Source organism: Polypterus senegalus, chromosome 1, assembly GCF_016835505.1.
Source record: "Polypterus senegalus isolate Bchr_013 chromosome 1, ASM1683550v1, whole genome shotgun sequence".
NCBI lineage: Eukaryota > Metazoa > Chordata > Cladistia > Polypteriformes > Polypteridae > Polypterus > Polypterus senegalus.
The window spans coordinates 243,456,750-243,745,107 of record NC_053154.1 but is presented as its reverse complement, the minus strand read 5'-3'; the positions used below and the strand labels follow the sequence as shown (position 1 = coordinate 243,745,107).

At 37.3% G+C, this 288,358-nt stretch overlaps 4 protein-coding genes across 10 annotated transcripts; 1 reads left to right on the top strand and 3 right to left on the bottom strand.

Annotated features, from left to right (window-relative positions):
- Positions 1–28,621: 28,621 nt before the first annotated feature.
- On the bottom strand, positions 28,622–33,973 carry hhex (hematopoietically expressed homeobox). The gene is made up of 4 exons (XM_039770982.1): positions 33,451–33,973; positions 31,230–31,408; positions 29,551–29,601; positions 28,622–29,293 (listed from the first exon to the last, which is right to left on the bottom strand). The coding sequence occupies exons 1-4, from the start codon at positions 33,812–33,814 to the stop codon at positions 29,063–29,065; spliced, it is 825 nt and encodes a 274-aa protein (XP_039626916.1). The 5' UTR covers positions 33,815–33,973; the 3' UTR covers positions 28,622–29,062.
- Positions 33,974–56,565: 22,592 nt separating this feature from the next.
- On the bottom strand, positions 56,566–87,564 carry kif11 (kinesin family member 11). The gene is made up of 23 exons (XM_039770974.1): positions 87,426–87,564; positions 87,094–87,191; positions 85,392–85,524; positions 84,833–84,930; positions 82,919–82,997; positions 81,737–81,922; positions 81,413–81,537; positions 81,101–81,191; positions 77,135–77,377; positions 74,582–74,677; positions 74,372–74,460; positions 71,804–71,891; positions 70,393–70,581; positions 67,998–68,205; positions 67,587–67,759; positions 63,131–63,256; positions 62,686–62,844; positions 61,969–62,108; positions 59,545–59,824; positions 58,962–59,184; positions 57,645–57,799; positions 57,440–57,553; positions 56,566–56,967 (listed from the first exon to the last, which is right to left on the bottom strand). The coding sequence occupies exons 2-23, from the start codon at positions 87,168–87,170 to the stop codon at positions 56,854–56,856; spliced, it is 3,186 nt and encodes a 1,061-aa protein (XP_039626908.1). The 5' UTR covers positions 87,171–87,191; positions 87,426–87,564; the 3' UTR covers positions 56,566–56,853.
- Positions 87,565–113,809: 26,245 nt separating this feature from the next.
- On the bottom strand, positions 113,810–146,377 carry LOC120540295 (targeting protein for Xklp2-A-like). 4 transcript variants are annotated; one of them, XM_039770944.1, is made up of 12 exons: positions 146,311–146,377; positions 140,493–140,625; positions 134,417–134,534; positions 119,258–119,391; positions 118,115–118,242; positions 117,631–117,799; positions 117,381–117,513; positions 116,751–116,832; positions 116,470–116,640; positions 114,939–115,050; positions 114,531–114,697; positions 113,810–114,045 (listed from the first exon to the last, which is right to left on the bottom strand). In XM_039770944.1, the coding sequence occupies exons 2-12, from the start codon at positions 140,530–140,532 to the stop codon at positions 113,935–113,937; spliced, it is 1,365 nt and encodes a 454-aa protein (XP_039626878.1). In that variant the 5' UTR covers positions 140,533–140,625; positions 146,311–146,377; the 3' UTR covers positions 113,810–113,934. The 4 variants fall into 4 exon arrangements, with proteins under 4 accessions (XP_039626878.1, XP_039626870.1, XP_039626886.1 ...); XM_039770936.1 differs by having other exon boundaries at positions 146,223–146,358; XM_039770952.1 differs by having other exon boundaries at positions 134,421–134,534; positions 146,223–146,358.
- A 23,674-nt stretch (positions 146,378–170,051) lies between these two features.
- On the top strand, positions 170,052–288,068 carry ide (insulin-degrading enzyme). Of its 4 annotated transcripts, none has more exons than XM_039770906.1 (25): positions 170,052–170,417; positions 180,998–181,179; positions 191,912–192,119; positions 193,063–193,232; positions 198,219–198,341; positions 202,169–202,281; positions 204,628–204,790; positions 210,756–210,848; positions 213,412–213,503; positions 213,844–213,924; positions 216,379–216,482; positions 220,919–221,021; positions 227,074–227,196; positions 227,280–227,362; positions 233,339–233,483; positions 241,752–241,862; positions 244,508–244,628; positions 247,322–247,413; positions 251,785–251,896; positions 254,995–255,162; positions 255,709–255,981; positions 258,064–258,125; positions 277,356–277,428; positions 279,120–279,187; positions 283,923–288,068. In XM_039770906.1, the coding sequence occupies exons 1-25, from the start codon at positions 170,332–170,334 to the stop codon at positions 284,016–284,018; spliced, it is 3,045 nt and encodes a 1,014-aa protein (XP_039626840.1). In that variant the 5' UTR covers positions 170,052–170,331; the 3' UTR covers positions 284,019–288,068. The 4 variants fall into 4 exon arrangements, with proteins under 4 accessions (XP_039626840.1, XP_039626831.1, XP_039626858.1 ...); XM_039770897.1 differs by lacking the exon at positions 233,339–233,483 and adding an exon at positions 230,574–230,718; XM_039770924.1 differs by lacking the exons at positions 170,052–170,417; positions 233,339–233,483 and adding exons at positions 170,785–170,803; positions 230,574–230,718.
- Positions 288,069–288,358: the final 290 nt, after the last annotated feature.

The following is a 288,358-nucleotide window of genomic DNA, read 5'->3' as shown; positions in this document are numbered from 1 at the left end:
CACTTTCTTAGTAGATTTAGGTAGAAACTTAATAATAGGTAGAACGTATCCTTCACAAGAATATTACCTTTCAGTTATCGTGACACCAATACTATAAAATATTATCTGGGTGTTAACTCTACTACTAACTTACGATTAATGGTTCTCGGAATTAAAGCATGGGTATTTATGGGTTGAAGTAAGCAATGCTCTGTTTCTTTCCTGGTTGGCTTTCTCCAGATACGTGGAAGAATCTTCAGCACCTTTCTTTCTTTATTCAGAAGCTTTTTTTCTTCACAATAGTCTCACCTTCTGGTTGCAGGCAGTACTGCAGTTTCCCTTTGAGGTTCTAGAAAATTGATGTCTGCTGTGTCAGCTGGTGATCAGTCAGCAATCGTTTTTAGCAAGATGAATGTGTAGCCTAACTTATGGTCTTCCTCTGGTCAGGCAGTTGCCATCTTAGCAAGGTTTGGACTCCTTTTACTGACGGTGTTTAATTTTTCCAGTCCAGCACTGGTACTCTTTGGATTAGAAGGGGTTGTCTTTGTTAAGGCCACACCCTATGAGCACTGAGTCTTTGCTGTTGAGCAGAAGTTGAGATCAGGTCAAGAGCAATGAGCCAACAGAGGAAGCAACTGAGGTGACACTGGTGATTTTAAAGGAGGGAGCAGATATTTTGCTTTTGGTTTCTTAAGTACACATAATCCAATTCTTTTTGGTTGACCATTGTAGAAAGGTTTTGCCCAGTATGGTTACTACTTGTTGAATTATAGCTTTGTTTGAATTAGAATGTCCAAAAGGTACTTCTAAGAGATGTCTCTGCAATGTTACTTGCTTGGGGATCAATCGTCCTATCAGATAAGGCACAGAGGCTGCATTCAGAAGAGTGGCCCTTTCATGGAAACTGCAAATTTCTAGTTTATATTAATAGTGTCTGGCCTTGTTTTTTAAGTCAAGGACCTGTATCAAGGATAACACCAATGTGTCCTACAGAACACAGAAACTGGTTAAGGAGACATTTAGCACACCACACATATCAGGAAGTTTCTCTTCACACAGAGAGCCATAAATACCTGACAGCATTATTTTGGCTTTTCAAAGCTCAACTTTGACTATGAGATTTTGTGATGCTAGAAGTGTGACTCGCTTGTGTTTTATTCTGAGCTCTTCACTTATGATGGTCAATTTTTTAACCTGCAATGAGAAGTCAAATAAAATTACACCTCATTTTGTTAAATGAATAGATTACAATTTGCAAGTTTTCAAGACAGCTCATGCCTCTTACTTACTACACTACAACTTTCCTGAAGAAGAGGCCTGAGTTGCCTCGATAGCTTGCATATTGTAAACTGTTCAGTTAGCCAATAAAAGGTGTCATTTTGCTTGACTTCTTATTGCGTCAATAATGGCTAACAAGGAACAACACCCTACTACTACAGTAACCTTGTCCTGTAACACTTGCTTTCAAACAGTTACCCCAGACTGATGTTTACTCTGTTGTGGTGACCTCTTTTGTAAGTTGCTTTGGATAAAAGCATCTGCTAAGAGAATAAATGTAGAAGTAAATATTGAAACCAGTTCAACAAGCTATTTTTGGGCTGAATGGCCTGTTCTGATCATAACTATTACATTATTTGTAATTGTTCCAATTTAGTGGCACAAACTAGTCCAACACACACATCCATGTAACAAATCCATGGGGATACTGGGAGAACGGTCACTAAGGCCTCAGCAGTTAAGAGCAGACTTAACCGAATAGTGTAAATAGTGTTATCATGAACTGCTTCCTGTGAAAGTTTCACTTTATATTAACCTATAGAGTCTATATTTAATGTTTGCATACTTCCCATCTGCAGTAAAACTATACAGAAGAGATACAAACTCAAAATCAGTTAATGAGGATGCTCTTCAGTCATGGGAGTTAACATCACAGAGTTAAAGAGTAAAACATGGAAATAACACTTCTTCTATCAGGCAAACACACCTCCATTGTATTTTGTATGTAATCTGCATGTGGTTTTGTTAAAATCGGCGTCTTTTTCACTGTAATATACAGTGAGTGCCCACTTCCGGAGTGCAGGCCCAGGTTATGAGATAAGCAGTATGGACTGTGACACTTCTTAATCTGCCTGCCCCCAATGGGCCTCTTTATTTTGTATTCACTTTTGTGAGCAGCCCAGGTTATCTCTTTGAACAATACTAAATTCGCTTCTGCATTTTGTGTTTTAAAAATCCTTCATCACCAAAATGCATTGCATGTGGAAGCTGAAATGGTCAGTATAACGGTAATACTATATCTGATTTCTCTGGAGGTCCTTTTAGTCTTTGTATAACTAACCAATTAACATCATTTAGGGGTGTTTGGTTTTCATTTGGCACAAAAAGTGCAATCATTTTAGAGAGAACAGATGCTGATTACTCTTCAGCACTTCTGATGGAGACATAAAATACAATGGATGCAATGCAGTTACTAAGAGCCCATTTGGGTTCAGGTTTTCAGTGAAATGAAATGAAATCTAACTAGTGGAGCAAAAACCTTCACCATCAATTAAACAATCAACAGCCTCCAACCATTAGGGCATTGATCACACGCTGTCTTTTTCCATGCAATCATGTCAATATTTGATCAACAGTTGTCATGGACACCACTTCCTACGTGAACCGAGGCCGATGTTTTAGGGCATCATTTCTAAATCATTAATTCAATTAGTCCAGTGTAATTTTGAAAGAAAGGACATTCTGCAATGATGCAGATTCCATAGGCAGCCAAGAGAAAATAAGCTTATCCTTTATTGTGCATTCAGTTGGTCTATTTGCTTTTCAATTAGGCCCAATCCAAAATGAGATATGATATTTTAAAAAGTATTCACCTACCACTTAAAATAATTGAGGGATTTTCTACTTCAGCTCCCAATTTAGATAATCCTATAAAAAAACATTATGTCTTGTGACTTTGGGTTGAATTAAGAGCACATGTTATCGTAAACAGTTCTGTGTAAATGAAACTTTCATCCACTGCATGGTGTGAATTAATCAGTAACCAATGTGATAGTGAAGAAAAGCAAGATATACAAATACAGGAGAGGGCAAGGCCTGCGTCTGACACACTGAAGTCGCCACTCAATATTGGAGACGAGCACAACTTCACTGTCAGATTTCCCTCCTGCACTGACATATTCTTCTTTTCATTATATAAAATATTTTTGTTAACCAAATACAGTATTACATTTTTTTAGATTTTTGAAATATAAATATGTCTGCCCATCGATGGCTAATTGAATGGCTTTCAGCCATTACCAGCCATGACCCTGGGAATCTAAGAAGTAGGATCAAATTTGATATCAGTCACTTGCTTGTGGTGTGCACGTATTGTATGTTTTTATGCTTCCATAACGTAATCAAATTGTACTTGGATTCTACTTACGAGCCATTTCATACACAAGAGGTAAAAAAAATCATATTATTCATAAAAACCTGAAAAATGTTATATGGCTTGTTCGGACCCAAAATGTCCACTAACTCACAACTGTATGTACTCAGTCTTGAGCACCTTTTCTGTCACTGGGCTCCAAGTCTGGTTCACAACCAAGATGTTCCTTCTTCAAAAGCCAATGTTCATCTGGTAGTGGCACCTCCTGGCAATACCTGACACAATTTTAGCCCAGAGAGGAAGCCAAGATGACATTCAGTGTGTGCCGCCTGTTACATTTACTGACAGAAAGACCCAACGTATTCACTATCAGGGCACTCCTACCAAACATTAGGAATTATAAAACTGCAACCAAACAAACAAAAAACCCTTTGAAATGAACATTACCGGCCAGTGCTGAGGGGCTCTCTCTCTGTGTTCAGGACACATCCCACCCTTATAGCACACAGCAGGCACTGGACATCAGCTTTGTCTGCCCTGAAACACTACAGGGTGGTCCAGGTCTAATATTATGCAATTATGAAAAGGCGAACACATCGCACCCGCTGTTCGACTGACAACTGTCTCCCTGCCATTTTGGAATGCAGGGCAGGTGTTGTCATCTATTGGTAACAAAAAGAATTTTTTGTGAATTCTCTATGTAATGAACTTAATAAGTTATAGCGTAATGAAAATTGCATAATTAGATCTGGGCCACCCTATACAACCAGGGGATATGTCGGTACTCGTAAATCATCCACGTGAAATCTTTCTTTCCTTTGTTGTGCTCTTGTTTTACTCTTGACACTGGAATCCAGTTCACTGTGGATCCCATAGTGATGATAAAAAAGTGGCATACAGTATACTGTACTAACCTGGCATAAATCAATCCAAAGAAATATAGTTTGAAACTTCCGGTCATATTTTGTGGCTGCATTAAAAGCTATTTAGAAATTTGCACAATCCGTTCTGAATAATCAGTTCATTGTTATAAATGTCTAAGCAGCAATTCATCTTCCTTACTCTGTTTTCAGTGCAGGATCACCCGTAATAAGACAGCAGTGGACATAAGACAGGAACTGCTCCTGGACAGGGTATTATTCTCCAATAATTTTTTAACTTTACATGCATGTTTTAATGTTATCTTGCAACCGTTGACTCCTTTCACTCTTTGAATGATTATATTCCACTCTGCATTCTAAATGCTATGAAAAATGTTGGGTGTCAGTATTAAATCTGTGTCAGGATAATTATTAACCTATAACTATAATAACTATAATAATGATAACACCAAGGACTCCTTTTGAAGACAAAGTGACGCTGCTTTTCATCTTAAGATCTTTATTCTGTTTCAGCAGTTAGCCCAATACAATATCTGATTGGGGTGGCCAATACCACAGCTTAGAGATGTATACCAAGTCGTGAGAATAAGGGCCTTCATAAGAGCACATGGCTGCAATGGCCATAAGTTATTTTATTATTTCATGCCCACAGTGTTGAATATATTTAGTTTCATAATACTGAACAACATCCAGCCATCCATCCGCCTTCCAAACAATGCAATTTAGTTCAGAATACCCACCCCGCGTGCAATCCCAGTCCATTTGCAGGGCACACACACTGACATTCAAATTTAGAGTTGTTATTTAATCTCACATGCATGTCTTAAAGATGTGAGAAAAAAACAGGATACCTGATCAGAAAAAATAAAAATAATTCCTCATCCAAAAGGGCAAACTTATCCTTTCTAAGAATTTCCAATGTTGGCAATAAATCTACCACCCTGATGAACAACCAAGAATACGATGAGAGTCATTTCAGTGGGAGTTTACAGACATTGCCAGCACTCACGTCACCTTTCAAAGCACCTGTGGAAGTGGGGCCCACTGTTTTATAATGCTCTCATGTTAATTGAAAACGATAATGCATTCATTATAGTTGTATGACTAAGGCTGGTGTCGCACTACTGGACTCCACACAACTTCCAGTTAGAGAGCACATAGAATTTAATGACTGAAGTTGATGAATCTTGTTGGCTCTGAGGGTGTCAGATTACTATAGTAATCAAAGATTAAATGATTCTCTTACAACTTTCTTATCACGGTTTTAAATCTCTCACTGCATTGTAAGGTCACCTTGTTTTGGCAGTCAACCAACATAGAATACACCAGAATAAGTAGACAAGTAGACTGCACAAGTAAACAGACAACATGGAGGACAAGCAAGAGGGTCACCACCTGCCTTTTTTCTTTTCCCATCCCACCATGGCATGACAAACACAAAATATCAAACAAACATCTGTGCCGTCTTCAAAGAGTGACGTACTAGGGTTTTGGTTTCTGATTTTATTTTTTCATGCAATTTTCTGCATGGACTTCTCTAATCAAAATTTTGTTTTTGGGTTTTTGAGTCTCCTGATAATATTTATTTTTGGAAATTCTATCAATTTGTTTGGACTCTTTCATCCACCATTTTGCATTTCAGATGGTCGATGCCTTGTTTTGCTCCGGTCATTAGGGCCTCTTCATGCACTGATAGAGGCGTGTCCTCTGAGGTCGTGACCTTCAGGTAGCATGGCAGCAGGATAGAAGGTTATCTAGAAATTTACTTCCTTATCTCAGTTGTGGATACAGAACCCTTTTTTTAAATTGTTCTTTCTAAAAAATGTTAGCATTTTTTTCCTGGATCTGAATTTTTTGCCCAGTATTTTGGACCACAAGTTGTATCTTTCATTTTGGCTTCAAGACTTGTGTCTTTGATGTCCTGGTTTTGACATAACATGACAAACATGAAATGAACTTTTGTTTGTATCTCGATTTTATAGTTTCATACTGTGTATTTCATAACAATTGTGTGTAATCATAAGTTAGTCACAACACATTTTTGTAGCGGTCAGGGGCCGCTAAGATTCACACTGTCAATGTGACGGCGATTTATTTATTTTAGTCCAGGAGATCCCAAGGACACCCCCAACCTTGGATCGACCCACACACACTCACAACAGAGACCAAATAAAGCACACTGAGAACATTAAACTATTAAGAATATAATGAAATTAACTAAATGAAAACAATAATACCATCCGGACCCCTTCGGCGATATTACATTTAACATATAAACGCAAACACCACACAGCAAAGTCCATGGAAAAACCAAACCGGATGAAATGAGAGGTGACGAGATTAAGTCCAGAGATCTGTTGAAAGGGAAGGGAAAACACAGTCCTGCCAGTAGATGATGAAAGAATGAAGATGGATGGATGGTTCAGGAGCGCTCCTTTTCTTGCGGAAAAGCCAATGAATTCAAACACAGTCCTCAGTACACAGGTAGACAGACGATCCAGACCCCAACAAACGAATACAATCCGGGAACAATGATTAAATATGGCTGAATTAACATCAGGCAGTCCGACAGATAAATGCAACACACAACGTACAACAACAAAAACAACTTTTTTCTTCTTTTGGCCACCTGCCCTCCTTTTAACCTCATTTGACCCCAACAGCCCCTGCATGGACTGCTGGGAGATGCAGTTCTTACTGAGAGTAGCACTGCTACATTTTCATTTACCACCTTTTGACTGTTGCTCTTTTGTGTGTTCTGTTGATGGAAACAATTTCACATCAATGTTGCCATCATAACCTATCTATTTAAGATATGCACATTTTATGTTTTATTGTGGTCTTTGTTAATTTTTATATCAATGTTATTTTTATTGAACTTGTATGTGATTTTGTCATTGTATACAGTCACATTAAATGTAATAATGTTTCTTCTTTGTGTGTGGAGCCCTAGGAGCAAGGGCCACTCTGACATCTTTACTCCTAAGCCCTCTCACAGGCTATTCATACTGGCTGAGAAGGCTCAGGAGCTGGGATCATTCATATGTAGGAGTTTCATTGAGTTTTGCATTTTCTGTGTTGGATTTTTCTTGATTTTGAATTATATCTTGCTTTGTTTTAAGAATACTAATTTTTTGGTATCTTGTAAGACTTGGTTGCTGTAGATGATCATTTAGGTAAATCCTTTGTTCCTCTTTATTGTGTCTTTTGATCTTTTCCTTGTATTTTCTAGTTTTTAGTTAATGAATCATTCATTTATAAAGATTTTTTGTTTGCCCTTTAATGCAAGTTAAGGGTTCACAGTCATTCCTCCTCTTGCGTGGCTTTTGCTATATTTGAAATGTATTTTTATATATTTGGAATTTATAGTTGTTTTGCCCGCTTCCCCTTTTGGGCCTACTCCAATTGAAGCCAGAGGTTTTTGGGACCTAGCCGGGTTAAACTGAGGCTCTGCTGGACCTTTGGGAGGCCTCACATCTATTTGGCCTTGGAGGAAACTCTATGTCATGACAACATTCAATACCTAAGCTTTCAGACAAATTAAAGAAAAACAACATTCAAGTGTAGCTCTTGTTAGGAAAAGGATAACTCTTTAATAAAATTTGTTTTAAAATATGACTTCAGTTTTTGCAGGACCTTTTATCTTTTGATGATTGACATTTGGTAATATTTGGGTCTTTGAATTTGGTTTTTGTTACTCTGTCAAAGAAACAATTGAAGTAGATTTTTATGAACAAGGATCAGGAGAAGAAGGCTTGTCAACTTCACTAACCAAAAATCAAAATCAGCAAAATTTGTTGTCAAGCCTAAACGTAAGTCAAAAGAACCAAAGCACATTGTCTTAACCAGAAAATCAACCAAAGATGCACTTGTAACTATCAAGATTTTTACCTCCAAACTTGAATAACCAGGAACTTATTGAGGTAACCCATATATCCGTTAACCTATGACATCACAGGTCACAACATCCTGTTGTCCTGAATAGCAACCCTACATAACCGAGCCCAAAATGTCAGGGAAAAATAAAATTACATAATATATAGATGTTAAAATATTTAATATCTTTAAATTTAGATTGATTAAAAAAATATTATTACAGTAAAATTCAGCCTCCTTCAAAAACCCTTATATGAACCTAAAAGTTTAAGAAAAAGTGAAAAACAAAGCTGTACACAGTTTATAACAAAAACATATCATAACATTTGACTTGTGATAACATCCCTGTCTGCTGTTGCTTTCATTTGCTGTCAATCCCCAGTCCTATTTATACATTCATTCATTACAAAACTTGCAAATTTCTGTTTTGTCTCTAATAAAACCAATTGTTTACCTTCTTTCTTTGAGTCCTTCATTGTTCTTCATTGTTTTCGGGCACTTGCATGTCTGGTTGAGCTCTTATTTGTTGCTAATTCTCACAGACAAAACAACCCACCCATACAAGTAGTCACCAGTTTGTTGTATCAGTTTGTTGAGAATGGTAGGGACTTTTAAGAGTAGGAAAGAGTAGCTGGGAGTGTTCTTGCTCTCACACTCTCTAATAACCACCCTCACAAACTTCTTTCTGAAACTAAAAAGCTAATGAGCCGCTCCCTCCCTTGTGAACTGAAAGCTGAGATCCAGTCTGCTAAGCCAAGCAGTGAACCCAGTCAGAAGATTCAGAAGCAGGTATTTCTTCAAGAAAGGAACTTGAGTATCTAAACTCCGGTGCCAGAAAGAGTAATCTCTTTCCCTGTGAAGTTGCAGACAACACAGCAAAGGGTCTAACTGAGGAAAGCACTGCACACCACAGACAAAGGATCACGCAGCAATGAGTGCACTCCAAGGCAAGATGAACCCTCCACCTGAACCCAGAGTAACAAACAATAACTCCACACAACATCAGACATCATCTTTAAAGACTTTGTATCATAAAACTATTTATTTGTGACAAGATAAAGTAGAACTCTAAATTTCAAGTAACCAACCACCTTCTTCTGTATTATACCTTTGTCTGTCTAGTCTGTCTGTGTCCTATGCAGTTATCATATTTCTTTAATCCTTGTGTACATCAATATATTGTTTCATAAAACCAGTGTGCTTCAGTTACTTGGATAAAGGTCTAATGGCCAGAGACTGCTTCCTGCAACATAGAAAGGTACAGTAAATAAAGTAGGTGCCTTACCAAATTATTTAATTAATTTCTGGCATTGCCAAAGGCAAAACTGATAATTAGTTAACCAAAGCCAAATCTCTCTCCAACGGGTGTACTCAATATTTCTCTCGCTATGCCACAGAAGTAACCAACTGCATTATGATAAAACCAGCAACAGGCAATATCTTTGCGAAATAATGAAATGACCTTCCATATAGTGAAACAATGTGACTGTGTCATATTTTCAGTAATTATTACCCAGTTGTATACAGAACAGAGACAGAAATTTACATCAACATTTAATAATATCAGTAATAGCGCCTGGTGAAGAATCCTCGTCCCTGGCCCTGAAGGAAGAGGATGAGCACCAAAGTGAAGCCTTTGAAAATGGTATACTGTTAGATATGCTGTTTTGCAACAATTTTTTGTTTTGTGTACAATTTCAACACATGGATCCATACTCAATAATGTTTTGGGCAAATTCAATAAATTGTAATGCTTTTTTTTTACAATAGGACCCCTGTGCCTATTAGTTCCATTATAAAACTCAAGAGAAAGCTAGTTAATTTTTTCAAATGTATAAAATATGCTTCACGTTAGAATGTTTATTTCAATGTGACAAATTAAAATATACTGTGAATGTGAAGAAATATCTTTGACTTGAAAAGCACCAAACCTTTGCTAAACTTGTATAAGCAGATAAGAGTTTTGGATTTTTATCTTCGCTGATTATGTTAATCTTGACTTGTCACCTTTACAGAGTTTTGAGTTTCTTTTCACATAAATGCATATTGGGGCAAATTATGGTAACTTGCTCCATGTAGTAACATTTTTTAGTTGTGAAAAATGTCCTGGTTACAATATGTCCTGTAGACTTTGGATTATGTTTTTGGTGGGAATCTAAGCTACTTAATCTCCAGGGTGTGAATTATGCCTTGGCATTTAGGGAATTCATTCCAGACCATACTGAGGATGAGACCGTACAGGGTCAAGGGTAGAAATCACAAAAAAGTAATATATTTATGTAAAAAGTAATATATATAAATAGCAGTAATGAGAATCACCATCACAGAGTTAAAAAAGTCAATGCAACAGAAAGGGTTTTCCTTCACAGAAAAGTGCCCTGTATCAGCATCAAACACCCAGTGCTGCCACTGCACTTTCAACTTCTATAGAATGTTGGACAAAGACCCCAGCAACTTTACTGCAGCCAGCTCGGTTACTGCAATCCCTCCAAACATCAATCAACCCTTTCCATTTCAGCCAGGCCCTCAATCCATCGCTTCTCCTTCAAAGTAATTCAATACAATGGGGTAAGTGAATACTTATCAGCACTTATTAAATAATTTTTTTTTGGGTTGGCTGTACAGCTTTTCCCATGCACATGTGCAAACATGGTGTGTCTTTGATCACAGTGATAATCCTTGATCAGTCAGTTTCTGTTGTTTTCTAGAAGTAAACATGGCTACTCCATTCTCCGTTTGCATCAAGGAAGAGCAACGTGCAGTGATATGCTTTTTATCACTCGAAGGTGCTCCAGGGGGCAAAATTCATAGAAGGCTATCTGTACAATGTGGAGTCTATGATTTACCAAATCGATTGAGAAGTTCAAAAATGTTCAGACAGATGCTAAGCATGAAGAAGGAGCAGCATATCCATTCATGTCTAATACTAGCAACTCTGAGCAAATCCATACCAAGATTCTGACAAACTGACGAGTAACTATGAATAAAGTCATTGATTTCCCACAAGGCAGCATGGTGGCGCAGTGGGTAGCCCTGCTGCCTCGCCGTTAGGGGACCCAGGTTCACTTCCCGGGTCCTCCTTGCGTGGAGTTTGCATGTTGTCTGCGTGGGTTTCCTCCAGGTGCTCCAGTTTCCTCTCACAGTCCAAAGACATGCAGGTTAGGTGCATTGGCTATTCTAAATTGTCCCGTGTGTGTGTGTGTGCGCGCCCTGCCCAGGGTTTGTTTCCTGCCTTGCACCCTGTGTTGACCCCCATGACCCTGTAGTTAGGATATAGCGGGTTGGACAATGGATGGATGGATGGATTTCCCACAAATCCTCAAAGACGTGTGTAGTGCACCTTGATTGTGTAATCACATCTTACTTCACCTTTAATGAGGTCACACCACATATCATTCTGTCTCTTTTCCCTTTTCACAACACCTCCTCTTATGTCTGTCTATGTTATTGGCAAGTTATGCTGTTGTGCAGGTGGCATTCAACTGGCATCCCCACTTGCCTGTGGTGAGTGGAAAAAAAGACAGCATGCCTTAAAATAGACCAGTCGCTCCAGCATTATTATTGACAAATATAACATAATTTTATTTTTCCCATAACGTCACCAAATTTCAATCTTTTTTGAGATTTTGGACTAATTTGTTTTTCTGTTTTCCTTTTTTTTTAACCCCTAAATATTGATATATCAAAATTGCTTTTCCTACTGGATACCTAATGCCCTAGTTGTAAAATCCAGCCAAATTTCAGCAGTTTAAGCAAATGGGAAATAATGTTTTTGTTGATGAGTTAAGTGAGTGAGTGAATAAATCAGTCAACTCATACATAATACTAAGGGAACACTTGATCATCACAGGCTCACACCAAGTCAGTTAAGCCTCAGGGATATCAATCTATCCAGATAGATTGTGAGTCTGCTGCAAATGAAAGTGACAACAGGTGCACTGGTGTTGCAGGTGGTGGCAATTGACAATTGATCTCTCCTTATCCTTCATGACTGATCTTTCTCTAGTTTAACATTTTGCTGGTGTCGTTGTCATTACTGGTAGCATGAGGTGGTAACTGCAGCCAAGTCATGTTGCACAAGTAGTCCATCTCTTACAGGATGGCACATTCATAGATGTCATCACAAGTAGGTTTGCTGTGTCACCCAGCACAGTCTCAACAGCATGGAGGAGATACCACGAGATGGGCCATTAGATGAGAAGAGCTGGACAGGGCCGTAGAAAGGCATCATCCCAGCAGCAGGACTGGTATCTTCTTCGTTGTGCGAGGAAGAGCAGGAGTAGCGCTGCAAGAACCCTTCAAAATGACTTCCAGTTGGATACTGGTGTGCATGTTTCTGACCAAATTGTCACAAACAGACTCCATGAGAGTGGCACGACGGCCCAATGTCCTCTAGTGGGACCTGTGCTCACAGCCCGTCACCATGAAGCTTGATTGCAATTCACCAGAGAATACCACAATTAGCAGCTCCACCATTGGAGCTCGGTTCTATTTAAAGATGAGAGCAGATACACACTGAGCACATGTGACAGATGTGAAAGTGTCTGGAGATGCCATGGTGAATGTTATACAGCCTGCAACATCATCCAGCATGACCAGATTGGCAGTGGGTCAATGATGGTCTGGGGAGGCATATCCTTGGAAGGTCGCACAGATGTCCACATGCTAGGCAACAGTACACTAACTGCTGTTAGGTACTGGGATGAAATCCTCAGAGCCAATGTCAGATCTTACGCTGGTGCAGTGGGCCCTGAGTTCCTCCTGGTGCAGGACAATTCCCAGCCTCATGCAGCCATAGTGATGATGAAGGCATTGATGTTATTGACTGGACCTCATGTTCCCCAGACCCGAATTCAACTGAGAACCATTGGGACGTTATGTATCAGTGCATTCAACACCACCAAGTAGGGCCACAGACTCTCCAGGAGCACACTGATGCCTTAATCCTGGTCTGGGAGAAGATCCCCCAGGATACTATCCACCATCTCATCAGGAGCATGCCCAGAGGTTGAGGAGAGTGCATACAGGCACATGGGAGCCATACCAACTACTGAGTCACATTACGAGTTGGTGTAATGAAATTCTTGCAAGTTGGATCAGCCGGTGATTTGAATTTTTGATTTTCAGTGTGATGTTAATTCCAGCCCTCACATTTTGGTTTCTACGCATTAATTGTTGTTACATCATTTTGTTACGCAGTATTACTCAGTAAAGATTTTCCAGTTGAGTATTTTATTCATCAAGATCTGTGTTTCCTTAATGTTTTTGGAGCAGTGTACATAAATTCTACTTTTTAACACACTATGTGAAAAACGTGTTTGAGAGATATACTTTTTATAGAACACTGTGCAGCTACACTAAAGAATTCCTGAATGCTTACTTTCAAAATCAATACAGAAAAGTACACACAATAAGATAGGGACAAACACACAAGTTCAGAGGAGTCTTTTCATTTACTGACAATGGCAGTGGTGTGAGGGCTGCATTTTTATACTAAGTTTGCCTTGCTTAATAATTTGTTAACCATTACACAATTTTTTAAAAATCAATACGCCCACTATTAGTTTTAGAAGTGTCCTGGATGTGCCAGGCCATTGAACTGAATGGCTGAAAATACAAGTGCATAAACTGAAAGATTAATCACCCACTGTCATACCTAAATCATTACAGGTCTTCCAATCATTAACATGGTGCTTACCGAAAACTCTTCTCTGTTTACATTTCTGCTAAATGATAACCTTTTTCAAGTTGAATCCTCCGATAAAAGAGTCAAAGACAAGAGCGAAGTTGTGTTGTAAAGGTCATTTATATGCTGATTCAACTGGAAATAGCCCGCTTGCAAACAATCAAGAATGCCAGCCCTCCAGAACTGAAAAGTACTTATTGGTTTTCATTTGATATTTTTCTTTATAATAAAAAGGCCTTTTGTTATTATCTTTGATCGATTTCTCCCGACCCTGCTTCTGCTAATGTCCCGTTCTTATTCAATACTATGTATTAACATGCCTTGATCAGGTCGCTGTTTGCTAAGAGCTGACTTACAATGTACTAAACATTTAGAGCAGGCGTATCCATCTGCGATCCTGGAGGGCTGCAGTAGCTGCTGGTTTTCCTTCCTGCCACTTTCTACATCAGTGACCAATTTCTTCTGTTAATTAACTTCTGCTGCGGTGGGCTGGCGCCCTGCCCGGGGTTTGTTTCCTGCCTTGTGCCCTGTTTTGGCTCCAGCAGACCTCCGTGACCCTGTAGTTAGGATATAGTGGGTTGGATAATGGATGGATGGATTAACTTCTGTTACCTTCATTTTAATTGCCATGTCCCCTGAATTTCTTTTTTCCTTAAATGGCAGCCAAACAAAAATCAGATGTGAGGTAGTCATCTGTTGGCTCACTTCACTTCAACCTATTTCTCTCCAACCAGACTCTTAATTAGAAGTTGATTCATGTTGTTAATTAAACTCCATGGTTTGCTGGTGCTCTCATTCTGTCACAGCAGACATATCCAAAACAGTCGATTTAGGTTTTTCTGAGAGAACCTTCAAATTATTTTATGGACAAGAGCAGAACAGAACCTGTCCTGTAATTTAATCTTGCAGGCTTCATCCTTGCCATGGTAGATCATTCTTATACTGCAGATTTGTGGACCAATGCAGATTAGATCAATCCAGGCCTTCACTTCTTCTCTCCTATTTCTTTCCAAATACTTGATTTAATCAGATACTTCCTGATGAACACACACAGGTGTACATTGGGTCAAGTTACATGGTGAACTGAAGGTTTCTGTGCTATAATTCATTTAGTTTTTTATTCTTCTTTAAAATTTCTTTCTTTAGGTTTTGATTATTTTTTAATTAAACATTTGAAATATAAAGAATTCACATGTGCTTTTGTTTATGAGGAATATGTTTGTTCAAGCTTTAATAGTTTTATTTTTATTTTATTTTGAAATATCCTTCATGCTATTTTGTTTTTCCTGCAGGTGCTGCCATTTTGTGTTGTCGATGTTATGGTGCGGTGACTTGTTACTGGTGAGCATATAACCCTTAACATCAGTAGCGCCACAGTAACAAGGCTGGCATCCCAGACCTCTCAATGTCCAAGATTGTGGATACTTCAGAATGTTTCTTTTGCTTTGAGATTAAAGGATTTTGATCTTAAGGCTTAGGTGCATGATCGTTTGACCCTTCCATTTGTGTATCGGCTACAATTATTCCCCCTTCTTGTCTAGTCAATTGCGGCAGAACTTCGGTTATGAGAACAAAGCAATTAAAAGTGGTGAATGGAGCAGTTTCAGGCGAAAAGAAGTAATTACGGGTCTGGAGTCTTAATTAAAATGAACAAGGCTGGATTAAGATCCCCACATACCTCTTTATGCCTTGGCTCCTTGATAAAGAGTTACTGACACTTTTAACAAAGCAGCACATGGACACCGAGACGTTAATGCAATGTGGTATTTCTCACATTTCATTTCAGCGTAAGACTCAGTCATTCATTCTGAGTTGCAGATTCTCAGTCATTTCATTGTGTTTTTGTCATCACATTACCTTGGATGCAAACCCAAAACACCCTGAAAATGAGGCATAAGATGGTTGCATCAGCAAAACTGTCCCAGCAGTGGAGTAGTTGGTTTATAATGAACAAATTAGGCTGAACAAAACCCTGAGACCGTGATGGCTCTTCAGGACTGAATTTTAGGACTCCTGACCTATGTTCATTATGAACGCATATCCTCACATGATATCAAATACAGCACTAATGATTAATTTATATTTATGCTTACCAAAATGCTGATTCCTTAGCATACCAATTGTTCTACAATTTCCTTCCATCTTTCTATATCCATAATTGCCAGGGCAATTTTCAGCTCAACTTCACTCGAAATGTGCCTTCCTTGCATATGGCAGATCAGAGTCAAGTGGCACCTTGTGCAGCTCGCTTTCAACTGTTGGAATTGCCAGCAGTTGCTTAACTCCCTCCAGTTGACCCCTTTTTGTGGCACACACTGCCTTAACTTTGTTGTCCTTGTATTATCTTAAACTTGCAAACCAAAAAGTGAAATTCCCACATTTTGCTTCCTTTTGCATCTGCAGTTCCACGGCCTGTCATTTTGAAGTTTGTCACATACAGCCATGTTTCTTTCCTGAAATGCCACAGCAGTTGCACAATTAGTTTTCTCTTGAACTGCATCCACTTCTGACTCCTGGTTTGTTTGTTTCTCTTTGTTTTTGGTTTTTTTTTGTTATCTTTTTTCCTTTCATTTTCAACATTGCTGTTTAGAACCCATTCAAATGTATAACTGGCAAACGTGTTTGGTTCTACTACTCAACACACTGTTCATATCAGCATGCCACTGCCAGGAAAAAGATAAATACAAACCTTTATCCTCATCTCACTGTGTGCTTTGTATGACATTATTGACCTGAAAATGGCCCAGTGTGATTGAGTGTGTGTTCAAGTTCAAATTTATTGTCACATGTACACAGTATAGTGAACTTCTTAGTGGCATGTCTGACCAACATACTGCATAACAGTGCAGCGTCTCTCTATTCAGGGCCGTCTCCTGCTTTACAGTCCACATACATTTCAGAGGACTTTGTCACTCCATGAGCATGGATTAAAACAATAAAATTAATGATAATAAAATAATAAACTTGCAATCCAAAGTACATAAACTTACAATCCACACTTACAATCGAAACCAATGAAAGAGTGTAAGGAAAAAAATGAGACACAAAATTAAGCAAAATTGCTCACCACTCTGTTGCATACATAACTTGAGATTTCCAGAAAAGTTTCTCTGATTCTCTAGTAAGAAACCACAGAAGCTTAGCTGATGCAGGAATAACAGGTAGAAAATATTGAAAATGACCACAAAGGACAGCCAAGAGAGCAGCACAATCCAGTGTTAATTTTGGAAAAGCGCCCCAGTGTCAGACAGTGCTGCTCTTTCTCTACCACATACACAGATCAAGTGATGGTTTCTGGTCCTCAACATTCACATTGAGCTGTCTGAAAAAACAGTGGAGTCAGAAGATAGTGGTGCAGAAAACTCTTTGAAACATTTTTAATTCACTGTGGGATATCTTTGTTTAACCCATTGTCACACACATGCGTTTAGGAGGCAGCCGGAAAGCCCTAAGGTGAGTGATACTACAAGAGATAATCGGTAGATTGCGTGCACTAATGCCTCTCTCTCTCCTTCAATAGAATTAAAGAAGAAAAATCATAACTCACCCACAATAGTTCCAGTTTGCACAAAATGGCTACTACTCAACAATCCTATCTCCGAATACCATCAATGACGTCACGTCCAGCACCCAATGATGACACCACTTCCAGTTCCACCATAGACATAGAATTACTAGACGCCGCATGACCACCAGTGGCACTGCTGTAGAGTGAAGTAATGAATAATGTGCTGCTTGGGATTGTGCAAACTGCTGTACGCTCCAAACCAGATCCCGGGGGATCACATTTCATAGGTAAGACTGAACAATTGTTTTGGTTATATTTGGCCATTAGATAATCCTGTTTTATAATCTTAGCACTCAAGGTCATCTTACAATAAAATTAAACAACATTAGTAAAATTAAAACAAGAGAATGATAAATCAAAAAGCAATAATTAGCAGTCAAACAAAGATAACTGGCACTAAAAGTGCAAAATTCACAATTGGTATGCCAGTTTGAAAAGATCATTTTTCAGGGCAGTTTTAAAATGTGTTAGTGAATCGAGCTGATGTATATGAGAGGGAAGAGAATTCCCAAGTTGATGAGCACTATGAGAGACGCTCGAGCTCCCATAGCACTGAGTCTGATGTGCGGTACAGAAATAAAGCTGCAGATGAGGATCAGAGTGAGCGAGAGGAGTGCCAGTCTGTAGGAGATCAGTGAGGTTGCGGACAGCTTTAAATGTTCAGAGCAGTATTGTATATTGTATTTTGTAGTTAACAGGGAGCCAGTGAAGTTGAGAGACAATCGGTGTAATATGTTCAGTGGATTTAGAACAGCAGGTTATTATCCTGGCAGCAGAATTTTAAAGAAGTTATAAGTGATGGATACGTTCTTGTGGGATGCCAGATAGAATAGCATTACAGTAATCTATACGTGAGGTGACTAGGGCATTAACCGATACTCCAGTACTGGGTTGCATAAGAACAGAACGTCTAGAAATGTTTCGGAGATGGAAGAAGGCAGTCCGAGGAGGGAGGAATTACTTAATAATAATAATTATTATTATTATTTAATAATTGCCATTATTAGTGTATAAATGGATATAAATAATTGCATGTAAATGATTCACCAAAATCTGTTGTAAGTAAACGATACTGTTTTAAACGTTATTGTTTTTTCATCAGAAAACCTGGTTTCCACGTCTACCTGTATTAGTTTAAATGGCACTTTTACCAGTCGCAATAGGGAGGACGCGCTGACGTATCGTGTCGACTGGGCAACAAAGTGAATGCGGTGTCTACCTATATATGTCTATGGGTTCCACCATAATGATGTCACTTTCGTCTGTCTGTTTGAATGTCATTTCCTGCCACCATTTTTCTATATAAACTCCATGTACCGATCTCATTTTTGTCAAATGCTCTTGCTTTTGATCAATTTTGCTCATATTTCTCCATTTGTCCGACGGACATTATACGAGGTTATTCCCCAACTCTTCTTGGAGTTTTCTTACAAGTCTTTATTTATTACACCATATTAATTTTAAACGTATGAAAGTATAGATGGAGCTGATTTCACAGCCTCTCACTTATAAATTGAAATTCCCCTAATGAAATACCCATATATGCAGATCATATTCTGCTTTATCTTGTAATGTTTCATTTGATCTCTTGGGTGTAACTGGCTCCTGTAAAATCTTCATTAGGTTTATGATCACTGCCTTCATGTGGAATAATAAAAGACATACCATTAAACATGTTACTGTGATCTGCAATGGATAAGATGTAGGGTTTCACTTGCCTATACCACTGGACTTTCATTCCACTTTAGCATTGGCTGTTCTCCCCAGTGCACCTCCCTGATTATTACTGATTCTGCAGTAGCAACCCTCATTTTTGTTACAGCCCTCCTGTTCATATACCTACAATTGAGGACCCAGTCATCTGTTAAGCTCTGAGAATTTTCCAAAGTGACACATTCAAACACCTTTTTTGTAACCCAGCCTTCTACATTGCAATATAACCTACATCCCTTCCCACTGTTGGCTGATGAAGATATCACGACTGGACTCCTAATGTACCAATCTCTGATGCCCAGCTTTGCTATTGCTTTTTTTTCTTTTATCTACAATTGATATCCATTCTGCAAATTCCAGGTGTTTCCCTACAAGATCCCCCTCATCCTAGCCAACATTTTTTTAATGATTTGTACCACAAGTCAAGATTGGACGGCAACTCTTTATGCCCTCTTGGCAAAAGCTTTTTATTGCACAATCCACTTCACCTGTTAACAAGACGTCTCTCTGCTCCATAAATCTCTTGGAAATGTGTCCTACAGAATACATTATCTTCAGCTAAAAACTGCAATTTACAACCAACCCAGATCCAAAGTTTTCTTTGTGATTACCATACCCATCATAAATATTTTACATTGGGCCTTAAAGCAGACCCTTATTGTCATCTATGTTGATCCAAAGCCCTCTGCACCTTCATGTATATTTTGGGAGTACTCCCTGATAGCTGCCTCCTGGGCTGTTATTTCTAATTTTCTATATGCCATTCTTCCCTTCAGTATCCCCTTTCTTTCTCAAATATGCTTCCCTTTGGACCTCTACTCCTAACCCGGGGTGCCCAATGCGTTGATCGCAATCGACCGGTAGATTGCAAATGTAGTGCAGGTTGATCACGTTGCATTCAAAAAAAAATTTGTTTAAATGTTAGAAGAAAAGAGATCTCAGACTGACCACCCTGTATGTCAATCAAGTGACAAATGCCATAGGGAGCATATATGATAGACTAACACACTGGTCATCCCGCACGCACGATGAAACGCGCGAGCTACTGCAAAACTCCTGCTGTGATCTAGTTAGCCTTCCAATTTACATTGACTAAAGAAGGGATTTTAAAAAAAATTGTTTGGGGAGGGTATGGGCTGGATGTGGAATTGGAAGAGGATTTTTTTATCACAATGTCACAGTCGAAGTGCGTTTGTCTGACATCCGAAGTTCGATCCCCGAAGAGGGGTGGAGTGGAGTGTGTTCACCTGAAGAGCCCAAAATAGGGCGAAACACGTGTCGCATACTCTTTGCATTATTTGACAGTTAACTATGTAACATTCTATGATCTGGTTCTCGCAACTGAGAGGGCACCCCTGTCCTAACCTTTCACTTACCTCCAACATAGCCTGTTTGCACTGGCATCGATAGCTGTAAAGACCATATTAACATCCTGCTAGAAATCCCCTGACTCCATCTCCCTGGAATATTCTGGAAGTCTCCCTTTCGTAATCTTCTCTACCTTGAACTATCAGCAGCAGAAAGTAATAGATCCTCTGGCCCTACCTCTTATCTATGTGCAAGTAAAATATGCAGTTGAGTATTCAATACCTAACTTGCGGAAGTGTCAGACCTTTCCTTCACAGGTCACCTAACAGTCCTCTACATGGTTATGAACTCTTGACTTTTGCCTCTCATAGGATTCGTAGGAGTTGTGGGTTGGGTATGTGCTCAGTATTGAGGGTGGATATTGTGGTGGGTCTGGGCTGGTATTAGGCAAAGACCTTATAGTGTTCTATATTTTATCTGCCATGCCTCTGTATTACCAATGTGGCATTAAGTTTTCTTTCTGTCACATTTCCAAAGCCAAAGAAAACCTAAAAACTTATTTGTGTGTAATTCCTAGATTTATTTACCTGTTTGGCATAATTAACATTTATTTATTTGAGTAATGCCTTTATCCAAGGTGATTTACTCCATTTGAGATAGAGTTGGTTACATTTCTTTTGTTTATCCAATTAGAGTACAGGAAGATGAAGTGACTTAATCATGGTCACAGAGTATCAGAAGTCAAACCTCAAGGTTTGACATCCAAAGCTTTAGTCACCATGCCACAATGCATAATACCGATTTGATCTTAAAAAAATGGTTTCTAACCTCCATTATAAAATGATGAGAGCAATGTGCTCAACTAAAGTGAAACAGAACACTCTAGAAAAGGTTTTTCAATGAATATTGAAGGTGAAACAACTAATCAGCACAGCATGTGTGCAGTTCAGTTCCTAGTATCAGATGCAGAAGGCCACAAGTAGAGTGAAACTGGTGTAAAACATACCTTTAGAACAGATTTCGGCATGATTCAACTACATAACACTTGGCATAGTCGGCAGGATTTGTACTGTGGACAGGTGGAGTGTTGTGGTGGTACTAAGCAAAAGATGGAGGAAGAATGAAAAAGCATAGAGCTGACATTACCAGGAAGTGCTCAGCTTGCCGTGCTCAGCGGCAGTCCCTGCACACACACGTGTAGTAGATATCCTAAAGGCTCATGATGTAAACCAACTGCATCTTTGTAATCTAAACGTGGTGAATTTATGGCTGGCTGTCACAGTTACCCCACTGCAAATTCCAGACTGGGACATATTGTGCTGTAATTCCACAAAAGGACACCAACCAAAGTAGACACAAGTGCCTGTAATGCTGAGCTGGATTAAATTGGTTTGATGGCTTTTTCGCATTGTGTTGTATGCTGATATACATAGCAGTTTTTCACTTATAGATTTCCTTTGATGCCAACATAAAGTGGTTGGGGCATAATGGGTGATGATGGCATTCATCATCTTCTGGAGGATTGTGTCAAAATCTTACTGGACAGAAAAAAAAAACTCCAGGATGCCATTCACTACAAACCTGCAAAGAAACAATGGGTACTTTTTGTTTAATCATAACATGTTAATGGTAAACAGACTGGAATATTTAAGAAAAGCAGAAGCTAAAGGGCGGACTAAAAATGATGAAGTGCAAATTCACATAAGCATAGAGCAGGAATATCCAGGTACAAATACTGGCAGGCACCAGGACATCCGATGCAGGGTATGTGTTCAGTCAGACAATGGCATGGTGATGAAGAAGGCTGCACTTTCCCATGACTATAGACTACCATTTATAAGAATAAAGTGTTAACATATACTGTATACAGCAGAGCAGATTTATTAAAGAACTGAACAGTTGAGCAGAATGAGGAAAGGGACCATATAAAGTAAGAAAAAAAAAGATCAGCAGCGTCTCAGGGCTTAAATATATAGGTTTTGAATTCCCCGTCAGTCATTAATGGTGACATGTCCACTGGACTATTTCCAAATACCAGAAAGCACCCAGACTGTCATTATGCTCTAAGATCCTGCCCTCTTGTGTTCCTTCCACCAGTTGAACCCTCTTCCCCACTCAGCTTCCACATTAGACTCAGTGATTCCATGGGCTCACATTTGCTTCAGGCTATCACAGCCCCAAGTGATCCTGGTGTTCTTCCTTGCCTGAAATATCAACTACTGTCAATGGGCCGCATCTCTAGCACAGCCATCTCATTGCCTGACCTCTCTCAAAGGGGCAACCTAACCCAAGACTGTGTTCTGCCCTCTATTGGTCTGGAGGTATTTTAACCTTCTGTCAGGTGTCCATGTCTTTGCTCTCTCTTTATGAAGATCAGGGATCTTTTCCACCCGTTGAATTGTCTGTCCTCTACCACACAAAACGAGTGATGTCCATTTTTACAAAGTTTCCAATTTAATAATTTCCTTCATTATCTTCAAAACCCGTAAATGCCAGAAGTGATTCCACTCCGTTGGGCCGTTGAGCAAGGCCCGAAACCTGCATTTGCTCCATATTTGTTTGACGTTAACATGTATCCAGCCCTGCAAACAGCTCCTCCCAGCTTGGGGGTTGGTGGCAAGACTGGCACTCCAGCCACTGTGAAAAAACCTCACATTCTTCCACTCCATTCGAATTAGTGTGCTGCTGAGGTGTCAACTGTTGCATGGCTGTGCTTGGATCCTAATTTGAGATCCTGAGGTGGTTTGTTGTGCAGTGGGTGCTGCAATGCACTGTATCAGTATCTAACATCCTATTAGACTTCCTAACACTGTTGTGATGAAGATAGTGAACAGGACAACATGGCTTCTAGATTCAAGTTTCAAACTTCTCATTGTGTATTCAAATCTAACAGTATAACCTAATCCTGAAGTCCACCTGGAAAGTTATGGCTTAGATTTTACACTGTTGCCCATCTCCTGCAATTATTTCCTCTTTGAAAAAGCAACAAAAGACAAACAAATTGAAAACAACCATCCTGGCCCAACCAAAGTACAATCCAGATGCCTGATAACTTCAAGCTGAGCGATTGGTACAGAGATAGATAGTGTTACGAATTTAGAAACTTTAATAAGGTATTTCTTCTATAATTTTTTTTATTTGTTTCTGGCTATTTTTTTTAACTATGTTTTTTGCCTTTTGTCTTGAGTTTGACAAAAGATTTGTTAGTTCTTCTGGTTTGATCCTTGTATGTTAGTTTGATATTTGTTCATCTCCTGGTCCTTTTATCAGCCCATGTACAAAGAACAAAGAAGTAAGACATCATTAGCAAAAATTGATAGATAGATAGATAGATAGATAGATAGATAGATAGATAGATAGATAGATAGATAGATAGATAGATAGATAGATAGATAGATAGATAGATAGATAGATAGATGGATAGACATGTCTTCTCCAGCTCCTATAATCACCCTCACCCCCAGGGCTCCAGAAGACGCCATCTCCTGAGTGGAGCTCCCAGTACATCTGTAAACACTCTTGACTTGAATTGCTTACTTGTCACCTGCTTGTGGTGAACACTGCAGTGTAGAAATACTGTGTCACAGTCTACAAACCATGTTCATATTGCTCATGTGATGAGAAATGATGCTAAAGGATATACAAAAAACTGGATTAATGTAAATAACTGGGAACTTGCCACACTGGTCTGAGATTCAGTAAAGTTTTCACGTCACCATCTCAAATGAGCTAAAATGTACTGCAGCAAAGCCTTCCAGATCCTTACGGTTGTGCATACACTCTCGTACATAAACACTGTTGGAGGTTTTAAAGAGATCTGGAGATGAACATAGAAGCCCCACAGTGAAGTCAGGCGGTATAGTAAACTGAGTGCCAAGTTCAAGGAGAGAACCAAAGAGCAGTGATCTTGATAACAAAGCATAAGTCAAACTACCAAACTGAATTTGTCTACTTGTTATATTAACTAAACCACTGAGAACTGCAAGAAGTGTTTTGTTATTCCAGCGACTCCAAGATCCAATGGTGCTAAATGTATATACAGTACAGCGGCCGACAGGTAGAGTCATGTGACAACTAAATGACGTGAGATGCGTCCACCCACAGAGCTGCAGCACCATACGTCGCCTCAGGTCTACGCCAGCAGTTGATGTTAAGGATGGAAGTGACATCTCCACACATCTAGACTAGCAGTTTGGCAATAGGTTTTTAAAGGTCTGCCCAAAACAAACTGATTGACGCATCAAGCCCTACCCTTAACTGTTTATAGCGCATGTTAACACTTAACCTTAACATCAACTGCTGGCGTAGACCTGTGGTGACGTATGGTGCTCCGGCTCTGCGGCTCTGCAGTTGGGTATTATTGAACAATGTTGCATAAACACAAAATAACATAATTTATACTACTAAAATGAATATGGAGAACCAAATATTAGAATTACATTACACTTGAAACAAATACTAGAGTGGGTGAAATAAAACATGTATATAAATAATTAAAATAAATATACAACAACTCATAATCATAACACCTTCTCATGAGAAGGAGCTTTTAAATCCACTTCAGAAGCGTCTGCACTGCACCCATTCTAACAGCAGATCAGCTTTGCACATTACAATAAATACATTTTGGACAGAACGCCAAACCACTCCATCGTAGGACATGAACAGCACGACAACCTGCCCCCTGTTAGTCTGGTGGTCCTTTAACCGTTGACTACATGCAATTTTGTCCAGATGTTTTGTAATTTCCTGCACAGTGCATTTGGTGAATCTTTTACAGGGCTCCCTCAAACTGGAGAACATTCAAACACCTTTAATATACGATATATGGAATATATTCAGACATACTGCAATAAAGGCATCAGAGTCCATGCATTCACTTTCTGAAACTCTTTTGTACATAAAGATGATTGGAATAAATTGGATCTCCTGCCTCGCCTGCATTGGGTGTGAAGAAGACGCCATCATATGAGAGCACAATCCATCGCAGGACTCACTCACTCAGTTTGTTGGTTTTGATTGTGTATTATAAATCCATTATGACAGATTTGCCAGTCCTGTAGGTTGGGAGTTTGCACTGATTACAGAGTGTTGTAGAAAAATATTTCCACATTTGTCAATAATAATTGCCCAAGTAGAGACATACCAGGGAATGTTAAGAGCAGGGAAAGATCCCTACTCCATCAGACTTTTGGGCACCAACATTTTTAAGATTTGCAGGTATCAGGGCCTTAGCCTCCCTTTGTGGTTTTGCCTGCATTCTTACATGAATATAAAATCGAGGAGAGGGGGACAAAGATCAGAGGCTTAGTACAATAGGTCAGAAATTTAGTGGACAAAAAGATCAGGGGCTTAAGCCTCTGAACACCAATCACCTTGTTGCCACTGGCCCTGCACCCGCTTCCCCTACCTCAGCTGCCAGGCCAAACCAGCCTACAGACACTTTGAATGAAAGTTTATCATTAATAAAAGTCTGCTGATTTCATTGCTCGCCGAGTAGACAGAACAGAACATACTGCACAATAATAATTTGTGTTGGCTTCATCTTCAGAGACGCAGTTGTTCTTTGGGCACTATTGGCCATGTGTGGTTAAGCCTGAGGTCTTTTTGTCGTTATTTGTCACAGTCGCTTCAAAGAAAGAAATTGTAGTTTGGAAGTATCGGCACATTGATCGTTTACATTTCTTCCATGATCTCTTCGCAGCTGTTAAGATGCTCCATTAGGCCTACACTATGTGGACAGCTAGTTAAATATGAGATTAATTCGAGTAAGGCTTCTCTAAATTCAATAAACGCTTCCTTTCAAAGTTAGGATTTTAAAGTGCAAAATAAAAACTTAAATAGGGAGGAAATGTTTACTCTGCGAGTTTTTCCAGCACATTACGAATCATCAGAGTGCGAGTCGCAACGAAATAGGGGAGAAATCTAACTGATCGTGTCCGGGCGGAATGTAACGGCAGCGCTGCGAGTGTTCGGTTACTCTCTTTCAATGCACTGAATCGATTTGGAAAGCCTTCTATCGATTTTGTCACGGAAGTAATTTCTGTTCGCGTAAGATTTTAAGGCAGACCAAAAAGGAAGTGAAGTTAGACGACAGTCGCATTGCATAAGATCGCCCCTACCAGTGAAGTGCTGATCTGAGAAGGGGGCGCAGTCAATCATATGAAAACAATCACGTGGCAAATACTGCTCTGTCGCCTGTAACGTTTCCCTAATATGGGCATCCGTTTTCCAATCAATCAAACAGTCAGTCAGTCAATCAATCAATTAAAATACAAAGTAATAAATAATGAAGTTTATATCTTGGTAGTTAAATTAAACAGTTACTAAATACTTAGAAAGCCGCATATCATTGTAACCATCACTAATGCTTTGTGGTGCTGGTGTCCATGAAACGCACTGCGATAAACTGTATGTTTGTGAATAGCACAGGGTTTTATTTCTGAAATGACGGATCCCTAATATATCATTCCGTTTCGGTTTGGCTCATTCCTTATGTCTGAAGCAGTTGGGACAAATGTCGTTGCAATGAAATTGAGGTTTTCTAATAAATCCTGCAGATGAACTGAAAAGAAACTTCGGGATCACTTCATAACAATCTAAAAGTGAAGACCACCGAGGCTGGTGAGGGAGAAGCTGAAAAACTCGGGTATTTTGTAACACAGGATCAAAAGAAAAAAAACAGCTTTCTTGGAATAGCCTTCAAGCAGACACCGGTGTTAGGAATCTGTAAATTCGAGCTCTTAGATTGTACTGGTTTAACAAAATTGAAAATGAGCAACGAATCGTAACGATACGCAACACTCACATCGCCCAATGTAATCAGTTCTGATGAGGCAGTTAACCAAGATGTCCTTGTCGGGCAGGCTGTGTGTGGAGTTTGCTTGCTCTTCCGGTGTCCCTGGACGTTTCTCCTCCCATATCTCCAAAGACGTTTGATTAATCGCGATAGGCTCAGGGCAGGTTTCTGTGTTGCGCCCCATCCATCCATCCATTTTCTAACCCGCTGAATCCGAACACAGGGTCACGGGGGTCTGCTGGAGCCAATCCCAGCCAACACAGGGCACAAGGCAGGAACCAATCCTGGGCAGGGTGCTAACCCACCACAGGACACACACAAACACACCCACACACCAAGCACACACTAGGGCCAATTTAGAATCGCCAATCCACCTAAGTTTGAAAATGTTAACTTGTTCGTGAGGAAAGTGATGCGTTTGAGTTTGACTTTTTGATACAAAGATTTATATAAGGGATCATTTATGTGTTCTTCAAATATCTTGTCCGACAAATATGTGTTGCACATAAAAGAGGTGCTTGGAGGTTACTGGACGAAAGGAAACAAAGAGCAACAGTAAGCCCGCAACCTTCGTGAGTGTGAATGTAAATTAAACGGGGCATTCAAATAAATGAAGTCGTGATGAATTCACCTTGCTGGAAATATATAAAGTTGACAAGGGTAAACCAGTCAGCCATTGTCATTTGCCTTTTACAGTTTAAGCTCCCCAAAATGGTTATTTATTTGTTTGTTTTAAGGTAGTAACACGGTGCTTGTCCAGCGCAGTGCTGGGACCAGACCTGGACGGGAGGCCAGTTCAGCAGCGGTCACACTCACAGGCAACAGGGCGGCCAGTCTAAGTCCTCGGCTCAGCATGGCACAACACAGAACCACACGGCATAACAAATCAACAGTCACTGTATATTAAGATTTTTAAGATTAATAACAAAAAGTATTTCCGTGCTTCTCTTTGCATATGTATCCATTGACATAGACGATGTTTCCAGACGCCTTACATAAGTTTTGTCTGAACGTTTACTTTCCAGATAATATACAATCCCTGGTAAAAAATTAACCTAAATCTGCATTAACAGCGCCCGGAAAACGTGCAGGTCTATATTCCGAAAGTTGTCATCGTGTCCATGATCTCGCTATCGATCAACACAACACAAGTATGTACATTAAAACGTTCAATTTTACGCAAAAATCCATCTATAGTTAAAATATATTGGATGAGCAATATTGCAACACTCTTTCTAAATAAAATCCACACACAAAAAAACAAGTAACTGGCAATGCTAGTTAACCGTCCAAATGATAATATTAATTTCACCTGAAAAACACAACAAAAATGTCGAAAGAGTGAATTGAATTATTTCCTAAAACTCAATGTCAGATAACGAAAGATAATAACATCTGAGCAAAGTTCAGTATGGGTATTGTATAAAAAAGCCCCTCAAACTAAAACATCACTCAGTTTATTCACTCATTATAATATGACAAAAGCCGTATTTATACAGTAGTTTTGACCTGTTATTGAGAAAAATGTACATCAGAGAACGAGTGCTGAAAATTAAATACAGTATTGCAACATCACATGCCATAAACGGACGGAAAACGAAAAACAAAACAAATATACATCGGACACAAAGCTTTGAGAAGAAAAACGGATTCACAACAGCCGTGCGACGGTGAAACTGCGGGACACACAGATTTTAAATAAGTCGCGCTCAACACTTATCTGCAGCACGAAGTATAAATTAAATCAATATGTAACATCAATATATACAGCTTCGCACTTTGTGTACTGCCCATTCCCAGTCACAGGGAACAAGGAAGCTTTGCTAAGTCCATGAAAGTGCAAATTCCAAGTATATATCTTTAATACGAAAGTCTCTCATTGCTAAACATTAAAGGAAAAGTTCCTGTCGTCCTCAATATCTACTTCTTGATCTGAATCGTCTGAGATTTCGGATTCCATTTCTTCCTGAGACACAGGCGACGAGGAGCAGTGGGATCTGCTTAGGACGATTTCTTTGTTTTTCTGCTCGTGATTTAAGCTAGCATCTTTTCTCTGATCGCAGCGACTCTCGGAATTGTCGATTTCATCTCTTTTGCCCCCCTGTGTGGTTTCCTGTAGAAAAACAAAATCAGATACCGTTTTAATTTTTTTTAAAGCTAAACCTGCAGATTCCTTCGCTGTTTAATATAAGTAAAGTGAGAAGTAATGACTGCCTTTTTATCTACAGAAATGTGAATATTAATTATTCAGTTAATAATTTAAACTGCCATAAATCGTTTTACACGTAAATTATTTGCCTGTGCAGTTTCTTACAGGTGGTCTCTTTTCCTAAAATGCTTTATTATCAATGTATAGTTTTAAAGACCAACCTGCTTGAGACGGCGCCACTTGGCTCTACGATTCTGGAACCACGTCTTTACCTATAAACAGAAACAAACATAATAAGTATTATTATTATTATTCAAATCAAGTTTGTCTTTTGTAGATAGCACAATATAATTCTCCCTTACATATTGTATCAAATACAAAATAAATACGGGAAGAGTATGCGTATGATTGACTGTTTTGCACGACTTGTAGACTGAAGCTGTGTCTGAATCGGCTGGTGCGAGTGCCACTGGTCCTGTGCCATTGGAAGGAGTGAGAAAAGCAGCTAAGATAAATGGCTACGGCCTTTAATAATCCTGCATGTGTGCCTTTTGTATGCCTTTGTAAAGGGGCACGGGCAGTGTGTAGATGTGTTGTGAGCTGAAGGGTGTCGCAGTGCTTTACGTACTTGAGACGAGCAGGTGCCGTACCTGGGTGTGATGCAGACAGCAGGGATGGACAACATTATTATTATTATTAATATTATTAATAATAGTATTTTTATATTATTGTTATTTCTAATAATTATAATAATACATATTATTTTATGATTTTACTATTATTATTCCATCTCAAAGTTTGTACACTGGTGGCATACGTCATACAGTTTGCATATTATTTTCACCCTATGCTAAACATTTTTACGTTTTTTGCTTTTATTTACTGTCCTTGCATCTTTTTTTTGGTGAAATTACATTTCTTATAATATCAAAATAATGCATCGATTTACATGGTAATTGTTTCCTCTGGCAATCTGTTCACAAATTGGCTGTAGTAACATGCACATCGGAATTAGCTCAATACCCGATTATAGACACCAATCGTGTAATATATTTCATTCCTGTGCCGAGTGCACTGTTCAGATTACAGTTAAATGAAACATACACAACGCCTGTTGTACGTTCAGTCAAAATAATTAACCTAAATTAGAACATCTTCCCATACCAAAGGAAATGTGTTAGTCCGTAAGGCAAGTATTACAATAAACAACACGCCGCAAAAATGCCATCTGAAAAGTTCAAACTACCCAAGTTAACGATGTCAAGTCATTTACACATTAATACTATGTTAAACGGTTAGATCTGAGCAAATGCATGTTTAAGCAGATGAGTGGAATCGTGAAATTAATATTTCGCTGCTATCCATGTTATTCCTTCCGTACTCTGTGATTATTGCAAAAGAAATCGGAAAACGTGCTTAACATTTTTCTCAATTGTTTTAATAAAAGAATTTCGTGCCATTCATTATCTTTATACAGTTATTATATTTACGGGTCAAGTTTTCTGAGCCCAATTTTGTCCGTGTTGTGTGCAAGGAAGGAGTCACCTTTAACAACACAGCACTCCACCATCCCCATCACGCCTGATACACCTGCGGGTTTGTGAGAACATCAGTGAATCGCTTAATCCACAGGAGATCTTACAATCGCCACACTGTCCAAAATGCTGATATTATTTGAGTGTCATGAGTTAAATGAACCCGTTTTCGATGTCTTTAATATTTACTTCGTTCAACAAAATAACCCAATGTAGTATGGAAAAAATGTTCTCGTTTGAAAACGTCGGTTCCAGTTCACTCGCTGCTGACTGCATTTGTGCACACCAAGTCGAAGCTCTCGCGCACTCCACAATGGTCTGAACCGTGCGGCACTGTCAATCCCCCCGGACGATGCGCCGCTTACCTGCCGTTCGCTCAGCTGTAACATTTTTGCCAGTCTTTTTCGTTCAGGCGGTGACAGGTATTTTTGTGTCTCAAATTTCTTTTCCAGCTCAATCGTCTGATCATTTGAAAACCGGACTTGTCCTCCTTTTCTCTTATGAAGTGGCCTCTGAATGAAAGGTGTCCAGAGAAGTGGCTTCCCTGATAAAGACAGAGATATAATAATATTACTATAAATCGAACGCAAAATAAATTAGCACATTACATTTTTATCAGACTAAAGTTTACTTTCTATAGTGGCTTTAAAAGAGACAGAAGGCGATTTGCAGAACAAGGCAGTTGACAATACTATATTACAACATTGACGGCCGCATTAACCATAGTAAGCAAGTCAAGAACAAAAGAAACGGTTAATCAAAAATATATATTTTACCATCCCGGGCATATGTCAACTTATACATACATTAATTCACAAACTGTATTGCCCCATATGATTACATTAAAACTAAGAAGTGAAATAGGACACCCCGATCTATTACAAGATTGTAAAAGGAAGCCTATAAAAAAATTATTTTTAACAACCCAGATATCTGCAGTTATAATAAAGGCAATATTGAAAAAGTCTTCGGACTGTCGCACGCACACATTTGACCGAAGAACACTCAACAAGTGCCACAGTTCGCCTGTGGCAACGTTTCCGTCAATGTGTTTCCTGTTGGTCTATCTCGTAAGTGCCTTATATTTCCTTCTGCTCCATTATTAGACTCGCTGAAGGAGCATTAAAAACTGTTAGTTTTTGATAATTAAAACGCTAACTTCTACACTGTGATTTTTAAGGTTTCTTTCTTTCGATACACAATACTGTGCTTCGAAGTTCATATATAAATACCATGTCAGCTATTTGTTAAACTGTATACACCTGTATCCCAATAAAATTGTAAATAAGCGGCTTTTAAAATATGCCATTTTTACCAAGTGATTTACCTGTAATAATAGCATAACTTATTTTGGACTATGTGTCAAATACTGAATGATACGCGGTTTGTCTTGTGGTATACAAATATACCACATACTTCCCACACACAAGTGTTTTGCACCCGCTAGAACAAAAAAAATGTTCACTGAAAAACCAATCTGAAAACTGTTTCTTAAAGCAACCTCTCAATATTGTTAATATTTGCTTTAGAGATAGTAACGAAAGTAATCGTTAAAGCAATTTGAAAATTTGCATTTGAAAGTGCTTTTCTATATGTGAGTCACCGTTTTGAAAGTGTGCAATGATTTTTGTGCAAAGAGCTCTTGCGTCAGTCTTCTTTTGGTGTTCTGCACAAGACCTTAAAAGTAGGAAGCAACTCAGTATTTTAGCTACCATAAAGTTACATCCCACACAGAGGAAATGAACAATATCTGAAAAACGGATCCCGGCTATCAGAAGTCGAGTGTTTCCTGAATATGTCTGTATTGAGGATGTCGATAAAATAATCAGCAGTGTGCACGACTCCCGGGGAAGAGCCTGCTAGAAGCAGCCAGGAAAACATTTAACAGTTTCTGAAACCAGATTTACTCCTATCGAGAGTTCAAGATTTCCTGTATGAACGGAAAGGGTCAGCCTCTGCTAAGCATGGGCCGGTAACCCGCGTGAAGCATACCGCGTTGTTGTGAAAGTAAGCAGCAAACTCCTTACAGCGTAAACGCATAAAAGAAGAAGAAGACGCTTAGAAGAACTTTTTCTAAACAATATTCTCGAATTTACTATAACTCTACAATGCTAGAGATTTTAAAGAAACGCAAACAAAGAGAGAACAGCATAACGGATCTTTACCGTTCATTCTAATAAATATACAGACAGAGATCGGAACAAAGTTAATCGTAATAGTTTATAAAGTTTAAAAGTACATACCATTTTCACAGAGATGATACTTAAACTGTAAAACACCACATTAAGAAAGACAAACTGATATAAAAATGACCTAAATACTTTTTTGGGTTTGAATTACGAAGAAGGTAGACTGTATACACGACTCCTCATGTGCAGTATTTGCGTATAAACGTGTTGCGATAAACTGGTAATCAAAATACAAAATAATTACTTTACAAAACATGCATCGAAAATAAATTGTACTATACAGTTCCCCATTTATAGAAAACTGGGGAATCAGTTGGCTATGCGTCCTCTCCTTGGACACCGCATCAATTTAAAGAGCAAACATAAGAAAACAATTCAAGCAGTCTGACATACTTACCCAAAGAGTCGTGTCTGATTAGCGCGTGGGCATAGTCCCCCATGCTCCGTGGGAAGGGGTAAAGGGAGCTGGTGAAAGCACTGTTGCTGTAGGGCGCAGTCAACGCTGCAGGGTGAGAAAAAGCCGGGTGTATCGGGGTAGGCTCGTAGATCGGAGTCCTGTATGGGGACACCAAACTAGTAAAAGATGAATTAGGAGAAGGCAGCGTAGGCGTCGGAACCACCGGAGCAGAAGATGAGCTCGCACTCCTACCAAGAATGTCGTCAATGTAAAAAGGAGTCGGGTGCACTGGTTGCACCGGAGTCGGTGCGTAGAGAGGAACGTTCATGTTCATAGCCGAAGAGGAAGGGTGCTGGTACTGCATGCCTCTGCCAAATAAGCCGTTCTCTTCCCAGTCCAACAACTGATGTGAGCTTTCTCATAAACTGCAGTTACGTGAGACTGAAAAGTCATCAAATCCCACCGCTATAATGAGCAGACCTCCCTTTCTAGCCGGGTATCATTATGATTATTGGCAGCTGTCCCTCCCATACTGATATGTAAGTTTCGGCTGTGGGCGGGGACAGTGAAGTTTGTCAACTTCCTGCAGGTAGAGGCGCTCTCTCTCTCTCTCTCTCTCTCTCTCGCTCGCTCGTCTGACTTGCATACGCGGTTCAGACTACTGAAGGACCACAGTCCCCTGCTGTCTCAATCCACATTCCAATTGATCTCTGTATAGCCCAGTGTGACAGGCAGATGCAGTTACAGTGATCATAATGAGATTGCTAACTGGCTTCAATTGAACACTTTGCGGAAACAACCCTCCGCAACTGTTTATTAAATGTAGCGTTTCCATTAATTTTCAAGGATGATCGGACTAATAATGACAAAGCAGAACAGCATTTTAGATGTTGCTTCAATTGATTTATATTATACGAATGTGCACCCCTGACTGACTAATCGGAGGCAAAAATATACACAAAGTGAACTGATAGTATTGCAAACTGTCAGTCACCCCACGCAAATTGCCATACTTTAACGGTTGCGATATGGCAAGTCAATAAAAATGTAAAGATTAAAGACATATGGAATACAATATCTCCTGATCCCAAATTTTAAACGTATACACGGATGTGGTTGATCAAAGAATCAGTCACATGATATACATGTAATATTGCTAAGAATGCACACAATCACGTTATACTGTACATGTATTCTTATTTGAAATTTCATTTTATTGAAATTAATTCAATTGTGTTTATAAGCAAGTTCAATTATGTGGAGGCGTTTTTATTGTATGTTAACCACGAGTGGGTTAGAAAATTGATGAATAAAACTGAACTGCATCACCTGTATACAACTTATTTTTAAAACAATGCATTAAAATGTCGACAGAGCATTCTCCTTTAATCACAAGAATTTGCTGCGTGCTTCAGATAGATTGACATTTGACAATAATTCGTACAATTCCTAATTCCCGTTTTACAATTTCTTATTCCTGCATTTCGACTTCAGATAACAATTGGTGCATCTTGTCATCTATTTCACTTTGTTTCTGCTCAGATAGGATTATTAGATGGGATAAGCGAATATGGTGGGTGTAAGTGATTCTAATTTTAAATCGATCTAGTTAATGTATTCCTCATAATATAATTAGTAAACATTAGTTATCTTAAACAAACATACTTAAACAATGTAGAATTACAATACCATTTTAAACTCATTTTCGTTTGTTTCCTTACAAGAAAGAATTTCGCAACACTACCTGAAAACTATAGAATACAAATAAATAAAAATCACTGAATCAAAATTTGGTTTATTAAGTACAGAATGGAAATGGCTTAATTCATATTTTGGAGAACTGTTAAGGAATATTACAGCGTTAATATGTCATTAGAAGTATAGGTACTTGTAATGGTCACATCTTGAGTCAAAGAAGGACGCGAACAGTTTATGTATTAACCTGATAGTTTGTGTTTGTTAAATTGGTACCTAATCACCTTTTCACCAAATTGAAGTTGTCAGATAAACATACGCCAGTCTACTAAAAGAGGCGACAGACGTATTAGTTTGAAGTGCGTTCAGATAAGATCAAAAAGAGGAGCTTTCTAATTTTTTCAATAAACGACTCGTTGTGTGCCCCATTTAAAACATTACCTGCTTTCTTGAAAGTTCACTTTGTTTTGAATACTACAGAACTTATTTTAACCCTTTAAATATTTTGCCAGCTATTATGATTAGAACTGGCCAACTCCAATTGTTTATGCCATAAATTATTGGTATTTGATTTAATCTTTATAAACACAATATCATAATTTATGAAAGTGCTTTGTCATGTATCTAGCTTTGATCATCTATTTTCCAATAATTTCAGAATCAGTGAATTTTCGTACAAATATGTATCTTCCTGTATTTTATATATATACCAAGTATATGCACGAATTTAAGCAGAAGTTGACTAAATACTGTATATGCTAAGTTAATGTTCTTATAGCGTTGTGGCAGTGTCCATCATTAAATTCGATTCATTTTTTAAGGGGCTACATTACATAGATTAAAAAAACACTGTTTAGGTAATTATGTTAAATATGTAGAGCGTAGTAGATTCGTATATCCTAATCATATTTAACTTTAAAGTTTCTGAATACGTTCATACGAGTTAGGCGCAATCCACTTGTGCAAAATGATCAAATTCCCTTTAAGTTCACTTATTGAGAAGCAGGTCACTTGTAAAATCCTCATAGTTTTTTAGCTTCCACTTTATAGCTATGGGGTAAACATGCTTAGTAATATTTTTTTAAATCTTGATCACATTAAACGAGTTGAAAAAATCCGTCTACGTTTCAACAGATAATCCTTGATACGTTTCCTTTCCCGCTTGGCATCGACAGATACTACATCAGATTGATATTCCACTGCTAACAATTCTTGATATTTAGATGATTGCTCTTTATATATAGGCTTGTTGTCATTATGATAAAAGCCACTTTCGGATTCATTAAGAATAGATAATGACGGGGAAACTAATCAGAGGGAGTAAAAAGATTTTCTTCAAAACAAAGGGCGATTTGCTTTGGTTTAGTGCGGAGATAATTAGGGCGAACCCAATGTTTACAATTCGCCAATCATTAAAACGAATCGATTGAACTGAAATTCTGAAGTCTGAACTTTTACAGGCACAGGGCAGTGCTGTTGGCGGTGTTACATTTATAAAACAATGAGCATTTACTAATACATATTTTAAGAAAGGCCCTTTGTACTTCTTCAATCACCAGGTTCAAAGTGTTCTGTAGAACCCCAGCACTTTCATCAAAAGCTTGGACGTGAACGGCGTTTGTCCAAAAGTGTGGTGGCACTCCATGGTATTCGGTTTCAATTGACATGCTAGAAACTGATCTTCTTTGATATAAATCTATCCATCCGTCTATTCTATAAACCGGCTTTTTCTTGTCGCTTACGGAGAAACTGTAAAGTGGAGCTATCTCTCACCTGAACATACAGTATGAGATAGATAGATAGATAGATAGATAGATAGATAGATAGATAGATAGATAGATAGAACTTATTAATTCGTCTCTTAAACATAATCTACGCTTTATAATATAAGTGCTTTTTTACCACGCCCATGCTAGTATTCCCTATAATATTGTTATTTAATGTAAGTGAATGTTAGTCCTTTGTAAAGAGAAAGAAAGGCTCGAGAGTGTAAAACATTACACTCTCTTCGGCCTTCTAATAACTTCTGCTGTTTCGGGTCTTCACAAATACGACAGCGTAAAGGATGTGTGACTTTACCCAGTGCTGCAAACCTGTCGTTACGCATGAAAAAGTCTGTTTGCAAAGCCAGTAAGTAAACAACTGCAATAAATGTTACTTTATATAGTGTCTTTCACTCCAGGTAATGGTCTCTCAAAAATAAAAAGAAGTAAAGTTACCTTTTCGTTTGGTATTACAACATTGTTATTGTCATCACGATAATACTGTTACTGTTCAATAACATTTTGGTACTATACATGAGAATGTACAAAATTAAAAGTATCCACTTTCATTTATCGAACGGTCCTACAAGCCTATAGAAGGCTGCATTTTGGTTTTCGAGGGATAATTTTACAGTACTATCCCAAAAAGCAAAAATTAAAGTATAACATCAAGTATGGCTACCTCGTGTTCCTAACTTTAATCTGTTAGCACACCGTTACCTATTCCACCCTATGATGGACTTCGACGCTGTGTGTTTTCTCCCAGACAGGCCCGCGCGCCCTTTGGGCCACGCCTACCTTTCTTCAGGTACTCCTGGTGGATGACAGGCGCCAATTCTTTAAGTAGAAGCTCGCTGAGGTACGCGTGCGGCAGAAAGCGGGCGCTAGTGGTTAATAATTAGACGAACATATACGAATAACCTGGTTTCCACGTGATCATGGCTTTTTTGAGTACTTTGCCCTCTTTACACATATAAAACTATAAATAACTAGCTGTATTCATTCATTTAATATAATAATGTGCAGTTAAACCCCACTCGTGAATAGATAAAGGGCATACAAAGAGGCGCACTCTCAGCATTACTTAAATGACTCTCTTGGCGCCCTTAGGCCAAGGAAGACTAAACTTTAAGCTCATTTTACCGTTTTAATAATAATAATAATAATAATAATATGAGTGAGATAAAAAAAACACGTGATAGTATCGTGTGCGGCCTACCCTGGACAGATGACAACATACAGTATGTCAGGGAACACTCGCGCTGAAGCGATCACTTTAAGGTCCACGGTTTGATTAATACGCAAACCTTTGGGATGCGGGAGGAAAACCGAAAAAACTGGAGGCATCCATGGACAGGACCAGAATGACCATAATGTCGTTGAGTAACTGGAACATCTTATACTGAATAGTATTTTAAGTTATATAATATTGTATATAAGCTGTTTGTGTACGTACATTGCTTACCAGCTTTCTAAATTTAATGTGTGAGCGTTTTCATTATTGTTGTTTATTTTCTGCCAGGGTTATAAGTTGTTTTATGTTTATATTGACTGTAAACACGTTGCCATTCAAATTGATTTGAATTATATTTATAGTTATTACCATGCATGATAGCTGATAGAAACGTCTTGATATTTAAAAATGTAAAGTAGAAACATAATCACAGCATGTTCAACAATCACAGGAAACATAAGAGTAATTTTAAAGAGAACAGGCTCTTCAGGCCAACAGAGCTCATCACTCCCTTTTCACGTAACGTTTGTAAAATATTCTCCAATCGAGGTTTGAGGATTCCTAAAGTACCACCTACTTTATAATTTATTTCACATGTCTATGGTTTTTGTTTTAGTGGAGAAACAGTATTTACCCTTAAACTGTTTCTACTTATACCTCAATGTTCTAGCCAATTAAATCATTTTGGAGTTTCAGTACTAATTCCCTGTATAATTTTGGACACCTCTATCATGTTTCCACCATTTTCTTAAACTGATAAGATAAAACTCTTTCCTCATTACTCATAGCCTGTAATCCAGAAACCAGCCTTGTTATTCTATAGAAATTCTCTTGTGTTGGTATGCATTTTTTAACAATACAGTGACCACAACCATGCAGAATAAGGTTCACTTGTAGTGTAGATCAAGAATAACCTCCCTTAGTTTGCGCTTGATGCATTCTGCTATAGAATTGGACATTATATTACTGTTCTTAATCACTTCTATCTACTATATGGATATGGACAGTGATGAGTGTGATAGGGTCCCTTAGTCTTTCTCATAAGATGTACTTTCAAGCTCCACCAGCATTTTGTGTTCAGATCTTTTAACTTCTAACGTGCAATACTTTACTTTCATTTAAATTAAATTTTGTCTGCTATGCATCAGTTCAAGTCTGAATTCTCTCCAGTTACATTTGTAACCCTAAAGTATCTGCTCTTCTACCCAGTTCTGTAAACTCAAAAAACTCAACCAGCTTGCTACTTTCATTTTTAAGGATCATTCATTTATATTAAAAACAGCAGGGGCTCCAGTAATTATCCCTGAGAGATATCACTTTGAACGTTTGCTTATTTTGGAAGATGGCTCCTCTCTTTGATTTCTGTGTGGGAGCCAATCTTCTATACAGTGTGCCTTAAGCACCCACTACTTTTAGTTTAATCACCAGCCTCTCATACCTTATCAAAAGTCTCTTAAAAATCAAGGTAACTAATAAAATATACATCTCTCTGATCATATTCTTTATTTGACTCCTCATAAAATTTTAGCACATGACTGAAATACAAACTCCCCTGTCTAAAATCACACTGACTGTCCACTAATCCTCCTGCATTCAACATGCGTTGTTTAAGCTTTTCTTTAATAGTTGCTTTCATTAATTTAACCGTGAGACATATTAAGTTACTTAAGTTCTATTTACTTGGATTCACTTGATAATGGGAGCACATTTTCTAGCTTCCAAATCCAAATAGTAAAACAGAAAACACCAGATAAGCACTAATGCAAAAGAAATATTACAAATTATTTCACTTTGAGGTTCATTCCTTATTTCACTCGATGAAGTTAATTGTAATACGGCACAAAAGAAACGTGGCAACATGTTTCAGTGCCTCAGTTCTATTCAGGTTCCTCAAGTCTAACGTATTCTAGCATATGACAATATGAGTATCATTTATTTTCTGATTTTATTGTAGCTTTTGTATTTTAAATTATTTCCTATATGCTCCAGTTTATTCTTTCTGTCATTTTGCCCTTATTTTATTAGCTGAACTTCCAAAAACTAACTGTCACAAGGCAGGCTGCTTTGTCTCAGTGAAGATCCAAGGTACGTGTTTACAACTGCCTCTACCACAGAACACTCAACATTAGAAATGTCAATATGTCTTTCCAGTGTAGAGTATCCTTCGTGGCAGGCATTATCACCAAGGGCATTACAAAGTGAACCACTATGGTACAACACAGTAACTTCAAGCTTCTGATTATTAAAGTCACAACAAATATATAACAGTAAGAAGTACACTTGAAACATCTGTTAAGTAGGTTTTCTTTCAGAGATATTAAGATAACTTTTAGAGTGTTTAAAAAGATATGCTGTATTTATCACAAAAAAGAACAAAAGCGTGGTATGTTCTGTAACTTCCCTTTTTTGACAGGAAGTGTGGTCCAGACTGTAAGGAGTTTGACTGGAATCATTAAGGTTAAACGGTCAAATCTTATTGTTAGCTTGTTACGCAACCAAAACAAGTCATATGTTTATTCCAAAATTACATTAATTTGTTTATCAATATAAATATACAATGAAGGTGTGCAGTAAAAACTCCAGTATTTAATTAACTCTTACAGTATTAACCTTTACATGCATTTCTAGTGTATATGAGAACATTGCTTTCATTTGCACACTTTAAGCATTAATTCAACACTTGTTATTCTGCGGTGTAAGTATTTCACATCTTGCGCATAACAAAATATAGAGCACATAAATGTTGTTGGCTTGTCACCTTCCTCTTGTGGTGGCTATGTGTACAAAGTGCTCACTGTTAGTGCCCCTCAGTGGGAGATCATGGAAGAAAGGATTGCAGTAACCAAGTGAGACATAGTGAAATACCTTATTATTCAAGGTGGAAATATAAAGGCTTATTTTGAGAGGTTTCATAAGATTGATTGTTCTTCAAGGGTGATTTTTTATGCAAGTGGATATTATATGTATATTGCACAATGCTATCCAACTGCTTATATTGTATATATCATAAAAGAGCATATGCATGTGCAGGAGCATCAGACATTAGAACAATCTAGACGAGAACAGGCCATTCAACCCAACAAAGCTCACCAGTCCTATCCATTTAATTCTTCCAAAATAACATCAAGTCTAGTTTTTCAGGTCCCTAAAGTCCTACTGTCTACCACTCTACTTGGTAGCTTATTCTGAGTGTCTTTGGTTCTCTGTGTAAAGAAAAACTTCCAAATGGTTGTGCAACATTTACCCTGAAAAAAGTTTCCAGTTGTATCCCTGTGTTCTTGATGAACTCATTTTAGAATAACAGTCTTGATTCACTGTACCAATTCCCTTCCTAATTTTAAACAATTCAATCATATCTCCTCTTAATCTTCTTTTGCTTAAATTGAAAAGGCTCAGCTTTTTTAATCATTCTTTATAATTAATCCCCTGTAGCCCTGGAATCGGCCTAGTTGTTCTTTTCTGGACTTTTTCTAGCACCACTATGTCCTTTTTGTAGCCTGGAGACTAAAACTACTTACAGTACTCCAGAGGAAGCCTCACCAGTGCATTATAAAGCTTGAGCATAACCTCCTTGGACTCATACTCGGCACATTGTGCTATATAACCTAACATTCTCTTATCTGTCTTAATGGCTTCTGAATGCTCTCAGGAAGTTGATAGTGTCGAGTCCTCTGCAGCTCCTAGATCCTTCTCATAAGTTGTACTTTCAATTTTCGGACCTCCCATTGTGTATTCAAACCTAACATTTTTACTTCCTACATGCAATACTTTACATTTCTTCTTCTTTCGGCTGCTCCCGTTAGGGGTTACCACAGTAGATCATCTTTTTCCATATCTTTCTGTCCTCTACATCTTGCTCTGTTACACCCACCACCTGCATGTCTTCTCTCACCACATCCATAAACCTTCTCTTAGGCCTTCCTCTAAATCTCTTGCCTGGCAGCTCTATCCTTAGCCTCCTTTTCCCAATATACTCAGCATCTCTCCTCTGCACATGTCCAAACCAACGTAACCACGCCAATCTGACTTTGTCTCCAAACCTTCCAAACAGAGCTGACCCTCTAATGTACTTGTTTCTAATCCTGTTCATCCTTGTCACACCCAATGCAAATCTTAGTATCTTTAACTCTGCTACCTCCAGCTCTGTCTCCTGCTTTCTGGTCAGTGCCACCATCTCCAGCCCATATAACATAGCTGGTCTCACGACCATCCTGTAGACCTTCTCTTTTACTCTTGCTGATACATGTCTGTCACAAATTACTCCTGACACTCTTCTCCACCCATTCCAGCCTACCTGCACTCTCTTTTTCACCTCTCTTCCACAATCCCCATTACTCTTTACTGTTGATCCCAAGTATTTAAACTCATCCTCCTTCGCCAACTCTACTCCCTGCATCCTCACCATTCCACTGACCTCCCTCCCTCTCATTTACACACATGTATTCTGTCTTGTTCTTACTGACCTTCATTGCTCTCCTCTCTAGAGCATATCTCCACCTCTCTAGGGTCTCCTCAACCTGCTTCCTACTCTCGCTTAAGATCACAATGTAATCAGCAAACATCATAGTCCACAGGGACTCCTGTCTAATCTCGTCTGCCAACTTGTCCATCACCACTACAAATAAGAAAGGGCTCAGAGTCACTCCCTGATGTAATCCCACCTCTACCTTGAATGCATCCATCACTCCTACCATAGACCTCACCATGGTCACACTTCCCTCATACATATCCTGTATAACTCTTACATACTTCTGTGCCACACAGTACAACTCCTTGTGGCCTTCTCTATACTTCTCCATCAACACCTTCAGGGCAAACATCACATTTGTGGTGCTCTTTTCTGGCATGAAACTGTACTGCTGCTCAGAAATCATCACCTCCCTTCTTAACCTAGCTTCCACTACTCTTTCCCAGAACGTCATGCTGTGGCTCATCAATTGTATCCCCCTGTAGTTACTACAGCTCTGCACATCCCCCTTTTCTTAAAAATCAGTACCAGTACACTTCTTCTCCACTTCTCAGTCATCCTGTCACTTTCCAAGATTCCATTAAACAATCTGGTTAAAAACTCCACTGCCATCTCTCTTAAACATTTTCATGCTTCCACAGGTATGTCATCTTTACCAATGGCCTTTCCATTCTTCATCCTCTTCATAGCTGTCCTTACTTCCTCCTTGCTAATCCGTTGCACTTCCTGCTTAACTATCGCCACATCATCTAACCTTCTCTCTTTTTCATTCTCTTCATTCATCAGCCTCTCAAAGTACTCCTTCCATCTGCTCAACACACCCTCCTTGCTTGTGAGTATGTTTCCATCTTTATCCTTTATCACCCTAACCTGCTGCACATCTTTCCCAGTTAGGTTCCTCTGTCTAGCCCATCGGTACAGGTCCTTTTCTCCCTCTTTAGTGTCCAACTTCTCATATAACTCATCATACGCCTTTTCTCTTACGCCTTATCTTCTTGTATTCTTGTCTTCTTTCTGCATCTCTCTGACTATCCCAATTCTTCTTCACCAACCTCTTCCTCTGTATACTCTCCTATACTTCCCAATTTTCCCACTAGGTTTCCTTATCCTCCTTTCTCTGTTCAGATGTCACTCCACGCACCCTTCTTGCTGTCACTCGTACTACTTCTGCAGTAGTTGCCCAGTTATCCGGCCACTCTTCATTGCCTCCCAGTGCCTTTCTTACCTCCTCCTTGAACTCAATCTTGCAGTCTTCCTTTTTCAACCTACACCTTTAGATCCTTGGCTCTGTCCTCACTCTCCTCCTCTTCCTGATCTCCAGCGTCATCCTACAGAGTACCATCCTATGCTGCATAACTACTAGATTGACTCTCCTGCATTGGATATAATCTACCTGTATGCATCTTCCTCCACTCTTGTACGTTACCCAATGTTCCTCCCTCTTCTTAAAATATGTATTCACCACAGCCATGTCCATCCTTTCATAAAATCCACCATCATCTGACCTTCTTCATTCCTCTCCTTGACACCATACCTACCCATCACCTCCTCATCCCCTCTGTTCCCTACACCAATATATCCATTGAAATCCACTCTAATCACCGCTCTCTGTCCCTTGGGTACACTGTCCATCACTTCATCAAACTCACTCCAGAAATCTTCTTTGTCATCCATCGCACAACGATCTTGTGGAGCCTACACACTAAGAACATTCATCATCACACCTTCAGTTTTCATTTTCATAATCATCACTCTGTCTGGCACTCTTTTTACCTCCAAAACACTCTTGACATACTGTTCCTTCAGAATAATCCCTACCCCATTTCTCCTCACGTCCACACCCTAATAGAACAATCTGAATCCACATCTAATCCACCCGGCTTTACTCCCCTTCCATTTAGTCTCTTGTACGCACAATATATCAACCTTCCTTCTCTCCATCACATCAGCTAACTCTCTTCCCTTACCAGTCATACTGCCATCATTCAAAGTTCCTACCTCCAGTTCCAATCTCTTTACCTTCATCCTCTCTTTCTGCCTCCAGACACGTCTCCCCCCTCTTCTTCTCTTTCTTTGACCAAAAGTGGCCCAATTTCAGCCAGCACCCTGTTGGGTCACAGTACTGGTGGCTGCCGATGTTAACCCGGGCCTTGACCGATCCGGTATGGAAATCTGCATTGTTGTCCACATATTCATCTGGCAATAATTTACACTGGATGCCCATCCTGACATAACCCTCCCCATTTATCCAGGCTTAGGATTGGCACGAATAAAGACACTGTGGCTGGGTTATGTAATACTTTACATTTACTAACATTACATTTCATCTGCCACAAATCTGTTCAAGCCTGTATGCTGTCAAAGTCCCTCTATAATGGCTTAATGGACTCAAGATTATCTGTCAATCTGGATGGTATCACCTGCAAACTTAACCACCTTGTTACTTTTATTCCTATCCATATCATTTAGATATATTAAAAATAGCAGTGGTCCTAAGCACTGACCCATTGAGGGACTCCACACTTAACATCAGCCAATTCTGATAGGGTTCCTCACACCATAACCCTCTGCTTCTTGTGTCTAAGCCAATTTTGCACCAATCTACAAACAACATGCCTGAACTCCCACTTCTTTTTGAGATAACTGACTCAAATGATTTGTATTTACAGTAACAGAGCCTGGCTAAAACACAAGACGATGCTACTGGAAACATAAGCTGTATGCATGTTGATTGTGATATAGGATGATGTTGAGAATTAGCTGTATTTGGTAATGTTGTAATACTTGATCATTTGGAGGTGAAAACAAAAGGGAGATCAAGGAACAGAACAGCAGGCATGTGGTATAAAGTTTTCTTGTGTTGTTGGTGTTGTGCAGTCTGTGCAGTTTATAAGTGGCTGAATTAGTATAGTCAAAGTCAAAGTGAACTTTATTGTCATCTCAACCATATACAAGTATACAGATAGACGAAATTGCGAAGCCCAGGGTCCACAGTGTAACAACATGATGTGCAAATAATAAATTAAAAATAGAATTAAGATTTAAAAATTTAAAAATTAAAAATTAAAACACAAACAAGACATTGTGCAAAGATAGGACAAAGAAGTAGCAGCAATATTGAAGTGTAAGATATGTAATATAATAAATAAATAATGAATAAATAATAGCTATAGATAATACAGAAATTATCAGTGTATGATAGTTTTTTAAGACATGTGTAAACAATGACAGGTCAGAATGTTTCACAGCAGAAGGATATCAAGATTGTCAAAATACTTAAAGGTCAGTATGAGATTTTCAGTTCTTTTTACATGCACACTCGTCTTTGAAGGAAACTGGCTTGGATATATTTTAACAATATATATATATTGTTTTTAGAGGTGGTTGAGGCAGTGTGGAAGATCCCAGGGGGCAGCATGGTGATAAGGAGTCTGATAGCTTGGGGGTAAAAATTCTCCTGCAGCCTGGCAGATTTGGCTTTGATGCTGCAGTATCTTCTCTTGGATGGCAGAAGTGCGAAAAGACCATGTGAGGGGTGTAAGGGGTCCTGCACAATGCTGCAGGCCTTGTGGACACTGCATTTGTAAAATATGTCCTGTAGTGAAGGGAGAGGCACCCCGATAATGTTCTCTGCTGTCTTCACTATCCTTTGCAGGTGCTTGCGGTCGGATATGTTGCAGTTTCCATACCAGACAGTGATGCAGCTTAAGATATTAAAGTAAATGAGATATTAGAAAACTCCCTGAAGTTCATTTACAAAGTATAAATCTGGAATGGAGTGAAAGTCTGACACATTAGTTGGATGAAACAAAATGCTTTTTTCTCAACTGAAATAACAGCTGAAGCTTTAAGATTAAAGTAAGTGAGCGAAGGAGAAGGGGGTCAATGCCACACTTTACTAAAAGGAAAAACATCACTAAGTCAGTTATGTGGCTCTGGTGAAGTTTGCTAAACTGACATAGATTTGGAATAGAGGCATTAAAAGTATAGATCACACAATGTGACATTTTTCTGTTATTTCCTTTTTAGAGAATTACATGTCAAAGGTGTTGGAGCTAATCTCAATCATGTAAGGTACAAGGCAGGAATAAGTCTGGAATCATCATAGGACATACACAAAAATATGAATTGAGTTTAGAGGGGCTGCATTTGACAGGTTGTGAGATGTCAGAATTCCTAGAAAAACGCATCCATAGGAGAGAAGCCCCCAAGAAGAACAACATATGCATGTGATGTACATATTTGTCACATCGGCAGAAAAACACTTGAAGGAGTGGTAGCACCACTGGCCAAACGATTTATCACAAAACTGAAGCAACACAAGCAACTAATAAACCCTGTAATTCAGTTCATTTCGCTTTAATATCCTTACGCTTTATACATCAGCACAAGGAAGTGTGAGTGTCTTATTGAGTGTAATAGAACATTTGAATAGTAAAATAAAAAGCTAATTAGAATGAGACATGCTGTCAAGGCAGTGCAGTGTTAACTTAACAACATATATTTTTATTTATTCTGCAATAAATCTCAGTCTATTGATATGCTTGCAACACAATAAAATCATACAATCAAGAACTTATTTATTTGTCCTCAGGGTGAAATATGGCTTTTTACAGAATCGCATTAACTTAATAAATAAACAGATAGATAAATAAGCACATAGAATGACTACATAGGAAGAAAATTAAAGTGAAAGGAAGCCAGAAGAAAAGAATAAATAAAGAATAAGCCAGCAGGATCTTTCGCAACTGTAGGAGGCTCAGATGGAGCTGAACACACATTCGCAGTCAGACATGAGGTCTTGTTAAGTCTGTGGCTATCGACGCTCTGCGCAGGGTGAGGACTACGTTTGTGTCTTCTGAACTCAGTAGGGATGCCACTTTGAAGGGAGCATGGCCTAAGTGAAGAGGACCCAGTTACATTCTTAGAAGGTCAAATAATAAATAAGGCAGTACATTTAATTATATTTTTGTATTAGGACTAAGAAATCAACATTGCTATTTTTTGCTATTTAATCCTACAGTTTAAATTTGAGGTAAAAAGATGCATATGAATTCACATACAAGCTCACTTTTTATTCTTGCAAACATGTGTATGCCTCCCAACGTGATTTGATTCTGTCACATGCCAGCTTATGCCTATATCACTGGTTTTGCCCGCATTTAAAGAGCTGCGAATGAGCAACATTGGATTTGGTCTTTGATCTTCTTGTTTGTTTCCGTCTCTGGGATCTCTGGGGTCTAAATAGCTTGAAGAAAAGAGAATAACCCGTGAAAAAGAATCAGTTATTTTGGGTGCTATAAAATAAACAACTTTAAACATGATAAAAATGAACACTAGATTTGTGAAGTCTGTCAGACAGCAATTGTATAATTTAAAGTTGTTGCTTCTTTCCATGTAAATAAAGTGTTGGAGCTCACATGTATTCCCATTGATCTTGTGACAGTATTGCATTAAGAAGATCCTTACACTTTGAGTGACGTTTTTAGACCATCCTGATGGGCATGTTGTATACGTTTCAAGAGTGATGTTCATGTCTTCTTCATGAATTAGCTGAGTAATTTTCCGATTATGTTGTTCATTAGCACCTTTTCAAATTGCAGACATCTTCCATTCACTTTTGAAGTAACCTCAAAATACATGGCAACTCTAAATCTTCCCTCTACGAGGGAGGGAACTTTGCAATGTGCTGGTGTCTTAACCACAGCTAGTACCAGCAGTGAACCTGGTAAGGCCAACATGAGTTCCAGCTCCCCAAATCCCTAAACAGCCATAATAAGCACCTTCTTTAAACGAAAAGATAAAATGAAATTACAGGGTCCACGCAATGAAAAATTGAATGCAATTAAAAAGAATGTTATTTAGATAATCCAGATTTTGTATTGTTTTGGCTGAGAGTGATATGCCATGATCTAAACAAAGCTAAAAGAATTACAGGGTTGTAGTTTATGGCTCCGTCTGGGATTCTGTAAGCATACTTGGAAAGTTTCAGTGCAAAATGTTGCATAAAATAATTTAGAATTTAGTAAAAATTGATACAAAATATATTTTAGAAAATATAGCATAGCAGGAATAATTTATGTGCTTTCACAACAAGCATCAGATTTAAAGTGGCATTTTCCACCCTTGAGAAGACGTGAACCTGATTAAGTGGGGAGACATATGATTTATGATTCTGAGACAAAGCCAATTACAAACAAGCCCAATAATCACTTTTAAATCACCTGAATTAATCAATGTATAATGTTTAGATAGTTAAACTGAATAATAATAACAATAATTCTTTACATTTATATAGCGCTTTTACATAGTGTGGGGAGCTACTTCAACCACTACTAAGGTGTAACGTCCACTTGGATGATGTGATAGCAGCGAGAAGAGGTCATGCACGTGAAGCTAAGCATGTTCAGGCCCAGCCAGTACTTGGATGGGAGACCATCTAGGAAATGCTTGGAAGAGGTGTTGGTGAGGCCAGCATGGGGAGCTTATCCTGTGCTCTGAATGTGGATCCCAGTGCTCCAGTGCAATGATGGGGACACGGTGCTGTAAAAATGGTGGCATCCTTTATAGGAAGATATAAAAATGAGGTCCTGACTCTCTGTGGGCACTAAATATTCCTGGGCATCCTTCATGAAGAGCAGGGTGTATCCCGATGTCCAGGCCCAATTGCCCACGAAGGCCTAGTCATTCTGGCCCCCTACTTATCCCCTGTCTCCACCTGGCTCTGTATCTCACCACCTAATAGTTAAACTGAAGAGTTCTGTAGCGCTATACAGTAACTTTGTGAAATCATCACGTAGTGGGAATTAAAAAAAATTCTGTTGATACTCTTTCATCTAAATCTGAGCTAGATGGTGAAGGACAATAAACAAAAGGAAATGGATGTAGAAGGAGTGGAGCAATAAAGCTGGCATTAGGTCTTTGATGTTGACACACTGGAATGAGGGTCCTGCTGTCTACCAGCATGTTGATCTTTGCATGAAAGGAGTAGATTACACCCTGATTAGCAAGAGCAAAATGGAGAACTTATTCTCTTCATCTAAGAAGGGTATTGAAACCTTAAATCTGCAACTACTTCAGAAAGGCAGTAGCTTAAGTTAATGTTTTTATTTTTAACTTGACTTCCTGAAATTCTAAAATAGAAAAGGAAATCATGCCTCACTCCCAAAGACAATTCTGACTAAAACTCTCTCCAGAAAGTGTGAGATCATTTGCAAAAACCTTTGATAGCTGATTGTTTTAATTATGCTCTGTTTATAATATACTGGAAATGTAGCCTAAAGTTAAAAATAATTGTAGCCAATGCCTTTGCTTTAACTCAACAATTGGTCACTTGACCGCACATTTAAATGCCTTTTGGGTCATCCTTTCCTTTTCCTATTTCACTTCATCCATTGCAGGGTTTGACTGCCTTAGAAGACGGGCAGTTCACCCTCGATGTGGCAGTGAGGACCAAATCAGACTTGGCAACCAACCTAACAAACCTGCATGTGTTTGGGATGTGGAAAGAGAGCGATGTGCCTGAATAAAACTCGCACAGACAAGGGCAAGCGCACTCGGCCAGGGTTCGAATACAGGACACTGGATTTGTGTGTCTGCACTGCAAAGCAAACGTTTCACAGTAGGCAGGTAAAAGGTAACATACTGTAGTGTCTCAAAAAAAGGTATAATTATCCAACATTTACACCCAAATGTTGGGTACACGGGCGAATGAAGGCACTCACAAAGTAAGGAGTAAGTGCAAAAGTGATAAAATTCTTTTATTAAACGCTAAGAACAAAACACTGTCCAAATCAAAGTGTCGTGTAATCTTTTTTTCTAAGTTAATAATGCATAAAAATGAACGGTGTCCAGGTGGAGGTTAAAACAGTTCAATAAATCCATCCATCCATTATCCAACCCACTATATGCTAACTACAGGGTCACGGGGGTCTGCTGAAGCCAATCCCAGCCAACACAGGGCGCAAGGCAGGAAACAAACCCCAGGCAGGGCGCCAGCCCACCGCAGAGTTCAATAAATATTTCCTTAAAACCAGAGGTTAAAAAAAATCAAGACAGGTCCTTTACCACTCACGAGGCCAGTGCTGTCTTCTAAAAGAAGACGTCTCAGTTTCACCCAGAATGGGTTCTTGCAAGTGAAAGAGATGCCCAAGTCAACCAACACTTTATAGGCCTGTGACTCCCAATCTGAGCCTCCACATGTCCTCTCGGAGACACTGCATTTCAGGCCACTGCTACTCACAGGCTGTATTCAGTAGCAGTGCCCCTTCCAGACTGCCAGCTCCTGCTGCTCCAAGGGTCGCTCCCAACCACCTGCCTCTCTCCTTACAGCCTTGGCTCTTGCATTCCTGTCTCCCTTTCATATTTCTTCTTCTTCTTTCACCTTAACCTTCGATCCCTCTCTGTCCTTCTGCTCTATCCTTTCTCTCTCCTCTCCGCCAGCCCAGCACATCTTTCTTTTTTGTCACACAGCTGGCAGAGACATCTGTCCTGGGCAAACTGCTCTTTATACTGTTTCTCTGATTGGATGCAAGTGAGATAATCCGCAATCTCTGTGGCTCAATTGAGGCACCCGACTGATCTACCCGTTTCCGTATGCGCAGGTAGTGAGATTGACCAAGTACCCCAATTAGCCACAGAGTGACGTGGGCCTTGTGATGGTGTGGGTCAGCTCCACCCTCCCACTCCTATTTTTGGGAGCCTCTTGAACCCGACACCATCAGTAGCTTAACCAAGATGAGCTTGGCAGAAGAGGACAAACACACACATAGCAAGGGGATTGTGAAAAAGTAAACAGTGCTTTTATTAACAAACAAACCAAACAGGTGCTCAAATAAGTAGTGCAGCTTAAAATCTTGTTAAATCAATAAATCCATAAAACAGGAACAAATGCCAAGATGTTAAAACTTCCACAAACTGTTCAGCAAAAACGAAGATAAAATCCCAATGCAGGTAAAACCACAAACCCCTTTAAAAAGGTAAAAATGCTGTACAGGTATGTGAACACTGGTGTTTCCTCCTCTATACAGATGTCTCCCAGGCTCCCCCTCAACGGATCAGTCAGCTTGAGGAGACGTCCAACCGACAGGCGATCCAGGCTCTTGATACAACTGCCTTCTTCTGCACATCTGCCGTGCCACTACAAACCTTGCCTTGCTCCCTTCGTCTCTCCCTGGACTTATGCAGAAGGCTGCTACAAGAAAATGGGTTACTCTGGCTACCCGTAGTGCTCAGCCGAGTCGACCCTCTTCAGCCCCCTAGAGCGTCCAACCGCCGCTCTCCTTGGGCTCTTCTTCCCGGCTGCCTGCCTCCAACCTCTCTCATCTGCTCACGCACCTCTTGCCGTCTCCATCATTACTCTGCATATTTCAATGTCAGTCTTTTGACTGTCGCTCCTTCTTCTCATGCTCTTTCACTGGGCAGTCTCTTTCTTCCAAATCTTTTTTTTCTTTCCCTGTCCCATTCAGGCTCCCTTATTCATTTATTTTTATCTCTGCTGGACTGGGTGCAGGTGCTAACCGCTGCTCCCCACAGGGCACTGAATGAGGCACTGATGCTCTCATTTGAACCTGCATATAGCCATGTACATCAATCGGCCACACCCTACGCCGATCCCGAGTGGGCACGTTCCAGAACCCAATTATTTAACCTGCGCCCAAACTGTGAACCTCGCCTAATCACATGGCTACGCACACCCATCCCAGCTGGAGCCCCACACATGATTATTTACTTAAAATTAGCCACCTATTACTAAATCATGGACCCGCTACACCACAGGCCTAAACTTAAGTTGGTCTAACAAACTTGGTTGGCTCACTGCTAGGAGATCTGCACATGGAGACTCAAAAAAACAAGGAAGTAAGAAAACAAGTTTTGCAATTTGCATGTAGGAATGTACATACAATATTGGGCTGAGATGACAGCAAAAACACTTGGAGATGATCTGCATTAGTGGCTAGAAAACTTGTGAGGCTTGACCTCAATATTGCCACCCATAATGACACCAACTACTGATAGAGCAAGGCCCATACTATGTGCTCCTCCATGTTGGGGGGGGGGTTAAAGGAAAATGAGGTAGGCTTCATGATTAAGACTTTATTTGGCAACAACCTACAGAGTATGCCAGTTGGTAACTCTGGCCTGCTCATGACTTTAAGATTTTCAATCTAAGAAGATAATTTTTCCATTGTTATGAGTGTTTATGCTTCAACACTGCATTGTGAAAGTGGAGTAAAGGAGAATTTCTATCATGACCTGTATAATCTAATTCAACAAGTGGACCCCAAGGACAATTTTAAATGATTTTAATACTAGGCCAGGCCGTGGCTTTGAAATACACAAGAGACTGTTGCCGGTGCCTATTTTTGAAGTCTAGTCTGAACATCAAGTCGATATTGCTAACTCCCTGTTCTAGCAAACAAAAAAAGGTTCATGGCTACCCACTTTTAAAACAATGGCATCTCCTAGATTGTGTCCTACTATGAAAACACAATATGAATGAAATACTACACCCCATCATCCAGCATAGACTGCTACACTGACCACAGAATAGTTGTCTCCAAAAACGCCTGCAACTTTTAAGGCTTCCTCCTCAGCCCAATAAATTACGTGTACATACAGGTGGAACAAAAAGATTCAGCATTGTAGACAAAAGCCCTGAAAAACAGTGGAAGCAAACAAAGATTTTGCTTCAAGAAATCACAGCTGCAGCAGTAGGTCCCACCAAACATAAAATATCAAGACTGGTTCAATGACTTTGGACACAGAAATACAAAATCATCTTGAAGATACACTGGTTGTGTAATACATAAAACTATTTTACAGTCCCTCCCTTTTAAAGATCCAAGAGGACACTGGGAAAAGGATCTCTCACTCAATATCTCAGAAAAGGAGTGGAAGGTAGCAATGCACAGAATTCAGTCGAGCTCCAAATGCACAAAGCATACAATTATTCAACTCAAAATTCTATATCGAGCACATCTCTCTCGTTTAAAATTGTCTAAAATGTTTCGAATGCAAGATCCAACCTGCGAACACTGCAATTGAGCGCCAGCCTCACTGGGTCACATGTTCTGGGCCTGCACCAAATTAACATCATTCTGGACCAAAATCTTTAAATGCCTTTCAGACAGCCTTGGTGTCACAATCCCTCCTAGTCCACTAGTGTTTGGTGTTTTTCCAGATGGGCTTAAAGTGAAGAAGGACAAACAAACTGGGATTGCCTTTACTACAATATTGGCACGTAGACATACCTTGCTCAACTCTCCTACTCTAAGTCAGTGGGTAACTGATGTTATATACTATTTGAAACTGGAAAAAAAAAATCAAACTCGCACTTAGAGGATCTGTACAAGACATTTTCAAAACCTGGCAGGAAGTAATCAATAATAATTTAGAAGAAGCATTTAAATTGAGGAAGTAGGTTCTCTCCCCTCTTTTACTCCATTTATCTTTATTCATTTATTAATTTATCTATTTACTTATTTTTACTAGTGTAAAGTTTTACACTGATGGCGCAACTCTTTTTCTCAATGGAGGGGGTAGATTTGTTTCAAACCTCTTTTTTTGTAAAACTTGAGTTATTTGTATGAAATGTTATTTGATTTTAATAAAATCAATTAAATTAAGAAAAAAAGATACACTGGCTGCAAAAGCAGCTGTCAGTAAATCCAGATGACCATGCTGTGCACAGAAACATGGTCCATGACACCAGTCCTTGACAAAAGAATACTGCAGTAAGTTGACACATGATATATATATGGGGCTCTCTTTACAAGGCCCTCAAAGCTGCTTATGGACCATCACATCAGATTCAGGCTTCCTTATACTCTACTGATGGAACAGTTCCGATAGAAAAAGAAGCCATCCTTTTGCACTGGCCAGAACACATTTGAGGCCTCGGCAATGACCAACAAACTGGTCAGAAGTCAACAACTGCTAAACACCACTAAAGAAGAAGTAAAGCTGGATATTAATGGCCCAACCACTTGTGAAGAAATCAAGAAAGCCATTGCACAGCTAAAACCTGGTAAGCCAGCAGCTACTGATGGTCAGCCTCCACTGGGGTGCCAATGTGGAGGACATGCAGAATTCAGCAGCCTATAATAATGTCACAATGCTGAACTCAGAGAACTAATTACTATCTATGCTGTCTATAGCCTTAGCCTGTGTCACATTACAAGATTAGAAGAGAATAAACCAAAAAAGCAGCACAGGTTCAAATGCAATAGAGGGGCTACAGACAAGATGTTTGTGGTAAATACAACAGAAATGCAGACAAAAGCGTCTATGGAGCAGCATTTACAGATCTTACAAAGTCCTTAAAAATCATCGGTTATAAAAGATCTGTAGAAACTCTTGTCACTCTTACAGTGTGCATTCCTTCACCTTTCTTGTTCTAATTATTCTTCAGATTTATGTGATGTGAGGCAAATGAACGCCTGCAAGACAGCATCCAGATCTCCTTCCTTGAGGATGGCAGATTAGCATCAATGGCATAGCCAGCAATACCCTTGAGAATCTCTAATGATGCTACAACCAACAAGGGCACTGACAACTTTTTGGCTAAAGCAGGAATCTCTTTTGGCAGATTTTCCTGGAGAGTCTAGCAAAATTACACACTCTGCTTCACCATAGAGATCTGAATATGTAAGGATTTTGTCATCTTTACTCTTATATGGCTGAGGGTCCCTGTATCACTCCTGGAGTGTTTTCGGCTATCCTACCCATGTACTATTGTCTGCTGTACATGGCAGGACTACTGCAATGCAATGAGAGATTAAGAAGGCAATCATAGTGTTAGTAGTAAATATAATTAGGGAGTGCAATGAAATAATTAGCATACTTAAGGAATAAATCCTTTAATAATTCACAGTATAAAAAAAAAAAGAAAAAAAGAGGCTGTGGCAAAGACATTTTTGATAAATTCAAATAACCACAGCTCTTTGTGCAGAAGAGATCAACAAACCTGCAAAACGTTCTGAATTTAAGATGCTATAAACTCACTGCAGACTAGAAAAGTTACAGGCCAATAAAGGTACCCAATGGGAATTTTGTAAAGTTATTAACTGTATCTGTGCCATTGTTAACATTTTTTCTCTCTCATTTCTTTAAACATTGCTATGTCAAGGGTCAATTACTGTGCTTTCAAAGAAAAATAAAGATGTGCTACAATGCATATCATACAGATTTGCATTGAATCCTAAATAATTTTAAGATACTGGCAAATATTTTCGATACAAGAATTAAGACAGGGCTTCTTACTGAAATAACTAGACCAAAGATTTATTAAAGACGGAGACTTGGCATCCAATATTTGACTCTCGTACAGACAGAAATATAAACATAGGAACAAAACTAGTATGGAATGCATTTGGGTTTAATCAACGTGTTTTAACTGTCATATGGAAGTGAAACTTGGAATTAATATAAATAATACACCAGTGATCTATGGAAAGATGCATGTTTGACATTATCCACCGAGACAGAAAGAGAAATGAACGGCTTACAGCCAAAACCAAGGTAAGAAGTCATTGCCACCACTAAAACAAAAGAGTGGGATTGGACAAGGCATGTAGCAAGAAGAAAACGCTAGGTGAACTAAAGTAGTATAAAAATGGATTCCCAGATATAAGACCACTGATCTGACCCATGGATTTTATTTTTCCTGGAACAACCTGGATGCTTGTGGGGAAAGCTGGGAGAAGCCTTTGTTCAGCAGTAGACAGATGATGTCTGCAAATGATAATGATGATCATAAAAATTTCCGTGGCATTGATTTTAGAATTTAATTAATACAATTACACATACAAATATTAACAACGCATGTTTTAAAATTATAATGTAAATACTTAACGTAAAAACAATGATTTCGTTATTACAAGGTGGATTAACAAGCTTATATGCTAAACAAAAAAAAAAACAAATAAATAAGTGACAACACGTGGGGGGAAGAAAAAAAAAAAAATCAGAACCACTAATTTATAAAGCATATCATGATATTAAATAACCCTTTGCATAAAAATAAAAGTATCAAAGTATAGAAATGACAAAAGAAAATATGACACATACAAACAAAAAAAGCAGTATGAACTCTAACTTAGTTGTAAGAGGAATTCAAATTATACAAATACAGTTTTTGAAAACGTGCCACATTGACCCTGAACCCTCCCCCTCAAGCACAAATCAAATTAAAATCAAACTTTTAAACAAAAAAAACATATTTTTTTTTTAAAAAATGTTATTTAATTTTGTGACCGAAGGGGAAGCTTAGATTTTGGCAAAAGCTGATCTTCCATTTTTGATCTCTCTAGCGAGTTCATTTTGTTTTCTTTTTCTTTCCTCTGACTTTTCTTGGTCTAAAATGATAAAGGGTGATCTTAGTTAAAACAAAACCAGTTGAATGCAGGACTACACAAAGGCAAACCTAGAAACAAGTTACACCAGAGGCAAAGTGCATTATCGAGGTAATCTTGGTGTGATTTACTGCAGGTCTTATTCTTTTAATGTTTTTCTTGCCAAGATTGGCATGTGCTTTACTGGGTATATAGCTCTTAATGACAGTTGTGAATAGTAACTTAGTTATTAATTGTGAAGTGGGATCAAAGGTCTCGATTATTAAAATGAATACACTGACTTAATTTAACTTGTTCACTTTCATTAATGTATGTTATAAACTTGCCCTTCTCCAGAAAAGCAGGATTTATTCACAAGCACACTCAAAACATCCATCCATCCATCCATACAATAATTTTAATTGTTTCCTTCAAAATTGCAATGATTAACTGTAATCATGTGATTTTTATTCAGCCATGTTTTAAACTATATTACCTTGAAAAAGGGTACTCTGTCAACCTCATTACACAGTATCTCCTCACCCAGACACGATCTTTCACTCATTAGGCTGTCATTATAATTAACAGTGCTTTCCTCTTCCAAGGATTCCTTAGATTAGAAACAAGAAATTTTTAGTGAAATCATATGTGCAAAACTGCAGTAATTATATCAAAGACCATATAGCCATAATAAAAGTAACCTGCTCATTCTGTTCCTCTTGGATGGACTCTGATATTTTAAGAGCAGCTTGAAACTCTTCCTGTTGCTTTTTAAACTGCTCCAGCAAAATATCACGTGGTCTTGTTTTATCAAAAGCTCTTGGGTATATATACTCCTTACGCTGTGGAGTGGTTCCTGAAAAAATGTATCAAGCATATAAGCAAAAAGCAGAAGACAGATAGAATATTTTTCAAAATAACTAGTCTCATTAATGGAATATGGATCTATTGAGAGAGAATTTCATGCAGTACAAGAGAAAGATTTCTCTTAGCCAAGAGTTAAGTCTGCCCATGATCAAGTCTGTTATCTTTGTGGATCACATAGTCAGAAAAACCCAGCAGGTGATCCAGCGGCAGCCACATGCATTTTTATTTATTTATTTATTTTTTTAAGGATGATCTATTGACTTGTAAACAAAGTTTTAAAAAAAAAACAAGGGGTATTGAAAAATGTTAGGAATTAGATGTCAAGAAATTCAGTACCAACAATACACTAGGTTTAAAAAAAATACCAAATGTATTTTAATATTAAGCATACCATGGTTTTTAATGAAGAAAAATTAAGAGGCAAGAAAACTAATCTCTGCTGCATGTTGAATCAGTTTCTAATCATTTTTAACTTAGCCGGCAATTTAGATTTCCACTTGCCATTTTAAAAAGCGGTCAAATTGCAATGATGTCTAATGAGGTGTAAATAACTCAAACATATATTAAAAAAACACAAACACCCCATGCCTACTGTATGTCTACAAGTCAGCACACTTTCATTGAACTGGAAAATAACTAATCTCAGTACACGAGTAGCAGATACTGTAAACCAATCAATAATGCTTACATTGTAGAAAGTATTGGTCTGCAGAGGAGCATTTTAGCCAACTTGAATCACAAAATCACCTAATAATTACAGTGTACTGATTCTTATATACTGTAAAAACCAAAACTGGTATGGCTAAGAAATTTTTCAGAATTGAAAATGCCAGTACTGTTGAATAAAAAAAATATTTCATCATACAATACACAAGGAAAAAAAGTGTAAAAGGAACTGAAAAAGAAACCGACACAGAGAATATGTTTACATACAGATTTGCATACTGTCTGTTAAAAAGGGGTAGTCTCATTATGGAAAATTGCCTGTTTATTTGGCAAAATTAGCAGCTTTCCATATTTAGAATGACAATCATTAGTAGTTTCTGCAATGGATGGAAGGATGATTGTCAGTTTATCAGCAATGAGAATCAAGTTTACATTTGTACACTTGAACCTGCCTTTTAGGACTGTCAAATGAACAATTTGCTTACCTGTTGGAATGTCCTTTCTTAAATCATTTTGCAAAAATGCATACACCTTTTGAAGACCTTCACTTGTATGGTCCATAATCGTTGCCTCATGGACCTTTAACACATCCATATTGTTTTTCATACGCTCCACAAGACTAGTCAATGTTTGGTCTTCTGAATCCTGCTGCTTTTTAATTTGCTCAGTGACATCATTACATGAAGCATCACAGTTGTGAACCACATCCTTTAAAAAAATAAATAAATAAAATATATTTCATGAATAAAACTATGACTAATTTTCTGCTACAGTTGAATCACATTGGTGTGATCCTGCCATCTACTGTTCTGTCAGTAAAACACAGCTATTGAGCAAGCACAGGAGCAGTTAGCATTTAATAGACAGGTAATAAGAAATATCACTGAATGACTTTCCACTTAACAGTTCAAAGAACTACAAGTGTTACTACTAAAGAATAGTGTAAAATTTTGGAAAATTCTGATTTTCAGAATATGTGTGTGCTAATAAGGACTGACTAGTTCTGTTTTGTCTTTTATGATATATATAACCATAACTTTGTTAAACTCTAATACACACATTCCCCACCTGTTGTAAATTCTGAACTAAAGATCTGTATTCTTCCAGGAACTTAAACTGGGAATCAGCAAACAACTTAGTACGGCCATGTGCAGTATCACACCATTCACTGGTCTCATGCTGCAGGTCATTGAAGTTATTTCTTAAATATCTGCAGTATCCAGTAGTCTCTTCCGCAGCTTGAACACCTTCACTGTCCAATTGTCGAAGATCATCAACAAGTTTTTCGGCAGCTGATGCAAACCTGCTTTCCTGAGCAGCAGTGTTTTCGACTTCAGCTACACAATGGCTAGGAGAAAAAAGAAAGATATTAATGCCTTACTGTAAATGACAACATGCATATGGAAATTGAAAAATATAACTTGTAACCACTTTATTCTTGACAATTCCCACATAATCTGTCCATATTTGAAGGCAAGACTACAAAGTGTACAAAAGGCTGATTACATAAGGCCCAGAATTATCAAAGCAAAAAATATGATTTTTTTTTTCAGATTTCAGAAAATGCCAAGATGATCTGTCCATCAATCTAACATTCACCAAAATCATTTACAACAATATATACTGTAACTACTTACTTTTCATAATGCTGTGCAATTGCCGATACCTTCTCAATTATATCTTATGAACACTGGCAAACGTTAAAGTCTCTTCTAGTCTTGGGGTGTACTGCATGTTTTATAGAACTCAACTTAATTGTCTGTATCTTTAATGTTTAAATGCAACTTCTGTATTACATACTTGGAATAATAAAACTGGGACACATGCATATAATAGATTATACAGTACATCTAAAAATCAAATTGATTTGCATAAAATAAGTTTGTTGCCTGCTCTTTTGCTTCACTTGCTATTATCACTGTTTTACGATCTTACCAACTGACCCATATTCCTCCTGATCCTTGTCAGGACAGTGAGCCAAAAAGCTACCATGATAAGGACCTTAAAGCCAGACACTGTGTTTTGCTACATTTTTATTTTATTTGCTCCCTGTGCATCTTCAAAGCATGAAGTACTTATGACAATTTTGTTTGGGTTCTACTTGTAGCACTCAGATGGCATCCTGCACTGCAAATGTCTTGCTTTGTAAGGAAAGCAGTGGGGAATGTCAAACAGGTTTGGGTGAAACTCCGGGAATGCACTTTTTAATTTGGGTATAGGACAGCTGAGTGACAGGGTTGAGGGATAATGCTATTGTGCCCATCAGGAAGAGTGGTTTAGGACTTGGTTATTGGTGCTAGACTGAAAACAAGACAGTGGTTCAGATGCATCCCTGTAAAGGGTGCAGCTGTTGGGAATTTTGATGGCTTTTATATTAAAACAACAATTGCACGACCACTTCTAGGATTTTATTATTTTCTATTGGTTTTTGTTCTTGCTGTGGCCATTACTATACAGCATTAAAAAAAGCACATAAACGGACACTTAATGTCCAGAATTCTTAACCTAAGCTTGAACATGTTCAGATATTAAATTACTTTTAATTTGAACATTCAAACCTCATTTTGTGAAAAATTTGACAGACCTGGCACATATACACACAAGCCTAATATGTACTATACCTAACTCAGCAAGCAAACACTATAGAAACTAAATTACAGTGATCCCCCGTCTATCGCTGAAATTACGTTCCAGACCCATCAGCGATAAGTGAAAATCTGCGCTATAGAAAGACCATATAAACATTTTTTTTTAAATAGTTTAAGCCATAAAATACCCCTCCCACAAGCTTTAAACACATGTAAACTTATTAAAACACACTTTGTAAACACATATATGTGGATGTCGGACTAAGTATATGAGTAACATCCCTCTATTATATTAAAAAAAAAAAATCTTGGCAGGGAGACGAAGCGTGATCTTCTCAGAAGACAATTTGACGTCCCGCAAGAGACATTTTAACATTACGCAAGACAAGGTAGTGAGACAGAAGAACAGCTGCTGTACAGGCTTTTAAATGATTGACATGCAGAGTAACAAGCAGAACATGCATCTTGGCAGAAGCAGCACAAAGCCAGTAGCTGATCTGTCCACTTCTCCTTAGTGTGCGTTCAGCTCCACACCTCACAACAGGAGCGGGAGAGACGTGAAGTGGTAGGAGCATAGTGTGCCTCCAGGGGGGTTTAGCGAAGCAATCGACACCAGATCATCTCGGAGAGACACGCAAGACTAGACATTACAATCTTAGGAAGCAAAGCCCGTGAGATGGTGACTTTTGCACGTCACGCCCTACTTACAAACAATTAACCTAGCAGTTGTTGGAATGCTTTTGGCAGACACACTTCAGGGGCTCCCAGCTCTTAAAACAACGGCATGCAGAACACGCAGCTCGCCAGCAGCAACAAGATGATCCGAGCGCATCTCTTTAGCGTGACCAACTTTTAAACTTGCTTACTTTTATTTAGATATCGATATAAAAAAAAAATGACTTACTCAACCAAACACTGTTTATCTGAGTCAGCAGATGTCTGAATATCTCCCATCTCTGTTAGCAGACTGTTGATGTTTTTTTGTGTGTCTACTGCTAAAAGGTTTAGCTGACTCTGTAAGCAGGAGATGACCTGGGTCACAGCCTACAAATTAAAAAAATATCTATATCAAAATTAAATAAAATCTGTAGAATTCATAACAGTTTAAAAAATAATTTTGGCATAACAAAACAATAAGATTGACAAATGTTATTCACCTGAATGAGATGATACATACTTGTACATGTAAGGACTATTAAGATAGAACAAATTAATCAAAAAAAAAAAAAAAAATGTAAGACTTCAGAACCAATTGGAGAATGGACATGAAAAAAAATATCAAGATAAGCAAATTATCTGAAAACAATTTATATAAAATGAAAATGCCAAAATTATACATAGAGCAAACCCAAATCAGTTAATCTATATGATACTTCTTAGTATAAAACTTGCCATATATATTTATAATATATAATAAAGAAACACCATAAAAAACACAGCATTCTCAAACCTGTCAGTTCATAGCATGGTCCACCCATTTACACTGAAGTCAAATGAGAATTGCCAACTACAAAACCTGCATGGAGTACCTGAATGAAAACCCCACATTTCACACAGACAATGTCCAGATGCAAAATTTGAATGAAAAATGCTTAAATCGTTTGCAAGTAAAACTATTAACCTGAGTATGTTGACTGCTAGTTTTGCTGATGCTCTGCTTTAAAGAATCATGCTTATCCTGAAGGGAAGTAAATGCTGAGGTGGCCTCCTCATGGATTTTTGCAAGAGACTGCTTATGCTCGCTAAAAAACAAGCTCATCTCCTCCTTCACAGACTTCATCTAAAATACAAAAAGTACAATGAAAAGTATTGCCATCACCGTATATGTAGCAATAAACATTTTAAATTTCAATAAAACTATAAAAATAAGCAACAGTATCAACAGTACTACCTCAAAAAAAAAAAAACAAACTACAAATTGTTAATGAAAAGACAGACTGAACAAGCAGACCTATAAATGGATAGCAAGGCAAGGTTGTGATAAAAAATATTTACAATGGAAAAAAGCATGATGATGATAAAGTTAAGCAAATGTATTAATTTTCATGTGCAGACAAAATTCTTACCTTGTCTGCTAAAGCAGAATTCTTCTGGAAGAGGACTTTCAATTGATTACTCAAGTCCAGTATAGCACTGAAACTTGGTAACATTTTCTCAGTTATTTTTACCTCCATATCAGTCTTGTATTGCTCCTGAAAAAAGGGGAAAGCAAACAAAACAAAAAGGTCAGTAGTATTAATATTAATTGTACACAGTATCTGAAATTTTGTATGCTTGTCAGAAAGGGTACAATGCAATGATTCTAAATCAAAATCACTTTGAAAATAATTTCAGTATATTAAAAAAAGATTATTAAATATTAACAAAACATATTGCATGATAGGACAAGGATGCACAAGTATGGCGTCTTTAAACATCTACTCAAACAAGTTAAATTTCTTTCAGTCTACAAGACATCATACATTAACCATCGGAACATTTCACAGTGGTGAGGGATCCAGAGAAGACCTGACAGCACACAAAACTTACATTTGCATCAACACAATTTTGATTTAGACTGCTATGTTAAAAGCCATAATCACTTGGCCTTATTCAAACACTGTTCATTTCCAAACATAAAACTGGGTATTAATAAGTTAACTATGTCAGGAGTTTGCCCTGCCACAGTTAAGAGGGACTTCAAATTCCCAAGTCAACAATGGTCACAAAACAGCCAGAGCCAGAATAAAATCAGGGAAGAAAAGATCCACAAAGGTCTTCAGCCAACATCCAAACACTTTTAATTTAGTTTGTCTTAATATGTTTCCTGCATCAAGTCAAATACAGTATTATAAAGATCATTTCATCCATCCATTATCCAACCTGCTATATCCTAACTACAGGGTCACAGGGGACTGCTGGAGCCAATCCCAGCCAACACAGGGTGCAAGGTAGGAAACAATGGAAACCTACACAGACACGGGGAGAACTAGCAAACTCCACACAGGGAGGACCCAGTAAGTGAACCCAGGTCTCCTAACTGCGAGGCAGCAGCGCTACCACTGCGCCACTATGCCGCCCATAAAGATCTTTTATCAGTTCCAATAGTTTGCATAACAATTTCCCTCCAGGCTTGGACAGAAATTTCAGAATTACATTTACAGAAATGTTTAAAATATTTTTGTAAAATAAAATGTAAGTTTTACATTTGTATGCAAAACCCAAGCTGACTTAAAAGCACACCCAAGTGTAATATGGGCATTAACATAATTCCAGAACATTTTTCATGCTTGTACTCATAGCTTTACATCCCTTCTCAAACATAAAACAAGATGCCACATTCCTAGAAGAATTAAGATGTCTTGACCTGATAAAAGGCAGGCTTCAGTTTCCCTGGATGTCCACTCCAACTTTCAATAATATACTGTTGAGTCTAACTTAGAAATTTACCAATAAACACCTGCTTGTGCCAACTGAGATAATAAAGTCTTTCAATTAGGGATTATATTTTTCCCCCATTTTGTGCCGTGGTAAACAACTTAGTTATGTTTTTTTCTGCAATTAAACTATAATAAAATAACTCTCAGCTTCTTTAATAGCATAAAAAACAGCATTTTCAGAAACATCACATGCAAAATATTTTGTTTTACTAATCAAAATATGTAAATATGCTGTAAACTAGAGCAAGCCAAATTATAATTTTCCCTGAAACAAATTGTTTACTGCACCCTCGTCAAACTAACAAAAACAGCAACTATGCTGTCTTTTTTGATACATAACTGGAAAATTAGAAAACCCCAAAGATTGCAATCATTGTTGAACAGGGTATGGTCAAAATTTTTAAAAGCTGGCTAGAAGAGACACTGGGGCACCTAGAATAACTTAACCAGTTTAGCTTTAGTGTGTGTCATCTTACTTGGAAAATTTTTCGTCTTCTTCGTTTGTAACAGTGAGGATATGCTTTCATTGTACAAATAACAAATACCTATGGGATTCACAGCAGAGGCTGTTACAGTCTTTAGTGGTATAACTGAGTCCTAAACTGGGAAAACAGTTTAAGGCAAATGCTCATTGGCAGACAGCAGATTACAGAAGAGAATGTCACCTGGCACTTACTGTATTCTTTTGTCATGTATACAGTATCGAACTCTGTGGTCTTCCTACATTTATACATGCCTTGTAATGAGAGTTTGGATTCTACAGTATTATTCTAGGTCTGAATACCTACCAGAAAATTTGTCTTTCACACAATGATTAACTTTTTAAGGCAAACTAGTAGATTTAATATTCTTAGCAGTTTTATGGATTTATTTTAATATGCAAACAAAATTGTCAGATGCCTTTAACTTTCTAGGAGCTGACAGAAGATGGAGTTGGGGAGGAGATTAGCATGCACATCCTAGGAAAGGCGGAATATTTTTGAAATGCTGGGCAAAGAGCTCATAAAAAGATACTGACCTGACAGAAATGGAATAACAATAGAAACAAATCTTATACATTACATGATCCCTTCATCTATGTCGAGAATCTGTTCACTAAAATGAAAGTGTTGGTAATGTTACTTGTGAGATGCAGCTTTGCAAGAGAGATGATTTGGGCATATCAAAACCAAGTATTTTTGAATTTTGCAACTAAGTTTAAATGCCCTTACAACTTGTGAGATAATACTCAGATTTATACATCTCCCCCACCACTTAACGTGAGGCAATGTTAAGGCAAGCAGCATTCATACAAATGCATGCCATAAAAGATAAATTTCCCCCAGTAAGGGTGAGCAAGCAAGCAAATATGTTAACTGTGATATCACAGTATCAACACAGAGTTTGCATCCAAGACCACCTATTGTAGTAGCCAGCATATTACTCTAAGGATAAGCGAAGCCGGATTGGGTGATCGACAGCGAAATGTCACATAGATACAATGAGCTCTGCATTCCATAAACCCTTAGAACATTCCCATTATATTTTACAAGTGCGCGAAGGTTGAAGAAGATTGGTGGAGACTCTTGGGGAATATATTGAACACAGCCTCACAGAAGATGGGTGTGGGGGTTTTGTTTGTCTGTGTATCACAGAGAGAGGCACGACACAGTGGAAGACTACTGGGAACACTGAAAGAGTGAATACGACTTCAGAAACAGTGTCATGGCTACTTTCAGTAGAACCATTACTTGACAAGGCACTTCCCCATTTCTATAAGAGCAGAAAGGTGATTCATTTGAAAGATGGATTCCTTTCTCATTAAACAAAATAGGAAATAACTGCTATATTTCTAAATTTTCCTTTTTATAATGACTTTAAAATGGTCATTTTAAAGGGAATTTTCACTGTCATTAAACCATACTTAGCTGCTTCAATTAACATGACTTTTGTAGATTTACTGACTTAATTTCGAAAAAAAAAAAAAAGAGGTAAAATGAAAACAAAGTATTAAAGTTGTGTGTTATATTTTGCTGAGTTTGTAAACGGCAAAAAGAATCTCATTTGAAAATGAATCCTGTATGTTATTCTTTGACTACTGCAACAGCAGTTGAATGGCACCCAGCGTTACAAACTTATCAAACTGAGCTATTCTGCACATTGGATTTACCTTTCACGGGCTGCTTATTTTTTTTTTTTTTTTAAACTATAATTTAAATTTTAGCTGTGTATTATTTTTTCACTTAGTAGCTGAATTTTTTATTTGCTATTAAATAAAATGTTTGCTAAATTAAAAATATACTGAGGAGAGAATATTTTAAAATCATTATGTTTAGTCCATTCAGTAATTTTATTTGTGAAACACTAAGTTACTGTGTCTCACCTTATATAAAACAAACAGATGGGCACTGACTTCACGTCATTTGAATTCAAGAATCAGATGGGCATGTAGTGAAGCAGAGGGCTGGAGGAGGCAAGGTGTGATGAGCTAAAGTAACAACTATGTTTAATGTTTAAATAATCATGAGTGATTTCGTAAGGGGTTTGAACATGCATTTTAGTCATGTGAAGTGGCCTGGTTACACTTTTCTCTTAGATCATGTCACTTTCCAGTACAGAAAATCCAGCTTTTGCAAACAGATAAGTTTTCCAACTGAAAGCTGCAATGAAACAATAATAATGAAGCATATAAAGGAACTTTAAGTACAAACAAATGTACTTGTAGTAGTACTTAGAATATTTATATCTGAATGCACCCATTAAAAATAAGTGTATATTCAAAGACTAATTACTATACTTTTTGTATAATTTGACAGCCCTAATGTGAACATTCATAAGATTGGGAGAAAGTAAATCGAGTCTTCTGGTGGGGGGAAAAAAAAAAAAACAATACCCATGTCACTTTACCCAACAGAAGATCAAACTGAGTCAAACACTTATACGGGCCAACTGTAGTGATATTGTTTCCCGTAACAAATGATAAAATGTAAATAATTGTAATATTTCACATGACACTTGGTTGATTTTTATTCACTGCATTACTATATTTTATATAAAATAATGTCCTACATGTAGTTTTTCTCTTTTATATAAGAAAATTTGCGGACTTGAAAACATAACTCACCATGCATTCAAGCAACTCTTTTTTAGCTTCCTGACATAGAGATTGCTGTTTGATCAGCTCATCGACACCTCTGATTGTTTCATTCCTAACTATAACTTTGATATTTCCAAAAGACTTTGTAACAGTTTCCACCGTGGTTCTCAAGATTCTTGCATTAGCATTCAGAATGTTATCTTTAGGGGAAAAAAAAATGAATTTATTATTATTATTATTATTAATTGAAAAGAACAAAAGATTGATTCTTTACTCATCACAAAACAAAGTCAGCATTTTAAAGTAATGAATCAAAATAAGAAATTTATACACTATTAAAATAAATTATTTTCTCTTTTGTGCCAATAAATAAAAACTTTACATTTTAGGTACAGTATATTTAAAACCCATTTATACATAATATCTAGTAAAACTTACCAATTTCACATGTGTAGCCATCAAGCATTTCTTTTTGTTTAATGCTTTGCTCATCAACAGAAGTCTTTATTTGATTAAATAAACAATCCATTTGTTTGGAAAAACAGTCTTGCATTTTCATATTGTGCTGCTCAACCTCCATTTTTCTATCCAGTTTGGCATGTAAACCAGTTACATCCTGAGTGCTGATATCGACTGTAGACAATAGCTTAAAAATATTTAAAATAAAGAACCTTTATTATTATTGAGCTATTAAAAAATAAATCACAATATATAACATCTCAATGAGAACTCTTTAATTAAAATCAGAAAGCAATGGCTTTTGAGCCCATTCTTGTTCCATTATATGATTGATGGGAGTCAGACCTTATTTGGGGAGCACTTGGCACAAGGTATTATTGTTGAGCTCAATCACAAGCATACATACAGAGGTCCAATTCAGAATTTACTTTATGTCTGCAGGATTCAGGGAAACCTCTATGCAGGTGTATCAATTTCAGAGTTACTGAGGCAGAAGCATTAGTCTATCTCTGCCAATATTAACACATGAAATTAAAAAAACAAAATATGCAAATAAGTAGGAATGCAAATAGATATACCGGTACTTAAAACAGAGTAAAATAAAAATACTGGGAGACTCTTAGCTATGTAAACAAAAGTGAACAAGGGTGTTCACAAGGCAATATACTTTTGTCACTATACAATACAAATAAAATATTTTCAGCAGGCCTATTGATGTAACAGATAATGGTATATTGATTAGACATTAAACTACAAGAAGCAGGGATTTAAAAGCAAACAAACTATGAGAAGCATAGTTTTTACCACAGCTAAGATTTGTTTTACTCAATATTTAAACTAGATCATTCTGAAGTACAGAAAACCAAACTGAAAGGCATACATATTCAATAGCATGCACCATGTACATTCACCCATTAATAACCACAAAACCCAACCAAACTCCACCAACAAAAAACACACACATATATACATATATACACACACATATACATATACATATACACACATATACATATATATATAACATGTAATTCGGCAGTTTCCTTTCTTTCTACATTTTATGGCATACTGTGCTTACTTATTGTATCTTCAAAGATGTGCTTACTTTCCAGGTGTCTCCTTGCTATAGTGAGGCTCTGCATAACTATTCCCACATCTAGCAATGTCTAATCCACTATGTGTAACAGTGTTATAGAATTTGGCAAAAGAGAATTGAGGTTAAAGTTTTTACTTCTATTTTAAATGTCTGGGACCAGATTTGCCATTATGAATCCACTGTTACCATATCCACAGAAGAATCAATTCACTAACATAATGTCAGTTCAGGACTCTCATCTTACACATAACCATTTTAAACATAACACGGAAATCTTTGGAATGTGCAAGGAAACTAGAATGGCACCACACATCATACACAAGTTATAAGGTAAGCACTACTCCTGGAATCTTATTAAATATGATTAATTTTAATAATTTAACTTAATTTAATTAAGTTACTACTAATTTTTCACATGAGCAGTAATTAGATAAGGACAACAATTGTATACATTAATGTAGATACTCTGGTTTACAATACCAAGTAAAACTGAATATACTATTGTCTAACTTGTGTTCTAGTACAGCACGGTTTAAAATAATACTTCTGGTACTGCAGGTATAGCTCTCTTAAATCCAATCCTGTAAAATTCAGAATAAGAAAATATACAGTCACATGTTTATATATAAAAAAAAAAAACTGTGGCCATTGTTCTAGTACTTAATCTTGTATTATAATGTAAAAATTCATTGTGTTGGGCAGTGATCCCTAGAAAGAATCCCTGAGGAACCATGCCTATATTTTCACTATTTAAATATATTCAAACATTTAAATATAATCAATCTTTTAAAATACATTTGAGTCTAAATAGTGCCTTAACTAGTCTTTACTGGCAGTTCTACGATTATTGTTTAGACACAAAAACTCTATGCAGTGCTTTTGGAAGCTTACAAATGAGCAATCTTAAATCACTTTGTCACTTACTCAAATACAATTTATGTATAGCCAATGTACTTCTAATATCAGTTAAGTGGAAAAACAATGTCATCAGTTGAAAGAGATTCTCATTAAACAGCTCCAAGGAAGGAGTAATTGGACAGCATTTGCACATCTATCAATAAATCAGTTTGGTTAAGCAGGTGTGGTTAAAATTATGAAAACAAACATTAGCTCGTTCAAAATACAGTTTTTACTCATGGGAAACTGTATTTGTCTCTAAATAACTGAGTTTATTTGAGCACTTTTCTCACTGAACCATGCATTTTTGACCAACAGACTAGTAAATGTTTTTTCAAAACTTGTGAGAAATGAAAGAAAAACATCTAAGTATTTGCTTACTCTGCTTGCAGTCCCATAGAGCTCCTCCTCAGTTGACTGCAAAGCTGAAACAATAAAAATTTCCTCTGATAATTTTTGCTTTGTCTCTTGAAGATCAGAAATGGTCAATACAAGCTCTTCTTCCCTTTGTTGAAGATCTGAAGCACACTGTTCCAGGTCTTTCTTGGAATCTGTGAAAAGCTCAGATACCTAAAGTGCCAAAACAAAAAAAAAAAACCTTAAGCACATAGTGAAGAAAAAGAAAATTTGTCTAAAACAAGCTCTTAAAAAAATCATTTGAAATTAAATTGTTACTTATTTCAATGAAGAATTGCTTAGCATTTTTTTACCTTCCCAATACTCAAATCATTAAACCTGTTATTGATGAAGAGACATGCTAAATAAGACTAGAATATACAATTTGACATGCTTATAACAAATCTAAAAAAAGAAGTAGGTGTGATGCAAAGCTGGATTCTGAATATCAATATACATTCCATCTTTACTTTCAGAAAAGATGGAATTTCTTGAGGGTGTTTGTGCTTTCAATTAAAGTAAAACTAATTTAATCATAAGCACACAAAAAGAAATGTATGCATGGTGGACACACACACACACACACACACACACACACACACACACACAATGGTCTGAACATCTACCAGAACGACAAAAATGTAAAAGAAGGAAAAAACTTCTTTCCTGGCAGTTACAGGGAGGTCATTATGCCCCATATAAAACCATTTTGTGTCTGTTGCAGCATTTCATACAATACAGTACCCACCTGTATCTATAAAAGTGTTTGTATTTGGTCCAAAGATAAAATGTGAATTCAACAAAATATTTAGTTTGTCATTATGATATGTAAAAGGAGAAAATTGTTTTACTTATGTCAATATACATGGTTTTTATATACTTGTGCAAAAAGTATACATGTATACTTGGCAGTCAAAAGTTAAAAACTGATTTCAGTACTTTTCACAATAAACACACCCATTCTAAAGACGACTCCCAACCGTACAAATATCAGACCAATTTTTGGCCTGAAATCCAAAGGGGGTGGTCACATATCTACATTTTTTGCATTAGGAAATAACAGATTATATCCATGGAGCCTAAAAGTATATATGCTATTTCATTATTGACCTATTTATACGCCTTCAATAAAACTCCTGAGAAATTTCCACATTACTTGACAGTCTATCGTACAATTCACAATCCAGTCATTTTCACATTGTACAGGCTTCTCCACCTGTATAATGTACTAAATCTGGACAGTTTTTCTACCATAAACCACATTTTCATAAGATGAAAACTACTAGAATTAACTGTATATTTACACCATAAGCAAAAAATGCTAGACAGAGTCTTTCATATGCTACATGTTAATCATAGTAAACTAACTAAAACATATGGGTGTGTAGAAACTTACTCTTTTTAGCTCTTCTTCTGCAAGTAAAATTCTCTCAGTTAATTCGCTGATTATTTCCTCTTGAGAAGTTATTTTTGAGCTCATGGCACTGAAACAAAGAATGGTACAATAATATACATTAAAAGTATATCCTAGATACAGGAAACCTCATCTGCTCTTCCAATACACTTATCTGGTGATGTTCATGGCAAGATACAGGAAATAAGTTGGGCAATATGTTTATAAATAATAATTACTCAGCATTACACAAAGTTCCAGTAGGAGTTATGATCATGAAAGAGCTTTGTAAAATGGTTTGCATATATCACAGTGAACCCAATATTATAATACATATTAAATATATACAACAGGAAAACAAAAAAAAAAAGAGATTGTCTTGTTGCTTGCAGGCATACAGCATGCCAGAAATTGTTTTCATGCATTAATTTTATCAACTTTCTTGAGGGTAATTATGAATGTCTCAGCTAATCTCATCTCATCGTCAGTGCCAGAAATTAGTTCCTACCAGGATATTGAGTATTCTGTAAGGGGACACCTCTTTCTAGCAACTGGGAAGTGACAGGTGAATTTTTCTTGATCTATATTTCAATCTAGATGAAAAATGTAATGGTGCTATACAGAGGAGCAGATTATAAATTGTGAATAAGAGCAATGTGTTTAACAGCAATAAAAATTTGTGTATTATAAGAAACTGGTTTTTGAAATTTTTGCCTTTTTCATGAAGCTACATAATTCACAATTGTGTCAAATGATCAGTTTTTTGATACCAAAGGAATTAAATCCAGATTTATACCATTCAATAAAAGTTGTCCAGATTAAACTGCAATTCATATGCAAATACCTTTTTTAAAGTTATTTTGTTGAATATATTGAACTTATTTGATTATTTCTGTTATAAGCCTGTGAAGGTGCCTATAACAAGAAAATCATCATATAATCCAGGTTTCTTTTGGTAACTAAAATCTAACAAAGCAAAATTAAAGATTAGATGATGACAGCTTTAAGGAATTACATGTAAAAAGTAAGTAGCATTTTAAATCTTATGTTTTCACTATGAAATTTGTGATTAACCAAAACCAGATTTTCTTTTAAATAAATACAAGGTATTGTTTAGAGAATCTATTGCATGCTCAAGAAAAAGATGAAGTGACTGATGTTTGTTGTATAAGCAATCTTGATTCAATATATGGTAACATCCATTAACAGCTGTAGAAACAAGAAAAATAACGGTAGTTAATATATCACTGATAATTTGCTGTAAAGAATTTTTGCCAATTCTTCATCTGAAATTTGCTTTGACTAGGCCAGATTTGTTAGTCATCTTCAGTAAACACCTTAGTTCAAAATAAATCTTGCCACAAAAATGTACTTGTTTACTTTAATATAAGGAATACTCAAAAATACTAAAAGTATATTAATTTAAATGTTTTAGAATGTTTAGGGATTCTGGTCAAGCCAAAGCACCTACTTCTTCCTTAACTTAGTGTTGTGGATGCAGGGCCTAATATCCTCCGAGAGGATATTTAGCTATGACTCTATATTAGCATCTCACACAATGATTTTGAGACACGCAAATCATTTAATAGAAAAGCAGCACTAAACTAAGACATTTGTACCACTAAAGCTTTGGTGGTATAAATGTCTTCATTTTTCATCAGATTTACTATTTTACTGTGGCCCTTTTTTTTGTAAAAACATATCCACACAGAAAACATTCCTCGAAAAGAAGCACATAATTATACAAAAGATGCTTAAAATTAAATGATTAATGATGCTTTTCTGATAATAACAGTATTCGTCTGGCAATCCATTCATCAGAGATATTGCTATTCAGCTTGCAATGCATTGTCAGAGTATAAATCTGAACATCATTTTTGGCAGGAGAGATCTCCATGTCATTGGATATGATCCTAGTGTTCTTTAGGACATCCTATACAAGTTTTCTTGTAATTTGTGAATTGATTTGCAACTAGAGATCTTTTGTTCAAGCAGTGACCACAGTCTGAAATATTATTGCCAGAATGTCTTAAAAAAGATGAAGTCTAAAATGTTTGGCTATAGTTCGATGACTGTCTGACAAGTGCTTACAACACCGTGAGATCGATTTAGGTTGTGAACTGCTATAACTACCCTACGATGTGTGAGAAAAATTAGACAAGACTGGGCTTCTGTTATGTAACAGAATGCCTCCCAAATTTTGATATGTAATTTATTCTGTGAATGATTGTTGGTATCCCATTATTTTGAGATCTTGTATTATCTAACCTTTTTGAGAAGTACAAATAAATGTCATCAAATTGAGATAAGCTAATATTTACTTTTGTTTTTAAATAAATAGAAATAGAATTTCTAAACCTTTTACATTAGATAGAGCAGTTTAAAACAATAACTTCACCAACTTCATGCAGTACTAAAGGATGGCTTTTACTTAAAACAGGTGATGGACGAGTTATGAAGATACGTGGCAGTGAAGGATTAACATTTTTTAGTAAAGGTTTCTTTGTGGGTTAAGTGTATTTCTACTGACATTGTGATTGCTACAATATTCATTTAAGATTAGATGCTCACTCATAGTTCTCTGGAGACAGAAAAACCCCATTCTTTTCTCGTGCTGCAGCTAGGTCACGTTTCAGTCTTTCAATTTCCTCTGTGTATTCCTGGAGGCAATTTAATATAATCAAGTGATATTAATACAAATGAGACAATGAACATAAAGACAAAAACACCAAAAAAAAAAAAAAAAAAAAGAGACCAGTTATCAAAAAGAAGCACTTTTACCTTGATGAGGGCTCTCTTTGTAAGTTTTTGGTTTACTTCAGGCTTATTCAGAATGTTCTTTGCTCGATGAGCATAGTCCAAAGTGCTTAAAGTTTCCTTAAGAGAAGGTGGGAACAAACAGGATGAAATAATATTTACAAAAAAGATTACACGCATCCTCATAAAACTGATTTAAACATTACACATAATTTAAAAGCAACATTAAAAAATAATTACGTACACATCAACTTAAGAAAAAAACCATTATATGCTAAACACCATTCATTCCAGCTAAAACACATGCATCATAAGAAAAAACATGAATGTTTGTCCTAGGTCAGCTACATTCTAATATGTACAACTTAATGAACAGACAAACATTCAGTTGAAAACAAGTAGTATGAAAATAGATCCACCCCCTCAGAGTAAGGATTTCAATATATCATCAGAAATATTATTCAATGGATAGGTCATGGATGCATTACTTGAATGAAAACAGACTAGAATGGTGATATCAGATCAATTTTGAAACAGAAAAAGAAAGGGATAAGCAATTCAGTAAATCAGCAGTGTTCATAACTAATGAATTTTGTACCATTAGAATACCATGTCAGACTAGTAATTTTGCCAGTATTAATAGTTTAATACACTCATAAATTATTCCATTTGCACAATTTCATGATGGTTCTGTAACATTCTCCAGGAATGTAAGCCCCTTTTAAATTTGTGATTAAAAAAAAAAAATCTCCTCAGTCTGTCAGTGGCCTGCCTTTCTCACCAGTTTGTCCAGGCATGAGGCGTTCCTCTTCTTTATGCTGCCTCCCTAGCGCACCACTGTGTAGAAGTGGGCGCTTGCCATAACCGCCTGATGGAACATCTGCAGCATCTTTTTGCAGATGTTTAAGGATGCCAGCCTTCTAAGGAAGTATAGTCGGCTCTCTCCTTTCTTGCACAGAGCATCAGTATTGGCAGTCCAGTCCAATTTATCATCCAGCTGCACTCCCAGGTATTTATAGGTCTGTACCCTTTGCACACAGTTACCTCTGATAATTACAGGGTCCGGGAGGGACCAGGGCCTCCTAAAATCCACCACCAGTTCCTTGGTTCTGCTGGTGTTCAGGTGTTGGTGGTTTGAGTCACACCGTTTAACAAAGTCCATTATTAGCTTCCTATACTCCTCCTCCTGCCCACTCCTGATGCAGCCCATGATGGCAGTGTCGTCAGTGAACTTTTGCACGTGACAGGACTCCGAGTTGTTTTGGAAGTCCAATGTATATAGGCTGAACAGGACCAGAGAAAGCACAGTCCCCTGTGGCGCTCCTGTGCTGCTGACCACAATGTCAGACCTGCAGTTCCCGAGACGCACATACCGAGGTCTGTCTGTAAGATAGTCCACGATACATGCCACCAGGTATGAATCTACTCCCATCTCCGTCAGCTCGTCCCTAAGGAGCAGAGGTTGGATGGTGTTGAAGGCACTAGAGAAGTCCAGAAGCATAATTCTTACAGCACCACTGCCTCTGTCCAAGTAGGAGAGAGATCGGTGTAGCATATAGATGATGGCATCCTCCGCTCCCACCTTCTCCTGGTATGCGAACTGCAGAGGGTCGAGGGCGTAGTGGACCTGTGGCCTCAGGTGGTGAAGCAGCAGCTGCTCCAGTCTTACTCAAAATAAAACTGGTTGGCATGAGATTATTAATTAATTGATTGATTAATTATTAAAGTATGTAAAAACCTTAGTACAGATCAACCGCTAATTATGTCAAAAAGATGGACAGACAAACAAACAAATTGTGCTCTGAATGGGCAAATCCTGCTTAGAAATGCCTAGAACAAATTAATTGGATACTCAAAAATTTGATTTTGAACTCAGAGTACTTTCTTTAATGCCATGAATGATGAAAACAAAAAAACTTCATGAAAATGTTTCACTACTACTTTCATTTATTGAGTTGCATCACTTTTGAATGAATATAACAACGTATAACATTTAAACAAATATGTTTTTAGTTAAAAGTTTCACTAACTTACTCTACATTTATGTAATCATTTCATTAAAATAAAAATATTAAGAAAGAGCAGGACTGTCAGCTACTGTTTTTGTTTAATACTTTAAATTTAGGATAGCGCATTTACAATGTGTCATCTTAGTACAGTTAAAAAAAAAAAAATCACTCTGCTTTATATAAACAATCAGTATATAGCATATTTGAAATTGTATGCACAAAAACAAACACATAATAGGGAACAGGCAAATACTACTTGAAATTTATACTTTTTTATATGAAGTCAAATTCTACATATACCATATATATTTTGTCTGAATATCATTCCTGAAAAGTGATATTCTGAATTAATGAAGTGAAAAAACAGACACATTTTTGTTAACTCAAGGGTTCCTTGCCACAGTTTTTCAGCCTTGATTAATAAATAATATTGTGGAGGGCAAAACAAAAACTGTGCAAAATTAAGAAGCAAGATTAGCTTACAAGCACCCTTACCATATGTTACACAACATGGCCATAAATACTTAAGCAAAGCAAAAAACTCTAAAAGTAAGCATAACGTACGTACCTCCATATTTATTGATGCAGGAGAAATAGTGGCAATAATTGAGGTTTTTGTACGACCTCCCAGCGAGTCTTGTAAAATGCGAGTAAGTTTGGATTCTCTGTAAGGTACGTGTGGGGTTCTCTCCACAAGCGCTTTAATCACTCTTCCAAGGGTCAAAAGAGACTGGTTTATGCTACCAGCTTCCCTGGCTCTTTTGTCTACTGCTCCAGATCTACCGATATTTTCACTTCCTGCAAGATCCACCTAGTCAAAAAAAAAATAAATAAATAAAATTAGTAAAGTTAAAAAATTATTAATAGATAAAACAAAAACCATAACAGCAGGAATCGAAAGAGAATGTTACAAAATATTTTGGTAAGATGCTGCTATACATGTTAAACTTCTTATTTTAATATATGTTAAGACCCGTCACATTGAACAACAATAAATCCAAATGTTTTTATCTGGAATTCAACCATACTAACAGATGTTTAAGATGAAAAAAGATTCTTGCTGCAAAATCCATATGCTCTTAGTTTTACTCAGTACATTACCAAATACCTGGTCCTTTGAGGGTGGACCATATCAGACTGTGATGGCATTCTCCATATAGTGTTTAAAAAAAAAAAAAAAAACACCTGTTAAAGAGTAACAACTGGCATCCACTGTACTCGTTTTCTGCTTGGTTTTGAACAGATCTATCAAGTCTCCTCTTAACCTCAGCTTGCTGAAACTGAAAAGATCCAACTCAGTCACTCTTTCATCCCACAGTCCTGAAATCAGTCAAATTATGTGGATTTTCTCTAACATTTTTAAAATATTTTTATTGGTATAATGAAAACTGAAAACCATACTCCAGAAGACAGACAGATAGACACTTTATTAATCCCAAGGGGAAATTCACATAATCCAGCAGCAGCATACTGACACAAAAAACATTAAAAAGAGTAATAAAAATGCAGGTAAAAATAGACAATAACTTTGAATAATGTTAACGTTTACCCCACCGGGTGGAATTGAAGAGTCGCATAGTGTGGGGGAAGAACGATCTCCTCAGTCTGTCAGTGGAGCAGTCATCTCTGCCTGGAGAGGACACCGTTCAGTGGATTCTCCATGATTGACAGGAGCCTGCTCAGCAGGTGTTACATTGTCCAGCTTCATTCCTACAATAGAACCTGCCGTACTCACAAGTTTGTCCAGGTGTGAGGCGTCCTTTATGCTGCCTCCACAGCACACCACCGCGTAGAAGAGGGCACTCGCCACAACCGTCTGGTAGAACATCTGCAGCATCTTACTGCAGATGTTGAAAAACGCCAGCCTTCTAAGGAAGTAGTCGGCTCTGATGTTTCTTACACAGAGCATCAGTATTGGCAGTCCAGTCCAATTTATCATCCAGCTGCACTCACAGGTATTTATAGGTCTGTACCCTCTGCACACAGTCACCTCTGATGATCACGGGGTCAATGAGGAGCCTGGGCCTCTTAAAATCCACCACCAGTTCCTTGGTCTTGCTGATGTTTAGGTGTAAGTGGTTTGAGTCGCACCACTTAAAGTCCTTGATTAGCTTCATATACTCCTCCTCCTGCCCACTCCTGATGCAGCCCACGATAGTAGGGTCATCAGCGAACTTTTGCACATGGCAGGACTCTGAGTTCTATTGGAAGTCTGATGTACAGTATATAGGCTGAACAAGACCAGAGAAAGGACAGTCCCCTGTGGCGCTCCTGTGCTGCTGACCACAATGTCAGACCTGCAGTTCCCGAGACGCACACACCGAGGTCTGTCTATAAGATAGTCCATGATCAATGCCACCAGGTGTGAATCTACTCCCATCTCTGTCAGCTTGTCCCTAAGGAACAGAGGTTGGATGGTGTTGAAGGCGCTAGAGAAGTCCAAAAACATAATTCTTACAGCACCACTTTCTTTGTCCAAGTGGGAGAGGGATCGGTGTAGCATATAGATGATGGCATCCTCCGCTCCCACCTTCTCCTGGTATGCGAACTGCAGAGGGTCGAGGGCACGGTGGACCTATGGCCTCAGGTGGTGAAGGAGTAACCGTTCCATGGTCTTCATCACATCACAGGAATCGAAAGAGAATGTTACAAAATATTTTGGTAAGATGCTGCTATACATGTTAAACTTCTTATTTTAATATATGTTAAGACCCGTCAGGCCGGCGACAGGCGACAGGCCGTGACACCTTTGGGACTGGGGTGATGCAAGATGTTTTCCAAAGCCTTGGGACTCTCCCCTGTTCCAGGCTCAGGTTGAAGATGCGCTGTAGAGGACTCCCCAGCTCCAGCGCACAGGCCTTCAGCAGTCATGGCGATACTCCATCTGGACCCGCTGCTTTGCTGGCACGAAGTCTCCTCAGCTCTCTGCTCACCTGTGCTGCTGTAATTGTGGGTGGGGATGTCTCTCCTATGCTGGTATCAGCAGAAGGATGGTTGGAGGATGCAGTACTCCGAGGCGAGAGTGGGTTAGGGTGGTCAAACCTGTTGAAGAAGTTGTTCATTTAGTTTGCTCTCTCCACGTCTCTCTCGATGGTGGCACCCCGCTTCGAGCTGCAGCCAGTGATGATCTCCCATTCCACACTTCCTTCATGCTGTTATTCTGCAACTTCTGCTCCAGCTTTCTCCTGTACTGCTCCTTCCCCGCCCTGAGCTGGACTCAAAGTTCCTTGTGCACATGCTTGACCTCATGCTGATCACTGCCTTTAAAAGTCCTTTTCTTCTGGTTCAAAAGGCCCTTGATGTCACTTGTAATCCATGGCGTGTTGTTGGCATAGCAGCGTACTGTTCTTACTAGACCTACAATGTCCATACAGAAGTTGAAGCAATCAGTAGTGCAGTTAACAACCTCTTCAATGTTCTATGTGATCCCTGCAGGATATCCCAGTCTGTAGTTACAAAGCAGTCTCTCAGAGCCTGCTCTGCCTCAGGGGACCACTTCCTGAATGAGCGTGTGGTTGTAGGTAGCTCCCTCACTCTTGGTTTGTAGGGAGGCTGAAGCAGAACCAGGTTATGATCTGCTTTCCCAAGCGCAGGCAGCGGGGTGGCTCTGTATGCGTCATTAACGTTTGCATACAGAAGGTCAATAGTCCTATTTCCCCAGGTATTCCAATTCACATACTGGGAGAAGGCAGGTAATGTTTTGTCCAGCGTTGCATGGTTAATGTATCCAGCGATTAGCACAAGCACCTCAGGGTGCTGCGTTTGTAATTTAGCAACTGCGGAATGGATGACGTCACTCGCTATCTCAGCGTTTGTTCAAGGGGGGATGTAAACAATAACAACAATCACGTGTCCAAACTCTCTGGGCAAGTAATAGGGATGCAGTGGAGATTTTAACCTTTACATGTCCAGAGTTACACCATCTTGTATTGACACAGAGTGCGAGACCTCCTCCTTTCTGCTTCCTGCAGGTACTTGTGTCTCTGTCCGCTCGAACTGTGCTAAACCCGGGTAGCTCCACGTTAGCATCTGGGATGGTAGTTGTTAGCCACAAGAGCTCACTTGTGAAATTTAAAAGTTTAAGAATAACCTTCTTAGATTTGAAATCAACAGTGTGATATGTATTTCAACATTCTATTATCCATCTTAATCATTTTTGTACACTATCTGGATATGGATTGTGTATACAGATGTAATATTTTTAGACATATACTATCCTGATTTTGGGATAAGATCATTGGTAAGGATTCTATTGATTCGAAGTAATCTGCAATTCCACATAGTTTAGTGTCAACTCATTAGCAAAATTTTTATTCGACTCCCACTTTCCAAAATCATATCATTTACATGCCCCCAGGACTGATACAATAGAAATACTGGATTTAAGATCACCTAATATTGGAAAATTCCATGCACTATGTCCCACACACACAACATATTTTTAACAAGATCAAAGTTACTTTTTTGGTGTTGCAGAACTAAAGAGGAAATATTTATCAGAAAGTAAAAATTGATATACTCTTTGGCAGCTTACCAAATTCAGTTTGCCTATCTTAACAAGTTCCTCTCCATCAACTGTTGTCTCTTTCATATGGATTGTAGTTGAAAAGACAGAGTGTGACCGACTATATTAAGAATAAAAAGTACATTTTAGTCAAGTCATTTAAAGAAATTTCTGATCATATACCTAAAGTGAATTTAAAACAAGTCCATCAAAATTGAATTCCCTCATATACAATCTTTCTCATAGTGATCAACCCATCTTTTCAAAGAGATGATACTTTAGTAGTTCAAAACAATTTCTCAAATATTGGTAAAACAAATATTAATTGTGAAAGTACTGTACCTTGAATATGCATTCATTAAAGTGGCTGCTGTCTTTCTTTTTGCTGCACCCCTCTCAAGAATTTGATAAACCTCATCTTTATTGTGCACTGTGATCTCTTCCAGGCCTTTAATTACAACTCCCCTCTGAAAAATAAATATAATACTGTGCCAAAAATACTTCAGAAAATTTAATTTAAAAGTTGCCTTTACACTTATGCATTAAAGTCTAAAAACTTATTGTTATAACCTAACACTACTATAGGAATAACATAACTAAAGAGAGACTTTTCTAATTTTAGGATGACAGAATCATTACACTTAAAAACGTAGGAAATCTGCTTACTTTATTACGTGGATCATCAAACATTTGCAGCTTTTCATTTACATCTGGGGAAGGACTTAACAAATCAATTAGCTCTTCATTGTAAATCTCTAGCAAAGACACTTTGACTGAAAACTCGGTTCCATTTTCAGATAGCTTTTCAAAAATCTGGTGAAGTGTTCTGGGAATGATTCCTGCAAGTGGATCCTAAAAAAAGCACAAAAATAAAAGCCCATGTTACACTGGAAGTTTCAGGTAGAACAAATATGTCAAAAAACATTCTATTAACTTTTACATTTTTGTTTAATTTCAATCTTTATCTTTCCATTTTATCTAGAAATCCTATTAAAATATCATGTGTCCTCTTGAATGTGAGAATAATTTGGAGGTAATAATAGTTAAAGATTGCTTTTCACATTAACATATGGCATCTATCCTAGAAGGGTTAATAAATGTCAGAAACTCATTCAGCCATATCAGGGAACCAAGTAAAGGCCAACTAAACAACAAAGACAAGGATGTACCAGGAGAAGGCTGATGTGAAACACAAATTGTAAAAGGGGATGATTGAAATATCAGCAGATGTCCTGTAAACAACACTGGACAGTTGTCACATGCACAGAAACATCAAAAATAATAGCTAACCTAAAAGATGCACAAAGGACAAGAGCATAATAAAATAGACTTACTAAGTTATCTCTGTGTGTAAGCCAACGAACCAATTAGAGTAAATGTCAGATAATGTGTATGCATTAATCAGCACTGTTATGTAAATTCAGTAGTTTATAAAATAGAACTCTGCCCTTATTCATTTTGGCCATTCTGGTAATTCTGTAACAGACTGACGTGATGGATGCCCTTTCTTGAGCATGGTGCTGCAAGAACAAATAAGCGATGTAGATGGAAAAGCTTTCCCCTGCCCGATTACCGAGTCAAAAAGGTATTATAGAGGGATTATATTCTGGGACTATACTGTATGTTTACTTCAGGGCTACACATGACAACAATTTAAAAGGTTAATATAATACAAGCAATACAAAAAAGTATGTCATACACATTTTTATTAAGCAGACTGCATTAAGCCCCTGTTTCTTTAAGATGTTTACTGTTCTATTATTTGCATATAGATAAATCAACTAAAAAGAAACAAGAAGGTTTAAAAAAAATATGATATAAACATGCCAATAAAAAATTTATACAAACCTCCTCCCAAGTAAACTGTTCACCAGCTGACCTTTCACCTTCCATTGTGAAGGTTTTTCCTGTGCCAGTCTGTCCATATCTACATAAAAAAACACCAAGATAGTAAAAACAAGTTAACATAAAATGTGTGTTAAAGACCTGAGCCATACGCACACAATCATGAAATAATTAATGAAAGCAAAAAGGAGTGTTGGAATATTATGATAAAAGTAGTTTAAAAAAAAAATGCTAGTGTGGCTTGTTTAACTGTTGTGGATAATGCAGTTACTGTAACTCAATATAAAATGTGCCCAGGATAACACAGTACAAAAAACATAAAAGCACAATTAATTTATTTTTAGGCAAAATGTTTATACAGTTGAAGGATATTTTAATAAACCTAGGTCTTAAAAGCATGACTATGCTAAATAACCTTAGTAAACTTTACCAAACTGCAGCTAGCCTCAGTGTATTATGTACATTAAGAAATTTTTGCCAGTAAACCAATGAATGCCATTCCACTTCTGTGGATGTAAGCAAAAAGTAATTTCAGAAAATGTACAATGTCTGTGCAGAAGAGATAAATGCAAACACAAGTCCATAGTGTTTTTGGATAGATTACAGTACATATTAATTATGCAACAGAAGAACAATAATGTGTCCTTTGGAAAGAAAAAAAAAAGTGAAGTTAATGTATAAGGTGTTAAGTCATCTCATGTTATGGGAATACCTCATAATCATCATAGAACAGAACCTGCCAAATTACTGAATTTGGCAGGAGAAATAGGGTAACATTCCTCTAAAAATCATCCAGTGCCCATTAACAGTAATAGAGATGTAAAGTGCTGCCTTAAATTTACAAAGCATGTATGAATTCATGACAAAAAAAAAAAAAAAAAACATACAGAAGAACCTTTATCATATGTATCTGGACTGCTCCATAAACAAGGATATTGATATCAGGATCTTCAAAGAACATTCCAGATTTTATTCCAAGTACATTATTTCAACAAAGAATTAACATGATCACTTAAATATTAGAAAATCTGATTTCTCTTTTCTCTGAATGAAAGCACAAAATCCAAGCAAAGTAGAAACATGCATCTCATACCATTTTGAGACTACAGGTTTTGGAATTCAGGTAATAATGCCTTTGTGCTGCTTTTAATGTGCTTGTCTTTTGCAAAAACAGTCACGCACTGATACAGCATTTTGGCTCACCCACTACTTGACGAACCACATTATCACAGAATTTTTTCACTAGTCAAAAATCTCACTATAAGCATACAATTTTCATGCTGGACTGTAGTTTCCTGCCATGGGTCTCTGGCATCATTGGGATGGATGGCTTCAATCCTAGCTGATACTGTGGACCTCCAAATGTCAATCAGGAAACATACAATAAGGTAATGCCTACATAGTAATTACACTTACAGTATTCCAAACCCTTTGATAACACTATTAAAGAGACAAATATTTTCACAGTTTGATTGGCCCTCCTTTACATATAGCTTTTCACAAGCATTTCAAACACAACATACTGTATAATCTTACTTTTCTCATTTATAGCTATAGGGTTGGCCAAACTATTAACTGTGTGTAATAATGCTAAAGTCTGTTTCTGTAAACAGTAAAATGCAAAAGGAAAAAGTCACTATATGCAAGTTGAAATATGATCAATAATATACTGAACAAAAATACTACTGTATTACTTGGAAATAGGATTCTGTTGACATAATTTACCATGAGCAGAATAAACTAGGATTGAACGCACAACTACTTAAGAGGGTACTATACTGTTTGGCATCAGGCTATAGTGGGTAGGAGTGCTACTAGTATTTTTTTTTCCTTTTTTCTAACATTTTACATTTTGAAGGAAGTATACTAAACAATGAACTACCCAAGTAAGCTCAAAGATGGAATTTAATTACTTACGCAAATATAGTACAGTTGTACCCCATTATAACTTCATCCAATATGGGACAAACAACACTTCTGTAAACATCAATCTGTTTTGCTGTGGGTCCAAAAACCTTTATCGGCAAAATAAAAATGCACTAGTCAGAAGAAACAACAAAACTGTCACACAAATATCTGAGAACATAAATAAAAACAAAAAATTTATTGGCAAACAAAAAGGGGTTAAGTATTTTTCACATTTGAAAATCAAAGATGATATAAAGAGAGAACTTTAACAACACTACCAGGGCAATTAAAAAGGGACAGAAAATGTATGTTCTGTCAACTCAACAACTGTAAATATTGCAAAGTTACACATCATGTCAAAAATAAATCGCAAACATACAGACATCAGATACTAAAAATGGACCATTTTAAACACATTAAGTTTAACATTAATAATAAATTGGATAGGAAAAAAAAAAAGTTTTCTTAAATATTTCCATATATAGTACTAGGTGGAAAATTTACTTCATACAAAAAGAGAAACGAAGAGGTAAAGCAGCACAAATGAAGACTTAAAGGGGCTAATTACCATGTCAAATGTGTATGTTTTCTTAGTTGCTTTATCGCCCACTCCTCCAGTACGAATAGTAACCTCCTTCCTTGCATGTTCACAATCAACAACGTTAAAAGCAGAGAGCTTACGTTCAGTTGCATTGAATGGTCTGTTGTTAACATATAGTAAGAAATGGTTAGTTATCAAACACTACAAAGCATTATGAATGGAAATAGAACAAAGAACACAAAAAAGCCTTAAGTGCAGTGAAGTATACATAAACTTGCTTTGTATGTTGTAACAAATGCAGCAAAAAAAAAAACAAAAAAAAAAACAACAAAATAAAGCAATGCTATCAGATAAGACAATAACATCAGATTAGTTTCTTATGTAGAGTAATTGGACATGATGCCTACCTGACTAATAAGAAATGGAAAAAGTAACCCTAGACGGAACACCAGTCCATCAAAGGATGTATGCAAGCACAATCAAAAATATACTGACATCTTTGCAATCTGTTCAATAGTGTGTTTTTAATGCAATCGTTAGAGAGAACAACAGACTCTACTGAATTTCAAGCTGACACTGTATCACTAAATGTCATTCATCCATTCATGTGTCAGTCAATAACTGAGATTTTCAAGATTATGGCTGCATTGAGCGAATGCAAATTTCAGTGTTTTAGACATGAAGAAGTAACCAACCCTGGACTATCAACAGGCCCTTTACATTACACTCATTTTCAGCATAACTGCCATTCACCTTAGTGCAAGGAAATCCGTAAAACAACCAGAGTAAGAACACAGACCCCATAAAGACACCATTTTTAATTTAAAAACACAGTATCCATCACAAATATAATTCGGTTCCATCTAATGTTTCAACATACTGTGCATTATGCATAAAAGTATCAAATAAGAGTATATTTAAGCACAACTGTTTCTCCTATGGACTACATTTAAAATCTGAAAAAGAATGTTGCATGGCAATTGGGGCCTTAAATAACATTCTTGTCAAGTAAAGCCAGTAATACTTAAATTGCATTAATTCCTAGTTACTCTTGCAATCAATGGTTACTTTATTGCATATAGTCTAATATTACAATATTATAAAGAAATTTACATTACTGAAAAAGTGCAAACTTAAGTTTAAGGATTGTTAGCACGATTTTCTTGCACATACAAAAACATCTAATACCAAGGTCTCTGCATTGTCTTGCAAGAAAATGCCTTACAGTATAAACTATATCCATCCAAAAAGGAAATAAATAAAATAACTGGCTAGCTTAAGGCATTCACTTAAGGGCTGATATTTTTTCCAAAATCCATTAGCAATTATTACCAGGCGTCAAAGAGGTTGAAAATATTAACTTACTGTAGTATTTATTTTATTTCAACCGGAACGCCGGCAAATTAAGTAACTTTTAATGGTCATTGTGTCAGAAACAGATGATATGAACCCACTGCCTGTATCAACACATTTAGATCTATTAAATCTGCTTAATAAATATAAAAATAGTTTGCAGACTCTCGACATCAGAATGGTTAATTAGAAAAGGTTCCAAAATCAAAAAAGCAGGCCATATGCTTTGAATTTCTATGATTCACAAATTAGACTTTCCCTTTATCAACCACCTCTTTGATTTTAAATAGCAGCCAAGGCTACGCTTTTTTCGATCACGGTGCATTGCCGTTGTCTGTAGAAGTTTTAAAAGCAAAACATAATTTAAGTAAATTACCTGCACCTCACGACGACTTGAATATTTCTTCCCTTCTCCTCCTTTTTACTGACGGCAGATGAATTTTGCGATTGCATTGCAGTGTAGATTAAAATAACCTAAATATACATATAATAAATGATTCCGTAAAATAAAATTTGCTGTCAATCAAGAAACAGTAATTACATTAGTGTGTAAATATTTTGAGAAGTTTACTTTCACATAACAGATAAACGAATCTCTTAAGAAAATTAGTGTACGTTTGCAAAGGCATCGTACCCTTGCTGTAAACATCACGCACCCCGCCATTAATGACGAACGATGTACTGTTTAACACAAATATGACTACTTACCGTTGAGTACAAAACTTTCTTTCTAATGTAATTATCTCCCAGCGAAACGCTCTCTAGATAAAAATAAAACCAAACAACTAGATAAAATATATATTTTTTTTTAAACCCTAAACGTTCTGGCAGAGCCTCACTCAGCCAGTCGTACTAATTTTGAAAAGCGCGCTTCCGCCAGCAGTTACCCAATCACAAATGTCGGTTTCGATTAACTCAAATCTCATTGGTCTAAACATCAGGTACGGCCCGCCTTCATGCAGCAGATCCACTATAAAGCCAATCATAGTGTGTCTTTATGTTGCATGGTTAGACAGTGGAGCGCCGCTCGATGGCAAATCTGGTTGGAGCTTTAAGTCACATGTTTAGACAGCGGTGCACCGCTGTGCTGCCAGTGAGATTGCGACTTTTGACACATGATTTGGGGTACTTGCTCCTCGTAAATTCTCAAATGCTGCTTATAACTTGGGTTTTTAGGTTTTGACTAAGACAAACACGACAAAAAAATTTGTTCGTGGAGAAGAGTACGGGGGAACAGTACACAAATAAACAGTCTGGACAAAAGTCAAGATTTTAACGGACAACATTCTTAATATAAATATACTTTTCTAGGTATATTATGAAGTAAACTAAACGTTATTGAGCCGACTTAATTGTTTTCATCCAAAAGACTATCGGTCTAACTAACGGTTATCGTTTATTCTTTTATAATATAGCTTCGATCAAATACATTTCCTTTTTCAAAGTAATTTAATTGCAGTCCTTAAGTCTTGACATTTAAATTTTATGTGAACTCATTTTTTGTAAGCTAGCAGTAGTAGTAGTTTTATCAGTCAATATGATGTTCAGTCATACTTGTGCATTTTATTTTCTGATGCACCATTCTGACCTCAGAATTGGACAACACCAGTTGTGACCTTGTGCACAACTACATTTTGAGGGGCACATTGAAAAAAAAACAGTATTAAACACAACAACAAAGTTATTTTACAATAATTCAAAACATGTCAACTTTTGCGTATAGTGGTACTGACTTATTTTCTTTTTCCAGCTTTTGAAATATGTTTATGCAATTTAGATTGCAAACAAGAATCTCATTATCACTGTTACTTGTGCACATAAAAAATAACATCAATGTTATGCTTTTAAAGAATGTGACAACGACAAGCTTTAGGTCGGTGTTATGCCACTGTGTCACTTATCAAGCAAGTGTTTTGTGAGCAGGTCTTTCTGGAAGTTGCATTACTAAAAGTTTTACGAAATTAAAAAATATATATATGAGATGTTCATAATTTCATGGTGTAATCTTTACATTGAGCAGACCTGTAAACAGGAGGTGTTTTTGACAAGATGAGTATTAGATGTTAATGCCTAGGAAATGACACTCTTTCTCAGTCTCTCTGTTCATGATTGCTGCCAATCCAGGCACCTGCCAGATCTTAACTATTTAAACTAGCTGTAGGAAGGGTGAGAGGAGTTCTCTATGATCCTGGCTACCTTGACAGTGTACGTTTTTGTTTACAGGTCCTGTAGTTACGGTACGTTCACCTCAGTAACACATCACGTGGTCGCTCCTTCCTCTCCTTTTCTAACGCTGAGAAACTTGTCCATGCTTTTATCACATCCCGCATCGATTATTGTAATTCCCTACTGGCAGGTGCCCCCTCTAATCTTATATCACAGCTCCAGCTTATTCAAAACTCGGCTGCAAGAGTCCTTACACGGATCAGCAGCAACGAGCACATCACACCCACCCTGCTCCGTCTTCACTGGCTCCATGTGTCTTAAAGAATTGACTATGAAATTCTACTAATAACCTACAAAGCCTTAATCGACCTTGCGCCAAACTACATCAGAGACTTTCTCCATCACTATGTGCCTGCCCGCCCACTAAGGTCCTCTGATTCTGGCAATCTTGTTGTGCCCCACACTAATCTACACTCCATGGGTGACAGGGCCTTCAGCTGTATAGCGCCCAGACTCTGGAATGACCTACCGAAATTAATTAGGTCACCTGACTCCATGAATTCTTTTAAAAAACAACTCAAAACTCATCTGTTCAGGAAGGCTTTATTACCCTTCTCTCAGTTTACCTCTATGTCAAGATACTCATGTGTGAGTACCTGTACCTGTGTGTGTGTGTGCTGGACCATTAATTATGTTGTCTGTTAGGCTTTTTTTTTTCTCTGAATTTACCATCTTACTCTTCTTTCTTTATTTATCTGGTTTAGTACAATGCTATACACTGTATACCCTGCCATCCTTTCTTAAGCTCTGTGAAGTGCCTTGAGCATGGGAAAGGTGCTATATAAATAAAATGTAGTTATTATTATTATTAGAGATATCTCCACAATGGCTTCAGCCAACTGCACACCTCTTGCAGCGCTGGGTGGTCCTTTTTTAAGGAATTTCTATACCAGGCAGTGATGTATCCTGTCAGTATATTTTCAATAGCCGCATGATGGAAGGACTTCAGCAATCTTTTTGATACTCTGAATGTCTTCAGTTGTCTGATATGATAAAAGCACTGTCTTGTCTTTTTCACCAGAATGTCTGTGTGTGTGGACCATGTTGAGTCATTCCTGATGCTGATTCCCAGGTAATTGAAACACTCAGATATCTCCCTGAAGTACTGATAATGAACAGAGGTGTGCACTCACTCACTTGCTTCTTGTTCTCCTTGCTGAAATCCACTATGAGCTCTTTTTTATAAACTATATTCTGGAAAGCATAGTGAATCAGACATGGAGAATTTGTCATTTTTTACTGATAAAAACAGTTGGGATTGTTAAAAACATTTTTCATTCACTATGCGAGCACATAAATGAAATGTATATTTATAAATTGAAAGGCACTTCAGGAAATGATGGATTGGTACATAAGGTTTATATTTCGTAAGGATTTTTTTATTTTATAGATATGGTGACTTTAATGATTCCATAGGAATGGAAGAATTTACATCTCCAGAATTTCCAAGAATATTTAAAAGATGAATGTTACAAAATATTAATGAGACAGATGTGTAAATATTAGACATATATAATATTAGATTATACCTAAATTGGTGGATTATTGTACTCTCTTAAAAGATTACACTGATTTTACTTGTTATTTTTTTGTACAGCTTATGCTACTTTTGATCATGCTTTTATCTTTAAATATTTAGAATGTTGTGGTTTTATGTGCTATTTTCAGAAGGTGGTTAAAGAATTTGGTATTAATTCTGCAAATCTATCAGAATGAAAATCTCCAAAGTTTAGCATTAGCAGTATTTGTCAAGAATCTCCAGTTTCTCCTCTTTTGTTTAAAATTATTTTTTTCACTATATTAATACTAGTACAACAAATGGTTTTCTTATTTAGAGTACAGGAATCAAAATTAGTAAGCTTTCAGATAACTCTGTTCCTCTAAAATAAGGGTGATTAAACAGTTTATTGTATAAATGCCTTTGCAAATATTTCATGCATATATTTAAATATTAATTACTGTCATTTCTTTCCAGTTTAAAGTGAAATTCTTACATGCAGGTTTGACCCACATGTGACAAATCACCAGTGACTGGTGCCACAGTCAACAAGCATTACAGGCCTAACAAGGATCATAACTTGAAACTCCTAAATTATTTTATGAAAGCGATATCTTAATTTAATTAGTGTTTCTCCTCATGTAGCACTGAATCTCACTTAACAATAGACTTTTTGCTTATCAGAATTACATTAAAAATTGAATTGTTATGGTCAACAATATTTTAATGGCTACAGCACAACATCAATCTCAGAAAAAGTAACATGTGATTTTCCTCTCTTCCCTCTGATACAGTAACTGTAAGTTTTAATAAAATGAACTGTGTTATGCTGAAACAGTTGTTGGTGATCATGCAAAAGAATATCTACAACTGTTAACACCGTCCGGTCTTCCACCGCCCGAATTACTGTTGAATGAAGGATGTTTCCTACTGTGGATAACATTAGACACCAAAGGAGATCATGATATGCCATTCATATTAAAAGATAACAGTTTCCCATTAGAATAGCTTTTGCAAAGACAATTAAATCACAGAGACAAACCTTTGAAAAAGTCGGTTTATTTATTAGAGGGAAAGAAACGAAATTCACTCACAGTCAGTTATATGACATGTTGTCACGTTGTAAGTCCAAACACAGAATCAAAATTCAATGCGATATTGAAAAAAATGTAATTCAAAAAATTGTTTTTATTGAAGTTTTACAGTAAAAGTGTACGTTTAAAAAAAATTTGCGTGTTAATTTCAAAGCCAAACAGAATGAAATAGTATAACACAACGAATAACTCTAATGCAACATGAAACATAATTTACTTTCAAAAAATTATGTTTTACTCATTTTTAATATGGTTATTTACTCGCTGTAATGTAAAATAGTTCTATTATGCATATGTAACAATTCACATGAAAATAACAATCTGTTTAAATTGTACATCCACATACACGAGCAGCAGAAACGCAAAGTGGCTAGCACACAGCGCCGGCCCGGGGGTTGGTGAGCGAAGTGAGCAGGGGGCAAAGCCCCCTAGTGCTTTATAAAAATAAATTGAATAAAATTTGACATTTTTTGACATTTATCTTAATGTTATTAAACTGCAAATGGCAGTATAAATATAACAAAATTAAAGATTTTTTATTAACAGATGTTAGACTTATATATATATACTCTAGCTGAAAGAGTAGAAGAACAGATTGTTTTATCAAACATATTTTTTAAAATAAATCCAGCCATCCATCCATTTTCCAACCCGCTGAATCCGAACACAGGGTCACGAGGGTCTGCTGGAGCCAATCCCAGCCAGGGCACAAGCAGGAACCAATCCTGGGCAGGGTGCCAACCCACCGCAGGACACACACAAACACACCAATCACACACTAGGGCCAATTTAGAATCGCCAGTCCACCTAACCTGCACGACTTTGGACTGTGGGAGGAAACCGCAGCGTCCGGAGGAAACCCACACAGACACGGTGAGAACATGCAAACTCCACACAAGGAGGACCCGGGAAGCGAACCCGAGTCTCCTAACTGCGAGGCAGCAGCACTACCCACTGCACCACTGTACCACCTTTAAAATAAATGTGATTGTGTTTTCTTTCCATTTTTCAAAGTAAAAATTATCCCATAACTTTCGAAATGCTAGTGATTTCTTGATTGTATTTATTAGATATATAATTTATGTTATACATTTTTTTCAATTGTCCAGTCTTCACCTTAATATAGAAAGATAAAAATCTGTTTGTGTGTACATATATATGTTTGTGTAATATACAAATCCACAGTGTTGGACCAGTCTCTTCCAAAACTTGCACGCTTACCTCATTTAATCTGGGGAAAATTGTAGACTATGTTTCAGCTCGAAATTTTAACCCTGAAGATACCTTTAGTGTTTAGTTTTTTTTCCCTCTCTACTACATTCTGCACAACAGTGCCACCTGGTGGCTCAGAGAAAGTGAAACACAAGAATAGACTGAAGCCAGACTAGCAGACAAATGGACCAGAGTTTAGAATTGCTTGCCTGTGCACCTCAGGGTAGTGCTTCTGTTATGTAATATCGAAGACTTACAGTAAAAATTTACTTCCCTTTGAGCTTAGTTGGAGAGACACTGGTAGTAAAGAATGATGTATAAATTTGATATCTTCAGCATACACAAGTTCATTCACTCTGTGTTATATTTGTTTTGATGAAAATATTATTTTTCAACAGTGTTTGTGCTACTAATTTTTAGTGCTTCCATTTTTGTGCCTTACTTTTTTTCTTTAGGGCTGTGCTGGCTTGTACCTATTAAGGGTGGCTCATGGACGCAGGTGTGGAACCTGATACTACAAAGTCAGGTGGTCAAAGTAAACTATTGAGAGCTTCATATAGAATATTCATTATTTGTTCTCTTTATCATGTTTGAGATAGGGCCTGTTGCAGTTTTTTAACATTATTCACTGTTTTCTTTGTTTGTCATTAAACTGTTTAATGAGGAAACATGCTGTGGCTGCGTGCAGAAATGACAGGTCTCAAAATTAAAAGTTGGGATGCCAACTGGGTAATCCTGTTTTATTTAACAGAAAAGTTTAACAGAAAATCAATGCCTCTTGGTATTTAGGATTCTTGCCCTCAGGTTTTGAAAGAAAAAAAAAGGGGCAGCTTTAGCCACAGTTTACGGTCTATCTGTTTACAAGCTGGGGTACTCTGGCTAAAAATACATCTCCTTCCCTTCATGTGTGTGCTGTTTACTTACTGTTGCATACAAATACAAAAAGGAGATGCTAAAGGCAAATGGTAGGGAAAAGGAAAGGCTCAGTCATCACTGTGGTGCTAATTCATATCAACTGCAGATGAACAGGCAACCTTTGATTTAGTTGACAGTGAACATGCTGAAGTAAAAGACATCTCATTACAAAAATGAATTTAGAATAACTGGGCTCACACACAAAACATTTTGATCACAACATTTGTAAATATCACTTTCTTTTACCTCCAGTTTCAACCTCAGCAACTCTACAGGCAGATACCTATAGCATGACAGTTACTTTTGAAAGTGAACTGAAGTATAAAATGTGCTAAATAAATAAATAAATGTAGCATAATTATTATTAAGAGTAATGCAGAACAAGGAAATGAAGTCATAAATATAGGTGAGTCAGTTCTGCATAGTAGTTTTATTTGCAGTAAATCTGATACAAGACATTTGTATATACAGACTCCTTTAAAAATGTTAATATTTATGTGAGTGTGTATTTCCTATGCAAGTGAAATGTAAGTAAAATGGTTTAATTTTTATCAAACAAGATTTGTTGCATGGACAGAGACAGTTGAGTCTTTTTGTCATTTCAGTTTACTGCAAGGGAAGGAAAAAAATCCCATTAATCTGAGTATGTCTTGGAGCACACACCCTCTCTCTCTGTAATATATATCCAGTAGAAGTGAGTATGTGTATAAACACATACAGTTCTTGCCAACTATTCATCATTTAATATATGGTATCTTGTAAATTGTAGATTTGTCTCCATCAAACTTTCAACCATTGTCTGTCACTTCATGCTTTCATGTTCTGCTGTCTCTTCTGTTTGTATTTTCCACATTAATGGCTTGTGAGCTGCAAAACACTCTTCGTAACATCCATTTCCTTTAAGGCTTGCTTAAATTGTGTACTTTGCTGTAAGATGACTCTGCAGTAGGCACTTCACTGAATATCCCTCTGTTCTTTAAAGAAGTCACCTTTCAATGCTGTTCATCAGATGAAGATAGGTTTTTTGGGCCTTATATATTTTTTTTGTTTCAGCTTGCTCAATTTCTTCCAGTTCCTGTATATCAGCTTAAACAACACATCCTGATAATCCAATTTAGTGTGCTATGAATTTTTGTCTGTCAAATGTGTTGGCTTATCTATTTCCGTACCTCTCCTTAAGACACCCTGGTATATGTGGTTGCCATCCAATGCACACATTTATTTTTTAAACTGCACCACTAGGACACCTGGTTTGGCTAAGCAACTACATGATTAGTTTGAATTATGTGAGCTGTTGGTGGTAGTTACAGGAAATGGCCGGGTTGCCTTGAATAGGCATTTATAGACTAAATTTGTGTAGATACAGTAGATAGACAGGTAGAAATTTTATTAATCCCCAAAGAAATTCCAGGGTTACAGCAGCAGACAAAAAGACACAAATATACATATAACAAGAATGATCATAATCTTAAGTATGCTGACAAAGTACAAATATGCATATAACAGGAATTATCTAAGTAAATGAACAAGGTATAGGTATTTACTAAGTGTAAAGTGTTTAGAATTACACATAGTTAAAAGTTACAATTTCACAATGCACAATGTCAGTTAGTTTGTTTCCTGCCTTGCACCCTGTGTTGGCTCGGATAGGCTCCAGCAGACCCCCGTGACCCTGTAGTTAAGATATCGCGGCTAGGATAATGGATGGATGGACAATGTCAGTTATTAGCACAGTAATTTGCCACAGTTTACTGGCACACAGCGTCATTGTCTGTTAAGATGTCAGGTAGACCATCTCAGTAACATTCAGCACACAAGGCCACCTCGGCCGAGGTATGACTTGTAGAGCCTGAAGGCTGAGGGTAGAAACAACTTTAAATAGCTCACTTTGGAGCACCACAGTTGTCTCAGTTTGTTACTAAATGTGCTCCTCTGTTTAGTCACAACCTCGTGTAAGGGGTAAGAGTCATTGTAAAGGATAGTAAGCAGTTCCCTGAGTGTCCTCTGTTCTATAACTTCCTCCAGTGAGTCCAGCTTGTCTCCCAAGATTGAACTTGTCTTTTTAATCTGTTTGTTTAGTCTGCTAGAATCACTCACACTAATGCCATTTCCCCAGCACACTGCCACATAGAAAATTACACTGGCCACTACAGACTGGTAGAAAACATGTAAGAGTGGCCTGCATGGGATAGATTTACCTGATCTATGTAGAATAATTTTTCAACTGAGAACGTCCACCTGAATCCTTGACCCAATACAAACAAGTTTTTTCAAAGAAGTATCTGATGTGCTAATTGGGCAGTGTGCTTGACATAGTAAATTCATTAGTCTTCCCAGACTGTTTTAAGACTGCTATTGTTAAACTCCTGCTCAAGAAAAATAATCTTGACTCCTCTGTTTTTGACAATTTTAGACCCATTTCTAACCTGTGTTTCTTAAGTAAAATCTTAGAAAAGGCAGTCTTTACGCAGCTAAATGATCACTTGAATAAACATGCTATTCTTGGCAAGTTTCAGTCAGGTTTTAGAACAAATCACAGTACAGAAACTGAACTAGTTAAATTAGTAAATGACTTCCGGGTTAATGCAGACAAGAGGCCATTTATCTGTTCTCATCCTCTTAGACCTGAGTGCACCATTTCGTACCATTGATCACAATATTCTTATAAATCGCCTTAGTCAGTGGGTGGGCCTCTCTGGCAGTGTCTTATATTGGTTTAAGTCTTACTTAACAGGTAGAAAATTATTTGTTAACTGTGGTAATTATACTTCAAAGACACATGACATTCTATGTGGTATTCCACAAGGTTCTATCCTGTTTCCACTGCTCTTTTCGATCTCCATGCTTCCATTAGGTCAGATTAACTCAAGGCATGACGTGAGCTACCACAGCTATGCTGACGACACACAACTGTGTAAATCAATAGTGCCTGATGACCCCGACTCTCTTTATTCACTGACACAATGTTTTACTTGTGTTTCTGAATGGATGAGTAGTAATTTTCTCAAACTATATAAGGAGAAAACAGAAATCTTAGTGATTGGCAAAAATGGCCATTAGGCTTAAAAGTCAAGACAGAGGTAAAGAATTTAGGGGTACTATTGACTCTGACCTGAATTTTAAATCACATATTAATCAGATTACCAGAACAGTATGTTTTTCACTTAAGAAATATAGCAAAAGTTAGATCCCTTACTACTTTGCAAGATGCTAAAAAAAATTAGTTCACGCGTTTGTTTTCAGTCGGCTAGATTACTGTAACGCAATCCTCTCAGGACTACCCAAAAAAGACATCAATTGATTGCAACAAGTGCAGAATGCAGCTGCTAGAATCTTAACTCGGAAACGAAAATCTGAGCATATTTCTCCAGTTTTAATGTCACTACATTGGTTACCTGTGCCATTTAGAATTGACTTTAAAATACTGCTTATGGTTTACAAAGCCTTAAATAATCTCGCTCCATCCTACATTTCAGAATGTCTTTCACCTTACACTCCAAATCGTAACCTTAGATCTTCAAATGAGTGTCTGCTTATAATTCCAAGGGCTAAACTTAAAAGAAGTGATGAGGCGGCCTTCTGCTTTTATGCACCTAAAATTTGGAATAGCTGACCGATAGAAATTTGCCAAGCTAAAACAGTGGAGCACTTTACAAAACTGCTAAAACCCCATTATTTTAACATGGCTTTCTCATAGCTTCTTTTTAGTGTAAACCTGAAATTCTGTAAATTCTGTAATTTAATTCTCACTGTTATCACAGCTCCACAATCTGCACTAACCCCTGCTTTCTCTGCTGTTCTTTTACCGGTTCTCTGTGGTGGCAATCTGCGCCACCACAACCACCTTATCAAGGGACCATACAGTCCCTACGTTGATGGATTGAATGCCAGATGTCCACATGACCATCATCATGTAATTCTTCCACGTGAAGCCTGTAAACCATAAAGACTGATTTAGATCATTTATGTTAGGTAGAATGGCCAGTGGGGGCTGGGTGGTCTCGTGGCCTCGAAAACCTCTGCAGATTTTGTTTTTTTTCATCTCCATCCCTCTGGAGTTTTTATTTTGTTTTTTCCATCCTCCTGGCCATCAGGCCTTTCTTTATTCTTTGTTACTTAGTATTGCCTAATCTTATTTTTATATTTAATTTTTTTTTACAAACTTTTCTTCATTTTGTAAAGCACTTTGAGCTACATCATTTGTATAATATGCGATATAAATAAATGTTGTTGTTGCATATACCAAATGACCTCCACCTCCTCAGTAAATAAAAGTGGCTCTGGCTCCTCTTGTTTGCACTCTGTGTTGGTTGTACAACCAAGCCTGACAATTAGATGCACCCCAAGGTATTTGTAAGTCTTCACCACCTCCACCATCAATGCGAAATGGGGGCAAAGTGGGCTTGAAGATCTTGAAGTCTATGATTGTCTACTTTGTCTAACTGTGGTTAAGCTGCAGGTGGTTCAGCTGCAGGTCCTTCACTGGGGTCCTGAATGTACTCTTATGCCTATCACTAATACACCCAACTATGACAGTGCTCTAAGAATACTTCTGCAGATAACATGATTCAGTATTGTAGCTAAAGTCTGAGAGGGCAGGAAGGGAGCCAGTATAATTCCCTGAGAAACCCCTGTGCTACTCATGACCATGTCCAATACACAGCGGTTAAGCTGCACAAATTGTGGTGCACCAGTTAGGTCGTCTATTATCCAGTGCAAAGTGGTAGCATAAAGTTTCCTTGTCCAAAGCTGCTCCCCCAATAGTCTGGGCTGTATGGTGTTGAATGCACTAGAATAAATAATAAGTTACATTTATTGAGGGCCTTTCACAAACCCAAGGTCGCTTAGAGATGTCAAAAAAAAACCACGATCCTCACCCAGCTACCATGTTTCTCCAGATGGGAGTAGTAGGCTCTATTCAGCAGATAGACAGCATTGTCTGTCCCTGTGTAGTACTGTTGCTGAAGAGGGTCCAGTGGCTTCAAGTGAACTAAAATTAGCCTTTCCAAGGTCTTCATAATGTGTGAGTTCAGAGCCACCGGTCAGTAGTCATTTAGGCCCCACCTGCCACTCATTGAATTTTCATTTTCTACTTTGCATTTTCATTTTCAAGTTCTCAACATGCAAATTGCACAGGTCAATTGGTGGGGCTTTGCACCTCCATTTCCCACAATTCTGTGTCCTTTGTAACTGTAGCCACTTTGATTGACAGAATACTTCTCACTTCGACTGTGCTTTAGTCATGAGATTTTGATCTTTTCACCTCTGTACTGTGTGTGTGCTTCACAGAGAAACCGTCTCAAAAAGATCCAAAGACCATGCATAATTGTACTTCTAAAGTAACTAATGTACTATTTTATTACAATATTTAACATAAGAAAAATTAGCCTTTATTAGGTCATAATTTACTTTTATTTACATTGAAGATGAAACAGGACATTTTGTTTCTTTGCAGCATTTTATAATTTATCCCTCTACAGTTTTCACCACCTCCTCCTCCATCCCATTCCCCTGTAGTTGACTGACAACTCTATCAGACTATTTATTGATATAACATTTTAAAATGAGGTGGTGCAGTAGTAGTTTTTTTACTTGTATTACTTTTCAAAATAAGGTGATACTGTAGTCTTTTTAATTTTATTCACTATGATGACCTTCCATATTCCATAATTTGCATTTAATTCATGCTTCCTTTGCCATTATTTTAAGATTTTTTTTAATCTACCACATTAAGAAATGAATAACAAAAATGAACTGTATTTTCTACCAATTCATTTTGTATTTATAAACAAAAAGAATGAAATTTAAACAAACAAATCAATTTTCTTATCATTCTAGAAAGTATTGAACATATTGTTCCAAAAAATAATTCCAAATTATGATTGATCAGGTGAAAAAATACTTTTTAATTGCTGTTTCATTTTATTTTTATATTTGCATGTGTATGTGATTAAATAATTGTTACCTTCATCGTGACTGGAACCTAACTTTAAACTTGCATGTGGTGTTATTTCATTTTATTTTTAATTTTTGCAGTGTTCTTGCATGTAGACTTTGAAAAAAAAAATGGCAAAAGAGAGAGAGCATTTTCATTTTATAATTTTCATTTCCTTTTTTCCAGAAAATACTTCCCATTATAACACTACTCTCAGCAATTTAAAGTATTGTAGTAAATTGCTGAAAATACGTTACCATTACAGCCTCCATGCAGCAGATGGTGGTAGACAGTAATATGCCTTAAAAGAATACCTTTTAACAAGCTCTACCAGAAAAACAGCAACATGCTGTGTTACTGACACTAAACAAAATATAGCATTAAGCGTGCTGCTAATTAAACTGTTCAACATTTGTAAAATACTATTGGTAACTTGTCTATCACTTTCTGTAGAAGTTAAATAGATCACTGTGGTATGATCTGACCATTCGATGTACTCAATCTTCCTACTGCATTAGTCTTGCAGGGTTGAACATGGCCCTGTAGCCAAGGAGTAAGGTTAATATTGATGTGAAGACTATGCTTCAACGTGTTAGGAAGCCAATTCAGTTCAGTAACAACCTATGGAACTGGAGAGTTTTCTCAGCGGTTTGGTGCAGATTAGGGTAAGTTAAAGCAACTGTGGCTGTTACAGGAAAGAACCCTCGTGGAATTCAGTGTCACTTGCGACTTGGTGCAGGATCACTAAGATGAAACTGTCACAGATCTCCTCATGTTCGCACATCTTTGCAGGCCATTTTTCTTTTAACGCATGCTCCATGAAAATTACTGTCCTGTCTGTCTGTAAACATGGAGACATCACTTTCTACTCCACTGTCAGGGTGACTCAATTCCATGGCTGGAGCACAGCTATAGAAATGTGTGAACCCTGCCTGCAGCTTTCATATTGAATACTGGAATTATAAAATTGTTCAAAATTTACTTAAAAAGACTGAAGTCTTCAATTTCGACACCACATTATACAGTGGGATGAAAAAGTTTGGGCAACCTTGTTAATAGTCATTATTTTCCTGTATAAATTGTTGGTTGTTACGATAAAAAATGTCAGTTAAATATATCATATAGGAGACACACACAGTGATATTTCAGAAGTGAAATGAAGTTTATTGGATTTACAGAAAGTGTGCAATAATTGTTCAAACAAAATCAGGCAGGTGCATAAATTTCACTTCTCAAATATCACTGTGTGTGTCTCCTATATGATATATTTTACTGACATTTTTTATCGTAACAACCAACGATTTATACCGGAAAATAATGACTATTAACAAGGTTGCCCAAACTTTTTCATCCCACTGTACCTCTCTGTCCCTCCACTCGATGGGACACATTTCCTCTGTGGGGCCTTTGCCTTAGAAGTGCATGCCCCCTGTCTTTTGCCTTCAAAATGAACATTGGTCAGCTAAAAATGGTTCAAGATGTATTTTAAAGAATTGCTGAAATTCCTGTACATCACCTTCCAGTCTACTGTGCCCCACTGTAATATAGACCAGAAGGGACACACGTTTCCATAGCTAAGCCTTTGCGATTGAAATGCATGCCAACTGACTGCTGCTTACAAACTAAACAACAGACAGCTAAAATTATTCAACATGTATTTGAACAATTTTTTATCACTTTCATGTCTACTGGCGATCTGTTCCGTCCACTGGAGGGGACATTTATTTCCACGGCTGGAGAAGAGCTATAAAAATGTGGGCCTCTATCTGCTCCTTTTAAAATTAACAATGGAATTGCAAAATTGTCCAAAATGTCTTTTAAATGTTCACAGGAACTCTTCTATTGTGCCCCTCTGTTTAGTCAGCTGGCTTCCTTTGTCAGAACAAACCTATATAATTTTCTGTTCTGCAATATTCAACTACAATATTGAATATTTTTTATTTAAAAAATTAAGAGCTTCCAGAGTCTTTTTTAACTATGTCAAATTTCCGTAAATACAAATAAAGCTGATAAGACTTCTTCCAAAATATGTGCTTCTGTAGGGTACCAAAGAAGTCAAACTAATTAGGAAATTTTGTGACGCAGTTTGTTTAAAGTATATTAAGAAAAATATAATATTTCATCATCCTCAGATTTCTAATTTGGCATTATAAGATAAAACATTGTAAATATCTCATTTAAATTATAACCGCTGACACGTGCTTGCGTTTTCAATCAATCAGCTTCAATGTTCGTACAAAGTAGGAAATAAAATACACAAATTCTGAAGATAGCATGACTGTTGAAGGAAAAATGCTTTAGAATCTATTCTATGGAATTTTCATAACTTAATCATCATATCATTTGAGCTTTCTTGATATCTTTTATAATCAGCTTTTTAAAATACTTTTTGATTTTTTCTACCATTTCATGGTATTAGAGATGACATTAATTCACAATTTGGCCACTGTCAGTGCAAGTCTTTCTATTTTTTTCTTGTGTCCATTAAATGCATTATTGTTGAACATTCAATTTTCAATACATTGATGTATCAATTAAACTTGTCATTTAGTAAACCTTTTACAATTGCAAATGCATGCACGTATTAACATGTTCTACAAAACATTTCATTATCACTGAAGTGCTGACAGTAATCTAGGCTTTTTCAAAGTTCCCTTTCTGGAACATCATATGTAAACCTTTTCTTTTAACATATTGTACCTGAAGAACAGCAAAGAAATTAATACAGCATAATATATCAATATTCAGAGCCTGTTTGGACTTGACAATTGTTTTATTCAAGGCTCTAGTTCTTCTCTTTTTTATCATTTGAACATTATATAGGATGTCCAACCCTTACACTTGCACAACTAATCCACTTGCAAGGAAAATAATATGGATAATTAATGCGCATTAAGCTATGTTTGATAAGCAAACACTCACCACTCATTGATGTGATATCCATCTGATATATTTGCACAGGACATCTTCTGAACTTGTTTCGTGCAACATGTAGTTTTGCTATCCTGTGTGTTCCATCCATTAGTTACAGAGTGTTTGTTTAATCTGGGAAAAAGTACACTTATAGATTTGAAGTTACATTTTGTTTTATGCATACGTGGTCTGACAATTAAACTCATTCTAGAAAAGTCCTACATTCCTCATTGCTGAATATCACTACGGTCACTTTTGAAATACTCCCCTTGGGAATCTATTCATCGATGCCAGCGCGTAGTCCACCCTTCAAAGCAATTTTGGAACTCTTTTTTGGGAATGGCCATCAGAGCTTTCGTTGTATTATGCTTGATGTCCTGAATGTCATCAAAACATCTTCCTTTCAATATTTCCTTTATCTTTGGGTTAAAGAAAAAAGTATTTGGGATCAGATCAGGTGAGCTGGGAAAGTGTTCTAATACAGTTATTTATTTACTAGCTAAAAACTTCCTTCTCAGGCAGTGCTGTGTGAGCTGGTATTTGTTCTTTGCTCTAATGCAAGCTCCGACATTCTCATGAGAGCACACAAGAACACGCAACAACAATAATGAACACCACTCAGCAAGACACCCCACACATCAACACGAACACAGCTGAGAGACACTGATATCACAAGGTTATGAAACCTTACTGGGCTATTTGTAAAGTGCTGCCAATGTAAGCACATGGTGGTAAGTTCATGAACTTAATTTTCAGACCTCGTACAACACTTTAATTTATTGGAATTCATGTCTTACTGTCTAACAACTGCTTGCAAGCTCTTCTGCCCTGCATGCTGCCTTTACTACTAAGACTGAGCAGGGTCAGTAGTTCATTAAAGTTGCCACTGTTTAAGTTTCACCATCTGACCTCAGCCATCACAACTGACAGTCTTTGTTTCAACATTACATGCATCTTGCTTGAGCATTTAAAAAATAATTATTTAAATGATTTACTATTTAACTGCAGGTATCATATTGAAAATGTGGGTATAATCCCCTGCTACTATTTTGAGGCATCCCCATCTTTTGTGATCTGCTTCAAGGTACTAATTAGCCAGCTGACACACAAAAATGCACATACTGTTTATTGTTGCACATATACAGCATACAGACATAACATAATGACATATAGGGGGCAGACCCTGAACAAGTTCTTTTAATCTTCTTCAGACCCCTTTACCAGTCAACCAAAAATACTCTTCTTTTATCTCCAAATAGATTTTACCCCACTCCATTTCCAAGTAGCTTAATAATAATTCTTTACATTTATATTGTGGCTTTAAAAGCATTTTCTTTCATACTAGATTTAAGAGTATTTTCAGTGCAACATTATTGCCTTCACATAATTTTTCTGGGTCAACTATAACTAAAACAAGACAACACAACATTCAACATGCTGGAGAAAAAAACAGCACTGTCCATCTGTTACAATGTCCTCCCAGCTGGATAAGGGAGCAAACACACTATATCAACTGGGATGTCAGCCCAACATTGCAAACATGCACACTTAACATCAGTTCACACATTATATTTAACAAAACATATTTTCGGGCTCACTTAATGTTCTTTTAAAAGTACACTTCATTCACTGAGATCTCTTACACATACAGTACAACATACTCAAAGTCACTTAAATTGTCTTTGATACATTTCCACTCACTCGAGTTTTCATTTTGCTCTAGCATTCGCAGTTCTTGCTTCTTGTGATTTACTTTTCCTTTATTCACTCCGCGTTAAGACATTATTTTAATCACACACTGTATTTAAAAACAATCAGTACGTAAATGATGTAACCCCCAGTCTCTGGTGTTCACTCAAATAGGAAGCACAACAACAAAATTTACCAAAATACAATACAATCCAGCTCTACTCCACACTCCATGGCGATCTGATTCTGTGACAACAAGGAAACTATCACACCCATGAAAAACCACGCAGCAAGATACAAGCTTGGAAATATTCTCAAGCAAATACAGATTTGAACCATCACGTCCTCCATACCATGCTTCTCTTATAGTTTTTGAAGTAGATGTGCATTTCCAAAATGCATTACATTACACATAATCGCACATATACACGCAGACATATATCAGGAATATTCTGATTCTTGCAGGAAATTTTCTCTCTTGTATAGGTTATCAAAAGAACCTTTTTCTTTAAAAACTTGACCAGGGTTTGAAAGAAAGATGTTTTGCACTTTTACAAACGTTTTTAAGCGAAAGTGGAGACTTTTCACTTTACCACATTTATTTTCATAAGATTAGATTTCTTTTGGTCATGACAGAAGTTGTCTCATTTTAAATCCAGAATTATCCAATGGATACCTTCCTAGAGTACAACCAGTACTCATAGGAAGGTAATATATGCATTTTAAACCAAACTTAGAGACATCCTTGTCATTGCAAGGTGAAAACCAATTATCATCATTTGCTCTTTTTCCAGTTTAATTCAAAGCTCTTTGTATTTTGGCTTTATTTGTGTACACAATCGTTTCATTCTTTTTCAGCAATTGCTTATAAAGACTGTTAATATAAGCATATAATTGAAGCAATACTTACCAACTTCAACAGCTTCTTAGTTTTTTTCTATTCCAGTTAGGAATAGCATATTAATATCTTAACACGTTTTGTGGCTCATATTAGTGTTAGGGGTGCAACTTCAAGGCTCCGGACTGCTACATGAAATTCCTGGAATGGCAGGTTCACAGCTCATAAACTACACTTTTAATGGGTAGACAAGTCACTTCATTTTTGGATTATTGGGCCGCAATTGTTCCAGTACTGAGTACCAATGGCTTATTGAACTTCTATATCACTCTTTTAATTAGTGTGATTAAGACTTTACCGGCTTTATCAGCACTGAAGCTGTTCATGTTGACTAGCTAAATACCAGACCTGCTATGGGTGACTCACCTTTCAGCAATTTAACTTATACACAGTATCTGCATGCATCAATCCTATACACTTATGGTGTAAACAAATGTTAGATAGTAAATTGTGTAACTTCTCATAGGTTTTCCACTGCATCATTTCAGATAGTTACTGACGTAACATATCTGTATAATTAGTTTGTGAATAACATACCCATCCCTTTTGTAACCATGGCAGAAATAATCAGACGAGAGAAATATGGTACAAAAAGAGATACATGTATTTAACTTGCTTTTAAAGATCATTTCCATTCCAAAAAATACATTGTATAATTATTTATACATACTGTACATATCCAGGCTGGACAGAAGCCAACAGAACAGTACAGTCATCACAGCCAATGAGGAATGCTGACAACTATTAAGCCTATCCATTCTACAATGAGCTACATTTTTGTGACACGCTAATGTTTCAGACAAACTCTGCACACTCTGCAAGATTCACACATTGATGGTTTACAAAAGGTCACATCATTCAGCATAGCAGAACAACCAGAAACAAAAATGACAGAATGAGGAATATCAGACCTGAAACAGCACAGTCCTGGTGCTACTGAGCAGCTAAAGAATAGATGCCACAAAGTGGAATTGCTCAATTCCTTATACCTCACTCTGGCTTTCCCCAAAGGTGACATGGTATGTTGTAACTGTTCGATTAATTTTCTGCTATGTACATTAAGCTATATTTAACTGTAAGCAGTAGTAACTAGGAAATAATCAGTACAAATTGGTCATGCTTATATATTTCCATACTTGGGCTGAAAATTGAGATAAGATTTTTTCTTACTCATAAATGCAATATTCTATGGCAATGTGCAATTTAAAAAATTCTAAGTAAACAACCTTGGTACATATTTAAAAGGGAGACACCCGACCCCCCAAAACCCAGTGTTTGTGTTACCATCTTTCTTAAACTGGAATAAAGTAGGAGTGAATTCAACAATATTTTTCTCTCTTTGTTTTGATTTCAGGTATGAGTTTCATGGAATTCAATTCAATTCAATGGAATAAACACAAAGGAAAAGCAGTTTGTAATGCATATTATTATATAACTAAAGCAATCAAGGTTTTGAAATCTTATAAAGATCTAATTACTTCAAATAAAGCAATGAGGAATGTTGAATTAGCAGTACTGATTGGCTAAAAGCAGGGGCAACCCTTCAGGAGCCCCTTTGCCGCAGGATGGAGCAGTTTCACCATATATGGAGATGTGGTGAGGAGAAGGCACTAATGGCAGCTCATAACCCCAATTGTCCTGCATGGCACACTCTCCAATATGGCAACAAATCCACTGTTATTATCAGAAGCCAAATCAGCATTAGACAATTTACTGAAGATCAATACAATGGAGTTTGAGATGAGTAAAGCTGACATCGCACTACATTACTTGCCACAGAGGAGAATGTCAAACTTCACAACAACAACTGTTGATTTTGTTGCCTGAGCTGGCCATATTTCAGGACTAGAATTTGCAGAGCATGTCAAGTTAGATGTGTGCATGACAACTTTTCACAATTGGAAAGTATCATGAGTTTGCCCCTTTTCCTGCAAAACAGTACCTTGCACTTGGACAATCTGTTCCCATGAGAAGTGCTCACAGGATGGAGAGAGGGCGTGAGACCGAGTTTGGGCTTTTTTCTGCCCTCATTCTATCGTAGTAAACCGATCAGCTATAACATTATGACCACCCACCTTACATTGAGAATCCCTCTTTTTATGCCAAAACAGCCTGAACCGTCAAGGAATGGACTCCACTAGACCTCTTAAGGTATGCAGTGGTATCTGGCACCAAGCCGTCAGTAGCAGATCCTTGAAGTCCTGTAAGTTGCAAGGTGGGGCCTCCAGCACATCCCACAGATGCTCGATTGGATTGAGATCAGAAGAATTTGGAGGCCAAGTCATCACCTCAAACTCATTGTTGTGTTCCTAAAAGCATTCTTGAACAATTTTTGCAGTGAGCATTGTCCACTGAAATATGAAACTACCATCAGGGAATACTGGTTCCATGAAGAAGTGTACTTGGTCAGCAACAATGGCAGAACCCAAGTTTTCCCAGCAGAATACTGCCCAAAGCATCACACTGCCTCTGCCAGCTTGCCTTCATCTCATACTGCATCCTGGTACCATATCTTCCCCAGATAAGTAACACGCACACACCTGGCCAGCCACATGATGTAAATGAAAACGTGATTAATCAAACCAGTTCACCTTCTTCCATTGCGCTGCGTTCTAATTCTGATGCTCACATGCCCAATGTAGGCACTTTTGGTGGAGACATTAGTCAGTATGGGCACCCTAATCAATCTGTGGCTGCCCCCTAAACTGCAATGCACAGTGTGTTCTGACACCTTGCTATTGGAACCAGAACCAACATTTTCAGTAACTTGAGCTTCAGTAGCACTTCTATTGAATCAGAAAATACAAGTCAACCTTCCCTCCCCATTGGTATCAATGAACCTTGACTGTCCATTACCCTGTCTCCAGCTCACAAGTTCTCCTTCCTAGGACCACTTTTGGTAGGTCCTGACCACTGCAGACCAGGAACATCTCACAAGTTGCAGTTTTGAAGATGTTCTCACCAAGTATTCCAGCCATCACAATTTGGCATTTGTCAAAGTCGTTCAAATCCTTATGTTTTCCCATTTTTTATGCACCCAAAATAACACCTTCTAGTGTTCCCTCAATGCCAGGTGCCAATGTAATGAGATAATCAATGTTCTTCACTTCACCTGTCAGTGGTCATAATGCTATGGCTGATCAGTGGGGAACATTCATGAGTACAAACTGTGACTGCCTCAAACTGACTAGAACTTGTTACAAAAAAAAAAAAAATTAAAAGTATGTGTGTGCAAACTGCAGTTCCACTCATTTGGTGGACGGGACCAACTTCTCGTACCAGAAACCATGGGCTTTCATATTTTTATTTATTTATTTTTATTTTTTTTTTGCATGAATTGAGGAGTCGGAGGTTGTTTAATCATTTCTTCTCCTTTATCATTTGTAATTTTACCACATAACAACAGAAATGGCAACTCCGTCAGCTCTTCTGTGTACAATGTTAATTGCTTTAAAACAAAGTTAACAGCAGCCTTAAACAATGTAATATGTCTCCTTTTCACCAAACCCACAACAGGAGTAGGTTTTAAATGTTGCATTCTATAAATACAAATTTGCTTTGGTGGGCAGCACAGTGGCACATTGTCCATTTTCTGCTACCTTGTGGATTCTAGATCCTGTGTCTGTGTTGGCTTTCCAACACATATCTTTACAATGTGGAAGATTGACTTCAAGGCTTTTTATCAGTCAGTGGACCACCAACCCTTTTAGGACTTGGAGATGGAGCAAAGTATGAGCAAACAATGCTGAACTGTATTAAGCAGATTTAAAGTGGTGAGGATCTCCTTCATACAGTATCTTGCCAATTGAACACAACATTGAGCCTTATCACTAACCCCCAATATGACCCACTCAATTCTTATTATGGTGTTTCTTATTGTCATCAAGATGTCAGAAATAAGGTGGAAGAAGCACTCACAAAACACAGCTAAAAAAGACACTGGGATAGATTGATAACTGAGGAACATGGAGAGAACCTGCAAACTCCACCCAGAAAGCAATACTTGTGGCATTTAATTAAAGGAGTCTCCTTTAAGTAGGCTTGTTTCTGTATGTTTAGCCAGTTACTTGTGGAACGCTCAATTCTGCAGACACTGGGCCATTCTTCACTTGCATACAACTTTTTGTTTAAAAAACATTACTAAAGAGACATCTTGTTTCATTTAAAATTTTAAACCAATTTGTTTCCACCCCATGGATCTGCAACCTTAATGAAAATATCTGGTTTTAGAAAAACAAACATTGTTTAAATTCACAGCAGGCATCAATACTTTGTTGTCCCTTGAAATTAACTTCACACATCAAATGAAACTCTACCTGGTTTAATGAAAACACTCGCACTCTTAAATTAGAGTGTCAAAAACTGGAGCGCAGATGGAGAACAAACCAAATACTAGCTTAGCAGACCCTGTCTCACATTGCATTCAGCACTTTAATAATTTTAATCCTGTAACTGAGCAGGAAGTCTTAACTTTAATTACTAAAATGAAGCCCACTACTTGTTTCCTAGATCCAGTGCCAACAAAACTAGTAAAAAGTGCAATGGACGTTCTTGAGGCACCTATTCTAAACATTATCAATAGTTCATTACTGCATGGCACCGTACCTGATGCACTAAAAGTGTCAGTCATTAAACCATTACTTAAAAAGTCAGACCTAGACCCACACATACTAAATAATTATAGTTTATCTCTAAAATACTAGAAAAAGTAGTTGCCAGTCAGCTTGTCACACCTTACGCATTACAATTTGAGAAATTGCAGTCTGGTTTTCGCACTGGTCATAGTACAGAAACTGCACTAACACGGGTTGTAAATGACATTCTGAAATCCTCGGATGAAGAAAACTCCACTGTAATTATGTTGTTGGACTTAAGTGCAGCGTTTGACACCATTGACCATTCGATTTTACTGCACAGGCTAGAAAACGATGTTGGGCTTACAGACCCCGTGCTCGCTTGGTTTAGTTCTTATTTATCAAATCGATTCCAATATGTACAGAAATGTGCTGATAGTACTCCATCATTATACACAGAAGTTCCATGACCTTCAATCATGCAGTGTGATACGGCCACTAACTCTGGGATTTGCCCCAACTAAATCAAACACATTTGATTTTGTCTTAATAGTAATGGTCTGTGCACTTGCGAGTTGCCAACCACATATTTCTTTGTATGAACATAAACATATTAGCATATTTAGCTTTTTAATTGATGTCACGTAATGTTTTTATTGGAATCAATTTTAGATATACAAGGGGCATGGCTAAGGGCATTAGCCTTCCATGGAAGAAAAGAAAAAAAAACAACAAACACTCATCTCCCCAGTGAAAGCTTACTTACCCGTGACTTTAACACAGCATCAATTAACTTTTATTTGCTTCACTCATTGTCAAAACAAAAAATAAAATCAAGTTAAACTCACAAGTTACTCATTCACCGCAACAATCACTTCATCACGTCCCTCAAGCTTTTCATTTTTGGAAACAACCAGAAATCCTCTTTTATATGTGTCTTTGCTGCTCATTCATTTGAGTTTGACTGTTTCACAGATTATGTGAGCAGTGATACTGTCATGGCGAATATTATATTTTCATGCTATAGAAACTAAAGCTGTCTATGCTAAGACAAAAGTGTGGCTTATATGCCACATCTTCAAGATTGAATGCCATGTCAGTAAATAGAACAGAGGACCCATATTTACTCTCCACAGAATTCGTGCTTGAGCACACTCTTTGATTGTACTACATAATCATATGACAACCCATCACAGACACATCAGCAAACCAAACTATAGTTAAAGAAATATGGCCAAAGAATTGGATGGGGAAAACAACAAATTTAAGGAACTGATCATTTAAATAAAAAAGTGTATATTATGTATATACACACATATATATTGTGACAGATAGGGGGCGCTGTCATCCCCTTGAACCCTCAGATCAGACGCCAGACACCAGATAAATGTCCAATAATTAAATTTATTATAATACTGTGCACAAAGCACCCTCCACTCCACAATACTCCAATCAATGATCAATCCTCCACACCCAGACACATTGTTCCCTTGCTCCCAACTCAGCTCGCCCATCTGGGATCTCTCACAATCCTTTATAGTCCTTGACCCGGAAGTGCTTCTGATCCCTCAGTCCATGCGATTATCCAGCACTTCCGGATCAGGTGAAAACTCCTTTTCTTTAACCCGGAAGCACATCATTTCTTCTGTCTATGTGACTGGGATGTACTTCCGGGCTGTAGGAAAAATAGTCCTTGATCCTCCGTGCAACATCCTCTGGCGTCCCCCCCATGGTATCCAGCAGGGCTGTGAATAAACACTGCATTGTCCACGATTCCATGCTGGCATCTGGGAAACCTCCATGCTGCAGGGAGGGCTCCATCTGGCGGCCTGGGGGTATTGGCTGGGATGAATGGCCGGCCATATACCACAGTACATAAAGGGGAATGGCGGATCGCGGAGAGGAGGAGAAAAAAAAAAAAAACAAAAGGGCTGAAAGCAAGGAGGCGACTATCGGCGCTTTAAGAATCATCAGGATCTGAATTCACCCAGGGACATCTGCTATTTGTGGGTGGTCACCTCGAAATAATAATCAGTGTGACAAATCCCTGAGAAGAAGCCAGGGGCTGGTGTTCTCTGGATGCTCCAGTTTAGTGAGTATGACTCATGATTGAGTTTCTTTGCGATAGCCAGCGGAAAAGCTGTTTTCGCCAGAGGACTGTTGCATTTTCCTCACGCCATCCTATGGTAGGAACTGAACTGCAGGTTTCTTCTCCATGTATATGGACTACGTTAAATCTTAAGATTAAGATTTGGCCGCTGGGGAAGGGGGTTCACAAATGAGCACTCAGGCACTGGGCAAGTAAATGTAATCAGTGGATTTCAATATAATTTACCGGTCCTGTTTTCTTCCGATTTTTTGCCAGTTATTTAAGGGCGCACAGAGGGGCCAAGGACCCTTATGTTAATGCTATTTTATCCTTCAAATATCGTCTACTTCCCTCTCGGGTGGTGAAGTGCAGTAATCGTGTTCCCGTATCGGGATAGTGTTACACAATGGCCGACCCAGTGCTCTGACCTTGCAAAAATTTAATGTGCTGTATTGTTGGCATGCAGTTACCCAATGCGACTTGTCCAGCAATTCAGTTGTGCTATTCTTATGACCATGCCACTGTGTGAGTGGCAACAGAACAGCTCAGTATGCTGAAAAAGCACTATTTAATATACCATATGTAGACTTTTTTTTGAAAAGGCACAAAGTACGCAGAACAAATGCTATTTGATATACCACATACACTTTTTTTGGAAAGGCACAAACATTACCAAAGTCATGGATTTATATTGCGAAGATTGTTGTTGCATGCACCAGACATTAAGACTGCAAGATCCATGTCACTGCACACTACTTATCCCATTAAATTTTCAACCAGACTAAAAATTATATAAATCATTGAAAATTAGGGGCAGTCTCAGCACACTTCCATGACCTTCAATCATGCAGTGTGATACGGCCACTAACTCTGGGATTTGCCCCAACTAAATCAAACACATTTGATTTTGTCTTAATAGTAATGGTCTGTGCACTTGCGAGTTGCCAACGACATATTTCTTTGTATGAACATTAACATATTAACATATTAGCATATTTAGCTTTTTAATTGATGTCACGTAATGTTTTTATTTGTGGTATCTGCAATTTAAAGGAACTTTAATACATGCCAACATTGCACACTCACTTTGTTTCACGCAGTTTCTAGCAAATTTTAAATTACAATTTGGATTTTCTGGTCATTTACAAGGATTACAGTGTACCTATTGGTGGTTGTGCTTATACTGCTCAGTTGGTTGTTGTAAGTTACTGGATATGCTTTCTTTAATTATTTTATTAACTCTTTTTTTCTTAGCTCTATTCATTCACGTTTCTACAAGGGAGTCAGAATGGATCCCAAGAAGTCTTACTGCTACAACATGCAAAATAAACTAGAAAAGTACCTCTATGAAAATAGCACACGAAAACTCAGCATGGTTTTCCAAGTGTAAGATCCTGCCAAACTAATTTGTTTATTTTTGAGAAGAGTATTGGAATAGTTGTCAAAAGCAAAGCACACATTTTACTTAAGACTTTCAATAAGACTTTAAGTCTTGTGCTGAAGATTAAATTTTAAAATTTTGGAAACAGAGGTAATCTACAAAACTGGAACTCAACTTGGGTAATCAACAAGAGACAGAGTACAGATAAGAGGAGAATGTTCCTGTTATGATGTGGTGGCAATCAACGGAGTCCTTCTGGGTCTTTCATTAGATTATTAAGTTTTATAATTTATATTAATGACAGATTCCAGTGCATTTAGAAATTCACAGATCATACTAAAAATTTGAGACAGCAGATACTGAGGAGGCAGTGAAAAAGTTCTAACTGCTCTAAAAGTAATAAAGTTAAAAAGCTACCGTGTGAAGAGGCTGTTTGTTAAATATCAGAACTTTTGTTAAAGGTAGGCTTAACTTGAAATAACACTACTGCATTAAAAAGGTATAGGAAGTGAAAGCAGCAACACATGAAAGAAACTATTCAAAGGATTACACACATGCTCAGTATTCAGTAGTCTGACTTAGGTAAACATAACTTTATTTTCAGTATTAAATGCAAAAGTCTTCCATTTTTTAAGAAAGTATGTTTTTATTTATATTAAACAATACTGAAAAATGTCTAAACTACATGCAACAAACACTCAAATTCCATACATAAAGGATAAGTTATGAAACTGCACAAAAAAAAATCTAATAAAACAAAAGATCATTCTAAAAGTGGCACAAAATGATACATTTATATGCGGAACCCTTTGTAAAACTTGGGTGAAATGGGAACTGTTGAGGCTTGGGTGCTGTGCTTCATGTCAACCTTCTTAAATTTTGGAATTGGCTCAGCTTTGTGTACCTGTTATTAAAAGGCGGAAAATAAATTAATCCAACAGAAAACCTTGCATATTACTACAGAGTCTGGTGAGTGTTTCAAATGGGATGCAACTAACAGGAGCATAAATGTATTACAATTAATTCATTCCCTATTGACAAATTAATTATTGAGTACATGCTTTTTAAATCGAGGACATTATAGGAGACATAACCTTGAAAGAAAAGTATTTTCTCCAAAATGTAATCCACTTTGCTCACAATAATTACTGTCTATAATACTATTACTTATAAACACATTTCGGTAATCTTGGGAAAACACACCTTATGAAAACATCTATGCACAAGTTACACACTGAATGTTTTAGCACCAAAGCTGAGGAAATAGCCCTTCAAAAGGAAGTTACATGAATTTCTAATTTCTAATCAATTAATATTTCTACAATCTTGTGTGCCTCTTATGGGGGTAAAAATTACCTTTAAATTTATTTGCTCTGAACAGAACTTTACCTGCTCTTGGTGGAGCCTTGCAATCTCTTCCTTTTCTCGCTCTTCTTGCTCCCGTCTCCAATCTTGAGCATTTCTTGCACATACAGCCTCCTTCTCTGACAAAGCCCTCAGAAACTCCATTTGTTCTTTTGAGCGATTTTCAGTTAAGAGCTCAAAGCCTCTGGAAGCTACAGAATTACAAATGGTCCCCATGTTTAAAGATAAAACAGAAAAAAGTTGTGGTGCAAAAAAGAAAATCACAAGACACAGGTTATTTAAGAGATCAGCAAGCATGTTTACTAGTTTTTGTAAAAAGTGGTTTATATGTGAATGTTGCAAACTTCAATTGAATTTGGGTCAAATTCTGCCACCACTACTTAAAAAGGATTTATAAAAAGGAACAAAGTTCCTTTAGTACAAGTTTAGTACCTTCTAGTACTCTGCTTTCCTCCTTTGGGATAGAGGTCTCCTGATGAGTGACTGTATTGGGATGAGCCTTGAAGATTACAGGTTCCACTTGCTGTTTTTGCTCTTCTTTTAACTGTAAGTAATGACATAATTTAGTTTAATAAAGTCAGTCTGCTCAGTGTTGAGATTTTCAAGAGTTCTTAATTTCTAAAACCTCAGAACTTCCACAAACCAAATGCACAATGCAACTTTAACACATTACAATAAATCAAATTATGCAAGCTGCAAATCTTAAATTGTATTCTCTCTATTTTTCCACAAAAGAATGAAGATGCATTACTGGAAATAACTTGCATTAGAAAATTGATACCAAAACAGTAGATTTGCATAGTCAAGCAAATATAGAGTATGGCAGGTAAACCAGCGGTGGTGCCAAATTAAGCCCAGTTTGTGCGCCAATACAAGAAATTCTGTGAAGACATCATTAAATCTAGAAGACCAAGAAACTTCCGAAACACCTAAGAAACTTCAGCCTTTGTCCACATGCTCACACATATTTATAAAATAGGTCACCAGTATTGGCTTAAAAGACAAACTTAATCCAATTTCATGTCACTAGAACAGGACAATTTCAGTACAGATATCGTTACCTGTTAACTAAAAAAAAAAAAAAGATTCAATTAATAGTAGGCACAAGGCTTTTACAGAGTTGGTTATGCATGAGCCAAAAGTGTTTACTATTAAAATAAACCATAGGTGGTACCTTTCATTAAGAAAATGTCAGTGATTCTAATTAAGTATAATTTTAGATATATTTGATGAAAATACAAGGCTAGCATGCTTAGTGAGTGTACAAGTTAAAAAAAAAAAAAATCAACAAATTTGGCTCTTAATCTAACAAAACTATTGTTTACTAAGTAGTCTGGGCACTTTTTAAAAAAATTTCCAGGCTAATTCAAACAGACACTCCTTGTGTCATTGTGGGTAAAGCAAAATGAAAGTCCAAAATCAAAGCAGTTTCACCATTTCTGCAAAAAACATGCAGTAACTTGTGCCCTGGAATTGTAGAGTTCTGAAATCACTTGCACTACTGAATATTTTAAATTTTCTTTCACCAGTAGGTAAAAGGTGTGTTACCCACTGGATGGAAAACAGAAAAATGAGACCGAATGCAACAGTTTGTAACTAAAAAAAGTTTTGATGCAGCATAAAAACAAAACTTAATAGATGCTAGACTAAATTTTTAGGTAAACATCTAAGATATGACATCAAAACAAAATGGCATCCGTTATGTTATCAAATTTACAACAAAGCATTACAAACAATAAATGTATTTGTCGCAATGCTAGTTCAACTCTGAAACTACTACTAATGGAAAATACAAAATTAGCTGCACTATTATTAGTACAGTACTGACAATATAGTAAAAACACACAAAAAGAGTTTACTTCTCCCTCATCCAATAACTTTCTATATATAACTAACTATCTCAAAAGATTAAAAGCCATACAGCTAAAACGAAAAAGGAGTTTAAATTAAGACATTTTCTCACCTCATCCTTGTGTAGTTCTTCTAGGTGCTTCTCTTTAAGGGTTTTATTTTCCTTCTCTCTTGACTTAAAAGAGAAGGGACATACTTCTACTTGTTTATTTTCTAAGGGTTTGGGCTTGAAAGGAACTCCAAAACGAGGTACAGGATTTGCTTTCACTAGTGCTGGCTTTTCCTATAAATGAAAAACAGCAAAGCAGACTTTATATAAATCTACTTAGAAATGGCCAACAATCCCAATAAACATTTGGTACTGAACCAAAAAAAGGCAAATTTCATACACACATGCTGTGTTGGTTTAGGTGCAGGCTTCTTTGGGAGTAATCCACCTTCTAGGATTTTCTGACCACGTGCTTTACATTTAAACCTACAAAAGTAAAATGTCAAAATACAGATCTCTCTCTCTCCAGATACTCCCTCCAATCTCATTGCATTGTCTCAAACATGCTTAACATAATTAAAACTACTGCAGTATAGTTTGCTGCTGTGCGTTATAATATCTCAGCATAAAAAACAAAGTTAAGCAAAGACAAAGATTTCATTTGGGTGTGTTCTATAATGACCTACATAGTTTAACCGCTCAAATAGACACCAGAGCTGCTAATTCTATGTGGAATATACATTCAGCTCAGAATATACTTCAAAAGGGGTTAAAATTCCAGTGGTCAGAGGTAGATTTCAGCATGAAGAAATCCAAAAATAAGTCATTCATGATCCTCACAAATTAACCATTCATAAAATGTACTAAGTTTTAAATCTGTTAACCTGGTGTGTGTGGGTACTTGGCTGGTTCATATATATTCAACTACAATCTGATAAATTAAACAGAATGGAAATGCATAAGACTACTTCAATTTCTGAAGTAAATACACACAGATAAAAGCACACAAAGGTAAGCAGGACTATTAAACATACTGCTTAATTTTTTCCAGCGTATTGGCCTCTGCAGTGCTTTTGCAAGTGACTGGACGATTGCACCTTACGGCAAGCAGGTTAGGTATTTTGGGGTTAGTCATCATTAATTTTGTTGTCCTTACAGGAGATGGACCTAAGTAAGGAAAAAATATTAATTCTATGAACCAAGGTTTAAAAAAAAAAAAAAAAAAATACAATGTTAGTCTGAACACTTTTGGCCTTAAAAGGTGTTTCGTTTTACTCCCCTTACCTCCTTCATTTTTATTTTTACTCTTCACATGGAATTGCATTGATGTTCTGTTTTGGAAGGCTTTGATCTGTTGAGCCATGGCAACAAATTCATGGTCCTCTAGTCTCCTCTTGTTCGAGCAAGAAAGATTAAATGGTTTTGGAACAGTGCAGCTTTTTCCTATTCGTGCCTGTTAAAGAATGTCAAACTAAAATAAACCAAACTAAGAGCAAACAGTTTTGTCACATCCACATGAGAACCTGAGATACTGATCATTTTCATAGTATAAGCTCAAAGCACTGCAACACATTCAAACAAATCATACACAAGATACTTTGCACAACCAGCTATAAACAATACATACACACAACCTTCTCCAAAAGTTTTTAGAACTGTAAGGAATTTTTTAAAAAGTTAAGTGAACAGGTTCTAAAGGAATAGAGGATTTTCATCAAGAAACATGAAATTACAGCAAATACATAAATGTAATTTCTTAAAAACATACAGGTAAAGGAGGATGCTTGTGGAGCTCTGCTGTGAAATCTACTTTGTATGCAGTTTTTGATTGAGTTTCATTTTGCTTTATTCGAGCATCTGGGTAAAAATGAAAGTCCACTGGCTTATATGGAACACCTGTAACATGAAGAAAAAAAAATTAAAAAAAAAAAGGTCTTGATAAAATTATTCCAGCTTCATGTTTATCCTCCAATAAGCTTCAAGCAATAGTTAAAGGATAAAGTCATTAAGAAATCAATACAATAAATTATAAATCAGAAGTTTTTAAAACCATGTAAAGACAACTTAAGAGGAAACCTTGAAGGCTCTTTTCTAACGATCTGTCACCTCAAGCAATGATCCAATGTACACAAACAAAATAAATTAAATATGGAATTTAAAGTCCAATATATTAGCCACTAGATTCCACTGCCTGCCTGCCTTAAAAAATACTTTAACTCACAAAAAAAATAGGTGGAGGATACGAAAATCATTTTTTCAATTTTTCTTTTTGCTTTTGTGTTGACAGAGCTGTAGCCATTCCCAGTAGTAACAGGCCAAGGGCAGGGACAGTCCATAGACTATGTTATTACAACATAAATCAATTTCATGCAAAAACCAGTCACTCGCACTACACTTATACAGCAAACATTTACATTTGAAGGCAAAAATTTACATTGTGGATAGTTATTCTGAAACATAGCCAGCATTTAAAACTGGTTAGGTACCACCTAGAATACTAAGCAAATTTGTCTTCATTAGTTATCACAAGCTCAAAAATGTTTCACACAGTTCCTTCTGGTAGCTGACATTATCCTTGCGGCTTAAAAGTATAAAAGTAAGCCCACATGCAATTATAGAATTCTCTTTAAAGACAACTATCAAAGTGACAAGCAATATAAGCATTTTGATCTGGGAATAATATCCTTATTCCTATATTAAATTTTTTAACTTGCAACAGCAACATTATCATGCACTTGTGATAATAACACATCCCACACTAATCTACCAGCACACCAAAAGTAATTCTTGCTCTTAAAAATGATACACATTTTCAACAATCACAAGAAACACAAGGCTTTAAACTATTAAGCCTGCTAACACCAATTACACTCAAAACACCCAAGCTAACATTACATATGACCTAACATACCTGTCCCAGCTAAAGCTGCTTTTAAGCTTTTGTCGTTTTTTTTTTGCAGCTCTGCCCCTTTCTTCTGAAGCTGCTGCATTTTCTCCAGTTCTTGCTCCTCTGTGCTTTTCACCTCAGAGGAGGATATGTTCCTTCTAGAAGGAAAAATAAAGCACAAAAGGCATTAAATTTAGCAGCAAACAGCCCAATACTGGAGAATCACTCTGTTAAACAGCTCTGAAGTTATTCATAATCAGCAGGAAATCAAACTGAGTGGAACAAGGGCTCAGCTAGGTCATCTCTGTATTGAACATAAGAGAGCTTTTGCCAACATCTAAAAAGGTTGATCTCTCAGTGTGGAAGGATGTAAATTTAGATCAAGTTCTGGAACTGCCACTAGTTTGATGCCTGTACTCACTGTTCTGGTGCAGAAGAAAAAACATTTTTATTGTATGAAAATGTGTTATATAAATAAATTTTGTTGTTGACCAGAAAAGAGCAGAAGGGTTGCATGCCATATAAGCTATGTTGCTGGAACATTAACAACCTGAACATGAGAAAGGTTTGTGTGGAAGGACACAAGATGAGGAATAAAACAATTGTATTGGGTATCTCCACAGCATAAATCGGTATTGGGAGTTTCATTGAAAGGAATGTGATGTTTGTAGAGTTACATATTAAATAAATTCTTGATTCGATTGTCAGGTTGGGTTGTGCTTGTACAAAAACAGGTTGTAATCTCAAAACAAAAACGCTTTCAACATCAATGACTACTATGGTCAGTTTAGCCGGGGATCATTGCAGTTTTGATGTTGTTCCATCTATAGGAGCAGATAGAAAAGGCATAAGGACCAGCAGGCAAAGTGAGAAAAAAGATACCTTTGTTACAAGTCCAAAAATGCCAAAGTACATCAATGAATAGCCATATAAAAATCAAATGGAATATTTAAACCTGTTCATACTGGGGGTCAGAACCTAAACAAATCTTTATCCTTACATAAACATCTGAGGTAAGATTTTATGTGAACATTCAAAAACACAAAAAACTGAATTAAACCATTAACCTTTCAAGCTACTCAAGTATTAACCTCTGAACACAAAAAATAGAACATTTTAAAGTCACCTTTATCATTACTTTACCAGATAAATGCGTATTAATGCAATTACAATGACAAACACACTTCTTTAACATTGTATGTTGTGCAGTATAGATGTTTCGGTAAGCTTACGTTATAGGTAATTGATTCATTATCCATTAACTTGAAGCTTATAAAGTGTACAAAGCTGTTTCTCCAGCAACCTCCTACCAACTGAGGGCATGATGCAGTTTTAAAAACCTTTACTAGCTTTAACCTGCCAAACAGACATTTTTATTTAAACAAAAAGCACAAGCACCATTAAATTTAAAATACACAATTTTCATATACTCAAGTACCTTTGGGGTGGTGGACTAGGCAACTATGGCTGGGCGTTTAGGAGAATTCAATGGTGTATGCAAAGAATTGGTCAAATAACATTCTCTTTTACTGGCAGACCATAAACACACACACAGGAGAAGTGTACAATTAGAAAGGTCTGCCAATAAGCAAGGTATAAGAACTACAAACAGTATTTGTGAACTCATTATTGATCACAACAAGAAGCATACAAAGGTAATCAAAGCAGTTAATAGAATGACAAGCACAAACCCAAGAACTCCTCATGAATGGTATTGGTGCATTACAATACAGCAGTAGTGCTAAACTTCTAGTGCAAACACGGCTACTCTAGAACTTCAGTGTTAAATGTATAACTTTTACAACTCATTAAACTTAAAACATACCCTGTTACTATGCTGTTATTGGCACTATATAAAAATCAATCCAGTGATCAGTGGTATATGATGTTTTCCATTACAACTATGGATACATTTCCCATATGCAATCTTTCGCTTGCAAATCTGAAGAAATCTAAAGAACTATAGTTTTTTTCCTCCATCATTTTTTCTCTCACACAAAGAGTCCATGGTGCATGGACAGGAAACCACCATGGATGGACTTTGTAGGACTCCAGTTTGGCTGCTGTGAGCACCTGAACTGATCAATCTAAAATGCACATCTATAGAGTCTACAGTACCTGGAGAAAATGGCACACAAAAAAAATTTGTAAATAATAAATGCACACACACACACTGCACAAGTTCTGATTTGAGCCGTTAAACTTTACCTGTAAAGCAAAAACACTAACCATCGTGCCACCAAGCCAACTCCTCCGACAGGTCACACGTAGGAAATATAGAAAAACAGTACAGATGACCCATTTGAGAGCACAAGAAAAAGAAGCTGGTTTAACAGGTTTAGGTCTGGATAAATACTCTGTATATTATAAGCAGTAATCAAATACTTTTGTCCCAATCAGAATGCTTAACTCCTCAAAATTAAATCACTACTTAAAACATGTCCTCAATATTTATAACTAATTGCTTTTCAAAACTGGCCAGTTCAACCATACTCCTACTGGTGTATAGTATATTCAAGCAGAGGAAACCAAAAACACAACACCCAGCAATTACTGCCATAATTTAACAAGCAAAATCATGGTCTGAAGAATTCTCTCGGTATTGATCCTCGGATTGATTGACCGCTGATCTAAATTGGATGATTTTTTACTACAAATGACTTGATCACAAAACATTTTTCAGCATCTGTTTCATTAAACTTTACAGTAATTTAGCTGTAGTGTTGTAATATGGAAAATACAGTGATTGTAATACAAGGATGGGTAACCTGTACAAAACACTTAGATTACTACAAGAACAATTCTGGTAAAGTCAAAAACAACAAATATTAAGGCAACTTAATGTAATATGTTATTATGTAGCACCTAAAGGCACATAAAACTACTGTCTTTACACCAATACATGGTAAATTACGCAAGATTTAAATCAGGATATATCACCTTTTCTTTGAAATAAGATGCTAAGTAGCCCATCAGATACAAGAAGGAACTTCTTAACACCATTATAAAAAACTAATCACTTTATCTCTTACTTCAACAAAACATGAAAAACCTCAAAAGCTCCATACTACAATATTGCACTAGGCATTAACATCCATTTTTTCTTCAGGAAAACTAAATCAGAATTCATATCCCACAGATGAAATTGTTAGTCAAATATGTTAAAATTCCAGCCCCTCACAAGCAGAATTTAAAAAAAGTGCTTACTTCTTTTTATAAGATCAAGATAGATTTAACAATTGCCTACGCAAATCAAACACATGCAGTTTTATGGATGGATTTCTGTACACCTGACATTACTAGAACTACATCTTGTGAATTCCAAGGTATTGTTTTAATTGGCTATAGAAATAGCCTTTGAAAGAGTTGAAGTATGTTATTTATTACATTAGTTAAAATTAGGTTTACTGTATAGCATTTAGTTTTGCATGCCTTTTGCATAACACACGTCAGAGTCAAAAGTGAGTGAATTTTGCTTTTAAACCAATCCAATGCATCACAAAGGCGACAGTGATTCTGAACTGCAAAGAGCAGTGCCGCACTCATTAACCCCTCTTGATAACTCAGTCTGACAGACGGCAAGCTTCTGACCACGAGGAACTGTCTACAGTCATTATATAAATAATGTCTTTGCATCCTATGAACAATTAAACTCTAAATTTAGTTTCCCATCAACACACTAAACTCTGCAAAACAAAACCTGCCCAATTTTCCTCACCTCCCACCTATTTCTATTCCAGAAGAGATATTGATCAGTCTTGAAGACTCATAGCATTTCGATAATATATAATACTATTTTAAAAGTAAAAAAGATTAAAAGTTTAAAAGATCCCAATGCACAGGGGGGAAAAAGGTTTACTTACTCAACATTTCAGAAAAGGAGTGGAAGCAGCCATGCACAGGATTTACTATAGCTCCATATGCGCAAAGCATTCAATTATTCAACTTAAAATCTTTCATCGGGCACATCTCTTTTGTTTAAAATTGTCCAAAATGTTTCCAGGGCAAGATCCAACCAGCGAACATTGCAATCAAGGTCCAGCTTCAATACGCCACACGTTTTGGGTGTGTACCAAATTAACATCTTTCTGGACAAAACATTTTAGATGCCTATCAGACAGCCTTGGTGTCACAATCACTCCTAATCCATAAATAGCTGTGTTTGGAGTACTCCCAAAAGGACTCAAAGTGGAGAAGGACAAACAAACTGTAATTGCCTCTACTTCACTATGTGCACGTAGACTTATTTTGTTCAAGCGGATGAATCCTAACCCACCTCTGTTTAGTCAGTGGGTGATGGATGTTACATGACATTTGAAATTGGAAAAAAATCTAATTCTCTCTAAGACAATCTAATCAAAACTTTAAAACTTGGCAGGGTCTAATCATTATCTTAGAATAAGAACGTATACTGGGGAGAAAGACTCCTTTCCCTCTATACTACTCTCAAAAGATTTACACTTGCTGTTGGCCTCTCTCTCTTTCTCATGAGTGGGGGTTGAATTGAATTTAGTTTTGTTAAGTTTGACTTGATTGCATGGAAATTTACAGGATTTAAATATATATTTTTTAAACTTTAAAAGTATAGCTCAGAGGTGGAAACCTGAGCAGGTACATGTTCTCAAACTTCCATTGGTAGGCTATGAAAAAAAATCTGAAGAGAGACAAGCAAACAGAATGCTTTTTACAAAATGTACAACAAACTTTTAGTGTTCCTCCCTGAATAGTACATACAATATAATAAAAATAAAAACAGAATCTTCAATATATTCAACATATACTCTGCATTTTAAACTACACACAAGCATTTATATAAACCAATAAAATAATAAAACCAATAAAACATTGAATGTCTCTATATGGATAGGTATATACAAAGTAGAAAAAAATAAATAGTAAATAGTGTAAAAGATCTATTTTACAGTAATCACAAAGAGTGTACAAGATATTGCACTTTTGTCCCATTGATGTCTTGGATGCACAAACCAGTGTGTTTCTTTGTGCCGGTCCCAAGCCTGGATAAATGGGGAGTGTTACATCAGGAAGGGCATCCGGCGCGAAATTTTGCCAAAACAATATGCAGACAACAATTTTGGATGATCCGCTGTCTCAGCCCCTAATAGGAGCAGCCAAAAGATGATGATGTTTTGGGCGACAGTGAAAGGCATATGATCAAAATCTTGCACTTGGAAGCAGTAAACAGTTTTTTAACAAAATGTAGTTCTCTGATAGTGCTCAGGAAGAAACCTCTCAGTAGTCTGGAAGTATGCATCTTAATAGAACTAACACGCCTTCCAGAAGCAGGTGGGTTCCTAATGATTTTTTGAACACTGGATTCTGTATATATCCTTTGATTGAAAGTAACTGGATGTTGGTAACTTTTTCAGCCATGGAGCAGTCAGTATAACATACTAAGGAGAGTGTGCATTCCACAGAGCAGTGATAAGACACAAACAGCTGCCTGGACAGACTAGCCTTCCTCAGCATTCTTAAAAGTACAGCTGCATCTGTGCCTCCTTTACCAGAGAAGTGGTGTTAATGGACCATGTGAGGTCCTGGGAAATGTGTGTAGGAAGAAATTTAAAGTTATGCACTCTCTTCACTAGGTCTCCTCTGATGTATAGCAGAGCAAATTCCTCTTCCTGCTTCCACGAGCTGATAATTAGCTCCTTTGTTTTGGAGATGCCGAATGCCAAGTTGTGATGAGGCATCATTCAGACAGTTTGCTGACCTCATCCCTATAGGCAGACTCATCACTGTTATGTATCAGTCCTACCACAGTGGTGTCATCTGCAAAATTGATTATATTTGTGCTATGTATTGTTGTGAAATTGTGGTTACAGAGGGAATAAAGAAGAGGGCTCAGCTTACAGCCCTGTGGGGCTCCATGTCCAAGTGTTAGGGTCAGGTAGTGGTGGGTTTGTGAAGAAGCCCTTGATCAATCTATGTGTATGCTGACTGACACCCAGGTTGAGCACTTTGAACACCATCCTGCTGGGGATGATCACATTAAAAGGTGGAGCTGAAGTTCACAAATAACATCCTCACATATTCCCCCTGGTGCTCCAAGTGAGGCAGTGCAGTGTGGAGAGCTGTAATAATGGCATCTTCTGTTGACTCTGTAGGTGAATTGGTGCAGATCACGGTGTAGTAACATTGCTAAAATGCAATGACATACCTTGTTATATAGGCCAACTACAGTAAGAACCTTGCGAATTATGCAATTCCCATCGCCAGCATGGTCAAGTGGTTTGAGACTGCCAAGTTTGACACATTTTCTACACTCAAGTCTCTGCTCTAATCTTTGATCTTGCCAGACAAGTCAATTTAATGTTAATGCTGAAAAACCTTTTCCACTCAATCATTACCTTGTAGCATTAGATAGATACTAATGCTGCTTTATCTGATACCCATTACCACACTTCAAAGTAGTGGCGGGTTTGAGTTGACAAATCAATTCATAGCATTTAAATTGAATTATATTTACACAATCCCTTTTAAGAAAAGTGCAACTCTGGCATTGGAAAAGTTTGTGAAATGCACTTGCTAAGACTCAATTTAATTCAAATTCTTGATCTTTAAATTTAACTGCTTTTTGACACATTAAAACCTTATCCTTTCAGTGGCTTTGAATACGAGAGTTTCTAAAAAGTCAAAGTGATAGAGATAGATAATATGATTTTATAGCAAAATACCAGCGCTTTGCAGCAGAGAAGTAGTGTGTTAAAGAAGTTATGAAAAAGGAAACATTTTAAAAATAACGTAACATGATTGTCAATATAATTGTTTTGTGACTGTTACGAGTGTTGCTGTCATCAAGTATTTGATTATTATTAGTTCTTTCAATCAGGTTCGTATTTGGAGGATGTGTTGTGTTCAAGTTATATTCCGTGTTTGTCAACTGTTGTAAAGATAACGTTCCCAGTCCTGCAAAGTCAGTTCACGTGAGCCGCTCGGAGTACATGCATCGAAGCTTCTCAACTGTGCTTGTGCTAGCTCGTGCGATCTTGCGATGTCCACGGCTTTATTTAATGTTAGCTCAGACCCGGCACTTAAGTTTCTCTTGTACTTTTGCCGAGTTTGTGCCAAACACTATTCTATCCTGGACCATCTCATCTTCATTTGCATAAGCACAGTCCTTCACCAGCAATTTTAATTCCGCTACAAAGTGATGAAAAGTCTTGTTTATACCCTGCGGCCTCTCATTAAACTTGTATCTCGCGAATATCGTATTCGTCTAAGGCATGACAAACGCCAGCGGCAGTGTGTCTATGAACCCAATTTAAAGTTAAGCTTTACACCCTGCTTTCCTATTCGTCTGCATAAGCACAGTCCTTCACCACCAATTTTAACTAAGTTACAGCAATTTTAAACTCTGTTACAGTGATCAAAAGTCTCGGTTATACCCTGCGTCTCGGTTATACCCTGCGTCTTCTCATTAAATTTGTATCTCACGAATATTGTATTCGTCGTAGGCATGACAAACCCCAGCAGCAGCCTGTCTATGAATTTTATTTAAACTTTAGGTTTACACCGTGCTTTGTTCCCGCAATAGCTGCACTTATGAATATGCTTGTATGCGTCACTCGCTTCATATTCTTTTGCTGCCTTCTCAATTGTGTAATGCGTTTTTTGAACAGGTTTCATTCATCGAAGTGATCACTACCCAAATCGGTACTCATGAATCTAAGATGTTTAACAGGCATTCCCGGTATTAAGGTGTGGATTTGCCTGCGAATATTTAGCGGCAGCGTGTCTATGAATGTAATTTTAAACTTTAAGCTTTACACCTTGCTTTCCTATTGATGTGTACAAAGGCTTGTTCAGCGTCAGAGAGTTTCCGCAGTAGCTGCACTTATGAATATGCTAAGCACAGTCCTTCACCCGCCAATATTTAACGGCAGCCGTGTCTCCCTGACCATCACATCTTTGTTTGCATAACCACAGTCCTTCACACGCGAATATTTACCTTATATGGGCAGGCGCTCAATTACGTGGGAGGCGTGATGATGCGTGATGATGACACAACTCCACCTCACACGGCAACCGAGCTGCAGGCTATGGTCGTATATATGGACGTAAATATGTTCCAGTTATGACCGTTACGCGTAGAATTTTGAAATGAAACCTGCCTAACTTTTGTAAGTAAGCTGTAAGGAATAAGCCTGCCAAATTTCAGCCTTCCACCTACACGGGAAGTTGGAGAATAAGTGATGAGTCAGTGAGTGAGGGCTTTGCCTTTTATTAGTGTACTAGCAAAATACCCGCGCTTCGCAGCGGAGAAGTAGTGTGTTAAAGTAGTAATGAAAAAGAAAAGGAAACATTTTGAAAATAATGTAATATGATTGTCAATGTAATTAATGTAATTGTTTTGTCACTGTTATGAGTGTTGCTGTCATAAACATACATACATACCATATATAGCAAAATACCCGCGCTTCTGCCTTAAAAATTTTATTAAGAAGAAAATTAAACCTTTTAAACTGAGGGAAAATATACCAATAATTATTTGTTAAGGATCTCTTTGTATGCCACGTTGTCAGGTCAGCCCTCCGGTTGTAATATGACCAAGTTGTACGCTGAGCTTACTCTTGAGCATGCAACGTACAGTTGGCCATGTGAAAAGCAATATTGTCACAAATCTCACAGCTTGGATTGCTGCTGTCATAATCGGTTTGAGTTTCATGGTTTGTTTCAATGACGTTAGTATTTGCAGGACTTGTGTTGAAGTGACATTCGGCATCTGTCAAGCGTTGTAAGCATGCAACCAGTTTCATCGATAACTTCACATCCAGCTTTTGAGAGTTTAAATATTCATAAACATCAAAGTGTCCACTACTCAAATCATCACCTGTGAATCTAAGACGTTTAAGAGGCATTGGCGGTTCTCCAAAGGTGTAAAATATATTCGTCGGTGAAGGACTGTGCTTAGCATATTCATAAGTAAGGCTGCTGCGCTACTCAGCACACCTCACATGTAAATGACTGCCTGCCCATATAAGGCCATTCTTCGCTACAGTGTGTTCATTGCTTTTCTTGCTTCGCCAAGGAAGCAGCCTTCTCACAGCTTCTGCACTGTTTTATAAACGAATAACATATAAGAAAGTCCTGTTTCCTTGCTTCGCCAACGAAGCATCCATTTTATTTAATCCACGGGTTCTCCGCTGTTTTATTGTTCATTTATTATGATTGTTATACTTATTGTGTAGGTATTTTACACTTAGTTTACTATTCAGGTACCCATTTCCTTTATTTAATCCGCGGCTTTTCTGCTGTTGTTGTATTCGTTTATTACTATTATAGTTATTTGATTCCCTATCTTTGCCTGACTGACTGCCTGCCCATATAAGGCGCTCCGCAGTTTTTTTGTGAAGCAGCCTTTACACAGCTTCTTCGCTGTGTTATTAACAAACGCCATATAAGTCCGTCCTTTCTCCTTGCTTTACGGTTCTCTACTGTTTTATTGTTCGTTTATTACGATTGTTATAGTTATTGTGCAGCTATTTTAGACTTCGTTTACTGTTCAGATACCCATTTCCTTTATTTAATCCGCTGGCTCTCTGCTATTTTTTTGTTCCTTTATTACGATTATAGTTATTTATTGATTCCCTTCTTTGGCTGACTGCCTGCCCATATAAGGCGCTCCGCTGTTTTTTTGTGAAGCAGCCTTTACACAGCTTCTCCACTGTTTTATAAACAAACGCTATATAAGGCTGTTGTTTTTCCTTGCTTCGCCAACTAAGCAGCCTTTTAATTTAATCCACGGGTTCTCCCCGGTTTTATTGTTGGGAGCTCTTCTTTTCTACATACTGCGGTCACAGTCAGTTCACGTGATTACGTGGGAGGCATGATGATGTCACACACAGCTCCGCCCCCCGGCCGCCGAGCTAACGTCCATTACAGTATATGGAGAAAAATAGGTTCCAGTTATGACCGTTACGCATAGAATTTCGAAATGAAACCTGCTTAACTTTTGTAAGTAAGCTGTAAGGAATGGGCCTGCCAAATTTCAGCCTTCTACCTACACGGGAAGGTGGAGAATTAGTGACGTTTAGAAAATTCAATATGGCGGCCGACAGTGGCGTCATATCACTGAAATAAGTACGTACATCGGTTTTGGTTAGCGCAGGGAAGCCACCTACCAAATTTCGTGAAGATGGGGTCAGCCTTCTACCTACACGGAAAGTTGAAAAATTGGTGACATTGGAAAGTTCAATATGGCAGCCGACAGTGGCGTCATACCATCGAAATAAGTAAGTACATCGGTTTCGGTTAGTGCTGGGAAGCCGCCTACCAAATTTCGTGAAGATGGGGCCATAAATAAAGTTCAACATGGCGGACGTTGTCGACCGTTACGTGTAGAATTTCGAAATGAAACCTGCTTAACTTTTGTAAGTAAGCTGTAAGGAATAAGCCTGAGAATTAGTGATGAGTCAGGGCTTTGCCTTTTTTTTTTTATATATATCTATTATTATGTATATGTTATATATATATATATATATATATATATATATATATATATATATATATATATATATATATAATACACACATACATACACACAGTGATCCCTCGCTATATCGCGCTTCAACTTTCGCGGCTTCACTCCATCGCGGATTTCAAGTGTAAGCATATCTAAATATATATCACGGATTTTTCGCTGGTTTGTGGATTTTTGCGGACAATTCGTCTTTTAATTTAAAGTACATGCTTCCTCAGTTTGTTTGCCCAGTTGATTTCATACAAGGGACGCTATTGGTGGATGGCTTAGAAGCCACCCAATCAGAGCATGTATTAGGTATTAAATAAAACTCCTCAAATGATATACGATGTGCCTCCTGAGCGGTACTTGATTGTTTGTTTTTCTCGTTCTCTCTCACTCTCTCTGACTTTCTCTGCGCCTGACGGAGGGGGTGTGAGTAGAGGGGCTGTTTGCCTAGAAGATACGAAGGCTACTCTAAAAAATGCTGAAAGACTACCTTCACATTGCTCCCTTCTTTGCAGCTGCATTATCGCGGTGCGCTTACTTAAAAGCTCAACAGCATGTATTGATGTTTTGATTGTTTGCTTTTCTGTCACGCTCTCTCTCACTGACATTCTCTGCTCCTGATGGTGCTCCTTTGAAGAGAAGATATGTTTGCATTCTTTTAATTGTGAGAAAGAACTGTCATCTCTGTCTTGTAATGGAGCACAGTTTAAACTTTTGACTAAAGGGTGTTATTTCATGTCTAGAGGGCTCTAATAATGTTACCAGTGAGGGAGAGTTTATAAGGGCTTAGAATATATAAAAATAACCATACAAACATATGGTTTGTACTTCGCGGATTTTCACAATCCCCCGCGATCGAGGAGGGATTACTGTATGTATGTATATACACACACAATATTATATATATATAAAAAAAATCCTGGTACAATGTTAGGCGATGATAAGAAAATGAAATATCGCCATAGAATATGGGTAAAACGCGCATGCACAGTGCCTTTATTTTGCATAAGCTCATGGTGGAAAAAGTATGGCGGTGACGGAGAATGAGAAGGGCGAAAGCAGATCGTTGAATGAAACAGATGAACCAGAATTGGTTTGTAAAAATGATGCAACTTCAGTGGTGTGGAACTGGTTTGGTTTTCGCCCATCAGATACCCAATAAAGCACAATTTTTTGTAGAACATGCAAGCGGGCCGTCGTGGCGAAGGTAGGAAACACCACAAACCTATTTCATCATTTGAAGCAGAAGCACTTGGAGTACAAGAAAGCTGTTAAAGCACGTGTAGAGGCGTCCGCTTCAACTAGCGCGGTGGTGAGACCAAAGAAGCTGACTCAACAAACAATCGGCATAGCTTTAAATAGCTGCATGCCTTATGACAAAAGTAGCAAACGCTGGGGGGAACTAACTAATGCAGTGACACATTGTTTAGCCAGGGATATGATGCCCATTCAGAGTGTGGAAAGAGAAGGTTTCACAAAGATGCTTAAAAAGTTCGATCCACGCTACAAGCTGCCCACCAAGAAATACTTCTCTAAAGTCGCCTTGCCTGCTTTATATGAAGAGGTCTGTACTGAGGTGTCAAATGCATTATCTTCAGTGGAGTTTTTTGCGTCCACCACGGACATGTGGTCAAGCCGAACATCAGACCCCTACATGACCCTAACAATACACTACGTGGACAAAGACTGTAAGCTACAAAACAAGTGCCTTGAAACAAGTCCCCCAGGACCATACAGGGGAAAATATAGCCAAAGGCCTAAGAGTTCCTCAGCTCGTGGAATCTTCAGGAGGAAAAACAAGTGTGTGTGACGACTGACAACAGGGCCAACGTTGTGAAAGCCGTCGCACTCAACAACTGGACCAGACTTTCATGCTTCGGACATCACCTGCACATTGCAATAGGAAAGTTAATTATAACGTCAGATTAACACTAGAATTACCAGAGTCTACGAAAAAACTCGTAGATCCGGCCCACCTTAAAACCGCTCTCACTTCTACGCCACCGTCTTTTGTTTTCTAAATGTGCCAATTAAAAAAAACAGCAAGCAGCCGTCTATTCCATCCCCCACCGTCGCAGTACGTTCATTAAGTTTTCCCAGCTCATGCCTTGTTTGATTATCTGGGAGTGACTCAACAGCTGGAGTTTTAGAGTGGAAATAATAGATTGTTATTTAGAACACATGCATTTCATGTGCGTTCCGTTTCTACAGTAATCTGTGTAAACACATTGTTAAAACAGAAACTTTTTCATATTTTAATAATAAATGTTACAAAATGTAGGCAAAACTATAGAATATATGAAGCCCGATTTCCAAAGATCAAATAAACACTTTCACAAAAGGTTCAAAAATGTTACAGTGGCTTCCGTGGCGTATCGCTAAGATTTATTTTATCAGATCGCGGCATGCATACCTTGTCTTAGAGACCCGAGTTCAATTCCCCGCTAGGAAGGAAGTGTTAATTTTTTTTTTTTTCTTTTTAACCTTCGCCGCTATAATAGGCAAAGCACTCTATTTTCTCAGGAAGCTAAGGTGAGCTGACCTCCCTCAGAAGTTGCTGGTTAATTTCTATAGATGCACTATAGAGAGCATCCTAACTAACTGCATGATGGTCTGGTACAACTACTAAACCAAAGCTGCTAAAGAAGCCCTGCAGTGGGTCGTAAAAACACCAGAAGCAACCAAAAAAATTTGCAAAAATCTCAAGTAAACTTTTTTCACGTTGTCATTATGGGGTGTTGTGTGTAGAATTCTGAGGAAAAAAATGAATTTAATCCATCCTTCTACATAAAAGCGGTCAGGATTGTCCTTCCGTCCCATGAGTGCTATGCAGGCGCGGAATTTCACACACGCCCGTCCATTTTGCAATTCACGATGGGATTTGTAGTTTCATTTTTCCAGGTAAAAGATGATTTTCTACTCCAGACTGTGCAATATCTTCTTCTTTCTTACTATATAAAAGCGGTCGGGATTGTCCTTCCGTCCCGTGAGTGGAAAGCGCAGCGGTATTCCGCTTATCACAGACTTACTACTTGCAGCTTGCGGTATGAAGTGACATGATGTGAGCAGAGTTCTGGTGCTCCCATCGTTCCCTTGCTTTTGTGCGCGATGCGCTGGAAAAATAGTCAAAATTACGTCTCTGGAAATAATTAATGTTGATGGAGTACAAATGCCTCACCGCGTAGTAAATATCATGGGGGTTCAAAAGGGCGACCTCAATATAGAAAAAAAGTTTAAATTTCATCACAAAAATAACAAACTACGAGTATTAAAGTAATACCGCTCAAATGCAATATAACCAAATTAATGAGTTTGTATAAAATATCAAAATTGATCTACATATTGAATTGCCTTAAGAAGTGGTCCCCTTAAAAGGCGGGTCAGCCTAGTTTTGGAATAAGGCAGTAACATAAAATGTGGAAAAAGTGATGTGCTGCGAATACTTTCCGGATGCACTGTACATTGTATTATTCTTTTTCTTAAAACTAGTGTGCTTCAGTTACCTTCATAGAAGTCTAACAGCCAGAGGCTGCCTCCTAATGAGAAAGGTAAGAAAAGCAAACTAGAAGCCTAAACAAATTATTTAATATCAGCACTGCTGCAAGCAAAAAGTACAGTATAACAGCAGTAAAGTCGTCTAATCTACTACATAATTTTGCCATACCTGGCAGGAGGCAAATTAAAATCCCTTTTTCCTATGTTCATTTCTTACCCCTGGATGGCAAAGTTATATTCTAATTTTTCAATAGGAGCTGGATCCTACCCCAGCAAGTACTGGACACAAGGCAGTAACGATCAATGGATGTGGCACCAGTCCTCACAGGGTAAATACAGACATAAAGGCCACTTTAGCAATGCCAATCAACCTAACCTGCATACATCGAGACTGTGGGTGGACACCAGAGAACCTGGGAAGAGCATGCAAACTCCATGCACACACGAATCCCACACTCCTATGTGCCACCTTGCCATCCAATATCATCGATTGTGCTCCTCTCGATTCCATCCTTCACTCTATTCAAACAGAAAAGCATGCCTTTGAATGGAATAATCACTTGGTCCACAACTATGAGCAGTCAGCAGCAAAGATAGTTTAGCCTCTCATATACAGGGAAAGCTCACACATGGGTGGTTAAAGAAATGCTTGCTCAGTCAGTAAAAGGATGATATTCACAAAGTTAATGCTGCTCATGAAGACAAAATAGACCAGAAGGAAAAGTACCAAGAAGCAGACCAAGTGCCATTACTTCAGAAGAAGAAAATTAACATTAATATTTACATGCTGTAGGAACAATAATGATGATAATTCATCCATCTTCCTAATCTGTTTAACTAGGGGAGGGTTGCGGGTCAGCTGGAGCCTATGCCAGCAAGCATCTAGTTAAGGCAGGAGCAAAACCCTGACGGTGAAAACATACAAGTCACTTTAGCAGCAACACCTTTCTGTTATTTAAGGGTGCATCTGTCTGTTACAGGCCATGACAGAACAGAATTGCAGAAGTAAATGCAGGATTATAAATAGAATTTAGCTTGGCACTGAGGGCTTTTGGATGGTCATAACTTGATCTGTGACAGAGGCTGCAAACAGACAGGCAAACAGGAATGTATTCAAGTACATTAGTTTAAAAAACCGTAAGATTAAGTAACTCTTTCCTTTCATTTATGGATGGTACCTTATTTTACTTATGTCATACCTACTGAACTGGGATGAGAAACCTTTTGTTTGAACTGTAGAATTGCTTCCAGTATTCAAATTTCCCCATGAATTCACTACATTTGAGTAATTATGTGCATCATGAGTGGAATCAACACCTAAAAAGACCAAATAAAGGAAGAAATAGATAAATGTTAAAACACATGCAATTACATACTGTACAACCGATTTTTAATAATAAAAAAAAAAAAACCATAATCAAAACTCGGGTCGCAAATAGGTAAAAGGTTGAGAAACACTGCCTTACAATAAAATTAAACATTAGTAAAATTAAAACAAGAGAAGGCTAAATCAAACAACAACAATAATTAGCAAACAAAGATAACTGGCAGTAACAGTGCAAAATTCACAATTGGAATGCCAGTTTGAAAAGATAAGCTTTGAGGGCAGTTTTAAAATTTGTTATTGAATCGAGCTGACGTATATGAGAGAGAAGAGAATTCCCAAGATGAGGAGCACTATGAGACACGTTCGAGCTCCCTTAGCACAGAGTTTGATGTGTGGTACAGAAAATAGAGCTGTAGAGGTGGATCTGAGTGAGCGAGAGGAGTGTCAGTCTGTAGGAGATCAGTGAGGTTGTGGAGAGCTTTAAATGTGAAGAGCGGTATTTAGCATTGTATTCTATAGTTAACAAGGAGCCAGTGATGTTGAGAGAGAATAGGTGTAGTATGTTCAGTGGATTTAGAACAGCAGGTTACTATCCTGGCAGCAGAATTTTGAATAAGTTGTAAGCGATGGATACATTTTTGTGAGATGACAGACAGAATAGTATTACAGTAATATATATGTGAGGTGACTTGGGCATTAATCAATACTTTAGTACCGTGTTGCGCAAGAACAGGACGAAGTCTAGAAATGTTTCGGAGATGGAAGAAAGCAGTCTGAGAAATGTTCCTTATACGTGAGGAATTATTTAATAATAATAGTATTTAATAATTGTCATTATTAGTGTATAAATGGATATAAATAATTGCATGCAAACGATTCGCCAAAATCTGCTGTATGTAAACGATACTGTTTAAAACGTTACTGTTTTCTCATCAGAAAACCCGGTTTCCGCGTCTACCTTAGCTACCTTTATTAGTTTAAATGGCACTTTTACTAGTCGCAATAGGGCGGACGGACTGACTTATGTCAACTGGGCAACACAGTGAATGCGGCGTCTATCTATATATGTCTATGTTTTCCGTAGTTTGCTACAGGAAGGTACTCTCTCGACCATTGGCATTGGTTTGTCTCCTTGCTATTTTATTTATACTGCGACGGTGGTTTCCTAAGCCTTTTTTATACTGAATTCCTTTCTCACCGTTTTCCGTTACTATTCTTACACCGCCGTCAGCTAGTGTTATATAACTTGCTGTGAGAATTACATAAAAAAACGAGGTTATACTTAAGCTTTATAATACATTTTTGTGGCCATATCTATATTTATAGTGTCTTTTATAAGTGCATAGACACTTTATGTAAACAGCTTGTCCATAATATTTACACAGTGAAGCACCACCTAGAGAAAACTTGCATTTCTTAAATAACTTTAATACATGAATCATTGAAAACATAAGGACGGACTACTAAAAAGCCTAATACAGAGCATCCAAAGGTGACTAAAGCAGTCCTGCCAATCAACAAGTAAATATTTCATCAGCATTATTATCATCAGTGCTATAAAAAAAATCATCACACAGAGGAGGGAATCAAGGGATAGAAAAAGATAGGTGATGAAGATTCTTGAAAGTTTAAAAAGGGCAGCTCACAATACAGAGGTTTAAAATGTTTCTAAAGTGATACAACCTTTGTTAGATTTTGAACTTCTTGGAGGCCTGTGTTTGTGGGAGATGGCTGTAAAGCAACCATCTTGATCTCAGGAACACTGAACTTGAGGAAGAAGAGCTAGCCTGCATTGTACTAAAGTGGCAAAGGAGGAAACAAACCAGAGGGGTAGAGAAAGGTGGGTCTTTGTTGAACATAAGCACAAGGCAAGATGCAAAACGTGCATGGGAATTCACCTCGGCAGAGCTGGAGGTGTTTAGCCATCGTAAGGATCTTTTGCAAATGGGCGGAAACTCAATCACAGTTCCCAGAAAGAAAGAAAGAGTGATAGGGACAAAGAATCTGGCACAACATGTTGCATTCCAGGTACACAGATAGGAGACCTCCCTGGTCGGATGGATAGACTCCTGCCTAGAGATAAATGGATCCAATTTTACTGTCCATGTTAGAACGGATTACTTAAGGTTAGGATACCAGCTCTGCATAACAAATTTAAAAAGGTGCAAAACTGAGGAACAGAACTGAAGTGTAGATTTTCTTAAGCTCTGCCGGTGCCACAAATTTGTTCAAGACAGACGGAAGATTACAAGGCTTAAACACATGGAAAAATTTTGGTGCAAGCAGGGCAGAAAATTATGGGACATTTAGGCACCCTCTGGTATAGAGGAGATCTGTAATGCATTGACAACATCCATTTAAAATGATGTTGCAAGGAGTTTAGGAGAAATTTGTTAATTGCAACAAAAGGAAAATATTAATAAAATTAAAAATCTTAAATATCCTGCCCATGGTTAAAAAACGGTGCTGAAATTTCACTTTGCATTACGCCTTGTTACATACATACAGTGGTGTGAAATACTATTTGCCCCCTTCCTGATTTCTTATTCTTTTGCATGTTTGTCACACAAAATGTTTCTGATCATCAAACACATTTAACCATTAGTCAAATATAACACAAGTAAACACAAAATGCAGTTTTTAAAATGATGGTTTTTAGTATTTAGGGAGAAAAAAAATCCAAACCTACATGGCCCTGTGTGAAAAAGTAATTACCCCCTGAACCTAATAACTGGTTGGGCCACCCTTAGCAGCAATAACTGCAATCAAGCGTTTGCGATAACTTGCAATGAGTCTTTTACAGCGCTCTGGAGGAATTTTGGCCCACTCATCTTTGCAGAATTGTTGTAATTCAGCTTTATTTGAGGGTTTTCTAGCATGAACCGCCTTTTTAAGGTCATGCCATAGCATCTCAATTGGATTCAGGTCAGGACTTTGACTAGGCCACTCCAAAGTCTTCATTTTGGTTTTCTTCAGCCATTCAGAGGTGGATTTGCTGGTGTGTTTTAGGTCATTGTCCTGTTGCAGCACCCAAGATCGCTTCAGCTTGAGTTGACGAACAGAGGCCCGGACATTCTCCTTCAGGATTTTTTGGTAGACAGTAGAATTCATGGTTCCATCTATCACAGCAAGCCTTCCAGGTCCTGAAGCAGCAAAACAACCCCAGACCATCACACTACCACCACCATATTTTACTGTTGGTATGATGTTCTTTTTCTGAAATGCTGTGTTCCTTTTACGCCAGATGTAACGGACATTTGCCTTCCAAAAGTTCAACTTTTGTCTCATCAGTCCACAAGGTATTTTCCCAAAAGTCTTGGCAATCATTGAGATGTTTCTTAGCAAAATTGAGACGAGCCCTAATGTTCTTTTGCTTAACAGTGGTGTGCGTCTTGGAAATCTGCCATGCAGGCCGTTTTTGCCCAGTCTCTTTCTTATGGTGGAGTCATGAACACTGACCTTAATTGAGGCAAGTGAGGCCTGCAGTTCTTTAGACGTTGTCCTGGGGTCTTTTGTGACCTCTCGGATGAGTCGTCTCTGCGCTCTTGGGGTAATTTTGGTCGGCCGGCCACTCCTGGGAAGGTTCACCACTGTTCCATGTTTTTGCCATTTGTGGATAATGGCTCTCACTGTGGTTCGCTGGAGTCCCAAAGCTTAGAAATGGCTTTATAACCTTTACCAGACTGATAGATCTCAATTACTTCTGTTCTCATTTGTTCCTGAATTTCTTTGGATCTTGGCATGATGTCTAGCTTTTGAGGTGCTTTTGGTCTACTTCTCTGTATCAGGCAGCTCCTATTTAAGTGATTTCTTTATTGAAACAGGTGTGGCAGTAATCAGGCCTGGGGGTGGCTATGGAAATTGAACTCAGGTGTGATACACCACAGTTAGGTTATTTTTTAACAAGGGGGCAATTACTTTTTCCAAACAGGGCCATGTAGGTTTGGATTTTTTTTCTCCCTAAATAATAAAACCATAATTTAAAAACTGCATTTTGTGTTTACTTGTGTTATATTTGACTAATGGTTAAATGTGTTTGATGATCAGAAACATGTTGTGTGACAAACATGCAAAAGAATAAGAAATCAGGAAGGGGGCAAATAGTTTTTCACACCACTGTACATACATACATACATACATACATACATGACTCACTCATCCCGAAGTCTCCCAAACCATGAGGACTTGAAATTTGGAATGTAGGTTACCCTTGGCCCATAGGTGCTCGCTAAGAAACGGTTTTAAAAATTTTGTGGTCCAAGCCTGTTCTGTCTGTATGTCTGCCCGCTTTTGACGGGAATATTACTTAACGGATTTAGATCTGGTTGTTTTCTATAATTTGCTTCAAATTTCCGGTTGATTTTGCGACTTCTCTCATCGCGCTAAGTACCATAGTTCACTTGCGGTGCCGATGCATTTATGCAAATCCATGAGAGTGGCTGTGGGCCGGCAGCCTCTGTTCGAGTTGGTCTATGTCTTGCCACGTGTTGGGAGTGCACCTTGCCTCCACTTAGCTAGCGATACCTGTTTTTGTTTAACAAACGTTATCATCTACATTAGTTTTTGAGAGAGAGAGAGATCAGAGCTCCATTCGTTTTAGTGGGTAGCACTATGTGGGTGCAGTCACAGGGTACAGCTAGTGTTAATACAAGACATGGAAATGCAAGGCTTAATATCTGATGGTACACCAGGAGTTTTGACTATTGAAAATAATCACTATGCATGCCCCAGAGGCTGTTCACACAAATACTAAATATTCACTCTTATGACTTATAAGGCCATTCTTAGAGAACCTCCACGTATATTCATTTGTAATAATACAACTTTACTGTTTGCACTGTACACAAAAATAATTTAATAAGTACAACTTTAAGTAGCAAGAGAAGCAAGTTGGTGTGAAACAGGTTTAAGCAACCGACTGATTTGTCTAGGAGTTTCCACCAGCCTGCGCTAACTCCAACAATGCTAAAGCTGTACAGTACCAGGAATCTGCTTTGTCATCAGGAGAAGTAATATGATATGTAAAAAATAAAATTAAGTCAAAACAACCTTAAAATAAACTTTAAACAGTTAATCATTAATTGAAGCCCTACATATTGGTTTCCATTTTCAGACAAACATTTAAAAAAATTCTCTGATACTTCCAAAATATCAATTGGTGATTAGCATCTTGTATGGAGAAAAATAAAGCATTCTATATTATTTTCTAATTAACTGATGCACTGTGAGTCGGGTTGTTTCATACAGACAGGACAATCACAATAGGTGCTTCACAAATGTATTCAAATGCAACTAAAGGAGCATAATATCCCCCTCCTGTTGTACAGGGGTGCCACCTTTATAACTCAATCCAAATGAGAAAAAAACAGGGAAAAAAAAAAACACCCCAACCCCACAAACTCTGTCTGCACCATCACCAAACCAGCAACCACAAACACACACCACAGCTTCTATTGAAGAACTGAACTGTTAAATGCCGCCAGCAAGAACACCAACTGCTTAGCTAGGCCACCATTTATGCTGATATGCCGTGTTGTCCTAACATCCACAACAGGGTCCACCATATGCTACCATTATTTACATGACAACTTCACTCCCATGTCATTAGAAATGGGGAATCCTTCACTCAGAAAAGAAAACTTAAAATTGTAATGAGGTCTGCTTTGTGACCATAAACATACTTTCCATCACGACACATTTTATGAAACCAGCTGCTGTTGCACTTGGAGGATATACTTGAGAATTAAGACTTCAAGAGCTAGGTTCAATTAGTGCCCTGATGGCTACAACTGTAAACTGTTTGGGACTAGATTTGTTAAAATGTACTCAAAACAGATTCAACTAACCAAATTGTCTGGGGAAAAAATGACACACTACAATTATGAAAACATGCAATCTTGGATTTAAAAACAAAACAGACACATGGTCCCACTATGCACAACTCTTACAGTCTTCCTTGTGACCATGTTGTTTTCGTGACTTGACCATTGGTGAAATGTATGCCGTTGGTAAATCTGGCTTATATCCTCGAAACACAGTAATTTTTTCTTCCACTTCAGGAGTTTCTCTTTTCTATTTGATCTATAAAAGAATAAATTACATGTAGAGGAACTGTATTATGAACATGCATACCAAATCAGATTTCTAAAAAGCACTATCTAATAAAAATAAACTAAATTCAGTAAAAAGTTATTAATAGGAAGAATACGATTAGCCTCACACTTACATAATTACTGAATAAAGCAAAAGTGTTAAAGCAGTATTATGGAACTTAGTCACTGCCCACTTATACCACTTAAACTTGCAGCAGACATGCCACCTAGTCCATTCCAGCTAAGTAAATAAGAAAAAAAACTGGCTGGAATTTCCTTGTTTTATGCACAAATACCATACTAAATACTGCTGTAAAAATCTGGTCATAATCCTCCACACACACTGACAGTCTAATAGCCATCACTGAAGCTTAAACAGGCTGAATGATCACACCACATTTCTTTTTGTGCATTCTAAGTCAATATTTTTGAAATACAGTTTATTGGAATTTTAAATATAAAATCAGTTTTCATTACGGACATGTACTTTACTGGTTTGTGTTATTTTAACATGGAATTTAAAACTTATCCCCCAATTACTCCAGATCAAGATGAAACTGAGCCAATGTGGTCATCTCACATTTTTGGGTGACAACTCCCATAATTATTTAATACTTTGCTTGAATTTCCCTGAAGTACTTTTTGCACAAGTATATTTGATATGGCACTGCAGAAAAATCTGTTTTAGTGTCCAGTCCTTTTACTGTGTTTTCACATTTATACCAAAAAATATGCTCCAATTTCACATATTTGCCACCAGTACCACGAAGATGGATGACTGGAAACCATGAGCTAAAACTGCATTTGTAGAGGAAATTATATTTTGCAATGTACCCAGCAAGATTGCTGTTAATAAAAACTATGACTTGCATATTACAAATAAAATAAAAAAAATAAAAAAACCACAGCCATAAACTGAAATTAAATTTAAAAAAAGGGTGAAAACAAAAGATTACAAAGGAAAGATGCCACAAAAGCCCTCCCCACATAATTAAAATATAGGAGGCATCAAAACCCATGGTCAAATTTTTTGACAACTTAAGTGATTAATTAGACTTGTGCCCAACTAGCATGCCAAAATACTGTACCTAAATAAGGGGGCGGCGAAAATTTCCTCCACCCCGGGCGGCTGACAGCCACACTACGCCACTGAAATATTTATAATCAATTTTTGATCATCTTAGCTCCAATCATTTTAGAACTACTATTCTGGCTTTAGGCATTTTCATGGCAGTGAGACTGCCCTCCTGAAAGTATTTAATGACATATCTCTTATTACTAACTCAGGTGAGGCAGCAGTATTTGTTGTTGACATGCTCTTGACTTGAAAGACCATGAGATCTTGCTGTTGCAGTCTGAGCAGCTGGTGAGGCTTAAAAGGGGCTGCTCTTCACTGGTTCTGGGCATATCTTACTGACAGATACTTTTCCAGTGGACTTTCAGTTACTCTTTCATTTACTGCTCCTGTTAAAAGTGGTGTTCCTCAGGGATCCATTCTTGGATTTATTTTTCCAAGTTATCTTCATCCTATAGATGCTATTTTTAGGAAGTTTAATGCTTCTTTTCATTGTAATTCTGATGACACACAAGTCTATATTCCTGTGTGATTCAATGAATCAACTGCACAACTGTCTTATAGAACTAGTTTTCTAGATGGTTGACAATTCTCGTTTTTAATCAAAATAAATTAAGTGCTGATAGCTGGTCATCCTGCCAAAGCTCAAACAGGTTTTGAATTCCTTGGCTCTTTCACACATCCCATGTTTGGAATCTTGATAGTAATCTCTCTTTTGAGAACAGACAAAATTATGTGGACGTAATCTCTCTTTTGAGAACAGACAAAATTATGTGGACAAAAGATGTTTTTTTTCCCAGCTTCACCTTTTAGCCAATGCCAAGTCTTTTTTAAATTTTAATCTCCAATGGGATCTTGAGAAAGTTACTTGTGCTTTCATCTTTTCTTGTCTTGATTTCTGCAACTTGTTGCATTCTGGGATGAGCAAATCCCTGATAAACAGGCTGCAGTTGGTCCAGAATGCAGCTGCCATTTTATTGTCAGGGCAAGAAAGTTTGATTCCGTTTTTCCAATTTTAGCCTCTTTACACTGAGGATTTTGCTGCTGCTTCACCTTGTCTATAGAATTCATTATCTAACTACACTACAGGAGTAACCTTCAACTGAACTCTTTAAAAAATGACATTGAAGACTCATTTATATTCTCTAGCTTTCCATCAGCTTCAGTGATATTGATGGTTCATTCCTCACAGTCATTTGTTCATTTTAATTTAGTGCTGGTTTGTATTGTTTCTATTGTATTCGATACATTTTATTAATGTTTATTGCATATTTTATTGTAAGGCACTTTAGCTACAGAGTTACTGACATGGTTTTAAATATGCTCTATAAATAAAACTGACATTTAGGAAAGACAACAACTTCTTCTCATCACTGTCGCTGGCTAGTAAACTGCTGCAAAGTTCACAAAACACATTCATGCTCCTCCCATCTGACACTGTTAGTATTGACACAGTTATAATGTATATATCAAACCTAGGTGACATTCTAACCCTATATTTAGTTTTATTCTTGGATAAAATATGCATGTCTAATTATTATGAATGTGAAGTCCAAACAATGTTTCCACAGAGAAATTTTCATGCACGTGTGGGATTGTGCGAGTTTATTTTGTTTAAGTGAGGCAATTTCATGTAAATTGTGGTTGTATCTAAAGTAGTGCAGGTGTTAATGGGATGATGTTTTACAGGTCTACATTTAAACATACAAGTACTTTATCACTATATTGAGCAATAGAGGCGTCAGACTGAGGTTGAAAGTCACTGCTACATTGGACACGCCAGTGACACAGACCTCTCTAGTTGGTGGGACAACTTTGAGAATGAAGAGGATGTTGTTGATGAGAATTTATTTATCAAGGCCATTGCCATTGTCTTTAAGTGAGCTTCTTTGCCCATTGTGACAGAGAGGGGGTGCTACTGCTCCCTTGACCCCCTTTCCACAACTCCAGACACCAGGTAAAAGTCCAATAGTTGACTTTATTAAATTACCACAGTGCACAAAGCACCCTCTCCTTCACTGTACTTCTATAAATCACAACAACAATTACAACCCTCCACACTCCCAGATGCATTGCAATCCTACCACCCAGCTTGCCATCTGGGAGCTCCCACAATCCTTTTATATTCCCTGACCCAGAAGTGTTCCCAATCCCCTGTCCATGTGATTTTGTATCACTTCCAGGTCAGGTGAAAAGTCCTTTTCTTCACCCCGGAAGCACGTCATTCCCCTTGTCCATGTGGCTTGGACGTACTTCCGGGGAGTAGGGTAAATAACTGTTGTACCCCCCTGCAGCATCCACAGTGGCCCCCATGGCATCCAGCAGGGCTGTGTATGAAAACTGCAATGTCCATGATGCCCTGCTGGTCTTCAGGGGACCTCCATACTGGAGGGAGGGCTCCAACTGGCGGCTTGGAGGTATTGGCTGGGAGAAACGGTTGGCCATACACCACACCATATAAATCGAAGGAAAGAATTATGACATTGCTAATCAGTCTTGTCAAAAACATTGCCTGCAACTCTACTATTTAGCAGACAAGATGTATATTATGCAAGACAGCAAGCGCCTTTGGGTTGTCAAGACAAGTGGTTTTTAAAAAAAAGTAAGGCAAATGTAGCAGGGTTGCAGCTGGACTAGTGTAGGAGTAAGGCAGCCACCCACAGTCAAGTCAAAGCGAACTGTCATCTCAAGCATATACAAGTATACAGATAGACAAAATTGCAAAGCTCAGGGTCCACAGTGTAATAACATGAAGTGCAAATAAAAAAAATTAAAATAGAATTAAAATTTAAAATTAAAAAACAAACAAGAAATTGTGCAAAGACAAGATTGATGCAATGTATGGTATTATGCAATCTAGATACATACTGTAAATATAATCAAATACATAATACCAGTGACAATGTACTGCACGATAATGTACAGTGAATACACTTGACTTGAGCATTCCTAGTTTTCATATTCTCTGTTTAGCATTAGTTTGCTCAGAGGTTGATGCACTTGCTGCTTCCTGAGCAGCTCTTCTCCACCCTAGCGGCCCACTGCTTCTCTTTTGTCGGCTTCTTTTCACTTTAAAACTGATTGTTAGTTTGTGTTGCAACTACTTAGTACTTTTTGTTTAATTTTTCACTTAAGATGGCACTTAAGTCTTCAATCTGCCTCAAAAATGATTGGCGAAGGCAGTAGGGAATGAGAACGGTGCCCATTATGCATGTGCCGCATGGCCCTCCTGCTTCATGCTGCCGAGTTGATTCTACAATAAAACAGAGTTAGAGAGTTATCCAGTGCGCTATATACTCACTACAGGGTCACGGGCTTCTGCTGGAGCCAATCCCAGCCAAAACAGGGCACAAGGCAGGAAACAAACCCCAATGGGTACTAGCCCACCTCAGGATGCACACACAGAATTTAGCATTGCCAATGCACCTAACCTGCATGTCTTGACTGTGGGTGGAAACCGGAGCAAACCCACGAAGACACGGGGAGAACATGCAAACTCCACGCAGGGAGGACACGGGAAGCGAACCTGGGTCTGCTAACTGCGAGACAGCAGCCCTACCCACTGCGCCACCCGAGTATATTTATATCCCGACTTGGCCAGGATGCGCGCTGCACATTCAGACACCTTGTGGTGATAAGTGAGCGATTCAAGTCAGTTTGCGGAGTTTTGGCGTCTGTGTAAGCTCCCTTATCACCACAAGGTGTCTGAATGTGCAGCGCGCATCCTGGCCAAGTCAGGCATCAGAATAGCACACAAACCCACTAACAATTTGCGCACGGTGCTCTTTAATGCTAAAAAGAAGAAATCGACAGCAGAAACACGAAACGCAGTTTATAGCATTCCATGCAGTTCGTGCTCAGCGGTATATATAGGACAAACTTCAAAAAGAATCGCAACGCCGTCAGAACATAGGACTCACTATCATTGATCTGTACGCATACTAAATCAACCGGACATACATTTAACTAACTGGGACAATGTAAAAGTAAAATTCAAGGCCAGTACGAAAAGCGCCATAGAGCTGGCCGAATCCTGGTTATCAAAGGAGAACGCCATCAGACACTTGGACCCAAATCCAGCACATGCAAACAAACTTAAGAACATATTTATAATAAACAAGACTTTACACCCAATACCGTTTTCACAACCCGCGTGACGCTCGGTTCGAACCCCAAGTTAAAAAAACAAATAAAACGCCGCTCAACTGCTATCAGCTGTTTATTCTCTACCGGGTTTAAGCACTCCGCGTGTTGATGACAACATTTCACAACTTTCAGCATTAACGTTTTAAAGTCAATGTACAAAAATACTGTTTTAACCCTGAAATGCACATTTTAGTAAGAGTACCATCAGCGCCTTGTTTGCTGATGTTACAGGTACCATAAATTAACGACTGTTGCACGTTGCACTAAAACACAAACCTCAGCTTTACATGCAGCACAAAACAAAACAAAATTATTTCTATGAGCTATGTAACAAAATACCATAACAACCCACATAATATACTCACGCTTTTTTTCAACACTTCTTGAGCACAGATTGTACTGACAAAAGCTTTCCCCAAAAAAAAAACCCTTAACACTGCGCAACAATCATACCTTGCTCCTACACATACGACCCCCTAATTCATACTATTACTTGGCGGACGCGGACTGTGTCCTTTCCATTTAAAGGTGTTCTGTATCTGAATGAGCCAATCACATGGAGGGTGAAGTAAACACACCATCTGAATCGTTATTCGACAGCGCCGCTTTGCTCCTTGGTAATTGTAGTTCTTTCGGGCTCCCTGACACTTCCTATAGCAGGGGTTTTCAAACTCGGTCCTGGGGACACACTGTGGCTTCAGGCTTTTGTTTTAACCAGATTCATAATCAGTGACAACAACTGATAACACTGATGTCATTTAATTAGCTAATATTTGTTTCTCTTCTCTTATTCTACACCCAGAAAAGCACAGCAGCAAGATTTATAGATTTGTAAGACATTTAGAAATATTTCTATTTTGCTATAGATTTAAATACTTAACTCTCTTTTGTGATTTCATTATATTTTGCCCTTTTTCTGTGCAGTTTGCCTCTTTCATTGTATCTTAATAATGACAATTAAAAACGAACAGAGGAGACACACAGGCAAACAACACTGACTCATGAAAGGCTACAACTATTTGCACTAATGAGTAAATAATGGATTAATTTAACAATTAGAACACCTGGAAAAGTATAATGAAAATCAAGATGAAAATATGTTAAAAAAGAAAAAAAATACATTATTCCCATATAACTACTTAGTACATTGCAATATATATATGTATATTTTATATTATTTATATTATATATAAAACCAAAACATAGTTTTCTAATTTCTATGTTGTCCTCAAAACACAGAATCTGGAATATAACAGTCATGGAAGAATAGTTTTAGGGTAACATACGTAGCTTTCATCTTAAATAAATAGCATAAATGGTTAATACATGTCAGAAACCTTTGCAGGCATATCAGGAAACCAGATAAAGGTCAAGAACAACAAAATGTACTGAAAGATGACTAAGAGATGACTAAGAAATTAGTAGATGTCCTGTAAAGATTCAGAATAGACAGTTGTTATATTGCACAGAGATATCGAGGGTACTGGATCAACTCAAAGGCATAAGAAGAACTAGAATATAATATAATAGACTTTTATTTTATATAAGTCATTTAGGTGTAAACCAAAGAACCAACCAGAGTAAATGTTTGCATTGATTGACATTGTATGTAAATTCAGTAGTTTTTAAAATGAACCTCCATTCTTTGTTTCTCTGATCATTCTGACCATACTGTAATGGACTGCTTTTGAAAAATTAGAGTTTTGAAAATATGTAATCTTTATATGTAATACACTACCGTGGCTGTTCATTTGTTTGTCCAGGATTTTAAATCACCTGTAGCATGCAAACCATTTGCCCTATTGACCTGAAATTTGGTACACATATACTATGTAACGTCTACTATCCACTTTCAGGGTGATGATGCACCTTCAAGGTTATTCCTCTTTGAATTTTTATTTTATTTTATTGTAGAATCAACTCTCGGCAGCTGCCAGTAGGGCAGCCATGTGGTGCATGCATACGGGTGCTGTTCTCATCCCTACCACCTTCGCCTTTACTTCCTCTACCTCTTCATATCTTAAATCATTCTTGAGGCAGATTGAAGAGTTAAGTGCCAGCTTAAGTGAAAAATTAAAGAAAACATACTAAGTAATTGCAGAACAAAAACTGACTTAATCAGTTTTGATGTGAAAAGATGCTGGTGAAAGAAGAGAAGAAGCGGGCCGCTAGGGTGGAGAAAAGATGAGCTGCTCAGGAAGCAGCAAGCGCAACAACCTCTGAGGAAATGAATGCTAAACATACAGAGAAAGAGTATGAAAACTATGAATGCTCAAGTCAAGTGTATTCGTGCAGTGCGCTTTTAGTGTGGTATTTGATAAAAAGAAAATATCTCTACTTATAAAAATGTTTATATGTACAAAACATCTTTCCTTCAGAGCCTGATCAAGTCTTGGGGGAAACATTAATAATTATAAAATATAAAAGAGACAATCTCTTTCAAGACTAAAATGTTGCTTGTGTGTGTGTGATCATGTGTGTGTCAGCTGACTTACTTACTAAATAGGTTATTGAAGTAAGGTTGATATGGTGGCACAGTTGTTGGCACTGTTGCCCAGCAACAGAAAATGAAGGTTCAAACTTACATATTCTCTGTGTTGAGTAAAATGTAAGCAATGAGAGGAAAAAAGTATGTAAATGCTTTATAGATAGCAGATGCTAAATAGTAATAATAAAACTTGAATAAGTTAAATGTGTTAAAGGCAGTTTAACTGACTTTTGAATATGTTTTACAGTATGTGAAAGAGCTCTGTGACTGAAGTGTATTTGAAGGAATTTAAGTGAGTTTGAGTACTGGCCATCCTCAAATGTTAGAAAGTTCTTTTAGTAATTTAAAACTTTATAATTAAATAAAAAAAATACATACTTTAGGATAGCAAGAAAGTTAATGATGACTATTTCGCTTCAAAGTAGTGTTCTGTACTAAGATATGCTGTACAAAAGGGGGGTTAACTAACAAAAAGGTTAGACTGTGCTTTTTCTGCAGATCAACATTCTGGAGAAGTGACATCATCGAATGAATTACATCATCAAGAAAACATTCATAAACAACTAGCCTTAACAGGAGGTTAAATTAGCTAAATTTTATATATCGAAACATTTTCTTTAAAGCACAGTATGCAATGATGTGATGCATTAACTACCATGAGAGCATTTTTAAATAAAAAAATTAGATTTTAAATTATAAGGCATTTGATACATTGTGAGATGTTGATTTCTTTTCCCATCACTCCTTGTTCACAAGTAATTTGAATATCTTAAATGTGAACTAGAATGTTGACATTTGAATGACTACATAGCTAATAATATGGTTTAGCTTTATTTTCTACAGTATAAGTTGATGCTCTAATGAAACATTCCAGACACTTGTAAAGCACTTTGAGCTACATTGTTTGTATGAAAATGTGCTATAGAAATAAATGTTGTTGTTGTTGTTGTTAAATTCTGAAGCCATAGGCAGAAATGTATGTGTCAGTTTAATTAGTAAAATATTAGGTTAAAGAAAACTAACTGGAATAAGAATATAGAAACTGTTTAGCTTTAAGATTAGATGTTGAGAGGCAATAATAGATGTATTTTGGGAAGATAATTGTAATCTGTTAGATGAAGTGAAATATGAATTTCTTTTCTAAATAATTAAAATCCTAAGACTGCACATTTTTGAACAGTACTCTGTAATTAGAGCAATTGGGAAAGGGAATTTGTAGCTGACAATTTATTTTATTTTGGTCTTATTTCTAACGATAAATAGGAATTTACCAGTCTAGAGTGTGGGATCTGCTTGCTGTACTGACCAAGAGATGTTCCCTGGAAGACACTGATGTTATGTTACCATCCATTATTCTGTGAAAAGGGGGAACAAAAAGTGCCTACCCAGATTCCAGCTCAAGGGTGAGGGTTGTAGTAATTTCCAAAGTTTCCTAATTTCTTCAGGAACCTCTGCAGAACATGTTTTTTTAACTAATAACCTCCATACCACTCTACTTTCTCTTTTCCTCTGTTTTGTTTGCCACTCCTGGATGTATGTCTTCTCTGTAGAAGAGTTATGGCATTTGGCTCTTATGAACTTTAATATTAATGGGAATGGTTTCAGGGGTCTTACTAACCAATACCCTTTTGCTTCACATTCCCTGTAAGGAGGGGAAAGGTTGATATATTTTTATTTTGCAAAGCTTTTTGTATAACAGCAAAGGTTATGTGCCAATAGTTTGAATATGTGGAGACAATTAAATCCTTTGGTATATATATATATATCAAGATTGACTTTATTTTATATTGTGATGATTTACTTGTTATGAGTCATTCCAAGTAAACCTCGCGGCAGCCTGCAGAATAGAATAGGACTGAATGTTTGTTGGCTTTTGGTAACACACAAGCTCAGTCTTGGTCATTTTTACAGCTGCTATGGCATTCAAAGCTATGGTTCAGCCAGCTTGTCACATGTATGGCTCACGTGTTTTCTTGTATTATTACGAGCATCGTGGCTTCAAAAATATTGTAAAAGATTAGAAAAAGACTAAGAAAGATTGCTAAGGCCACTCTTTTGAGCATGAAACTTAATGTTTAAAAGCATAGGTGAACTACCTCACTAAAGAGTATTTAATGGGGGGGGGGGGGTCTTATTAGGATTTGTTTTGAAGTCTAATATTATTAAACTAATTTTCAATTTTCAAGTATTATGATGTTATTTCAGCAAAAATGGAATTTAGTTTTGGGACTGTGGAACACTAGGCATTTTTTAAATTAATGGTAATTATGTGTATGTGCTCACTTTACAAAGGAATTTTCACGAACAAATTAATTTGACACAGTGTGAGAAGCCTGGACATGTATTGTAGACAATTAACAGTTACAGACAAGTACACACTACAAAAGCAAAATAAAAAGTAGCAAAGCAAGGTTAGATCCTGTAATTTGAGAAAATTCATTTGTGACTGTTTTGGTCATTATTTAAGGTGCTTCTTTTTGTCTTCTTTGTTCCGTTTTCCTTATCGTCGTATTTTCTGTTGTTTTATAATGTTGTTCTGGGGTAAATTTTCTGAAACCGTTGTACTCTAAGTACTTCATTATCTCATGCTTAAGATTATTCATTAATTAGCAAGTGTTTCCCAAATCCCTTTTGAAACTAAAGTAGTTCTTAATTTCATTTGTAAATTCATGTGTAAACCGACCCTCTCCTTATCTTTAATATCATTATTTATTTAGAACTTTGCGATCCTATCACAGAGAGTTGGAGGTTGCCCTAAGCAGATCACAAAAACCACATTGACCCACTTGTTTAGCAATGTAATAACAACAGCAATAATAATTAATAATAGGTAAATGTGGCAAAATAAATATATAAAATTACAATGTAGCCCGTAGATTACCACACATGGTGCTCTTTTCAGCTTTAACACCTGTTGATACTTTGAGCACATTAATCAGTCACATGGTTTGAACTCAGAAGGTGGATCACCATTAGTGCCAGCAGCAACATTGGCAGCTATCCGTAGAATTGTAAAACACAACAGGGAACACCATGTAAGATAGCGCCGTCAAAGAAGTTAACTTGGTGGTCTAAACACTTGAGCAGGTGGAGACTGAGCCCTTGGAATATCTTTTATATGGCTGAGGGCAGTCCCCTGCAGTGATAGGTGGGGGACCACCCACACAATGCATCCAATGTAGTTGAACACACTTTGATGCATGAAAAGTAAGTATTCCAATTTGATAACATAAATGAACAAAACATGAGAAGCCCAGCCAAGATGTGGGTTGGGGTTGAGAGGGGTTTGGGTTCTATGCAATTATATGCTTCCTGAATTTAAAGATGAATTATTCATGGTGCCATGACATTCTTTAATTTATCAATTGGGAGCCACCAATTTAATATTCCCATTACTGGCATGTGACTTCCAGTTGCCATGGAAGTTACATAGCACGATGCTGCACCTTGTGTCATCAGGGTGACTCTAGATATCTGGCAAAAAGATTTATTTGGTATCCATGATTGAGATAAAACATATCTAATGTAACATGCATTCTTTCTCTACTATTTGACTTCTGATTCTAATGATTTTCTCTCTTATTTTTATGGGACTTTTGTGTTTCAGACTTGGTCTTTATGATTTGTACTTTTTTCTGGTTTGACAAACATTTAATTTCAATGTCCTCTTGTCACCTACAGGCAGAATAACCTCTTTATTACTCTTTTGAGTATATTGATGTATTGTTCAGGTCTGTTTTATTAAATCTTCAATTTTCTAAAGATTTTTGTGTTCTTGTCTCTACCCCATGCAGAAACTTTTACAGTACTCCCTCTGGAGGGCCATACCTGGAGCTTTCTGAGACTCTTTGCTATTTTTTTTACTTTAAAAAGGCATTTTGGTGCCTAGTGTGGCCTAAAACCTAACAGTTGCTTAGAGTAAGCATGCCTAGATGAGGCCTATATTGGGGTGGGCCAGTCATGTTTCTGGCCTGTTTTTTATGGGTCTTTTTGAAGGCTTCACCTGTTTTTGTTAGTTTCTGATGATGGAATCACAACAGCTGACCTGTTACCGACCTTTCATTTCAATCTCCCTGTATTCCCCCAGGCTAGCTGTTGAGTCCATTTTTGAGATTTTATCATCATTAATTTTAACTTTTGGCAGGCACAACAGTGGGATTCTAAACCTTTTTTTTCTTATTGTACCTTCCACATGAAACTGGTCTCTGAATTATATTCATGGTATTTCCGTGTGGGCACTCATTTGTTGTCACTTATCATGCACATAGAACCTGTCCCTGCAACCTATGACAAAACCAAACCACGGGTCAAGTCATAGACTACTCATCGGACTGAGTCGCTGATTATTGCACACCGCACAACTGTGGTTAAGACTGAATATCACTGGAAAAGTCATGTAATGTGACATGGGCTAAATCATCATATCTTTATGTATGTGGGGAGAAATCCACAATACCCAGTGGAAATATCATGCAGAGAACATGCATATCCACATGGACAACATCATTACATGTTGCCCTCAGACTCCCAGTTTTGAAACCTAGACTTAGTCAGTGTCTATGTTGGGTTTTCACCTTAAGTGTTTATATGGGTCTACACTTAAAGCAACCCCAAAGACAGACATTTTAGTTTAACTCATAAAATCTAAACTGACCCACTGTAAGTGAGAGTGATTGTGTTCAGGAGTGCTCCTGCAACATTATTATTATTATTATTATTATTATTAATGTGTGATGCCCTTTGAAAAACTTCAAATATCCACCACATCTTTTTACTGTTGTGAAATGGTCATTTCCAGGCTGGATCTTGTACCATGATGATTACTGTGCCTTTTATGATTTTGTCAATTTTGTGACCTTATGCTCAGTTTTTGACTTCACCTTGGATTTCGTACTGAAGCTTCATTTGCCTTGGACTGCCTTTATTGTTTAAGGCCACACTCTTTGCCTTTTTGTTCAAGAGCATTTTTGTGAAAATAAATCTATTTATCAGTTCATTCTTCATTGCTATTTGTGTGAGTTTTTAACAAAATGAACTGCCATAAAGTAAAAAAGTCCCCTTTTCACCAGTTCATTTCAAAAGGAAGTGCAGTATTTGAAGGATAAAATAAAATGGATCGTCATTTCCATAATTATCATCAAGCCTTGATTAAGTGTCTACAGAATCGAATATAAAATCCTACTAATAACCTACAAAGCCTTAAATAACCTAGTGCCAAACTACATCAGTGACCTTCTCCATCACTATGTGCCTCCCCGCCCACTAAGGTCCTCTGATTCTGGCAATCTTGTTGTGCCCCACACTAATCTACACTCCATGGGTGACAGGGCCTTCAGCTGTATAGCGCCCAGACTCTGGAATGACCTATCGAAACTAATCAGGTCAGCTGACTCCATGAATTCTTTTAAAAAACAACTTAAAACTCATCTGTTTAGGAAGGCTTTTAGCTCTACTTGACTTCATTCCCCTTCTCTCAGTTTACCTCTCTGTCAAGATGCTCATGTAATCTGTGTGTGTGTACTAGACCATCAATTATGTTGTCTGTTAGGCTTTCTCTGAATTTACTGTCTTAATCCTCTTTATTTATGTATTTGCTTTGTACAATGCTATATACTGTATAACCTGCCATTCTTTCTTATATTCTGTAAGTGCATTGAGCATGGGAAAGGTGCTATATAAATAAAATGTATTATTATTATTATTACCTCTGAATTATATGTTGCATATCACAATCATTTGATAGACATTCAGGCTAAGCTACTGTATTTGAGGTCTCATTTTTTTTAACCAGAATAAAAGATATACAGGGTAATGATAATTGTTATGACCTGAATGATAAGGTTCCAGTCTGTTTTTGCCACCTATTTTACCCTATCACTATCATTATGCCATTAATCTCAAGGTATATTGTATCTTCAATTTTTTTTTTTTTTGCTTTTTAGCAGCACAGTTATGCTGTGTAGCTGTTTCTAAGAAGATGATGTCTCCTGAAGTTGCCATGTATCATCTAAACATCATTTCAGAGTGAGTCAAGTCCTCTGGGAATATGGACATGATGCAGAAGTCCGCTGGGTACATATATGTCATAAAAAAGTCCACCGTGAGCAGAAGTTGTCAAGGATGCCAAGAGTGTGTAGTTGCTGCCTGCGCCACAGTTGCTCTGTCTGCAGCCACTGCCTGCCACCACATTCCCAGGAGGGGACACTATGTTGCCTTAACTGATGCCATTGCTGCTAAAGTGAGATTTGAGCCCTAGGACTATAACTGTATTAAGGTAAGTATCCTCTCCCCATATTCATCTCTCTGTTTATCTGTTCCAGATTGTCTGCCCAGCCGGGTGAATGTCGTCTTGTGTTCCACTGATTGCTGCCAGGAGATGGTGTTCAGCTGCCTGTTTCATGTTCCCTTTTGGAACCACCTGGAGGGATTGCTGCCAAGTATCTGCCAGGGTCTTCAGAAGGGAGCGCTGCTGAGTTGCTGTTAGGTTCAAAGTCTTCTCACCTTGTCTGCCTAAGCAGGTCATAGACTTCTTTTCTAGTCTGCCAAAGCAGGTCAAAATCTTTTCTTCATATCTTTCCTATCTGGGATAGGTGTGTTTTTTGGACTTATGGGTGGGGGGTTTATGTAATATTCCTGTCAGAGTTTCTCCCATAGCTAGGGTTCAAATGCCATAACTGGTCAGCTAAATTCTAGGCTTGAATGTTCATTAGTTTTTGAGATATGGTGGCATTAAATGAGGGATTGGCCCTAATTTTACTGTAGAAATAAGTGTTACCATGAAAGTAAGTTTTCAGCTGCTAATGCTTGATGTAAGACATTTTCAGGGATTGTTCTTTCATATTGGATGTCTTTAACGTCTTTAACATTTGGTCCACAGTAGCATAGTTGGCAATTTATGGCTTGCTGAAATGTGTACAAAAATATTTTGTGCTTTAGTGTAACTTTGGACCTTTATATATCTCCACATTAAACCACATTAGATCTTTTACATTTTGAAAGGTTATAATCAAGTTATAATTCTTCTTTAGCAATTAGGTGCCTGTCTGAAAGAAATTACATTTTGAGATTAATGAGGCACTAACTATGTTTCCCAAATTTCATAACACAATGGGTATCAATTACACTGCCAGTTACGTTGTTTAATCAGGTGTATCAAAAGTACTGTGTAACTACCTAGGTGCTTTTCTGTAAAAAAATATTTGTACTGTAGCTTTTTTTTTTTTAATGAGGGGCTAATATTGTTGGCAGGCAGTGTAGTGTAGTGGTTTCGTCTTTCATATCCTGGTATTAACACAGAAGAGAAAACATTGGTATTGCAAAGAAAAGAAAAGTTCTTCTTTAAGAAAAGTTCTGTTTAAAGCTTATAAATCTTGTTTCATTTCTTTAAGTTTGCTTATACAGCTGGACCATTTCTAAATAGTCAGAAAACTGTATGCTTATCCCATTTATATACTGTAAATGGGTCTTTCAGTCTCTGCTAGCATTAGGACCTATGATTATACCACATTCTAATAGCTATAGTTCTATAGGAGTCAAGCAAACACTACAGTATATGAATTTAAGCATTAACTTTCTAAGATTAGCTGTTACAAACACTGTGTGATCATAAGCAAGTCACTTCACCTGCTTGTGCTCTAACTGGAAAAATAAAAGTAATGTAACCAGTTATATCTGAAATGTTGTAAGTTGCCTTGGATAAAGATGTCAGAAATTATATGTAAAAATAATATTATTAGGTCACTGAAGCTGCTTACTCTTGAGCACTCTATACACAATTGTCCATGAGTAAAACATTCCTGCATTCGATAAATTTCTGCTTTTCCTAGTCACGGCTTTTTGACATTGCAAAACAAAATTTTACAGCAAAGTGTATCCTTTTGTATTGTAAATCTGAACAGATATTATTATAATCAGACTTTTGCGATTTTTATTTATGTTGTTCATGCAAGTTCATGCAAAGGCCTACCACAACAAAATGGAAAAAGAGGTAGAAAGGGAAGAGACTGCAGTAGAACTTGCTATACCTGTTATCCCTTCATACAGCATGGGCTCCTTCAGGCAGTACGCTATTGGCTTTACAGAAAAGGGCAAGCATGACTCTGTTGGAACTTGGCATGCTATCGGTAAATGTGACATAGCCAGCGATTTTCCATTGCGTAAATTAACATGGTCCAGATGTGTCAATAGAAGTGTCAATTATTGATTACTACAATACCACTACAAGACTGTGGTTGCCTCAGTAGGGAAGATCGAAGGCAACAGGAACAGTGGGAATGTAACTTTGGCTTCTGCCAAACCTACTTCCTGCCAGGAACATATATTAGAACACCACCAAAAGACAGAGTGAGTCAGCCTACGACTCTTGTCTAAAAAAGACACAAGTCCACAGCTCTGACTGACAGTTATTTTGTTGATTCTGTTTTCTTGGCCAATTCATCTGCCAGTTTTATAGGGTTCACCATCTGGGGTCCCCAACTCTTTATTTTTGCCTGGTTCTCATTCTTATATAGTTTAATGTAACATTGAATTTAAGGTGATAGTGGCTTTTGCTTCAAAAAGACTTCAGTCAGTTAAAAAGGGGATGTTAGCAACACTTTGATGTGTTCCTAAACCATGACTTCACTTATTTCTAAATACTTTCCTTACAACCCACTGAGACTATTTTGTATCTTGAAGGGGATAGCTAACAACAACCTGAGAGTCACTGGGCTAGACCAGTCACTGACATCAATGAGTTCATTCATAAGCCCAAGCACATATGATCAGAAAGATTTTCTTGTAGTATTTTAGCTAAATGAGTCTCTAGTATAAATCAGTTATGGCTGTAAAATATAATGATTTTGACCTAAGAAGATCATGAGCTACTACCAGGCAGCTAAACCTGAGGACCCATGACTTTGTGAAACATCCTGATTTGAAAATGTTCTAATTTATTTTACAAAATTAGCCTCAAAAACCTTCCGTGATGTGAACATTTTAAGGTTATTTCTGTGATCAGCATCTCAAAATCTATCCGGCACACAAGAAATTATGAAGGAAACAAAAAAACTTGTAAACCAGTGAGAAACTAGAGCCAAGAGAAAACTTGACAAAAATAAAGGTTTATTTTCACAAAAATGGCTGTGCAAGCACAAAGCTCTGAAGAGCACAAAGCAGATACCTGAAAAGGCAAGGCAGACACAGCAAACAATGTCCCAATACAGAATCCCAAAAATTGTAGTCGAAAACAGAGCTGAAGTTCAAAAATATCAAATACACAGTCCCAATATAAAACTGAAAAATTGTAGTCAAGACGGAACAGAAGCACAGTTTCAAAACAGAATCCAAGAGGAGTAAGCATAAACAAAGCACAGGGTCAAAAATCCAGGAAACACAAAGCAAAGCAATAGCACAGTAACTCACCCAAACACTCTCCACTCCCAGCGCATTCAATGAATGCACCGCCAGGAACTATGGATGGCCCTCCCTTAAATAGGGTAGAAGGCCATTCCTGGTGGTTATGGGCAGGGTGGCCTCGCCCCTTGTAGAATCAACCACAAAGCACAAAGGACATAACTAAGGCCTTTCCCTTTTTCCAACATACAAATAGAAAAATGTATGTAATACTTAAAATAAACATTAATACATTTAACTGAAATAAAGTTAGACAAACCAAACCCATGACACAACTTTGAACTCCAGCCAGGGGGAAAATGCTGACTGAAGCATGACACCCTTGGGGGATTTGTGTATTTATCAGACCAAAAGCCCACCTGGGCCCCAGTGCCTGGCCAGCTTTGGTGACTCTAGGTAACCTTGGGCCTATCGTGTGGCTCCTCCGGTAGTGACGACTCATTCAAATGTCTACCCTATAAACTATCAATGATACTTTCTGTGCCCACCATGGTGAATATGGCTAACAGGGAATTAGGGTTCGATTGCAGAGAGGGAGCCTGAGAAACGGCTACCACATCAAAGGAAGACAACAAGTACGCAAATTACCCATTCCCAACTCTGGGAGGCCCTGTAATAGAAATAAGCGTACTTTAAATCCTTGCATGACAGTCCATCGGAGGGAAAGTCTGGGTAATTCTAGCTCCAACAGAGTATTTTAAAGTTGCTACAGTTTAAAAGCTTGTAGCTGGATCTTGGGATCACACTGGCAATCCGCCATGAGGCAAGCTACCTCCTGTCCCTGCCATTGCCTCTCAGCACCCACTCAGTGTTGTTGACTGAGTTTTCAAAGGTGTCCAAAGTGTTTACTTGAAAAAATTACCTTTCAAATCAGACCCCCACACCTGAATACTGCATCTAGAATAATGGAATAGGACTCTATTTTGTGGGTTTCCTGAGCCATGACTAAAAGGGTCTGGCAGAGGTATTCACATTGCACTGCTAGACATGATATTCTTGGACTGGTTCAAGATGAGCAAGACTGAAAGCATTTCCCAAGAATGTTTTCGTTAATTAAGAACAAAAGTTAGAGGCTTGAATATGATCAAATACCATCGTAGTTCTGACCATAAACAATGCCCAGTGGCGATCCAGTGATGTTATTCCCATGCTAACCAGGAAACCAAAATCTTTGGAATCTGTGTGGAGTATGGCTGCAAAGCTGAAACTTAAATGAACTGATGGAAGGGCATTACCAAGAGTGGAGCCTGTGGCTTAATTTGATCCAACACTGGAAACCTCACCTGGCCTGGACATGCAGAGGACTGACAGATTGAAAGCTCTTTCTCGATTGTGTGGGTGGTGGCGCTTGGCTGTCCTAAATTGTGGAGTGATTTGTCTAGTTAATTCCAATAATAAATGAGACTCCCTCCTGCTAAAGTTAGCAACCCCTAAGCAGCGGTGTCCTTCTTAGAGGTACAAGTGGCTTTCAGCCACGTAAGAGTAAGCATTAACATGTCTGTGGTACCCTTAGATGTTCAGCGCTGCACACATACTACACTGCATGGATCACGTTGGTGTGTCTACCCAGTGCTGAGAGGGAACCACATCAATATAGGAACCAGGGCTTGCAATTATTCCACACAAACAAGGAATTCCCAGTAAGTGCAGGTCATAAGCTCACACTAATTATGTCTCTACCCTTTGTACACACTGCCCTTCGCTACTACCAATTGGATGGTTTAGTGAAGACCTTGGTCTGGCCCTGCCACGGTCGCACATGGCCTCTGGCAGACTGCTGAGAGACAATTGAACTTGACTATCTGGAGAAAGTAAAAGGCGTAACAAGGTTTATTTGGTGAACCTGTGGAAAGTTCATTACCAATGCCTTCCCCAGAGGCTTGTTGGCTAAAGTTGAGGCCAAAGCCCCATCTCTCCCACCCTGGACTCCTTTGGGACTGCCTCCTCTTCTCTAGAGGGAGGGGATGGTGTCTACCAAGAGAAGGAACTGAGTCTGCAGTGCTTGCGTGGCACCCTCCCCATTGAATTTCTGCATCCGAGTCCTCCTCATTGGGAATGGTCTTTGCTGTGGTGCAGCCAGACATGTGGCCTGGAGATGCCCAGGTGGCAGGTGTTACTTTCCCTGGTGGGGGAAGGCCAACTCTGGACACTCAGGACCCCTGTGCCGACTGCTCATTTTCTTCTCGTTGGGCTTTCGACATTGATCTAGTCTGTCCCACAGACTGGTGATTCAAGAGAGACTACTCCTATCAGTGGATCACTTGGTCTGTGCGATGAAGGACACAGTTTGCTGCATAATTGCAGGACACATTGATCATCGACACTTCAAATGCACCTTGTGGCCTTGGGAGTTCACAGGGACCCAGGTGCAGGAACGTGGCTGCCACATGCCATCCCACCCCACACCCATAAATGGGTGGGGTCTGCGCAATCCATCGGGAGGATTCAACCTGGCTGTCAACCTAGGTCAGCTGTCCCGAGTATCAACGGATCCCTCTGCTCCCTCTGTCCCTATCCCCTGATGGCTGGTGCACAGGCTGGGGTGTAGGACTGCTGCCTGGTCAGGCTCAGCCCCTGCTGGGCACAGTTCTCTGCGACTGGTTCTGTGTCAGCAGGGAAAGACCAGAGGGAGGTCTTACAGCCGCCGCAGCAAGCTCACTGCTTCCTGGGGCTGAGGGATCGACCTGCCCACTGCGGCCTGCCTGGATGCACTCCTTCTCTGGGGTGGGGATCCCTGTTCCTTCCAATGCGGCTGTCCCCCTGTGGACGGACTGTGCACAGTGCGTCCTTTACCATGCTGCGTCACTGGGGAGGGGTACACCCATGTCCTTATGGTGGGAAACCAGGGTTCGGGGGTGAAGTTGGCTCCCCACCCAATCAGTCTTGAAACATAGACCAAGGTGGCTAACATATGCACGACCCACCCAGGGTTGGGTCTCATTTGAAACCCTGTGGTGCGGCACCGGTCACCTGGATGGCCCACTGAGGCAGGATCCCACTCTCACCTCGGCCATTCCACACCACCGGCCAGTCTCACCCACCCACAGGGGAAGTCGAGCTGGAGCATATGTGATAGGGCCCAAAAGATGGTGAACTATGCATGGGGAGGGCAGAGCCAGAGGTAACTCTGGTGGAGTTCTGCAGTGGTCGTAACATGCAAATTGGTCATCTGACCTGGGTATAGGGGTGAAAGACTAATCAAACCATCTAGTAGCTGGTTCCCTACAAAGTTTCCCTCAGGATAGCTGGCACTCGCCAACACAGTTTCATCTGGTAAAGCGAATGATAAGAAGCCTTGGGGCAAACTTTAAATTGGTAAGAAGCCCAGCTGCTGGCATGAAGCCGCACCTTGTTCTATGCCCCTGACGGCAACTTTGGACATGTGCTGGGCCCTTCTTGTGCATCGCCCCAGCTGCGGCAACAACAACAACATTTATTTATATAGCACATTTTCATACAAAAACATGTAGCTCAAAGTGCTTTACAAAATGAAGAATAGAAAAATAGAAGACACAATAAAAAACTAAACATAAGTCAACATTAATTAACATAGAATAAGTAAGGTCCAATGGCCAGGGTGGACAGAAAAACAAAAAAACTCCAAAGGCTGGAGAAAAAAAATAAAATCTGTAGGGATTCCAGACCAAGAGACCGCCCAGTCCACTCTGGGCAATCTACCTAACATAAATCAAACAGTCCTTTTTGTATTTAGGGTTTTCATGGAAGGACTTGATGATGATGGTCACGTAGACTTCTGGGTTTCAGTCCATCAATGTTGGTGCATCATGATGCTTTGAGTAGGTGGTGGTGGCACAGGCCACCACCACAAAGAAACCAGAAAAAGAAACAGAAGAGAGAGTAGGAGTCAGTACGGATTTTGGAGCCACTATGAATAGTTATTATGATGAATTGAACATACAGACTATCAGTATTAAGTTAAAGTGAAGTTATAAAAAGGCCATGTTAAATTAATGTGTTTTCAGCAGTGTTTTAAAGTGCTCTACTTTATTTGCCTGGCGAATTCCTATTGGCAGGCTATTCCAGATTTTAGGTGCATAACAGCAGAAGGCCGCCTCACCACTTCTTTTAAGTTTAGCTTTTGGAATTATAAGGAGACACTCATTTGAAGATCTAAGATTATGATTTGGAATATAACGTGTCAGGCATTCCAATATATAAGATGGAGCGAGATTATTTGAGGCTTTATAAACCATAAGCAGTATTTTAAAGTCAATCCTGAATGACACAGGCAACCAGTATAGTGACATCAGAACTGGAGAAATGTGTTCGGATTTTCTTTTCCTAGTTAGGATTCTAGCAGCTGCATTCTGCACTCGTTGCAAGTGATTTATGTCTTTTTTGGGTAGGAGAGGAGTGCGTTATAGTAATCTAGTCTACTGAAAACAAAAGCGTGAATTAATTTCTCAGCATCTTTCAATGATATAAGAGGTCTAACTTTTGCTATGTTTCTTAAGTGAAAAAATGCTGTCCTAGTGGTCTGATGAATATGGGATTTAAAATTCAGATTACAGTCAACAGTTACCCCTAAATTTTTTACTTCCGTCTTAACTTTTAATCCTAATGCATCAAGTTTATTTCTGATAACCTCATTGAATCCATTATTGCCAATTACTAAAATTTCAGTTTTCTCTTTATTTAGTTTGAGAAAATTACTATTCATCCATTCAGAAATACCAGTAAGACATTGTGTTAGTGAATCGAGAGAGTCGGAGTCATCAGGTGCTATTGATAAGTACAGCTGTGTGTCATCAGCATAGCTGTGGTAGCTCACGTTGTAACCTGAGATAATCTGACCTAACGGAAGCATGTAGATTGAGAACAGCAGCGGACCCAGGATAGAGCCTTGTGGAACACCATATCGGATATCATGTGTCTTTGAGTTGTGATTACCACAACTAACAAAGAATTTTCTACCTGCCAGGTAGGATTCAAACCAATTTAAGACACTGCCAGAGAGGCCCACCCATTGACTAAGGCGATTTCTAAGAATATTGTGATCAATGGTGTCAAATGCGGCACTCAGATCTAAGAGGATGAGAACAGATAAATGGCCACTGTCTGCATTTACCCACAAGTCATTTACTACTTTAATGAGTGCAGTTTCTGTGCTGTGATTTGTTCTGAAACCTGACTGAAATTTATCAAGAATAGCATGTTTATTGAGGTGGTCATTTAACTGCATAATGACTGCCTTCTCTAGAATTTTACTTAAGAAGAGCAGGTTAGAGATGGGTCTAAAATTTTCAAAGGCAGAGGGGTCAAGATTATTTTTCTTGAGCAGGGGTTTAACTACAGCAGTCTTAAGACAGTCTGGGAAGACCCCCTTATTTAATGACGAATTAACTATGTCAAGAATATTGTCAATTAGCATGCCTGATATTTCTTTGAAAAACCTTGTTGGTATTGGGTCAAGGACGCAGATGGAGGGTTTCAATTGAGAGATTATACTATGTAATTCAGGTAAATCTATCCTGGTGAAAGCATTTAATTTGTTTATAATGGAGTACCGGGGCTTTGGAGGTTCTGCAGTGTTGGGGAGATATACTATCAGGCACATATCAGCCTGCTTCCAACACCCTATCCCTTTCCCATCAGAGGGTGAGGGTGTGGTGGAGACTGTGAGCCGATGCATGGCCTCAGCCAGTGCCTAGCAGCTGGCTTAGAACTGGTTTGGACCAGGGAAATCTGACTGTTTAATTAAAACAAAGCATTTTGAGGGCCAGAGAGTGGTGTTGATGCAATGTGCTTTCTGCTCAGTGTTCTGAATGTCGAGGTGAAGAATTTCAATGAAGCACAGGTAAACAGCGGAAGTAACTATGACTCTCTTAAGTTAGGCGTGAATGGATGAATGAGATTTCCACTGTCTGTACCTACTATCTAACAAAACCACAGCTAAGAGAACAGGCTTGGCAGAATCAGCAGGGAAAGAAGACCCTATTGAGCTTCATCCTGCCCTGCACATGCGATGCTCAGCCTTGATGATGCACCAGAGGGGACAATGCAGCCACTCTCAATCTTAATCATCATGGGCTGCCTCATGGGTGATTCTAGCCCATGGGGCCAACCAGAGGTCCAGGATGTGCCATGGGGTGCCATCCCTGGTCTTTGGGTGCCCTTAGGTGATGTTTTTTTTTAATATCTGGTGCACCTTCTGGATGAAATTCCATTTTGCATCACATTTGTTGATTGAGAAAAGCACTTAGAATGCAGTGTATCCTGGGTCCTTTGGCACCAAATTTCAGCAGTTGTCTTCTCAGATGATGTGCCATGCTATGCCAAGATTGTTTGTTGTATTTGCCTTGCCCTTTGGGCTGTGGAGCACAGGGTCATTTTCCCCCTTTTGGCCCTGACTCTGTTGTTGTCCCTCCACATGAATGTTTTACATCTCCTTGTCGCGACTGGGCCATGGGTAAAAATTGGATGCTTTTTTGTGGAACTCCAGTCCTACCAAGAGAGAGCCTATCTGGTAGCTAGCCAGCTTGCTGCACTCTTCCCCGAGCTGAGGAAGTGCTCAAAGAGGCCATACATGGGAGGTCCCCATAGCATGACTTCATTTCTATGAGCACAATTTGTGGCTGAAAATAAAATAAGAGCTCTGATTTGAACTTTATACTATTTAGTGGTACCTGTCTATAGACTGCTGTTCATTCTCCAAATGAAGGAGGTTTCACTACAAGTGATCTGGTCATTTGTGGCAACCCTGCCAGAGTACAGATGTATAAGGTTTGTATGTATACAGTGAGTATGTTTGAGATATGTATAAGGGTTGATGCTCAGGAATAAGTGTCAGAATTGTTTCAAAACCTAATAGGAAACATTTAGATGCTAGACAGGTGAATGTGCTTTAGGATGTGAATGAAAAGAAGAACTTCATCAGTGCTGATATTAAAATCAAACACTATGTACTTTAATTACATGCCACAGAGGAGGTAGAGTGAACTATTTATATTTCTACTTATATTTAGTAATTCATGGAAAAGTGAGTGTGCTTTACTATAGCCTTGTATATCCCTTGTAGAACAGAGAAAAGCATCCTTTTATCCATTACTTTAAGAGAGACGTGAAAGTCCTCCCAGGTCAGACCGATTTAATCATGGGAAATGTTCCCACTCTTAATGTCATCTTCTGATGTCTTCTAGTATAAAATCAGTCTTTAATCAACTGCAAACAGAGAGTAAAATAAAGGTACTTTTGAAGTCTTAGGTCAGCCAGGTTTCATCCTGTGTGGAAGTTTACACTTGTTATGATTTAGGACTATATTAATGTCAGTGTTTATGTATGTCAATATGTATATTTAACAAACTTTTAGCTGTATTGTATCATTCCCCACTTGATGCCCAAAAGATTACCTATAAACTTTTTTTATCTATTTTATCTTTCCTGTGTACCAACCCTTACTAATTATAGTGCATCCAGGAAAGTATTCACAGAGCATCACTTTTTCCACATTTTGTTATGTTACAGCCTTATTCCAAAATTGATTAAATTCAATTTTTCCCTCAGAATTCTAAACACAACACCCCATAATGACAATGTGAAAAAAGTTTACTTGAGGTTTTTACAAATTTATTAAAAATAAAAAACTGAGAAATCACATGTCCATAAGTATTCACAGCTTTTGCTCAATACTCTGTCAATGCACCTTTGGCAGAAATTACAGCCTCATGTCTTTTTGAATATGATGCCGCAAGCTTGGCACACCTATCCTTGGCCAGTTTCGCCCATTCCTCTTTGCAGCGCCTCTCAAGCTCCATCAGGTTGGATAGGAAGCGTCGGTGCACAGCCATTTTAAGATCTCTCCAGAGATGTTCAATCGGATTCAAGTCTGCTCTGGCTGGGCCACTCAAGGACATTCACAGAGTTGTCCTGAAGCCACTCCTTTGATATCTTGGCTGTGTGCTTAGGGTCATTGTCCTGCTGAAAGATGAACTGTCGCCCAAGTCTGAGGTCAAGAGAGCTCTGGAGCAGGTTTTCATCCAGGATGTCTCTGTACATTGCTGCAGTCATCTTTCTGTTTATCCTGATTAGTCTCCCAGTTCCTGCCGCTAAAAAACATCCCCACCGCATGATGTTGCCACCACCATGCTTCACTGTAGGTATGGTATTGGCCTGGTGATGAGCGGTGCCTGGTTTCCTCCAAACGTGACGCCTGGTATTCACACCAAAGAGTTCAATCTTTGTCTCATCAGACCAAAGAATTTTGTTTCTCATGGTCTGAGAGTCCTTCAGGTGCCTTTTGGCAAACTCCAGTCGGGCTGCCATGTGCCTTTTACTAAGGAGTGGCTTCCGTCTGGCCACTCTACCATACAGGCCTGATTGGTGGATTGCTGCAGAGATGGTTGTCCTTCTGGAAGGTTCTCCTTTCTCCACAGAGGACCTGTGGAGCTCTGACAGAGTGACCATTGGGTTCTTGGTCACCTCCCTGACTAAGGCCCTTCTCCACCGATCGCTCAGTTTAGATGGCCGGCCAGCTCTAGGAAGAGTCCTTCTTCCACTTACGGATGATGGAGGCCATTGTGTTCATTGGGACCTTCAAAGCAGCAGAAATTTTTCTGTAACCTTCCCCAGATTTGTGCCTTGAGACAATCTCGTCTCGGAGGTCTACAGACAATTCCTTTGACTTCATGCTCGGTTTGTGCTCTGACATGAACTGTCAACTGTGGGACCTTATATAGACAGGTGTGTGCCTTTCCAAATCATTTCCAATCAGCTGAATTTACCACAGGTGGACTCCAATTAAGCTGCAGAAACATCTCAAGGATGATCAGGGGAAACAGGATGCACTTGAGCTCAATTTTGAGCTTCATGGCAAAGGCTGTGAATACTTATGTACATGTGCTTTCTCAGTTTTTTTATTTTTAATAAATTTGCAAAAACCTCAAGTAACCTTTTTCACGTTGTCATTATGGGGTGTTGTGTGTAGAATTCTGAGGAAAAAAATGAATTTAATCCATTTTGGAATAAGGCTGTAACATAACAAAATGTGGAAAAAGTGATGCGCTGTGAATACTTTCAGGATGCACTTGTATATCTATTAATTAATCCAGTTGCTTCTTAGCCCTTCCCTTAGAAACTGCTAAATATTAGGTGCATACCATACCAATGTGAAGAAAACTATGTACAGATTTTTCACTGTGAAAAGAAACACAGCAATATTGATTAAATCAAAGAATCTGAAATTATATAGAGGTTTAAGATACTTATTCTGTGTAAAAAATATACAATCAAATGAATTGGCAGTTAAAAGTAAAATTTCACCTAACTTTAATAAAACAGTATGCAAATCTGCCTCATTCAGATTTTTGTATTGGATCACTCTATGCAGAAGAAATTATTTTAGTACAATAAACACATCCATTTTAAAGGAGATACACAACCATACAGGTAATATTAGACAAATATGTGGACCCCCCTACCCCACCTTCTTTGATTTCAGGCCATATATCAGCATTTTTTGCATCAGAAAATTACATATTATATTCGTGGAGCCTAACGGTATGTATACTTTTTCTTATTAAGTAGCAAAATATACCCACCTTCAATAAAATTTCAAGGAAATATCCACATTACTTGACAGTGTACAAAACAATTAACCATCCAATTATGTTTGTATTGTACACGTCTCTCCACCTTCATCATTTAGTAAATTTAAGTAGTTTTCCTATCATAAACCACATTTTTATAAGATGAAAACTAGTTTTAACTGAATATTTACATACAACTAGATACAACTAGATAACTTGTTACACTGGCAGTGTTTTAAAAACTGAATGCTCATCATAGTACACAATGATGAGCATATCATTTATGGAAAAATGCACTGAAACATATGCATTTATTAAAACTTAACTCTTTTTAGCTCTTCATCTACAACCAAAATTGTATCACTTAATTCACTGATCATTTCCTCTTGAGAAGCTATTTTTGAGGTTGTGGCACTGAATCAAAGAATATTACAATTATATACGCTAGACATATATCCTAGATAATCATCGTCCCATCCCCATCCACTTATCCCGGTGAGGAGGAAGCGACAAAGAGAGAAAAATGACAGAGAAACACAGAGTTGCAGAATGCTGTATTGTAGAATATTGCTGTGCTTCTGTAACTGTGCACTGGTGTTGTGTGAAACACTTGGGAGAAGTGTTTCACACCAATAAAATCCTCTTGTTCACTGCAACTTGTGTCCAAAGCCTTCCTGTGTTGGGTGTTTGGTTAGCTGGAGCTTCACCTCGTGGCCACAGTACATAGAGTTGTGTATGTATATAAACGCACACACACACACACACACCCACACACACATATATACTGTATACAGCTCTTGCCAACTGTTCATCATTTAACATATAGCATTTTTATAAAACAAAAATTTGGCTCCATAAGACCTCCTATCATTGTATGTCACTCCTTGCTTTCCATGTCCTGTAATCTCTTCTGCTCATCATTTTTTCACAATAATGATTTCTTTGCTGCAAAATACTCCTTTCAGACTTGCTTGAATTTTCTACTTTGCTGTAAGATGACTCTGTTGAGTGGGCACTTCACTGAAAGTCCCTCTGTTCTTTAAAGAAGTCACCTTTAAATGCCTTATAATATGTTTTCTATTTTCAATTTGCTTAATTTCTTCAAAGTTCCTTTATACTGTATCTTGAAAATCCACTTTAGCGTGCTATGAATTTATATCTGTCAAATGTGTTAGCTTATATATTTCCATACCATTTCTTAAGACACCCTGGTATGTGTGGTTGCCATCCAATACATACATTTATTTTTAAACCTGCACCACTAGGACACCTGGTTTGCCTAAGAAACTATATGATTAGTCTGAATTATGTGAGCTGTTGGTGGAAATACAGAGAATGGCCGGGGTGCCTTCAAGAGACATTTATAGACCAAAAAATCTGTGTTGATAGATAGATAGATAGATAGATAGATAGATAGATAGATAGATAGATAGATAGATAGATAGATAGATAGATAGATAGATAGATAGATAGATTTATTAATCCCCAAGGAAATTGCAGGGTTAAAGCAGCAAAAAGGCATAAAAATGCATGTAACAAGAATGATCATAATCTTAAGTATGCTGACAAGGTACAAATATGCATACAACAGGAATTATTTGTAATTAAATTAACAAGGTATAGGTATTTACTAAGTGTAAAGTGTTTAGAATTACACATTGCTATAAGTTGCAATTTTACAATACACAATGTCAATTATTGGCACAGTAATTTGCCACAGTTTATTAGTACACAGCATCATTGTCTATTAAGATGTCAAGCAGACCATCTCTGTAACATTCAGTACACAAGGCCACCTCACCGAGTTAAAACTTATTATAGAGCTTGATGACTAATGGTAGAAACGACATTAAATAGCTCTCTTTGAAACAGAACAGTTCTTTCAGTTTGTTACTAAATGTGCTCCTCTGTTTAGCCACAACCTCATGCAGTAGGTCAGAGTCAGGATAGTAAGCCTTCTATTCTATAGCTTCCTCTAGTGATTCCAGCTTGTCTCCCAAGATTGAACTTGTCTTTTTAACTTGTTTGTTTAGTCTGCTAGAATTAACCACGCTAAATCCATTTCCCCAGCACACTGCCACATAGAAAATTGCACTGGCCACTACAGACTGGTAGAAAACATTCACAGAAAGAGTGGCCTGCATATATCAAATGACCTCCACCTCCTCAGTAAATAGAGGTGACTCTGGCCCCTCTTGTCTGCAGCATCTGTGTTGGTTGTACACCCAAGCCTCTGACAATCTGTACTGCATTGTTAATGTTTGTGTTTATTGTAATGTTATGGGTGGCATGGTGGCACAATGGTAGTGCTGCTGTCTCGCAGTAAGGAGACCTGGGTTCGCTTGCCGGGTCCTCCCTGCGTGGAGCTTGCATGTTCTCCCCGTGTCTGCATGTGTTTCCTCCCAGAGACATGCAGGTTAGGTGCATTGGCAATCCTAAATTGCGCTTGGTGTGTGTGTGCCCTGTGGTGGTCTGGCGCCCTGTGTTGGCTGGGATTGGCTCCAGCAGACTCCCATGACCCTGTACTTAGGATATAGCAGGTTGGATAATGGATGGATGTAATGTTACATACTATCTTCTTTAACAAATAAACATTGCCCAAGTAATTTCCTTATTTGGATTAATAATTCTATCTACACTACTCATGCAATAAATGCAATACAGTACAAGTTAGAATGTTATTATCATTATAGCCTCCGTACAGTAGATGGCGGTAAACCGTAATACGCCTTAAAACAATACATTTAACCGCTCTACCAGAAGAACAACAGTCCTCACGGAAAAGGCCTCAGAGGCAAAAGTAATCAAATGCTGTGTTATCGATACTATCGATAAACAAAACGTAACACGGCTATTCGTGAACCGCGCAGCTAATCAAAGTTTACGCAAAATTATATACAACGTGTGTATCACTTTTTGTAGAATTGGAATAGATCACTGTGGTGTGATTTGACCGTTCGATGTACTCGATCTTCCTACTGCATTAGTCTTGCAGGGTTGAACATGGCCCTGTAGCCGGGGAGTTAGGTTATTGTCGGTGAGAAGACTATGCAACAATGTGTTAGGAAGCCGATACAGTTCAGTAACAACCTACGGAATTCGAGAGTTTTCTCAGCAGTTCGGTGCAGATTAGGGTAAGTTAATTCAACTGTGGCTGCTACATTAAAGAACCGGGTTTCTGTTAAAAAGAGCGCATCCCCTGCCTTGCCCCCGGTGTCTTAGAAAAGCAGGTTGGATGGTCGGTTCATGATTCAGCACGTACTTAATCCAATGGTCTCATCGTGTGCTTTAATTAACCCATAGGAAAATATGTACAGTACATGTTTTTCCAGTCTTCTGTCGGTGTCACTGTGGTTTTGCGTACTGTTGTTCACGTGTTTCGGAGAGCCAGATTGAGAGGCATTGAGATTGTTCTGTTGTGTTCCTTTCATCCTCACTGTCACGCCGGCCAGCGATCCCGGGCCTGTCCTTGCCTCGACTCTTCGTTCGCTGACGTCACCGGATAACGACTTTGGAACAGGCAAATAGAACTTTTTTTTTTCTTTTAAAGCCCACTTTGTAATTGGAAAAAAGGGATCGTTATAATAATTCTACATCCTAGTTTAGTTCTCGCTTTAAAATGAACTGCAGTTAAAGAAACTGTCTTAACTTTAAGCCAGTTAATTCATAATAACCAGTTTTCTCCGTGTGTGGCTGACAACGCATCTTTTAAGGGACTTAAAATGTGTCTTCGTTCATATGCGGATACTGGGCTACTATCTTTGCTTTATTTAACTACATCACTCCTTACGATGTAATGTCTGTTACGGTTTTTTTTTTTTTTAATAACGTTACACATCTCCTTACGAATAGGTTTAAAGTTACTTACTATGATTTGCTAATGCAGATATGTGACTGTATTGGGAGCGTTAATGTGCTGAGGCTTACTGGTATTTATTTAAACTTATGGATTTCTGTCTCCTTCGCCACAAATCACACCAGCTACCAGAGAAAATCCAGCATTTTACACACCATTACTAATAAGACAAAACGTTACTAAACATGCTGAACTCTCCCCAATATGCCTGTGCTGAATGTCAGATAACTTCACTTAGTGGTAACCTGATGTCAGCTTTTCTCTGAAAAGACAGCAGAAACCATTGGACACATCCTGTACTTATTTTGGTTTTATCTCCTTATTTGTTTAAAGTTACTTTGTGGAGAAATACAGTAAACAAGAACTCTGTCATGCTTTACAATTTAATTTTTTTGTTTCACAAGCAATATTTCTAATTCTCATTTTTAATTTTAAATAATATCAGTAAAACAGTATTGCAAAGGCAGGTTCTTGGACTTTTCAAGTATGTAAGCTAGATTTTTCTTTTTAAATCTGATTAATTTTACAAATCACATTACAATAAATGAGACAAAATCAATCAGGGGTACAACCAATGCTGCATACCATTCATATTAAATTAACCTCAGTACGTCTCCCTTACCTAATTTAAAAAGCTGTGTGCATGGAGAGGCCAATATGAAGTAATTAAAATTTATAAGGGTTGGGGAAGGTTATACCCTATCCTGGAAACCGTGCCGGTCCATTGTAGGGCACACACGTTCAAACACTTATTGGGTTAATTTGGAGCCACCAGTTAACCTACCCAGCATGTCTTTTGGGATAATGGAGGGAAACCATTGCAGGTGCTCGGTGAACTTATAGTGGACAGTAGTGAGGCGTAGGGTTCAAAGCCAGGGCACTGGATCTGTTGAGTGACAGTGGTACCCAGTGCACCACCATGAAACGTCCAATGTCAAATAGGCCCTTTTCTATGTCAAGACATCAGAAGGGTGAATAGATGCTTAACATATTTGTTTTTAAGAGATCATTAATCACTTTGGTCCAGATTTTAAATACATTTGGACCATTCCTTATTTTCCTGTGTTTTTTTTTCTGTAATATTAAGTAAAATAAAACATTCTTCTCCCACTGACATATAGGAGATGGATTAGGATTCTTACAGTTTAGTAAGATGTCACAATAATGTTTTTGTAACACCGATATTCCATTTTTTTTGTTTCTCCCAATAATTTTGTTAAAAGGATTTGGAGTTATTGTAAACTGCATGCAAATAAGCTAATATGTTTTCTCAATATGATCTGATTGTTAAGCTTTTTGAAGACGTGTGCTAGTGATGCAGAAACTTGATGACATTGCTTAAAGTTTTGGTTATTGTCACAGAGTTGAGAGAGGTGTGTGTGATTTACAGATTGTAAGTGGATTACACTGTTCATTGAGCAGATTGATGAAGAGTACAGAACATTTTGCCCATAGGGTCATTTTATTTTATCATTTGAGTTTCTAAGTAAAAGATCCCATCCCCCTATGTTGTCCTTATATCTTATAGATGTGCCAAGTTTGTGATATGTTGGTAGATCCTGGAAATACTTCATAATTACTAAATGGTTTAGTTTCAATTAAATTGATGAAAGATTATTACCGTTGGACAAAATTATAACAAAAGTTTTCCATAATAAAAGTAGGCGAGTCCTGGAAAATTGTATTTAAGGAGTAGTTGTTCAAAGGATCCATACATATTGACAGCTGTGTTGCCGTGGATACCAAGTGACTTCCATGAATTAAGCTGAACCTTGGCAGGAATTCATGGTAAAGATTATTGTGCACAGGAGCAACTGACAGTAAGACCTTGTCCCTAAAGTGTCTCCTAAATTGATATCATATCATTGCTACTTACCTTATGTCTGGTAAAGTTGTGCTGCTCCATAACCATGCATTATATTAAACAGAAAATGATTGAATGTTTAATATACACAAAAAACTTTTGTTAATGGTGTCCTCTGAAACGAATCCCTGTGAGGTTGTAGTTCTGATTTCAGTCTGGCACTTGGAAGCTTAATTAAACTTCTAAACCTCATCTGCAGTTTACTCCTTGCTCAAGATTCTTTTTGTTTTCCTTTTAGAAAATACTTCTCATTTTGATAATTTTAATTACTTTTAGTTGCTTCAGAGTGCTGAAGTAGTCCATTTCTGATTAGCAGCTTGTTGTATTGTAGTTTATAAGCTTTATTGCAAATAAAAGAGGAGGTTAAACTTCATCTTACCCAGTGAAGTTCTTAGCTATTCCAAACTTGAACTCACGTTGTAGATTTTCCTTTTCTTAAAGGTGATCTCTTCATTATGCTGTGTAACCTTTCTTACATTTATGGAATGTTTTAATGCCACCCAGAAAGTGCCATGGCTGAGGTAGGAACCCGTTCATTTTCCAAATCTGCTTATCAGATTTTTAGTTAACCAGATTAGCTTTGACTGCACTGGAGAGAAAAAAAAAAACAGGAACTGGACAATTACAGAACACACGTCTTACCTGGGGGCAAATCAAAATCCCGCCTGTTTAACTGCATGTAACTGGTATTTGAAAAGAAAAAGAAAGAGTATTTGGAGAAAGACCAGTAGATGGCCATGATATGTACCCAGTTCTGTGGAACTGTGAATAGTCAGTCAGTCATTTTCCAACCCGCTATATCTTAACACAGGGGCGGGGGTCTGCTGGAGCCAATCCCTGCCAACACAGGGCTGGAAGGCAGGAACAAATCCTGGGCAGGGCACCAGCCCATCGCAGGGCACATACATACACACCCACACACCAAGCACACACTAGGGACAACTTAGGATCACCAATGCACCTAACCTGCTTGTCTTTGGACTGTGGGAGGAAACCGGAGCATCCGGAGAAAACCCACGCAGACACGGGAAGAACATGCAAACCCAGGTCTCCTTATTGCGAGGCAGCAGTGCTACCACTGCACCAGCGTGCTGCCCGAAACTGTGAATAAGGAGGGCTAATTACTGTACTATTTTGTCTCCCCAGCATTAAATTCTCAAGTGTAATTCAGTTTCAATATTTAAGGAATCAAAAATCACACTGATAATTCACTTACTTACTATGCAGACATTAGAGTAATTACCCAATTGATAATTTAGCAACTCCTTGGGGGGGGGGACTAATTATGCGTATTTAATAAATAATTTTGGTGCGTAACATTTTTTATTTCAATATGTCTAATAAAAGATGTACAGATTTGTGTTGTTTGCTCAAGAAGTTGGGTGGCAAGATGAAAGCTAGGTCTGACAAAGTATTAGAAGGTGTGCACTTATGCATCTAAGACATTTTAAGTTGTCTTTGCACAAAATTTGGCAAACGTGTAACTTTAGCAGAAAAAACATGTTGCCAGCCTTTATGTGCTGAAAGCAGTGGCATTGAAGCATTTAGTTTTTAATTGCATTAATATTTATCAAACTTTCTCGGCCAAACCTGCTAACTGTGCTATGCCATGTGATACATTAAATAAGGCGATTTTCAGGTGTATTGGCTGGTCATGTGATACACCTGGGGCCTCATGTATAAACGGTGCGTACGCACAGAAATGTTGCGTAAGAACTTTTCCACGTTCAAATCACGATGTATAAAACCTACACTTTGCGTAAAGCCACGCACTTTTCCACGGTACTTCATGCCTTGTCGTACGCAAGTTCTCCGCTCGGTTTTGCAAACAGGCAGCACCCAGCGTCAAAGCAGTGCTACTGTTCTTGTGTGATTACTCATTATTTTCATGATGCGGCTTTATAAATACACCGAAACTAACCGCATATTGTTTATTAGTGTAATGCATCTGATTGTAATTAACTCGTAACAATATAATGGTCCAGGGAACAGCCATAGTATTCCAAATACCATAACTGGTTTAGCGTTGTTACTCTCACTTCTTCTTCTTCTTCTTTCAGCTCCTCCCGTTAGGAGTTGCCACAGCGGATCATCTTTTTCCATATTACTCTCACTGCACGACTCGGAGTATTTATATCACTGTATCTGAGTGTGAATCACAGCAGCAGCTGATCGGAAAGAGAATTATCGGTATACAGCTTTAAGGACACGCTGTCTCAGCCACGGCAAAACGTTTTAAAGCCATTCCTGTACAGACCTCGCGGTTCAGAAACAGTTTAATCCCAAGAACTTTAAATGCACTCAATCAATTGCTCCTTGTAGAACTGTTTGTACTTATAAGTACAATCACCCCACTGTAAACTTGCACTACAGTTATAATATCTCACAACCTGGGCCACTTTATAAAGCGTATTTACATATGATGACGATATCATTTTTAAGGTGAAATGCAGCAAAATATGTTTGTTAAATTATACACATAAAACTTTAACTTTATTTAAATAATCTATATTCTTCACTGGGAGTGTCGTGAAGGATAGAATAATTAAACATGTACTACGAAGATATTTCAATGTTCTTTAAACGCTTTTGAAGAATCGGCGCTAAGCTTACAGATGGCTTAACGTCTATTACAGAGCTGATTGTATGGCGATCGGTTACTTGGGGAAAGAAAAGCAAGGACTGCAGTGACGGCTACGCCAATATATATTGAATATAAAACAGAAAGAGAAAATAACACAGCTAAAAACGCAGCGACAAATTTCGACAAAAGATAAATGCTTGTCATGAGCACGAGGCTCATGAAACACATGTTTAATAATGTGCTTTAGCTCCTATCATCATGAAAATGACATCACGTATACATCTCAGTATTTTAGTTATTCAGAGAGCGGTAATATCACAAATGTAATGGACTCTGTGTCCATTTGGAGGAAGAGAGCCAGTTTAAGAAGCAAGTAGTGATTCACACACATAGATCACATACGAGTAGAAGATCAAATACAAAACAAAGCATTTAATTTGCTACTTTAATTATGATGTGATTTGAGAAACTGGTTAATTAAACGATTTTATGATGAAGTTTATAATCTACTAATTGACAAAATAAACTACGTTATTAAAGTGGAAATGTCGAGATTGAAGTGGACATTTCGTGCTTTTTCCCCACCGTGTGGCTTTTCTCTCTGTACCCTAATAAGCTTTCATATGACACTCAGACAGTGGGCTTACAACTCTTCTTTTCACGGCAACTTTGATATGTGACTTCTTTTTTATTTCCGGCACTGTGCGATTTTGTGGATGTGAGCTTTCATGTTTCTCCAACAAGCTATGTCACTCGATCAACTTCCTTTTGTTGATTATACCATGGCTTATTTGAACAAGTAGTATGTTTTTCCTTTGCCTCCACTTGGTATTCGCTGAAATTCTTATGTTTTCCCCCCGTGCTTTTCCCATTGTCTTTTCACAGAAGGCTGCACTTAAGGGCGATTTATATTGATTTGCATATTCGAATAGGTGTAATTCTGGGAGGATTTGGGGCGTTACATAATGCGCGTGCACGAGCGTTAGTTTTCACGCTGATCGGATTTATGTAGCGGAAGAACGTGGAAGTTGGAGTACGCACAGATTCCTGCATCTGGATTTTTCTGTGCGTAAGCACATTTCGGCTTTTGTGCTTACGCCATGTTATAGTGCGAGTTCTACGCACGGCGTTATACATGAGGCCCCTGGTGTCTCATTACATACTAAAGGAAAAGTTTCAAATGCGTCTTTGTTGTACTTATAGTGTTTGAAGTTTTGCTCCTCAATCAAGGTTGAGTTATTCAGCTTTTATTTTGTATGATCTAATTAACAGAAAAGTTACAAATAATTATAAAAATATTTGGATTATTTTATTGTTTGCATTATAAGCAGTCGTGTATTAATAGTAAATCAAGGATGTTTCTTTGACCTGCACAGCTTCATTCAGACTTCATTATGCCTTCCTTATCGGTACTATACAAATAAAAACACCTTTTTAAAATATTGGGTCTTTAAAGACAACTTTTTTTTTTTAAACCAACTCTGGATTAGGCAGTGGTCCATTGCAACCTTGGATTAAGCTGGTGTGAGAATGTTCTGTCATGACCAAAATGAAGAAAATATACTGTATTCCAAGGCAGAAGTTATAGGAGCGAATGAAGATAGTCTGCAGAGAAAGCTGGTAGTAAGTTTGCTTATTTATAATGATAAGCAAGAAACTGTGAAGAATATATGGTTGAAAGCTATAGAAATAGGCTAATGATAAGACTTAAAAGCATCCAAATATACAAGGAGATTTGCTTTTAGAATTCAGATAGAGTAATTAAGTGAACATAATAGCATGATTTGTAAAATAAAAGGAAATACTGCAAAAGGTATTGAGAACGAACAAGATGCCAAGAAGCAGGTGTTTTCAATTTAGCTGAAGAATAAAGGAAGAGGGATATGTTAAAGGTCTTGAAGTAAACTACTGTAAAGAAGCAAAATGGGGTTGCCCAGTCATTTGGTTTTATTCCATCCCACTTAATTCAGTACAGGGCTTACCAGAAATTGCATTTTTGTGCTTTTCTCGCATTTGGAGTGATGCTGTACATGCCAAATGCATTTGTTTTACTTTTTATTTTTCACAAGCAAATTTGAGATAATCAGTTGATCAAGTTGCAAATCAACAGAGATGCATGATATGTTATAACTCTGAAAACTTTTTAGCACTGAAGGAAGCTAAGTGGCTAGCTGGGTTTTCAGCTCTTGTGTTTTTCAGTTAAATATATTTCTGCACATTTGATAGAACCTGTTGACAGAATGTGTTTGCCGGGCTCTAAATTGCTAATTCTTAGCTACCAGTACAACACGAGGGAGTACCAAAAAAACCAAAAAAAAATGCCAGTGGGCCTTGGTGTTACAAGTCACTGTCATAATCTGCATGAATATACATGTACTGGAGTCATTTTGTTAGTTCACTGAGTTGCTGTGCTTTGCTTATTCCTTAGGTTTTGTTGCTTTTTCCGGTGCTTCTTCAGTTTGTGAATAGCTCTGATGTTAGTTTAATTTTCAATTTTTTTTCTGTAGACACAACTATGGCTGTGGCCAAATTGTTTAGAGAGGTTATAGTTGCTAAATATAGATATTATAATATTAAAAGAGTTTTAGAAACACAGAAAATAAACAAGAATAAAGGGGTATAAGGCTTTAAGGTCTGAAGGTCTGGAATTTGTGTTTTGCTAGAATAAAAAAAAATCGTGGTTACAGTTTTGGGGTGTTGTGTCTACTCCAATGTTAAGGTGATGTTTGTGATTATTCAGATGTTTTTCGTTAATTGATTAGTCAGATGCTTTCATCTTTGCCTTGTTTTCAGATTGCTTGTGGTCACCACAGTTGCAGTCATTGATAATTCGATAATGTATCTTAACGGACGGTACGTAAGCATGCCTGAAACGGTGATTCTGTCAGGGTGGCTGTTCTTGACAGCCACCGTGAGGTCTACTTCAGATTTTTTCTACACGTAGGTATACTGTCATGAAAGAGCACAAAATGAAGTTAATGAAGACCTGGAGATCTCTTTGTATACCTCCATTATTTTTTTGAAGAGTCTGTGTTTACTGTTCCCATGCTGCAAATGATACACACACTTTTGCGGGGCAACAACAACTTTTTTGTATAAAAAATGCATCCACTTCGGTTTGAATTGACAACCATTCACTTTACATTTACTAAAGTATGTCAGAGTCATGACAGTTAACAGACTGCATACACCGCTGGCTTTCAAGCTTATCCGTGTGCTCCTATTCTTAAACAAAAGTGTGTATTGTAAAGAGACCATTTTTGGCAAGATTTCACTTGTCATTAGAACACAGATTTACATACACAATTCACGAATAACAATGTTTTGGAGAAATGCATTCTTGCATTATTTTTGCTGTCTCATTTTAATAATGACCAGTTATTCATTCATCAGTGGAGGTTAATTATTGATTATTAATTATGATCAAAGTTTGCATCTTTGTCTTGTCATTTTTATTTGAGCAATATATTCAGAAAAATGTTGCATATGAGGCATTGTAGACAGCATTGTGATTATGTTCTAGGTAAATGAAATCTTGAAAATTTTCTGAAGACCAGTGACATACTTTTATGAATAATTTTTATTAAGCAGAACCTGTGAGGGAGTAAATTAGTTTTTTCTTTCCTCATATGTGGTTTCATTACATACAGTGCCCTTACTAATGTCTCAAATGGTTTTATTATTGTTTCTCTGCCTTAAAATGTATTCTTTGACTTTCGTCAGCACAGCTGTTGTCATCATGTTGAACAATAGAAAGTACTTGACTCCAAAGGGTAGAAGCAAGCTGAGTTATCTTATGCCTTCACTAATGAAGCAATTAAACACAACTGAGGAATCACAAACACCTATGACATTAATTATCCCAAACACTATAGTGCCTTGAAATGGGTGGACCACGTATAAAAAGTGTTGTCATTTCTACATAGTGTAATCAAAATGTATGCAACTACCTTAAATTAATGTCTGCAATGTGCACTTTATTCGTGTCTGAATTGTTTGATTTATAATTTTAAACTGTAGAGCAGAAGTGTAAATATGTGTTTGTCCCAAACATTATAGGGGATACTGTAATTAGGTGAACTTTTTTGTTGAGGTAAATGGCATGTTTGACCTAATAGTAATTCATTTGGCTGCATCTTAATATTTATAACAAGCAGAAATGGTTAAGCTATATCAGTGATAACAGTGGGCAAGTCCTATGGTCTAACTGATTTTGTCAAATGTCCTGTAGTTGGTGTCAATTGTGGTAGCATCTGCCTTCATGGGATTTTCTGTCACGGCGCTGTAGGGTTTACAGAGAGTTGTACAGGATGCAAAACAGATTTAGTGAGTAGTAGTTCTGTGGATGAAAACATGTTATTGATAGAGGTTATATTTCTTTTCAACTGTGATGTTCAGAGTGGCATCTGTGAGCTCAGATTAGGTGGTTCCCTGAAGGCTACAGCAGCAGAAGACCACTCCAGGTTCTAGACCTCTCAGCTAAGAAGGAGGAAAGGTTACAGAGAGCACGTGATCACCAAAACTAGGCAGCTTAAGTTTGAGAAAAATGTTTACTTGTATGAGGGGTGTTAATTTCTGCTGAAACATGCAGATATTAGGGTCAGAAATTGGCATTAATTTTATGAGTCCAATGATCAATGCTGTATTTCAGTCAACATGTGATTCACTATACCAAGTGTCGCAGTAGGGGGCAGTAGTGCTCCCTTGAACCCTCAGGTACCACGCCAAACACCTGGTAAAATTGCCACAATGATTATATTTATTATAATAATGTGCACCAAGCACCCTCCACTCCACTATATTCATAAATCACAATTACAATAATAAATCAATAATAATCACAATCCTCCACTCCCAGACGCGTTGCCCTCCTACCACCCAGCTCCCCAGCAGGGAGGGCTCCATCTGGCGGCTTGGGGGACTTGGCTGGGATAAATTGCCGGGCACAGTCCACACAAGTATGCAAAATAGTTTGTTGCATTTAAATTACAAGCTATGTTGGTTTTCTGTCTTGTTAATGTATTAATCCAAACATGCTCGTTTTCAGGAACAAAATAATGATTGTCAGACTAATGAAAAATATTATTATGTTTTTCTGGTGCTGTAGCATTTATCATGTCGTTTTTATTAAGCTTCACAATTCTGTTTTTTTCTTGAAGATGCTTGAATATGTCTTATTTTCTTTTTTAAATTAACATCATCTGATTTGGTAAAGCATTTTCAAATCAGTTTAATAGTCATTCTGAGTCCACCATTACTTTGATGTTTAGTAATTACTTTGCTAGCTTAAAAGTTAACTGAATAGAAACGCAAAATGTTTGTACCAGTTTCTTAATTATGTGGTTGTTCAGTCAAATAGATAAGCAGTGTTTGTTACAAAATGCTTAACCTGTGTCTTTTTTTGTCATAGACGTGCATCATCCTCCTACATCATGGGTGATGCAGCCTTGAAAAGTGTTGTAAGCAATGTGATAAAGTCACCCGAGGACAAACGCCTGTACCGTGGTTTGGAATTTACAAATGGTTTAAAAGCTCTCCTTATTAGTGATCCAACCACAGATAAATCTTCAGCTGCTCTTGATGTACATATTGGTAAGTTGTGTTTTGTTTATCATAACAGAAGTTAATTAGCTGTGTGATATTACTTTAAACAAGTAGAAATGTTTTTTTTAACATTGCTATGTAAATTTTAAAAAAGTACTTTAACTGGATAGTTATTGTGCTGATTAAAAAAGTAGAGCTTCCTAACAACTCTTCTCTTTAACATAGTTGACCATACTGATTTGAAATGCAACAGATTCTTGCCATGATATGTCATGATGGCACCTCATTTTTTATTGTAATTTGCTGGTGATTCAGTTTTCAGTTTTTACTCAGTGATATAAACTGCGATTTTATGAAACTGTTTGCCCAGTCCTTATCTGTTAATTAAACGTACATAATACCAATACACAATTATTCCATTTAACCTTTTTTTTTTTTTTAAACCTCTTATCCAATTTGAGATAGCAGAGTCTGATCCTATGCTAGCAGCATTTGGTGCCAGGTTGAAAATAACCCAGGAAGGGTTACAAACTCCAAATGAGATGAAGCAAGATCTGTGGCAGACCATAGCCCGTGAATTTGCAGCTAGATTTATGTCCATGAATGAAACGAAGTCTAAAAGCATTAACTGCAGCTTACTATTGCAAAACGGATTGCAACAGACTACAGACCTCTAAAATTAGTTTAAGATCCAAAGCTGAGATATTTAAGCTCGTTTAATCAGTGAATGAGAGGTGATTGGAATATTAGCTGCTACGTTAAAGAAAGTGGAGTAATAAACTGAAAACAATTTAATCAGAGAAGTCGTCCTGTGCAACTAGACAAACAGCAAGAAAAGCTACCGTACTTTAAGGAATTCAGACTTTTATTTTATCCTTTAAATTAAAATGGACACTGCTTGAGTTTGGACAGTGTGCTTGTTTAAAATGAAGCAGCTTACACTCTTAATTGGAAAAAGAAAAGATAAGGACAAGCTTGAAATTGCTGCTTAGTAAACAACAGGCTTTTTAAAAGATTTGTACTGTTTATGATTTGTTGCAATGTGTCCTATAGCACAAGTTATGGTAATAAACAAATACTACATAATTTAAATGGTAATCCATATTTTATAATTACACCTGAAGAATTACAAATGTTTAGTTGATGCACTCAATTTAATATAGTCTGTGATGCAGTCACAGAGTTCCTCAATGTTGTCCTCATTTGACTCGCGCATCATTTATAATAATAATAATGAATTTTATTTATAGGGCACTTTACATTAGCAGTAAATCTCAAAGTGCTACTTAAAAAGTTTAAACAAAAGCAAAGCAACATAAAAACAGAGATAACACAACAATAATTATAGCATTCTTGTTAATAAGCTTTCCTAAATAGAAAAGTCTTTAGCCATTTTTTAAAATAGCCCACAGCCTGCTGTGTTCTTATGCTCTCTGGTAGGGCATTCCAGAGCTGTGGAGCTGGGGCTGCAAAGGCTCGGTCACCCATTGTATGAAGTTTGGTCACAGGGGTGTGAAAGAGGTAGGTATTTGCAAAATGGAGGTTTCTTGCAGTGGTTTGTAGTTTAAGGAGTTCCTTCAGGTATTATCATTTCCCAGTCTCTCTTTTGGAAGCAGTCATTCAGAATCATTTCAGCCCCCTGGCTCTATTTCTTCACTGTTCTGGTGATAACAGTTTGTCGTCTAATAGCAGGCTTGTAGCTGGGAATGAGATGAATCAGGTTGTGGTCAGATTTGCCTCAAGGAGCCAAGTAGATTACACTTAAAGGCATTGTTAACATTTGAGTAAAGCAGGCCCAGCTTGTTATTTCCTAGAGTGGAACAGCTCACAAATTGATAAGACATTTGTCATCATTTGTTCCAAAGTTACATGGTTGAAGTTACGACATATTATAGCTGCAGGTTCAGAGTGAGTCATCATTAAAGTGTTAGTGACAGAATGAATCATTTCCATTGCTAGATTCCCATTTGTAGAGGCAGGAATGTAAACATTAATAAGGATGAATTAATTTATCTCCCTGGGCAAATAATGTGGACAAATTCCAACAGCCAGAATTTCAATATCTGAATTACAAACTGTGGTTTCAACTGTAATATGCTCCCTTTTACACCATTCCTCATTTATATAAATGACCAGCCCCCCTACTGTCCCTTTTCCACACCGCACTAGATCTTTGTCTGCTTGAATAAGTTGAAAGCTGTCCAGTATTAAAACAGGGTCAGGTATATCAAGTTTAAGCCTGCTCTCCGTAAAGCACAAAATGCCACTATTCTTGTATGCTTCTTGGTGCGCTACTGTGTACATTTGATTGATTGATGTATTATAAATTGATATCTGCAGCCTTTTTATGGAAACTGTATTTCTCACTTGTTCTTTTCTTTCTTTTCTTTTTTCTGAACTTACAGTATATATAAATACATACATACATACATAGAAATATTTATTCATTGTATTATATGAAAATTAGTAACACTTAATTGCTGTGAATAAATGAAAACCTTAAATTATGTGATTATGCAGGATTATTTTGAATCTTATGGAACGGATGTACTAAGAATAAAGGAATAAAAAATGGTGTTCAACAGTATTACTCTCATTTATCACTATCAATATCTTCCAGATTTTAGCTGGCTAAAAGGCTACCTCGCTGGTACTTTATGCTTTACTAACAGAACATAGTGTTCAGAGGTCTGAGATTATGATCAAGGATGTGAGTGGGCATGCATTCTGAAATACAGGAAGTTGCAAGATTGTCTTCCAGAAAATTAAAACATTTTATAATACTCTTGTCGAGGGTGCCAGGGGCCACGACCTGGCTGGGACGCCTTGGAGGACCGGAAGTGGGCGTGTGCCCATCTGAGATCACGTGGGTGCCGCCTTCCTGGTTGCTTTGGGGGCCACGGGTTCAGGGCGTGGAAGCCCCACCCTGTAGGGGCCCGTGGTCACCGCCAGGAGGCACCCCAATGCCTTGGGGACCCTGGACCTCAGCACTTCCGCCACACCAGGAAGTGCTGGGGGGAAGAGAAGCAGGGACTATGTTTAGAAATCTTCTTGCCTAATAAGACTAGAATTAGCACCTACTAAATAGAAACACCATAAGCCATACAACCCACCCTGTCACAAACCTGGACACACTTCCATATTAGGAAACATAAGAATCCTAAACCCTTTTAATCCAGTTAAGGGTTACAGGTAGCCAGAACATAAACATCAACTGTGGACAAGGATCTTTATTATCATATAGTGGTCATCCGTGCATGAGATGACTTTCCTATGCTTCTAGCACCGTCATATCTATCTATCTATCTGTTAATTTCAAATCCTTTCACATAGTGGTTAAAGCTAAAATATATCTACAGTGCATCTGGAAAGTATTCACAGCGCATCACTTTTTCCACATTTTCTTATGTTACAGCCTTATTACAAAATGGATTAAATTCATTTTTTTTCCATAATGATAACATGAAAAAAATTTACTTGAGATTTTTGCAAATTTATTAAAAATAAAAAAATTGAGAAAGCACATGTACATAAGTATTCACAGCCTTTGCCATGAAGCTCAAAATTGAGCTTGGGTGCATCCTGTTTCCCCTGATCATCCTTGAGATGTTTTTGCAGCTTAATTGGAGTCCACCTGTGGTAAATTCAGTTGATTGGACATGATTTGGAAAGGCACACACCTGTCTATTTAAGTTCCCACAGTTGACAGTTCATGTCAGAGCACAAACCAAGCATGAAGTCAAAGGAATTGTCTGTAGACCTCCGAGACAGGATTGACTCGAGGCACAAATCTGGGGAAGGTTACAGAAAAAGTTCTGCTGCTTTGAAGGTCCCAATGAGCACAGTGGCCTCCATCATCCGTAAGTGGAAGAAGTTCAAAACCACCAGGACTCTTCCTAGAGCTGGCTGGCCATCTAAACTGAGCGATCGGGGGAGAAGGGCCTTAGTCAGGGAGGTGACCAAGAACCCAATGGTCACTCTGTCAGAGCTCCACAGGTCCTCTGTGGAGAGAGTAGAACCTTCCAGAAGGACAACCATCTCTGCAGCAATCCACCAATCAGGCCTGTATGGTAGAGTGGTCAGACGGAAGCCACTCCTTAGTAAAAGGCACGTGGCAGCCCGCCTGGAGTTTGCCAAAAGGCACCCGAAGGACTCTCAGACCATGAGAAACAAAATTCTCTGGTCTGATGAGACAAAGATTGAACTCTTTGGTGTGAATGCCAGGTGTCACGTTTGGAGGAAACCAGGCACCGCTCATCACCAGGCCAATACCATCCCTACAGTGAAGCATGGTGGTGGCAGCATCATGCTGTGGGGATGTTTTTCAGCGGCCGGAAATGGGAGACTAGTCAGGATAAAGGGAAAGATGACTGCAACAATGCACAGAGACATCCTGGATGAAAACCTGCTTCAGAGCGCTCTTGACCTCAGACTGGGGCGACGGTTCATCTTTCAGCAGGACAACAACCCTAAGCACACAGCCAAGATATCAAAGGAGTGGCTTCAGGACAACTCTGTGAATGTCCTTGAGTGGCCCAGCCAGAGGCCAGACTTGAATCTGATTGAACATCTCTGGAGAGATCTTAAAATGGCTGTGCACCAACGCTTACCATCCAACCTGATGGAGCTTGAGAGGCGCTGCAAAGAGGAATGGGCGAAACTGGCCAAGGAGAGGTGTGCCAAGTTTGTGGCATCATATTCAAAAAGACTTGAGGGTGTAATTGCTGCCAAAGGTGCATCGACAAAGTATTGAGCAAAGGCTGTGAATACTTATGTACATGTGCTTTCTCAGTTTTTTTATTTTTAATAAATTTTTAAAAATCTCAAACTTTTTTCACTTTGTCATTATGGAGTGTTGTGTGTAGAATTCTGAGGAAAAAAAATGAATTAAATCCATTTTGGAATAAGGCTGTATCATAACAAAATTTGGAAAAAGTGATGCACTGTGAATACTTTCCTGATGCACTGTATCTCTTAATCATTATTTTGGAGAAAAACTCTTATGGAAATTAAGTAGATGCATTAATTGACTTGCCACATAAATTGTTTGGTAAAGCTACTGTATATTGTTGAAGTTAGGGAATTTTGAGTTAAGTCTTTAGCTAAAGTGTATGTAACTTATGGCCTCAACTGTATATTGTGATATCAACATCTTTATTGGCTGCTGTTTTGGTATTCACTGCCTAAAACTGTGAGCTGCAGCATTAATTGATTATTCAAATTTATGTATGTATGTATGCAAGTGTAGTTTACTTACCTTGGCATTGACATTCATGTCTATGATTTCGAAGAGCATGGGGGTCATAAGGTCACTGGAAATGGGTTTGTGGTGCTCCCGATATCTATGCAAAAGGACGAAGGTCCAAGTCTTTAGAGTCCTGGTGCTTCCTGTTTTGCTATATGGTTGCAAGACATGGACGCTATCCAGTGACCTGAGACCATGACTGGAATCCTTCAGTGCTGTGTCTCTTTTGAGAATCCTTGGGTACTGCTGGCTTGAGTTTGCTAGTGTCGAATGAGTGGTTGCTCATGGCCTCCCAAATGAGGCACATTACCTGCATTGTGAGTTACGGCACTATGGCCATGTGGTGCAATTCCCAGAGGGTGATCTAACTCGCAGGATACTCATTGTTAAGAACACGAGTGGCTGGATCATGCCAAGGGGACACTCGCATGACACCTGGATGTGGCAGGTAAATGGTCAATTCCGGAAGGTCGCACAGGACCGCTTGTCTGCCTATGGGGTTGCCAGCCAGGATCCAAAGCTGTTTTGTTGTGTAGTCGGTGTGGCAACATGCTGTATCAGTGCATACTCCCCATCCTGACCTGCCATGAACCTGATGTACACATAATACATCACTTCTTTATAGCCAAACCTCACCCCAGACCTTAATAGCTATTTATGTAAAATGTTAGCTTAAATACTGGTAATAATAAAGTCTTAGAATATTGCAGTTTTGTTTTCAACTTAATTTATTCATATCCACCTTAATAAAGGACATGTGCATCTGACTGGTTCCTGTGTCTCTCCAAAATTCCAGGGACCAGAAGTATTTTGGATATTTTTCGATTTTTTTTTTCTTATTAGATGTAACAGACAGACAATTTTTTGATGTCAGGAATTTGATTTCAGCTCTTAAGTAAATAATGGTAGAATAATACATTGAAATACATTGCAAAGTTTAATCACAGTATTGTGACCCAAGACGATATTTTATCATGGGATCAATAGCAACTATTCCCTAAAATAATCTGTGTGTCATGGTCTAAATAAATCCTAGCCAGCCCATTTTTCTACCACAATAATTCAGACAGGGCTTTGGAAATTTTTTAAACAGCTGTTATCAGACTTTACAACATACCCTTTGGCTACACAGTGTTCTTCCATTTTATTAAGTTTAATTTTAAACAGATTACAAACATTTTATTTAGTTATTGAGTGAATTCTGTACAATTTTTCAACACATCTGACTAGTGCAAATATGTTAAGGCTGATGTAACAGTCCAGTTCAATTAAATAAAATAAATTATATTTCTCTGTCTCCCCTTCACACCTTGCCATTCTGACGTAATTGTGCTCTGTTCAAGTGTTGCATAATTATGTCTCTAAGCTAGACTGATTCTTAAAATAACAGCAAACAACTGCACAGAGCGTCATCCATTGGTGTATTACAAATACTGAATGGAATACAGTAACCTGGATGTGTGCTTTAAATGAAAATAGAATTTCCATGATTGTACATATAAGCAGAAACTTTAAGCGGGACATTTGTATTTGCCATTTACAGTGGGGTATGGAAAGTATTCAGACCCCCTTAAATTTTTCACTCTTTGTTATATTGCAGCCATTTGCTAAAATCATTTAAATTAATTTTTTCCCTCATTAATGTACACACAGCACCCCATATTGAGAGACAAAAAAAAATTTTTTTGAAATTGTTGCAGATTTATTAAAAAAGAAAAACTGAAATATCATATGGTCCTAAGTATTCAGACCCTTTGCTCAGTATTTAGTAGAAGCACCCTTTTGAGCTAATACAGCCATGAGTCTTCTTGGGAAAGATGCACATGGATTTGGGGATCCTCTGCCATTCCTCCTTACAGATCCTCTCCAGTTCTGTCAGGTTGGATGGTAAATGTTGGTGGACAGCCATTTTTAGGTCTCTCCAGAGATGCTCAATTGGGTTTAAGTCAGGACTCTGGCTGGGCCATTCAAGAACAGTCACAGAGTTGTTGTGAAGCCACTGCTTCGTTATTTTAGCTGTGTGCTTAGGGTCGTTGTCTTGTTGGAAGGTAAACCTTCGGCCCAGTCTGTGGTCCTTAGCACTCTGGAGAAGGTTTTTGTCCAGGATATCCCTGTACTTGGCTGCATTCATCTTTCCCTCGATTGCAACCAGTCGTCCTGTCCCTGCAGCTGAAAAACACCCCCACAGCATGATGCTGCCACCGCCATGCTTCACTGTGGGGACTGTATTGGACAAGTGATGAGCAGTGCCTGGTTGTCTCCACACATACCGCTTAGAATTAAGGCCAAAACGTTCTATCTTGGTCTCATCAGACCAGAGAATCTTATTTCTGACCAGTCTCAGAGTCCTTCAGGTGGTCTGAGATGAATGCAGCCAAGTACAGGGATATCCTGGACAAAAACCTTCTCCAGAGTGCTAAGGACCTCAGACTGGGCCGAAGGTTTACTTTCCAACAAGACAACGACCCTAAGCACACCGCTAAAATAATGAAGGAGTGGCTTCACAACAACTCTGTGACTGTTCTTGAATGGCCCAGCCAGAGCCCTGACTTAAACCCAATTGAGCATCCCTGGAAAGACCTAAAAATGGCTGTCCACCAACGTTTACCATCCAACCTGACAGAACTGGAGAGGATCTGCAAGGAGGAATGGCAGAGGATCCCCAAATCCAGGTGTGAAAAACTTGTTGCATCTTTCCCAAGAAGACTCATGGCTGTATTAGCTCAAAAGGGTGCTTCTACTAAATACTGAGCAAAGGGTCTGAATACTTAGGACCGTGTGATATTTCAGTTTTTCTTTTTTAATAAATCTGCAACAATTTCAAAAATTTTTTTTTTTGTCTCTCAATATGGGGTGCTGTGTGTACATTAATGAAGGAAAAAATTAATTTAAATGATTTTAGCAAATGGCTGCAATATAACAAAGAGTGAAAAATTGAAGGGGGTCTGAATACTTTCCATACCCACTGTATGTAGTCTTGAATTCCATCTGTTCATTATAAATCATTTATTTCCAAATAATAAAATGTTACGAAATTTTGTTGATGTATCAATAATTGAAGCCACATAATATAATTTGCTACTTATTACAGCTTACTGACTGACTGTTGCAGCTGTGATTATATAGTCGTATATGAAAAAGTAATTTTAATGATTGGTTAAGTTTAATTGTGTTAAACTATTTTGGGTAGAAGTTACATTTTTCTGATAAAATGTAATATAAAGAAAATATAGCTTGTGTCCTGAGATTGTACAATGCTGTAATTAATTTAAAAAATCTTTACATAGCTAAAAACCGCACCATAGCTATGCATAAATAAAAATTTGTAATAAAAACTGCTCAACCAAATTGCCATGTAAAAATGCATATTTTAAATGCATTTTAAGATATTTTAGAGTAACTGCTATAAAGAGAAAACTATATTTAAATTGTTTTACCTGTACCTTAATAGCATTTGAAGATGCCTGTAAATCATTTAGAGATCAGTAAATAATTGGCTTGCAATAATGGTATTCCTCTTACAACTTTGCAAAGATTTTACTTTTTAAAATTTACATTGCCAAAAGTAAGATCTCAGTAAACATAAAATGTTCAGTACTGTGTGTGTCCATAACTTTTAGGATTGAATGCATCCATTGAAAAACATTAGCATGAAAATCACAGTAATCAAAATTAATAAAGTGTAAAAAAAAAAAATCCTAAAATTTGATAAATAAGTTTAAAGAAGTTCAAAATTGGCCTAAATGCATAGCAGATGAAGTCTCTTCCCAGTGTCCCATAAAATCTCTTAAGCAGTGAACATTTTGATGCATATTTCCCAAACCATATCTAGTAATACAATATAGTCTGCTGAAAACTAATGTATCGTCTAATTTTGCGAAGTAAATATTAATTTCACCTGCTATATAAACCGAAATTAAGGTCCCCAGAGGGGTATTGATAGTGTACAGTACTTCATTCTCTGCTTCTCTCACCCATTTGAGTGTATCATCATGAAACATTTACAGTATTAATGTATTAACTGTGCATTTTAAAATTGGTGAGTTATTTGTGTACCTCTGCCGTCAGGAGTTGGAACCCCTTGTGCTTTTGGTATATTCTTTATAAAGTCTTTTATTTGCATAATTTTACACCCCTTGGGGAAGATTACAGGAGGACTTTAATTAAATCTAGAAATGCAATAAAAATAAACTTAACAATTTAAAATAAAATCAAAGCACAGTAATTGTTCACTATCTATTTTTGTAACCAACTTTATTTAGATAACAATAGAATCAAAATCAATTAATCAACCAAAAACTAATACATATAGTTGGTGGTGGAGAATATAGAAAAATATTTTATCGCAATACTTTTTTTCGTGTCAGTCTATATTACAATATAAATCAAATCACTATTTCTTTCAAGATATCGTATGGTTAATTTTGGTGTAAATATACTTTCTGTCAGAAATTGAACATGACAAATGTACTGTAGGGCATTATACAATTTTATTTAAAAAAAATAATATATGTATATATAATAAGCTAAAATCTTAATTCTGAGTGGTCAAAAGCTTCGAGTGTTACAGTTGAACACAAGCAAAATTCACAATTACATTTTTTGGTCAATTACAAATAAATAAAATAGGTAATACAAAATAAAAATAGTATCAGTTCTGACCAGTCAAAAGCTTTGACGTTTTATAGGAGAGCACAATAAATTTGTTGGTCAGCTCCAAATAAATAAAATAAAATCTTAATTCTAAAATTCTAAAATCTTAAATCTAAAACTAAAATCTTAAAGCTTTCAAGTTTCATAGCACAAAGTAAATTCTTTGGTCAGTTCCAAATTAATAAGGTAGGTATTAATAAAAAATAAAATCTCAAAAAAATGCCCCTCTATACTGTATCCTTTCCTTTGTATATATTCAAACTGTTTTAAATGGTTGGGAAACAAACCCACAAATAAATCGAGAAGAAACACTCTATATATATCTATATATATCCTCTGTACAAATTCAAGCTACTTTCAAATGTAACTGAAGGAGAACATAAACAAAATTGACATTCTCTCAGTTGTGGTCAGCTTATGCGCCAAGGCAAAAAAAAAAAATAAAGATGCAAAAAATCCCAATTAGTGCAGCACTTGCTTTGGTCTGGGAGTATAAAATCTTGTATTGTGCGAACTCTAAAAGATGGTACAAAAGATTAGTGGTAATGCCTGTCTATGTGGGAACATGCTTTCGATGCAGTTTGCAGTGCACGCTACTCTGTGATGATTATCTTTATTTTTTTTTTAACCAGCCCTACATAAGGTACATGGAATCATATATGGAAACTGAGGTCTAGATTTTGTACCATTTCCCATTTGTAACCATTATACAGTAGTGTTGTTTAAGGGAGCTTTAAGTCTTTGTTTTAATATTGTATTAGCCACTATGTAGATAAAAATTAACTAGCAGTGTTGGCTTAATTTCTCATCAAAATATTTCTTGTGTTGGTTTTTATGCTTGCTTAAAAAAATAAAGCACATAACTTCATTTGTATATTTTAGGTTCTTTATCAGATCCTCCTAACATATCAGGGCTAGCCCACTTTTGTGAACATATGCTATTCTTGGGAACTGAGAAATATCCCAAGGAGAATGAATACAGTCAGTTTCTCAGTGAGCATGCTGGGAGTTCAAATGCTTTCACCAGTGGAGAACACACAAACTACTACTTTGATGTATCACATGAGCACTTGGATGGAGCACTTGACAGGTGAGATATATTTCTTTTTGAAATATTGTACATGAAACTTTGTAGGTACAATATTAACTGTAGTGCAGTTTCTAATTATAAAGAATAGCTAACAGTAGGTAAGCAGATTGAAACACTGCGGTATATGAAGAACACTAACTATTCTGAAGTAAATAATTACACGTAGGACTCATTCCTTAGTTTATTAATAAGTAAACAGCCGCGTATAATTACATGGTGTTGTGTAGAAAAACTTTCAGGCCTTGTTGCCTCTAAATATACCTAAAAATGCTGCAGAATCTAACACCTTTAAAACAGGTTGTTATTGGTATGTTTAGTTGGAATTTAGGTGACAGTGAAAGATCAGTTTGACAGATATCAGATGATTGCAAATTTAATCTATAACTTTATCAAGTACTTTCATCAATAAAAGTTAAATGTAGCATTTTTTTGGATCCATTCAAAAAGTTCACAACTTGGACTATAGAGTAGTGAAAATGTAACATCAAATTAGTTTCCTCCACTAATGGGAATCGTGTACACGTTACTTGCTAATGAAGAAGCTGGGGTGTTTGGTTCCAAAAATGAAAGTTTTTGTTTGTTCTCTATTATTGCAGGATAAATTATTTTTTTAGCATGATTACAACACTTTTTTATCTTCTGAGAAGAAATCTGACTGCTGATTACAACTTGTTTCTTGTTCACTTTTACCTCAAGTTGTAATATTGTTTTCTTCTTGAATGAAGTGCCTTTTTGAAACATTATGTGCCTCTAATGTCTGGGTAACTACTAATTATCTTTTAAGTTTCATAATTATCTTGTTATAATCTGTTGTAGGATATTATTACTATTGAAGGTAAGTAAAATTATATTAATAGAAATGATTTCACTTTTCCATATTCTTAGCCACAATTACGTTCTGTTGTATGATATTAGTAAATAACTGATTTCTATTGGTTCTCAGATTTGCACAGTTTTTCTTGTGTCCTCTGTTTGATGAGAGCTGCAAAGACAGGGAAGTAAATGCCGTGGACTCGGAACATGAAAAAAATCTGATGAATGATGCCTGGAGACTTTTTCAGTTAGAAAAGGCTACTGGGAACCCTAATCATCCATTTAGTAAATTTGGGACAGGTTAGTCTGCTTCTACACAAAGCATTCCATTATGTATTTAAAGAAGGTCTTTTTCCTACTTTTTATTGTTTTTTAAGAACTGATTTACTTAGAAGAAGTTTAATTTTGTTTATTATATTTATTATCATCCTCATCCTGTAGGTGAAGCTTTTTACTGTAAATGTTTTGTAATCAATGATAACAATTAATAAGATAAAGAGACACCTGTGCATTTAAAATTTATTTAATATGTTCACCTTGTTTAACTCCTTTACCCTTCCTGTCACTACTTTGTCTGTCAACTTTCTACAAAATTTAGTGTAATTTTAAATAAAAGGGCTTAACAGCATTACTTTTAGCATATTTTCAAAAAATCATGAAGGTGACAAAGATATGTGAAGTTGCCTGTACTATGATAGATGAGCTGAAGGTGCAAGATCAAGATTAATGCCACTTGTAACCAGGGCTTTGGAGTTGGAGACAATTTTGGGTACCTGGGGTCAGAGTCGGCAAAAATGTACCGACTCCTAATAAATTTATATTGTAATGAAAAAAAAAATACAGCAAGTTCAAATTAGGGAATCCATTCCCGGATGGGTTTATCCATCCCTGGTAATTCGTGAATCTCGCATTTCATTCCCGGGCTCCCAGGGATGACACAGGCATCTCACATGTGAATGGTTTTAGAATGACCAACACTTATTTTTAATAAAACTACTGCAATATGTTCACACAAATAAAAGAAAAACCTTATCTACAAGCAGTTCATGCTGTCATATAAGTACATGTATCTTTAGTTGTGGTAATAAGAGCTTAGAAAGAACATCGTCCTCACAGGTGGTGCACTGGTAGTGCTGCTTTCTTGCAGTAAGGAGACTGTGGAAGATTGTTGGTTCTCTTCCCGATTCCTCCCAGTGTGGATAGCGCTTTGAGTACTGAGAAAAGCGCTATATCAGCGTTTCTCAACCTTTAAATATTTGCAACCTGAGTTTTCATAACAGTTCTAATCGTGCCCCCCCTAACGTTTATTTGAAAGGAGCCCACTAATACCAATTTGTTCTTTTTAAATTAATGATATATCATCGATGCATATTTTATTATACCTACTTAACTTTTATCGACATTTATCTAACTCTATATTTATTTTTCTAGTATCAGAATGTAGTTTAAGGTAATTTGTTTTTGGTTTCAATAGATGTATTTTTCATATTTTCGATTCTTGTTTTCTTTTTTTCACATCTTCGCGCCTGTTGTCTGATGAAGTGCAAGCTGCAGCAATGGCGCCACCTTAATTATTTTCAACTATAACTGTGTTATTTCTTGATCGATTTTTACACTTTTACACGCTATATATGCGAGCTCGGCCGTTCCCATTTTCCCGGGAATTACAGCAGTTTCATTCTCAGGAATGCGGGAATAGCCCGGGAATGGATTCCCTAGTTGAAATGTCCCATTTCACAAACAACAGTCATAATTAAGTACTTCTATGACGTAAGAATAAAGCCCAGTGCATAGTTGTGTTTACTACTAGTGTGAAGTTCAGCTGAGCTATTATCTATCTATCTATCTATACATCTATCTATACATCTATACAACCTGACATTCACATATTGTAAACTGGGTTATGGTACATTACAAAAAGTGTTTTCATTTTATTTCAGAAATAATGTGTTTAACAAGTTCATTTGATTGTAGACAAGTGTAATGATGTAGGTGCATGCTATTACCTGATGTGTGTTCATTGGTTCTTGTCTTTTGTTTAAACTGGCCCATACAGTAGAGAGTCGGCCTCCTAGCCAGTAGTTCTGTGGTTAAATGACGTGTATGTTGCCTTCTTTCAATCAACATGGAAAATACATTGGCATATTAAATACAGAGGAGTCGGAGTCAGAAGTACTGAAAACTTAGAAGTCAGAGTCAGTGTCGAAGGATTTATCTACCGACTCCACAGCCCTGCTTGTAACGATTGAAAAGGGAGTGTATATATTTATTTTTTTTTGCCTTTTACTGGAATATTTTTTCAATTAATGGAATTCCTTGTACTCCCATCCTTAAGCTCACGCAAGACTTGCTTGTTCATTGAGAATCCTAATGTGAAATCAGTCTGTTCCACAATTATATGCAATAGCACTGAACCCAGGATTGGTGGGGATGGTGGTGCTTAATAGGGCAGCTGGCTGCTCGCAAGGAAAATGGTTAATTAAGATCCAGAGTGGAGACATGCTCATTCGTCACATGCCTATGTTTCCATTTGCTGAAAGTGTTTGTTTTGCTTCGTTCTTTCATTTACAAGAGTTAATATTGAAAATGCATTACATTCACCAAGCTTGTGTTCATGACAAACTTGCGTATCTACTAAAGACATTGTTCCTCCTTTCCTTTTATGCTAATATCTGCACATAGGAGTTGATGGAGCTTAAATAACTGAGAAAATGTGTCATTTGCATGGAGATCTGAGTGGGACACCTCAGTGACGGTCAGTTTGGGCTTGCTAGCTTTAGAAATAGATATGGGATGCTTTTATAAATAATGCAAAAAAAGAATGCACTCATAACAATTGTTTCTGATCTCCAAACAAATTTAGTACAATGCAAAAGACAACCTGAGTAAACACAAGTTCATTAACACCTATATCGCACTCATATTTAGTCATACACTCAGTCAGTCAACAGGGGAGAACAAATTGTAAATGCCTATTGTAGGGATCGCCACAACGGATCATCTATTTCCTTATCTTTATGTCCATTGCATCCTGCTGCGTCACACCCACCACCTTCATGTCCTTTCTTATCACATCCATAAACCTCCTCTTAGGTCTCCCTCTTTTCCTCTTGCCTGACAGCTCCATCCCTAGCATCCTTCCCAGCATCTCTCCTCTGCACATGACCAAACCAACGTAATCTCACTTCTCTGGGTTTGTCTCCAAACCGTTCAACCTGAGCTGACCCTTTAATATGCTCATTCCTAATCCTGTCCATCCTCGTCACACCGAATGCAAATCTTAACACTGCCTCCTCCAGCTCTGTCTCCTGTCTTTGTGTCAATGCCACCACCTCCAACCCATATAACATAGCTGGCCTCACTACCATCTTGTAGACCTTCCTTTTCACTCTTGCTGGTAACCTGTCTGTCATAAATCACCCCTGACACTTTTCTCCTCCCACTTCAACCTGCCTGAACTCTTTTCCTCACCTTTGTTTCATGCTCCCTGTTACTCTGTACTGTAGATCCCAAGTATTTAAACTTATCCACCTTTGCCAACTCCACTCCCTGCATCCTGACCATTCCCCTGACCCCTCTCATTCACACACATGTATTCTGTCTGGGTCTTACTGACCTTCGTTCCTCTCCGCTCTAGAGCATATTTCCACCTCTCCTCAACCTGCTCCCTACTCTCATTACAGGTCATAATGTCATCGGCAAACATCAATGTCCATTGGGACTCCTGCCTAATTGCTTGTTTATCACCATTGCAAATAAGAAAGGGCTCAGAGCCTATACCTTATGTAATCCCACCTTCACCTTAAATGCATCCATCACTCCTACCGCAGTCCTCACCACTGTTTCACTTCCCTCGTACATATCCTTTACTACATGCATACTTCTCTGCCACTCCTGACTTTCTCATTGAATACCACAACTCCTCTCTAGGCACACTCATATACTTTCTCTAGGTCCAAAAATACACATCAACACCTTCAGAGCAAACATCACATCTGTATTGCTGTTTCCTGCCTTAAAACAATATTCTTAACTTAGCTTCCACTACTCTTTACCTTAACTTCATGCTGTGGCTGTCACTTTTATCTCTCTGTAGTTATTACAGTTCTGCACATCACCCCTTTTCTTAAAAAGCAATACCTGTACACTACTTTTCTACTCCTCAGGCATCCTCACACTTTCCAAGATTGCTTTAAACAATCTTGTTGAAAGCTTTACTGCCATCTCTCCTAAACATCTCAATGCTTCCACAGGCATGTCCTCTGGACCAACAGCCTTCCCATACTTCATCCTCCTCATAGCTGTCCTTACTCCCTCCTTGCTAATCTATTGAATTTCCTACTTCACTATCTCTACATCATCCAAACTCCTCTCTCTCTCATTCTCTTCATTCATGAACATCTCAAAGTACTTTTTCCAGCTGCTCCAGAAGGTTATTCAGTGTAAAATTTTGCCAGATTAATATTGTAGTCTGCTGGGCTAGTGTAGTAAATACAGTAGTCTAATGCTACTGTGATTTCTTACATTTTTAATCCTAAAATTAGTTTTTCCTGAAATTGTAGAGTTGCTTTTATATGTGGTTTATGAATGATCTCTACATACAGCCCTGTATGTTCTTTGATTTGGTTGTGATGCTGTCCCATCTCTGAAGTCACTGTTACTTAGCGGAATACCCTCTGCATTTAATATGCTAAAATAAGTTCTTCCAGTATTTGAAAATTTTATTTTGTTTTTACTTGTGTCATTATGCTGCTTGTAATTATGATTCCTTTCACTTGTAACAGGTATTGAAGCAGCATTGAAACGGTTTGTCTTCTCCTTTCTAACACTGTTGTTTATTTTACTTGTTTAATAGACTTGCTGCACAATTTTCTCTGTATATATCTCAAGTGTGTGTGCGAGTGCGTGCAGACCCATTAACCAAAACAGCAAAGGGGGTGTGATACAATATTCTCGAAGGGGGGTGACCTATTGTATTTACTTTTCTGAATTTCTGACCTTTTTGTTTACCTGGAAGTTTTGTGTCACAGTATGTAAATAATGATAAATCTGGTTTAAGGTATCTTGGTTTGAAGCTGTTAAGTTGGGAGAAAATGTGACCATTCTGCATTAGTGTAAGTATGTGTATGTCATTTCTGTCCATAAGATGGATCGATTTATTTGCAAATATTGTTTTTGAATATTGTTAATGTTAAAAGTTATTTTCAGCAGTATTCTTGTTAAGATTGCTTGCTGTTTTCATGAATTATGACTGTTAAAGTTTAAAATAACTATCTTGTATTACAGGAAACAAAGTTACACTTGAAACAAGACCATCACAAAAAGGGATTGATATTCGCCAAGAGTTGCTCAAATTTCATTTAACTTTCTACTCCTCAAATCTGATGTCACTCTGTGTCCTAGGAAGAGGTGTGTTATTATTCTAATAAGAGTGAAGATAAGATGCTGACCATTGCAGATTTTTAAGCTGTTCTTAAACAGCCTGTCATTTTTCTTTTCTTTAGTATCCTCAGCTTTGAAATTCTCTACTGCATATTTGTTTAAAGAGGGAAGTACGTACATGTCCTCCTTCTAAGAACAATATAACAATTTAAATATTTCTGATTGGCAGGTTCATTGAGTAAATGATTCTAGAGGCAGAAGTCAATCAATTGATCTAATTGATTGAGATTTTCTTTGGTTTCACCTCATAATCATAATATGAAAATGTCTTACATACGACAATAAAATGCAGGAAAAAAAAACGTTCAAGGCTGAACTTGCTGTATCTGTAAACCATGGTAATTAGCTCCAGCAGGCAACAGGTTATTGGCTATCAGTAAAAAATCTGTTTGAGCACACAGTAGTTTCCAAATGTGAAACTGTGCCATTCACACTAAATATACAACTTATCTCATAGTTTGGAGCATTAGTGGATTCACATTGAGTTTGAGTGCCTTACATTGTCATGACAAGTGAGCCCACCAAAACTATGCAATTTGCTTATCTTGGCTTCTTGTAATCACACTTGTTCTTTCAGTAATCCTGCAAAGATTCAGACTATAAGTGAAAAGGAGAATATAGGCTGAGCAGTTAACTACAAGTTTCATCTGAGAAATTACGTTCTGCTTTATTGCCACCACTTAATATAATAGCTGTAGTGCTCTTGTTATAGAATTTATCTGTGGGTTAATCTCACAGTTTCTTTTACTCTATTCTAAGTTGGACCTGGTCAATCTTAACTCCTTTATTTGGGGATGTTACCCCCTACTTATTAGTAGAGAGCATTATGTTAGAAGCTGATTTTCATATTAGCTGCATCACACTGGATTGTGAACTGTTCCAGTGCATGCTAGAGATGACTGTCAGATCAGGCCAAGAAAACAGTATCATTCAAATTGCACACTTGGAGTCATCACTCCCCAAACTGTATATTTTTGAAGGCCTTACTGAATCTTGATATTCTGCCTATTAATGGTTAAAGAAGTGCTTGATGCACAATTATTAGAATCTGACATTCTCCTTTAATGGGTCTGGCTATGCTCTGTATTATGAAAACATAACTCTTACTGCACAAGAAAGGGACTGAATGGCATGATCCAGCAGCCTTAAACTTGTACTCTTATAGTACCTCACATACAATATCCTGCTATTGACTGGGAAAATGCTTCTACATGTTAGCCAAATTAGTTCACCACACATTTATGCTAGTTGCAATAGTGATGACTAATTTTGTAATTGTATTCACATTATATCAGGCAACTTCAGCATTTTCTACAGACGAGTTGCAGTGACCCGAGGTATGGGCCATGAACTTAAAAGTCATTCATACTGAACACCTCCCACACTGCAGCTTTTCTTTTTTTTGTCATAGCTATTAAACTTTTTGGCCTGCTTGTGCCTCTCAGTGAAATCGTAAACCCTTGGAAAACATTTTTTAAACTTAACGTCTTTCCTCAAAGTTAATGTCTACAAGAGATTTTTTGGATTTACAGTGTGCTGGGTTTCATGTCCTTGACCTCTCCCTAGTTTGTGAACACTTGGTAGCTCAGCAACTGTCTTTTTTTCAAGCATCTTGTATATATGTCCTCTTTGGAATTAATAGACATTGGTAATTGATATTTAGTTAAAGATACTCTGATAATGTGTACAGTCGTGGCCAAAAGTTTTGAGAATGACACAAATATTTGGTTTTCACAAAGTTTGCTGCTTCATTGTTTTTAGATCTTTTGTCAGATGTTTCTATGGTATACTGAAATATAATTGCAAGCATTTCATAAGTTTCAAAGGCTTTTCTTGACAATTACATTAAGTTTATGCAAAGAGTCAAGTGCAGTGTTGGCCCTTCTTTTTCGAGACCTCTGCAATTCACCCTGGCATGCCTGTCAATCAACTTCTGGCCCAAATCCTGGCTGATGGGGCAGCTCATTCTTGCGTAATCAATGCTTGGAGTTTGTCAGAATTTGGGGTTTTTGTTTGTCCACCCGCCTCTTGAGGATTGACTACAAGTTCTCAATGAGATTAAGGTCTGGGGAGTTTCCTGGCCATGGACCCAAAATTTTGATGCTTTGTTCCCCCGAGCCACTTAGTTATCACTTTTGCCTTATAGCATGGTGCTCCATCATGCTGGAAAAAACATTATTCATCACCAAACTATTCTTGGATGGTTGGGAGAAGTTGCTCTACGAGGATGTTTTGGTAATATTATTTATTCATGGCTGTGTTCTTAGGCAAAATTGTGAGTGCGCTCGCTCCCTTGGCCGAGAAGTAACCCCACACATGAATGGTTTCAGGTTGCTTTACTGTTGGTATGACACAGGACTGATGGTAGCATTAACCTTTTCTTTTCTGGACAATCTTGTCTTCCGGATACCTCAAACAATCGGAAAGGGGATTCATCATACAAAATGACTTTACCCTAGTCCTCAGCAGTCCAATCCCTGTACCTTTTGCAGAATATCAATCTGTCCTTGATGTTTTTCTTGGAGAGAAGTTGCTTGTTTGCTGCTCTTCTTGACACCAGGCCATTCTCCAAAAGTCTTTGGCTCACTGTGCCTGCAGATACACTCACACCTGCCTGGTGCCATTCCTGAGCAAGCTCTGCACCGGTGGTTCCCTGATCCCACAGCTGAATGAACTTGATGAGACAGTCCTGGCTTTTGCTGGACTTTCTTGGGTGCCCTGAAGCCTTCTTCACAACATCAGTGGAAATGTTTTTTTTTTTTTGGATTAAGTTAATTTTCATGGTAGAGGGAGTTTGCAATTAATTGCAATTCATCTGATCACTCTTCATAACAATGTAGAGTTTTGCAAATTGCCATCATAAAAACAGAGGCAGCAAACTTTGTGAAAATTAATATTTGTGTCATTCTCAAAACCTTTGGCCATGACTGTACTCTTTTGACCAAACACCTATTCATACATGGTGCCTAGTTATGAATAAACCATGATATTCACTGAAATCCAACTACAATTCACCACTCTACTTATCATTTCTCATAGTCACACTCTTTGGGTATCACTGTTGGTGTCCTTAGGAAAGCTGACATAAAGCAGCCTTCCCATTCACTAATTCAGATTCCAAATGTCTCCATACTCACTTCTGTTCTCTACTTTGCACAAACTTTACAGTGGGTGGGAAACCACCATGCTCGGAAAGTCTTTTTCAGAGATGGATATTGAATGAGTCTGTTTGTATGTACCTGGTACTCCTGAATGCTATCCAGCTCTTTCTCTGCTAATGAAGTGAGCTGGCTGATCCCACAAATCATTTTGCATTACCAGGGTACGTAATGTCAGGACTTAGCTTACACATGCTTTTCCTAATGACTAGCCTGTCACCTCAAACCACACCTTTCACCTTGCAGGTGGTGAGACTCTTCAGTCTCTCTACATGGCTTTTTTTGGAGTTTTTACCAACTGGATCACCTTTCAACCCCCAGGCTTGAGTATATATGTTTTTAATTTGGTAAAATCAACATAAGAATCACTTTTAAATCTTCCCACTCTTGGTGATTTTGCCAAGGGTAAACTACAAGGAGCACAAAGCTCCCAGCCATTTAACTCTTAAGAGAAGAATGACTCTCTACACCATGAAGAACAGACTTCAATTACTTTGAGTTACATATTAAATGCAAACGTTGTGACTTGTTATGTAATATAGCTTAGTAGTTTCTTTATTACAAGTTGTAGACTTTTATATATTGTTTTGGGTAGAATAACAGTGTAATCAGAACTAATGTTTTTTTCTTTTCCAGAGTCCTTGGATGAATTGACTAACATGGTGGTGAATCTCTTTGCAATGGTGGAAAACAAAAATGTGCCAGTTCCAGAATTTCCAGAACACCCTTTTCAAAAAGAGCATCTTAGGGTAAGAAAGAAGTGTTAGAAATATTTCATTTACTTTATGCTTTATTGTGTTGAAATGCCTGATAATGACTGCTAATATGTAAAGTAATACATATATATTCATGAAATGTCTTCTTTTTTTGTTGCAATGTTTTTTTTTATTCTGTGGTGTATATCTGTTCACACAGACTGCTTAAAGCCTTTGTTACTTGTTGTGAGCTGACCTGAATAACTTAATTGTCTGGGTTTTGAAAGAATCTTTACCAAGGTGTCACAGGCTGGTGTAGCCTAATTTTTCACATGAAGAATTTTCATTCTGAATGATAATTGGTGTTGCTGATGTTGTTTTTAAAATAATAGAGCTCAGTACCTAACTAAATTCCTTATACAATAGGGCTTTGTTAATTTTCAAGAACTAACATGATTTTGTAATACTTTAATGGCAACTTGTGCAACACCACAGATTATTTTTTTTTGAGAGAGGTGTGAATGCACCCTAGTATCTGAAACAGCAGTTTTCAAATTTCACTTCACTCACTACAACAGATTCATTTTGAGCAGTGTTGATCAATAATAGTATGGAAAATGTATTCTATAGGTACAGTAGGTTCTAAAATAACAGAATAACTTGATATATACAGAACGTCCTCCTTTGCTATTTTGATAGTTGATTACTGAGTAGGAATCCCATACTATAAACTTCATGTTTCTCTTATTCACATAAGAGCTAACAGATTTTACTTTAAATAGTATTTTAATGTTACATTTCAAATCTAATATAAATTGTTAAAAATACTAAATTAAATTAATAGATTTGTTGCAAACTATTAGTATATTGTATTGATAACATTTTACGTTGAAGTAAGATATAAATAAATGTTGCATTTCTAGTGGTCACTGCACTCTACTACTATTTGAATTATGCACTGAACCACTAAATCGTGTAAAGAAACCTTCCTTAGATTCAGTAGCGGGAATATGTTATGTATTGAGCTGCTTTACACACTTTTACTTTACTGAGTTCCAGAGTGAATATAAATATTAAAATCACCATTAGCATGGCATTTACATTTGTAATTGAATATCTTGCATATTTTACTTCATTTAAAGGTCTCAGAGTTCTTTAGATCAATGTTCTGTGCAGCGTTACTTTACATGGACATTCTTCATATGAAAACAATCTGTTAAGTGTGCTAGAAAATCTGCATAAGAGTAAAGTGGCATTTTAAAGTGCTGTAAGCAGATGAAGGTAAAATCAAACTCTTCAGCCACAACCACAAATTTTTTTTTTTGGAGAAAAAGGAGCAGCATTTGCAGAAAAGAATGCCTTGCCAACTATTAAATATGTTATGCTTTGTAATTTTGTGGCAAGTAGTGGGACAGGAAACATTATGAAAATACAAAGAAGAATGAATTACACTAAATATCAACACATCCTCAAGGAGAATGTCAGTCATGAACCTGAAATTAATATAATAATAGCATCTAAAACAAGACAGTGATACAAAAACATTTCTAAATCGACTAAGAGATGTCTAATGAAACATAAGGTGAAGGTTCTGGAATGGTTATCACAGTCCCTAGACTAGAACATCATTGAAAAATATATGAATAGATCTTAAACATGTTGTTCGCACAAGACAGACCAAAAATATTTCACAGCTTGAATTGATCTGCAAGGAGGAACAGGGAAACATTTCCAAAACAAGAATTCAAAGATTCATTGCTGGGTACAAAGAATTTTTTCCAAACTGTGATTTTTGCCAAAGAGGGTGTGTTATTAAAACCATTAATTATAAAATTAGCCCACTTTTTCTCTATGCAAGCTATTGAAAACATCAATGGTAAACTCCAATCGGAGTCGTACAAAAGAGACTTGTACTACAAGCTTATCTTGGCATCCTCTGAGATAAACTCAGATCGGAATCATGTTGGACATGCTCTTACTGTCTTATCTAAAACAACTGTCTAAAACCACCCAATAATACCTACCCCATCTTGCTACCATAAAACACTGTTAAAAACCCTAAAATTAATAAATAAGCCAAAAAATCCAAAAATATAAATATGTATATCATAAAACTATACATTCAGTATATACCTGTTTGCTCTCAAAGTTGTGTTTCCTATTTTTATTTCAAATGTCAACAAGATGATACATTTTACTGGGGTGCCAAAAACTTCACATGAAACTGTACTTGTAAATCGCATGCAACAAATTTCAGTTAAAATTCTTGACGTTAAATCTTTATGTATCACATTGCTTCCTTATGTACCTGGTATAATTGTTAAGACATCCATAGTGTTAGATGACAAGTTTGCACATATATCAAGCATTTGAGTTTTGTTTACCATTTTTTCTCTGCAGCAAATGTACAAGGTGGTGCCTATTAAGGATATTCGAAACCTCTATGTCACTTTTCCTATCCCAGATCTTCAAAAATATTATAAATCAAACCCTGGCCATTATCTTGGTCACCTCATTGGACATGAAGGTCCTGGAAGCTTATTGTCCGAGTTAAAATCAAAAGGTAGGTTTTTCTGAAAATATAAAATGTTCTTTTTTTGCATTGTTATTTCACTGGAAAATATTTTCATATTTTTATTAGTGCTGTTGTTCCATTTAAAAATGTAATCGCAAATATTCACATGATTACAATTTTAATTGAAATGAACTGTATATTAATTGAAATTTTATTTATTTACTTGAAGTACAGTAATATTGTTCTATAATGCAGAAATAACTGAGTGATTAATTTCTAATTCAAAGTAGTTTTAATCATAACAAGGTTATGCATATTAAATTATTTCAATTTATAGAAAAGTTTAGAGAAAAATTGAATAAACAGTGAAACACTAATCAGTCATTAGCTCAAAGTATTTTTTTTTTTTTGTTTTTGGAGAGCAACATCGCAATACAATTTATTCTAGCACTTTGACTGATTCTGTCAGCAATTCTTTCTTTAAAATGACATGAAGATGAAAAACACATTATTGCTTATATGCACTGGTCATTCAAGGGATGCTCTCTTTTTTCTTAACAATATGTCCAGATACAGATAACAAATGTTTGCAAGGGACCAGTGTGAAGAAACATCTCTCTGTTATAAAAAAAAAAATCCTGGAAAGCAAAAGCAAGGCGACAATACGTGATCTTCTCGGAAGTTCTCGAAAGACATTTAAAAGACTTGCAAGACAAAAGAGACTTGCCACGGACTGTCTCCGTAAACATGAGACTTGGTGCCAAGAGATTGTCCCAAGGATGTCTCGCGGGGACGTGGAACATGAGATTCTTGCAAGACACACCCTACTTACAAAAGATATCATATAAGAGCACACCCTTCAAAAAACACTCAGTCATGTAAAAACACGTAGCACACACACATCCTATGCTCTCAGCACATATAAAGCGTATAAGGACAATACGGAGAATAGAGACCCAAAGGCGTTGGAGAGAAAAATAGGCAGATGAGAGATTTTGAAAGCAGTGGAATTCGAAAGGCTCAAACAAATGATGGTGAGATACACATGCAGAGAAAGGTACAGAATATGAAAGCAGTAAAATTAGGAAAGTATTGTAGCGTCCCAGCCAGGTTGAGGTCTTTTTGGTTTTAAGTGACTCTTAGGTCCTAATGAGGGTGGGCGGAGTACAGTATGGAAGACTGATAGCGGGGTATTGATTGATGCGGTAAGCGGGAGCGAGACCTGGGGGAAGGGGGGTTGGAGAGGGTGCTAGAAAGTTGTGTTTGTGGTTAGAAAGTTGCCGATTGTTCAAGTAGTACTAGGGTGTTGTACCGTGTTAGCCATTATGAATGTAGAGAAAAGCCAAGCAAAATGACACCTAAAACGATTACAATATGCAAGCTTTTGAGGCAACTCAGGCCCCTTCTTCAGGCAAGATGTGAACTTCTGTGACACTTTATCACGTCACTCGCTACAGTATCAAAGAAAAGATAGAAAAGATCGCACTACCGCAAACAAAAGGTGATTAATCATCAGAACCAGGTGTAATTGAAAAAATAGCAGGACAGATCGAGGTCAGAAATAAAAGGCAAAGAGTAGACAACAAAGTCTTTTCACATTCGAATCATTCAATGCACAAAACGTGGATTTACATAATAATGGACCAAACGCTATGAGAATCTGTGGTCATGGAACGGTTAAAACAACGACAAGTTGAATTTCAAAGAATACACAATTCAGTCAGGTGTATATTGATGATCACGGAGAAGTGATGCAAATTTTAACAGGCAAAAAGAAAGGTAATGTATATATTCCGAGAATAACATTACACACCAAAGGAGATCGTGATATGCCATTTGTATTAAAATGTTTACAGTTTACCATGAGAATAACTTTTGCTATGACAATCAATAAAATCGCAAGGACAAACATTAGAAAAAGTTGAATTATTTATTAAAGAAACAGAAACAATAGTCACTCACGGGCAGTTATACGTTGCGTTGTCATGATGTGTCTCCAGAAAATATTGTTTTTAATGAAGCTTTAAAATAGAAATGCAAATAATGAAATTGAAACAATTCCAAAGAAAAACAAAAATTTTAATTGTATATCCGATTAACCAAACACATGAACTTCCTTGCATTACTCATTATGTACAAAGAGAGTACAATAACTAAATGTGTTATATAGTTACTAAAAAAATGAATGTGTTGGAAATAGTGTGTTAATTTTCCTTCTAGTAGAAAAATGAAACCCATACTTGTAATTAAAAACATCCATTTTCATGAAGAAAAAGAAGAAAACAATATTGCGTTCTTGATTCTTGATCAAGAGGATAATATAAAGCAGGATTCAATGCTGTTTGTTTTGTTATGCAAGTTTTAGTGCTCTTTATTTTAAGCCTTTATTTCCTAAAACATCAGTTCTATCATTGGGTACGTTAATTCTTATTTTAAATTTAAATGTAGCAGTCAACTGCTTCTCCCATTCAGAAAATGTTTAATTCATCAGGTGCTGTGAAGTAAATAACTTCAATCCCCATTTTCCTTCCTCAACACAAGCCTCAAAGATTTGCAATATGAACACTAGCCACTGTGCCACCCGATCACACTGTTTTAACATATCTTATACACAAATAGCTGGATTTAAACTAAACTGACACTTTATAGGTTACTGGATTGAACCCTGCAAAGAAGGGGCACGCCATCACATTTGCCTCTTGTACATGTTGTTTTTTTTTTTGTGTTTTTTTTTTAAATGCTGCTGTTCTTCCATCAATAAATTAAGTTACTCGCCACTTTAAAAAGTAAATGCTAAATATATTCTAGCTAACTTATCCAGGACTAGACATTTATCCTCCTCTTACATCCACCACTGCAATGGGACCAACTCAATGTCAATTTGCTGCTTAAGTGTATATTGCTGAATAATTGATTTCAGGGAGGAGGAGCACAGCATCAGTGGCTCAACTTCAGAGTGATGACAGTTCGTGCATTCAGATTTTCCTTCAGGGTGGTTCATCTGATGTGTGTTGATTACAGTGAAGAAATAACACAAGAAGGAATCAAGCGAAACTGACCTGGTGTAACAATACTACTGTTAATAGCCTTGGATTAATTTGTTGCTGCTTTATTAAGACTTTATGAAGTGCGGTCAAACTAAGCGGATTAAATTAATAAATATGTTGGCATTGCGTTAAAAAATGTAATCATCGAAAATTTTAATATGTTAATCATATGAATTAGCTGTGATTAATCAGCACCTCTAATTCTAATAAAGATTTGTTTTAAATCAGCAGGAATAGGGGTTCAATAAACATGCATGTTATTATATATTACATTATATTTTTGAATATTAATGTTATATTTTAATGGAGTGGTTAGTGCTACTGCCTCGTGGATCTGTACCCATTCATTGTCTTTGTGAGTTTTTGTCTGGGTACTCCTGTGTTCCTTCAACACCACCAAAGTGTGCATTATGTTAGGTTAATGTGTTACCCTACAATGAACCAAGTGTGGGTACGTACATATGTATGCTCTGTGATGGACTGGCACCCTGAAAAGGCTACAACATCAAATACACCTTTGCCTAGAGCTGTCAGAAAATGCTTTGGCTTCCTGCAAACATGAATACATGTATACATCATATCTTACACCCTGAAGCAGTTTTAATCTAACTTCTTTTTTTGTTCAGTGTAATTTGCGGGAAAATCATTTACCCGAAATAAATACCCTTTAATGTAGGAATTAACTACAGTTTTTAGAGCCTTTTGTTTTATTCTCTGCAAGTAGAACTTTTAAAACCTAAAAAATATATGTAAATGCTCTACGCTTGGGTGATAAGTGAAAGTATATATCCTTTCTTAACAATAGAAAAATGCAGAGGTGTAAATTATGTAAGGAATCAGTGGAGATAGTTTAATTGCCATGCTTACTAAGAACAAGCCTTGCCGTCCACTGATTTTAAAAATGTTTATTGGCTTTGTTCCCATTTTACACACAGCTCAGCAACTGTGTTCTGAATGCTGATTATATCATTTTAATTTCAGCTATCTGTTTACTCCTTTAATTGTCTTCATAGTGTCAGCGTGAACATCCCACACAACTCCTGGCAGAGTTTACATCATGCTGCAGAGAAAAAAACACCTCATGCACTCCTTCATATCCAGCATATTAAATAAAATTGTGGCATTATTTGTATGAAGTAGATTACTTCTGGCCTTAAGCATTCAGATGGCTTACTTCTGAAATTTGATAAAACTTTATTTCTGCATGACTAAATTGTTTCTTATTCACAGTAGTCCTAGTAAGTCTTTCATAGTCATGTTGTGCCAGAAGACTCATGTTGTTCCCTTTCTTCTAATTTACTCTTGTAAAATACATGCTGTTTATTTTTTGAGAAAACCATTTTTTCTCATCACCTTTTAATCTGTAGAATTTTAAGCTAAAGTAACTGATAAGTTTTTCTTTTCTGTCAAGTTCAAAATATATATATATTTTTTTTTTTTCTTCAGGCTTTTTTCAGCTAGTTTATTTTGAATCACTGTCCTGAATCTCAAGCCATAACAAAATCTTAAAAGTCCACACATTGCATGTGTGAGTCACTAAATTATTTAAAATAAAGCTCATTCTAAGAGCAGTATTTACTTTCCCTGCATTTAAAGACATTGCTTGTTATGTGCTTGATGCTGTTAGGATATGCTCAGTCTCCTCATGATCCCTGTAGTTAGCAAGTAAGAAAAGTGAATGAAAGAATAGGAAGGAACTACTTCACTTTGAATATCAAAGCCGCTCAGAATGTGTTTCTCTAAATATTGTTTAATAAGACATGTTTTTAACTGAGCTCAGGAACATTTATCTTGTGAATTTAGTAGTGCTAAGGCAGGTAGTGACAGAAAATACTATTTATACACCAGTGATCTCTATTCAGCTCCTCTGACTTAATTGTGAATGAATCCTTGGAGGGATATTTGCAACTTACTGACATGTTCAAACAAATATTTTTTTTTTCTTTTCTCATTAAATACTTCACATACATTAAAAGTTATTTTTGTGCTAAAATTCATATCCAGATGTCCATTTTCTGACCTGTTTAATTCAGTTTCTAGCTCTTGGGGAATGAAATTGCAACATTCTGGCAATATTAGGTGCAAGTCGGAAGTAAATCCGTATAAATTTATTTACTAATAGTAAAAGTGGTATAGTCTGAGGTTTGCAGGATATGTGTTTTTGTGGAATGCTTTATTGAGAGAGAGGCATGGCAGTGAAAAAATGAAAAAAATTAATTTGCACACCTAAAGTCACAATTTCACATTAATTGGTATCAGGGTGCATGCCACCATGATTTCAATCAGACATGTTGTATTTTTGCCATAATATCAAAATGGGTACAGAATATCATAAAATTTCATTGGTGTTGGTTTTGACCACGGAAGTTGTAGTATCATTGCCACCCTAGTTGTGTAGCGTCTGTGTCAACTCAATCTGAAACAGTAGGGATCAGGAAAGCCATACTGTACATACAAACATTATAATGAATCTCAGGGCACACTGAGAAAATTTAAATAAATAGGTAAAGAAGAGTTGTTTTAACATTTCAAAAATGTGCTCTCTAAGGTTTTTAGAATGGTGCAGCATTCACAGGGGAGTCAACAAAACATAGATTCAATTAAACTGTATAACTGACTAATCTTTGTTTTGTTATAAATGATAGTAAAAAAATTTGTCTAAAAACATATTTCAGGGCTAACTGGTATATAGACTTTAGCAGATTTAAAAAAATGTATGACGTATAATAGGTTAAGGTTCAGTACATATTGATACATTAAAAATTGTTTGTTATAAACTTTTAAATATTCATTTGCAGTTAGAGGTGAATTTGACCTTGTATCACCTACTGTACCTCTCTAAAGCACTCCTACCTCATTAATGTTTCTAGTAAGGAAAATTTAATGTAGCTGCAAAATATTATAAACTGTGAAAGTACTTTGGTATTTTCTGATTTATGAAGCATGCTTATGTATTTTTTTTAAAGGTTGGGTAAATACTCTAGTTGGTGGACAGAAGGAAGGTGCAAAAGGTTTTATGTTTTTCATAATCAATGTGGACCTGACAGAAGAAGGCCTTTGTAAGTATCGTCACTGCACTGCACAAACTACTCTGCCACAATGAGTTATGGTGCAATATATGCACACATAAAGCCACATATAGCAGTTGCATTGATTTTAATCAGGCATTAGTAAAACAGTTGTAGCTTAATTTTGCATTATACAGATCTTAATGTGTCAATAAGTGTTATTCTGTTAGTTATTAAAAAGAAGTCTAACAAATGAATGCTATATTAACTAAGCCAATAACTACTGCTTATTGCCAGAGACCGATGCTGTAACGTTTCTGAATTTATTTATGTAACTGGCTAACAATGCACTAGAACACATTGTTGGTTAAAATTAAATAATTGATAAGAGTTTTCTTGAATTTTGTTTTGTCTTTTCCTAAAAACTGACAGAAATTATTTCAGTGTGTTTTTGTTATGATTATGGTTTTTTAACTTGTTTATATGAATTTTAACTTGCTAATTATTTTTTAAATGCATGCGTTCTCTTTCACTGTGAATATGAATATAAATGACCTTAGGAAAACAGTGGTTAGTGCCACTTTTTCACAGATCCAGTGGTTTAAATTCCACAGCTGGCCATTATCTGGTCTGTTCTTTTCTGGTCAACTGTGTTTTAAGGCTTGTATTGGAAGGCAAACATCTAATGCAGAAATACATGTCTAAAGGCCTGCTTAAAGTTGTTGTCCTATGTGTGAATATACATGACTTTAAAATTTAGAACAGCCAAAGGCAGAATCTGTTTATTTCCGCTGTAGTTAAACAGCTCACTTTGAAATACAACAGTCTCTAGTTAACACCTTGACAGAAAACTGTGCTGTTAGAGTGTTCTCATGATTTGGAAGCTCCAGAGTATGTTTTTACTTGTAATACACATGTTTGTTTTACATTTTATGTCTTTATCATGTCTTATGTATGAACTAAATAATACTGTTTTTGTCTGGGCTGAAATACTGGTGGTATTACACCTCAAAAAAAAAAAAAAAGAAAACCACTTCCCTTAACTATGTTCAAACTGACAATAGTATTTGGCATTTGCCATTTTTATTTAAAATTTAGTAGAATAGATAATTTGCTTTTAATTTATGAGAGATAATTTTATATAATAAATGGGAATAGCATGAACAAAAATGTTTGTACCCTTATCCTAATGTTTCATAGTATAGACTTCAGAGAAAGTAACTGCAATTAAGCCCTTTCTGTAGCTCAAAATGAGATTTCCACACTTTTTGATTGGTAATTTGGCCCACTTTTCTTGAGAATTCTGTGCCAGTTCTTTGATTTGATGGGTGCCATCTCCCAACTCTGAGTGTCAGCTCACTGAACAGATATTAAGTAAAATTCAGAGTCGGCCTCTTAGCAGCCCACTTCAGAGTGGTCCAGTGTTTGTGCCCCCTTGGCGTGTAGCTGAGACAGTCAGTGCCTTCTGACACCAGGCTATATGTTTGGCTCCAAATGCCCTTCCTGATTTCATTGTGCCCTGTACCAATTCAAGGCATAAAGTGCCAAAGGCAGCAAAGCAATCCCTGAACATCACTGAGCTTTCTCCATATTTCACTGTGGGGATAATGTTGTTTTATTTGAAAGCTTCTTTTTGGTTCTATAAACAAAATGATGCAGTGATTTACTAAAAAGCTATACATTTTGTTTCTCTCAGAAAAACCGTGGTGTATTAACATGCATTTTGGCAAACTCTAGTTAGGCATTTTTTTTCTCTCTCACTTAGAAAAGAGGTCTTTCTGGGTCTCATACTATGAACCCATCTTCATTCAGACAGTAACCAACTGTTCAGCTTGAACATCAGCTTTGATCTGTTTTGAAGTTTTTCTTGTTTTTTTTTTTTCTCCTTCTTCACATGAACAATCTTCCTATTCATGTTTATTGACATAAAATGACTTTGTGAGAACTTTTCTCCCTTAAAATTAAAGACACCCATGATGCTAATTACTGTAAAAGAAATTAGTCTGGTAGAAGTATCACTACAATGCAGTTATTTCTTATGACGTCTAAAGGGTTCCAATAAATTTTGTCCAGGCCATTTTGGAATTTCTTTGTAGAATAAACAAAGATATAGTTCTGTTCACATCTTTTCCTTGATTCCACTGCAAATCAAAGGCATGCATCTATGAATGACCAAAGATCTTTTAATTTAAAAACAAATTTCCACTTGGCGGCAGTAAAATTGATCTTCTTTATGAAAAAGGTGCCAAGGTGAAAGATTATTTAATGTTTGGATGCGTCAATTAAAGTAGACAGATTGAAAACTACTAATTTAAAATCAAGTTACATGTTCCTTATTTACTCGTCAATTCTAACAAAATGATCACTGCAAAGGTAAACAGAGATTTACTTACAAAATATGTTGTACTGTTTGAAAAAAATGCATTGTACACCTCACAGTGATTTAAAGTTAAACCTGATGGAGGACTGTAAATTAACAGTGAACAAGCAAACGATAATCAGTACCAATGAAAATGTATTTTTTCTCTGAGTTAGTAAGAGGTTAGTAAAAGTAGCTTCTGTATTGAGATATGTATAAATGTAATTGCTTATATGATACTTTTTTTTTTTTCAGTACATGTCGATGATATCATTTTTCACATGTTTCAATACATTCAGAAGCTTCGGACTGAAGGTCCTCAGGAGTGGGTCTTCCAAGAATGCAAGGTGTACCATTCCTTCTTTTTTATAAGCTATTTGAACTGAAACATTGTCAAGTCCTCAGCCAGCAATCTGCAATTTGTATTCACACCCTAAAGATGCTAATGTGATATTCTTTGAAATGTGCAGTACTTTGGTTTTTTGATAAAGTGGAAGTAAATGCATGTTTATTTTCAATTTCGCTTCTATTATTTACAGAATGAGTTAAAAACTTTTTACGTTTGCTTTAAATCTTTGGTATTTGTAAGATGTAACAGATGATTTGACACATTCCCTTTTCTACTTTTTGCTGTTTTAATGGTAAAACAACTTAAACTTTTTCATGTACATTATGTTTTAATTACAGGATTTGAATAATGTAGCTTTTAGATTTAAAGATAAGGAGAGACCTCGTGGATACACTTCAAAAATAGCTGGTCTGCTGCATGTAAGTATGCATTTTTTTTAAATAAAAGTTTAAGTGGAAGAAAAGTGAACTTGACATTGGAGGAATAAAATCACAATGATGAGCAAGAATACAAATCAATCTAAAGTATTCATTTTTTTCCTTAGGTGTCTTGCATCCAGTGTATCTGATTAAATAATAACACAAAAATGCACTTTTTCATATACACCCACATTTATACATTTTCACTTAAATGACTGACACCAATTGATCAGTTTGACTAGGATTTTTTTGTTTATAAATTGAACTCTTTTTCACAGTATTGCCCAAAAATGAAAGAAAATTATTAATAACAAAAATTGATATCACAAAAACTGAAATGTCAAAAATCTCTATGTATTCATTCTTCATTGCTTTATTGCCATTAATTTTGCACAATGTAATGAAGCAAAATTTGTGCATTTCGACTTCCAAAAATTCTGAGTGGTGCCAGGTTAGACCGGAGGCTGAAAGTTGGCAGCAATTTAAGGTCTCACAACAGATTTTGGATAGGTAAGGTCAGGACTGTTACTAAGCCAGACAAGGATACTACTTGTTGGCACTGGCAGTGTGCTTTAGGTCACTGTCTTGTTGACATACAAACTTCCTTGCCAGTTTAAGCAGGTTGTCTACCAAAATCAATTTTTATTGTGCAGTATTCATTTCGCCAACAATTCTGACCAGTTTGCCAGTCCCTGCTGCTGAAAAGCCTTCCTCCAACATGATGTTTCCACCACAGCATTTTGCACTGGGGATGGTGTTATCTGACTAATATGCAGTGTTACAGTTATACCGCACATAGGTCAGTGTTCAAGCCAAAATAGTTGTCAGATCAAATACATTCTATCACAGCTTTGCAGTATCTTCTTAATTCTTTAGACAAGGACATGTATATTATTTTCAGCCATAATCTATTCCTTGCCACTCTTCCATAAAGATTGTTTTTGTGCAATGCCTTGGAGATTGTTGAGCTGTGAACATCCTGTCCGGTCTCGGTCATTGACTTCTGCAGCTTATTCAGAGTGAGAACTGGTGAAACAGTATCCTACCAAGTTTTCTTCTTGTTCTGAAACTGTATTTAGATATCCGGTCTGACCAGGCAGTGTGGCTATAGTTTCAGATTATTTCTACTTCCATATGATGGACTGCATTGTGCTCTGAAGTATCTAAAGTGCCTTTGAGATGGCCTTATAGCCTCCTCAAATCTGTTAGCCGCTATATGCATATCCCTGACTCATTGCAAATATTTTTTAGAAAATTGTTAAAGGTTTTCATTTTGTTTCTTTTGATTTGGCTTGATGTGCATTGTGCATCTTAGATCAACTGGAAAATGTCTTACTGTAATATATTTTAAGTTTTGAAAGTGAGAAAATAAAATGTAAAAATTGTTTTGGGGTAAATACTTTTTCAGACCAATGTACAGTGTATTGTATAGAGATATTTAAAAAAGGTGTTATTTTTTCTAAAAGAAAAAATCATTAAAGTGCAGAAATGATTGAATGTTGCATTCCCTGCATTTATTAATTATTATTTTGCACATTCTATGTAAATCTAAAAGATGCATTTAAGGCATTAACAATTTTATAGATGGGACGCTGAAAACAGCAAGGCAAAAACATAACAATAAAGATACAAAGATATCCTAATGGGAGTTTTACTCTTCTGAAAAGTTGCCAGTGGACCCATTGTTTGTCGGATAAAAAGCATATGTGAAGTGGAATGCACATAAGTACATTTAGTGGTAACAGGACTTGACTTGAATGGAGAGGAGCTGCCTTGTTTTAAAGTCCATCTAAGTTTCATACACTTTTCAAAAATCTAAACTTACAAAACCCACGTCCTTGAAATCGTCTAGACTAGTCTTGAACTCTTTATGTCATTGGCTAAGTCCTTTTTAAAATTGGTCTACTCCTTTAAAAGTCAATGCTTCGTATGTGAAAACACTGTGACATCTCCCTATTGTGTGTTTTCTTTGGTAATATTCTGGTTTTGTTTACAAACATACCAGCCTTTGAAATTCCAAGACGTTTTACATCAGTGTCAAAGGATGGAGCAACATAAGCTAACAAAACCCAATTAGATTTGTTTCTCCATCGTTGAGTTATGTGCTATTGTTTTTTATACACATCTTGTGTTTTTGTATAATATGAAATGGCTTGCACTTTACTCATTATTCCTATTTTCTAGTTTTTGATTTACTTTCTTTTTTCAGCTCTGCTTCTCACATAAGAAAGTCTTCTAATTTTAAGCTACCAAAAAAGCAACAGGTAGTGGCCACTACATATTTCAGCAAAGGCAATAATTTTCATCATGTAGCTAGCTATACAATTGAAGTGTATAGTAAATTAAGTGTTTTTTCTGTTTGACTTGACAACTTTTGATTAATCTTTCAACTGATGCTTGCTGAACTTTTTGTCCCTAACTTAGTATGATAACTATGCTTTCTTTACATTTCAGTACTACCCTCTAGAAGAAGTGTTAGCTGCTGAATATCTTCTGGAAGAGTTTAGACCTGATTTAATTGAGATGGTTTTGGACAAACTAAGACCAGAGAATGTCAGGTTAGTTTATAAGGAGATGCCTTGAACTGTCACTCAAACTGTAGTCCTTCCAGTTGCCAAATACTGTTTTTAATGTTAGTAAGAGCTTGAACAGCCTTATGACTGCACAATTTCCCAAAACAAATGTGTTAATTATACCTCCATTTATTTATTTTTTTCATTAGAATATTTGAGTGTAATCAAGGAAATGGTGGTACAGGGAAAAAAGGCAGGATTATTTTCTCACAGATTTTAATTGTGTGTTATTAAAGGTGTTCAATTTAATATTTACTCCAGTGCCCAAACCACCATACTCTCTCTTTGTGGACAAAAGACAACTTCACCTATCGATGTTGTTTTAAATTTGACTTATGAATGTCCTGGGTGAGTTCTAGTTGCACTATTCAGCCCCCTCTCTCTGTCCATTATAGAATTTATAGAACTGAAAAAAAGAAAAAACTTAAAACAATTGTGTGTTTTAAATGTAATGTACATATTATACTGTATATATTACAATTTAAAATACATTCTTTGGTTTCTGAGATGTGTTTTCCAGCCCACCAATGAACTTTGCAGATTATATTGTTAATTACCCCATGGATGGCCAAAAAAAGGCCATCAGAGGGAGTGATCTGCAATGAATGCAGAAGAACATGTAGTACACATATATGAAGTAGATATCATTATCATGTGCAAAAATGTTTAATACGAGTTTTATTAGACTACTTAAGTTTTTTAATCTGAAACATATACAGTGTGTGTGTGTATATATATATATATATATATATGTATATGTGTGTGTATATATATATATATATATATATATATATATATATATATATATATATATATATATATATATATATACATATATATATATATACATATATATATATATATATATATATATATATATATATATATATATATATATATATATATATATATATATATATATATATATACATATATATATATATATATATATATATATATACAGATATATGTGTGTGTGTAATATATATAGAGTGAGTGACACACTGTTGTAAACAGAACAGAGTGTCAGTATACATGGCAAACGTTATCTGAGTTAGTCTCATGTTCGAGATAAAAAGTCTTAATCATCGTGTTCCACTTTTAAATAAAGATTCATTTTCAGGACTTTAGTAATTGTCTTGCAAGACACTCTGTCCCAAATTGGTACCCACTAGTCATCATTGAATTTCATTTCCTGAACCCAGTTTATCCTGCACTGAATCATCGGAAGTTACTGCAAGTTCTTGCATCATTTGATGAAAGCACCTAACCCTTAATACAGATATGTCATAGCTGGACAATTTATAGATGCTATTCAACTTAATTAAATGTCTTTAGAGTGTAGGAAAAAAACAAAGTCACTACATAAAACATTTTTTTTTACAGACAGTTATTTTTGATTGAAAATATTAAATGTGCATCAGCAGTATCTTAATGAAAGCACCTCTTGCCTCCCATTTGAAGAGTCATCTCAATAGACTTTATCTTACAGCATCTTTCACAGAGAACATCACCACAAGGAACTTCACAAGTCACCCACAAAATAAGTTTAAGGAAAAAAATATTCAGTAGAGCAGATATGCAAACTGATGCTTTATCATATTTAGAGAGAGCAAAAATGTCTGTAAACTTCATATAAAAGGAAAGCAGAAGGTTTCTGCAATGACTTTCACTTGCACCTTGAAAGCAGTACTCAGGGTAAATGGTGGAAATAATTTATAACTTTACTTTTGCAGTAAATAAGAGAATTGACAATGCTACAGTCAGGAATTTTAAGAGAATGTTTCCTCTGTTATTTCAGTTTTTATATCCATTATTAATCGTGTTTAATAACTAGTTAATCTTGTTTTTACAGACCTGCATATCACGAATAGTTATATTTTTTGTGTTGTGTTATGTCAGTATATTAAGCTGCACAAAATCCTGCTTACATTCATGAACACTTCACCTTTGGTTTAATTTTTGCTTTCTTTTGTAGTTGCACATCCGCAGTTTGGTAAGAGGTATACATGAATACTTTTTCCTTAATTTTGTTTTAATCATCAGACATGCCTTCATTTTCATTATCCTTTTACCTGCCAATAGTTGTAGTACTGTATAAAGTATTGTTTTTTTTTAATTCTTGAAAACAAGCTTTTATATGAGTGCAAATAATCATTCCAAAGTAATCACAATCATTGATATCACAACAGTTGACAAAAATAAACAGGGTGTTGTGATAATATTTTTTTAAGATTGGGTGCTCTCTACCATTTCCGGCTTTAGTGTTAACATTGTCACCTCTTCTTCTGGAGTTATAGACTTGTTTTGGGAAGAGAGAGGAACCTGGGGATATTGAAAAGAAAACGGAAATGATTTTATAATTATACATTGAGCAAAAACTTAAAGAGATGTTTTTGAGTAGCATTTTCAGAATCAAATTTTTTTTTTGTTATTCATTATTTTTTAAAAAGTATTCTTAAATGATGCATGGTAGCTAAAATTGGTTAGGCTTCGCTTGCCTTTTGTAGTCAAACAGATTTTTAGTTTGGTATTTTGTTTATTTTTGCCACTTTTGTGCAAAATGTTTTTATATGTTTGACCTTATGTAACACAGATGCCCTATAATAAAGATAGATATTTAAGATTGTATTGCCTACTTCTAACAGTGAAACACAAAGCAACATACACATAATAGGCACAACAGTCTTTATATTTCAAATTAAAGTTTGGAGTGGGTGTGACAACTCGATTCTAAATCCGTTTATGCCAGCTGAACTCCAACTCCAAACTTGCGCATGCTTGCTGTACTGACTACGCATGTGGCTTTAAAAGACTGAATTACATTTGGCTATTCAGTTACAGTATTCTGACTATCAGTTTTTTTTGGATTTTCCACTATCAAAGAAATGCTTTATTCTGCTATTTCTTGTCATAATTTCACATTAATGTTGTCAAGATGAATGTTACACAGTTAGTTTATACCTTGTCCAGTGCATACTAATATACCATGCCACGTTGTTTAATTATCCAAACCTTTCCTTGCTACCTCTAATAGAAATTTTACTCTCTAGCTTTTGCAAAGAGAAAGTTTGTGTTTATGTGGTAAACTAGTGTTTTCGGAATAGCACACCTTCAAACAATGTAACTAACACAGCAATGGCAATGGGATCTTTTGATTAATTTGTTAGAAATCAAATGGAACCCATCTCTAGGCAGGTTACGCTTTTCCAACAATGTAATACATAACTCAGCTCAGAATTACACATTGAAGACATCTCTCTCGATATAGACTACCCAAAATGAATCCTGATTAATGTCCTACTTAAGAGAAAGATCATCAGCAGTCTGCCTGACTGGGTCATTTGGGGAATATGCTCAGACCTTGTTGGAGCAAAAATGTTATTTATTGAGCCTCCTTGGAATTGCAATAATCACCCAGCAGCTCTATTTAGTGTCATACAAGCTAATGTTATGATAGATTGTGCTAAATTCTAGTATGCCATTTTGTCTTGCTCAGTTGTAGGACCCTGAACCTACCTACCTTAACACAAACACAGTAAGAAAATCTAGCCATCCATCCATTTTCCTATCCAGGACCTGGTACCTGGAGCCTAATATAATCTGATCTGAATAGGATCTAGTACTATGAGATTTCTTGAGGAATTGTAATGCATTCATTAAACTAAAACATTGAAATATGAAAAATATATATTTTTTTATTTAAATTATTTGCTTGATTGTTAAAGTTGATTAATGATTAACAAAAGTCTGCCATCTTTTATCAATATGAAGGGCATGCATCTTGAGCTACATATCCAATTTTGTTTTTTATTTAGATATAAGGAGCTAAACTGCTTGATTTGATTTTTGTCATTTAAAAAGTGTCTTTTAAATACTAAGGCACTTTGAAATAGTTTAAGGCAATGATATTTATGGTTAACTTTATAAATGTGCTTGTTATTTTTTTCCCTAATACATTGCTTTGGGTGTGTACTGGCAAAAGTATTTTGTTGGTTTGCATTCAAATTAAAAAATGGAGTGCAGAAAGAGAAGGGCATATTTTGCTGAGCCTTTCCACTTTTCATTATGTAAAGTAACTTGAAATCATTTGTGCTGTGAGATTTTTTTCCAAAATAACAAAGAAAAGCACAATTGCTGAAGGCTATTATTCTGTCACTTACCAATAAGAACAATACAGATTTGATGCATCTTAACTTCAGAGTGTCTTTAAAAGTTCTTTACTAATCCTATTCTATTCATCTCAAATTTGCTTTTTATGGAATAGCAGATATGCACCAAAATATAAATTGCTATCATTATAGGTGTACTCTGGATAATTCAATAAAGTTTATATATTTAAAAGCAGGTTTTGTTACCTTTCTTTGCCATGTGTTTGTGAGAATTATATTTATGTTTGCTTTAATCTTTCTTTATTTTAGGGTGGCGGTAGTTTCTAAATCTTTTGAGGGACAGACAGATAAGACAGAGCACTGGTACGGAACACAGTACAAACAGGAAGCTATTCCAGAGGACGTTATCATGGTAAGGAGTTAATTGAAATTAATTTAATTATATAGTCACCATAATTAACCTGTAATTTAGTAAAAAGATAAAAAACTCCCTAGGTGTGCTAAGTAAACAAAGTTTAAGAGCAGTTCATCATAACCATTACAAAGTAGAAGGTACAGTATGTAGTAGCAGCTAATCGTGTTTAGACTTTACTGTCCAGTGGTTCTCAAAAATGTCATTGGTTTGTACTGAAATACAAGTAACTTCTGCCTTGTGTTTCTTGTGCTCTCTTTGTCGATTTTCAGTATGATTTTTGTCACAGTGTGAAGCCCTGTCTTAGTTAGTCCTTATGGTGTATTCTGTATGGCCTAAATACATTTCTGACACATGGTTCACACTCTGTGTATTGACCATTATATAGATAGAAAGTAATGTACATTACAAAGTCTTTATAAAATACAATCTGTTTGTTTGTTCTTTACGCTTTTCTGAAAGACATAAGGAATCACAGTCACAAATGTTCTCTAAATAAAATACTACACTTCAAACTTAGAAATCAGTCACACGTCAAACCGTAGAACCTATAAGGTAGCAAATACAATGTGAAACTGTCCAACTAAGAAATCATTCAAAATTTAATTGAATTATTTAAGAGAGTCAAGATCTCAGTTTTATGTCTAAACCAAAGGATAGCACCATTTTTCAGCACTTTGTCCCCATCAATGTACTGGAGCATTAGGATCCACACACAGACCACAGTGTAAGCACTCCCTGATGTCCTCACCAACACCTCTTCCAGCTGCAATGCAAGGTTTCCTGGTAGATCTCTCATCCCAAGTAATGTTGGGGCCTGAACTGAGCTTCAGGCAGTTACCTGTTCTGAAGAACAGGTGCTGTGGCTGCTGCATTGGATATAGGGAAATGCTTTTTTTTTTTTTTGAAGAGAGAATAGTCTGACAATATTTGATAATCTTATTTTGGATGGATTCTTGTCTGCTAAAACTATTAAGGTCTGAAATAGTTCACTTTGAAAAAAATAATTCCAACTTTCAGTGCCCATGAAGAAAAGTGATTTAACTCTTAAATATTTTTCCTAGCCAGATATTCAATACATATAAATGAAAGATAGCAATCTTTTATTATTATTTATATATTCAGTAAGTTTATAAAGATTGCAAAAATGCTTGAAACTCAGTTGTAAATGATGCTTATTAAGATACCTGTGGAGCTAACATGGAAAGTACTTTGGCCAGTTTTTACATAAAAGGGAAACTGCTGAAATAAACACTTGCTTTGTATTAGTAATGGTACTGTGATAGCCCACAAACTAAAGCATGAGACAGTATTAAAGGCCATAATGTACAAATAGTTGTAGCAGTCCGGTGCTGCTAAGATTCACACCGTGAAGATGATGGTGATTTATTTATTTTTATGAAGGAGAACCCAGGGACGCTCCCAGCCTTGGCCTGACCCGCACACACTCACAAACAGAGACAAAATAATGCACACTGGAATCAAACAACAATTACATAATATAATGAATTAAATGAAAACAATACCACCCGTCTATTCCTACGGCGATATTACATTAAGCACATAAACACAAACAATACCCTGCCCCATCCCAGCAAAGTCCATAGAAAACAGCAACGGATGAAATGAAATGAAATGATGACGATAGCAAGTCCAGTGCTCTGTACGTTGAAATGGAATGAAAAAACAGTCCTACTGGTAGACACTGTAAAGGTGAAGACGGGTGGACGGTGCTGCTAAGATTCACACCGTGAAGATGATGGTGATTTATTTATTTTTATGAAGGAGAACCCAGGGACGCTCCCAGCCTTGGCCTGACCCGCACACACTCACAAACAGAGACAAAATAATGCACACTGGAATCAAACAACAATTAAATAATATAATGAATTAAATGAAAACAATACCACCCGTCTATTTCTACGGCGATATTACATTAAGCACATAAACACAAACAATACCCTGCCCCATCCCAGCAAAGTCCATAGAAAACAGCAACGGATGAAATGAAATGAAATGATGACGATAGCAAGTCCAGTGCTCTGTACGTTGAAATGGAATGAAAAAACAGTCCTACTGGTAGACACTGTAAAGGTGAAGACGGGTGGACGGTTCAGGAGCGCTCCTTTTCTTGCGGCAAAGCCATGAATCCACTATCAGTCCTCAGCACACAGGTAGACAGAAGACAATCCAGACCCCAACAACGAAAAAATCCAGGACACAATGACTAAGTACCGTAAATCAACAGAAGGCAGCCAGACAGGTACACGGAACACAGAATATAACAAAAAACAGCTTCCCTATCTTTGGACACCTGCACTCCTTTTAAGAGCCACACTAACCCCCTTTGACCCCAACAGCCCCTGCACCCCAGCCAGAAGACCAATCAGAGCCTCTGCAGGGACTGCTGGGAGATGCAGTTTTAACTTATAGTAGCACTAGGGAGCATTACTTTTAAGAATAACTTAATTACTTGCTCCTTACAAAAAAATGACTAAATTTGTTATACTAGCAAAATACCCGCGCTTCGCAGCGGCGAAGTACTGCCTTAAAATTTTTATTAAGAAGAAAATTAAACCTTTTTAAACTGAGGGAAAATATACCAATAATTATTTGTTAAGGATCTCTTTGTATACCACATTGTGAGTTCGGCCATCTGGTTGTAATATGACCAAGGTGTGCGCTGAGCTTACTCTTGAGCATGCAACGTATAGTTGGCCATGTGAACAGTAATCTTGTTTCAAATCTCACAGCTTGGATTGCTGCTGTCATAATCGGTTTGAGTTTCATGGTTTGTTTCAATTACGACAGTATTTGTAGGACTTGTGTTGAAGAGACATTCGCCATCTGTCAAGCATTGTAAGTATACAATTGATTTAATCGATAACTTCACATCCAGCTTTTGAGAGTTTAAACATTCATAAACATCAAAGTGTCTACTACTGAAATCGTCACCTGTGAATCTAAGATGTTTAAGAGGCATTGGCGGTTGTCGAAAGGTGTAAAATATTTGGCCATTTCGGTACACTTGAAAGCGACAACTGAACAATTCAGCGGCAGCCATCAACTCACAGCTCTGCAGATCCATAGGTGAAGGGCTTAAGCATTTCACTCTTATAATGCTCCTGTGTAGTATAATTATCTCCTGCACCGTCATCAGTCCACACCTTGAACCTGTCTCACTCATTCAATACATAAGACACAATGTTCCTCCGGATATCAAGAGTGAGCCTGATATGGCCGTGCAATATGTAACAAAGAGAATGGAAAAGGTAGGTGCCATCTCCGGGCATGGAAACCACTCGGTAAGTGACAGTTCTTTGATCGATGGTGATCACCTCGATAGACATGTTAATGGGGGTACGGTTGGAATGATAAAGGAAATGGGTACCTGAACAACGTAAAGTAAGTCTAAAATACCTAAACAATAACTATAATCGTAATAAATGAACAATAAAACAGCAGAGAAGCCGTGGATTAAATTAAAAGGCTGTAGTTATCAGCAGGGAGACGTTAATCCCGTGGCGTAGCAAGGAAGGGAATGTAGAGACTGGAGCGACAGACGGCCTGATATAGGCAGGCAGCCAACAACGTGGGAGGCGTTGGGATGGGGGACCCAACGCCGCCTCACACGGTGACCGAGCTGCAGGCTATGGACGTATATATGTATGTAAGTAGGGTTCAGTTAGCGTTGGGAACCCGCGTACCAAATTTCTTGAAGATGGGCCCATAAGTAACAAAGACCGTTGAAAGTTCAATATGGCGGCCGACAGTGGCATCATACCACTGAAATAAGTACGTTCTTTGGTTTCGGTTAGTGCAGGGAAGCTGCCTACCAAATTTCGTGAAGATGGGGCCATAAATAAGAAAGTTCAACATGGCGGACGTTGTCAACCGTTATGAACGTTACGCGTAGAATTTCGAAATGAAACCTGCTTAACTTTTGTAAGTAAGCTGTAAGGAATGAGCCTGCCAAATTTCAGCCTTCTACCTACATGGGAAGTTGGAGAATTAGTGACGTTGGAAAGTTCAATATGGCGGCTGACAGTGGTGTCATACCACCGAAATAAGTACATACACCGGTTTTGGTTAGCGCAGGGAAGCCACCTACCAAATTTTGTGAAGATGGGGTCAGCCTTCTACCTACACGGGAAGTTGGAGAGTTAGTGACATTGGAAAGTTCAATATGGCGGCCGACAGTGGCGTCATACCACCGAAATAAGTACGTACATCGGTTTAGGTTAGCGCAGGGAAGCCACCTACCAAATTTTGTGAAGATGGGGCCATAAATAAGAAAGTTCAACATGGTGGGCGTTGTCAACCATTTTCGACCGTTATGTCCGTTATGTGTAGAATTAAGTAAGCTGTAAGGAATCAGCCTGCCAAATTTCAGCCTTCTACCTACAGAGAGTGAGTGAGTGAATGAGTGAGTGAGTGCTTTGCCTTTTATTAGTATAGATAGTTACTTATTATAAAATGAAATGTGTTACAAACTGTCACTCGTGTATTAAGTTTTCTTCTTTTGTATGTGGTGAGATGTTATGCAAAATAACACCTTATATTGGTTAACTAGAAAGATTACAATATGCAAGCTTATGAGGCAACTCAGGCCCCTCGTCCTTTCTGAAGAAGGGGACTGAGTTGCCTCTAAAGCTTGCATATTGTAATGTTTTTAGCCAATAAAAGGTGTTATTTTGCTTAACTTCTCACCACATCCATAGTGGCTAACACAGTCAACACCCTAGTACTTTTTTTGTATGGAAATTTGCACAGTTCACTGGCCAGCATTGGTTGTTGAATCCTAAGCATGTATAGAAACTATCATGAAACTGACCAGAAACAAAACAGAAGCCAGATGTGATCATTTTTGTATGTTTTAGTCCATCCTGCACTTTGAATAAATGACATCCATCCTCTTCTTGCAATCCCAAAGATTTGTGGTATGAATTCTAGCTGCTGCACCACTATATCACACTGTTTCAAAATATCAATAGAAAAAAGATGGATTAAAACTAAATTGATATTTTATTCATAGGTTTCTGTTACTAGATTGCATGCAGCACACTCTTTTCAGCTTGGCAGTGCAGTTGTGCCCAAAAGACCAATGTGCCATGTTTGCTTCTTGCCTTATACCCAATGCTGCTGCGATAATCACTGCCTCCCTGTGACCCAAAACTAGGTGGAATAAATTACAAGATTAAACGTATACCTATACTTTGTCATATTCAGCTTACCTTTGAGTGACACATTTTTCATATTTTGGTTAAATATTAGATGGTCAGCCTATCTACGGATAGTTTTATCTGTGAATATCTATGATTATGACATGTACAGTAAATGTATATACATAATGTACACATATATTATGCCCTAATACGTTTGCCCGATTGCTTGCTCACTTCATACTATTATTATCATTTATTTGGCTGACACCTTTATCTAAGTTGACTTACAACATTTGAGATACAGTTAGTTGCATTTCATTTGTTTTTCTACTGGTGACATGCTCAAGGTCAGACAGTGTCAGTAACAGATTTGAACCCACTATCCTAGGTGTAAAAGTCTTAACAACTACAGCACACTTCCCGCCGTATTATTGCTGTACGTCTGTACCAAAATAAAAAAACGTTTTTTAATTACTTTGATCCATTAGTCTGAATTGGATTTAGTGGGTCTGAGAATATAGTTTTATGTTAAATCATTCTTTTCCTTTTTTTTTTTTTTTTGGAAGGCTGATGTGAAAAAAAATGTTATGCCATCTTTTTAACTTTTATAATGTACAAGTTTACTTGTCAAGATGTAATAGCATGTGGTCTTTCAGCTTACAGTATTTAGTTGTTAATTTGGTATACATTCATAAACCTGATGGCATAATTCCTTTTTTTATTCTTGGTTTTCTGGAACTCGTTTGAGATATTTTCCCATTTCAAACCTTTTATTTAATGTTGCTTTGTTTACTTTTTTAAGTCACAAATTGTAATGCATTTGATACACTATATATTTTCAGATTTTTGTTATTTGTTTATCATTTATTTTATTTTTATTTTTTCAGAAATGGCAAAATGCAGACCTCAATGGCAAATTTAAACTTCCAATGAAAAATGAATTTATCCCAACAAACTTTGAAATATGTTCTTTGGAAAAGGATACTCCAGCATATCCTACTCTTATTAAGGTGAAATAATGATTTTTGCTTTTTTTATTCTTTGTCATAAGCATCTTTTTGTTTCAGTGTTTTAAATGTTATTTTTCTTTTAGGATACTGCAATGAGTAAGGTTTGGTTTAAACAGGATGATAAGTTTTTCCTGCCAAAAGCTTGCCTCAACTTTGAATTTTTCAGGTATGTAAAGTATTCACTTTTGTTTTGTGGTGGAAAAACATTTGTAGTGCATACTGTAAGCAGTTCAGTAGTAACCTTTTTCAGTATTTCTTACCAGCTTAAAGGGACCATCATATCATGTGCACTTCCTGGCTCTCTAACAGATGTTGAGAGATTTGTACAAAATCACAAGTCCTTTGACTTCTTAAATATTACGGCCCTCCTTCCATTATGTCCTTTTTCCTTCTCCTGTCCCTCTCTATCTATGCATCCTTGTTTACTCTCTCACACCTTCTTTAACGTAAGAAATACCTTGCTTGTTTTTTAGGCCAGAGAAATGTTTGGTTAAAAGCTGTCTCTGCCTTATGTGCCTTTACTTTCAATGGTTATCATTCTGGGGCATTCTGGCACAGACATTCAGAGTTAGGTATAACTTGAGTAATAAACAGTATAATGTATGTACAGTAATTATAAATTGATCGCTCTACTGTTCCTGTAAGTGGTGTTCCAGCAATGCAAGAACTATAACAAGAGCAATTAGAAAGCCAAGAGGATAATAGTGGTGAAAATGTTTAATTTTCTAGGACTAAATAAAGGGTAGAATAAGTCAGAAATCCCAGTCGTTCTCAATATCACCCATCATAAATCAGAGATGGTCCAATAAGCATCAGTTCAGTTAAGATACCCTACTATAGTCAAAAGCAGTTCAGTCACCGCTGGGACACATTGTTCCAGATACAGTATAGATGGGAAGTGGAAGAATTACAAATATAATGAAACATTCAAAGATAATTTGAAGTAGTCATGATATTCACTCTCTCAGTAAGTGTCTCTAAAAGACACATGGGAATAAACTATGCAGTTGGTGCCTATAAATTACACAAAGCTACTCACAGCATACAAAATAAGGAAAATGGATCTAAAAACAAATCACAAAGGATGGTTAAGGTTCAAATTTAAATTTAAATATATGGCGCATATAGATGGGATTTTTTTTTAAAACACAAAATCCTCCATCATTGGAATACCAATCTGAAAGACAAAGCTAAAGGACAGGCTCATGAATCAGAATACCACTGGCACCTAAATACACACAAATACATAATACATAAACAGCAGTGTTTTAAGAATAGTGCACCACAGTTGGAGCTGTTTGGGACCTGAGAAAATACAGTACAGATGAATCTCTATTCTGCTAAAACATGCACAATAAACCCTTTCTCTCGGAAGTGAAGAAAAGGCTTGCTGTATGCATTAACTGTATTCTTGTACATCTAATCCCTGCTGTGTTTTTAAAAGCATGGGTTAGACAGTCGTTTATTATTCTATAAGCAACAACCTTAAGAAAATCACCCTCGTACCTAAATCTCCCAGAGCTGGGAGATGCCAATAGCTTGTAGAATACAACTTAGTCATTGTAAGACAATGAAGCTCGTCTTATTAAGAGACTGTGTGATGTAGTGCCATAAATATTAATAGAAAGAATAAAAGATAACATTGTAGGTATAATCTAGACTTATAGAAAGCCTTCAGCATGCAGACTGTATAAAATGAATTGCAAATGTTTCAAAAGCTCCTCCTAATAAAGACCTTGTTGAATACTGAGCTTCAATTTGCCTCCATTATATTTAGTTGTCCTATAATATTGGCCTTGCTTCTCAAACAGATTGGTGTTAGAATAGGGTTACACTTCAAAACAAAAAGATGCTACTGTGTAAAATTAGCAATGACTAAGAGCAAAAAAAAAAGATTTTTGAAGAATAAATAATTAGGACAGTTATTTAGGATTGAATATACTGTAAAAATGTGATGTCCAGTATGGCCTTCCTGCTAACTTTCAATCAATGCTGTTAAAGAAAGAGTGAATGATTTAAGTATATGTTCTGGAATACCACACAATGGAAGGAGAAAGTAGAAAAATACTGCATGAGAAGTGAATGGACACATGTTATATTCACTTCTTTGTCCAGATATGTGAGAACCAGGTAGTACAAACTGATGTTTCATCCAAGCTGGTAAAAAATAAATAAATAAATAAAAATACTGTTTACAGGCAAATATAACCCATCTTTATTATGGTGTGTCTTTCAGATTTGTTAGATTTCTTGGAACTTATTTGCAGCTAAATGTTTTCAAGTTTATACTTGTGCTCCAAATGGACAAGACCACCAGTAAAAGACCATAAATTAACCGTGGTGATGTTCTTAACGTGTATTCGAAATTTTTTAGCTATAAATTTTAGATGAAATATTTGTTGATGTGCGACATTGTGGGATAATGGTTAGTGGTGCTGCCTCAGGCTCCAGAGTCCTTTTCTTCTGAATCCTGTCTGTGTGGAGTCTGCATATTCCCTGTGTGTGTGTGTGTGTGTATGTGTTTGTCGTGGTCCCTGGGTTTTCCTCCTGTAGCCTGAAGACATGTTTTAAGTCTATTGATGACTCTGAATTGGCAGTGCAAACAGTGAATGGTTGTAGTGAGTACATAGGCCCCGCAATGGATTGCTGACGCATCTATGGTTGATTCTAGTTTTGGTCTCTGCTCCCGGGAAAGACTTTGGCTCCAGGCATGTTTGAAGAAAAAAAAAAATTTAATGCAATGCCATTATTTATTGCTTGGGCTGACCTAAATGGAAGTAAGAATTAAGAAGACAATTTATGATGGTTAAACTATAAATAGATTACTAAATGTGCTACTTTTAATCTAACCCCATTCATTTAGATGCAAGTGGAAACGTTTCTTAATGTTACAAATTCATGTAGAAGGCATCAATTATTTACTTGAACACAATGGATGTTAATGTGCTTTTGTACTATTGTTTTAAAAGGATCATGTTGCATGAAACAAAACCAGATTAACTGAAATGGCATACCTTTTAAAGAAGCAGGCTTTTTAGATTCATTTTCATTTTTATCTGTGATAATGCTCGTTTTTAATCATGAGTGCGAAATTATTAACCTAAATGTATGCTTTTGCAGGTTATATTTAAAGCAGTACTGTATTTGCATTTAAAACTGTATGAGACTCCTGGAAATGCCTTTCTTTTAAGCCATTGTTTTCTGACTGCATATCAGCTGATCTTACAGTATGTCCTGATTTTTAGCATGATGAAATGTGTTTTGTTTAAATGGTTGGTTTCGTTATTCTGCTGGACTGTGTGTAATACAACACATCAACCTGAAGATGAGTGAGTTGGAAGAAAATCATATCCTTTACCTATGGCATTCTCTTTCAGCCCATTTGCTTATGTGGATCCATTGCATTGTAACATGGCCTGTTTGTACCTTGAGCTACTTAAAGATTCACTCAACGAGTATGCATATGCAGCTGAATTGGCTGGCTTGAACTGTGACCTTCAAAATAACATCTATGGGATGTATGTAAGTACCTAAATTTAAAGGAATAGAAAAAATTAAAAAGGTATACACATAGAACTATATTTTTCCCCTCTGCTGAAGAAATAACAAGAGGTCTATTTTTTCCTTAAATATCAATGATATCTTAAGAAAATATTCCTTGTTTCTTGTACACCTACAAATTTTGTTTTGCTGCCTGCTTAGTAATAGAAAATGCCTTTTATATTATTGTGTCATAAAAACTGAAATATCTGATTTACTTGAATATTCACCCCAGGTTAATTCTTTTTAGTAACATCTTTGATAGCAAATGAGAACTTCAGCCTCTGTATGCCTAGTATTTAGTCATATGTATTTAAGTATTCATTTGAGGTTTTAAGTAGATGTTCATATACTCCTCATTTTAAGGTTTGGTGCTTGGCTGGTTCAGTCAAGTCCTTTGGTGATTTGTTTTGAAAGAAATGTAACGTTCATTTAGCTGCACTTGGTGTCTTTTTTTTTTTTTTTTTAACCAGATATGGCAAGTCAGAAAAGTAAATTTCTCGTACAGCTGCTAAATAACGGAAACAGAAAAAGATGTACGATTAGTCCAGTTTAGTGAAGTTTCTTAGAACTGTATCGTTATGTTGTGAGACAAGGGTTGGGGTTGTTTTAATTATTTAATTTTTATAGTGGTTTTACTGGATTTTAGCACAACCTCTCTGTGAAGCTCGCACTGGTGAGGGATGTGTATGTGAGAGTGTCACTCTTTCATACCAGTGACTGCTTATCCCTTTTCCCTAGTTAAAAATGAATAGCAGTAGTTGTCTATAACCCAGAAATAAGTGTGCATTACCCTAAAAGAATAATAGGAGCAGTGTGAGTGCCTTTCATGTTGTATACATGTTTGTAGTTACTGTAGGATTGCTGCACGTTTTAGACTTTCTCCACTGAGGTTTGCCTTACTTAAGACATCACCATGTGACATTGGAGTCATTTTTCAGGTTCCCATCAAACTTTGCTATAATAGCACACCATTTTCAAAAACTGCTTGTTCCTGTTATTTTTTTGTTGATGGAATAGTCTCCATTGTCATTAGTGTGTCAAGCAGGTTTCTGTCTAGTGAGAACAAAAGGCACATTTTGTTTTTCATATGAAAGTTCCTTTTATTATAGCTCCCCTGCAGCTTGATGGTGCTGTCATTGTTAACTGGTCAAGCTTTCCTTTTCATTTTTCAGCTTTTTAAATTCACTGTATCAACTGGGAGGATTTGTCACTCTAAGCTACAACTCTTTAAAAAAACATATAAAAAAGGGGATTGAGGGCATCAGATGAATTTCTTTCTTACAGTGGTAATGCTGCATTCACATGCTATCCAACAGATAGGAAATAGGTATTTTCCCAGTTGTAAATTTCCTGTGGGTGCCCCTTGAAGTGGAAGTACCAAGTCTGGCAATCTGGAGAATTCTCCGTTGTGACATAATCCTGACCTTTCACTCAGTTATCCAGAAATGGCATTTTTTCATCTAACTGTATTTATTTGAGGTGACACGATAGACATATAACATGTTCAGCATGCTCTACATTTTCATGAAATAATTACAAATTATCTTGAGGTGCTTTTTCTGTAGACCAGGTAGCATATCAACAGCGACCTCACGGTTCCAGAACGATATGGCAATATTACCAAGCCCTGACAAATGAATAGAAGGTTAATACTTTAACATGATTATGGTTTCTCTGTTGGTGTCATGTCCAGCATACCTACATGTATTTAACAACATTTTTAAATATGATTAAATCAGTTAGTATTTGCAATTACTCATACAGATTGCTGCCCTGCCATGCAATATTGTGCTGTGTCCAATTAATTTGGCATTTACAAAGGTTGGATATATCTTTTTCAAAGTTATGGTCAAATCAAGGTGTTAGTTAATTTGATGTGTATCCCTCTATGTATGATGTATGAATGTGCATTTAAGAAAACAGCTTTTCTGATGGAGAAAATAATCAAATCAAATCAAAGCAATTCTATGCTTGTTAGTCGCTGTCCAGTTTCTGAAAGCCACCATTAAATGTTTAAACCACCCCTTTCATTTGCATTGATGTCCTCTGATTAATCTGTATTGACTGCAATATATTTTATTATTTCGAGGTTGCCAGGATAGGGGTGAATACCAGTCAAATCATGAGATTTCTGTTTTTAAATTACATATCAAGAATAATCAGTTTCACTTTATACAGCAATTTGAGTTTGCAATAAAACAAAATATAAAAAATACAAATTTGGGCAAACCGAACACTAACCGAGAGAATGCTGTTATGTTTACAGAATGCATCATAGTCAAGGGCAGTGAGTCTGATTACCTATATAAAATGAAGATCATTAAAAAAAAACAAAAACCTGCAGTTCATAACAATTTCCAAATAATTGTTTTATTTTTTGACAAATAATACAACTTCTACCTTTTTGGTAATGATGGAAAAAATAAGGCCACCTTGTTTTGTTCTTTAGCTTTTCACCTTCCTATTCATTCCCACAACTGCATTAAATGGATAAGCCGGTCCTATGCTGCATATACATACTCCAGTCAGTTCTCTCGTTCATTTGTCTCTGTATTGGAGGTTTGGGGAAAAAATTGTCTTTTTTCTTTTCTTTTGTTAGTCGCTACCTTTATGCCGATCCACTCCATTGCAACATGACTTACCTGTTTCTCAGGTTATTGAAGGATGATTTAAAAGAGTATACATATGCAGCACGTCTCACAGGTTTGGTCTATGGCATAGCCTCAGGAATGAATGCAATCCTTGTAAGTAAATGTAAAGGGAAATGAAGGGAAGGTTTTTAAGCCTGGAGTGAGCTGGGATGCATTTTGCAACTTACAGTTAGTGATGCATTACTCACATTATACTAATAATTAAATTGGTTTTCTCAGCTTGCAGTGAAATTAAGAGAACCTAATCTTTGTTTTGTGTTTGTTTTCTAAATGTCTTTAGTTATTGAACAGTAAGAGTCATATTTATAAATAACACATTAATCTGTTTGATCTCAAGATTTCAAAAATGTTTTTCATATGAGTAGTGTTTTGCCACTAACCAATCTCCTATAAGCTTTTTTAATTATTATTTTTAAATGTTTTCATTACATATTCTGAATGTCTTGAAAAACTAAAAACAGTTGTACATATGTAGATCCCTTACACATAATAATGCACATTATGGCAAGTGGTTTCTGGTTCGGTTACATTTTGACAGTGTAATCGTAAGATTTGGAAGACTGTAAACATCAGTGCTATTATTTAAAAAAATGCCTTGAAAATGGAGAAGACTGACCATGCATAAAGGTGGCATCTTCTATGAGTGACAGTACACAGAAATACACTAGAAATTTTCCAGGCATCTGTATTTCTATTTTCTGTGTAGATCATCAGCTCAGCCAGTAAATCGAGAACCTTGGGTGTAGCCTTGTTTTCGGCTTGTCTGCATACCCAGGTTTGCTACAGCGGTGTAGTTCCTCTACCGTCTGCCATTTTGCAAGCAGAACAACAGATACTGTTAAGACATTTCTGTCCAAGCATATCATCTGTAATTTCTTCCTTGTCATTTAATATTTAATTTGAATGCCCCTTTGACCCATGCTTTCTCCTATTCGTAAAGTTTTATTCCTCCTTTTATTTTGATGGATAGAATTTTTTTCAAATAAATAGCCCTCATACTAATGACTTTTTATTTCTTTCTAACAATTAGGTATTTAACTTCTGCCACTCAAAAGTAGCATCAGTAGTCCAGCAGCTAAAAAAATCAACCCACTTTTGTTAATAATAAAGAATGAATTGTATTTCTAAACTTCTCACATTTTTTTAAAAATTCATTTATTCAAATGAATCAACTAAATAGCAGTTAACAAAAATTATGTGGCACCCAGGAAGTTGTTTATTATGCCTCCCAAACATTAAACACTGTCCTCTCCTTGCCCTCCAAGTATATAAATATTTTATGGTGGGTTGTGAACATGTGTGGATGAAGCCAAGTCCAGAATTGTGGGAAAACTGACTTAATAGTTTACTTGTTGAAAACCAAATACAGTTCCTGGAACTTTCCCATTCTAGCAAACATTTTAACAAGTTTTGTTTACTTTTTAATAGCTGTTTGTAAAATGGCAGGATATCCATAGGATGTTGGGTTTCTAAGATAAAGAAGTATCTCTCCAGCAATCCCACCACACACTGCTGTTTTCCACCATTGCCTGTGTACCAGTGGTTAAATGACAGGTAGGAAGCATTGACTAGTGGAAAAAGGAATCTCTGCAGCTTTTAGCAACATTATGGGACAAATACAGACAGCCCTTGGATTTTGTATACAAGTTGGAGCTTATGCTGAAATGGTCAGTTAAAGAAAAAAAATGTCAAAAATGCATAATGCTTTATTACTTATTTTACAGAAACAAATTCAGACTTAATGAAACCATAGTGCAGCAATACTACTGTATTTTAAATCATAACACAAAAATAATTGAAATTAAGATCCATAAGTCTATACGCAGTATGTTGACTTTATGTTTAAACATACTACAGTTTTGATAATAGCACAGTAACTGATAGAGTTTGAAAATGCATAATGATGACATTAAAACCCACCACATATTGACAAATTAATCTTTCAGTAGAGATGTGCTGTCTTTGCTGAAGGATCGCCAAGTGTGTCGCCTCCTCATCCCAACAGCTGTACCCCTGGAGATGGCATGACTATCAGGTTTATTATAGAATATTATGAATTACAAGCAGCAGGTTCTACATTACCTCAGCTAAAGAGACAGCTGCCTATCTAGCTGCTTACTTTTGACAAATGTTATAGCATTGATGTGCATTTTGTTGGTTACATTCAGTGACACCTGCTGTCATTACTACGAGATAACTCCCACTTCCCCTCGCAGCATCTTTACTCCCTGAGAAGGCATTACTGGGACATGTACTTAGGATAATGAGAATTATGTCCAGTTGCCAATCAATCTACAGGGTGGGCCATTTATATGGATACACCTTAATAAAATGGGAATGGTTGGTGATATTAATTTCCTGTTTGTGGCACATTAGTATATGTGAGGGGGGGAAACTTTTCAAGATGGGTGGTGACCATGGTGGCCATTTTGAAGTCGGCCATTTTGGATCCAACTTTTGTTTTTTCAAAAGGAAGAGGGTCATGTGACACATCAAACTTATTGGGAATTTCACAAGAAAAACAATGGTGTGCTTGGTTGTAACGTAACTTTATTCTTTAATGAGTTATTTACAAGTTTCTGACCACTTATAAAATGTGTTCAATGTGCTGCCCATTGTGTTGGATTGTCAATGCAACCTTCTTCTCCCACTCTTCACATACTGATAGCAACACCGCAGGAGAAATGCTAGTACAGGCTTCCAGTATCCGTAGTTTCAGGTGCTGCACATCTCGTATCTTCACAGCATAGACAATTGCCTTCAGATGACCCCAAAGATAAAAGTCTAAGGGGGTCAGATTGGAAGACCTTGGGGGCCACTCAACTGGCCCAAGACGACCAATCCACTTTCCAGGAAACTGTTCATCTAGGAATGCTCGGACCTGACACCCATAATGTGGTGGTGCACCATCTTGCTGGAAAAACTCAGAGAATGTGCCAGCTTCAGTGCATAAAGAGGGAAACACATCATCATGTAGCAATTTCGCATATCCAGTGGCCTTGAGGTTTCCATTGATGAAGAATGGCCCCACTATTTTTGTACCCCATATACCACACCACACCATCAATTTTTTTGTTCCAACAGTCTTGGAGGGATCTATCCAATGTTGGGTTAGTGTCAGACCAATAGCGGTGGTTTTGTTTGCTAACTTCACCATTCACATAAAAGTTTGCCTCATCACTGAACAAAATCTTCTGCGTAAACTGAGGGTCCTGTTCCAATTTTTGTTTTGCCCATTCTGCAAATTCAGTGTGCCGATCTGGGTCATCCTCGTTGAGATGCTGCAGTAGCTGGAGTTTGTAAGGGTGCCATTTGTGAGTAGCTAATATCCGCCGAAGGGATGTTCGACTAATGCCACTCTCCAGTGACATGCGGCGAGTGCTACGCTGTGGGCTCTTGCTGAATAAAGCTAGGACAGCCACTGATGTTTCTTCATTAGTGACAGTTTTCATGCGTTCACATTTTGGCAAATCAACACTGAACCAGTTTCACAAAACTTAGCAAGCAGTTTGCTAACTGTAGCATGGGAGATGGGTGATCTCGTAGGGTGTCTTGCATTGAAATCTGCTGCAATGACCCGGTTACTGCGTTCACCAGACATCAGCACAATTTCTATCCGCTCCTCACATGTTAACCTCTGCGACATGTCAATGGCTGTAAACAAAGAGAAACTTGTAAATAACTCATGAGATAATAAAGTTACGTTAAAACCAAGCACACCATTGTTTTTCTTGTGTAATTCCCAATAAGTTTCTTGTGTCACATGACCCTCTTCCTGTTGAAAAAACAAAAGTTTGATCCAAAATGGCTGACTTCAAAATGGCCACCATGGTCACCACCCATCTTGAAAGGTTTCCCCCCTCACATATACTAATGTGCCACAAACAGGAAGTTAATATCACCAACCATTCCCATTTTATTAAGGTGTATCCATATAAATGGCCCACCCTGTAGTTTCCTGTGCCTGAGCTACTTAGTACACAACTGCACATGCTGCCAATTACATTCAAAGATATGTGCATACAAAAAAGTTAAAAATGGTGACAAAGTCCGTATTATGCAGTACTGTTTTTCACAGTTAGTGACAGCTGCTACCTGTTCATCCTCATTGGTACTAGTTTGCTTCATTTGTACAAAACAGATGTCATTAGATGAAAATGAATTGAAATTCATTTATAAAGAACAATTTGGGCGTTTCTTGTGCTCATTTTTATTTGTGGAGCTGCTGTAACCCAAGACTGGCATAATCTAAGACTCGCCTGTGCATAAAACACTCTTAGAAAAGGTATTTGTTTTTTGAACATGTGATATGATATGAAGATAATATTGAGATTATAGAAAAAGCCTAATAGCAAAATATATATGTTATGGAAAAGATTAAGACTGGTAACTGCTTTCATCTTCAATCAGTAATTGTGTGCTAGCTTAAGGTAACTCCAGAAGAGCTGAAAATACAGCATTGACGTTTCCATTGCTGGCTGCCTTGCACCAAAATGTGCAGGCCCATCTTTCTGGAGAATGTAACATTGGATGTGTACTGTGGGAAATAGTCTGTTACTTTTATTTGGGTGCAGGTTTCATTGAGAAATGTCATGATGCATACAGTAGCTGAGAAAATAGTGAAATGGTGTGTTTAAAAAAAAAAAAAAAACAATTCTAAAATGTACCTTGAAAATGGATGGATGGATAATACTTTTTTGAAGAAGCCTTAACCAGCAGTATTTAGCCCTGCTGGCTGACTTTTTTGATGTGGGTTCAAATCTTGCAGTGATCACTGGCAGTTTAGTGTCTATATGTACTCTCGTGTTTAGATGCAGGGTTCTTTGGGTTCCTGCTTTCATCCCATGTTAAGTGATCTTTGATTTCCTATCTGTGTGATTGTCAAACCATAATTTTATCAATTAGAAAACATTGCCAATATCAGACTTCCTGCTCTTGACAAGCTTTTAACACTCCTCATAGATCCTCATTCTAATGGTTACCCTGTTGAATGCATCAAGAGATTACAACAGGCTCAGAATGCAGTTTGCAAGGTTGACACAAACAACAGCTGAGCCTATAACTCCTCACTTCTGCATTGCCTTTCATTACGATATCAAAATACTTTCAAAACTCTTTTAAACAGTTAGTCCAGTACTCCACAATTCTCATCTGTGCTGGTCCTTTACTCTATAAACAGGTTACACAAGTTAGATGTTCTGATGCTAGTTTCTTACCATTATAAAACCAAACCTAATGCTAATTTATTGAAATGCTTCAGGCTTCTCATTCCATCTGTGATGTTCAAATCCAGACTGAAGGCCTATCTTTTTAATTGTTGGCTCTTCATTTGGCTGTTAGCCATAAATGGCACTGTCACTTCAACACTTAATGAAATACTAACTTGCCCTGATAGATTTGAAAGTCCTACCTCTAATATTTCAAATTATTCCCTACTGTAACCATTACTTTGTCTGTTACTATTGTGATATGTCATAGTTACCTTTGTAGTTTTCTGTTCTTTCTGTGTGATTTTTGTATATGGCACTTCTGCGTGGTTTTTTTTTTTGGTGTGTGTTCTGTTGTTTTTGTCATATGTTTACTGATTTGGAGCTGTACAGAAATTTTATTACTGCGTGATAATGAGTGCAGTTAATGGTACTATAACAAATTTGAATGATTCTAAATTGTCTAAACTGGGTCAGGATGCATAAATGTGGGTAGGTGCATGTTTGTATTCTGTGATAAATGGGATTTATAGCCTCATTCCTGAATTATTCCTTGTGCTACTGGGATTGGCTTTAGCATCCTGCAACACTAATGTAATGACTGGCTTTGGAAAATGGGTGAATGTTTACTTGTTAAGACTGAATATGTAGATTTCTTTGGTTTTAACTGTAAATTATTTTGTAAGGACTACTTCTTATACTTTGCTTCACACACACAAATTTGTGAATGTATGTGACTAAGTAGTAATGGTAAATGTATTTGTACTTGTGTCTAAGTTATAAGAACTAAAGTTTACTGATGTTGTTCAATAGTTCCTTAAAGAAATATCCATCCAAAAAATATATTTTTATTTATGTTAATAACTTTATGTAGTTTGTAGTGTTGTCATGTTTTCATGCAAATTGGAGAAAAAAGGTTTATGATATAATAAAAGGCAATATTGACAAACAATGTGAAGTATATCCACAGAAAAAGGACAAAAAGTCATGTTGTGTTGCATAATCCACGTGTTAGTTAGTCATTCATGTGCTCAAAACGTGAAAAGCACCTGCTTTGTTTTACAAAATATTGTTAAATACTTCCTGAAAAATTGGTGCATATCATAAAAAAAGAAACTAAAGCCACATTGGAAATAATGAATGTAATATTATATCCATTCATCCATCCATTATCCAACCCGCTATATCCTAACTACTGGGTCACTGGGGTCTGCTGGAGCCAATCCCAGCCAACACAGGGCGCAAGGCAGGAAACAAATGCCGGACATGGTGCCAGCCCACCGCAGTGTAGTATTGTATTTATATAATAAACATTTTCTCCCCATTATGCATGAAACATGACATTAAAATTTTATTACTGCCCATCACTACAAACTACATAGGACAAGCAACACTCAAACATTATATTTTTGGGTGTGGAGCATTCCTTTAATGAAAAAAGAAAAACATCTTTAGCACTTTTAAAAGAAAATAGTTTTCACTTGTTCATGTGTTTAAATAAAAATAAAAGTCAATGGGAACAAGTATAGTTATTTAAGAAGCCCTCAAACCTAGCATAAAAAACACTTGCCTAAATCCTTAATACTTAATGATCCATTGTATAGCCTAATTACATACATTATATTATAGTTATATATATTGAAAAATCAGGCCTGAACAATGATTGTGGTCTCTGCATTGTTATTCTCACAAAGCAAGGCACTATGATCTAATGGCTAAACCAAAAGACATTTAACCGTGAGGTTAACAGTTCCATCCGCAGATCCCATTGTGTGTCTGTGTGTTCATTGGTTAACTTGCTGTTTGCTCTGGGTTGCAAATTATTTTGTTGTTATTAAGCACTTTGAGCCTGGTATGGATGCTTTTCAATAATTAATATTACTAAAATATGAAAATTATTCTTATCTTACCTGGGGGCAGTAGCTATGCCATGTTCATGCCTGTATATATTATATTTTAATTCCTACACCTGGTATTTTTCAGACATGCTTCTTAATTAGGAATATTTACAGTATATCAGGAAGTTTTCAGTTTAGCACTTAAAAAAAATATGTTTCTTGTAATACAAGTGGAAAAATTGCTACTTAAGTCTTTCCTGGCTTTATTTTTGACATATTTTAAGATAGCCATATTTTGATGGACTTTATTTGGTTCATAGGGTATACATAATATAAAGCTAATCAGATTTGTAGTAACCGATTTGTTATAATTTATTAGATGTAATCAGTTTATTCAGTTCTGTTTATGCAGTGTTTGGCACAATTTTTGCAGTGTAGTAGTATGAGAACAGTTTTCAATTTCACCATTTTTGCACCAAAATAGATTTATGCTCCCATCCATTTAATTAATGAGAGACATGAAAATACAGCAGGTAATTTTGTTCTTTTCTAATTTAAAGATGTTTAATACTCACCACCCTACCCAAGGAATGAACATTAAAGTAATACTTTTACTTATGCATATCTTGATAACTTTGCTGGTATAATTCAGCCCTGCATATTCTGTTTACACTTTCTATGTGCAGTAATGAGTTTCCCTTTTAATTATAGTTTATCTATTTTATTATGAGCAAAAAAAAAACTCTTCCCTTTTGGAAGTACAATATATATTTTTCAATTTGCTAATAATTTGGTAGTTTTAGATTTACTGTGTAAGTAAGCAAATGTTTTTTGTGATTAAGATGCAAGCACAAATGTGACCCAAATAAAGAAATGCAGACGGTTGCTTGTTGATTGTCATGCCTTTACTGTTTTAATGGTATACTTAATATAACATTAAATATATAGTATACTTGGTATCATTTTATTTACAGTAGTTTGAGTAAAATAAATCAGTCCTCAATATAGTAATTCTAAAAATAAGTAAATGTGTATGTTTAAATAAGCATCGTACTAGTATTATCATAATTGAGGCAGTAATTAAATTATATCATAGAAATATATTTGACTTGTGTGTTGTAAAAGATTAACAGATAATGAAAGCATATACGCTCTGAGTATCTGAAAAAGTAGGTGTCACGGCTGGTACACTTTTTGGGTATTTTGATTGGTTTTCGCTTAGCTTGATTGGCAAGAATGAACAGACCCACTAGCTTTCTTGTATTCCCGTAGTTCACACAATGTAACTTTCAAATATTTTTAATTTATTTCCACAGCTCTCTGTAAAAGGTTATAATGATAAACAGCACATTCTCCTGAAGAAGATCATTGAGAAAATGGCTACTTTTGATATTGATGAAAAGCGTTTTGACATCATTAAAGAGGCGGTAAGGTTTAATATTTTTTCTACTGGGTTGTGGTTTACCGTATGTTGTATCAGAATCTTTTATTTTTGAAGCTACAGTGCAAATGTTTTAATACTTTTATGGTTGTAATGCAAATTGACCTGATCAACTTCAATACTTTAGAAGAATCAAACATGTAAAAGGTTTCATTGTATTTATGCACAATCCTTAACTGCCCCAGCAAACTTCTTATAGTTACCCAAAAAAAGAAATTTCTGTTGTATTGCATGTTTTAATATTATTAACTTATCATATCATATGAGGAGAAGAAGGTGATGACTTGTACTATATTTCAGAAGGTTGTTTGCAGAGATCATATTTTTGTTCAAGGGACTTGCATTGCTCTAAGTGTTGTGACCTTTAGTTATCCAGTTGCAGGTTATGATCCTGAAAGGTACCAGGGTACAAAGGTGAAAGAAAAAGTCTTTAAAAAAGTACCAGATATGTCCACTTTGAAGCAGCAAAGTTTTCAGTTTAAGAAAACATGCCTTCTGTGTTTATGAGGCATCCTTATGATAACGAAAGGAAACTATAAATAATTATTTTATCACAGACTATTGCAGTTAAAATACATTTCCTGTTCACTCCTGTTATGGTTGGTGTTTAGGCAAAAATAAGAAAGTTCAGCATGAAATGTAACTTGTGCTTGAAGCTGTTTAGAGCAATTTTGTCTTTTGAGAAAATGGTTTGAAAATGTGCATATCCAGAATGTAAACATAAACTTAAAAACAAAGCTTTTACAGTTTGCATTGATATTCTTATGGTAATTAAAATCCAGTACCTTAAAGTTGTGACTTGTAGCACTTAGGTTAGTAGTTTTGAAATGGTTATTTGTCAGTGGACAACTACTAGCAGCTGAAGAGGAAAAGAAAATTGTAGTTTCAGACCTATTTAAAGTGAGTCATTTCACTGCAGCTGCAAGCGAAGTGAGCCATAAAATATTAACAATGGAAATGTTGTTTACTAGAAGAGTGAGTTCTGTATAGAGGAGTAGCTTTTATGTAGGATGTCGAGGCAGAACAATTGTTAGTGGTGCTGCTTCATGGATCTTCCATCTTGGATTTGAATCATGTGCTTGGTTGTTGTTGATGTGAAGTTTGCATTTTCTTCCCAAATTGAATTGAATGAGATGGTGCATGGATGTGCGCGTGTCAGTCATTCCCGTGATAGACTAGCTGTCATGAAGGGAGAAACAATCAGTGTCACAGTATCGATTGGATGGCATCATGGTGTATAACTTGTCTCCCAAAATATATGTTAATGTAATCTCTCAAAAGTCGTTTTGTGTGGTTATTTTTCTCCTATCCTTCCAGTCATATTGTATGTTGTAATTTTAAAAGGGTTGCTTGTTATGGCTTACTTGACAGGTGTTGATCTCACTTCAGTGCAGTGTTTGCTTGTTGCTGCGTGTACTTCTATTAGTTGGGGTATGTGAAGGTGAGACAATCTGAAAGTTAGGCTGTCTGTGATGAAAGATTCTTGTATTCGACAGTGTTCCCTTTTAGCTTTTTGTTGACAGTGAATGCAGTGCCACTTGTATTGCCATCTTTTGTTCCTCTGTAGTGTAACAGATGATATTGCTTAATGTCCCTTGCCCTTCAATCTGCTGTTTCATGGGGCAATAACATCCCATTTGATGTGGTGTAGCTTTTGTTGCATTCCTTCTGTTCTTTTAATCTTTCTTCTTGAAGTGATCATTATTCAAAATCATAAAGTAAATTTAGCTGAGCCCAGTGATTTTTTTGTGATCTCTGCCATCCAATTGACATTCCTCTTGCAATAGGAAGTGGATGGCCGGCCCCTCGAAAGTGAATTGTTTTGCAGGTTATGCTCTGTAGTCGACCACACTGCAACAGTGTTTGCTTGTAAATGTTTTGTTGATCTTAGCCTGTTTCCTCTGCTGCTGTCTGTTCATCATTTGCAGTTCTGATGTAAGACTACAGTTCTAGTGGCACAACCCACTGAATCAGTGGCATGCAGAAACGCTCTCACTGCTAATAGGTGTTAAGCCATGAGAGGGATGTATGGATGGCTTGCAAACGAAAGTGCATATTTTGCATACTGTACATATTCTAAGGTGTGGGTACATATAACATATATATATATATATATATATATATATATACACACACACACACTGTATATTCAGGTGATCTTTGTTTAAGAGGAGATTAAGGACTTTTATGAAGGTATAAAAATAAGGGAGCTCCATATTGTCTTAGTATGTTTTGTTTTGTTAAATTATTCTTAGAAGTTTGTAGCGTTTATTCCTATTTACAATTTTAATATTAATACTGTAAGTGCTATGTGACATTAAGGCACATTTTTTCATGAGCATAATTAAATAACTGAAATTAAGTTATTTTAAAGTATTAAAATGAATTCCACCTATGATTGTCTTGGCAACATTTCTTTTAGAGCAAAGTGTCTGTTTTGTAATGGTAGATGAACATAATGCACCAGAACTCTGTTTTAGGAATGAAAATGAGTCTAGAGCCTGCTTTTTTGAAGTGAAATCATTTGTTTATTTTTTTACGTGGCTATTCCTTCCTCTACCCAAATGCTGTCTTCTTTCACAATAACTTTATAAGCTCATATATTTTAAAATTTTGTTGACTTTCTTTCAGTACATGAGATCTCTAAACAATTTCCGTGCTGAGCAGCCACATCAACATGCAATGTATTATCTCCGGCTACTAATGACTGAGGTAGCTTGGACCAAAGATGAGCTGAAAGATTCCTTAGATGGTAAGTTGGAAGTTTCACCTTGTGACATTGATCAGAATTCACAGCTCAGAAGTAGTGCAGCTGTATAGAATTGTTTTACATATGTGGTAGGTTGTGAAGAAAAGCTTATAAGTTGCTGAACTGCATTACCTTGCAATTAATGGTGGCACAGCAGAATCATCTTGATTACTTTTTAAAGGTACTCTAATCCCGACTGTTATGACATTAATAAATGCATCCTTTGGCACACTGGCTTTGTGCCAGACACTTTTAAAATCACTTCTGTAACCCCCAAGTTAAAAAGTCTTGTCTTGATGCTGACAATCTTAACAATTTTCGGCCCATCTCTCACTTACCTTTTCTGTCAAAAGTTCTTGATCGTGTTGTAGCCTCCTAATTCACCAATTACTTCAAATAATTTGATGGAGCCTCTTTCATTCTGGTTTTAGGGCGCAGCACAGCAGTGAAACTGCTCTGCTTCTGGTAGCTAATGATTTGCTTATGGAAGCAGACTCTGGACAAACCAGCATATTAATTCTGTTAGACCTCAGTGCAGCATTTGACACTCAGGTCAGACATGACATTCTACTGTCCAAAATGGAGAACTTACTGGGTATCTCTGGCACTGCCCTCCAGTGGTTCAAGTCCTATCTGAGTTTGATAGCCTTGGCAACAGCAGATCCAGCTCGGCGCCAGTCACACAAGGAGTTCCTCAAGGCTCTGTCCTCTGCCCTCTTCTCTTCTGTATTTATATGCTTCCCCTTGGCCATGTTATTCGTAGCTACGGACTAGGTAATCATTTTTATGCAGATGACACTCAACTCTATTTCAATGTCAAAAGTTCACTTCATCAGAGTTTTCTCAGCTCATATCTTGCCTCAGTGAAATTAAAACCTGGATGGAGCAGAACTCCTTAAAATTAAACTGCAACAAAATGGAACTCCTGCAAATTGGCACTAATGAACTCCTCAAGTCACTCTTTATCGTAATCTCATCAGACCTTCTTCTAAGGCAAGGAATCTTGGTGTCATTTTTGATTTGGCCCTTTCTTATTCTACCCATCCATCCATCCATTTTCCAACCCGTTGAATCCAAACACAGAGTCACGGGGGTCTGCTGGAGCCAATCCCAGCCAACACAGTGTGCAAGGCAGGAATCAATCCCGGGCAGGGCGCCAACCCACCGCAGTTATTCCACCCACATAAACCATATTAAGAAACTTTCTTACTGTCACCTCCACAACATATCCTGTGTTTGCTCATTCCTTTCCTTTTCTAATACTGAGAAAATTGCTCATGCCTTTATCACATCCCGCATCGATTATTGTAACTCTTTACTGGCAGGTGGCACTTCTAATCTTCTATCATAGCTCCAGTTCATACAAAACTCTGCTGCAGGTGTCCTAACATGAGCCAGCAACAGCGATAACATCACACCTATCCTGCTTTGCCTTCCTTGGTTCCCTGTGTCTTACAGGATGGAATATAAAACTCTATTATTAAGCTACAAAGCTTTAAATGGCCTTGCACCAAACTACATCAGTTACCTTCTCCATCACAATGCTTCTGTTTGCCCACTAAGTTCCTCTGATTCTGGCAATCTTGTTGTGCTAACCTGCTCTCTGTGAGTAACAGGGCCCAGACTTGACCTTCCAAAATTAATTAGATCAGCCGACTCCATTCATTCTTTTAAAACTCATCTGTTCAGGAAGGCTTTTAACTTAACTGGACATTCTGCCTCCTTTTTCAGTTTCCCTCTCTGTCAAGATGCTCAGGATTATTTGTATGTGAGTGTTGTATCACAAATGATGTTATCTGCTAGGCTTTTCTTTCAGTATTGATTTTTGTATTTTACTCAGGTTTATTGTGTTTTATTCAATTTAATGCTCAGTATATCCTGTTTTAGTGTTCTATTCATGAAACATTTGTATCCAATGTTACGTATACCTGCTGTTTCTTTCTGAGACTCTGTGAAGTAAGTGTGGGAAATGTGCTATATAAATTAAATGTATTATTATGAACTTTTTATACGCATTGCTGATCTCAGTTAGGCCCTCTTACCAGTCTTAAGATGTTTGCAGATTGGACTCTGCTTATTTACATTGTCCTTACTGGCTATAGCTTTCTGACAGCTCCTGAAACAGAAAGTAATAAAGGAGCATGTGAACTTTTAACAACAGAGATTTTGACAAAAATAATGTAATCCTTAAACATTTTATTCTTTTTATGTATGAGAACAAATTGCCTTTAGATCTAAATCTGTATGAATAATTTAAAAATATAATAAAAAAAAAAACAGTTTAGCGAATACACAGAGAGGCCAGTTCCGGCTGCTGTTCTCTGTAGGAGAAGATATTTAAGATGACCTCTTCAAGGATGTGTGTTTCCAGTTTACTTGAAGAATCAGTTTGTATACTAAGTACTTTTATCAGAAGATTAACATTAGTGTGGGAAAGTCAGACACTACATGGATTCAAATGTACAAATCGTATGAGAAAGAACAGTCTGATTAGTCCGTACCTTGCATAGAAGAGAAGAAATATTTTGTGTATTGTTAAGAAGTTTTTGTCTCTTTGTTTATATCATAATATGTGGACATACATATACATTGAACAAAAGTATGCATGTACAGTATATTTAAGTATTATACGACTTGACATATTCATTTCTAATTTAATTTGCATGTTATATCCTCTTTTCAAATGTTATTTGCAGATGTCACTCTTCCACGTCTCAAGGCTTTTATACCTCAGTTGTTGTCACGGTTACACATTGAAGCCTTGCTCCATGGCAATATAACAAAACAGGTGGGTGTAATTCTTCTGTAATATACACCAAAAAGTGAAAAGGATGTTAATCAATTTTTCCTTTTCAATTCTATGTATACATAGTATTTTTGTTTTTACTCAAGGATACAAAGTGAGCCAAAACCTTTGACTTACATGAGTCACTTCATCTACAAACCACTTTTGTAAAAGGACAAGTGTCTGTGTGTCTGTCCAGTTGCTGTGTTTTTTTTCTCATTTCAACAGATGGGGCATCACAAACATTTGTAGTAATTAAATGCATTGCATTGGTCATTCTAACGGCTAGCAAATCACAAATATTAACATGGCTTTTGCAAATCCAATACCAAAAGGTATATAACAGAGCTGCTGCATCACAAACATTTGCAGAAATGCATTTTATTACTACCAATTTTAGTGATGAAATGCAGTGCATTTTATTACTACATGCATTACAAAACACATTCCACTAGATGGCACACTGCAAATGTTAAAGCTGATGTCTGTGTTTAACTTGGGTTTCCACCTGTCTTAGACGGATAGCACAGCTAGCAAGTGATATATTGGTCAGGTGTTTTTTATGTAACAGCTTAATTTAATTATTTTTAGTTTTGTTTCATTTAAAATAAAGAAATATTTATTCGTGTGCAAGTGTGTGTATTGCAACTACCATTCACAACACAGTGTTTACATTTTTTGGGGTTGTTTAAAATAGACCCTATTTTATATCTATTTTACTAGGCAACTATAGTGCCATGAGATTAATTATAGCTATTATATCACGGTTCATTGTTTAATTTATAAACAGTTGCTTAAATTGGGCAACTACTGTAAAACTTTGCCTTCTTTGTGCCCCATAAACTACCCTGGTATATGATACTTTGTGACAGTGTGTCTAATTGCTTTTGAGGGGATTTTTTGTTCTTTTTCATTTAGTATTTCATTGGAACAGAATTGTAGTCATTTGTAGTAATATATATATATAACAGTATATGGATTAACCAGTGTGAGAAATAAAACATTATTTAGACACTGTTCAAATAAATAAACTTCTTTTCAACTCAAAATTGCATTTAGACTGTTTCCAGTTCAGAACTACTGACAGAAAACACACCAACAATGTCTAATATGTGTGAGAATGTATATAATGATGCTAGCAACAACATTTATTTATATGCTGCATCTTCATGCAAATACTGTAGTGTAACTCAAAATGTGTTTTAAGATGTTAAACTAAAGAGCTACAATTACAAAGAAATAATATATATAAAAATAAACACTGCAAAACTTGTACTATAGTTTGGAATTCCTGTTACCTATACACAGCTATTAAAGTCTGTTAGTTATAAAGGTAAAAGTTAGGGGAGTCTGATGCAGTAGTCAGATACCCAGTGGCAGAGAAAAAAGAAAAACTCCCTCCCAGGGGATGACAGAGGGCATAAGAGGGCAAAGCCAAAAGACTGGTCAGCACTCCTTGGGCATTACATAATACATAAATGTAATAAAGTCATTCATTATGTTATAATGTTCAAAACTAGAAGATTGATGCAGTGGGTCTAGTCAATAGTCGCATCACTCACATCCCTCCTAACATCAAATGCGACTGAGGAATACTTTGATTGTATGGCACTGGTTAGTGACAAGTGTAGCTGTTTGAAGTAAGGTGTATTGCATTTACCTCTTATGATATATTTCAACCAGTGCAAAAAAAAAAGGAACTGCAAAAATGCAAAGCTAAAGTCGCATCTTTTTACAATTTGTTTTTAAATGTTCCATAGTATTTCTATCAGTAAAGCATTTCACATTTTTGGGGCAAAAGATCAAAAGGCTGACACAGCTGTTCTTTTATGCTCAACCCTCGGAATAATAAGCAAGCCTGTGTTAAGACGATCTAAGATTATGATGAGCAATGAAAAAGGAGCAAAGCTCAAACTGAGAAGGTGCAGAATTGTCCAGAGCCTTCTATACAATTAAAATTATTTTAATATTAAGTCTGAAGTATACAGACAATCAGTACTTTACTCAAGAGTTTATTTTTTTTATGCTACAGATTTTGAACTAGATGCCGTTGATTTATGTCTGTTAAGAGTGTATTACAGTAGTCAGATTGACTAAAAACAAAAGTTTGTATGCATATTAATTTTTCAGCATCTTTAAATGTTATAGGAAATCCAGTGATCTGTAAGACTAGACAGTCAAATGTATTCCTGTGAACCTCACAATTTTGTTGTTGTCAATAATTATATGTTAAGTTTAAAGAAATGTATACTTACCTGTTGTGTAATATTAGTAAGACACTGGATCAGAATGCTCATAGTGCCTCAGGATCATCTGTGTAAAAGCATGTAAAAGCTTTGAGATGTGTGTGTAGCTTTAGTGCTTCTAAAGATAAAGGCCCAAAGGATGCATTCAGTTTGAGAATAACAACAGGCCTAGAATTAATCCTGGTATACAGTCGCAGTTAATGTGAATGCAGTAATCTATGATATCATATATACGACACCTAACTCTGGAGAGTACAAGGCCTGATAACTACACATATATGTTTTTTGCATCAGGATTCAGCCATAAGTCATTACCTACTTTAACCAAAGCAGATTCTATAGTATGAACTGATCTAAAGCTTAAGTTATCCTTATCCAGAAAATATTTTTTAGATAATTATTTAATTTTCCAAAAAATGTTTTTCCAGAATTTTACTAAAAAAAAAAAAAACACGTCAGGTTAGAAATAAGTACTATGGTCAAGTGCACAACCCATGGTGTGTTACTGAGCTGAATTGTTAATTCAGTTAACATAATTTATAATAACAACATTAATAATAATTAATAACTAATAATTAATAACATCCCTGATGATGGCTACTTTTCTCTGAGACACTTGTTATTCTTTAACATAAAATATCTTGCTTTTGTTGTGATAACATTAACTTGCTTTAATAATAATACTGTGAAACCTGTTTAATTAAATTCAGGGTTGTGGGGGCTGGAGCCTCTCCTGGCAGCACTGTGCACAAGACAAGAATCCATGCTGGATAGGGAATCAATCCATCATAACCATTCACACTTACACAGGGCCTGTTTGCTGTTGCTGAACAGTGAATCTTTGGGGATGTGGATGGAAATATTGGAATACCTCGTAGAGACACACGTAGACACAAAGAGACCTATGCTGACTCAGAATTCAAACCCATGATGGCAGATCATGAAGCAGGAGCATTGCATGAAATAACATTTTGTAGATACTATAGAAATGAGTACTATTTTTCACATTGTAAACAGTAAATGAACATCATTTAAAGTTTCATTGGCCGAGATATGAAGCATTGTTGTTAGCATACAGTACTAGAGCTTCATGTATCTATTACATTTGCAGTCTTCAAAATACCATTTCCCAAGTACAGTATATTTTAAATATCACAATAAATGCAACACATTAGAGTGGTTGGTAAGGCTGTACAGAATTATGTGTTAGCTGATAATGATAATATTTAGTAAAGTTTAAAATAATGTTTTTTAAATATTAAAATTAGCATAAGTTTATAAATCACAGAGGAGTAAATTTATTGGGAGGAGGTGGTATCCAGGCCTTTAATGACCTCTTGGGCACAGCCATCAGCAGTGTGTCTGTTTGCGGAGAGAGTGTCGACATTGTCGAGAAGTTTACTTACCTTGGCTGTGACATTCACGTCTCTGGTGACTCTTCCTATGAAGTCAGTAGATGGATTGGGAGAGCATGGGGGGGTCATGAGGTTGCTGGAAAGGGGTGTGTGGCGCTCCCAATATCTATGCGAAAGGGTGAAGGTCCAAATCTTAGAGTCCTGGTGCTTCCTGTCTTTCTATATGCTTGTGAGACATGGACGCTATCCAGTGACCTGAGACGAAGACTGGACTCCTTTATTACTGTGTCTCTTCAGAGAATCCTTGTGTACCGCTAATTTGACTTTGTGTTGAATGAGCGGCTGCTCATGGAGTCCTGAATGAGGCACATTACCTGCATTGTGAAGGAGCATCGGTTATAACAGTACGGCCATGTGGCTCATTGCACCGAGGGTGATCCAGCTCGTAAGATCCTCATTGTCTCATTGTTGGGGACCCGAGTGGCTGGACCAGGTCAAGGGGTCGCCCATGTAACACCTGGCTGCAGCAGATAGAGGGTCATTTCCGGAGGGTGGGACTGGACCGCTTGTCTGCCTGGGGGGTTGCAAACCGGGATCCCGAGTTGTTTTGCCATGTAGTGGGTGCGGCAACGCACTGTACCAGTGCATGCTCCCCAACTTGACTTGACTTGTGGTATCAGAAAATATCTTGCTTATGTTGTGTTTTTTTATGTTTTTTCAGGTGTGAGTATTTATTTATTGATTGCTTTATTAATTTTTATTTCACCTCTCAGGCTGCACTTGGCATGATTCAGATGGTTGAAGATACCCTCATTGAACATGCTCACACTAAACCTCTTCTTCCAAGTCAACTGATCAGATATAGAGAAGTCCAGGTTCCAGACAGTGAGCACTTTTTCTTTGTTTTTGTACTACTTTGTCCCTGATTGATTGTCTTTACTCACATCTACAGCCTTTATTTACCATCGACTGATGCAAGTGCCATCCAAAGCAATAATAACCTTTTACGTGTTATGTTGAGGCACGCCAGAGTAGGCTAATAAAATCACATATGTCAGTGCATTTTTTGTAGTGGAATGGAAAGTGTAGACTAAGCAGCATCTTCCTGACTTTATTGTACAAGCTGCTTTTAATATTTACAAGTTACGCTCACTGAGTGCAGGGATCTCGTGGTAATGAGCCAAATTGGCTGTCCCTGCAATAAACAGTATGTGTGCACTATAGTGTTGGTAAGCACTTACAAGTGTGTGTGTGAATTTGTTCCACATTTAAATTGAACTGCCTGATATTCTGACTTCTCCTTGCCAGCATTTTCCTCTGTCATGGAGCTTTTCTGTGTCACATTCAAGTCCATTCCCCTGCATTTCATTTTGCCTTTTTTGCATTTGTAAAACTAAAGTCTTTGATAATGTATGTACACCTTTGCACGTTTACCTTAATCCTAGTAAAACAATTTACATTTTACTTTCACTGTCATCAAATTTAATACGCATTCCTATACAATGGCTTTTTTTTTTATCATATTTTTGTTAAGATGAAAAACTGGAGAAAATCCAAAACCTGGTCAACCCAATTTAAGCAAATAATAAAACCTATGAAAGCACAGTAATTAAATTTTATTTTTGACTTTAAACAAGCAGCATATTATTGTGAACAATGAGCTACATTTTTTCAGATTAGTGTTGTCTGGCTTAATCAAAACTCTTTTAGTGCTGATATGCTTCTCTATGCTAACCTCCAAACTACCTCATGACTCTAGTCAGTGGCAAGAACTAGGCCAGTGTCACATTTTGAGTTACGGTTAAACTGTTACAAAGTACGGTTTGTAGCATATTGCATTTTCTGATAAGCTGTGTAGATTTTAATGAACAAATGTTAATTAAAGAATGAAGCAGGACACAGTAGATGTAGAGTCAGTCTACCAACTGTATTCACCAAAGAGGGCTAAGCTGCCACCTTTTTTAGTTCAGGTACAGTCACTCAGATAAGGAGCAAACAGCTGTTGTGTCTAAGGTACTGTTTGCCTGAAAGATGATTCAACAAAGAGTGACATTGTTGATTAGGCGGAAAGTTTCAGAGTATGAGGAATAGGATGATCTTTTCCTGCTGCAGGACAAAACCTGGCAAAGCAACTCATGTTAGCGGTTTCAATTGTATACCAAATTAAAGATTGAGACAGGGGAGAACATGCAAACTCCATGCAGGGAGCACCTGGGACGTGAACCCCAGTCTCCAGCACTACCACTGCACCACTGTACTGCTCAGGTTACACCACCTTAAAAAAGGTTTGTCTTTTTTACATTTCTTAACAAAGTGATGTTTGATGTTCTTTTCAACTATGATGACAGATAATCTCATTCTTTAGAGATAATGTTAAAAGAAATCACATTTAGCACGTTTTTGTGATATGTAAATCAATACAAAATGTGATTACCTCAAAAAGAACTAACATTAAGTGTTCCATTTGACTTTCTTAAGGCAATGACAGCTGCTTCTGACTGATGTAGTGAATGCTTCCTGTCTCTCTTGACTGTTCTTCAAACTCACAGTCTCCATGTCATCTAGTTAATCTTTTTCAGAAAGCAATTTGATAACATGAGAGATTGGGCATCAAACTGAAAGAAGTGGAAGTTCAGGGTTTTGTTTATAGATGGATGCAAAACTGGCTCGGAAACAGGAAGCAGAGGGTCATGGTGCAGAAGGACTTGGACAGCGTACAGGCTTGGGCAGATTTGTGACAGATGAAACTTAATGTGAATAAATGTAAAGTATTACATACAGGAAGTAAAAATGCTATATTTGAATACACAATGGGCAGTCGTAAAATCGAGAGTACACCTTATGAGAAGGATTTAGGAGTCAACTTCCAGACAGGTTCAGACAGTATTATAAAGCAAACAGAATGTTAGGTTATATAGCATGGTGTGTAAAGTCCAAGTCCAAGGAGGTAATGCTCGAAGCTTTATAACACACTGGTGAGGCCGCATCTTGAGTACTGTGTCCAGTTTTGGTCTCCAAGGTACAAAAGGACAAAGCAGCGCTAGAAAAAGACCAGAGAAGAGCAACCAGGCTGATTCCAGGGTTACAGAGGATGAAATATGAAAGCAAATTAAAAGAGCTGAGCCTTTTCAGTTTAAACAAAAGAAGATTAAGAGGAGACATGATTGAGGTGTTTAAAATTATGAAGGGAATTAGTACAGTGGATCGAGACTTACTCTAAAATGAGTACATCAAGAACACGGGGACACAGCAGGAAACTTTTTTGAGGATAAATTTTGCACAAACATATGGAGGTTTTTCTTCATGTAGAGAACAATAAGGTACATGGAATAAGCTACCAAGTAATGTGGTAGACAGTAGGACTTTAGGGACTTTCAAAACTAAACTTGATGTTTTTTTAAGAAGAATTAATTAGATAGGATTTGGGATTTTTGTGGACTAATTGGCCTGTTCTCGTCAAGATTGTTCTAATTTTCTAATCTCTATCACTGGTGTTTCTGTAAAATTACCTTACCATCAGCCCAGGCAAAGGCAAATCCTTCAAATTTCATGTACTCTTAAAGTTAAGCTGTTAAAGGTCTAATGGGTCATTATGGATCACTGGTTAAAATTTGGAACTTTGAATTGCAAGTCCAGCAACACATGATTTGAATGTTAATATTACTCACTTTTATTTTGGAATAATAACAAAATTTGACTTTCTGATATTTTTTTAGATTTGCTGTTAATTAGCATAACTGAGCAGATTTTACATTGTTGAGTGCTTTCAGTATGCATATATAATAATATAACTTTTTTCTACTTTGCTCAATATTTGATTTAACTATAAGAGTACACTTGCCTCCTCAGTTCATAGTCAGCTGACTGCATGTATACTTACTTTGTTTGTTCCCTAGTACCAAAAAGTGTAGGTATACAACTTGTGTTAAAAATAGCAGTATATTCTAACTGAAGATTTTAATAAGTGATGCTATGCATTTCAGGGGGATGGTATGTTTATCAACAGAGGAATGAGGTGCACAATAACTGTGGGATTGAGATTTACTACCAGACAAACATGCAGAACACACAGGAAAACATGCTGCTGGAACTTTTTTGCCAGATCATCTCTGAACCATGCTTTAACACTTTACGCACCAAGGAGCAACTAGGTAAGAAACCAAGGACAAAGATGATAAGTTATGTAAATTGTGCACTTTCTTAGAGAAAACTAATGTTTCACATTTACTAAATGTATGTAATATTTAAAAAAACAATATTTTAAAATAAAGAAAGAGTAAATTGTTCAAGTACCTTAAAATAATCCTGTTGTAAGTAGAGGCAAATTCACACTTGACTGTGATTGCAACTACAGCTGGCCAGGCTTCCTCCTGTGGGATGCCAATATTTGCTAGTCTTTTCCATCACACCAGGATAACTGGAAATATCAAAAATCAACATGTGTAACAAAAAATCAATGAATATTTATAGGAAATAAATACTGTGGTTTCTTATGTGTCCCAAAATGTTAAAATAATCAAAACACACTCTAAATAATCTTGCCACTGCTTACCCAATTATATGGTGGTTTGATTGTGTGTGTAAAATTGCAGAGCCTAAAAGAAATATGGTATTAGAAACCTGCAAAAAAAATGCAGTTTTATGACCACTTAGTGAAAAGTTTTATAATTGTGCTTTTTTTTTGTTTGTTTTTTAAGGTTACATTGTTTTCAGTGGACCCAGGAGAGCAAATGGTGTCCAGGGATTGAGATTTATTATCCAGTCTGAAAAAGCTCCACATTACTTGGAGAGCAGAGTTGAAGCCTTCTTAAGAACAATGGACAAAACAGTTGAGGAAATGTCAGAAGAGGCTTTCCAAAAGCACATTCAAGCTTTGGCAATCCAAAGGCTAGATAAGCCTAAGAAGCTGTCAGCAGAGTGTGCTAAATATTGGGGGGAGATCATCTCACAACAGTACAATTTTGACAGAGGTAAAGAGTCTTTTTAACAAATATTTCCAATATTTAATGACTGGCCAGTCCAAAAGGTTATTTCCCAGGTCCAAATTATATATAAATGTCTAGAGCAGGGGTGTTCATATCTGGTCCTGGTGGCTTTTTGGGTTTGTTCAAACCCAATTGCTTAAATAAAAGATGCCAATCCTCAATAGAGACATAACTTGTTTAATTTATAGTCAGTTTGTGTTTTCATTCTGCTACTTCAGGTCATTCTTATATTGTAGATTTTCCCTTTTCGAGGATATCCTCTAAATGACTTGTGACCCACAGCAAATGAATAATTCAAAGTCCTTTACTTTGTTCTCTTACATTTCTGTCGAAGTACATTTTATTAAAACAAAGACTCCATGATGAACATTGTATTTAAATGGGACCAAGTTACTTGGTAAATTTTTAGGGCTTTTGTCATTGGCATCTCATTGTTAAATGGCAACATGTTTAGCAATTAATGACAGTGGATGCAACTGTTTATAAATGAGGAAATTAAGTGTAGGGAATCTTAATAATGGACTTACTTTTAAACAAAGCATAAAAATATTGCTTAACCAATAATTGTTTCAGGAGTGATAATAATGGGCTTCTGTTGACACAAAACCCTGCAGCTATCCAGAACCGAACTTGTGTGCCGCTGGTCTAGTGCCAAAATGAACCTGTCATTCACTTTATCTGCTCTGCATTTCATAAGAAAGATGACATGTTCAATGTGTTCTCTTTGTAGATAACAATATGTATTAAATGTGTTATCTGTTGAAGTTTTGTGTCGGACAAAAATTTCTGCACAGGCAGTCCTTAGTCATTGGATTATTGACTGTACAGATTTTGTTTAAGATAAACATTTTTGTTAAATCTATATTTAATATAGATTGAAATATCTTAATAAAGGTAAGATTTCATGCTGCATGTTACCCAAAAATTTATTTTGATGATTAATCGTTGACTATTCAGAGATAGAAATAAAAAAGCCACACCAAAAGGTGTAATTCTTGTCATTTTTAATGTATTATGCATTTTTATCGGGTAAGTTCAAATTTAATGCTTTAAAACTGATAATCAAGTTCAGCTGTTTAATTTCTCCACCCAATATCTACCCAATGTACCCTTCACCATGTCTTTAACAAATGCCTGATCCTTCTGAATGGGGCCAATTAAAACATTTTGTCTTTAAGAATATATAAGTAGGAAGAAGGGTTTACCATAAGCGATTATGCCCTGTGTTATACAGTGCATCCCGAAAGTATTCACAGCGCATCACTTTTTCCACATTTTGTTATGTTACAGTCTTATTCCAAAATGGATTAAATTCATTTTTTTTCCTCGGAATTCTACACACAACACCCCATAATGACAACGTGAAAAAAGCTTACTTGAGGTTTTTGCAAATTTATTAAAAATAAAAAAAATTGTGAAAGCACATGTACATAAGTATTCACGGCCTTTGCCATGCAGCTCAGGTGCATCCTGTTTCCCCTGATCATCCTTGAGATGTTCCTGCAGCTTAATTGGAGTCCACCTGTGGTCATGATTTGGAAAGGCACACACCTGTCTATATAAGGTCCCACAGTTGACAGTTCATGTCACAGCACAAACCGAGCATGAAGTCAAAGGAACTGTCTGTAGACCTCCGGGGAATTGCTACAGCGAAACAATGAAATCACAAGCGCACAAACGCGTAGATCCTCACGCTACGGGAGAACAAGGAACACTGAGTGAGGTGACGGGCTAGCAGCGTCAGCTTGGGTGAATCCCCGAGTCGAGGCGGATCGGGAAACGCGTCATGCGTACCCACAGCCTGGCTCGTGGCTCTTTACGCGAGCCAATGCTCGCATTTAGATCCGAATTTTTTGCTCATAGTTTCCTCTTATCTTGAATTTCTCGTATACAGAGGTGATCGTATCACAAGGTTCCACTATAATTATTTGCTACTAATAACATTGATTATCGTGATATTTTCAGTTTTTCTAGTAAAATGTAAAGGTCATTGGGGTTTTTATTCCTTTAAAGATAAATGTTATACTGATAGATCTCGTTCAAACCAACTACTGTTTGTTTCCCCAGATAATATTGAAGTTGCATTTCTGAAAACACTGACCAAAGAAGACATAATGCAGTTTTACAGGGTAAGCAGTATAAAGTAACAGAAGAGTTTTTGAGGTTTTGTGTAGTATTTTGTTTATTCATTTATCAGAGCTTTTGAGAATTCCACATTGTCATTAGAGAACATAAAGATACTTTATTTGTTTATTTTACTACCTAGGGTAAACTCACACAATGTTTTAAACCATTGATGGTTAATTGATGTGTTCTTGTACTTCATTTAAAGCATTTTAACCTCTGCAGTTACCAAAAACACACAAAGACATTGATGTCTGAAAGTTGTCCAAAAGTGTGTGTAAAAATTTGTGTGAAGAAATACATCTTTTAATGAGCTTCCATATGTGCTTCCTTTTTCTTGTTATTTTAAATAACATCAGGAATCTATCCTATTTACACCCTTTCATAATTGTAGCTGTTTTCTTAAACTAAAAACAAAAATCTTAAATGTTTATTTATAGCTCATACCTTACAGTCCTGGACTTTCTCTACTACTGCTGTATTAGTTTTGTTATTCAGAGGAAACCATGCAGAATGATCCAGATGAGCAGAACCTCCCAGTATGTGCACTTAACATGGCATCGCAAACTGTTGTGTCGTAGGCAGTTCACCACAACTTTTTGGTGAAGTGTACTTTTAAGTTTCTGACTTCCATCCATCAATCCTTTTTCTTAACCCACTTGTCCAGGGTTGGGTCTCATGGCCAGTGGAGCCCATCCCAGCAATAAGTGGGCACAAGGCAGGGTCAACACCTGGAAAGGGTGCCCATGGTGAACACATACCCTCAGACATTGGCCAGTTTAGCAACACCAATCCACTTGGCCTGTATGTTTTTAGATTGTGAGAGGAAACCCAGGCAGACACATGGAGAACATGAAAACCCCATACATGGAGTAATTATATTATAGTCTTACTAGTCCTTAAGTGATCTTCCACATACCTCATTATGCCTGAATTATCTTCAGGTCCGTCTGCAATGACTCCAGCCTATCTGGCAGTCCACTTAGTTTGGAATCATTTGCTGGTTTAACAAGCTTGCTAGCTTTAATGTATGACTTAAAAAGAGTTTCAGTCTCCGTTTGATCAGTAAGGGAGATCCACTTTTAATATTACATACTTCAAGATAATTTCCTGCTCAAAAAAAACAGGTTTTCTTTGCTTTACGCCAATCTATCCATTGAGGTTTTTTTACTTGATTTTGATTGATCATTAGCTTCTCTAGTTAAAAGCTTTTAAAACCAAGATAAACACTGAATATAAAACTGTTAAGAGCTTATATATGATCAATATTTCCTTGTAAACGCTTAGGTATAAATTATCCGTCATCAGACATATGTTTTATTTATTTCTTTTATTCTGACAGTACTTCTTTTCTCTGAACTCTTCAAATAGTGTTTCGTATTTAATTCACACTGCAGTATTTCTGACTAAATAAAAATGAAACGTATGACATTTTTCATTTTTTTTCCTGGATATTTTATTCTGTCATGCTGTTCAGAATACACTTCATCTCCTACTTGACCATCATTCTCTTATTACTATAATAGTTAAAATAACTTTTGTAAGTTAGTGTTTGCAAGGTTTCAACAATATGTTGTCTTTTCTTTATCTGACATATTTTTTAGCAGTTGCTCTCATATAGTCAGCTTTTATTTTTTCAGATTTGTACGTATTATACGACTCCTTTAATTTCTTACTGTATCTTTAGGAATTACTTTAAATTTCCAAATTACTTCTGAATTTAAGGGGGTATTTGGTATGAAGTAAACTTTTAAATGTATCCCCCTGCTTCCTACCTGGTGTCCATTCCATAGATTTGGCAGGCAGTGTGACATTATACATCAGATTCAGAAGCTGTAAACTCAATGATTACAATAGCCACCTAGAAATCTGAACTTGCCTCAGTGAAGCCAGATAGCATTGTATTGCTGGTCTTATTTTTCTTTGTTTGAGTATAACTTTCCCCTGTTTAGGACTGTAAATTAATAGAAACTAAAGCAATTGTTATAGGACTACTAACCTTTCTCTACTGCCTTACCCACGAAATGTTATCCACTCTCCTAATCTGCTAGACGTTACCTTTCCATTTGCAATTCTTTTTTGACATTTTCACAGCATCAGACAACTATATGATGTGAAATGATTATGAAATTTTTAACCCTTTCTCAATTGCAACTTAAAATGTAAGCTTTTGTTACACTCCAGTATGCTTCTCCTGTGGAAGAAGCTTTTATTGGTTCAAATTCCTGGCTTTCTGTAGTACGTGTAAGGCCGGAGTTATACTTCACGTGACGCATGCTGCAGCGGACGCTCCTGCTACGCAAGCGTTGTAGTGTTCATAATTGCGTGCATACTTTACGTAAATCTGGAGGAATCCACCAGGAGGCAGTGCGAGATATTATCACGGTGAGAACATGTTCGGCTTCTCTGTGTTGTGAATTGCCAGAACACCTATTAAATTCTGATGACACCTTACAGCAATATCTCTGAAAAGGATGTTTATTGATTAAATCCATTAATTCAGGGATGTGTCCATTCCAGCAAGCATTGGGCACAAGTGAGAAAGAGTCCCTTGACGAGGCCTCAGCTCATCGCAAGGTGAATACAGGCACACACATACACTAGTGTCATTTTAGCAGCACCAAATCCCCAAATCTGCCTATCTTTGGAAGGAAACCGGAGCACAGTGTGGAATACAAGCAGGAAATACCAGCAACATAACTCCCTGCGAGACAGCAGTGCAATCGCTCCACCACCGTGACACCCCCAAGTGTGTAATTAACAGTATTCATTATTTAAACGAAATTATATGTAAAATGTAACATACACACTTTAATGCATTTCATCATGAAAGTGATATCAAGTATAAATCTAAAGATGCTAAATGTGCAGAGAGTTGGAATATCATACATTTAATTTGTTCTGTGTGGTGATCTATTGCTGCTTTCCGCTGCTGTCTGGTCCAAGAAGCTTGTAGCGATTAAAAACTGGGATGACGTTTACGACGGTCTGCTTTAATGATAAAGTAAACTATGAGGTTAAAGTGGACAGTTCAAGATTAAAGCTATGAGATTTATTCACAAAATACACGTTTTCACCGTGTCCTTTATTTTTTTCTCGGTGGTTCAAATACTGTATAACGCTATACATTATGTTGCTGTTGTTAAGTTACAAAAATAAAAAAGACGACACAAAAGATGGTATTCGTGGTGCTTTTATATTCAAGCGTCGCATATTTCCGATCGTAATGACACGATACATTTTAAAAGTACCATACCATCTTTTGTGCCGTCTGTTTTTTTTTTTTCAACTTCACATCGGCAACATAATGTATAGCGCTGTATTTGAGCCACTGAGAAAAAAATAAAAGACACAGTGAAAACGTGTATTTTGTGATTAAAGTGGAAATTTCGGCTTTAATCTCAAATGTCCACTTTAACCTCGTAGTTTACTTTATTATTAAAGCAGACCATCGTAAACGTCATCCCAGTTTTTAATCGCTACGAGCTTCTTGGACCTGACAGCAGGTAAAGTAAAAAAAAAAAAAATAAAAAATAGACGGCACAAAAGATGGTATGTGAGACTTTTAAAATGTATCGTGTCATTACGATCGGGAATATGCAACGCTTGAATATATAAGCACCACGAATGCATCTGTATGTCGGCATTTTGTTTCACCACTTTGAACCATTCATCAAACAGCAAAGCGTGCACATCGATCCCCGAAGGATCTCCATAGAGGCTTGCTGTCATATGTAGATAGTAAACAGACACTCTGACGTCACATTCCGACTTTTAGCACACTGCGCCCCCTGACTTTTTGCTGGTACTGCAACTCGCGCACACGTCGTGTTAATTTCTGAGGACCTGCTCAGAGGACGCGTGAAATGAACGCTGGGAACGCGTGGCAGCCATGATGCGGGCGCGTACGCGTTCTGAGCGTGAACTATAAATCGGCTCTAAGAGTTTTCTCCTGCCTCTTAGCAATGTCAAATAACTGATACTCGTGGAAAATTAACTTTGTTTTCCATCTCTCTCACTTGTGATTAAATGTTTCCGTTTCACCTGAGCTTCTCATTCACTGTATTTGTGCACACTTTCTCCCTCTTAACTTTCTTCAATATTCCAAATGACTGAGCCTAAAAGTAACTTTTGCATTTTTTACGACATTTCAGATTGGTTTTAAAATATAAGCATTCTTAGTAGTATGTATTTGAAGGGACGTAAATAAACCACCTGCTGGCTGATAAACCGCTGCAGGCGCCACTCCCTCTTCAGTCCTCTTTCAAGTCAGTGCCCTTAGTACAGTTGCTAACAAACATGTGCACCTACTATGTTTGCTTTGATTTTGATCCTGTGCTAATTAATAAAAAAACGCATGAACCCTTGGTAAGAAAAGAGAAAAATTACTTGGTGTTTTGCGTGCCCTTGCTTAACAATCAGAATCCATATTTTAACAAAATAAACCGGTGGATTTTCAATGAAAACTTTTTAATAGGTACAAAGCATCTGGAACATGCAGGCCTAAATGTACAGTGATGTTAGCAGTTATCTCCTGATACTTCTGCCATGCTTGTGTGTGTTGTGTTGGTTAGTGGCTGTGTGATGATTTGATGGGACAGGAGTCAGCTACTCATAACCTTATACAGTGGAACCTCAGTTCATGAACGTCTCGGAACACGTACAAATGGGGTTACGACCAAAAAGTTTTGCATCTGTTCACGACCACACACTCAGTATACGAACAAGCCAGTTTCCTTTTCGGTTTGTACGAACAGATGATTTCCGCACGTGTTCAGTCTCTCCCTGTGTAGTCTCTGTGCAGCGAGAGAGAGTGAGACACACACACAAACGAGAGAGAGACACACACACACGCAATAAGGCCGAGAAGGCAGTTAAAGAATGCACCAGGCTTGTTTTTACAGAGACAGATCCGAGTATTGTTTTAACCTCGTTGTATTAAATGAAGACTTTTGGATTTTAACCTCCACTTCAGTTCATAGTGTGCATTTTTGCAGTTTACTTTTCTTGGTGGTTTATTAAAGATTTTTCAAATGTTCGTTTTTTTTCCCTGTGCTTAAAACTCATTAAAAAAAAAGTGTTTTTAGTGAGCGGTTCGTAGCGCTATAGCATGAACTCTTGCAGTGTTAGTTTTCTCTGTTGTTCAAGGTTTTCTAGTGTTATTCAATGTTGTTTACATTTAGTTTACTATTACAGCTATTATAATTATTATTATAATTAACTATATTTGTGCTTAGAAATCTTTAAAAGAAATATTTACATACAGCTTGTACGGTCTGGAACGGATTAATTCTATTTACATATAATTCTATGGGGGAAATTACTTCGGGTTACGACAAAGTATGGTCGTGAACCGAGGTTCCACTGTATTGATTTAAGCTGATTAACAAAATGAATGGAAGGAGTTTGTTGCTTAGGACCTGTCCACATTAGTACAATTTTGTTTAAGAATGCAGACATGTGTCCCTGTTTTCACCTTTCATCCACACTGCCTCATCATTTTAAACCAACAAAACCAAATACTTTTGAAAACTCTCTCCAGAGCAGGAAAACTTTGAAAACGCCAGCATTTCAGTATGGATAATTGAAAACAAGGTTTTCTGAAAATGCAGGCTCCATCACATTCTGGTTGGTTCATTTCTTACTATGTGACTCTTCACTGATCTTACTCATTCTAACTTCTCATTCCCCGGTTGGTTACAATTTATGGAAGAAAACTATATTCCAGCATTGTGGGTATAGAGGAGTTGCTTTTCGTAGTGCTGGTTATGTTAATTAACTTGCAGGCATTTAATTTGCATTTGTAGAAAATCCTGGACAAGTGCCTCGTCACACTGCACGACAGAGTCACCAGTCGTGTATGTGCTCAGACTGCAAAAGCACGTTCGGTCCCAATGACATACCAAGAAGGTGCTCAGATTATACATGTACGGTGCGCACACACACTGTGGTCGATGCACAGTGAATTTCAGAGATTTGCTTGTGAGAGCACGCACACTGTAAGAGAGCTGACTGAAAGTCTTCCAGTCGTGCACAAGCCCAATCATAAGACACAGTTAGGCATTGCAACTACTCTCATACTGCATGTGAAATGACAGCTGAGGAAGCTGAAATACGGGTCGGAGACTGCATATAATCTTAAAATTGTGCAAACGTCGCACAGTGTATTAAGTCATCTACGTTGCATGCATGCCCAGAGCAGGCGGAAGATTCTGTCAGATCCGTTTTTGATTGTTTTAGTATGGATGAGAATACTTTTGGAAACACTGTGAAATTGCTATTGTGGGTGAAGATCATTTTTGTTTAAAAACGTAGTATTGTGGATGCAGCCTTAGGTTACTATTGTGCAATGTGTTGTTAATATTATCTATCTCTACATTCTCCAGCTTGAAAGCGTGGGAGCTACGCTTAAGTTGCAAAATTTTGGATTATTCTACAAATATTGTCTCTTTTTCTCTCTCTGTCATCGTCTATCTTCATTTGCAATATAATACAAATTATAATTAATCTAAGAGGCAAGAGTAGAGAGTGTGAAACATGCAGGCTGCTGTCTTTCACTCAGTGCTGAGAGGAGGATCTCAGCTTTAATGTGCAGGATTAATTAAAAATTGACATTTTAAAGAATTTTTGATTCATATGTTTATCCATGGCTGGCTTGCATTTGCTGCCCTGTTTGTAAAAAGTAAACAGGCATTATATACTGAATATTATAAATGTGTACATCTTTATTTGTATATTTAGTTTGAATTAAAAACTGATCATCTGTAGTGGTTGAAATATAAACATTTATATGCCTGGCAGCATGTAAGACTGCAGACTCTTTATATAGTGACAATGAAATTGTGGCTTGATTATGTGCAGTGATAGAAGCAAGCATGTCATTAATAACCAAAAGCCTTTATTGTCTTAGTAGTCACTGACAACAGCTTTCAGTGATATACTGTGAAGTACTGTAATTGAATCTATTGTGTGTATATATACTGTATATATAATTTTGATTTTTGCAAATTCCATTGCTGTGGAATTATAGGAATGCAAAATGTTTGTTTTCATGTAACCACAGTGTCTACAAAAAGTATTCACACCCCGTAAAAGTTTTCATGTTTCCTTTTTATACAACATTGAAATATAGAAGTTTTATTTGGGCTTTTGGTCTAATTGATTACAAAAACAATGACAGCGTAAGCATTCACCCCCTTAAAGTCCATGTTAGATGCACCGTTGGCGGCCATGACAGCCTTGAGTCTGTGTGAACAGGTCTTTTCACATCTGGACACTGTAATTTTCTTCATTCTTCTTTGCAAGGCTGCATGAGGATCCTGAGTAAACAGCCTTTTAAAGTCCAACCAGAAATTCTCAATTTCCAGGACATTAACATTGTTTGTTGCTTTTAAGTCAATCCTTTGTAGCTTTGGTTTATGTTTGTGGTGGTTGTTGCCTTTCTGGAAAGCAAATCTTCTCCAAAGGCTTGGATTTCTTACAGAGTGCATGAGGTTTTCCTCCAGGATTTACTACTGTTTTGTTGTATTCATTTTACCCTCACAAACCCACCAGGGCCTGCTGCAGAAAAGCATCCACACAGCATGATGTTGCCACCACCATCATCCTTCACAGAGGATGTGGTGTATATTTGATAATGTGCAGTGTTTCAAAAATGCCATTTAGTCTGATAGTCAAAAGGTTCACATTTGCTCAGATCAGACCATAAAATTTTCTTCCAGTCGACTTCAGAGTCAGCCCGCCATGTGTGTTCTCTTCAATCTCAGTCCATGTAGCTTGTAACTCCTTCAGAGTTATCCTAGGCCTCTTGATGGCCTCAGTCACTTGTCTTCTTGGTGCTTGATCACTCTGTTTTTCTGGACGGCCTGCTGTAGGGAGATTTACATCTGTGCAATGCTCTTTTCATTTGTTAATGATTGATTTAAAATGACTCTAGTGGATACTCGGTGACTTGGATATTGTCATATCTGGATCTCCTGTCTTTTCAGTCACCTTTTCACAGACTTTCTTTTTGTCTTCATTGTGGATGTAGGTTAGTCCACCATATTGACTGACAACAAGTTGGACCTTCCAGATAAGGTGCATTTACAATACACTTAATTGAACCCCCTCAACTAGTGAACTCCATGGAACTAAACATGTGACCTCTAAAAACGACTGGCTGCACCAGTGTTGGTTCAGGTGTGTCTCGTTGATCTTGTCTTGGGGATGAATTCTTATTGCAATGAGTGCTCAGTGTCAAAAAAGCCAAATTAAAAAATCGACTGTCATTCAATGTGGTATAACAATAAAATGTGAAAACCTCCAAGGAGGTGAATATTTTGTAGTCATTGTAACTACAGTATATATATTTTTTATACATTAATTCTTCATTTCATCATTAACTGCATGATACTAAATTAGACCTGCTTGAATTATTAAGGTTATTGAACGTTTGTTCAGACCTGTTAATTTTAATATATCTAAATATATCTTGCTTCGCTTGCCCACCCCCGAGTTTGGTTTACCAGATATACAATTTAAAGAGATTGTTATTTTCATGGAAATTGCTACATATGCATTATTTTCACTTTTAGTTTAAAAACTTTTGTAAAAACAATACTTATCCTTTATTTCTGGCCCGGGCGAGGTAAAATCTCTTTCTTGCAGGATGTATAACGCTGCTCACATTGTGAAGGGGGGCAGCTGAACACACGCTAAGGAGAAGCGGTCGGATCATCTGCTGTCTTTCTGCTGCAGGCGAGCTGCCTGTTCTGCTTGTCGCATGTCGTTGTTTTAAGAGTTGGGAGCACATGATGTGTGCCTGCCAAAAGCAATCCAACAACTGCTAGGTTAGATGTCCGTAGACTTGTTTTAAATAATGGCTCACTTGCCTTGTCTCGCATGACGTTGTAAAAACAATACTTGTCCTTTATTTCCGGCCCGGGCGAGGTTAAATCTCTTTCTCGCATGACGTATAACACTGCTCGCGTTGTGAAGGGGGGTGGCTCTGTCGATCATTTTAAAGCCTGTTCAGTCGCTGTCCATTTTGCCACTTCCTGTCTCTGCTGCTTGCGTTGTGAAGAGGGGGAGAGTTAGGGTGGCCGAACACACGCAAGGAGAAGTGGTCGGATCATCAGCTGCGAGCTGCGTGTTTTGCTTGTGGCTTGTCATTGTTTTAAGAGCTGGGAGCAAGTTAAAGTGTCTCTTGCAGGACTTCAAATTGTCTCCCTAGTCTGCCTCCCCAAGATTTTTATTTTTTTATAATAGATATGCATTTGTATATCAGCTATATTGCAATATTCTGTCACATAGAGCTTTTTATTGAATCAAAGAAAACAAATTGAAGATTTGTTTAACTGTGTCTGTCTCAGCTTCTTTTTCACCTTTTATGTAACATACATATGCCAAATATTCCATAACCATTTGTAATAAAGGATTCAACACACAAATGATATACAAGGCTGAAGTTATGGATTTAAATATTTTACTGAGCATTAGCTGTCAATAGAAATGAACAAATATACTAAATGTAATCTTTACATGGACCTTCTCTATTGCTTGAAGATATTCACTTTAGTCCTGTTTTACCTCCTAGTAAAATCATCAATGCTGTAAACGTTAATAGAATGTTAGTGAAATATAAAATAGCTCTTTAATGTAATGTACGGGTATCTTATGCTTGCAAATTAGATCTGTATTAGGCTAATCCTGTCCTTTAGGCTTCAGCTGCTGTATTAATCTGAATATTATATGCAGACAAAAATGTACAATGCTATCTTGCTTCTCATCTTTGTTATTTTGGTATGCATTTTGGTAGGTTAACTATATAAATAGCAGCATTAGAGGGAACATAAAATTGTTACCTAGCAACATAAAAGGTTCATTGACGTATTTCAGGATTATTTACCCAGGCTAGTTGGTATCGAATGCTACATTGATGACGGAGGTTGATGAGAGATGTAGCTGCATTAAATATGCAGTGTTTATGTCTTTTAGGCTACATTAGGATTGATTCTGTGCTCTTGGATTGATTTACTGTTTATTAAGGCTTTATAATTTGTTTGTGGTGCCTTGTTGTATTGTATTTCTCTGCTTGTTTTAGAACTGAAAAAGAAAGTGCAATTTTGAAGCAAAAAGAGCATCCAGTCTATCATTCTGAATCCATTAAGTGTTAAACAATAGAGAACATTATTCAAAGGCTCTACACAGCCTGATGCTGACCGCTGTTACAGTCCTTGTCTCTTTAGTATTTATATCAAGAACATCTGCAAACAGCCTAATGCCGGCATTTTCTCATTGCATACAATAACATCAGCCCCATGTCAGGCCTATTTCAAAATGTCCAAGATAAAACAGTTTAACGTGGTGTACACTAAAATCCCATTCATTTATACCCTGAAGCCACTGCCTGAGAGCCACAGCTTATTTTGGCATCATTTAAGCATAAGGCAAGAACAACTCTGAGATGCCAGTAAATGATTTAAAGTGTTAGTATAAATGTTATTTTATGAGGCCGCTACCACTAGGTTAGCTGCTTTGTTTGTGAAACATGGAGATGCATTCCACTAAAGCTCTTGTCCTTTTTTGTTGTGGGACTTGTTTGTTTTTGGAAATTATCAATGGAGAAAGTAATACTGGAGTAGAGCTACAAGAACAAATAATTATGAAGTTGATTTGTGGATTCAAGTGTTGTGATATAACGGTTACACTGTATATTGTCATATTTGGGTATTAATTATTCAAAAAGAAACTAATCACACATGATGTGAAAGAATAATAGCTCTTAATTTAAAGTGAAACATTCCAAAAAAGGCAGCATTCACAAAGGACATCTTGGTCACACTCAGTATCTGATTTATGGCTATCGAAACAATGTCAAAAAAGTTAATTTGAGAGTGACTACTGAAAAAGCAGGCACAAAATAAAGCATACAACTAATGAAACGTTTCTTCTTTTGTTTGTGCACTTGCTGATTGTAGTTTTTCAACATCAGGCAAAAGAACAGAAAGCCCAGCTTATTGAGACCTTGTATTCACACGTCCAGCAGGACCCGACTTATTCGTTTGTGGCATGAGATGCAATTTTAGTGTTGTGGGGGAAAAGGGGGGTCCAGTCCAGAGAAAGATGTACAAATAGTTATTTGAATGTTTTAACCCATTCTTGTTTTTTTTTTCTTCAGTTGCTGCGTAAATCTTTAATTACTGTTTTTAAGATACTCTTTGATATTTTTAATCAATTGGATATGTGACCAGTTGAGCTGTAATGGATGTTTAAAGTTTTACTGCATAAATAGCCACAAATCAGATACCTCCGGTTTAGGTGGTCACTGCCGTCAAACGATGGAATATACTGATGTGCACAACAAAAGCAAAAGTAGCACATCATCTGATTGTCCAAAAAAAAAAGAAAAGTGAATTTTATTTGCCAGGATATTCGACCATATGGCATGGTGTCTGACAAAAGCATTATTGAATGCACTTGGTTGACGCATTCTGATGGGACTCCTGTCGGACTAAATGTGGTATTTGGCAGCACCAGATGCAAGTTTAGTGCTTTTGTGGGAGCTGGTTCTGTATTTAAATGGGCACGACCTTTAGAAGATGGGCTACAGCGGAACTAAAAAGCCATTGTCTTTTGTTTCTTTACAGCAGTGCAGTTAAGCTGCATCTTACTTAAAAATATTTCGTTTTCAGGTTTGCTGCTGCAGGAATGGAATTGTGCTAAAACATTTAGCACCACTCTTTGTTGTGGGAATGAAGCACTGCATATAATGTCACTCCATTTTATTTATTATTCTTGTATTACATACAGCACAGTACAAGAAATCTTATCAATATTTACCCCTGCGGGTTAATAAATATGCAGTGCACAATATATCCACATTGCTTGGACGCACAGATCAATAAATATAAGTAATAAATATAAAATGTGGCAACATCAGAATGACTAAAGTAATTTACCAATAGAGCAAGCTATAGGCAGCTTATGCAGAATAGGCAAAGGGTAAAGTCAAAGTAGTGTATGAAAAAGTTTAAAAGATCAGTGCAGATGGATTTCTGTAGTGGGGATCAGGTCAAGCAGAGGAGTTTAGGTGTGGGAGTAGCTTGGTGCCGAGGTTTAAAACTGCACTCAGAGAACGTTTGGGTTTTTACAAAAACGTTTTAAATAGATAAATACATAAACAGATAAGTAAGTAAATAAATATACACACACACTTTGGTCTGAATACACACCAGAATGACAATAAAGCAAGAAAAATAAAAAGAAAGAAGTTCTGACTTGGCAGTCCAAGTCCCAGTGAGGCATTATGCAGACATGTTGCTGTTGGTATAAAGGAGCGTTTCTTGACATACCTCGGCTGAATAATTTATTGGCAGAAAGTCCTCGGTGTTAGTGTGTCAGACAGAGGATGTGCAGTATTGTTCATAATGGCACTCAGTTTTGTTTTAATTCCCTCCTTTGCTACGATCTCCATGGGGTCCAGAGTACGTCCAATAACTGAGCTTGCCCTTTTAATTAGCTTGCTGAAGTGATGTTACCAGACCAGCACATCACAGCACAGAAAGTCGCACAGTCCATTGATGGGAAGAATGTCACTTCCCATATTAAATTAACACAGTTTCCTAAGGATGAAGAGCCTGCTCTGCCCTTCCTCGTAGAGAATCTTTGCATTCTGAGCCCAGCCCAGCCTGTCATTAATGTGGACCACCTCTACATTCACTCCCTGACATAAAGGCTCTTTAGTGTAGCAAAAGTTAATGACCAGCCAGTTCCTTAGTTTTGCTGATGTTAAATTGTAGACAGTTCTCTTTGCACCAAAAAATATAAAAGGTTGACCTGACTCCTGTACTCTGTCTCATCCCCTTTATTGATAAGCCCCATAAGTGCAGAATCATCTGATAAGTTCTGCAAGTGACATGACCTGGTGTTATGTTTATAATCTGAGGTGTACAAAGTAAAAAGACAAGGAGACAGGACTGTTCCTTGTGGTGCTCCAGTGTTGCTCACATCTGTATCAGAGACACAGTCCTTAAGTCTCACAAACTGCGGTCTCCCCGTCAGATGGTTCATTATCCAGGACACCATAGGCTCAAACACCTGCATATCTCTGACTTTACCCCTTAACAAGGATGGCAACAGTATGGCACAAGAGAAATCATGAACATAATCCTCACAGTGCTGTCAGCTTTCTTGTGGAGCAGATAGATAAGTGATTCCTCCACTATAATTTTTGTCCAAATGACAAACTGCAGTGGGTCCAGGTGGTCTACAAGAAGATGACTCATGTAGTCCAGAACTAGTCTCTCAAGGTCTTCATGATGTGAGATGTAAGTGCCACTCGTGTGTAGTATTTACAGTGCATCACTTTTTCCACATTTTGTTATGTTACAGCCTTATTCCAAAATGGATTAAATTCATTTTTTTCCTCAGAATTCTACACACAACACCCCATAATGACAATGTGAAAAATGTTTACTTAAGCTTTTTGCTAATTTATTAAAAATAAAACAACTGAGAAATCCCATGTACATAAGTACTCACAGCCTTTGCTCAATACTTTGTCGATGCACCTTTGGCAGCAATTACAGCCTCAAGTCTTTTTGAAAATGATGCCACAAGCTTGGCACACCTATCCTTGGCCTGTTTCGCCCATTCCTCTTTGCAGCAACTCTCAAGCTCCATCAGGTTGGATGGGAAGTGGGGAGGAATATCTATAAAAAAAAATTGGTTCAGGACATTAGCTTTGTCCACATCCTCTTCAATCACCTGAGCCCTGGATTGCTTGAGTCCAGTAATTGTGCCCAGTCTGTTCCAGATATCATTTATGTTGTTCTGAGTGAGTTTTTTTTATTTTTAATAAATTTGCAAAAACCTCAAGTAAATTTTTTTTCACATTGTCATTATGGGGTGTTATGTGTAGAATTCAGAGGAAAAAAATTAATTTAATCCATTTTGGAATAAGGCTGTAACATAACAAAATGTGGAAAAAGTGATGCTCTGTGAATACAGTCACAGAGTTCCTCGATATTGTCCTCATTTGACTCGCGCATCATTTCCCAGTCTCTCTTTTGGAAGCAGTCATTCAGAACCATTTCAGCCCCCTGGCTCTATTTCTTCACTGTTCTGGTGATAACAGTTTGTCGTCTAATAGCAGGCTTGTAGCTGGGAATGAGATGAATCAGGTTGTGGTCAGATTTGCCTCAAGGAGCCAAGTAGATTACACTTAAAGGCATTGTTAACATTTGAGTAAAGCAGGTCCAGCTTGTTATTTCCTTAAGTGGAACAGCTCACAAATTGATAAGACATTTGTCATAATTTGTTCCAAAGTTACATGGTTGAAGTTACGACATATTATAGCTGCAGGTTCAGAGTGAGTTATCATTAAAGTGTTAGTGACAGAATGAATCATTTCCATTGCTAGGTTCCCATTTGTAGAGGCAGGAATGTAAACATTAATAAGGATGAATTAATTTATCTCCCTGGGCAAATAATGTGGACAAATTCCAACAGCCAGAATTTCAATATCTGAAATTACAAACTGTGGTTTCAGCTGTAATATGCTCCCTTTTACACCTTTCCCCATTCACGTAGAGGACTAGTTCCCCATCTGTCCTTTTTTCCACACCACAGTAAACCAGTGCCCAGTATATCAGGTTTAAGCCTGTCCTCCGTAAAGCTCACAATAGCACTGTACTTGTACGCTCCATGGTGTGCTATAAGCACAGACAGTTCATCCATCTTACTTGACAGCGATTGAACATTTCCCATTACAACAGATGATAGTAGACCAATTCTAAAACGTCTTCACTTTGCTTTTATTCTTGTGCCAGCACATCTCCTTCTTCTTTTGTGGACAAACAGCTCTTGCAGTAAAGTTCAACTGAGCTGCTTTGCCACTCGTAATTGCAGTGCAAGTAGCCGATTACGCGAGTGTTTAATCATATGCTGTATGATAGTAGATGGCAGTGCATTGACGTGGTACATTTAGTCTGAGAAAAACGGAGACTTCTGTCCTTTAGCATCTCATGTTGTCATTGTTGTGCATGGTTGAGCATTTGGCCTCCGTGAAAAATACGGGCCATTGTCATCACCCACTGCAGGATAACTGGATAAAGTGTGGTGCGGCTCCTCGGTATGAGGTCTGCTGTGTGAGAATTAGGGAGAACGGAGTGACTCTCCTCCTCATCCTGAAAGTGTGAGGGGACCTCTAAGAACGTACTTGTTCTCTCTTTCCAGTACAACCTCATTGATTTCAACAGAAACTTAATAATTGGCTCCTCCAACTTAAAGACATGGACAGACACCTCGTTGTTGTGAGGAGTTTTACAGCTTCCCAGCAGGCCATATCAGCCTTAGCAATTACATGAACTACTTTTGTGTTTTCATGAAACTTTGTGCCTCGTTTATCGACATAGTCATAGGTTAACAGGAAGAACAGCTATGGCCTTGGTGCTTAGTTCTGGGCTCTTTCAATGGTCAGAGAAGAATGTTTGTGTGTCCTCCATGGTAGACATTGTCAAGCTGACCAGTCAGAAAGTCTTTGTTGCATAGAATGGTGTTTAGTTCAGGGACAGTGATTGTCCTGAATGCCAAACTGATGCCACTCATGTGCTTGTCAAGGTGAGGTGGCACAGCACAAATGACTCTGTCTCTGGATTTTTTTTGTGCACTCTTGTCAGACCGAGTCTAGTGCCATTTTGATGTGTGCTGTAACCAGTAGCTTGAAACCAGGTCACAAGTATTGGAGTGATTGTAGATTTCCCTGACACTGGAACAAAGGTGGGCATCTTAAAGCGGATGGGGATGGCAACCTGAGCTAAGGGCATACTGAAGGTGTCAGAGAAGGTGAGCACAGGCCCTAAAGGCAAAACCAGGCCTGCCATTCGCAGGTGCCGTCATGCTTTTGTTCACTTTATCTGCAAGCAGCATGAGGACCACCCAGAGGAGCCGTGTTTTTGCTTCTTTATTGTTGGTTTCAAAATGGACTTGAAATATGTTATGTTAATCTGCCATGCAGATATCAGTGGATTATTGTTCACGTGATTTTGCCTTTTCTAGTCTGTGATTGTCTGTACTCCTTGTGACAGGAGCTGCTTGACTGAGTTGCTAGTCATGTCTTGCAGGTTTTCTTTGCATTGCTGATGCCAGCCTTGAGGTTGCTCTTGGATGCTGTGACCTCCTCCTTGTTACTGGACTGGACAAAACAGAATTCTGGATTTAGCGTGAGCTTGAGCCTAACTGTTTACCCACCATTTCAGGGTCTTTATTTCTTTTGCAGATACAAGACCATCCATCACACAGTGTCTTTTTTCAGTGTTGAATTGTGTCAAGTCAGTGGCTGCAGTTTTAAACAAATCCTGTTCAGTGTTTTTCAAATGGGCCGTAAGCATAAATTGTGCTGAGCTTTGATTGTACTTGGTGATGATTTGATGTGGTCAGCCGGCTGTTATTGGGATCTACACAGAGATGTGGTCTTACTGTCCGTAGCGGGAGTGACGCTCAGCCTCATAGGCGTCTGTTATAGTAAATGTTGACCCAAGGTGTAATTCCTTCTTGTTGGGCAGAATGCGATTTTAAAAGAATTGATTTATTTGCCTGAAATCGGCGTTGATAAAAAAAGGCATCTTTATTTGCTAACAGACCCAGACAGTATTTGGAGTGCCTGATTATTGTTAGCTAGAGGAAAGCAGACAGTAATTAAGATTACATACAAGTGTCTATCGGTGAAAAGAATGTGATTTTTTTCTCATTGCAATTATTAAATAAGGTGTGTGGCAGATTATGGTCCTGACAAAAATATAAAGATTTCCACCTTTCTTTCCCCTTTTCTGGATATTTCTGTCCTGTCCACACCAAAAGAAGAGATTATGTAACTGAACTGGGTATTCCTTCACGAAACGGGCTTTCTGTAAATATTAATGTACAGCAGTCTTTTTATCTTACTTTGCAAAAACTGAATGTTAGTGCAAATCAACTTAAGTAGGGGTCTTCTCAAAAGCGTTTCTGTAAGCCCAGCCTGCTTATGTTCTGTTCACCTCCATCTTCCTACGCTTATAACGGGGTCTTGGAGTCTGAATATGAGGATCCTCAAATCCAGGTGTGAAAAACTTGTTGCATCTTTCCCAAGAAGACTCATGGCTGTATTAGCTCAAAAGGGTGCTTCTACTAAATACTGAGCAAAGGGTCTGAATACTTTGGACCATGTGATATTTCAGTTTTTCTAAAATTCTTTTTTTTGTCTGTCAATATGGGGTGCTGTGTGTACATTAGTGAGGGAAAAAATTAATTTAAATGATTTTAGCAAATGGCTGCAATATAACAAAGAATGAAAAATTGAAGGGGGTCTGAATACTTTCCATACCCACTGTAGAACCTTTTTATTGAACAAATTTTGCAAACAACTTAAACTATCATTTTGACAACATATTGTCAACCATCCAAAGAGGCATTTAGACTTAGTAAAATATCCAGAGGTGCTTGTCAAAAGTTGTATTGCACTGAACATGTCTTAGAAAAGAAATAAGTAGTAAAATATTTTTATAAACCAACTACACTTTCTGTTAATGTTTATCTCTGTCCACTGACATGTTAGCTACATGGATTGTAATGCCGTTGCTTATCTTGATCCACTGCTTGCTTTTTTGTCGTAGGCAGTACCTCTAGCAAACGTGTCTACAAGTGATGTCTAACTCAAGTGTCCTCTAGCTTTTTTAGTTTTACCCGAGGACGTGGAGGGTGCCAATCTTAATTCCATACATTCATGGTACTCCAAAGCATGGTTGCGGCTAAGGTGGTGCAGCAAATTGCTCATGTTGCCGGCTTCGTCGACAACTTCAGTTCGACAGCATTTGCAGTAAATAGTCGTTTGGTCTACGTCCGACCTTTTAAAACCAAAGTATCTCCAGACAACAGACAAAAGTTCTTCTGTTTCATGTTCAACTTTCTCATCTGCTACAGCTTCAGTTTTGGAATGTTCTCTGTCCATTTTCACCGCTCAATACCTCCACTAACGCATGTACTCTGTTGCATGCGTGTTTTAGCGGTGTAGCAGTGAAAAAGGCCCCCCACCCTTTAAACAGTTTCCTGCCGCCCCACATTCCAAACATTGTTTAGGCTATTTAAACCGGTGTTGAAGTATAAGAAAAATCCATATCATAACAAAAATAAAAAACGCTTTTCGGTATGAACCGGTATACCTGCCAGCACTACTATATACTAAACCGTTGTGTACTACTGAAGTACATGAAACTGAGAACAATGAATGTCTCAGGGTGTCCTTGAAGATAAGCGACTGACCGGTGCCTGTACGAGATATTTAGGCTTCAGAAAAAAATTAGTACTTTTTTTTTTTTTGGCAGGATGAAATTTGTAAATAAGATCATTAAAAATGTTTGGGTTACACACTCGTAATAATATCCTAAGTAACCCGTACACAAATAAAGTGACATTTTAATTGTGATTACGTCTCTAGCTTGTGCTCATGTATTATTTGAAATAAGAGCGTTTCGCAGCATTGACAGCATTTCTTATTGTACTTTTGTTGAATTCTGTCAGTGTGTAACTGAAGTTAAACTATAAAGAAAGCGTCTGCATTATGTAAGTTGCCATAATTTAATGCAGCACGCATTCAAACTGCTAAACAGTAAAGAAAAGTAAACTGTTAAAACCTCCAAACTAGAGGTTACCTCCCTGGTAAAGGCCCAGTGTGTGTTTATGGGTTTTATTTTCCTGGTAGCCTTCATCACTTGGCAGACAGAGATGCGTCCAGTTTGTCGAGTTTCACGTATAATTCATGCAGTGACCGCTGCTAAGATCTCCTTCTGTGGCAGGCGGTTTGTGCTCTCAGGATGTTATCTGAGCCATTTGACACAACTCATCACGCTGTCCTTTAGCCACAGAGACATCAGACACACAAAACGCACATCATGTCTGTCCAAAGAGTGAAAAGGATAAAAACAAAGTAACAATAAGCAGTGCTGCCTTGTATAACTCCACTGTCGCCGCGTGTTTAGGTTTAAGTGCATGTGAAGCAGAAGGCCGAGAGACTTTGCCTCTACGTTTTGTATGCCCTGCCTTTGCACTTTTGTGATATGTAAGAAACTCCAGGAGGTAATATTTCATTGAATTCGTTAAGCTGTTTTTTCCTCTTCAGTATTTTTGATTGTAAGCTGGATCTTCTGACTCAAGTGCATGCATGAAAGCTACTTTTAAGTTCACTGCTTACTGTTTTCACAACAATGTTCTCTCCACAGGATATGCTTGCAGTGGATGCTCCCAGAAGGCACAAGGTGTCCGTGCATGTTTTGTCCAGGGAAATGGATTCCTGTGAGTATTGTGAAAAATATTTGGGACATAATCACATGGGCAGGGTAGTAGATAAATGTTGTTAAAAAGTAACCTACCATTGAAAGGCCTGAAATGATACGTACATAAATTATATGTAAATATATTCAAATGGCACCTGTATCTGTAAAGCTGTGCATTATTTGGTAGCCACCAGCAGGACTGCACTGTCAGTCATGACATTGATGGTGCTGCACTGATGCCTACCTGCTGGCACTGTGTTGCCCAAGCCACATTAAACTAGCTGAAGGAAGTGGCTAAAATGTACCACAGTAGCTAGCACCCTTTCACAGTTCCCAGGATGCAATCCAAACACGTTAACAGCCTTCTTCAGGTGCCAGCACCTCATAATTTCATTTGTATTTCCGGTGATGTTTGGTAAACATTAGGCATGGCATTTTGTGGCTCTTGTGATCCACCCCCATGTTATAGCTAAGGAGGTACGAGGCCTTCACAAATAGCAAAGTATACAGGCCTGAATCCCACCAGCCTGCCCAGAGGAGGTGCACCAGAAGGCAGCCTAGCGGTTTGGGCCAACATCAGGCTATAAAATGCCCTTAACAGTTCAAAAATATATTCTAAGATATTTCGCCATACATGCAAAATTCTCCACTGGGAAAGGGAAAACAGCCAACCCCCTGGCTTTGAGCAAGGTAACAAAAACTTTTTACAAATGGAGAATTTATTAATAAAAATTCAAAAAGTAAAAAGGTAGCAAATAAAAAGGTTGGCCAACAAAGCAATCCTAAACAAACAAGTCCCAAAATACTCTCCAGAAAGCAAAATCCCAAAAACAGAAGTGAAAGAGACAATAAACCAGTAAAAACGAAAACAAGAAATGAACAAAAAGGAAACACTCGCCTACCACTAAACGCATTCACTGCTCTGCAGAGAGACTGCAATTCCCATGAGCCTTTAAGGGGTGGAGCAGTGGAGATTGACAGCCTCCTGAGGACCCACCCACAAAATGCAAAAATAAGCACATAGAAACTACATAATAAAGAAAATTGACATAAAATACATAATTAGCCAAATAATAAAAATGAACAACAATAGCTAACAAAACCAGTGATCATCAAAAATGAACTAAAATGGAAATAAAAAAGCAGTTAAAGAGTGGAAACTCAGGCTTACACATGACAATGGCTTGGTGTTCAGAACGGCTTCTGCCGTGGAGGTTTTCATCTATCAGCTGATTTTGAAATGTTACGAGCAGCACAAGATTCTGCTAAGCTGTGCCGTTGGGACACTTGAGATGTTTGTCACTGTCTGTGGAGTACGCTCATGTCCTCTTCCTGACAGCTGTTTCATACTTGTGGTCAAGGCCCTGATTCTGCTTAATGCTATTTTATTATTGTTTTTTTTTAAAGCCATTGCCTAAATTATGGAGCCAGCGATCTTTAGTCTGAAATTCTAGCTCTTTGGATTCACACAAAAGGATTTTCCACATATGTAACCTCATACTCATACCCTAGGCAAAGAGGGAATGGTCTTATAAAAACAAAGAACAATAAAAAGAAAGATTGTTTTTGTCCACCAAGAATGCACATTTGTTTTTAGGGTGTTCTGTATGTTGTCCCATATGTTCTTGAGAGAATGCCGTATTCTAGTAAATAATGAATATCTTTTATTAGATTTTTTTAGTCTCTTGACTTTTCTTTCTTGATCAACAGGTCCAGTCGTCGGTGAATTTCCATGCCAAAATGACATTAATTTGGCGCCTGCACCTTCTTTGCCACAGGTAAAGCATATCATTTTCCTAAAGTAGGCAAAAAAAATGTCACTTTTGTTGAGTATCTTCCTTAGTTCAGAAGACTTAAAAGGTTTGCTTTTTGTACAACGTGCTTTAGTTTAAAATTCTGCAAGTATGCATCAAGAAAAGTGCTGCATTTCTTCAACCAACCACCATATTGATTGGCAAGAGGCCTTAGAACATTCTTGGATCAACACCGCCATGGACAGCAGTGCTGGTGCTCTTAGTAAACGTTAAAAGTTTGTCAGTAGTGTCAACTGGCGTCTGTCGAGAAGAAAAGCGTACAAAGTAACAGGTTTGGTTAAAAAGAGAGAATGAAACCCCTACTTGCCTTGGAGGGTCACTCGGCTCGTGGCGTTTGGTTGAGTTAAGCACGAGCAGAAAAGCCCGCATTGTTCAGTTCTCTGGGTCTCTCAGTTACCATTCATGAATATCCAAAAAATCAACATCCCGCGAGGTTCATTGCCTGCCTGCCTAGCAGCACACCGCTTGTGGAACATTCACACTTCCCAGTTGTAACATATGAAAGAAAAGTCAGAGGTTACTTATTAACTTGAGAAGACTGTAATCCGAAAGATGCGAAACTCTGAAATCTAAATCCACCCCAAATGATGCGGGCAAACATTGCAAAGCAACCTAGCAGGCAAGCCAGAAACTAAGAGCCTGTTTTAGCATTGCTATTGACGCATGCCATGAAGGTCCCTTGCCGACGATGGGGGCCGAGTGAGCAGCCGCCCTTCCCTGCGGGTTTAACACTGGAAGTACCAGAGCCTACAAAAAAACTCGTAGATCCGTCCCACCTTAAATCGCTACTTAAATCCGTCTGTACCTCTCCCAGCGTCTCTTGTCCTGTTAATGTGCAGATTAAGAGCAGCAAGCAGCCAGCTATACCATCCCCCACCGTCGCAGAACGTGCACGGACTTCTCTCAGCTCAAGACTTGATTGATTATCTGGGAGTGAAGTGGAGTTTTAGAGTGGAAATAATAGATTGTTATTTGGAACACACGCATTTCATGTGTGTTCTGTTTCTACAGTAATCTGTGTAAACACGTTGTTAAAATAGAAACCTTTTCATATTTTAGTAATAAAAGTTACAAAATGTAGGCATAAACTATAGAATATGTGAGGGCTGATTTCCAAAGATCAAATAAACACTTTCACAAAAGGTTCAAGAACGGCACAGCAGCTCCCGTGGCGTAGTGCCAAGATTTGCTGTCGTAGTATGTCAACTGTGCCTCAGAGACTTGAGTTTGATTCCCCATTAGGGAGAAACTGTTATTATTTTTTTCTTTTTAACCTCAAATGGAAATAAAATTTATAAATTGGTAAGCACTGTCAGTTAATGAGATCATTATATTTTCATGTGGGATGCTCCTTTTAAAATATTTTTTAACAACTGAGACTGCAATTAACATGAACAAGTGTCCTTATTTATAACTGTTACTTTTAAGATCCATGACACACAGACAGACAGAGTACTGCGTTATAGAGAGACAGACAAACAGGCAGAGAAGTCACTAAATAAACAGGAAAAGTACTGTATAATAGATATATCAAAAAACAGCTAAGGGAATAGTTATATAGATAGATAGGAAGGAAAGGCATTATATGATAGGCAGACAGGGAAGCTGCTATATAATAATAAAATTACTGTTATTACTATATAGATAGATGGATTTCATAGTATAATAGACAGACAGAGAAAGCACTACTAAATGAAAAATAGGTGGGCGGGCGGGGGTTTAGAGCGTGATCGTCATTGAGAAAATAAAACTCAAAAAAGGAGGATGCAACATCGACAAGTTTCTGGTCCAAGACAGCCGCTTCCCCAGGTAAGTACACTGTGTCTGTCAGTGTCAAGTGCCCTTTCAATGTAATAGAAACCACAGCATATAGAAAAGTGTGTGCATTGCAACAGGTACACACGTCGTAATGTAGGAAAGACGGTTCTTGTACGCTGTAACCCCGCTTGCCTGCCTGTTTACGTGCCTCTTCTGATCTGACAGCGCGAGCGTTACTTAGTCAGATCGGGGGAGAGGAGGGAGGGGTTACAGCGTGTGAGCTTATTCAGTATGGCAGGAACAACGCACATGTTTTTTTTTTTCTTTCATTACATGTGCCTTCCCTGATTATTTAGTGACTTCTCTGCCTGTTTGTCTGTCTCTCTATTACGCAGTACTCTGTCTGTCTGTGTGTTATGGATCTTAAAAGTAACAGTTATAAATAAGGACACTTGTTCATGTTAATTGCAGTCTCAGTTGTTAAAAAAATATTTTAAAAGGAGTATCACACATGAAAATATAACAATCTCATTAATTGACAGTGCATACCAATTTATAAATTTTATGTCCGTTTGAGGTTAAAAAAAAAAAAACACAACTCTTTCTCCTCAGCTGGGAATCGAACTCGGGTCTCTGAGGCACGGCAGGAAGGCTGTGACAGCATATCTTACCGCTACTCACGGGAGATGTTGTATCATTCTTGAACCTTTTGTGAAAGTGTTTATTTGATCTTTGGAAATCAGCCCTCACATATTCTATAGTTTATGCCTACATTTTGTAACTTTTATTACTAAAATATGAAAAAGTTTCTATTTTAACAACGTGTTTACACAGATTACTGTAGAAACAGAACACACATGAAATGCGTGTGTTCCAAATAACAATCTATTATTTCCACTCTAAAACTCCACTTCACTCCCAGATAATCAATCAAGGCATGAGCTGAGAGAAGTCCGTGCACGTTCTGCGACGGTGGGGGATGGAATAGCCAGCTGCTTGCTGCTCTTAATCTGCACATTAACAGGACAAAAGACGCTGGGAGAGAGGTGAGGACGGATTTAAAAAGCGATTTAAGGTGGGACGGATCTACGAGTTTTTTCGTAGGCTCTGGTAATTGTAATGTTAACAGCATTTCCTGGGCTCTCTCCTTTCCCAAATGGCATATCGGGGTGGTTTATTCTTCTGCTCAGATATCTCCTTTAGTTGACTTTTAGGACATGCAAGGGGTGCCGGTGACCTTAGTCTACACGCAAGTCTCAGGGGTTAGCCTCACTGAGCTGGTGAATATCAATCAGCCAGATGGCACCATTCCTTAGGTACTTGGTGCACACAAATTGTTTTGTTTCCTTTTGGTGACTGGAACCTGAAGAAACTACAAATGTGATCATAAATTTGCAATGTTTACATTTTAATACATTCTGTAGAAGAAAGAGTCAGTCTTAGCTTAATTAATTTTAAAAATTCCGATGGTGTCCAATGTAAAAAATCCCAAAAGTGAAATGGGAGAAAAAGGCCAAGGTGTATTCACGAAATATTTATCGTCATTCGTTAGCTCAAAAGACCTGATGCAATGCCACCCTTGTGGTGGTGACCTCTGACCTTTTCTGTCACCCACTCGCAGCTACTGCCAAGGTCAGGTAAAAGCTCGGAGCTCCACTGAAGGCCACTCTTTGTCTTCATCGATGTGGTCAGCAGAGTATTTTACAGGAAGTGGTATCTTTGGGTTGGTGGGCTGTAGTCAAGTCCCCGATACACTTTAAATACCAGTGTGGTGTGTCATTGTAGTACTGTGGGCTTCTAAGGGTTTTCTTCATCAAATCATCATTTCTTGTTTAAACATTTTCCCAGAGGGCCACGTTGCCACTTTACGCGTATCTGAATGCAAATGAACAACAGGTAGCCCACGTACACCGCATTAACTTTGGGGGGGGGGGCGCGAAGCAGTTAAACCAAGTGGGTGACCTCAGCGGCAGTTTTCAGAACGGGTCACTGGGGGTCTCATAGCAATGACAGCAACATCTAGCAACATCTAATGAAATACGCGGATGCAAAACAATCGAACTTCACACCTGTAGAAACCCTCAGAATTATTAGACATGCAGTTTTGCTCATATCAGAATATTCTTGCAGAATGTACATCCATTTTCTCATCCTCTTTGTTTCTTTTTTTATCCTTTAAAAGGTAGAACCTAAATCCTGTGACAGTATGCCTTAAAATGAATCAAAAGAAAAGAAAGCATTGAGCACCAACCCCATTAAAGACAGCAACACCAGTAGGGAGCTCCGCCTAACGCAATACTTGACGTGACTTTTGACAGAACAGTTAATAGTGTAAGAGAGTCCGTCACAGGCCTGGCTGGTTTGAAGTTATACTGAGGAGTTCTGGTCAGGCTTTGGGAAGACGTTGAACCGATCCACTTAAAGAAAATGACATTTTTTTTTTCTAATTTAATACAGAACATCGCCTTCCTGCTAAGTTATATAAGGAGGGTTGGGATTTTTAAGTAAGTGTATCGTCTAGTTGTCAGGTATATGCTGTTAACGCCAGCCTCCCATCCCGTCAGTAGTGTGCCAGACACTGTCGCTAATGCATTAGACGTGATCTTCAAGGCTATTATCTCAGGAATATGCTAAGATTTTTGAGCAAAACTATGTTGGGTGAGCCAGTCCGAGGTGCCATGAGTGCCAAGCAGGTACCTGCCATTAATTCATAACTCATTTACTCATATTTGGAGCTGGTCAACATTCCTTGGGAGGAAATCCAAATGCCCAGAGAAGAAGAGGACAGGAGATGGCTGTGAGGTAACAGCCACCCTTTGGAAAGTGTAACTGAGCTGAAGGCATGCAACAGAAAATGAAATGAATGGTCCATCGTCTCTCCGTGCCTTATGATTTTTGTTTTTATGACAATAACTGGTGTGTCTCTTTCATTTTTGTACAGCCGACTTTGGTTCAAGACATGACCGATTTTAAGAGGAGTCTGCCACTGTTTCCTTTGGCTAAGCCTCACATCAACTTCATGGCTGCAAAACTGTGAGAAACCTCTTGATGGGAAGGAGCACAACGGAATATGAAGCAAAGGCCGTGGGCGGAAAACGAAGAGGGGTGCGCGCCTCTGTCTGTGTGTATGTGGGTGAGAAAGTAGACGTACAGCTTGCTGTGTTCATTATCATAGCTCTTTACGATAGATCATACAACATTTTCTTTATTTTTAAGTATTCTAAGCATTGTAAAGTAGAGGGCGGCAAGATTTGTTTTTTTAAACTGCAGCCCAAGAAATATTTTTAATTTCCCACAATGAGCTGCATTGAAGCTGCAGCCAAGTAAAAACTGAAATGAGATGAAATACCAAGAAGTAATGAATGTGTACAGAACAATAAAAGAAGGGGACGAGGACAGGAGTTTTACTTTTTATTTGTTCAGAATCTGAAAATGTTGAATGATGCTTAAAAAACTTCAGAGCATGATAAGTGAAGAGTTTAGACTTGAGGTCACTATATTTCATTAAATCCCACAACACACTAATGTAAGAGAAAGTTGTTTAATAATAGAACATCAGCTAAAAAAAAAAAAAAGATGAGTTTTAAACTTTGTGTATGTTTTGGAATTTAATAATTTTCTAAAACTTAGTAAAATGTTGGAGCCATTTAGGCCGCGTATTTTTACCTTCTGACAGATGCTGTACTTTTAGCACACTCTCACACGCAGTTCCCTTTTATTAGTTTGTGTTCTTAAAGCATCGTCTCAGGGCTCCTCCAAATTGAATCCTTTTTTTACATATACGTAATAAAAAAAAAAGAAATAATGGAACCTTTTTATCTTTTTGTGAGCTGTCCCATCAATGCTGCCAGTTTTAGGTCAGTCCTTGATAATCTGGCGCAGTTAGTTTGGTGATTCCCTTTAGCTGCGTCAATCACTAACTTTATTGAACGAGTTCCTCCCAACCACTTCCAGCTCTCTTGTGACTTCCATGATCCCCACGGTGAGTCGTGACAGAAGCAGGAGGCACTGAAGATGGGGGTCCTCGTCTCGGCTCCGTAAGCTGCAAGACAAAAAGCGAATGTTGTGGACCTTGGAAATTGGTGCCGTTCTGGATGTTATAAGCTCTGTCCTGCTCTATATGTTCATGAGAGAAGTTGCATTTCAAAAGATACATCGCTTAAGGGATTTTTCTTTTTAGTTATTATCATTTTTTTTTTTACCATACCCTGCTGACCCCCATAATTGAACAGATGGATAGATGTGAGGGCCGCTTGTGTCGCTCCTGAGAATATAATGTTTACCGTGAGGGGTGAGGAGCCCCCACTCTGTTGCCGAAGAAGATTTTTTTATCATCTAAGATGGGGAACATCAACTCTGAACATTCTGAGGCAATCAAAACTAAATGTTTTTGCCCATCTTGGAAGCACTGGGTTATAATGCTATTGGGACGAGCGGGTTGTGGATGTACAGGAGGCTTTGTCATGGTGGCCTGCTCGGGTGCCCTTGTAGGATCTGTGGCCTTGTCCTGTCATTCACATGCCGGCAGACCACCGAAGGACGTGCTGGCATTGTAGTGATGTGCTGCCATGTCCACCAAATGCTGCATAAATTCAAACCTCTTTGATTGTCCCCTGGCCTAACAAGTAATCTCCACATATTTAGTTGTTTGATTTTGTATTTGTGGATGTCAGATTAGTTTGTACTTTGTGATTCACGCGCGTGTTGTCGACAAACGGGCCAGCGGCATCAAGCCTTCACTGGCATCAACTACAATGAAAAATAACTCGGGCACACCGTTTCTAATGTTTATTCTGATTTAAATGTCTTTCAAAACTCTTTCAAAATTAATGTTAATTCATATGCCTGGGGCATGCACAGTAGCCTCAGGATACCTTACTGGCATTTGTGCCCTTATTGGCTGCCATGCTGGCACCAATCACATGGCCTAAAGCAGTGAGGTGAAAGGATGATTAAGGGTCACCTCTATGACATTTATTATTTATTACATTGCATCAGCCGGAATAAAAGAAAAATAAATTGTGTTTTTAAGCCTCTTGTAATTTTAATTCTGCATTTTCATTCATTGCTCACCTGCTCCTGTCTGCAGCAGTAATCTGATGTCTTATCGGGTCCTGCTGGATTACCACTGGCATTGCAGCCTGGTCCTATGACCTCCACCCATCCCAGCAGCCCCTCATGCAGGAGTTACCATTTCCTGCGTCTTACCTTTTTATCCGTTTTGCATGCCATGCTTTCCTGCCCACCCCCTTTGCTGTAACTATACAACATCTAGCAGAATCCTGGAGGAAGAATTTCTGAAATGTCGTTAGCAATCCTGACCCAAACAGGTACGGTCATCCGTCTACATTGGTTTCAAAACAGAGGAGCATCTCTTCTGTGCTCCGATTTGGAAGCAGTGGTGTGGAAGTGCAAAAGAACGCACCCCTAAGTTTGCTAACCAGCAGACATTTAGCCCAGCCACTTAATAAGATGGCACTTGTAAAGGTTCAAACCAGTCTAGTGACCATACTGCATGTGGCAGGCCTTTGTCTGCTGCTGTTATTTACAGAAGTGCTTCTACTGCGACAAGGAAACAAAGGCCTGATGGGACACGATAGGCTTATCAAGCTGACAGAACAGGGTTATAAGCAAGCCGAGCGCTCAACAACGTTAAACGGCCCACTGTTGTAGTACCAGTCGTGTCACAGATACACATTGTTACTTGCATATCCAGCCCAGCTGAGTTGTGCTGAGCAGGTGGAGGGCTTCACTTCACCTCCGGGGGTCCTGGCTTCACCTTAAAGCAGAAGGTGTGGTTATTTGGCTTATGGAGCAGGTGAAGCAGATCATCTTACGCTATCTACTAGGGGAAGAGTGAGGCGTGTGCAGTAGTGCAGTGTAAGAGAGACACAGTCATCCACCCAGTATGGCAATTCAATGTCAAGCAACCCCTTTAGAGAATAACAAGTAACGTCCGAGCTAAAATAAACCACAGCAAAACTGCACTGCGGCTTAACCACTCGGCCACACTCCGGAGGATGCGTTTTTGAAAAACCAACACCAGATAACCAGACTTCAGCAAAGCAGCCTCGGAGCTGGACACTTCCGTCCCTTCTGCTTGTCAGGGTGGCGGGACAGTTGAATTGCCCTTACATGTTGAGTGCCGTTTAGTAATCTCGGGCGTGCTCAAGATAACCGCTGAACATGCAGCCATGTTCAGGGTGGCGTATTGTGGAAAGAAATTGGAGCTAAGCAGCAGGAGCTGGCCGCGGAAAGGAAGGCTTCATCTCTTCAAAGATCCCACTTTAGTTTCTAGTTCTGCGGCCCCAGTAGGCACTAACCCTAAAGCAGGTGACAATTTAAAATTTGCAAGAGTAATATTTAAGTGTAAAAACTGTGAATGTACAGGCATATACAATAAACCAAAAGCATTTCCTTCACTGTTTTACTTCATTACTCTGTTTGAGTTATCCTGCTACACTTGAGAGTTTGTCAAAGCCTCACCTTACTTTGTGTCCCTGAGCGCTGAGCAGGCATACGAGTCACCCGAGGGCCGGAGACGTGGCACACTTGTGGCACACTTGCAGCATCTTCAGTGCTCTTCCAAAAGACGAGCGATCTTATGAAGTTGACCTCCAGGTGGAATGAGGGGGTCTTCTCGGCTGCTTGCTAAAGAATAGGAAACCCAGGTTTTTAATGGCATTCCAGCATTTTACTTTGTTTTATTGCTAATAACTCAGGCATATCTATGGATTCTTACCTTGAGTCCAGAGCTGCAGCATCTTTTAGCAATAACAGCCAACAGAGGCGTCTCTGGAATCTGTTATTCACATAAATTTCTTGTGAATAGGAACATGTATGTTTAAAAGTGACAAGATGTTTACATTGATAACTATATTTGTCAACTATTTTTGTTAATTTGATGTGAAAAAGGAATGCATGTAGCATGGTCAGTATGAGATGAGTGCAAGGGTTTTCTCATTTTTATTGTTTTTGAGATTTCCAATAAACAGTATGCAATCAATCTACTGGTACTGGCTGATGTAATCAAAGGAAAGAAACAAAATAAAGAAATCAACTATTTTAGATAGATTGAGAAACAGCAGTCCCAGTGCTTCTCGCGTCTTATTCCATTGCCGCTGCGCCAAGGTTGACCTTTTCTTCCTCTGGAAGATCACAAGATGGCCATACGCAGCGTTACTTACTGCAGGGCACTTGTTAGTGCCCAAGGGGCTGTTGGCATTGTCCATGTTTATAGCTGTATTTAACTTTCTGGGTTACGACTAACTCTCCTAAAAATACAACTATTTATCAATAGCATCACTAGGCAAGTCGTGTTCCTGAAGGACCCGGTGGCTCCATGTTTTCATTCTAGCCAATCAATCCTGCAGCTAA

Excerpts from the sequence above, each read along its gene's own strand:
- ide (XM_039770906.1), top strand. The coding sequence starts at position 170,332 with ATGCAACAATGTGTTAGGAAGCCGATACAGTTCAGTAACAACCTACGG. Across the intron at positions 204,791-210,755 it reads GTCCGAGTTAAAATCAAAAG|GTTGGGTAAATACTCTAGTT; the intron begins GTAGGTTTTTCT and ends TTTTTTTTAAAG. Across the intron at positions 244,629-247,321 it reads GCTGAAAGATTCCTTAGATG|ATGTCACTCTTCCACGTCTC; the intron begins GTAAGTTGGAAG and ends TGTTATTTGCAG.
- hhex (XM_039770982.1), bottom strand. The coding sequence starts at position 33,814 with ATGCAGTACCAGCACCCTTCCTCTTCGGCTATGAACATGAACGTTCCT. Across the intron at positions 29,602-31,229 it reads TACAGCTGAGCGAACGGCAG|GTAAAGACGTGGTTCCAGAA; the intron begins GTAAGCGGCGCA and ends TTCTGTTTATAG. Across the intron at positions 29,294-29,550 it reads AGTGGCGCCGTCTCAAGCAG|GAAACCACACAGGGGGGCAA; the intron begins GTTGGTCTTTAA and ends GTTTTTCTACAG.
- kif11 (XM_039770974.1), bottom strand. The coding sequence starts at position 87,170 with ATGCAATCGCAAAATTCATCTGCCGTCAGTAAAAAGGAGGAGAAGGGA. Across the intron at positions 67,760-67,997 it reads TGGCTACACATGTGAAATTG|ATAACATTCTGAATGCTAAT; the intron begins GTAAGTTTTACT and ends TTTCCCCTAAAG. Across the intron at positions 59,185-59,544 it reads TAGTTCAGAATTTACAACAG|GATGTGGTTCACAACTGTGA; the intron begins GTGGGGAATGTG and ends ATTTTTTTAAAG.
- LOC120540295 (XM_039770944.1), bottom strand. The coding sequence starts at position 140,532 with ATGGTCAAGTCACGAAAACAACATGGTCACAAGGAAGACT. Across the intron at positions 134,535-140,492 it reads ACATGGTCACAAGGAAGACT|GTGTTGATTCCACTCATGAT; the intron begins GTAAGAGTTGTG and ends TGGTCTTTTTAG. Across the intron at positions 114,698-114,938 it reads GGAAAGCAGAGTACTAGAAG|CTTCCAGAGGCTTTGAGCTC; the intron begins GTACTAAACTTG and ends GTAATTCTGTAG.